Source organism: Lagenorhynchus albirostris, chromosome 10 (assembly GCF_949774975.1).
Source record: "Lagenorhynchus albirostris chromosome 10, mLagAlb1.1, whole genome shotgun sequence".
Lineage (NCBI taxonomy): Eukaryota > Metazoa > Chordata > Mammalia > Artiodactyla > Delphinidae > Lagenorhynchus > Lagenorhynchus albirostris.
Window position 1 is genome coordinate 84775354 of NC_083104.1, and position 261743 is coordinate 85037096.

Consider the following 261743-nt stretch of genomic DNA (forward strand, 5'->3'; position numbering starts at 1 on the left):
CTTTGTTCTCCTTTCTGTTTCTAATACCCCTAATTATTTCAGATTCTTCTCCCTGCTCTGAAGTTTTTGTATCTGAAAATTATGTATTTAGAAATACTTTCTGGAGGGAGTGGGAAATTCTCCAGGAATGGGTACAGAGAGAAGGTTGTGAAGCCCATCCTCTATTGAAATGAAAGCCCACATTGGATGATGACATTTCCCATCAGGGTGACTTCCTCCTCTAAACACTTCACAGGTGGTAATTTTTTTTCAAAACAGCAAACCATGCAGAAATGTTTAAAATTAATAAATAGCCAATCATTATAACAAATTCTCATACCACAAAATAATATCACCGTGTTGATTTTCACATGTTCAACACAACACAAGCACAGTCATTTATATATTTACTTAAATGTTTCCCACTGTGCCTGAAATATAGTAGGCATTCATTATCATTTTTCAAATAGATAGATGGATGGATGAATGAATGAATGAATGAGTAAATGAATGAACACAGGAATGGGCAAGTAAAGCTCCTCAAAGCAAGGACTAGACCGTGCATATCTGCATACCTGGTATAGCACAAGGTGGATACCAACTGTTCAGGGTATAAAAGCTTTGCCATGTTCCTGTGCTTTTGACCTTGGTGAGTTCTGTTGTTAAACTTAGCCCAGGTTATCACAAATCAGCCTTTTATTAAAATAGTTGGCTCACACTGGTTCATCCTTACTTTTGTTCTCTTCCTCAAATCCAAGTATTAGCTGTTTGCCTCAATCACTGACGTGCAAGGTCCTTTAGTTATTGTTCCAGACTCATCTCTCACTGCTTAGTCAAGACTACTCTCTATAACCTACACCCCCTTAACTCCACCTCACTGACTTGCCTAGCTCTGAGCACTCAGTTTCCCTAGCTTTAGTCTTTCTTTTCTAGTATGGATTTGAAGAGGATCAGAATACGCCACCCCAAAATATGCCACATTGGCATTAGGATTATTTTTAGCTGAAGGCAATTCAGAAATAGCAGACACAGGGCATAAATTTCTCTTTGTAAAAGTGTTCCCCTCTCCTGTACCAGGAAGAGGAAAATGACTCTTTATCAACTGAAGGCCACTTTTATCACCAGAGGTGAGATGAGTCTGCATAACATATCTTTTTTTTTTTCTTTTTCTTTTAGAACAGCACCTATTTATTAACTCACAGTTCTGTAGGTTAGGCTTAACTGAGTACTCTGCTCTGGGTATCACAAGACTGAAAACAAAATGTCAGCTGGGCGGGGCTCTGGGGAAGAAGTTACTTCCGAGTTCGTTCAGATTGTTGGCAAAACTCAGCTCCTTGCAGCTGTAAGATTAAAGTGCCTGTTACCTTGTTAGCTGTCAGCTAGGGGGTCACTGTTTACTCCTAGAGGCTGCTCTTTGGTCCTTGCATGGGACCCCCTCCATCTTCAAGCTAGCAAAAGTGCATCAACTCCTTACACTTCAGTGTCTCTGTATAACATACCTTATTAAACAACCCTTATCTGTCATACATTTCTTAGTCTCCTTCCCCCAAGTCACTACCCCTAAGAGTCCAAACCTCCCCGCCTTGCTTTGTCTAGTCACTTCTCCACAACTTATCACTCTTTGTTAAATTAGTATATAGCCCCCAAGTCTAACCACTTCTTTGGGATTTTCACTTCTTTTCTGTGAAGCCCCCAGGCATTATACAAATGTTAATAAAATTTGTATGCCTCTTCTCCTGTTAATCTGTTTTTGTCAGTTTAGCTGTTATTTATATATTTTTTCATTTTGCCCATTTTTGTGATTTATATAAGTCAACTCATATTATTTATATTTTTATGAGACTTTCTTAGTCAACATGATGTTTCTGGAATGGATCCGTATGGATGCATGCATCTATAGGTCATTCATTTTCCCCCTTAGCCAACATGTCATGCATATATGCCTTCTCTCTAAGGTGATTGTGAACTTTGGGAGCAAGGAACATATTTTCTATAATGCTGCTCTCAAGGCATTCTTAGTGGCATTTATGACTTGTTCTTTGAGATTCTTAGCTGTCTTTTAAAAATATCTAAATTGGAGGAGAAAAGACAGAGGAGAATGTCCAAAGGGTGATTGAGATTTTGTACTGAGCATGGTGGTTGCTCACTCTCCGCCCACATTGAGGCCTCAGCCCAAGAAATGGCCCTAAACTGCCCTGTGAGAGATTTAATTTGGATAATTACAGTTGGGTATGTATGGTGTGCCATGTGCTCTGTCAGTTCCTTTACATGAATTATTCTTTGTAATCCTCAAAATAAGCCAAATGAGGAGATGTATTAGCTCGCTAGGGCTTCCGTAACAAAGCACCCCAAGCTGGGTGGCTTAAATAACCGAAATGTATTGTTTCATAGTTTTGGAGGCTAGAAGGCTGAGATGAAGGTGTCAGGAGGGTTGGTTCCTTCTGAAGAAGGTGAGGCAGAATCTGTTCCATAGCTTCTGGTGGTTTGCTGGCAATCTTTGGCATTCCTTGATTTCTAGATCTCTACTTTCATCTTCACATGCTGTTCTCCCTGTGTGTGTGTCTGTGTCCAAATCTCCCCTTTTTATAAGGACAACTGGATTTTTAGGGGGTCCGTCCTATTCAAGTATGACTTCATCTTAACCGATTACATCTGCAATTATCCTATTTCCAAATAAGGTCACATTCTGAGGTACTGGGGGTTAGGACTTCAACGTATGGACTTTGGTTGTGGATGGCGGAGGGACACAATTCAGCCCTTAACAGGGAGATATTATTTTCTCCATTTGAAGATAAGGAGGTAGGCCTAGCGAGGTTATGTTCACTTGCTGAAGTGGAATGGCTAGGGACCTCAGGGTTACTACGGTAACCTGGTGGTTCTGGGGTGGGAGGAAATGGAGGCAGTGCAGGTCCCCAGGAGCCACGGGGATACTCTGGTGACCCAGATCATTGGCAGTCACTCCATAAAGCTGTTTAGATGAGAGGTAATGGGGTGAGCTTTAGAATTAGTGCAATCTGCCGCTCGCTAGCTATGTGCTCTTAGGAAAGTTATTTAAGCTCTCACCTTATTTAAGTCCCACCGCTTCAGCTGTAAAATGAGATAACACCCACCTTGTGCGGTTATGCAGATTAAAGGGCACAGGACAATGGGTGAGAAACGTAGTGATCATCAGAATTGATACCTAGCCTCTCATCCCAGCCACAACAAATGGAGCTCGGGTCTGCATGCAAATTTCCTACATTTGGGGCCATTTTTTTGTTTTGTTTTGTAGATAGTAAAAAAAAAACACATAACATAGATTTACCCTCTTAACAATTTTTAAGTCCACATTTTAAGTCCACAATGTGCACATTGTTGTACAATAGATCTCTAGAACTTTTTCATCTTGCATGACTGAAACTCTATACCTATCGAAAAGCTTCCCATTTTCCTCTCCCCCCAGCCCCCAGCAGCCACCATTCTCCTTGCTGTTCTATGAATTTGACTACTTTAGATACATTACATAAGGGGATTCATACAGTATTGGTCTTTTTGTGATTGGCTTATTGCATTTAGCATGATGTCCTTAAGATTCATCCATATTATAGCATATAACAGGATTTCCTTCTTTTTTTAAGGCTGAATGATATTCCATTGTATCTATATGCCACATTTTCTTTATCCATTCGCTCACTGATGGACATTTAGATTCCTTTTACATCTTGACTATTGTGAATAATGCTGCAATGAACATGGCAGTGCAAGCATCAATTCAAGATCTTGCTTTCAAATTTTGGGGATGTATGTCCAGGAGTAGGCTTGCTGGGTCATATGGTAATTCTATTTTTAACTTTTTGAGGAACCCCCATACTATATTCCATAATGGCTTCACCAACCTCCAGTTCAGGCCCATTTAAATTAATTTAATTTAGATAATTAAGCACAACCCTTGACCAGAAAAGTCATTTGAGTGGGAATTGGGGTGGGAGATGGTGGTGGAAGGGTCAGAAAGGAGGGGAGCAAAGGCAATCTAGAGAAAGGCTTCAACACCAGCTGTCTGCCTCTCAGGGTATTTCTCAAGGGGGTAAGGGCACTACTGGCCTTTAGGGCTGGACACTAAATGCCTCTCGAGCCACTGTCCCATGCATTACAGGAAGGTTACCAAGACATTAAATGTCAGTCATACCCCCAGTCGTTGTGCAACCAAAAACACCATCTCCAAACTCTCCCCTACGGATGGTCTGAACCCTGCTTGAGAGCAATTGGAGGTTCCAACAGGCCCCAGGCTACATATTGTCTCTGGAAACCCCACGGCACCCAGTGCAGGGGTAAGCCCACTGCTGGTGCTCAAATAACCCTTCATGATTGACTGACTCTAGAATTCCTCTGTACACATCCGTTCTCACAGCTGGACTTCTCCAGCTCTATTTTCCATACTCTCCCCTGGGAGAAGCTGGTGTAATTTCAAGGATACGGTTAGGGGAGAAGGGGATAGTTCTTAGCTTGGAACGTAGCACCAGGAGTCTCTTCAAAAGCACTTAGGAATCCGAGATACCACTCCACACCTATTAGAATGGCCAAAATCCAGAACACCAAATGCTGGCAAGGATGTGGAGCAACAGGACCTTTCATTCATTAGTGGTGGGGATCCAAAATGATGCAGCCACCGTGGAAGACAATTTGACAGTTTCATACAAAACTTAACCTACTCTCACCATACAATCAAGTAAGCGCGCTCCTTTTTATGCACTCAAAGGAGGTGAAAATTTATGTCCACACAAAAACCTGCACATGGTTGTTTATATCAACTTTATTCATAATTGCCCAAACTTGGAAGGAACCAAGATATCCTTCTGTAGGTGAATAGATAAACTGTGTTACATCCAGACAATGGAATGTTATTCAAAATTAAGAAGAAATGAGCTATCAAGCCCTGAAAAGACAAGGAGGAAACTTAAATGCATACTACTAAGTGAAATAAGCCAATCTGAAAAGTCTACCTTGTATATGATTCCAACTATGACATTCTGGAACAGGCAGAACTATGGAGACAGTAAAAAATCAGTGGTTGGGGCTTCCCTGGTGGTGCAGTGGTTAAGAATCTACCTGCCAGTGCAGGAGACACGGGTCTGAGCCCTGGTCCGGGAAGATCCCACATGCCGCAGAGCAGCTAAGCCCGTGCGCCACAACTACAAAGCCTGTGCTCTAGAGCCCGCGAGCCACAACTACTGAGCCCGTGTTCCGCAACAAGAGAAGCCACCGCAACGAGAAGCCCACGCATCACAACAAAGAGTAGCCCCCGCTCACTGTAACTAGAGAAAGCCCGCACGCAGCAACGAAGAACCGAAGCAGCCAAAAATTAAATAAATAATAAATAAATAAATTTATTTAAAAAAAAAGATCAGTGGCTGCCAGGGGTTGTGGTGGTGGGGGGATAAATAGGCAAAGCACAGAGGATTTTTAGGGCAGAGAAACTACTTTATATGAAACTATAATGGTGGATACATGTCATTATCTGTTTGTCCAAGTCCATAGAATATACAACACCAAGAATGCACCTTGGACTAATGTCAACCTTGGATTCTGGGTGATAATAATGTATCAGAGTAGGTTCATCAGTTGTAAGAAATGTACCACTCTGGGGGTCGAGGTGTTGATAATGGGGGAGGCTATATGTGGGGGGGGGCAGGGCGTTATGGGGAGCTTCTATTACTTCCTCTCAATTTTGCTGTGAACCTGAAACTGCTCTAAAAAACAAAGTCTATTAATATATGTACATATTTTTAAAACCCTACTCAATAAATAAGGTTGCCAGAAATAAACACCTTGGGCCAACAACTCCCTGCCATCATCTCTGTTTGCATTTTCCAAGCTTCTGACGCCTGAGACGTCTTATAACACAAAGTAGAGGGCTGGGAAACCCCAAGTGAGGTTGCAGTATCACTCAGAGATTTGTGTTTGAACCACCATACAGAATTTAGCACACTTTGGGTGTTTCAATATAGTGATGCCAACCACTGGTACTGACGTGACAGGTCAGTGGTTAGTCCTCCCTCTGGGAGGAACTGCCTTCTGAGTTACATTTTCTCCTTTCTGCTTTAGTGATAAGTCTGAAGTATCATACTGAGTCAGTATTATAAAATGGAAGTTGTTTGACCCAAACGATTTATCCATTTATTGACCATAGATTGAGTCAATAAGAGCCTAGATGTGCATTAAATCTGGTTTAAGTGTTGGAAATTTTCTAATCCTCAAATGCCAGGGGTTTGCAAAGAAAGAAAAATGCAACTATTACTGAGTGAAAGAAAAGCTCTGTCCCTCCAGATGCCTGCCTGGGTCTAGCATAGTGGCTTGCTTTCCTTTCAGATAAATTGTCATTGAAGCAAAACCAAGATAGGAGAAATGTGAACCCCCTCTCTTTCAACACTACCCATTGTGTTCAAATTCATAAGAAAGTTAAACGGCCGCCTTCCTCTTTAAGAAAATATGAAAGCTGTCGCTTTGAAATAGAATTCATTGCCCTCAGACTTTAAGCGCTATCTCTGTTCAGCTCCAACCGGATCTGCAGCCCCCTTCCAAAAAAAAAAAAAGAAAAAAATTCTTTCTTCTCAGTGGTGAAAATTACCCCACCTGGAATGCACTCTTCAAAAGGCTCACGAAGCCTGTTCATATGAATGAAGCTGCTTTCTCGAGGGCAGAGGCGGACGCTGCCCTCTCGGGGCGCTTAGCCAAGCTGGGAAAAGGAAGTCGCCTCGGAGGGCAGGGTAGCTGCTGAGGCCACTGCACACGCTGACTGCCGGCTCCAAGATGCAGTATCTAGACTCCAAGGAGCTCCTGATGGATGAAGAGGATGATGTTTTTTGTGAAGGTAAACACGTCATTCTGGCAGGAGCCTTTCTGATCTACTTTGCTTAGCTTTGACACTGTTGGAAACTGTGGCCCGGTTTGGGTAAGGGACTTGAGGACTTTGAAAGCATCCTGGATGGGCTGGCACCCCAGAAGTACACTGCAGAACCCGGGACAAGGGAACTGAATGGTTCCTCCAAATAATTTTTTTTTTAAAGTCATGACCAAAGGTTTAGTTTAGGGTAGAAAATAGTACTAAAATTTCCCCTTGTCCCTCTTCTGTGCTCTCTTGTCTAACACCTTAAGGAAATAAGTCTGTCTCCGTGCTCAGCACACAGCAGGACTGCAGGGCAGCAGTTGGACAGATGGGCCGGGGATGGTGCCCCACAGTGCCATATTGCTTTGCTCTGCACTACCCACCTGTCCTTCTTTTCTCTTTCTGCCTTTGGGTCTTGCCCTCTCCACTCTTCCGTGGACTTATTTGGCACCCCGACACCGTCTTAGTTGCCTTTCCCTTTTCCTCTTCTTCCAGGCTGGGAGGCAGCAGCCATGCTAGCTTCTGACATCAACTGCGCCGCTTAGGTTTCCCCAGGTAGACCAGTGTTGTGGGATTTGACTGTAAGGGTTGCAATTTGAAATGGCTAATCTTGTAATCTACAGATGCCTTGTAATCAAATGCTGCCTATGAGGTTGGGCTGTAGGCAAGAGCTTTTCAAGAATTTGGAACTGTCTATAAAGAAGTGGTATTCTGGACTCGGGACCTCATAAACTTGTTGGTTTCCGCAAGAACCGTATCTGATAGTTTTTAAAAAACTCTTATCAAGTAATTTTTTAAAGGAGCTCTAGTAAAATTTTTTGCAGTTACCCAAGTAGTACAAGTTCATTGAAGACAAATGAAAGAGTATAGCATAATAAGAATCCCTTGTAGTCTAGTCATCTAGGAGGTTACCATTACTGATGTCTGTCTTCACATTACTTTTGTTGTAGCCTCAGAAATATTTAAAACCATAATTTGGGTTTTTATCACAATTTCAACCAGCTTAAAGAATGTCTCCCCAGCTTCCTTGCTGTTTGGCATGTTCTCAAGCTGTTGCTCTACTTGGATGACAGGTAGAGCCACTGTGACTCGAAGTTTGATCTTAGGCTCCATTCCTCAGCTTTCACTTCTACTTAAAGATGTTTTCTCTGTGGGCTTACCCTGGTGGTGCAGTGGTTGAGAGTCCACCTGCCGATGCAGGGGACACGGGTTCATGCCCCGGTCCGCGAAAATCCCACATGCCGCGGAGCGGCTGGGCCCGTGAGCCATGGCCGCTGAGCCTGCGCGTCCGGAGCCTGTGCTCCGCAACGCGAGAGGCCACAACAGTGGGAGGCCCGCGTACCGCAAAAAAAAAAAAAAAAAAGATGTTTTCTCTGTGTATACATACTTAGTTACTCCCTTCAGGAATTAGAACATGTTTACAACTAGGAAGATAAGCCTAAATGGGACAATTTGGTAATTATCTACCCAACCTCCAAAACGCCAGGCCACATTTCTTTCCCCCAAAGGGATTTTTCTCTTTTACCAATGGCTACTGTGCTAAAGAGTGCCACCTATAGACGGATAGGTGAGCGGCCCTACTCTGAGGGAAAGAATTAAGACCTCAGCAAAGCAGGGCTTGATGAGTAAGATCTCTCTCTTGAGCATTCATGATTATCAATGTGTATCAATGTGATTATTTCAACCTCAACAGCACGGTAAGGAGTCAAGCTGGGAGTCAGACAAGATTCCGATTCAAATTCTCATTTTGCTTCATATTACCTATGTGATTTAAGCAACGTAACTGCTAAACTAAACCTCTGTTTCTTCAGTGGTGAGATGGGACAATAATACCTATTGGGTTGTACAGGGTATCTTCATAATAGATTCATAACATTTGCGTTGTACTTCACAGGTGATATGCTTTGTACTTTCCAGACTGACTATCTCATTTAACTTAATCTCTAAAGATTAGAGAGAGAATCCTTGCAAGTCCAACATCCAGCATATTTGTATTCAGTTTTCAGAGTCATGGATCGTGTTTGCCTATTTATGTGAAAGCTTGTCTGGGTAGTTCCTTCTTTTTAAGTAAGCTCCCTGCAGGGTAATAGTCAAGAGCTTCCTCTCCAGACTTGCACTGCCTGGGCTTTGCCACTTAATTCACTCTATGACTTTGAGCTGGTTACTTAATCTCTCTCTCAGTTGACTCACTTATAAATGGAGTGCTAACTTCCTAAGATGGTGTGTGGATTAAATATTGTTACAGGGAAGGTGCTTAGAATAGTGCCTCAGACATGGTAAGCACTCAATAAATACTAATTCTGACTATGTGTTCACAAAAATGGGTTCTTAGAATAGGTTAGAAAGCAATGTATAAAAGGAGTTCTGCAGAGTTTTTTCACATGTCTGGTTAACCTAGTATATTCAGAATAGGACTTATTACAGAAAATCAGTTCATAAACCACTTTTCAGATGTATGCCTGGGTGGAAACAGCACTGGACAAGTTGTCCGGAGCCTGGATTGTAGCCCTGCACCTGCTGTTATGTAGATGTAGGATCTTGGGCAAGTCACTTACTTAATCTTGCTGAGCCTCATTTTTTACCTAAAACAAGAGTGTTGATTACACAATCTCTCAGATCTCATTTGAAAAGCTCCAGCATTCTATTACTTCATCTTTTCTGCACAGTGGCATACATCTACCTAGAAGAGTTCAAGCTTGCTCTAGCTTTCCTCCATGCTTTAAGCTCACTTTAACATGCCTAAGAAAGCAGAAAGCTTTCGGTCCAGTGAGTTTCCTGTAACATAAAGGAAGGAAGATGCCTAGGAGCTTGTTACCAAGGCAACCATATTTCCTTGCAGTGGCCACATTTTTAAAGGACCCTTTCCCCCTAAAGAAAAACAAATTTAGAATTTAGGTCCATTTGGTTAAAAGTATATATAATCCATTTAGATTTATGGACCACATAAAGATCTGGGAAGAAAAAACTGAGTCATGCTCGCAATATATTTTTTTAACTGCCTTTCTGAGATCCTGTTTGCTTCAGCTGTTGTTTTCTGTGGTTAAAGAAAATGTTAAAGTTCACGAAATTAAGAAGCATTGGTGTGTAACTTTGCTCTTGGTCTAGAGGAGCGTTGCATATGATTAGTGAGAGGGAGAGAGGAAGAGGGAGAGAGAGAAAAGCAGTCACCCACCTACCCACCAGAAACCCTAATATTTTATTCCTCTTTCTCTCCCTCCCTCCCCCACCCCCACCTCAGGTTGGCTTTCCAAATATCACTATGTATTTATTTATTTTCATATCACCATGCCATTTAGAAAATGGTTACTATCAGTAGACTTTATTCCTTCTTGGGGGAATGACTGGTTTGATTACCAAGCTATTGAAAAACCAGTAATTGGAATTAGAGGGCTTCTTTCCCATTGTTGTTTCAAACTTATCAAATTAAAGGGCTTTCATCTGTTTTGTCACTGTGCCTTCTTGACAGCCAGTCTGGTGTATGTTAGTAGAAATAGCTGGATGGATAATAATAGTAATGATAACTCTAACAATTATGATGGTGATAATAATAATAGAAAAAAAGTGTCACGCACAGTGGAGGCCCTTGGCCAGCTTTCAAGAACAGAACAGGATTCGTGTGTGGGAGGAAACAGTTCCCCAGGTGGTGGTCAGCCAGTAGGTTAGCAGTCAGAATTACTCCTTGGAACAAGTTAAAGTTGCAGTCCTTCTTTCCTTAGAACCACAAGCCCTCACTGCCTTTGTTTTCAGCAGTGCTCGGTAATCTGTGGTCAAGTGCAATGATTAGAATAATAAAACTGCACGAGTTCACGGTCATGTGTGCAAAGTATTTCTCAGGCTTATATAGTCCCTGGACACTTACATGTCTTTTAAAATCTTGCTTCTAGAAAGACCACAGGAAACTGCAAAGCTTTGCCAGACCTTCGAATGTTCTGGTACAATGCAGCATAGCATAAGAATACTTCTCCTGTCCTGGATTACAGTATCTAGGAAAGTTGTTTCAAACTCCCCAAAGGAGAAGAACTCTCCCAGATAGAGAGAAACTCAAAGGGAAGTCCACTCGACCATTAGCTGCCTGTCGCTCTTAAAGAGACTGACAGATGCTTGAAAAAAAATGCCACACACTTTCGAACCAAACCTCTCTCCTTTCCCCAAGCCAAGTAAGTTAGCATTTTTTTTCCCTTTCAATGGGATCTTCAGCTCAGAGAGAGCAAAAAAATTGCAAAAGTTTTAACAAAAAGAGAATTGTAAGTATAGAATAGATGCCCACTTTGTCTTTCTGTGTAAACTGCTTATGAAGCCAAGGTAGATTTTTTTTAATGGGTAAACAATTCTGCAACCTGTTGTAATCTGGCATGTTTTGATATTTACTGAATTACATTTGCCCTTTCCAAAATTAAAAGAAAGAAGGAAGAAGAGATTAAATTAAGATTATGTACAAAACCAATAAATCCTGAAAGTTCAGACTGGTTAAGTCCATACCCTCTATGGAAAAATTGTTGAGAAAGAGAACATAAAAGTGTATGTGCCTTGGTTAGAGAGAGAGTTGGACCTTTTTGTTTGATTATGCCACATTTTATAGCACGTAGATATAATAATTGTTATTTAGCTATGTCAGCCCTTTGTCAAAAACATCCATGTCTGGGGTTCTCAAGTGGACCCAAGTAATGGGATTGGAGACGGGACAGGAAGAGGCTGCCTTAGTTTCCTGGGTTGAAAAAAGTTGGCCAATCTTTGCTTTCGCAGTTTGCCGAGATTGCTTGGGTCAATTTCCATTCCTGGAATCCTGGATAAACGTTTTGGTTGGAAGTTGTTTTCCCTACTTTATTTGTCACAGGGTCTGGAGCAGACACAGACCTCCCCACAATATTTCATGCCTGTGTGACCTATGCCTTGGATTACTGCAAAACATTCCCTTCCCATAGATGTCTAGGAAGCTTACTTTGGCTGGTGCCAAAGAGATGGTGTCATTTCAGGGGCACAAGCTAAAATAGCACATTGCACTAAAGCTATGCAGGCCGTCTTAGCCCCCAGTCCACCCCCCTGATTTATGGCCCCCAGTGACCTCAGGGTGACTTATTTAGATCAGGCCAAAGCCAAAAAGGGGCCCAGAATCACAAAGAAAGCATTTTAAATGCTTATTTAATATCTCTATAGGCAGCCAGTAAAGTCTTTTTAGGAATAGTATGAGATAGCCTTGAGTATATCTTCTACAGGACTTGAGTTGAAAACTACAAGTATATGCATACCCATTGTTTGTATGGGGGGAAAATAGTTAAAAAAAAAAAAAAGGAAATGTGTAGTTGTTATGACCAAAGCAGTGAAATAAGTTGGGAGTATTGCCCTTGCTCTTTGATGGGAGTTACTTCACTTACTGAAGTCAACCTATTTATTAAAGAAATGTGATGTATCCCGTTACCTATACCTCACATGTTTTACTGTGCTTAGCAAGTGTAGGCTTATTCCACTTCTCATTTATTTTTGGATGGCTAAATTTTGTCTGTTGATTGTTTACCAAACGGCTGTGATGTTTAATGAAAATGTTTGCAATTCAGTTGGTTTCAGGAGAGATTTTAAAGAAGGAAAAGGTATTAGTTGAGTCAAGTTGAAATGACTGTTTCAAGTACCAGAAGGACAGAGAGGAAGAAAAAAAAAAATAGTGACTGGTCCTGTCAAGTAAAAATGGACGGAAGAAAATGAAACCACAATGCAGGGGCTGGTGGGATATTGAACATTCATGTGCTTCCTTGACAGTAAGTTCCAGGCTGGATTGGGGGCTGGTTTCTGGGGCGCCTGAAATGTGGAGATGCCTGGCCGACTAGGAGGGTGATGATTCCATACCATGTGTGCACTGCAGAGTGAAGGGATTTGTCAAGAATCTGAAGTGTTCCATCCTTGTTGATAGACAAACCATGTCGTTTGAGCTGAAAGACCACTTCACTTTGTGCTGTGAAGACGGAGTGTATCTCATCACTCATCAAGAATTTCCCTTCAAGAAAAATGACAATTTACTTGATCACTTTTAGATATTTTTAAGAGAAAGGTTTTGACATATACGCTGGGATAACAATCAAAAGGCAGGTATAATGGCCAGCTTCACTCCAGAGGCAAGTTAATGATAATTTATATTATCGTCATGCTTTCACGTGTGGACTTTCCATAGCTTATGCTTTTTCATGCCTCAACTTGCTTAACAGAGGCTTCAGGCAGAAGACACTTGAAGATCAATGATGGATACAAGTAAAAAATTCTAGATGTTAAAATATAAAAGTGAGGAAAATGTGAACTTTTGGCAGGGTGAGGTGTCTATTTTCCCAACTGAGAGAGAGAGAGAAAACACTGTGTCAACCTTTGTAAAGATTGTCATTAATAGGTAACCTAGTAAACAGAGAAAAGATCTTGAGGGTATGTCATCTCTGCTGTATTAGGAGGTTTAACCCTAGGAAATAATTATTTCTAAATAAAATAAAGAGAACTAAAAACAAGTTGCTGCCCGTCTGGAAAGTGACGAGGTTATGGTGCCACCTTTTCACTGCAAATCTTTCCTTCTTAGTCTTTGGATCACTGGGAGTTAAGAGTTTAAATGTTTATACTGTACAACTCAAGCAGCAACAGGGGGACACCGGCTGGTCTCTTCTCCCTCTTGACGTCATTCTAAACTGCCCATTCAGTGTAAGAAGTGATGAGCCAAGAACCAGGAAGAAAATAACTTGACTTTCAGATCATAAATTGAGTCAGCTGGTTGAGCAGTTGAAGATTTTTTTTTTCTCTCTATGAATTGGCATTCAGGAAACTCTGAGAGGGAGTAAATACGAAAACATGTTCTATGGTGGGATTTTCCTTCCTATTTGTAACAGCACGACGAACTGATAGAATGGCATTTGAAGAAAAGTGTGTCAAAGAATCAAATATGCAGATAGGATTTGTAGAAGGCACTTTTAACCACTTTCAGATAAATTATATGACTGAAATATTACGAAAAACAATCTCTGAAAAACAATCTCTTCTCCTTCAACTTCTGGTTTATATGTTCAGGGTTACCAAGGATGTCTTTGAGGTGGGGCATGCCTCAGCCCACTATTAATCTCCATTAGCAGCTCTAAAGACTAAAAAATAAATTAGAATTTAGAGTCCAAATATAAAGCATGATAAAAAGCTTTTTCAGAAAACATTGCTATTTTGAATGATTTGAACTCTATAATCTGAGTAAAAAATCATATGCTTATGCTGCAAACAGTTTCCAGTGGAGGACAGACCCCTTTTCTGGCCATATTGCTGTACTAAGTACTTGGCATCCAAAAATTCTAGAGCCACCATGTTTGTAAATCTTTGATTTTTTTTTTTTTTTTTTACCATTCAGACTTCCAAACTGAGGGAAGATAGCATAGCTGAAAGAGCAAACTATTTGGACTCAAAAGACCTAATTCAACTTACTAGTAGCTTGACTTCAGGCAAGTTACCTAACCCTTCAGAATCTTCACTTTCCTTCTTCCACTTGGAGATGATGATAATTATGGTGATGGTGATGATGCTGGGGTGGTGATGATGGTGATGTGATAAAGATGGTGGCGGTGGTGGTGGTGACCTCCCCCACAAACTGCTTGAAGTTAAAGGAGATAATGTATGCGATAATGGAAAACCAGTAAGGACTTACTACGTAAATGTCAGTGATTTTTTAATTGTGATTTTTCTCAGCTGTCCCAGTCTCCCAAGTCTATACAATTCTCCTCTTCTACTCTTGGCCTGTGATTAACAAAGACACAAGCTGATGAGAGCACAGCTATTGAGACTGCTCACTTCAAATGCTTTCCTGGGAATATAGAGGTGCGTCTGGCTCATGAATTAACAAGCCTGGCTGCTATCCGACCTCCACCATTTGACAAAGGCAGGACTCAGAATAACCCCTTCACTTGGCACAAAATGAATTTGTGATTTCTTACCTTTTTTTTTTTTTTTTTTTGGCTTTAACCAATCTGGTCTCCCTCTGAAAATCCTTTGAGTATTAAAGAGTGATATAAGCTATGGCAGTTTTCTTGTGGAGAGAGTCCCCTTTGCCTTGGTCAGGAATGCTGGAGGTGAAGAATATCTTTAACAGTATCTTTAACAATACACAGACCCTTTCTCCTGGGTAAATATTTACTTGGGGTAAACACACCACAGTTACTGCCTCTGCATGCCGCTTTACAGAGTACTTTTTAAAAAGTAATTTGGGGCTTCCCTGGTGGCGCAGTGGTTGGGAGTTCGCCTGCCGATGCAGGGGACACGGGTTTGGTGCCCCGGTCCAGGAAGATCCCACATGCCGCGGAGCGGCTGGGCCCGTGAGCCACGGCCGCTGAGCCTGCGCGTCCGGAGCCTGTGCTCCGCAACGGGAGAGGCCACAACAGGGAGAGGCCCGCGTACCGCAAAAAAAAAAAAAAAGTAATTTGATAAAGGCTGGGCTCTCTATATTTGTTAAACCATTTCTAATTTAAAGATAACACTTATTGAAACTTGAATTATACATATGTTAATGGCATTTTAGGACAGTAATTAAGATTTTAAACAAAGCCTCTGCGACGTTTCCCCTAGTGGTGTTTTGCTTTGTTTTCACTTCCATTGCTTTTTAAAATATTTTCAGTGGTAAAACCTCCTGGAGAAATCATGGTAATCTGTTTATGTATATTTGTGTGTAAATATATTAATGTGCACACAGGAGGACAAACATCAGTTCAGTTGTTTAATAATAATACTTCATGGGACAGAGAGCAAGTTAATGGGATCTACCCACTGTGAACTAATCACCAAATCTTTACTGAGCACCACTCAATAAAAGTTAGGACTAGGGCACATAACTGGTCAGGCTGGAAATGGTCCCAGCTGTAGGAGGGGAGACTGGGGAGGGTCAACCCAGGTCCTCCTGACTCCTGGAAGGACAACTGCTGCTGGGTCAGAAGCATCCTCTTCTGTATGAGAAAAGACAACACATCTTGTCATTTACACCACGGACTAGAGTGAAGAGGACAGAAAAAACCCCTGTGTGTCTTCCTAACATTAATGATACACCCAAAAGACAGATGTTTGTGCCTTTATAAGCTACCAGGCAATATTGAAAACTGCACACAGTGAGTCAGTAGCTCATTACCCACCTCTTGGCAGGGGAAGGAGATGGCAAACCTGCAGGCCAGACCCAGCCCACTGCCTGTTTCTGTATGGCCTGCCATAAATGGTTTTTACAAAAAGACAGACATTTGCAAATCGATTTGATGATAGGGAACATTGACCTTGAACTTCAATTAAGCAAGATGTGATGCCAAAGAAAAAGAATTCCATTCTTCTCCTTAGTAGACTGGTGTTATAAAAAAAAAAGCTCAATTATTAATTATTATATTTTGAATTTTGTTCATAAAAAATGTGAAAGTTTGTTTTCTCTTGTTATATGTAAGTATACAATTTCCTCATTTTTTACCTCTTGGCCCCAAAGCCTAAAATATTTACTATCTGACTCTTTACAGAAGCAGCCTGCTGACCCCTGGTTTAGGTCATCACGTTCCATCATTTTGCCTCTTAAGGTCATTGTCTCTCCCACTAGCTCTTCCCCTTTTCATGTCCGGTGAGAGGGTCCTATCATTTTATTTTTATTATTTATTTTATTTTTTTGCGGTACGTGGGCCTCTCACTGTTGTGGCCTCTCCCGTTGGGGAGCACAGGCTGGCTCTGGACACGCAGGCTCAGCGGCCATGGCTCACGGGCCCAGCCGCTCCGCGGCATGTGGGATCTTCCCGGACCAGGGCATGAACCCGTGTCCCCTGCATCAGCAGGCGGACTCTCAACCACTGCGCCACCAGGGAAGCCCCCTATCATTTTAAAATCCCCATTTAAGAGAAGATTTATCCCCTCTTATTTTTATTTAAATATTATTTTTAAGAGAACACATGTCCCCATATTACATTGCTCTGTAACACCAACTGGTAGGATGATGAAAAATTAACAGTCCAAGACAAAACCAAAGACAGAATGCGCTGGGTGGGGGAGGGCAGAGAAGGCAGCATGATGTAAGCAGAGGCACACAGGAGGACTAAGGCCTGTTCTCCCCACCCACCGATAAGTGAGGTGAAAGAAGGCGACGCACAGGAGGTGTCCAGGGTCCTTCCCACTTACTCCTCTGCATGACTTCAAGGCACTCTCCTCCTCATTTGACTCTTTGGGTTCTTTGTCCCCGAGATCTGAAACCCTGGACCTCCTTGCAAGAGATGACTGATGCACGAACATGACTCGAGGCCGTCTCCTTGGCTTTTCCACACACACACCACTCCAAGTCTCCCAATTCATCAAAAAGTGATAGTGCCAACCTTGGGGGCATCTTTCAAAGAAACCACAAATTGGAAATATATCCCCTTTACGTTAGGAGATTACAAGGGATTAGCAGAGCTTTGATCATCCCCAAAACAGTGCTGGCTCTTGCCCACTGCCCTCTGTCTGTAGGGCAGACCTGTTGATGTCCACTCAGCCTGCATGTTAATTCAAGGACAAGAAAGCCGTTTCAAAACAGGCACGAAGGAAAGAGCGAAAAGCACCACCACACACACCCTCGCTCGTTCAGTGGGGGCCGCTCAGCTCCTGGTTGCTAAGCATTGGAAGGAGCTGGAATGTTTAGCACTATTAGGCATCTCTGAGCAGTTCTAACTTGCTGGAGGGGAAAAATATCTTACTATAAAAAGAGCTCAGGAGCCATTGTACACTGCCGGTGAGACTATAAAATGGTGCAGTCACTATGGAAAACAGGTGCAGTTCCTCAAAAAATTAAAAGTTAAAATTAGTTCTTTAACATATGATCTAGCAATCCCACTTCTGGGCATATACACAGAAGAACTGAAAGCAAGGTCTTGAAGAGATATTTGTACATATGTTCACAGCAGCATTATTCACAATAGTCGAAAGGTAGAAACAACACAAGTGTCCATCAGCAGATGAATGGGTCAACAAAATATGGTCTATACATGCAATGGAATATTATTCAGCCTTAAAAAGGAAGGAAATTCTGACACATGGTATAACATGGATGAACTCCGAGGACATTAAGCTAGGTGAAATAAGCCAGACACATCACTGTATGATTTCATGTATCTGAGGTGTGTAGAGAGTCAAATTCATAGAGACAGAAAATGTCAGGGTGACTTCCAGGCGGTAGGCAGAGGGGGAAATGGGGAGTTGTTGTTTAATGGGTCTAGCTTCAGTTTTCAGTGTTACAAGATGAAAAGTGTCCCGGAGATTGGTTGCATAACAGTGTGAATGTACTTAATGCTACTAAACTGTAGACTTAAAAATGATTAAGGTGGTAAATCTTACATGTATTATATCTACATACGTATATAACATATATATATTTCCACATTAAAAAAAAAGAGTTAGGAATGGGTACCCCCAAAAAACAAAACAAAACAGGAAAGAACCAGACAGTTCCTGAAAGTCTGCAAAAAGGTTGCTTTTTCTTGAGCCATGTAAGTTTAACAACAGGGAACTGAATACCCAGGTGAGATAGAAATGGTCCCAGGGAGCTGATTCTGCCCAGGGCTGGGCATATCTGACACAGTCTTAGAAAGACTGTTTTCTCCATAGCAGGATGTGTAAGAATGAGGTCTGGGAATTTTTTCTACCAATGTCTGCCTAGCTGGGAATCATTTTTAAAATCTCTGCATAAATATTTTGGGATTAGCACTTACCGAGGCTTCTCTAGAAAGGAGTAGCATAATTAGCAGATGCAGCCCCTCAGGAGCTTATGAACTATGTAGGGATAGAAGGTGTATTTTTTTCATTCATTAAAGACTATCTGTTGATAGTCTACCATGTGCTGGATTCAGTTCTACTCGGCTCTAGAGGCTCGAAGGACCTCAGGGCCGACTTGGATATCAGGAGGAGAATGTTCCAGGGAGAGTCGGGAGGCCAGTGTGGCTGCAACACGATGTGAGCACAGCCAAGGGCAGTAGAAGCTGCAACCCTAGAGGTTTCTGTTAGGAGGGAGGGTGTCCAGCTCCTATAAGCCTTACAGGCCATTGTACGCATTTGGGGTTTGCTCTATGGGAGATGGGGAGCCATTGGTGAATGTTGAGCAGAGTGACATAATCTGATTTGCCTTTCAAAAGGATAATTCTGGGGCTTCCCTGGTGGTGCAGTGGTTGAGAGTCCGCCTGCCGATGCAGGGTACACGGGTTCGTGCCCCGGTCCGGGAAGATCCCACATGCCGCGGAGCGGCTGGGCCCGTGAGCCATGGCCGCTGAGCCTGTGCGTCAGGAGCCTGTGCTCCACAACGGGAGAGGCCACAACAGGGAGAGGCCCGCGTACCATTCTGACTACTGTCTGGAAAATTAAAATGGGGACATAAAAGGCAAAAGCAGGGAAGCCAGTTAGAAGAGGATGGCAACAGTCCAGGAGAGAATTGGTGGGGAACTTAGCAGGCCTGATACCGATTGAATTCTGGAGGTAAGGAGGGAAATATTACCAAGGATGTCTCCAAACTCTGGCCCAAGCATCTGGAAGGATAATGCTGCTCTTTACTGAGATGAGGAAGGCTGCTGGAGAAGCAGGCTTGCATTGGGGTAGTATGGCCATGATGGGGAAGCAGGAGTCCACTTTGAGATAGTTTAGATATAAATAGGGGATGACTTCATGAAGTCCCACTCCAAGTACCCAGAATAGTGGGCACTAGGAAATACCTGTTGAAATGTTGATGATAAAGCAGCATATGCATAAATGAGAATTATTCATAGATTTATCTCTAGCTTATGGGGATTGGGCTGTATAACCTATATGGGCTGTTGCATAAAACCAGGAGCTGGAGAAGCAATACAAACTGTGCAAAACACTTAAAGGAAATTAAAGGAAAGATCGGGGGAAATGGTGGATCATCTGGGCAGACTTTTTTTTTTTAATAAATTTATTTATTTTATTTATATTTATTTTTGGCTGTGTTGGGTCTTCATTGCTGTGTGCGGGCTTTCTCTAGTTGCGGCGAGTGGGGGCTACTCTTTGTTGCGGTGCGCAGGCTTCTCGTTGCGGTGGAGCACGGCTTCAGCAGTTGTGGCTCACAGGCTCTAGAGCGCAGGCTTAGTAGTTGTGGCACACGGGCTTAGTTGCTCTGCGGCATGTGGGATCTTCCCGGACCAGGGCTCGAACCGTGTCCCCTGCATTGGCAGGCGGATTCTTAGCCACTGCGCCACCAGGGAAGCCCTGGGCAGCCTTCTTGAAGGTGAATATTTGAAGGAGAGAGCTTAAGATCCTTGGGAGCACTGTTCTGATATATAGAATAATTATGGAAATGCATCCATGAACTTTCCATCTTCACGTGGCCTCTCTGCTTTTGGTGCTACGCTCACCACGTTAAAATGCTTGCATCTCGGGCAGGAATAAAGAAGTAGACATAGAGAATGGACTTGATGTCATGGGGTGGGGGGGGGGCAAAGCTGAGACGAAGTGAGAGTAACATCAATATATATACACTACCGAATGTAAAATAGTTGGCTGGTGGGAAGCAGGAGCATAGCACAGGGAGATCGGCTTGGTGCTTTGAGATGACCTAGAGGGGTGGGATATGGAGGTTGGGAGGGAGGCTTAAGAGGGAGGGGATATGGGGATATATGTATACTTATAGCTGATTCACTTTATTGTGCAACAGAAACTAACACGGTATTGTGAAGCGATTATATTCCAATAACGTTCTATTAAAAAAAAAAGCTTGCATCTCTTGCCCTTTCGCTCCTAGGCTGTACATCCGTAGCATCTCAGCTAAAGAGACCTCTTTAGGGGTTTTTATTCTTATTCTCCTAATAGAAGGCAGGCAAGGGGTCAATCCCATTGCTAAACTCCCTGCCTTTTTTCCCTTCCCCAAGGAGATTTATCAGCCTTCCTCAGTAACGTATCCATTTAACAGTCAAGCGCTAGCAATCAGCACATTTGCTTGTATTTTAACTCAAATCCCGTGAACTATGTCTTCAGTCACCTTACTTTAATCCTAGGGGGAAATTGTTCTTCCTCCTGTAAGATAGTCTTTCGTATCCTCAAAAACCATTAAAAGAACATATTAACACAGCAGTAATTCTCCAGACCTTACAATAGCTAGTCAAATATTTGTATTCCACCAGGCACTTGAGTTGAATAGTATATCTATGCCAACAAGAGGGCAAGTGTATCCTGAGTGCCGAACAGGCCCAGATGTCTGTGAATTAGGATCTGAAATGCAGGGGCACACGCCCCACAGCTGTTGAACTTGAATTCCTCTTTGAATGCGGCACCCAGGGCTGAGAGGCACTTCTCAGAGAGGCCTGTGTGCGTTCGTTCTTCTAAAACCTGCCCTTGCCCAGTGCTTACATCCTCATTCTGACCCAGCTACCGTCTTGGGCGCAGAGAACAAATGAGAGCAGGTGTTCAGATTTATCTTCCTCAAGCAGCCCCTTGAGGCTCGTTGAGGACAGGTCATTGAAGGAAGAGGCTGACATATAGCCTTCCAGCCCACAACTCTTGTGCCTGCCAGCAGACAGCTGTTCCAGATGCTTCCTGCTGCTGCTCATGAAAACATAACTGCGATTCAATGAAAGATATTTAATAGGGGATTGCTTGGAGCAGCCCCTTACTTGGGAGATCGGATGAAACCAAAGCACTTGGATCTGGTGCCATCCCTGTGAAATTTTCACCTCCAAGCAGCCTTAGTGTGAATGACCTATTTCAAACGTGATGGCTGATTACACTTGGGTGGCGTGAATAATTTAATAGGTGTGAGAGCTCTGTCAATGCTGTGATATTACAGCAGCATTGCCCGCCTGGCTAATCATGGAGGGTAACAGCGCCCTGTCCTGTTGTCACGGCTCCTATCCGAAGCTGCCAGGGATGTGGATTGTGTGTGAGCAGAGAAGGAAAGAGGGGAAGTGGGGCCAGGTCTCGTCCCTGCTACCAAAGAAGGCTTTGTGGGTTGAGCAAGCCTGGCTGCAGGAGTCAGATTTCCACTTTCACCTCTGCAAAGTGAAACTGTGCGGGGCCCACGGGGATGGAGCTTTGTATCCAGTATCCCGATTGGGCATAAAATGTATGTTAGTAGGGGGAGGCACCGGACGCTGAAGCTAGCAGGGATAGCTAATGGTTTCCAGGCCTCACAGAGGCGGCCCTGGCCTTTGAAACGTGCAGCTGAACTCAAGGCCCAGGAGCAGGAATATGAGAGCAGCTGTAGAGAAGAGCGAACAGCCAGGAGGAACCTGTCATGACTTCAGAATCTTTCCCTTGTGTTCTAAGGTACCTTGATACTCCCTCCAGCTCTCTCTAACTTTGCTTGAGTGGTAGTGACAGCCGTTTAACCTCAGAGACCTGTTTCCGATGTGAGCTGGATTCCAGAATAATGTCCATGAAGATGGTGAAGATTAACAACCAGTGACAAAGTTTTAAGTAAAATGGCTTCTGGGCCCGCAATTCCTGCTAAAATCACCTCCTGAAGTTAATGATCTCAATTTCGTGAGTTAGGGAGGGACCAAACTTTGAAAAGATTTGTGCATCGTTGGGGGGCAGTAAGGAGGAAAGGAATTGAATGAGATTAACAACAGATCTTGCCTAAAATTGAAAGAGAAATGAAAATAATTAAAGGAGTTACTTAAGAAATATTTTAAAAATATGAATGACTGGATAAAAACAGATTTAATTTTTTTTTCAATAATCAGTACACTATTGTTAATGTGTATCAGTCAGGGCAATGTCAGGAAACCGATAGCTTCCATTAGAATAATTCCAAGAAGGTTTATTTACAAAGAGATGACTTACAGAGGTGTGGGTGGATTGTGGGGGAACCAGAGGGCAGAGAGAGACCAACACCACCTGGCTCCAAAGGATGGGAGAGGAAGAGGTTGCTAGAATCTTCAAGGAGAGAGAGCTGTGTAGAGAGGGCTGCCTTGAGGGGGTGGGGGGGAGAGCAGTTGTCTTTTAGGAAGGGGCACAGCCAGCCCAATGTGACCTCAGAGGGAGGAGCCAGGTAATTAATATCCTCACCTCACTCCTTTACCTTTTTCCGATCTCCTGTTGGGGCTCCCCATTGGCCGAACCCTACTGGACATCACAGGGCAGTCGTTGATGTGGTCCCTACCTGGGGACCCCCAGGGCGGGAAGCAGGAGAGAGAAAGGTGGAGAATGGACAGGAAGGGGTCACGTGGGACAACCTGCAAGCCAGGGACTGCAGGGGGCCCAGGGACACAATATAAATAAATCACCTTGGCGAACCTTACAGACAAAGCTCTTCTCTTATGTTTCCCCTAATAATGAGAGAAAAGGGAAGGGATTCATTATGAAGGAAAAGTCCATTTTAGAACCTTAAAAAGAGTCTACATGTCCAGTACCTAGCACTGTGTTTACACGTGCATGCTTCCAGTCACTTCTACATTCATTCTGGATTATTTTATACTTCTTTTAATATCTTTGTGCAATAATATTTGTTAGATTTATACTATTTACCTTCAGCCTTCAGCCGAGTTCAGAGCTATAGGAATTTATACAGTTAATATTCTACCAAAATGTTTGTCAGTCTAGACCAGTTTCTCAAAATATAGTCTGAGAAGCCATCAAGTTTCCCAAGACTCTTTCAGTGGGTCCCCAAGGTCCTCAACAATTTTTAAAAATATAAGAGGGTTTAGTCTAGATTATGTTATATATATAAATGTGGGTTTTTTAAAAATTGAAGTACAGTTGATAGACAATATTATATAAGTTACAGGTGTACAATATAGTGGTTCACAATTTTTTAAGGTTATATTCCATTTATAGTTATTAAAAATATGTGCTATATTCCCCATATTCTATCCTTGTAGTTTATTTTATACCTAATAGTTTGTACCTTTTAACCCCCTTTCCCTATAATGTCCCTCCCCTTACCCTCCCCACTGGTAACCACTAGTTTGTTCTCTATATTTGTGAGTCTGCTTCTTTTTGTTATATTCACTAGTTTGTTGTGTTTTTTTTGATTCCACATATAAGTGATATCATGCAGTATTTGTCTTTCTCTGTCTGATGTATTTCACTTAGCATAATGCCCTCCAAGTACATATACACATAAACCTATGTATATACATATATGTTATATAAAATGGCTAGTCTAGATTGTGTTATTGTGTAATGGGTCTTGAGACCAAAAAATTGGGAAGTGATTTTTATAGATTGTATTATTGCAGAAAATGACCTCTACATGTAATATAATAATAATGTGTGAGAAATCCAATCTCAGGTTGCTGGACAGAAGGGGATTGCTTGCTACATGTAAGACATGTTTTATTTCCTGTCAGCCTTGAACATTTTGCTGACTATCTTCCACCCATGCAACTTCTAGGTCACTTGGTGCAGAAGCTAGAAGTGGGGGTGAAGGCAGGGTCTAGGATTGAGATCATTTGCCTTAATGCATAGGCCTGATTTCAGCCCCCCCGGGACATCCGCTCCTGGGACATACTAAAATGCTAAGGGTGTTGGCCAGACTAGTTTCCCATTGTGCAAGCAGATGCGTGTGACGATGGTAAGAAAACAACAGCTTGAGATGTTTACTCCCTTGAGGACCTTATCATCAGTACCAGACATGGGCAAAGGAAAATGGGGTTTAGCTCTCACCAGTTCAGAAAGCAGCAAGCAAGACCCAGCTGTCATTTGTCAGGTGGAAACATACTTCTGTAGGTACAGCTCTGATGTCAATAAATACAGGCTTGTTATGCACTTTTTCCAAGAGAAAAGGTGATAGAAGGCAGCAGGGGCACTGTATGCGCTCATTCCTAACGTAGTCAATATTCACTGACAATTCTCTACGCTCATTAATATAGAGGTTACAATCATGTAAGTGGTATTAAGCATAGTTCCTGACATCAAGGAATTTATAAACTGATGAGGAGATGTGTACCAAATATTTATGACAGAAGGAAGGTGTGTGATAGGGTCTTATTCAGGGGACACACAAGGGACTTGCAGGAGGATGCAGGTAGGGTTTAGAGGGCCAAGAAGGCATTGGGAAGGAGGTAGTGTTTGAACGGGTCTTTCTAGGCTAGACAGGGTTTTCAGAGACAAACATCAGAGGTAAAAGAAAAAGTGATGGGCAATTCTCAGTGGAAAATTTCCAGGCAGTGGAAATAGCCCGAGCAAAAAGGTAGAAGTAGGAAGTATCATAGGCAGAAGGAATATATAGGAATATAAATGGATAGAGGTCCCTAGATATAACCAAATCTCCGGGACCTTCTGATCAGAGCATCTACTTCATTGCACAATGGCAGTGGGTCTTCAGACATGTTCTGAATTCTGCATTAAATATCTGATGCTCTAAATGAGGAAACTAAATTGGCTGCACTTTGGATGCCCTTATGCTTTCTTCTAATGAATTATGCATTTACTAGGATTGATTGGTGGTGCAAAGAATAATCAGCCTGGCATTGCCAGTTCTGTTCCCTAAACAAAAACTGGCTTTAAAAATGCCCATGAGAGAAAAACAGGATAAAATTCAGTTTTTAGAAGAGACCATTTTCAGTGCTGCTGAAGTTCAAACACCCTGTTTTATGGCACCAAAAATAATCACAGTTCCCGTAGCACCCATAGTACTTCCTCTTTCATAACACCCACCCGAGTTATTTACCGCTGTCCTCACCACCAGGCTCCCCGAGATGGGCTCCATGACCTTCCTATTTACCTCTGTGGCTCCTTCCCTTAGCAGAGTGCCTGGCACCTGAGTTGAAATAATAACTTGTTGAAATAATAGCTATCATTTGTACCTAGGGATTTTTAAATTAAAATTGATACATGGGTGGGACAGGGGAAGGGGAACTTGTGTTAAGCTGTTACTCCTTTGGAGGGAATCTTTCTCTCCATTGGTGTTAAAGAGTGATGAACTCTCACACTAGCAGAGTTTTCTGTAACATCCCCACCCCAATGCCTAACAAGCTCTGGCCTTCACTGTTTCCCTGGGTGAGGTTTAAGGGCTTCACCAGGGAATCTCTGAATGCTTTGATCAGGGAAGTTTCTGAGGTAGATGAATTAGAGAACCTTCACCAGAAATCAAATCAGCCAGAAACTTGATCTTGGACTTCCAGCTTCCAGAACTGTGAGAAAATACATCTCTGTTGTTTAAGCCCTCCAGTCTGTGGTATCTTGTTATGGCATCCCTAGCAGACTAATATAGTGGGGAAATGGAAAGTCTGCTTCTCTCCAGGGGAGGTGTTAGACCCTGCTCCCACCCCTCCAGATTTTTCCTCGGTAGCCTATTAGCTCTGATGCTAATCTGCAGTAGCTCTTATTTCTCCCAAGACTTTTCCTGCATATCTGTGCTTCTCTCCAGGCCTCTGTCTCTAGAATGAGGTAAATGGAGAAATGTTTGGAACCATCCGACTCTACACAAATAGCTGTAATACAAGGTGGCAGATGCCCAGCATCTCGGGAGATGTTAAGAGCTAAGATGTTATGAAAGTTCTGAAGTGAGAGGGCAGGGAATGGGGCAAGAGATCTGGGAAAAACAGATGCAAACTAGAGTACTGAAACTGGATCTTGATGAATAGATGTGGCTATTAGGAAACGGGTGAAGGCTACATGGATGGAGATAGGCTGGGGTGGGGGGTGGTGTTGACAAGGTAATAAAAAGATCGAGGTAAGAGTACAGGTGTGCTCCAGAATGGCAGAGTTATTCATCTTTCATTCAGTAAGTAGTTATTGAGCCCCTGTTCTCTGTGGGGATATGGTATATAAGACAGAAACTGTCTCTACCCTTACGATCTCACAGTCCAGTGAAAAAGAGACAAAGAACAACTAAAAAGGTAAAGAAAACCATTACAATTTACAGCTGGTGCTATAAAAGGTACAGGGTATTCAAAAAGAATAACTGAGGGGAAGGATATACTTAAAGATGTGGGTGGTCAGGGAAGAACTCTCTTAGAAGTGACTTGGCATGTTTAAGGAACTGAAAGAAGGCCCTGTGACCTGAGTCAGTAACCTGAGCTTAGTAAGAGGGAAGCCAGAGGCATGAGTGAGGCTGGAAGGACTAGAAGGGATTGGCTCACCAGGGTCTTGTAAGCACTGGTGTAGAATTTGGATATTATTCTATAATAAATGGGGAATGAAGGCAGGGTTTTAAGCAGGAGAGTGACCACAGCATAATTTTTATTTTTAAAGATTACTCTTTCTGTATTAGTTATCTATTGCTACATAACAAATTATCACAAATTCAGCTGTTTAAAACAACACATGCTTCTCATTTCACAGTTGCTGTGGGTCAGGAGTCCAGGCACAGCTTAGCTTCAGGCTGCAATCAATGTGTCATCCAGGGCTGGGGTCTCATCTGAAGGTTGGACTGAGGACAGATCCACTTTCAAGCTAACATGATGATGGCGAGATTCAGTTTCTGTGGGCTACTGAACAGAGGACCTCAGTTCCTTGTCACATGAGCTTCTCCAACATGGCAGCTTGCTTTATCGAAGCCAACAAGGGACAGATTCAGCTAGCAAGATAGAAATCAAAACCTTTTATAATCTAATCATGAAAGTGACATCTCAGCCCATTTGCCATATTCTATTGGTTAGAAGTCACTAGACTCACGCTCATGGGGAAGGGATTACACAAGGGTGTGAATACTAGGGGGTGGGAATCATTGAGGACCATCTTAAAGTTGGCCCGCCACAGTGGAGAATGGATTCTAGGGAAGGGCAAACTGGAGGCAAGGAGATAAGCGATACAGTCTAGAGATGAAGGATCTCAGAGAAGGGTGATGGCAGTAGAGCTGGAGAGAGTAACCAAGAATGAGAAGTGCCTTGGAGACAAAAGCAACAGGTTTTGTTGATGAATTGCATGTGGGAGGTAAAGGGAAAAGAGGCATCAGTAACGACTTCTAGATTTCTGGCCCTCTAGCAACTGGTTGGATATTGGTGCTATTTATTATTTTTTTAACTAAGATGGTTAAGTATAGGGGAGGACCAGGTTTGGTTTGGGGGGAGGAGAATCAAGAATTGGGCAGCAAGAAATTAACAGGAATTTTAGGTAGGTACTCAGATATCTGACCTCAGAGGAGAGTTCTGAGTTGGAATATAAATCTGGGAATCTTTAGCACATGAGCATCACTTAAAGCCATGAACTGAATGAGATGAGGCCCCACTGTGGGCCCTTGAATACCCCTCTAAGCTGTTTATGTGCAGATCATTCCTAGAACCCCATTTAGTCCTCTGTAAAGTGCCTCAGTCTACCTTTAGGACTGCCTCTCTTTCACTGGCCCTAATTCTAACTATCTTTTAAGAAGAGTATCCAGGTTCCATCCTCTCTCTCCCGGCTGGTTTTGCTTACTTAGCGGGGGTGGGGGCATGGGGGGATGAGTGTATCATTTGACTTAATCCTACTTGGCCTTGTGCTCTATCTCAGCATTGTCTTAAACAGTGTCATTCAGCTCCCATTCTTTTTTTTTTTTTTTTTTTTTTTTTTTATTTTTATTTTTATTTTTTTTTTTTTTATTTTTTTACATCTTTATTGGGGTATAATTGCTTTACAATGGTGTGTTAGTTTCTGTTTTATAACAAAGTGAATCAGTCATACATAAAATATGTTCCCATATGTCTTCCCTGTTGCGTCTCCCTCCCTCCCACCCTCCCCATCAGCTCCCATTCTTAATCTTATTATCGCCATTTAGGTCGTAAACTTTTTGAGGGGTGGGGGTGGGGGGAGCGTTCCTTCTTTTATCCCCCGTCCCTTTCTCAGTTCTCCACAAGTACTTATTGTATGAATGAATGTTTCAATAGCAGTCTTATTTATGGCCATTTTAATAGCTACCAAGAGGCCAAGGGGTGCTATGGGAGTTGTGCAGCTGTTTGGACCTTTGTGACTCTCAGATTTATTGATGCTGAAAAGGACTGGGGGAGTCATCAGATAGGTAAAGGGAAGTGAGAAAGGAGATAGAGTCAGGAAATACCCACAAAACCTGGGCTCAGCTGTCAAGTATCAACAGGGATACAACAGAGACGAACCCAGGTCCAGAATGAAGAGAAGAACAAGGATCTATGACAGACAGGATAGTGGGGCCACTACCACCCATGTTTTCAGGTGCCAAAACCCAGCTTTTGCACATGTATCTAAAGTTGATTCAATTGTGTCACCTTGGACAACTCACATTAACTCCCTTGAATCTTGGTTTTCCCATCCATGAAATGGGAGCAATAATACCTACTGCAGACTTATAGTCAGGGATAAATGATACAGTGCTTCTAAAGTATCTGCTCCAGAATCTAGGGTATACGAAGTAGCCAATGGGAAAAAACAAACAAAAAAACGGTACTGATGAACCTAGTGGCAGGGCAGGAATAAAGACGTAGATGTAGAAAATGGACTTGAGGACATGGGGTGGGGGGGAAGCTGGGACGAAGTGAGAGTGGCATTGACATATACACACTACCAAATGTAAAATGGATGGCTAGTGGGAAGCTACTGTGTAGCACAGGGAAATCAGCTCTATGCTTTGTGATGACCTAGGGGGTGGGGTAGGGAGGGTGGGAGGGAGGCTCAAGATGGAGGGGATATGCGGATATATGTATACATATAGCTGATTCACTTTGAGTACAGCAGAAAGTAACACAACAATGTAAAGCAATTATACTCCAATAAAGATTTTTTAAAAAAAGGAAAGAAGATAGCCAATGAACTGTAGTGTTCAGCATCATAAGGATTACGTCAAGTCAACCAAACTCACTAGGGACACATATATTGACCAGAATATACCAGTACTGAACACATACGAGGAATTAGTTGCCAGGAATGTTCGTATCATTTGCTCAACACATTTTCTCTTCTGAAGGAAAGTGTATGTGGGAAGACTGAGTGCTGTCAGGAACTATTTAGTAAGTTGGAAGAAGGACAGAGGGAGGTGGGTGTCTGGAAAAATCCAGCTGTCATGAAGTGTTCAGCCTGTCAAGGCACTCACTGCTCAGGCTGCCCTTCATGGTCGAAGGCAGAGACACAGTGACCAGAGCTTGCTTTGGGGTGCCCTTTCTAGGCATCAAGCGCACTCTGCTCCTACTGTTGTATCATTGGTTGGTTATGATGTCATTGATTAGGCTATGATTTGGGTGGCCTAGAGTCCAGGCCTGAGGATGCAGTCTCCTTATCACAACTGGATAAGGACACAGTGTCCTCAAATGTTCCCTTTTGGTTCATATCTATGCTCATCGACTCTTACTCCCTCACAAGGTGACTGAATTTCAAGCTGGGGAGGGCGGATGCACCTTGCAGTACCATTCTATTTAACATATTCTACGTACACAATTTATTCAGAATGGTGGCTTTACAGATAAGGAAACTGAGGTATAAGGGATTCCCTATTTAAGGATGGAGGCAGAGACCTTGTCTCTGGGTCTTTGTAGACTCCCTGTCTTGGACAATTTCCACTCCAAAGACTCTTTCTATGGAATGTCTCTGTCATATCCACACTTTCCTAAAGGAAACCTTTATATATAGTTCAAATCCACCAAAACAAAATTAAAAGAAAAAAAAACCAACAACTCTGTTTCTCCCCATTGTTATGAGATCTCTGTGCCCAAACAGGCCCTAGAGGAGAGCCCATACAAAGCAAACGTCGTGCCGTGGGCAACCAACTTCACCGCCACACACACACACATACACACACACACACACACACACATACACACACACACACACACACACACCACCACCACCACCACCACCACCACCACCACCACCACCACCACCAGAGTCGCCCCAGCGCATTGTTTGAATACACAGCCTCTCTTTTAAGTACCAAAAGGTTAGCCGAAAGGGCCTTTCATGGCCTCGGCTGTTCTCCCCTGCCCTCTCCCTCCGATGCACTCGGTCTCCTGCGCGAATTCCAAGGATAACTCCAAAGCGGTGACACCAGCTAGTGCCAAGGAGCTCGGCGTGGCGGCGATCCGCTGGACGCAGACAGCAAAGCTCACCCTTCGGAGTTGGGCTGAAGTAACTGTCAAGCATCTGGCTGCCCCGCCCCCTCCCCGCCCGGGTGACGCCGTCGGCCCCTCGGCCGAGCCCCGCCCCCGCGCGCTCCGCGCTCCGCGCTCCGCGCTCCCCGCCCCCCGCGCGGCCGCCGCGCTCGCTCCACGCGCTGCCGGCCCCGCAACTTCAGCCCGCGCCGCAGCTGCCGGTGGCTGACGCGGGAGGGCCGCCGGCGCCGGGGCCTGGACGCGGGGACCCGACTGCTTCCCGCGACCCTTTGTCCCTTCACCCGAGTGAGCGCGCTCAGGGTAGCTGCAAAGCCGGAGGTGCGGGCGGCCCGGGTCATTGCATTGGCACGGAGGCTGTTATTCTAAGCCGGAGACCTCAAGTGTCCTCCTGTCATGACAAGGAGCCTTCGTCTTTAGGTATGAGCACCTTTTTATTTGTTCTTTTTTGCTTGATTTTGCTGACAACCCGAGTGAGGTCTGTGTGGCGAGGGTGTCCTCGGCTTGCATGAGTGTTGCCTGTTAAGGAGCCGTTGGGACTGGGGCGTCCTCGGCTTCTTCCGTCTGGGAGGGTTCGGGTCTCTGATGCCCACAGGGTAGAGACGCGAAGTTGCCGAGCGGTGCAGGGCACAAGCACTTTTGCAGTCAGAACCGAGGGATGCCCAGGAGAGTGGAGGGACCGGCCCAGAAGATGGTAAGGGGCCCCCGGCAGTGCCCGGCGGCTGGAGCATCTCTGGGGCTAGGACACGCGTGGCCGGACGTTAGGTGCTCTGGGGCGGGCGGGGGCGGGGGCGGGGGCGCGGAGAGCGTCCCGGGATGCGGGTCCTGAGCTGCCGGCTGCCACCGAACGACTTCCGGCACTCTCAGCGCCCACGGGGAGTCCAGCTCAGGCTGAGATCGCAGTCTCTGGGGTCCCAACTTGCCCCCAGGCTGCCCGGATTCAGCTTGGCAATGAACCAGCCTCATCCCCGCGTGTCTGAATTACAAATTGGCAATGTGGGGTGACGGGGTGGGGGGATGAGAATTGGGAGGAGGGGCAAGAAGGAGAAATTTGTTGCATTGATGCCCACCAGTGTCTGGAAAAACGGGGGTGGAGAGTGGGAGTGGGGTAGGTGATGATGCACCTGAGGACCGGAGCACCCCTGCAAGTTTCTGTGGCTTGGGAGATGGTCTAGAGAAGAGAAGCATCTGCAACTCTGTTACCGTGAGACTGTAACCTCCTATCCCCCTCCCCCAGGGTAGTGGGGAACGGATAGAGAACCTCATGTTAGAAGGGAGTAGGTGCTGCTGGAAATTAGACAAGCGGAAGCCATGCAGATGTTAAGGTGGCAGAAGCGCTGTGACAGCCCCTCGTGCAAAGTGACAGCTCCCGCAGGAGCAAGAGAGCAAGTGGAAAAGCAAGATAACCGGGCGGATTTTGTTGGGGGGGGGCGGGGGTGGTGCAGAGGGGATGTTGGCAGCGTGGAAGGTTCTTATCCTGAAGATACCAACGTGTTGCTCGAGTGACGGAGAGGAAACGTTTAAGCTTTTGGTCCGGGGGAAACAATCATGATTGTCTTGGAAAACATGTTGGGTCCGTCTTTCCTCCCTGCTCTCCACTTCCTCCACGCTCACAGCCATGCAGTTGGTTGAAGTTCTAGGACTGGGACTAATCGTCGCCCCCATTCCCAAAGAGATTGTACTTGGCGCTCCGTATGGGACTGGGCATCTTCTGTGAGCATTTGCCCCTTTGTTATCTGACACGTGATCACTTCTTCGTTTTTGTTTTCTATCAGGGTTATCTGGCTCTGAGAATGTTCCTCTTCTCCTACCCACCCCCACCCCAGGATATTCCTATTCACCTATTTCCCCTCTTCCTCTTCCTCCTCCAGCCTTTTTGAACCAGCCTCTGAGTTTTCCCTCTAATCCCCTCCCCCCCCATTGTGTCTCCATCAGACTGTTTTAGCTGCTGTTCCAAGCAAGGGATGTCAGCTGTGAACTCTTCAAGAAGGAGCATCATCGGGCTACTCTCCAGTGGTTAATTAGGAAGCAGCCAGTGGCTAACCTTCTGTAGGAACAAATTGCAGGGGTGTGTCTACTCAGGGTAACAGCCACTAGAGGAAAGGGCCTCCCAGCTTTTCACCATCCCTGGTAGCCCAGCCCTCAGGCTCAGCCTCTTGTGCCCAGCTCCCCCTTCAGTAGAGATACTGCCTAATCCTGTCTCTTCCCCAGGAAGGTGATACACTTGCCCCAAAATCTGCTGCATCCAAGCATCTGAAAACCTGAATACTGGAGAATCTGTTGAGCAAAAACGTACTGCATATGTTGCTTTTCCGAAAGGCCCCCAACGGGTGCTGCTTCTCTCTTCCTCTGCCAATCCAGTGTGAGATTTCTGCTTTAAATATTTTATCTTATGTATAAATATAAAGGAATACCAAGCTAGAGCGAGGAAAAGCTAATAAAAGCCTGCACTAGGGACTTGCACAAAATTCTGAGTACCCGAACACAAGCGCCAGCAATGGCTCTCTTTCTTTTTGTTGACTGCAAAGTCAAATTATTTCCAGCAGAAAAGGGACCCATCCCTTTTCAAGGGTGACCTGGAGAAACCAAGGGACCTGGGAAGGAGATATTTGTATCTACAGGTGTTGGTAGCTAAACTCATATCAAATTCTACTCTTTAGTATTGAAGTCCATTGACTTGGGGCCCTGCCCGTGACGGCCAGGTGTCCTGCCCAAACGGCCAGGTGTCCTGCCCTAAGTCTGAGGTTGCTGAATGGATACATCCCTAGTGTAGTTAAACCCCACAGCCCAGCTGTGATACCAACCACATGCTCACTTCTGAATATAACCAAGTCACTTCTCTGCTATATTTTGGGTTAATTCACAGATTATTGGCTCACCCCATGGTGTCAAGAGACTAAAACACAGACAAAGGCAGTTCTGGAGGGTGGGCAGCACAGCCTGCACATTTCACATTAAATCGTGGAATCAGGCAAACAACAGTCCCTGGGGTTGAAGCGTTTGCAAACCTGTGTTTTATTTTTACTGTTCATTTCATTCAATGGCTTGGGGAAAAAAGATAAAATGCTGTCTTGTTTCTATTCTGCAAAGAAGTCAGAAGTCTAAAACCAGTTTCTTCCTTTTCTTGGGAGGAGGTGGCGGTAAAGTGAAAGTCCATTTTGTTTATGCAGTAGGTGCTCCTCTGGGCAATGGCAGATTTGACTTTCCACTTGGGCTTTCTCTGCCCTGGTGGCCATGGGCAGGGCCTCGTGCTTCTGAACAGCTCCTCTACCAAGGTTATTTTCATCTGCCAAGCTGAACTCCACGAGCTGGAGGAGATAGACAGCTTGTGTTTGTGGCCATTCAACCAGAAAAGAATACCAGCTGAAAACAGACAGTGAAGCAAGGGAAGCGGGGCTGGGGGTGGGGAGAGGAGGTACAGATAGGCCAGCAGCACATAATTGGTTCCCCAAAGGCAAACCTAGACACGGGATGGCTCCGTAAAGCAGTTGTCGCGTAAACACCCCACAGTGATTATTTGAAAGATCCCGTCAACAAAGGAGAACGATTATGACTATGTGCCTTTTCATCCGGAGGGAACCCTCCTTTGGCTTCATTCCTCTCCGCTTTCAAAATCATATCCTTCTAGACAGTTTCTCCGCACAACATTTTCCCCCTGGAAATGAAAACCTCCCCATTGTGCACGTGGAGGCCTTCCAGCCGATTCAACTAAACAAAAGCACTCCATGCACAGATCTTGAATGAATTAATATCGAAACACCCACACGTCCTCCTCCCTCTTCCTATCTGCCCTCTGAGGCCACCGAGTTCCTCTCTGGCTGAATGGCCAAGGTTTGTTGTTGTTGGGTTTTTCGTTTTGTTTTGGTTTTGATTTTTGGTCACTGTACACTAATCCCACCTTAGTTGGAAGTATTCCCAAATAATAATAGATGTTTTTCTCAGAATGTGGCCGGCTATGTAGAAAAGATCATTTTACACATGGCCCAATGCTGGGGTGCCCTCCCTGGACACCATCAAGAAAAGAAGCCACTCTGACTTATTGTCTCGTGTGCAAGGTTTACATGACACTGATGAGCACTGCGTGGAGGAGATGAATGTTTTCACATGTCTATCACACTAATTAAAAAAGAAAATTAGATTTCTTTTCAACAGTGAAAGCAAATGAGGTGCAATATTTCTATGTTGTATTTCATAAGATCAAAATGAGCTCTCTGCCAGACCAAGGAGGGCAGAGTCTTAGACAAAGGGAATGTTTTTCACACCATTTAGCATTCAAAAATATAATAAAATGATTAACAAGTATTTTTATTTCTGAGGTGCATTAGAAGTCCAAGTCCTCAGTGTTTTGTAATTTAAGGGAGTACTGGGATCTGGCCAAAGTTAGATTTTTTATTCAATATGAAAGTGTAAGATATTGATTATACCTTCTAGGAAGTGCACAGTCTGGTAGGGAAGGAGGAAGAGCCCAACTGTGTTGGACAGAGTGCTGGCCACACATGTCTTGGTTTGCCCTGTGTACATCTGTTGTTGCAGCATAATTATTAATAGCACCCCTTTCACTCAGAAGGATTCCGGTTTGGTCACCCTAGAAATGGACTGTGAGAGGTCAGAGGAAGGAGAGGAAGGCTGTGATTGAAGTAGCCAGTGAAGATTTCATCCGTGCCTATGGTAAGATTACAGATAAATGGAAGGGAAAAGGGAAGACTCACCAGATAAGACTAGGAAGACGGTGAGCTCCCTGAGGGCACAGAGGGTCTATTTTGTTCCTTCCTGGATCCTCAGGGCTTGCGTGCTGCCTAGCAAATCATAGGCATCAAATGTGAATTCGTTGCCTGTGACCTAGATTTAAGATCAAGACTGAAGGTAGGAAAGTTCAGGATAGTGAGGCGGTGTGCCTGGCAAAGGTCAGATGGGCACGATTACGAAATAAGGCTATTAAGTAATGGTGATGGTGCTAAAACGAGGCTGGCGATGCCCGTCCCACAAAACAACCTGTGTACAGAACAATGTCCTGTAACTCTTGTATAATAAAGTCACTTGTCTTTGGGGTTTAATGCTGTGGCTTTCACCTCTAGCACTGGAAGTGATCTATTCCTTCTCAAACAAATTGTTCAGGAAGGAACTGAAGGAACAATGACTCCATTCTCTTCAAGCTGGTCCCCTTCTGTCTTTGTTTTCTGGGAGGACTTTTGGAAGAGAGGCAAGAGCGGGGTGGGGGGGAGGGTACCTCACAAATACAAAAGTAATACAGATGAACACAAAGGGCACACGGTTTTTCCTTCCCATAATAGGGGGAATAAATCCAAAGTGACAGTTTCCTGGAGCTAGTGCAACTCCTGAGAGGTTATTCCCAGTACAGCATTTGCTTTCCCTACCTTTTGCTATATATGAAGGCCCGGAGTGACTTGGTCTTGGCCTTAACTGTAACAGTCTACCTTCTAATTAATGTGACCCTGCTGATATATGGAGGTTCAAGGTTAACTTCCCTAAATGAAGATTCCTGTATAACTACCAGGTAACCCGTGAACAGCAGTGCCATACTTTTCATTTATAAAGTTATTTAGCAGCATTTTAGCCACTTTGAAATGATCCATATCTTCCGAAATTGTAATATAACTTAGTGTTGTCTTGGTGATGGTTCAGAAATATGTGGAGCTTAGAAAAGAGAGAGATAGACACACACAGGGATATAGCACTGAGAACATGCATCGGGGTTCAGAATCCACTCAGCAGAAAGGACATAAAATGACTTATGGAATTGTCAGGTCAGGAAGGCCAGGGAAACACACCCTAGGTCGAGCTTTCTGTAACAACTTTGAAAGTCGTGTTGTAGTGGAGTCACTGCCTGATCAATAATCTAGATGCTACCTGCTGATTTAGGAAGCTACTGTCTCCAGAATGAGGCTGCCACTGCCACCATCAGGAAACAGCCAGCCAGGAAGGCACCACAGAAAAGCCAGACAGTCCATGAAGGTGGTTGCCAGTGGTGACAACAGAAAAGGCAGAAGTATAGCATAGCAGGCAAAATAATGTGTCGTCACCCCCTCCCAAAAGATATCCTAATCCCTGAAACCTGTGAATGAAGAGATTACCTTACATGGCAAAAGGAACTTCGCAAATATGATAAAGTCAAGCACCTTAGGATCATCCTGGATTCTCCAGGTGGGCGCAGGCTAATTTCATCAGTCCTTAGAAGCAGAGAACCTGTCCCAGCTATGGTCGTATGACTATGCAGGAAGGGAGGTGGAGCAAGAGGCAGCAAGAGAAGAAATGTGGATGACCTCTAGAAGCTAGAAGAAGCAAGGAAGTGGTTTCTCCCCTGGAATCTCCAGACGGGAACACATCTGTGAGACCCATTTCAGACTTCTGACCTCCTGAACTGTAAGCTAGTAGTTGTGTGTCACCTTATGCCACTACATTTGTAGTAATTTGTTAAAACAGCCATAGGAAACCAATACCCACAGCCTCCCCATCAGATCTTGTGGCAAGTACACCTGGTGGAGACCCCCTGCATCATGTGCGTAATCCGAGCTGCAGGGGATTCTCAAACATGTTTTCAGCTTCTGGGCTTCGGTACTAGAAGGCACCGAGATGGGGTTGGAATGACGCTGAATGCCAATCACTCCTATCCAGTGCAGCTGTCATGGGAGCACATGGGGAGCCCGGGGAGCCACAGGTGTATATGCACGGTGCCCTGAGGGACGGAGGCATGTAAATATGGCAGAACAGAATCGGATGCCTGAGATTTTTAGGAAGTTTAACAAGTGTTAGTAAGTCATTAAGGCACAAGGGGGAGGGGAAGAGAAGGCATCAGAATAGTTGCCTGTTTTACCGAACTACAAGTTACTATCTGATCTATTAGCTATCGCTGGCAGGGTGGTAGTAAGGAGAGATTGTATGTAAGTATCAGTATCAGGGATAATTACTGACATTCTACAACTGATCTCAACTTTATAGTCAGTCTATATGGCAGACTATATTTTCCAAAGGTGGCCTCAACAGTATCTTCCACCCTACAGGCTTTCCTACACAGTGACTTTGATACTCTTCCCATTGAGAAATGAGGCCTTTGTTTCTCCGCTCAAAAACCTGACTCTCTGGACTAATAGGGAATGTGACATCTAAGGCTAGATCACAAAAGATAACTCAGCTTCTTATTAGCTCTTGAAGCTTTCAGCCACCACGTAAGCTATCTGACTATCCTGAGGCTGCCATGCTGTGAGGAAGCCCAAACTAACCAGCCACATGGAGAGGCCTGGCCACAAGGAGAGAGAGAGATGCCTGGCCAGTACCCAGCTTCTCTGGTCCCTACTGCTCCATGTCCAGCCACCATCTGACTGCATGGTAGACCTTGAGCCAGACTGTCCAGCAGAGCCCTTCCCAACGCCTGACTCACTCTTGTTGTTTTAGGCCACTGAATTTGGGGATGATTTGTCACGCAGCAATAAATAACTGGATTGGTCCATGCTGTCGGATGCAGAAAAAAAGTCAATTAAAACCACAATCTTGTGTTATTCCTATCAGATTTCTTCACTGTGAGGTAAATAGTGTGACAGTTGTCAGTAGCAGAATAACCAAATCTAAAGCCCACGTTCTCTTGCTGTAGAATATTGGCCTAAGAAACTCATTCTTAAAATATGTATCAGAAGCAGTTTGTTGGTTGGTTTATTGGGGGAGGATTTAGGAAAAGGGGAATTGGTAGCATTGAGAAAGAATTTCAAACTGGCTAATTCAACGTGTGAATAAGCAAGACGCCTGGTAACTTCTTTTGAAAGTAGAATTGCCTCAGTGTGGCAGGTAGATGCGCTGCAAATCTTTACTTTGGGGAGTGTCGTCAAATTTGGGACCCACTTAGGAGATGGAGAAAAAGAGATGAAACACAGCCGGACTAACACACAATGAAGTGTGTTAGCCCTCCTCCCCAGCAGGCTGACTGCTCTTCTTTCTTTTTCTACCACTTCTTTTTTGCACATGCCTCCTTCCTTGATACCCAAAGTTTACTGCTCCTGAAGTTCAAGTTCAAGGTCCCCTCAGAAATGGTACATAATAATACATTGGTCTAAGTCATAGCACCTTATATTTCTGCGGGTTTTTGCAGTCTTCAACAACTTTCATCACATCCATTATCCCATCTCAACCAGAGAACCCCATGATGTATGCAGGACGAACGTTAATGTCCCTGGTTTCACCAATTAGGAAACAAAACAAAAGTCTTGTCCAAAATCACGGTGCCAGTATGTCTACGAGGCTGGGTTAGTGCTGAGCTGTTCTCACTCCCATTTGGCGTCTGCCACCCCAGAATATCCATTCAACTGGCCTTTGTAGCAAAATCAATGTTAAGCTGGAGAGAGGGAGGGGTGATTTGTTCTGCCTGCCCACCATCTTCAGTCACCAAAATATGGCCTATTTGAAGCCCAATTCATTGAGAGCCCGAAGCATGACTATTTTCTCTTACTACCTGACTAATGATGTCAGTTTGACACTGTATTTTGCAAGTGGAAACCTGCCCCGATAATGACATAAGAAAGGTCAGGAACTGCTCCCTTTGCAGGCTCCCATGACATCCCTAAAAAAGCTTTTGCCCTTTGAATTTTGTCAAATGGCCTTTGGCCGAAAATAGGATAGAAATGGCATGTGCTGTTTCTTTTTTAAGGGTTATTTATTATTATTTTTTTAGATCCTCAAAGTGTGTTTCTTCACATTAATATATTTTCCAGATGTAATTTTTTTTGGCTCTGAGTATTGCAAAATGGCTGATGGAAGAAAACAGCCAAAGCAAGAAGAGGCTAAGGGGCTACATTAACTCAAGGTGCTTTCAAATATGTGAATATACGGTTATCAAGCTAGAGGTACTGTAAAAAAATATTGAAAGAATGTGTAGTTTTCATTTAAGGAATGAGTCTCACTCCTTTACAGTCTAACTGGGGGGAAATAAGTGCAGGTAGACCTTGCATGTAGATTCTGCGTGCAAAAAAGATGTTCCTGGGCTTCCCTGGTGGTGCAGTGGTTGAGAGTCCACCTGCCGATGCAGGGGCCGCGGGTTCGTGCCCCGGTCCGGGAGGATCCCACATGCCGCGGAGCGGCTGGGCCCGTGAGCCATGGCCGCTGAGCTGCGCGTCCGGAGCTTGTGCTCCGCAACGGGAGAGGCCACAACAGTGAGAGGCCCGCGTACCGCAAAAAAAAAAAAAAAAAGATGTTCCTTGCATCTTCTCCCCTTAAGTAAATTATGTGATACTGAATGAAGGCACAGGGAAGTCTGAAGCCATTGCAATTTTTAAAAATAAACCCAATTTCTGAATTACATATGTGTCCACATGTATCTCATATCGCATGTTGACATAAAGCCCCTTTTCTGTAGTGAAACATCGAATCGAAATAAAATGTTTTATATAATAATATTAATAATAATAGCTGTCATTTAATAGCATTTCCAATGTGCCAGGCACATGTATTCATTCACTGAATTCTCTCAGTGGCCCCAAGGTAATTACTATTATCATCTGTACTTTATAGATGAGAGAACTGAGGTTCAGCAAAATTAGTAAAGACAGAGTACAGTTTTAAATCTGGGCCGCCTGGTATCAGTCTGGGCTGTAGCTGTGGATGTAAATATACAAAGACCCCAGATTCAGAGTTCCTATAACTGCCGGTTAGTAGCATGTTCCAGAAGCCTGAGTTCTCCCACAGAACTGAGCTGGATTATGGTTGCCAGGTCACTTGGCTTAGTCACTCAGTACTCAGATGGTCCATGCAGTTTTCAGGTTGAGAGTCTTAGTTGATATCAAGGCATTAATGAGACACTTCAGGACTTTACTGTAATCACTGAGAAGCTTTTTCACATCATCCAGCCAAAAGGTTCATTAGTCCCGCTAAGTAAGCAGTGTGCCTGTGCTGAGAGGTACCCTATCACAGGGAAACAGACACTTTTCCACTGAGTAGACAATGCGTCCTGATAAGTGATGTGTGTCAGTGGCAAGCCTTCCCCTTCCTCATGCAAACAACTGTCCTTCGCAATGCCTCCGATCTGAAAACCCCACAAAAGGCGGGGGGGGGAATGGAGAAAAAGCAAACTTGGGAGAAAAAAGGAGTCATTCCTTCCCTTTTAGAAGGATTATTGTCTAATCCATACCCACATGTAAAGTGTCCCTTGTTCAATTTTGTCTTAATTACTGAATGTAGGAAAACAAGATCATTGTTAATTCATGCAGTTTAATTTATGCATAGGAGAATTATACAGGATAATTACCTGCAGTTGAAGGAAATGAATAGTGTCAGAGCTGGTTAATCCATGCATGGTTCACCGTTCTGTCCCTCTCTCAGAAAAGACTTAAAGCGGTAACCAGTGTGCGTGATGTGCAAAATTGCATTGGTTTGTTAAATAGAAGTATTTTTTCTTTTTCTTTTTTTTTTGCGGTACGCAGGCCTCTCACCACTGCGGCCTCTCCCGTTGCAGAGCACAGGCTCCGGACGCGCAGGCTCAGTGGCCATGGCTCACGGGCCCAGCCGCTCCGCGGCACGTGGGATCCTCCCGGACCAGGGCACGAACCCGCGTCCCCTGCATCTGCAGGCGGACTCTCAACCACTGCGCCATCAGGGAAGCCCTTAACTCCTGTTTGATCTTTTGCAGAAGTGCCCATTTTTCAAATCAGTGCAAGAGAAATTATCTTCATGGGCCCTATGTTAGCCTGAGTAAAATTTCTTTTATGGGAATAATTCAATGGGAATGATGATTATTTCATTTATCAAGATTTATGGGGGATTTATAATAATGATTGGTAGTTTCCTCATTGTCTGGAACCTCTGGGATCCAGTGGCTTCCAAAAACTAAAACCGAAACAAACAGCTGCAACAAATTATGGGACGATGAGTGGACACAGATGGAAATATCCTTGTGATTTTTGTCAAGCAATAGGTAGCTGTTCAAGCCTCTTGGAATTCATCTATGGTAATTGGGAGAAGAACAAGACTTGGTTAAAGTTTATTAAAAAAAATTATTCTCCATAACTTTTCAAACATTTTAGACATTTACAATAATACACAATTAAAAAATAGAATAAGTATCAAAAGAAGGAGCTCAGAAAGTCAGTATTCTAACTTTAAAAAATTAATGTTTATGCTACAATTGAGCAGCAAGTTTTGCTCTGAGCTTCGTCGTAGCCAGACCAAAACGGATACATACTTGGTTATCACTGAAGTTACTGCTATCAGGAAGATGGACATGCAAAATACAGCAGTTCCTCGGAGGGCCAATTACCCCAGCAATGAATTATAAAAGAAATGTCTTATGTGGGAACTGACACAGAGGAGGTTAATTTGAGCTCGTTAAACCAGAGCATTGCAGTGAAGTTCAAAAGTCGACACTTTGCACGTCGACCTTCACTCTTATTTTCTTATGCCTCCATCAGGTTCTCCTAAAGATCCAAAAGGAGCAATCAAAGGAAACTTCATGAAGAGAAAAAGAAATATGTATAGTTGGCCTTCAATTGCTCTGTTTTGGACAAAAAAAAGAGAGATTCAACTTTTCTAAGGCAAAGTTCCATACCATAATCAGGTTTTTGTCTTCAGGCAAGGTTACCAGAAGGAGTTGAGGGTGACTCCTCCCTGCCTACATGTTCTCACACGGGAGCCCGGCTGAGACAATTGAGTTGCAACTTCATGATAATCTTATTACAGTGCCGGAATTCAGCACTTGAGATCTTAGGTTTCAGCGAGACCAACCTGATTAGCAAAATGAAGAGCATAAAAACATAAAACTTTCATTGCTTAGGTGAGGCCATTTGTCTTTATATCCTTGACCTTGATGTTGATGATGATGGTGGTGGTGGTCGCAGGCATCTGTTTTACTGAGTGTATACTCTGTGCCTGGCGTTAGGCTTTCCAGGCTCGATGTCCCTTAATCCTCACAATAACTTAACGATGTAAATATTATGAGCCCCATTTTAGAGAAGAGGAAACTGAGCAGAGGTCATTGTTCCAAAGAGGAAATTCACACCAATTGTGTGACTGCAGACTGATGGTCTAACCACACACCACACAACTTGAGGTGTCTGTGTGTGCACGTGTGTGTTTAAGCTTCCGGATCCTGCTGCTCCCTTGCTCTTACTTGCTGCTCCTCTCTGTTGTGTACAAAGACTCTGACTGTAGCAATCTCTAAGATTCTGTCTAACTTAAGACCCTCTATTAATTACAGCTGTGATGGCATGACATTACCTCTGAGCTGACTCTCAGGAAATACGTAACATATATACACACGTGTTAAGTTTAAGTGTATTCTCATTCACTAAGACAAATGCTCCCACTTAAACCATTTTCCTTGACTCTGGAAGTGCTAACAGAAACATAACTGATACATTTGATACTGCCCTTCCCTGCTGAGAATATTAATTGTGGCACACAGCGTGGTCTGAAATCCAGCTCTGGAAGGCGGCAGGAGGGTAGGGGGTGCAGTGGCTGGCTGTGTCCAGCCACCTGTCCATACTGTTGCCCCCTTTTTCTCTTTACCCTGAATACCCCAAGCCGAACAGTTGGAGGGCATCTGCTCTTGGGGCTGGAACACCCACACTGCTGACTCGGAAACAATAAACCCATCCTGCCAAATGGTATATTTTTGGTACAGAGAAAAATTTGTCCCTCCTAGGGATCAAAATACATTCTTACGTGAATGCATGTCATTTTTTTTAAGACATTGCCCAGTTCACGTTCCACATTCTGCTCATCCCACTGGATTGTACTCAGCATCCACATTTAATGTTCTCTGTACTTTCAATTCCAAAGTCTCGGGATGAGGTTTGAGAAACACACAGTGTGAATGACACCCTTCAGAAAAGAAAATGTTCAGAGCAGCTGGTTGTCCGGAGGGCGTCCACTGAAAAGCTCACAAATCACACCGTAGAAAATCAACTCTTAAAAATGCCTGCTTGGTGGTAAAATATCCTAGGATCTTGTACCATATTTAATGCCAACTGCATTTTTTTATTTAGGAAGAATCAACTATTTTTTTACCCCCTCTGCAGATATTATATAGTCTCTCCAATTGAACCCTAGCTCAGCTAATTCGACTTTCAAGACACCTGAGAATGCACAGTACTATAAATGAGATCCTAGGTAAATTATAAAGCCCAGGAAATCAACCTGCTTTGAAAGATTTCTCGCCTGGGAGATGCACAGGAAGTCTCCATCCAGACCTCATTAAACTGGAGACAACTTGATAATACATCCTCATCATTGTAACGATAAGAATAGCGAATGCTATTCACTGTTCTAAGCACTTTAATTCAGTAACCTATTTAATTTTCACAGCAAACTATGAGTTTGGTTCTTTTCCCAATTTTACAGATGAGGCAATTAAGGTCTGGAGAGGTTAAGCAGCCCATCAAGGCTATACAATATAAAGTGGTACTGCCGGGCCACAAACCCAGGCAGGGTGACTTCTTTGGTCTCAGCAGCCCTGAGACACAAGGCTCATTTGCTTTGTCAGCACACAATTGGAAAACAGAAGATTAGAGGACCATGAGTTCCAGTCCTGATAGGCAGTTACTTTTGAGTCTTTACAACAGTGGAAAAGTTTTTTCTTTTAAATCCTAGGCTTCTCAGAGCCATTCCTTTTTGCCACTAAATAAGAGAGACAATTTTGTCCTGTGTTTCTGGTAAAGACCACAATGGCTTTTTCAAATATTTCTTGTAGTGGAGTTGGAATCAAGTGACTAAAGAACATTAATCGTGACTCAATTTTTTACATATTGAAAGAATGGAAGGCAGATGTGATCAAGATTATGGTATACTGTGTGCGCAGAGAAAAATTAAACCCTGGGAAGATTGTTTTAAGTATCTCTGGCAAGGCTACACCCCAGATCAATTAAAACAAAATCTCTGGGGATGAGGCTCAGACAATCACTTTTTTTTTTTTTTTTTTTTGCGGTACACGGGCCTCTTACTGTTGTGGCCTCTCCCGTTGCGGGGGACAGGCTCCGGACGTGCAGGCTCAGCGGCCATGGCTCACGGGCCCAGCCGCTCTGCAGCATGTGGGATCTTCCCGGACCAGGGCACGAACCCGTGTCCCCTGCATCGGCAGGCGGACTCTCAACCACTGCGCCACCAGGGAAGCCCAACAATCACATTTTTAAAAAGCTCTCCAGGAACTTCTAATACGCAGCCAGGTTTGAGACTCTCTAAATTATATTAGGCTCTTTCTAGATGTTATTGATAGTTATATCAATAGGAAGGTGCAGAGGCTGAGATATAGGTTAAATATTTATTTTAATGTGGTAAATATCTTCAAATAAACCCAATAATTCAGTTCTGGGTTTAGTCAAAACTGAACTTTCTGGATTTAGCCACAAGAGTTTAAGGTACAAGGCATTACTCCTGAATAGCAAGGATTACCCATTTATTTTTGTTGAATCTAAAATGCTGTTATTATTGTTATACTATGTTATACTATGTTACAATGAGCATCTCATTGTGGGGAAAGGTTATGGAATAAGAAAATAAAAAGCAAGGAGAGTGACAGTGAGACAAAGATCAATTGTTCCTGAACCCTCCGAGCACCTGATCAGACCTGATTAATGACGTCTTCGGGGCCACAGGGCATTCTGAGTACTGGTGACCCTCCACTCCAATTGAAGGAAAGTCACATTAAGAAGCAGGCAAAGAAGGGAATTCCCTGGCGGTCCAGTGGTTAGGACTCTGCGCTCTCACTGCCAAGGGTGTGGGTTCAGTCGCTGGTCGGGAAACTAAGATCCTGCAAGCCACGCAGCGCGGCCAAATTTTAAAAAAAAGAAAAGAAAAAACAGGCAAAGAAAACTAGAGAAGGAATTCTGCTTTCTCAGCTAAAGGAAAATAGAGATGAGTAGAAGCAAGGCCACATGTGGGTGGCAGAAACTCCAATGCTAGTTCTGGTTCTGCCAACAGCCTTGTTGGAACAGTTGTCTACAGGTCAATTTCCTTACCTAGGAATCATGGTAATTGTCCCACCTAATTTACAGGGTTGCTGTCAGGATATAGATGTCAAAACATTTGGAAAGGAGCAATCTGCAAACATGAAATGTTATTATGAGTCTCCTCATTAGGTGATACTACAGACAGCTGTGTGGCCACCAAAAGTTGCACCATTCTGTTTATTTTTATTCCCCAAAGGGTCACCTGTTCCAAAGTCTTCTAAATTTAGCATGAGGTACTAAATTCTTCGGGTGCTCCATATGGTGGATAAGGCCTCTGTCAATTGGCTTGAACACCTAACTTCCCTACACAGATTATTTCATCTTTTCATGTTTGCATGACTAATGCTACTAAGCTCAGTGTTGCCAGTTTGTTCACAGTATGCGTTTGTTTCTCAAGTCCTGACGGCCTTAGACCCCTCTGTGCCCTTGTCCATGACGAAAGCCTCAGGATATTCCCACGAGCTTCTTCCTACAAGCCAGAGGACGGAGGCAAAATCTGAGGCCCCCTGACCACACAGTTCCTTTCCCTGTTAATCTGCTCCATGTCTAAGAGAGATGGTCCCAGTTTGGGGGTTTCTGTGTTTACACAGATGTTGGTCTGGGAGGAATGGAAAATTAGGTGGATCTGGAACTTCTTAAAGCCAGTTAATTTGACCACCAATGTGGTCAAATGATAGGCTTCTTATTTGCTTCCAAGTGGGATTGGGTCGACTCACCAAGGAAAAAGGCTAAACCAAATCTCCCTCTCCTTCTAGAGAAAACAGACAAATTTCCCTTCTCTATGACCTCATCTTTACCCGCACCGAGATTCGAGAAGGACAGGGATTATCATGTATTGCTTTCATCCTGCATCTCCCGTTCTTACCTTCTCTGAGTTCTAAAGTGCTCCATAAAGCGGGTGAAGGTTAAGAATTACTGTCTCCAACACTAGACTTGCTTGCTTCAGGCTAGATGCGTGACCTGACACCCATACACTATTTGGGATTGCCTTCTTATATCAGCACTGGGCCAATAGACATCCAATAAATTAAAATGTTCAAATATGCATGTAAATAAAGAAAATGGGATAACAAATTCCTAAAAACCCATCACCGAGTAGAATGATTGTCAAGAATTTTCCACACTTGCTTCATCCATCCCTTTTGTTATTGTTGTTATTAAAGCATCTTAAAGTAAATCTAGACCGTATGTCATTTCACTCCTACAAGCTTCCATGGGCATCTCAAAAGTGTGGACATTTTCCTGCATGATCCTAATTCCATTTTGCACCTAACAAAATGAGCGATATTTCCTTAGTATCGTCTAATATCTAATCCATATTAAAATGTCCCAAGTGTCTCAAAAATGACTTTTTTCGGGCTTCCCTGGTGGCGCAGTGGTTGAGAGTCTGCCTGCCGATGCAGGGGACACGGGTTCGTGCCCCGGTCCAGGAAGATTCCTCATGCCGCGGAGCGGCTGGGCCCGTGAGCCATGGCTGCTGAGCCTGCGCGTCCGGAGCCTGTGCTCCGCAACGGGAGAGGCCACAGCAGTGAGAGGCCCGCATACCACAAAAAAAAAAAAAAAAAAAAAGACTTTTTTCATTAGGTTTGTCATCATGATTAAAACAGGGTCCACACATTGCATCAAGATGGTATGTCTTTTGAGTCTCTTGTCCTTTCTCCTCCCTTTTTTCCCATGAATAAATGATTTGATGAGTAGGGAGTCTGAAGCCCTGAGATCTGTCCAGAGAAAGCCTGTTACCTGCTTTATTTCTCCCAGGCTGACCAAAGAATCACTCGCTCTCACTCTACTTTTTATAACTTCGCCCAGGCTGACCAGATGGGTGGGGTGGTGGAGACAGTGGCTAAGGACGCAAGAAAATGGATAAAAACCACCTTCTCACTAGTGAACCAGAGACAAAATTTAAAACACAGAGCCAAAAGAAAGCCAAGCATTTCAGAGTGAGACTTGAGTCCCAGAAGATAGAAAGTATCCCTTCAAACAATTCTACTGTGACCCAGAGGATGGAGTGAATGCACAGGGAATGGCCTAGAACAGGGTAGAAACTGGTGAGAGTCAGGTGATGGAGTGGTGTGGTAGGGGAGACAGGTTGTCTTGGGAAAAGTCTTCCAACCCCTCTTTTTCCTGCTTTATAAAAATGGATCTGACTCCCCTCTAGGTAGATTGGCTAAGGGCATGAATGGGCAAAGGGGCGCAGACAGCTAAGAGCAGAAGTTAATTTGCTAGCTGAGTGGGAGCTTGGTGTGATTTTAGGAGTTATGTGGGCATCTGAGAGGGGAAGCATCCTGACAGTGCCTTTGGGCTCAGAATCCAAGTAATATGGCATTTCACATGTGTACAAATAAGCCCGTAATGTATTCTTTTGTCTTTGCTGTTGGGAATTTGCCATATGTTGACGGGTCCAGTGTGGGATCCATAAACATTTGTTCTTTCTTTGCACTAAATTGTACTTTAAGCTTAGGATTAAATGGACTTTTTGCTTCATTCCTGTTTCTACAGCTTCAAATCCTCTGGACAGAGCAAGGGATAGTAAGAAATTATTTTACGCCCTTGGTGTATCATAAAAAGGAACATAATTCTGCTTTGTTGATAATCTAGGTATTTGCACATCGCTATACCTAACAGCTTTGCATTCTGGTTATAAATTATTTGATTTTGGCAAACAAAAATAACTCAGCAGATGTTGTTAATATGACCACCTTCTTGGTATGCAGCAGCAAGGACCAGTAATGAAACCACCATCCCTATTATAGCAGTTTAATTTGCTAAAATTACCATTCAGAGAACACGTGTACAGGCCCCTGGGAAACCACTCAGCTTTGAAACTGCTGGCATGTGATGGCACGTTCATACACAGCCTTATTCTATTCGAACCACAGAGTAACTTTCTGACACTGAGTTTTTCTGAAATGTTATCGTTTGCATCCTCCTTTTTTTATCACCTCTACTTCGTTTGGTAATAATTCACGTGACTTCAGACAGAACGCCATAGGTCTAAGGAGACCAAGGTAAAATTATCAGAGAAATTTACTTTAAGGCAGAGAGAATTAACAAGACAGATAAATGTCCCCCTATTAGTACATAATGATTGGAAAGTACCAGCCTTCAACTAGCTCATTTCCTTAATAAAAACATTTTTTTATTTGTATGTTGCTTAAAAAACAACAACAAAAAATTAGTGCTCACTTCGGCAACACATATACTAAAATTGGAGCAAGACTGAGAAGATTAGCGCGGCCCCTGTGCAAGGATCACATGCAAATTTGTGAAGCGTTCTGTATTTTTCTATTATACATAAAATAGATAAGCAATAAAGATTTACTGTATAACACAGGGAACTATATTCAATATCTTGTAATAACATAACGGAAAATAATCTGAAAAAATATATGTATAATTGAATCACGTTGCTGTACACCTGAAACGAACACAAGATTTTAATAAATCAACTATACTTCAGTTGAAAAACTTACAACATAAGATTTAACAAACATTTTTGTGCTTTTATCGGACTGTAGTGCAAACACAACAGGTCATTGCTTCACGTAGTAGATTCAATCCAATACCACTATCCCTTTATCGATTTTTAAAAATTAATTTTATTGGCGTATGGTTACAATGTTGTGTTAGCCTCCACTGCACAACTAAATGAATCAGCCATACACATACAGATATCTCCTCCCTTTTGGACTTCCCTCCTATTTAGGTTGCCACAGTGCATTAGGTAGAGTTCCCTGTGCTATACAGTGTGTTCCCATCAGTTGTCTATTTTATACATAGTACCAATAATGTATACGTGTCAATCCCAGTCTCCCAATATCGATTATTAATTTTCATAATAAGTCTGCGTTCTGAGAAGTCTTTCTATAAAGTTACAGTTACATAAGTGAATCATTCCATAGCTAACAATAAGCACCCAAAGGTGATCGGCACATGCCGTCATTTACAGGCTTCTAAAAACTGCGTGACGCAGGCTGTAATCAAGAGAATCAGAACAGAGACTGTGAATAATAATGCATGTCTTCCCACATAAATCCTTTCATCTTCCCTCCTCTGGATGAGCCCTCACTTCTTCTTTTTTTTTTAGTAGAAAAATCCAAGTTAAGGAGCTCCAGGGGCCAAAGCTGAGAAGGCATCCAGGTGTTCTAACCCTGCGTCCCTTGGTCCCTTTAAAACCCCTACGAGCTGCACTTTATACCCTCATATATTATATTCAAGTCTATAATAAGATGCCTGAATGCTAAGCGTTTGAAGTGCTGCTTTTAAAAGTGTTGTCATAACAACAGGAATAAAATGACAAGTGTAACTTGACTGAAAAGACTGCCTTAGTTTTAAGTCCATTGCTTTACCTAAGCAAGGGCTTAACTGTAACCTCCTAGTGCAGACAAAGGCTGTGGTCAAATGACATTACCATAATTGAGTCTGTATCTTTAGCTATATTTGCCATCACATAAAATTGTCAGTCCTCCATCAGTTCAATTTAATTGCTCGGATGGCCAGAAATAAATTAATTGACCATAAGAAGAATCTATTTGTTTGATTATGTAGGCCATATCTGAAAAGCTTTAAGATAATTTCTTCTCCTTTCTCTGAGATGAACTGTACCATGTAGCTTAATTATAAGGTTCAATTCCATTTTCTACCTGACTCTCATGCCCGCAGATGAATACCAGTGTTGGTCACCCATGCTGGGCAAGGTACGTGGTGCGTGATTATGCTTCCCAGCACACTGTTGGGTACATTCTTCCAGGACCTAAGGATTTTTTTTCTCTTTAAGATGTCCAAAGATGTAGCTCCATTCTAGTGAAAATGATTAAAACTATGAGCTTATAAAAATGGTAATTTCAGTAAAGTCAAATAACAATAGAAGATGTCAATGTCATTTCGTTGCTGTTTTGAAGTAAAGAAGCCACAATCACCATTAGCTAGAAATGAGTTGCCAGGCTCTAGGGGTAAACAGGCTGCATGCAAGAAAAGCCTGAAGGAGTCGATAACACCAGGCATGGGACCATTTTCTTCTATGTTGGAGTGTTGTTTTTGAATCTGATGATCAAATAATGAGGATTTGTGGTGGGTGTATGTTTTTCTCAGCAGGACCAGCCAAGCTGTCTATGAGGACCATGTTTCCAAGAAATTTTCCCTTTTGATGGACATGGTTTTGAATAGGTTTAAAAAAAAATTAGGTAATAAGTGCAAAATGCTTTTTCCTCCAAACCAGGAAACAGTTGGTCCTGTTTTGATGTCTAGTTTGCACCAAATGAGGGTCTCCGAGTGTTCTAGACTTTGCATTTTAAAATGAGTTGTAACATTAGTCAAAATCCATTTAACCCCTCTTGACATTTAAGCGAGTTTTATGTCCTGAGTCATTTCTCTTCTAATTATCGTGAGGCCAGCTGCTTCCTCCTGCATTTATTTGATCCACCAGAATGGAAGAAGAAATAGAGTTTTCATTTTCCTCAGGCTGAAATGGTGTCAGTTATCGAGAAGTTCCTACAACTGACTGTCCCAGTGAGTAGATGTGCAATTAACGTTTCTTCTTTACTCTTCAAATGGTTCAGCCACACCCTTAAAATAGCTTCACAGTTCTCTGCTGTCATTGCTTAGAGGGGGAATAAAAGAGGAAGAAAGAGGAGAGCAGTAATGTCAAATTACTTTATTTCTGTATATCTCTTCACCTGTAAAGTATGTATGCTTTTATAATTAGTGCATTCTATTTGATGGATGAAAGCCAGATATAGCTTCAAAGGGCACATTCTAGTTAGTAGAAAAGACCATTACTCCACACTAAGATTTTTACGTATGTTTTCTCATTTTCTCCTTGCAATAACATTGGTGACTTAGGTCTTATTGTACTCACTTTATTGACAAGAAAAATTGGAGCTCAGAGAGAACTTGGGTGAACCCTGGGGTTAGCCTGGCTCCAGAGACAATGCTTTTCTATTCTACCCTGTATTGAGCATGAAAGAAGTTGGTACAGACAGGTGGTACCTACACTCAAGAAGTTTGTAGCTTATTAAAGAGACGAAACATTCAGGGAGATAATTATAATACACTGAGCCCCTGAGTATGTTAATTCCCATTAATAATTGGAAGTTTTGTCAGAAATAGAGTTACAGATGTAGAAAACAAACTTATAGTTACCAAGAGGGAAAGGGGGGAGGGATGAATTGGGAGATTGGGATTGACATGTAAACACTACTATATATAAAATAGATAACTAATAAGAACCTACTGTATAGCGCGGAACTCTATTCAATACTCTGTAATGACCTGTACGGGAAAAGAATCTAAAAAAGAGTGGATATATGTATATGTATAACTGATTCACTTTGTCGTATAGCAGAAACTAACACAGCATTGTAAATCAACTATACTACAATAAAAATTTATTTTAAAAGATCAAAAAATAAAATAAAATAAAAACCAAGCTTTGAAAACAAGAAATAAATAAAATAGAAGTGCAACAACAAAAAATAGTTGGATGTTTTATGGTTCACAAGGCAAGATCCCTCTGGTTGAGCTGGTTGATCTGCTCAGAAAATGCTTCAAGAAATGGTTGGCTTTTGCATCAAATGATAGTCATGGATCAAACCCATTGAATAAAATAAGGATCCATGAATCCATGCTGACAGTCCTGAAAATAAATAAAAACAAATAAATAAAAGGATTCAAGAAAACTCTTACAGTAGAAAACAATGATTGAGTTCAAAGAGTACCATTTTGCCACCATCATCATAATAATTGATTTGGGCAAAAATTATCAATGGATGCTAAAACTTCTGGGTTAAAGAAACAAGATATTTGCATAGCCCCAAAGTACCTCCTTACTAACCACTTACCAGTTGCAAAGGCAAAAATAGAAACTTTCCAGGAGAGAAACTGTCCAGCAACACCTGAACCAAGTAATCAAAGTTAACATCACTAGTAATAGGACCAAGTGATTCCTTGTGCCTTCGAATGCAATACCTTCAGAAGGATGGCAATATCACTTATGTGATGTCACTCCCAAAGATACATAGCCTAAGCCTAATTATGAGACAACATCAGACAGACCCAAACTAAGGAACGTTCTATAGAACACCTGGTCTGTACTCTGTGAAAATGTCCAAGTCACAAAAGACAAAGAAAGGACAAGGAACCATCACAGATTAAAGGAGACTAAAGGCACATTTCAAGACAGGCAGCGCATGATCCTGGATTGGCTCCTAGCATGGGGGTGGGGGTGGAGGGACAGTATACCAAACATCATTGGGACCATTTGTAAAATTTGAATAATGTCTGTACATTAGATAATAGTATCGTATTGATGTTAAATTTCCTGATGTTGATAATTGTACTGCAATTATGTAAGTGACGACCACATCTTTAGGATACACACATCATATCTGCATCATATCTGCAGATTGCTCAACGGGGAGGAGCAAATATATATATGAATATGTATATGCAAGTTGCTCTCAAATGATTCAGGAAGTAGTAATGGGTATGTGTGTATGGGGGGAGACGACAGAGTAAAACGTGACAGATTTCAGCAAATGGTGAATCTGGATGAAAGATGTATGAGAGCTTTATGTTCTTTTCTTGTAACTTTTCTGTAAGCTTCCAATTATTTCAAAAAAACAAAAACAAAACCGTAATTGGTTTTTGAACTGGACTTCCAAAGTACCCATGGTTTTAGTTTTTATCAGTCAGTATTTAAAGTAGTTCTGCTTTTTAATTATCTAAAAATTGCTATGTTCACAAAGATGCTCGTTTCCGGCTTCCCTTGATTTCACCTGTTCAGATCACATCCATTCTTCTGGATGTAGCCAGCGTTTTATCTTCTCTATGAACCTTCCTGGCTGTACCTGTCTCATTTATCTCCCTCTCCATTGAGAGAACTCTATTATTTTAAATTTTATTAAGCACTTACCACACACCAGCTATTGAGTATACTAACTCATTTGCACCTCAAAAATCCTCTGAAGTGTTAGTCCTTTTATACAAATGAGGAAACTGGGATTCAGAGAGGTTAAGTAACCTGCATAAGTTCAAACAGCTGTAAACTGTAGCCCCCAAATGGAGCCCAGATTTGTCTGACTTGGGAGTCCACATTCTAATCATCTCAGCTCTACTGCTTTCCTTGGAGCACTGAGAAATAGACATCACTTAAAATTTCACTGTGTGTTATTTCCTACATATTTCTTACATCAGACATGATCTCCCAACTTCTTTATGTACAGTCATATTTTCTTCTTGCATTAAATTATTAAAACTGTTTATAGCAGAGATCAGTCTTTGGTTCTTTTTAGATCTTGGGCAACATATAGCATCCTGCCAGTGATGAGCCGATAATATGTAGTTAATAATTGTGTTGACTGAGGTGTCTTAGAAAATATGGAAAGAAAACCATTGATATCAGTTTCAGAGATTCTGAAAATGCGTTCCTTTTCTTCCACGTTAGTTGAACCTCAGTCTTCGTTATCACAATCTTTGTATTTCTCAAGCACCTTACTTTTTATAAGGCACTTCCTCATTTTCTGTATGTTTTTAAGCAGAAGTCTTACCGTCTATAGGGCTGGTGAGAAGTCAGGTTAGAAGATGTCCAAGTAGCCTCACGATTGTAAGATCGAATGATGCTTTGATCTCAGTTGAACCTTACAATGCTTGTCTATTAAAATGGGGAGGAATTACTACTCTCATTCTCTAGATACCAGATTTGAGCTTCAGCAAGTTTAGTATGTGCCCAAGAGGCCAGTAAGAACACCTGAGCTTGGTTCTTCCATCTCTCACTGAGGAGTGAGTCTGTGTTGCTCTGTAAGTTTTTTCATGCGTTCACATCACTTGTCTCAGTCAATCAATGTAATATCTCATTTATTGTTTGGTTAGCAAACAAAGCTGACAACTGAGAGGCAAATATTAGCCTTGCCTTGATTTATTTTAAGGCAGTACACTCCAAAAAAAAAAAAAGCCCGTGACTTAAATATATCCACTTTTTTTAAGATTAGTCAACTGTTCTGTAATAGGTACCTTGCATCCATATATAAGCAGACGCCTATTTTTAGGATTCATCTTAAATAATCATTTAGCATAGCAGGCTATCTACATCTGCCCCACGTGCCTCTTTCAGACAACTGAATTATACTTCTGCCCTTGACCAAGATGTGGAGGTGCATAAACAGGACAGCACGGTTAGGAGAGGAGAGCGGAGGCACACAAAGCAGGCAGGAAGAAATGACTCAGAAAGTGCAGTGGGGCCAGTGTGCTGCATCTTATGTGGTGCTGATGGGGAAAAGGATCAAATCACGAAAATATTCAACTCTCAGGTGGTGGCTTGTTGATCGAGCTTTTCCTTTTCAGGTCCCGATTCCTTGGCACTTCCTCTTGCAGAAGGAATGATGACATTTTCTGGAAATTGATAGTGATTTTCCGACAGCTCTATTGATGTAAAACTCATATATCACATAAAATTAATTCATCTTAAGTGTACAGTTTGAGTTTTAGTAAATGTATACAATTGTGTGACAGTCACCACAACACAGTTTTAGAACACTTCCAGCCCCACCCCCAAAAGTTCTCTCATGGTCCTTTGCCTGCTCCCATCCCTGGCACCAGGCCGACACTTGGGTTGACTGTAGAATTGTCTACTTTTGCCAGCATTGTCACTCCAGCAACCTGCCAACTGACCATTGACTTATCTCAGAGGGTTGGTCTCAGTCTAATGTGGAGATGGCGAAGCTTTGTAGCTATGCAACTGTTGATTTCTAAGTCAACATTTTCGCTCCACGACAAATGCTTTGGTGAGAACTGAGATGTCCTTACTCACTTCATTCAGAAATCACAGATGTCTGTTATATTTTCTGTCCATAGTGGGGGTCTTCCAGAATTACCTGTTTGTGTTCTATATTAGAGAATTTGGTTAAATGAAAAAAAGGAAAACACCATAAAAACCTTGCTCTTCCAGGATTAAGACAGTGATGTCAGCTGTTGTGTTGTTGTTTTTTAAATTTCATAATGTTTGATGTCCTGCAACTCCAGCATGTACAAATGCTAATCTGCTCCCCCGTCTCCCATAGAGAGGCCCGAGTGTCATCCTGGCAAGGTCCACTTTGCTTTTGACCATATCTTAAAATCAGAAATAAAAGGCATATATAATATAGACTGTATGGGTTCCCTTTTATTATCAAGGTAGCACATGGAATGTGGGGTAGACCTAAGTACCCCCTTAAAGGTGGTTGAAGAAAAAAGTTAATTTATAAACCCCTCGACGTACCTCTAAAAAAATAATATGATAGGGACTTCCCTGGTGGCGCAGTGGTTAAGAATCCGCCTGCCAATGCAGGGGACATGGGTTCAATCCCTGGTCCGGAAAGATCCCACATGCCACGGAGCAACTAAGCCCATGTGCCACAACTACTGAGCCTGTGTGCCGCAACTACTGAAGCACACACGCCTAGAGCCCGTGCTCTGCAACAAGGGAAGCCACTGCAGTGAGAAGCCCATGCACTGCAGCAAAGAGTAGCCCCTGCTCTCAACAGGTAGAGAAAGCCCACGCACAGCAACAAAGACCCAACGCAGCCAAAAATTAATTAATTTTTTAGAAAAAGAATATGATAGAAAAAGCAGGATACAAAATTTAACATGCATTGTGCTCAAAATTCTTATGTTTTATGCGGAAAGGGAAGAGTTGAAGAAAATTACATGCACCAAAATTCTGCTGGTGGTTATCGATGGGTGCTAGAAAACAATATGGTTCTTCCCTCCCCCTCCCTGCCCTGACTTCTTTCTACTTCTCTGTATTTTCCTAATACAGCAGAGTGCTTTTATGCTTGGAAAAACTAAAAATAACCTAATGATTCCTATTTGCTTTCATGAGTCTTAGTATATTTAACTCTAACGATCAATATTAACATTCCTTCTAGCTGACCGGTTGCTTTGTCCAGTTACCATATCAGTTAATCAATGCCTCTAACACTTCTACTGTGAACTCGTCAGTTTGGAGATTCATGCCCAAGAAGTGATGAAAAGAGGTTGGCCTGTCTTACCTAACCTTGGGGTTCCCCGAGAGGAATTGTTCACATTTGGGTAGAGAAGCTTGCTAACTCAGGCTAATCAAATTTACAAGAAAGTTTAAGTCAGAATACCAGTTAATAAAAATGTAATGGGAAATGGAACTGTCACCTAGACTGAACTTTCAAAGCATTTTTCTTCCATTTTTACTACTTCTACTGGTAGCACCATCAGGAGCTGCATTTTAGGGTCTGGTGCGTAGCCCTGCTGTGTGACGAATGCCCTTCATTGCCTGTCTTCCAAGCAACCCTCCAAGGTTGACTTCTATCATTCATTCGTTTATTCTTAAGAATCAGGTTATCTCTGTGTTCTCCAGGTCACTGGCTATTTCCCTGCTCCGAACTGCACTCATATTGTCCCTTTTATTTCTGATCTAAACAAGTATGAGACCTGGTGGGATGAAGGGGGACCTCTTGACCCTTGATGTTTCTTTATCTGCCTCAGCCGCCTCCCCAGACCCTGCCATCTCCAGCCACGCTCAGTGCTGTTACCAAACTGCCTGCTGATCTGATAAGCTACCTTCTAATTCAAACAAACTAGGAACTTCCGGTCAGCTGGTTGCTCATGGTACCCACCAAGGCCCGGTGTACTTGTATCACCGTGTCATATCAGAACACATGAAATCCTATACTCATTTTAATTTCAAAAGACTCCAGTATGTGTTCAGGTGGATCTTAGCACTGCATAGCCAGGGAGAAGGCAGCGGTTTTCACTGTATGAAGAGTCGAGAAGAGAAACAACTGTGACTTTCTGGCTTCTGTGCTAAGAGACTCGGCTCAGAATGGTAGGGTTTGTTCAACTCTTAGTCAAGGTGCTGGGGATTCTTTCCAGAAGGATTCCGTTCTTCCCAGGGATTGTGGGAAAGGCAGGGCATGGGTGGCCACCCGGTATAACAGCCTGGGCCTCCTGGGACAAAACAAAGTAAGGGGCAAAGCACAGCAGCTTTATCGTTTGCCTAAGATTTGAGACCTTTCTGGGATTTAATGCGCAAAAATGAATGTTAGTTCTGCTGGCGTTTTCGGAAAGACCAGGTGAGAAGTCAGTAACTTAGGGACTGGAAACATTTTTCAAAGCGCCAGGAGTTTCAAGTAGCAGCAGCCAAAGAAGGACTTGTGGTTTTTTATGTGGAATTTCGTGCTTATTAGATATGGGATTTGGTGAACCTTGACAATACGTATTGGGTATAGTGCGTCCTACCAGGAGTACAGTATCATCTCTAAAAATCCTTCAGATCAAAATAAAGAAGTTGGTACATAGCTCAGAGCTCATAATGGGAACTTCACTGGGGAATCTGAATTATTCTACTGTAATCAAAATTTATGAAACCTAATACATTATTTCTCAGAAATTATATTTCTCCTCTTCAGGACTTACACATATAAACTATATAAATATAGCCGTTACCCATTAAAGCTATCTTATATGTTCTTGTATCTGAGCTTTCTCTCCTCTCCAGTCCCAACTCTAGACAACTCCAAATGTCTGCAGTTTCAAAAGAGAATTTTGCATCATATCAATCATACATAAATCCATTTCCTTTATAAAAACTCAAACAATATAGAAAAAATTAAAATGTTTCTGACTACTACTCAATCCCACCTCTTCATAGACTGTGTATACTTTCAGAACTTTTCTATTCATGTACATAATTTTATATTTTGTTCTCAACATTCCTGGTATCATACTCTATTTTGTTCTGCAATTTGTCCTCAGCCGGGCGGGTCGGGGCGGGGTGGATCTTTCTATGGGGCATATTGTTTTTAACTGCTATGGTTATGCCATAGTGTATTAACCATTCCTGTAATGATTAACATTTACATCATTTCCGTTTTTCCGCTATTACATTAACTGTCGTGAACATCCCTGTATATAACTTTTTGTGAACTTGAGTATTTCTCCACAGGAGATAGCAAAGAGTAGATGTGACATATTAAAGGATAAGTATGTTTTACATTTTAAATAATAGATACTACCTAGTTGTCTTCCAAACTTTCGGTACCACTTTATACCCCTACCAGCAGTGATACTGCAGTTCTACTTCAGTCCTTTCTTTAGGTAAAGGTACAAAGAAGCATCTGCTACTAAAATGCAAATGACAAGGAACCAGTTTGAAGTCCTTAAAGCCTGAAAATGAGTAATATAGCTTTAAGGGTAGTTTTGCTGGAAGAAAGCAGGTCTGTGAGATTCTAGGAAGCCAGGGAGCAGCTTGAAGACTTAGGGCTCCAAGAGGTGGGAGTGGTGTTGTCAAGAAGATGATAACAGAGTTGCAGGATAACTAGCCAGTGGGGAATGGCTGAGGCCATCGGAAGAGTAGTAGCAAAGAACTGTCACCCCTGGGCTTCCCTGGCGGCGCAGTGGTTGAGAGTCCGCCTGCCGATGCAGGGGACATGGGTTCGTGCCCCGGTCCGGGAAGATCCCACATGCCGCGGAGCGGCTGGGTCCGTGAGCCATGGCCTCTGAGCCTGCGTGTCCGGAGCCTGTGCTCCGCAACGGGAGAGGCCACAACAGTGAGAGGCCCGCGTACCACAAAAAAAGAAAAAAAAAAAAGAAAAAAGAACTGTCATCCCTACTTCAGAGTTAGGGGTGTGGGCGGGGAGGTGCTTTGCATACTCTTATCCTTCAACCCACCTGCTCTCCCCTCTCCCAACCTACTCCTTTTCTCCAAGAGCCTGACCTTGTGCAGAGGCCCTCAGACTTATTTTATGACTCTCCTTAGGCAGTGAGCCAGCCTCTAGGGGAATTGATGGCAGGATAGAGATCTCAGCCTAAGCCAGAGCTATCAGTCAAATTCTTTTCCGATAGATAATGACCATTTCTAAGACCAGACAGGCAAAACCACTTACCTCCCTTCCTGTTCCCAGTGGCATCCATTCAACACGTAAATGTAATGAAAAGCGTCTGAGGATTTTATCCATCCCGAAGCAATTTACAAACTCAGAATCCAGGGCAAACATTTGTTTTGTTCTCAAGAAGCTTTCTTACCTATTACTGAAAAAGGGGAAGAAGGAAAATTATTTCACTATCCAGTTCTAATGTTTAATTCATTTAACGTTTAAACTTTGTAAAGAGAGGCTTATTTAAGACTTTTTAAAAGTTGGACATTTGAGAAATTGTAGCAGATGATTGTAACTGAAGTTTGAACATTTTCAACCAATTCAGCATCATCCTTTTTTTCTTTTGTAGGCTGAGCATCAGAACCATCTGGGGTCCTTTTCAAAATCCCAATACACAGGTCCATACTAGTTAAGTCAGAATGCCTGGGAGTATGTGAAACTACTGATCCAGTGGATAAGAGAAAAAAATCTTTTTGGTTTAAAAGCATAATCTCTAGGAAGTACAAGACAATAGCGCAGTTAAAATAGTTCAAATACTTTAAGTCTTTTCCCTGTGACCAAAGAACGCCATGATGCAACAGACCTGTTGAACAATAATTTACAAAATGAGATACAATACTAATTAAATTTGCCACATGGAGACTTTGAGGTGGGTTTTAGGTTATAAAATTATTGGGCACAGAAAGAACATGTTTTCCTGATATTGATTAAATTTTCTGGATCTTTTTCTTGATATTTATTACGTTTTCTTGATATTTACTACGTTTGCATGTGATACAAAGATAGCACAGGCGTGCTTTATGAACCTAAGAAGGTGTTTTTAACGAGAACTAGACAGACTGCTTAGTAAGCAACAAAGAACACTTAAGAGAACCTCATTAAGGATTTATGTGAATCATGGTTATTTTTGAAACTTGGGGGTGGGGGGAAGTAACCAGAAAGAGTCTTATTTGCACCACATTTTGTCCTGCCATTCGTGCACTAGATATTAATTTTATTGCACACGCATACTTCTACGTCATTACTTTTAAAATTCTAGAGAATGTTCCAAAACTTAAGCCTCCCTGTCTCCATCCCTAGCTGGACTGGGTGGGATGCCTGTCCTACCCAGATCAAAGAGCAACCTGTTGCTCATTGCAAAGCCTCTTGCCAAGTGAGTCAGCAAGAATGCATGCGTGCTTCCTCAGAGCTGCTTTCTCCCGGGGTGGGTGGGGAGGAGGGGATTTAGCAACCTGCAGCCTCATGGGGAAGGGGGCTGTTTGTTCTCTCTCTGGGGAAGTAACTCACTCAAACCCCCTCCCTTGGCTGAGTTGCTTCAAATAGCTTTGAGTAGGGCCCAGTGATGTTGGCTTTTCCATTCCGTCTAGATGGACACAAGAGTGTTTTGCTGCTGTTTTTTAGCTTTGCTTGCTTGCTTGCTTGTTTGCTGGGGTTTTTTTGTTTGTTTGTTTGTTTGTGGTATGCGGGCCTCTCACTGTTGTGGCCTCTCCCGTTGCGGAGCACAGGCTCCGGACGCGCGCAGGCTCAGCGGCCATGGCTCACGGGCCCAGCCGCTCCGCAGCATGTGGGATCTTCCCAGACCGGGGCACGAACCCGTGTCCCCTGCATCAGCAGGCGGACTCTCAACCACTGCGCCACCAGGGAAGCCCTGTTTGCTGGGTTTTTAAAGGGCAACTATTGATGCTATTAGTGGCTGCCCACTTTGGAAGTCTTTAGTCTGGACCGCGGCTGTGTCCCCTTTCTCCTGCTAGCCTGTCCCCCTCTCTGGACTGAGGTTACCTGCTAAGACAATGGTATGTGCTTTGACTCTTCCTGATCTAAAGGGAATAGAATTACCTAACTGTTCTAGGGCAGTCCTTTGGGGGAACTAACCTTGGGCTTCTGTCCAGCTGAAGTTGTATTTTGACAACGTGTCTTGGTCAGTGGTGATGAGTCTTTATAAAAGGTGAACTAGCGACTGAAATAGGGTGTGTGCCTTCTGCTGTATTTTCCCCTTTACCTTTCTTGCCTCTTCTCTTGTGTTCTTATCATAACCTAGATTATCACTACTTCTGTGAGCGTTCTCTGTGCTCTTCTTTTTTATCACTGCCACAAGAGCGGCACGATCTTATCTTTCAAAATATACTTAAGGGTAGAAAAAGGGAGAACAAGTTTAAGTAAGTTCATCTCTCAAGAAACCTAGTGTTTTTAGCCTTGTGACTTCTAAGTGTAGAATTCCACCCTAAGACTGGACTGTGTTTTGAATGTCACGCAGAACCTATCTGAAACTTGACTTGGCCTATTTGTTTCCTTTTGCTATTGCTATTGTTGTCCTAAACGGAGGGAAACATTCTAAAGTTTTTGTGTATTTTGAGGGTATGGTTGAACCTTGTTTAAAAAAAATAATCCCTGAAGGAACCCTAAAGTAACTGATAATGGTGTGTAATTTACATTTATTTACATCTTCATGTGTTTCTTCAGGTCCACCTGAGAGCTGAACCCTTCCGCTTAAAAAGAACATGTCGGAGGCAAGAAGTCTTACAAGCATCTAATGGCCTCATGACTCACCTTTCCTCATGTCACCTCCTATTACTTCCCGTGTCTTCTGTTTGAACCTGCCTGTAATTTGCCTTAATCTTTCTGTTGTCTTATAGGACTGCCAGCCAGACTCCCAGAAATCATGTTGGTAGGATCCCAGTCCTTCTCGCCTGGAGGGCCTAATGGGATTATCAGGAGCCAGTCCTTTGCGGGGTTCAGTGGCCTTCAGGAGAGGCGATCCAGGCAAGTTGTGTGTGCTTCTCTGCTGGGACGCAGCTTGCGAGGGATGTGAGCCTTGGTGCTCTGAAGAGGGTCCGTGTGCATGTGGCCTTGTCACAACACTCACCTGTGTTATTTTCATCTCTTTCATGAAAAAGATGTAATGTTCCCCAAATTTCTATCATTTAGAATTCCTCCTTCAAAGAAGATTTAGAACAAGCTAGCAATACATATGTATAGCTCTCCCCACCCCCACCCCATTTCTTTCAGCTCTGTTGATGCCTGTTGCCAGAGTGCCTCCAGATGTTTGAACCCATTTATCCTCTAACCAGTAACAGCAGATTTACCTTTATCCACACATCTGTTGATACTGAGCATTTTCTAAAAATCTTTTCCAGTCTTTTATGTCATCCCTAACGAGGTTAAATGTGCTTTCATAAGTTTACTTGTCTTTTGTATTTATTTTGGGAATAACCAGTGCATTCACATCCATTGCCTATTTTGGGGGTGGATATTTACATATTTTCTTACAGAACAATAAAGGCTTTTTATATATATCCATTGTAACACCATATATTGTAGTCTTTTTCCCCCTAATTTTTTTTTTGTTGTTTGTTTGTTTGTTTTTGCGGTACGCGGGCCTCTCACCGTTGTGGCCTCTCCCATTGCGGAGCACAGGCTCCGGACGCGCAGGCTCAGCGGCCATGGCTCACGGGCCCAACCGCTCCGTGGCATGTGGGATCTTCCTGGACCGGGGCACAAACCTGTGTCCCCCGCATCGGCAGGCGGACTCTCAACCACTGTGCCACCAGGGAAGCCCTTTCCCCCTCATTTGAATTGCTACCTTTTTTTTTTGCCTTTTGACCTCCTTCACCCATTTCTTCTATCCTGCCCACACTCCCTGCCTCTGACAGTCACCAATATCTATGAGTTTGGTTTTTTGTTGTTTTTCTTTTAGATTCCATGTATGAGAGATTGTACAGTATTTGTCTTTGTCTGACTTACTTCACTTAAGTGTGATGCCCTCGAGGTCTTTCCATGTTGTCACAAATGGCAAGATTTCATTCTTTTTTATGGCTGAGTAATATTCCTATATATATATAATGAATATTATTCAGCCATATATATATGTATCACAATTTCTTTATGCATTCATCCATTCATTGGACATTAGCTTGTTTCCATAAATCTTGGCCTTGGTAGATAGTGCTACAATGAACATGGGGGTGCAGAAAACTTTTTGAGTTCATGTTTTCATTGTCTTTGGTTAAATACTCAGAAGTGGAATTGCCAGCTCATATGGTAGTTCTATTTTTAATTTTTTGAAGAACTTCTGTACTGTCTTCCATAGGGGCTGCACCAATTTACATTCCAAGCAACAGTGCACAAAGGTTGCCTTTTCTCCACGTACCTGCCAACACATGTTATTTCTTGTCTTTTTGATAATAGCCATTCTAACAGGGGTGAGGTGATATCCCATTGTGGTTTTGATTTGCACTTCCGTGATGATTAATGCTGTTGAGCATCTTTTCACGTACCCCTCGGCCATTTGTATGTCTTCTTTGGATATGTGTCTGTTCAGATCTTCTGCCCATTTTTTAACTGAGTTGTTCGGTTTTTGCTATTGAGTTGTATGAGTTCTTTATATATTTTGGATATTAACTCCTTATCAGATATGATTTGCAAGTATTTCCTCCTATTTAGCAGGTTGCCTTTTTATTTTGTTGATGGTTTCCTTTGCTTTGCTTTTGCAGAAGCTTTTTATTTTTTAGTTTGCTGTAGTCTTACTTGTATAATTTTGCTCTTGTTGCTTTTGCTTTCAGTATCATATTCAAAAAAATCATAGCCAAGTCCCATGTCAAGGAGTATACTACCTATGTTTTCTTTTAGGAGTTTTATGGTTTCAAGTCTTACATACAAGTCTTTAATCCATTTTGAGTTAATTTTTTTATATGGTGTAAGAGAGGGTCTAGTTTTATTCTTTTGCATGTAACTGTCCAGTTTCTCCAGCACCATTTATTGAAGAGACTGTCTTCTCCCCATTGCATATTATTGGCTCCTTTGTCGTAAATTAACTGACCATATATGAGTGGGTTTATTTCTGGGCTCTCTATTTATTGATCTATGTGTCTGTTTTTATGCCAATACCATACTGTTTTAATTACTATAGCTTCATAATAGAGCTTGAAATCACCCCGCACCCCTTTTTGAAGCACATTCCATTATATCCAGATTTGGGAGATTATTTGTGGTATGAAGTTACGTAGTCGATAAAGACCGACTCTGCAGACTGACTCTGGGGAGCAGATGTCTTTCAGACACAAGCTTGGGAATGTTAGTCTTCAGTTTCCCTAGAATCTCCCCTCATCTAAAATAGGACTTAGAGGAACTCAAGAAAAAGAACACAGGTAGTGAAATAGGTAACATGGAATAAAGTTCATCCTCAGTTTTTCTGACATGATAAAGATCTTACATTCTTAGGGGTCTTATGTGCTTTGACCTGTATTGTCCCCTTTGGTGCACACGGTAATGGCAGAGGAAAGTAAGAATTAACCTGGAAGGTGCACAGCAGACACCTACCAGACTCAGAGGTCATGGCTTTCCACTCAATAGCTGGGTCAGTGAGTAGTCTGGCCTCTGAGCTTCCTAATCAGATCAGTAGTTTGGGTTTAAGTTACCAGGTGTCCATCTTACCACTGTAGGCTGCCTCCCTGCCACTAATAGGGATGTTGAGTTTCATGTTATACCTAAACAAAGTTTACTACATAAAAATAAAGCTTAAGGGAATTCCTTGGCCGTCCAGTGGTTAGGACTCAGCGCTTTCACTGCTGGGACCCCAGTTTGCTCCCTAATCGGGGAACTAAGATGCCACGAGCCTCTCGATGCAGCCAAAAAATAAATAAGTAAACTTTTAAAAAGTCTATTCATCCAGCTATGTGTGCTTTTCTTTACTTTAACACTACAGACATACCTTAGAGATACTGCAGGTTTGGGTCTAGGCCACTGCAATAAAACAAATATCATAATAAAGCAAGCCACACAAATTTTTTGGTTTCACAGTGCATATAAAGCTTATGTTTACACTATAGTCTATTAAGTGTACAATAGCATTATGTCTAAAAAAAATTGTACATACCTTAGTTAAATACTTTATTGCTAAAAAATGCTAACCATCATCTGACATACAAAGTTGCCACAAATCTTCAATTTGTGAAAAAACACAATATCTTTGAAGTGCAATAAAATGTGTTTATATACAGCATTAGCCCTTTGTCATGCTTATGGCCCTTTATTTAAAAACTATTCATGCACATCCGAGTCAAATTTAATAGACGCTTATGCCTGATGTCACATAGTGCACATATTTTTTTAGCTGAATTACATTCTCCTGCCTGTTCATTATTTCCACCTAGAAGTGTTTGTTCTTGGCTTCCCGTGAGGTCTCAGTGATGTGACATGCTTTCACTCAGAGTGTACATTACCTGAATCCAGGCTTTGACTCTGGGTAACTGCTGCCCTGCACAGCTTCCAGATTTCAGCAGTTAACTCTAACACCACAAAACTAAATGAAGGATGGCTCAGATCTATTAATATACAAGGGAACGTTACCTTCCCCAGAAGACACTGACACAAACACAAGGTGATTAAAAGGCATTTCTTTGGTCAGATCGTTTTGGGTGCCCAAGACTCAATGTCAGCTTTTCTTTTCTCTTTCCGTAGATGTAACTCCTTCGTTGAAAATCCCTCTGCTCTCAAGAAGCCTCAGGCCAAACTGAAGAAAATGCACAATTTAGGATACAAAAACAGCAGCCCTCCCAAGGAGCCTCAGCCTAAAAGGGTGGAAGAGGTCTACAGGGCTTTGAAAAATGGACTTGAGTAAGAACATCAAACCTAATAATGCACTGAAACCTTTTTCCTTTCTAAAATGCTCGGGAAGGTCACAAAAGCTAGTCTTATGAGATAAATTTTAGAATGTCTATTTCTGTAGTAGGTGTTTTATTATTGCACCATAATTGAGGAAGCCTTAAATGAGTCCCAAAGATCTGAACTTGATCGGGTTTCCATATCATAACCAAACATTGAAGGAGACCTGAAATAGTAATATGTTTATATTTAACTCTGTGTAATATTGTATTTTACTTAAACACTGGTAGACAGGCATATCTGTTTTAGAGATTGCTGAAGAAGCGTTCTAAAACCTTCTTGAGTATATTATAGCAATGATTTGTCCAGAATAAAACTTCCCTAGTATGTGGTGAGATGCATACTGTCAGTGTCCTATGGAACTAGATAGAATTCTGTGAGCCCAGGTCTAGGACTGACTCCATAGTTCTTGCCATTCCCTCCACATTGGTTTTTCTTTCCTGCTATGCCAGCCTCATAGGCATTCTCCTTTTTGACTATCTGGATAGTATCAGATTCAACTGCTAGATCTTTCAAAATGTGGAGAGTTTAGGAAAATGCAGAGCCTCTTCCCTGCCAGCTCTGTGCTCCGCAGAGCAAGGTTCAGGTTCTTAATGCCCCCCCTTTAGAAGGGAAAGGTCAGCATCAGCATCAGATTCCACTTGACAGTCACAGAGTTCACGATCACGTCTCTCTTTTCTTTGCAGTGAGTATCTGGAGGTTCACCAGACAGAGCTGGACAAGTTGACAGCTCAGTTAAAAGATATGAGAAGAAACTCTCGCCTGGTAGGTACCATCTAATCCTTAGGGTGTTCACACAGTGGGTTTTTTGGTTTTCTGTTTGTTTGTTTGTTTTGGCTAACTTCTCTTACTGGATAGACACGGGGACAAGGAAGAAAGTTCAAGAAAAGCAGATCCAAGGGACAAAGTGCCATGTGCTTCCTGATGTTTATTTTAATGCTCAATATGTTCCAGTATTTTCCAAGCATGTTTATGCAGACAAACTTTGTAATCAGGAAAAAATACTTTTAAAAAGCCAACTCCCTATACTCCTCTTCCCAAGTAATATAAAGAAATGAAAAGTTGGGGTTTTCCTACCATATTGTTAGTACAGCATTTGGAACCCAGAACTTTCCTTTATATCCAATTTTTAAAAATTGTAATAGGTCAGTGATACCTGAGAGGAAAAGGAGGCTCAAGAGGTCATTGGTAGAAGAAATCGGAGGCGTCCTTGAGCCAGTTCAACTACACACTGTATTGTTGGAGATGCTTGCAAGTTTCCTTTACTCTAATGAATTGTGAGGACTTGTCTGCTTGAAGAGGTGTTTCTAATGATTTTTAATGATTTTGTTAAGTTCTAAATGATATCATGCCTTAAAGTTTTAAGGCATCAGAAAGCCCAGGAAAAGTCTACGTATACGAGGTACACATATACATGAATAGCTGTTATCTTCTTTTTTTAAAAAGATGTTATCCTTTTCAAAGGCTTAGAGGTTAAAGCCTTCATAGGAGTTAAAAGTTTTAGATTCTAATAATATTAGAAGATAAATTGCTCCCATTTATGTGGAACTCAATGTGGAGTGGCCTTCAGAGCTTTTGAATGTCCCTGGCAGTCCTCAATGGCAACAAATGTTCCTTCTTGGAGAACAATCGTGTATGGATGGAGGAGCTTCCAGCAGGACCTCATGTTCCATAAAAACCCTCCTGATGGAGGATGTGGGCTTAGTGTACTGATTATACTGTGATATTGTGAGCACACAGGAATAAACTTGCTTTAAAAACAATTTGTGAAAAGCTTTCACCACTCTCAAGGGCTCTTCTTAAATACCAATTTTTATGTGTTTAAACAGGAAGGCAAGTCTTTTTTTTTCTTTTTTTTTTCTTTTTTTTGCGGTACGTGGGCCTCTCACTGCTGTGGGCTCTCCTGTTGCGGAGCACAGGCTCCGGACGCGCAGGCTCAGCGGCCATGGCTCACGGGCCCAGCTGCTCCGAGGCATGTGGGATCTTCCCGGACCGGGGCACGAACCCGTGTCTGCTGCATCGGCAGGCAGACTCTCAACCACTGCACCACCAGGGAAGCCCAAGTCTTTTTTTTAACACATATAATCACTGCTACTTTTTTTTTTTTTTTTTTTTTGAGGTACGCAGGCCTCTCACCGTTGGAGCACAGGCTCCGGACACGCAGGCCCAGCGGCCATGGCTCACGGACCCAGCCGCTCCGCGGCATGTGGGATCTTCCCGGGCCGGGGCACGAACCTGTGTCCCCTGCATCGGCAGGCGGACTCTCAACCACTGCGCCACCAGGGAAGCCCTCACTGCTACTTTTTATGTTAAAAACATTTAAAAAAACATTTAAGTGGACGTGAATTTATGTGTCCCTCACTATGTAAGCGAGGAGAGCCCAAAGCAAGTGAACGTCTTAAGGCTCCCAGAAGGCAGAGAGGACTGGGTAGAATTCTGGAGACACAGGGTATAAATAAATATTAGCTCTTAGAAGTATTCTTACTATTATTTAAAATAACCCAGATTTACTCTTTTAAAGCGAATATCAAAAAGTCCAACAGACATTATGGGGCTAACCATTATTTCACTGACAATGCAGAAATGCAGACAAAATCCTTTGATTCTTATCAGTAACGGTTTTGAGGAAGATGTGTTTTAATCCAGATACTCCTTTTTTTTAATTTTAGGGTGTGCTGTATGACCTAGACAAGGTAAGTTACTGTTCTGTGTTGGGGAGTTACGGGGAAATAAAATCCTTCATCCTTGAGGAGAAGTCAGTGATCCTTGCTTAGGTACAGTAAGATCCTAGAGAAATGATGATTTTTCTAATCCTAGAAAAGTTCATGCTTTTATCTAATGAGGATGATGAAAGGTCATAAGTACTATGATCTACAGACCCAATAATGTGTTTAAGGTCACTTTTGTTAAAAAAAAAGTCACCTGGTTGCAGGGTTTCTCAGTGTTCTGGTTAAGTTTAAGAATTTCCCAAGGGTTTGAAGGTCCTTACCTGTGTTCTCTCTAAATGGGAACTATCATATTTCATCAAATGGAAGACCTCTTTGATTGGAAAACACATCATTATCTTATTTGCCACTAAGAAAAAGAGTGATTACAGCTACACTGTGACACAGTTCTTTCTTTTCACTTAACATATGTATTTTATACTTAGTGACAAAACTCTCTTAGGCCTATTTTAAATGTAGATATATTTTTTAAGTTATATATGATGCTGTTTCTTTCCACACATTTCTGTACATACGAGACCTTTAATACTGAATCATATTCAATGCAATCCCTATCAAACTACCAATGGCATTCTTCACAGAACTAGAACAAAAATTTTCACAATTTGTATGGAAACACAAAAGACCCCGAATAGCCAAAGCAATCTTGAGAAAGAAAAATGGAGCTGGAGGAATCAGGCTCCTGGACTTCAGACTATACCACAAAGCTACAGTAATCAAGACAGTATGGTACTGGCACAAAAACAGAAAGATAGATCAATGGAACAGGATAGAAAGCCCAGAGATAAACCCACGCACATATGGTCACCTTATCCTTCTTTGATCAAGGAGGCAAGAATAAACAATGGAGAAAAGACAGCCCCTTCAATAAGTGGTGCTGGGAAAACTGGACAGCCACATGTAAAAGAATGAAATTAGAACAATCCCTGACACCATACACAAAAATAAACTCAAAATGGATTAAAGACCTAAATGTAAGGCCAGAGACCATAAAACTCTTAGAGGAAAAAATAGGCAGAACACTCTATGACATAAATCACAGCAAGATCCTTTTTGACCCACCTCCTAGAGAAATGGAAATAAAAACAAAAATAAACAAATGGGACCTAATGAAACTTAAAAGCTTTTGCACAGCAAAGGAAACCATAAACAAGGCAAAAAGACAACCCTCAGAATTGGGGGAAATATTTGCAAATGAAGCAACTGACAAAGGATTAATCTCCAAAATTTATAAGCAGATCATGCAGCTCAATAACAAAAAAACAAACAACCCAATCCAAAAATGGGCCAAAGACCTAGATAGACATTTCTCCAAAGAAGATATATAGATTGCCAACAAACACATGAAAGGATGCTCAACATCACTGATCATTAGAGATTTGCAAATCAAAACTACAATGAGGTGTCACCTCACACCAGTCAGAATGGCCATCATCAAAAAATCTACAAACAGTAAATGCTGGAGAGGGTGTGGAGAAAAGGGAACCTTCTTGCACTGTTGGTGAGAATGTAAACTGATACAGACAGTATGGAGAACAGTATGGAGGTTCCTTAAGAAAGTAAAAATAGAACTACCATATGACCCAGCAATCCCACTACTGTGCATATACCCTGAGAAAACCACAATTCAAAAAGAGTCGTGTACCACAATGTTCATTGCAGCTTTGTTTATAATAGCCAGGACATGGAAGCAACTGAAGTGTCCATCAAAAGATGAATGGATAAAGAAGATTTGGCACATATATACAATGGAATATTACTCAGCCATAAAAAGAAATGAAATTGAGTTATCTGTAGTGAGGTGGATGGACCTAGAGTCTGTCATACAGAGTGAAGTAAGTCAGAAAGAGAAAAACAAATACCATATACTAACACATATATATGGAATCTAAAAAAAAAAAAAAAGGTTCTGAAGAACCTCGGGGCAGGACAGGAATAAAGATGCAGATGTAGAGAATGGACTTGAGGACATGGGGAGTGGGAAGGGTAAGCTGGGACGACGTGAGAGAGTGGCATGGACATATATACACTACCAAATGTGAAATAGATAGCTAGTGGGAAGCAGCCGCATAGCACAGGGAGATCAGCTCGGTGCTTTGTGACCACCTAGAGGGGTGGGATAGGGAGGGTGGGAGGGAGACACCAAGAGGAAGGAGATATGGGGATATATGTATATGTATAGCTGATTCACTTTGTTATAAAGCAGAAACTAACACACCATTGTAAAGCAATTATACTCCAATAAAGATGTTAAAAAAATACTGAATCATAGTATAATCTGTTTGCAGATATTTTAAAGGGTAATTAAATTTAACGCATGTGATAATATTTATAACTCAAATGGAAGAGATGACACATAACCAACTATGATTATCTTGGGGCGTGCACAGACAGTTGCAGTTGTAAAATGCACCCCATTTCAGAGACATTAAAATGGGGGGGCAAGTTCATATTTGAGCTGATAAAATGTTATTATGAAGAAACTTAAGTATACTCCAATATAATACTGTCCTGCCAGAAATCCAGTGAATTCCATTTGGTTGGCCCCTCTTAATGTTAAACATAAGGATTCCAATAGCTAACTCAAGTTCATCTCTCAGAGTATTTCTTCAATATTTTTTTAAAAAATACTTTCTAAGTTGATACTAGAGAATCTTTAAAGTAGCAACAGAGATAGGAGGAAAGGGGAAATAGTTAACATCTTCTGGTACTTTTGAGTATGAGATAATAAAGATAGCCACACAAGTCTAATCAGTGGAACTGTAAATGGCTGTACTTTTTCAAATTTCTTCTTTTATTCCAGCAAATTAAAACAATTGAAAGATACGTGAGGCGCCTGGAGTTTCACATCAGTAAGGTAACTGACGTTCCTCTTGTCTTTGCCTGTTTTTCAGTTCTCAGTCACTGATCAATACACCTTTGGCCTGAGCATAGCCTCTAGTCCGTGGAGAATTTCTTATCCAATTGACTCCTAAGCTGATTAGCAATTAAATCCTCCAACAGGCAGTAAAGTTGTAGAAAAAACATAAGAATGGAGAGCCTGATTACCTAGCACATTGTTTACTCTGCTTCAGTTCAACAGATATTTATTAAGTGTTTCCTGTGCAGCCTGCACGGTGCCTGGTAGAGGATGCAGTCTGGGTGTAGTCTGGTTAGAGATAAGATTAAACCAAACTGACCTACAAAAATCTTCACACTTGCCTAACTCTACATTCAGGTCCCACATACAACTTGGTACCCCCATAACCTTCTTCATGAAGGCCTTTAAAGTACTTAACAACAGCTGTCATGTAGCTCCTTCAATCGTTCTCAAGCTCTTAGTTCCTTCCACTCTTCACATGGCTTGGTTTCCAGATTCCTTTTCATCCTCATTGCCCCCCTCTACGTACACCAGTTTGTCAGGGTCCCTGACATCCAGCCCTGAACCCTACAAATAGTTGACTGATGGTCCCACCAGCCTAACGTGGAGTGGGACTATCCCCCCCACCCTGTTCTGAACACTATCAGGCGGTATCAGTACAACCTAGAAACAATGTCCCTTTGAGGGCAGCTGGATCACACCATTGGCAATTCCTGTGCTTATCTGCACCCATCATCCTGTGTTCCAAGTGGAGAGACTGGAGGTTTTAGCAGTTCTCTCTACTAGTGGTCAGAAGCCCCAGGTTTTAGTCCCATCTCTGCCACGTACTCACTGCGCCATAACATCTGTGTGGACCTTGGCTTTCCACTCCATGCAGTGAGGCTGGACGTGCACATAGTCAATCTAGATGATCCTAAGAATCCTTTCCAGTTTAAAATTCTATGATGATCTAAACATGTATATGCTACTGCCGTTGTACATTCCCATTCCCACTTTGAAAGATATTCATTACCTTGGCAAGTCTGAAATTGCTCCTATTTCTGTTCAACTCAGTAAATAAAACAGGGACTTCCCTGGTTGGTCCAGTGGGTAAGACTCCTCACTCCCAGTGCAGGGGGTCCTGGTTTGATCCCTGGTCGGGAAACTAGATCCTGCGTGCAGGCTGCAACTAAGAGTTCGCCTGCCACACCTAAGAGTCTGCATACCACAACTAAGATCCGATGCAGCCTAAATAAATAAATAAATAAACAAACAATGACATCCATTAGAAGAGATTTATGTGGCAGGCAAGCTTTGAAATTACTCTGTTTATTTGGAAAAATACCAAGAAAACAAGTAGTATTAGGTAACAGAGTATTTATCCATCTTGTATCCATCATTGTAAGATATAACAATCCTAGTGGTTATTAAAGGTTGGTAGTCCTCTATCTGCAGCATCTTGTGGATGGATCCCTAACAAATCCTAACAAATGATATTTAATTGATTAATCAGTTTATTTTGATGAGAGCCACAGCTGACTTATAGGTAAGACAAATTCTTGCCTACAGATGGGCCAGTTTCTGCTTATGTGAGTACATAGTTCCTTTATTCTAAAGGTTAACTCCATTTGGCTAGGGTAGATTGATATTTAAATGAAAACAAGGGTATACTTTTCTTTAAATGCAAAGTAGTATACTAAATTATTAGGGCTATACCAGTGGTCCAGTTAGCAGTTTCCTTGTTGAGAGGATTACAGTCTTTGGACTACAGCGGGGGAAGGGCTGAAGGGACAGTCCCCCGGGAGGCCATATGGGTGAAACAGCCTGGCCTGCATCAGAAGAGATATCAGCTCTTGTGTTTCTAAGTGTCTAGGGGACCTGCCGCATCAGAACAATCTGCACTGTTTACTTAAAATTTCAGACTCCTCACCCATCCCTAACCTACTGAATCAGCATCTCAAAGTGGAGCCTGGGCATCCTCATTTTAACAAGCTCACCAAGTGAGTCTTAGCTTAGTCTTAATGTATGGAAACCACCCTCTATGCTAGTCACCCAACCAAAGGATCTTATCAGCAGATATGCCACAACCCCTTGGGTCTTATACCTCCCTCTTATTCAGAGACAAACCCACCAACGCCAAAGAGGAAAGACTGTTCCTTCCAGAGTTTTGACGATTCCTCTCAGTAAAGTGGAGTGAATTGTTGAAGAGCAACAAAGAATCCTTTTAACCAAGAGAATCATTTTCAGTCTCTTAACTAACATTCATATGCTAAGCTAAGTATCATTGACATCTGTATAGAGAAAGCAACTATGGAAAATTGTACTATTAACAGGTAATAGTAATGCTTTTTAGTGATCAGCCAGAAGTTTGCCTTCAGAACAAAAGGGGAATGTTAAACCCTGAAGTCCATCATATTCACCTCTACCTTCTGGTTCTACAACTGTAGCCTCCTTTTTGAGGGAACAAAGTTTGTACTGAAATGAAAAATTCAAGCAGTCCTAGGTAGATAACTGCCTCCCAGAAAACATAATGTCTGGTGATATCCTTCTTCTTAATCTACCTGATAATTCCTGTAGTTAACTGTGGTTGGTGTGTTGATAATTGAAGATAGGACGAGAGACTATAGAGATAAGTATCGTCAGATATAGCTGTATGTTTTCTCAGCCTAGGCACTATCGATACTTGGGGATAATTCTTTGTTGTAGGGGGATGTCCTCTGTGTTACAGGATGTTTAGCAGCATCCATGGCCTCTACCAACTAGATGCTAGTAACACCTCCCAGCTGTGACACTGAAAAATGTCTCCAGATGTTGCCAAATGTCCCCTGAATATCAAAATCACCTTGGATTGATTGAGAATCACTGCCCTAGAAGTATTAAGTGACTGTCAGGCTTATATAATGAATATGATCAATAGCCATTTGCAATGGGTATATTATTATTTAAAAGCCTAAATATAGAGGTATTGCAGAGAAATGTTCATTTCCATTCCTCCCGTTTACTTTTTTAAATGGTGGTATAAATTACATGCCCAAAATGTCACAGTTATTATGTTCAGTCTGTTAAGTTTTAACAGTCATGCTTCACCCTAATTTTAAGAATAACTTACCTTTGTTTTCTCTCTTTTGTTGGGCCACAACTTTACAAAAATCATTTTAGATAAATAGCCTTGAGTTCTTTTTTTTTTTTTAAATCTAAATCTGGATGCGTGAATATCACCTTGTGACACTCTCTTAAAATAAAGTGATAATAGCTCAGTATAATGCAACGTCTTCACATTGGTTTGAAACTGCATACACTCTTCCAGTGTTCGTTCCTTATATAAACGACTCCTGTCTTCATTATCTAAACCTTGTCTCGCGCAGTCCACCAACGTTAAGTTCATTTTCATTTTGTGTCATTTGAAAAGAGAGCTCAGAGTAAAATCCAGTTTGAAATAGAAAATGGATCATGTGGCTAAAACAAAAATGATGGATCTGTCTAAAAGGATGACATTTCTACAAGATTCTCCTTTTGAGGTCAGAAACATAAAGTACATTAAGCACTTAACAACGGCCAATGTCACTTCCTTCAAGTGTGACAAATATTTATGTCCCTTGTGTTTCTGTTTCGATTCCGGCAGGTAGATGAACTCTATGAAGCTTATTGTATCCAAAGACGCCTCCAAGATGGCGCTAGCAAGATGAAGCAAGCCTTCGCCGCGTCCCCTGCCAGCAGAGCGGCCCGGGAGAGCCTGTCGGAGATCCACCGGAGCTACAAAGAGTACACAGAGGTATGCGCCAACCTGCTCGGCTGCTGAACCCCACCTGGCCCAATCTGAATTGTCGATACCTGCTAAGAACCAGGGGAATGGCACCCGCAACCTCATTCTGCTCTTTAGAGAGAGACGTTTTACTATTTGCCTGTCTTGCGTTTCCTTGAGGCCCTCGGTGGAGCGGTTTAAAATGGCTCTCGGGTGGTTTTGTTGGTTGTATTTTGTGTGTGTGTGTGTGTGGTACGCAGGCCTCTCACTGTTGTGGCCTCTCCCGTTGCGGAGCACAGGCTCCGGACGCGCAGGCTCAGCGGCCATGGCTCACGGGCCCAGCCGCTCCGCGACATGTGGAATCCTCCCGGACCGGGGCACGAACCCGTGTCCCCTGCATCGGCAGGCGGACTCCCAATCACTGTGCCACCAGGGGAGCCCTGTTGGTTGTATTTTTGTTTAGAGCCTTCTGTGGACTCCAGAGCATGTGACTTTCTGTTGTGAGCGTCACCTGTCAGGCACTCACCTCCTATAGTGCCTGGCAATAGATTTGTTCATGGACGTGTAAATCCACAAGATTTTAGACACTGTGAAGCCATTCACTGACCAAATCTTATACTTCTTTATGTGTATAGTCTCCGCACAAATAGACTACGAATGCATGTTAAAAATTTCAGCAAATGAGTAAGTCACAAATGCCCTGGTATTGGTCATTGAAATGCACTTCCAAATTCTCTAGTGTACAATCTAGTCTAGCTTTATCCCTGCAAATTGAGCAGACCTTGTGGTTAAGATGGCTGCCCTGGATATTGGGTTCACCCACCTCCTGCCTACGATTATTTTATTGTAAGAAATTTCCCTTCTATCTTAAAGGAGGCGAGATAAAGAACCATGAACAGAAGCGTGCTTTCCTGCTTTCTGACTGTCTCTGGGGCCCAAACATATGACACAGGGAGGTCTTCACTCATCCGGGGGTCACCCGAAACCAGTGCCTTTGATGAAATGACTGAATTATTAAAACAGCACTTCTCACTCTCCCATGTGTCTTTGTTCAAAGATCCAATTTCATGAATGAAGTCATCGGCCTGATGAGGGTCTGCTGGACAATTCCCAGAGCTGAGCATCCGGTCTCAGCCCTGGGACGGGAGGGATGTCTTGGATGACTTGCCACAGCATTGCTTCCTGTGTAACCCTCCAGCCCTGCGTCTTGTCTGAACCAAATTTGTCTTTTTTCATGGTCTAAAACAGGGCTTCTTTCTCTCCATTTGGAAGAATGCTTTTTGAATGCATAAAATGAAACCCATAGGAATTCAAAGGAAACAAATTATATTGAAATACAGTTATTTCGGGCTTCCCTGGTGGCGCAGTGGTTGGGAGTCCGCCTGCCGATGCAAGGGACACGGGTTCGTGCCCCGGTCTGGGAGGATCCCACGTGCCGTGGAACGGCTGGGCCTGCATGTCCAGAGCCTGTGCTCCGCGACGGGAGGGGCCGCGGCAGTGAGAGGCCCGCGTACCGCAAAAAAAAAAGAAAGAAATACAGTTATTTCAATATTGTCAGTACAGTGATCAAGATATTTTTAAAATCAAATGTGTGATACAGTACAAGGCTGCTGCTTTATTAACTCATCAAACTACAAGATTTAGCAGTGGCTCCAATAACTATTGCAATTTGAAAGTAATGAAAAATAGAAATGATTTCTCAAGGTACCTGCAACAATTGATGCGACATGAACATAGACGTGACTTTTATCAGGTCTAAGTCACAGGTACCAGTCATACGGCTGCGGCGTGTTTTCTACGTTCATGATGTATGGACATATTAGATATCAGTTAGAGGTTAGTGGAAATAGCGATGTGACTTTCTTTTTTCCCCATCCAAGCTGATGGAGCACAGGTTAAGAATCTCTGGCTTCGAAGCAGCCCTAGTTCATGAGACCTCATTTCCACACATCTGTGAAATCAAGAGAGCAGTTGCCAATGAAGGAGGCCGTTCAGAGTACACACGTAGGAGGACTGAGTGGCAGCCGGTGCCTGTCCCAGAACTTTTGTCCGTTGTTTCAGAAATACCCTCTGGTGGTCAAGCGCCAAGACATGGCATCATATTTCCTCACAAATTCAAAGATGTAGAGTGTAATTTCAGCAAGAGGAGAAAGAAGTCCAAGACTTCTGTAGCTTCCTACCTCACCTGACATCAAGTGGATTCGTATCTTCACATAACCACAAAAACCAGCATTTTATCACAAAGAGGATTTAGGAATAGACGGTTCTGGGTGCCTTTGCAAGGGCAGCAGTGTGCGTCCATGGCTGCCTGGGTGAGACAGAAAGCAATTCTGACCGTGGATGTCCTCAGCTGTTAAACTAGCTGCCCCCCAAGTTTTCCAAAGACACTGGTCGCAGTCCTGACGTGCGTGATAACATCGTTGATATATTTCTAGAAACAGTCATGCATTCCTTCCCAGAGACACCCAGTGCTCTGAGGAAGAAAATTGGTTTACAAAACTGAGACTTTGTTTTCGAAACTTTCCAGCTGCACAGAACTCAACCTCAGGAGTTTTCCCCAGCTTTGCTAAGCTACTTGAGGTACCAACATTTAAGAGTCAGCACCTCTAGCTTGCAAATCAATTCGGAATTCCTTTGCAAACAAAATCCAAATGGAAGTAGCCCCTGTCTGTGCTCACTGAGCTGCCCAGGCCATGCGTCCGAGCCCCTAGCTGGGATGGAGGAAGAAGCTTGCAGATGCTGCCCTGGGGGGCAGGGGGCGGGGGTGTGTGTGTGTGTGTGTGTGTGTGTGTGTGTGTGTGTGTGTGTGCGCGCGTGTGTGCGTGCGTGCGTGCGTGCGCGCAGGGGGATGGGACGGGGACTTCTGCTTAGAACACCAGAGGTGGCACCGAAAGCTTAAACTGGCCATGCTGCAGAAGGGCCACAGCACTTTTCCTCTTGATTTCTGACTGCAATTGCTCTGTTTAGGTCTTCAGACACTGAGGAGGTAGGGTGCGAGTGGTTAGATATCTAACCACAGGCACAGATGGTGTGGCTCCTCTGCCTTTACTGTTCCTCAACATTAGAGTGAGGAGAGGACTCTTGTCAAACCCAAGAATCATTTTGAGGGCCTCAGGGCATGGCAGCAGGAACTCTGCCTCATTCACTTTGAGTACAGCTGAGCTCCTGAGCCCTTTTTGTTTGTTTTTTGCGGTACGCAGGCCTCTCACTGTTGTGGCCTCTCCCGTTGCGGAGCACAGGCTCCGGACGCGCAGGCTCAGCGGCCATGGCTCACGGGCCTAGCAGCTCCGCGGCATGTGGGATCTTCCCGGACCGGGGCACGAACCCGTGTCCCCTGCCTCGGCAGGCGGACTCTCAACCACTGCGCCACCAGGGAAGCCCTCCTGAGCTCTTTTTGCCCCAAATTCTTATTAAGAAAAATTTCAGCCCTTCAGAAAAGTCAAGCCTAGTATATTGAACATCATATACCTTTATTTAGACTTCCATTTGGTAATGTTTTGCCATATTTGCTTTTCTTCTCTTGCATATGTTCAATTTTTTTCCCTTTTTTACTCAGTCATTTGATAGTAAATGGTAGATAACATGCCATTTCACCCCATAAATATTTTAGCACAGATCCTTTAATGATAACCTATGTAACATGTGTATCCCTTGCATAACCACACACCATTATCACATCTAAGAAGATTACCAGTCCTCCTATAGAATTATCTAATATCCTGTGCATTTTCAGATTTCCCTTATTTGACCCAATGACGTCTTTTATAACTGTTTTAGTTTATTTACTTTCAAATCAGGATGGAATCAAAGTTAACACATTGCATTTGGTTGTTATGTCACTTTAATCTCTTTTATCTAAAATTTTTTTTCCCATAATTCTACTGCCTTTTTATAGAATCCAGGCCAGTTCTTTTAGAATCTCCCACATTCTGGATTTATCTGACTGTTTATGATATAACTTCACTTGGTCTTCTATGCTCTAAATTGCCGGTACACTAGAAGGCTTGCTTAGGCTTAGGTTAAATATTTTGTGACGATTTGCTACATACGTGTAACTCACTGCAAACAGGTAAATGCCTCTCATTTGAGCAGCGGTTGTCCACTGCTGTGAGAACATCCTGTGCTTTGAAAGAAATGTAGCCCTAACGCTGGTCTCCTGTGCTCTTCTTAGAACATGTGCACCATTGAAGCAGAGCTGGAGAAGCAGCTGGGGGAGTTCTCCATCAAGATGAAAGGTATTCTTCCTCCTTTTTATAGAGTGGGGTGCTATCTCCGCCTAGCTCCTTGAAGTGTGGCATCACACACCGTTTTTATTTTCCTTGCAAAGATATTGGGCCACTCTCTCTCAAGCCTCCCCACTTATGTTAATTTATTGATGCTCCAGAACCTTCTCGTCCTGAGACTTGCCTACGTATTTACTGTGCCTACATATTTACATATTTAAATATTTACTGTGACAGGATCACAAACATGGAAGAATATTATAAGGAACTCCCATAGACCCATCACCTCCATTTAATAATCAGCAAGATTTTGCCACCTTTGCTTCATCTGTTTGCTTGTCTTTGTTCTTCCTTTGATGAAATAAAACCCAGATGTGGGAGTCTCTCCCTGTAGACTGCAATGTGCCTCTCTTAAAGAATAGGGGCATCTTATGATAGGGACACCACAATGCCAAGTATTATCGCTTCTAATAAAATGCATATGCCTTTGTTATGAATCCATTCCATTAGCAAATGACCTGGTGGTCTCAAAAGTGCGTTATACAGTTGTTCAAATCAGGATTCAAACGAGGTCCATGCATTATCATTGGTCGTTAGATATCTCTTTTCAGTTTCCTTTCATCTAAAACAGACGCCTCCTTGTTTTTTTCCCTACCATTGACTTGTCACGTTGAAGCTGTTGTCACTGTTGTCACTTTCAACATGTCACTGTTGTACAGAATGTCCCACGTTCTAGACTTGTCTGTTGGCTTCTTGGTGGTGTCATCTAGTTTGTTCCTTTATGCTCTACTTTCCTATAAACGACCTACCAACTTCTTTATTTTTAAATGTTTTTTAGTGTTAAACCCACACAGCATTTTCCTCTTTTTCCCAGTGCCTTTCTGGTGTTGACTCCAGGAAGTCCTACTCTGAAAGCATTGTTGATTTGTACTGCAAGCATCTTCAGAACAAAAAGCTTTAGTTGTAGAAACGGAGCATCCTTCAGGTGTTGTCAGATTTACAGCTCAGTGGCCAACAGGGCTTCAGATGAGCAGCCATCACAGCGAGTCCGTCTTCCTTCTGAGTTTGGGCCACGCACCCACTCACTGCAGGGAGAAGGGCTAGTTTGTGTGCCTTTCCTTTTCTGAGGTTTCTTAGCAGCCGGATCCCTGGGTTGCTAATGGGGATTTAATCACCCTCTTGTCTGCTTTTTGCCATTAAGGGAGTAGAAAAGGGGCGCTTTTTTTTTAAGTGCTTGACAGGAGAGCTTAATTTTCCAATGAGTCACCTAACTCAGGAGGCAAAGTGTTCTGTCAAGTGTGATGTCCGTAGAGCTGCTCTGGTTGAGTGTACCTGCAATCAACATGACCTTGACCCTCAGCTGCCCACACGGCTGTGTTCTTCTCTCCAGCAGATCCCATAGTGAATCAGTCTGTTATTCAGTATGAAGTCTCAATACTTACTTTACTACGGAGGCGGGACATCTGTGCTTTTTCAGTTTTTTAGGTCCTTTCTCTTCACTGTGGGTCCTCACCGAGTCAGTGGTTCTAAAACCACTCAGGCCCTGCCCCCATCTCAGCAAGTCAGGACGGGGCCCTGGCACCAAGGAGCTCCACAGCTCTCTTCCCAGCATTCTCTCATTCTAAGGCAAGGGTTACAATGGGAAGCCGTCCTCTCCCCGTTTCCCTCCCCCAAGATGGGTGGGTGGCACCCTTTGGGTATATTTTTCATCCTCGGGATGATTCTGTCAGCAGCCTGCTTCTGGAAAACCACTGCCCTGAGCCAGTGTTTAGCAGAAAACACTCCTCTCTCCTTCCCCTAACTCTCGGGCACCCTCCACGCAGGCTAGCACAGTCTGGGGTCTTACAGCTGAGAGAAATTCCCATCATGCCGTCTTCTCTCTGTTAATCCAAGCAGTACCGTATTTCCTCTATTTCTGACGCTCACTATTATCAAAGTCACCAGTTTGGGGTGAGTTGGTGATTTCCCCATTTTGTCGATGGGGAGTGGGGTTAAGTGACTTGTCCCAGAAGTCACACGGTACGTTGGAGTCAAACTTGAAACTGAATTCCAGAGCTCGTGGCTGCCAGTGCATTCCCGTCCCCCAGCCCCATATGAGGAGGGACGTTCTAACAAAGGTGAACAGATACTATAAACTATTGCTCAAAACATGTTCTCTTCTATGGGATGGTAGTCTTCCACCCAGCACACAGGCACCCAGGAGTGGGTGGGAGGAAAGGGACAGCCACCCACCAGACCTGGACCTCAGGCCTGAGGGTCAGCGAGGATGCTCTGGGGGCCCTACCATCCACCGGCGGGCCCGGCTGCCCAGCTAAAGAACGGCTCTGGGTTATGATGGGCTGTCATGATGGACGGGCTCAACTTGCTGCCGCCTCTGCTATTCCAGCTCTACCCTCAGCGTGGTTCTGTCTTTCCTGCCCGACGGGCTTCCCTGGCTTCTGTCTGGGTTCAGGGTTTCTCCCAGGGGGGTCACTCAAACCTGCAAGTGATCCTCCTTTTTCATTATTGATTTATCTCACTTCCACTTTCCTAATCTAACATGAAAACTTGAACTATTTCTATGAAGCCTTTCAGGGGTAACACCCCCATGGAAATCTTCCTCTCTCTTGATAAAAGGGAGCCTCTCACGCTGCCAAGAAATCTTGCATCACTGCAGTTACCTACTTTCTTATCTGTTATTCATTCTGGTAAAAAAAAAGAAAAAAGAAGAATTACCACCCCCAACATGCATAGTGACACAAGCTGAGGATCTTTCATAATATCCTCAGACCTGGTAAGCCAGCTTCCTCCTGCCACACGCTTCCCCAACACACAGACGGCAATCATTCTGTGGGGTTTTGGAGGGGCGGGGTAAGTGATGATGGTAAAGACAGTTGAGCCTGCTGTTGGCCAGGCTCTGGGCTGCATCCTGGTGAATGGTCTCTGGCCTTGACTTCCACACAGTCTACTGGAGACAGTGGTTGCATGAGCCAGTCTAATCTAATTCCACGGAATAAATGATCTACTGGATCAATAATGTGGCCAATTGCTTCGATGCCTGGGGGGCGGGGGGGGTGGCAGGAGGGGGCGCAAAGGGTGCCACCCGCCTATCTTGTGGGAGGGAAATGGGGAAGAGGAAGGCTTCCCGCTGTAACCTTTGCATTAGAATGAGAGGACCCTGGGAAGAGAGTTGTGGGACTCCTTGATGCCAGAGTTTGAAGAGGGTCCAACGCCAGGCTAAAGAGGGAGCACTAGACCCATCCACCAATTTGCAGATGGAAAGACGTGGTCTGTTACAGAAAAACTAATTCTTCTCCCAAGTATTACCTACTTCATATTAAGTTCCAGGCAGTGTGTATATCCAAAAGTCTGTGTTGGCACCTGCAGCTTTTAGGGCAGGTCCGGCCTTGGGAGAGGGGACATCTACCAGGGAGCTAGTAAATCTGCATTATTTATGCCTGGTCAGTAAATCATTCAGTCCTGTAATGGGAGCGCCTATCTATTCAGCTGTCTGGCTGTTTTCCTTGGAGTAGAAAGTGTCACTTCCTTAGCTTCAGAATCGCTCCCCCCGCCCAGTGCTAAGATTGTCGTGAATATCCAACCAGCCTTTTCTCTGTGTATACGCTGCCTGCCAACATGTGTGATCTTTTTTATCTTTGGAAAGGAAGATCCTCACAGAACTAGAAAAAAAGGCGGCACATTCTTCTGGCAGAATGGTCCCTGAGCAAAAGAAGAACAGGGTGGGCGGTTGCAGACTGTAGCATCTGGGCCTTCCGAATGAGGTCATGGAAGAGCTGTTTTATCAGTAATAGATGTTTACAGTAAAACATCCACAAGGTGCAGGAAGATGCACCATGGAGATGAAAGTCCCCTCAGCCCCTCCACTTGCCCATGCTCATCCCTGGGTGCTAACCCCCATGATGGTTTTTGGAGTGGCCATAATGAAAGCTTTGTAGACAGTGCAGCAGTCATCCCCAAACTGCTGAGAAAACAAGCTTTCCCCAACTGAAAATCCCAACAGGCCTCAGACCAGAGTCTGAAAGAAACCTGGCCAGATTTAAAAGATACAAGGCGGTAACTCTAATTGACCCACTGTTAGTTTCATTTCTGCAATCAGTACCATGAGTGGCTTACATTAGCAGGTAGGACTTGAAGAATCATAGCACAGCCCCAGGCCTGTTTTTGCCTGTCTACTGCCACGTGCCACGTTATGGTTATAATCAGAGTATCAGAGTGATACCGCCTCAAGCATTTCCAAAAAATTTTGCTTTAATAACATGAGCTGAGAAGCTCAAAAACATCACTACCAAGTAGCTTTCTCCCATCTGGATAAGTTCTTCCAATATGAAATTTCTGGTGATTTTGAAAGAAAAAAATAAAAATAAAAACCCTGAAAGGATTTTCCCCTTTACTCTTCTTTATCCAGCACCGATATCAGATCAGTTTTTTAGGTTTTTTTGTTTTGTTTTCTAACCAGGCTTCCATTGTAATTGCATAGGTATGTAAATAGGCAGTAGATAAATCCTGAATATTCTGCAGTTTTTTTTTGGTTTGTTTTTTTTTTTTAAACATCTTAATTGGAGTATAATTGTTTAACAATGGTGTGTTAGTTTCTGCTGTATAACAAAGTGAGTCAGCTATACATATACATATATCCCCATATCTCCTCCCTCTTGTGTCTCCCACCCTCCCTATCCCACCCCTCTAGGTGGTCACAAAGCACCGAGCTGATCTCCCTGTGCTATGCGGCTGCTTCCCACTAGCTATTTTACATTTGGTAGTGTACATATGTCCATGCTACTCTCTCACGTCGTCCCAGCCTACCCTTCCCCCTCCCCGTGTCCTCAAGTCCATACTCTATGTCTTCTGCAGAGGTTTTTAAAGAGTGTTTAGGACTTTATTAGAATTGGTATATCCAGCCAATTGTGATTTATAAAGATCAGTCGATTGTGCTTTTTTTCAGAAGTATTAAAAACAAAAGACTAATCCTCCAGAAAATTATTAGTGAAAATTGGCTTCTTTAATTCTGCTCTTATTTCAGTAAATCTTTTAAGAGGCTTGTTATGTTCTACTTGTTAGTGGAAACTGGTCCTCAATGGACCGGCTCCGTGGATGGAGAGGTGTGACGAACTGGTGAGTTGCTGCCATCTACTGACAGAGAGTGGTAACAGCAGGTGCCTTTTTAGGCCTCCCTGGACCTTCTCTATCATCTTAATCCTGGCATAGCCCGTTGAGACTGGTGCAAAGCAGATTCATCCGTCCAACAGTCTCACAACTTAACGGGGCTCTTCCTAGAAAGAACAGTCTTCTCTGCCCCAGAGAGCACCTCTCCCATCACCCCAGCAAGGAATATCCTCTCTTGCTGTGATAGATGGAATTCCCAACAATAGCTGTACCCACAGTCGTTCCCCAGAAACTATTATATGAGTTTTCACAAAGGCCTGACACTTTGAGTCTTATAAGTGTGCGAGTGTGGGTTTATAAAGAGGGGAAATGAATTCTGTACCTCTGATCCCAGTTGCTTGCTTACAGGTCTGGCTGGTTTTGCTCGCCTCTGTCCCGGAGATCAATATGAAGTAAGTGTGGTGTCGGTCTGGGTGTTGGACTTGAGAGGCAGGAGTCAGCTGTCATTATTTTGCTTCTTCAATTTTTTTTTACATTTTTTTATTTTGAAGAAGAAATTTGAGCCAATAAGTAATTTTGGAGATTAGTGTAAGACCTCCCATATATGGGTCACCTAGACAACCAGTTTTTAACGTTATGTCACATTTGCTTTAGTATTATTAATATTATTATTGTTGTTGTTATTTTGCTGAACTATTTTAGATTAATGCACAGGTATCATGACCCTTCACCCCTAAATTATTTTCCTGAGGGAATTTCCTGGCGGTCCGGTGGTTAAGGCTTGGCACCTTCACTGCCTTGGCCCAGGTTCAATCCCCGGTTGGGGAAGTAAGATCCTGCAAGCAATGCGGCACAGCCAAAAAAAAAATTATTTTCCTGAATGTGGAAAGACTTTCTCTCATATAAACGTTGTACAATTGTCTACACCAACAAACTTAGCACTGGCCCTTTAGCTAATGTCATTTGATATACAATCTATGTTCATATTTTTCCAAGTGTCCCAATATTGTACTTGATAGCAGTTTATTTTTCCTGATGCAAGATCCAATCCAGGATTATGACTACTCAAAAGTATCATGATTGAAGAATAATAGAATCTAGATCTTTCTTTATAAAAATATACTCCATAAAAGTAAAAAAGCTTTTTATCTTTTCCCTCTTCAGAAGGGAACTTACATAATGATTTCATCTAACTATCTCCTCCAAAACCTTCTATAATCATTCATCTTGGCCGGGGGTGGTGAGGGGGAATGTGTCTTCCTCTAAGCAGTAAAGCTGTCTGACAGAGGAGAAACTGCACACCCTCCCCCCAGAGTGTGTCAAATTTCAAAATCCTTGTCCAGACCTGTCTCCCTTATCCACAAAAAGGATGCCCTGCTTCTTGCTTCTGGACACTAAGTAGATTTTAGCTGCTGGTTCCTTGTCTTTCTAAAGGAGCTGGGGAGTATGGAGAATTAATCCAGTGGTTGTTATACTGAAGTAGAACTAACGAGAGAAAGAACTGAGCCAAAGGGCATGATGCAGTGACCTTGTTCTAAAGAAAGCCCTTCATACCCTCTATCCTAGAGAAACAGAACTTACCCCCTTGGAAAGTCTCTCCCTGCTGGTGCTCTGCTCCACGCCCCCTGCCAGGGAATTTGGAAGAAGCGACAGTCAGTGGGTGTCGTGAGGATGCTGGAGAAGGGGAGGAACAGTAGCTACTGTATCTACTCGCCTTTTTCATCCTGGTGTTTGGTGGGAAGGCAGGTGAGGGCAGTGGAACCTGAGGGCCCTTTGGTGTCTTTCCCCAGATTTTCATGAAGTATGGCCGACAGAGGTGGAAACTGAAAGGCAGAATAGAAGTAAATGGCAAACAGACCTGGGATGGAGAAGAAATGGTGTTCCTGCCCCTGATAATTGGATTAATTTCCATCAAGGTACAATATTGTCATTGCAGTTTGTTGTCTTTGCTGGTGCCACGGCTGATGGTCCATCGTGGAGACCTGTGCCCGTTACTTCTGCCTGCTGCCCCTCCAGCCCGCAGACCTCTGTATGTACTACAGGTACATCAAAAGACTTGCCCTCGTGTCAGAGCGGGCAATGGAAATGTGAGATGGGCTTGGGAAACATCCACCTCTGATTTCAGATATGGTTCTGAAATGCCTGCCCTGGCCAAGAAAAACAAAGGAAAGAGTAACCTGGCTTCGTCCTCTGCGCTCCTGTAAGGCCTTTCTTACCTCTCCCTCTCTCACCAGGTCACAGAACTCAAAGGGCTAGCAACTCATCTCCTGGTCGGCAGTGTGACCTGCGAGACCAAAGAGCTGTTTGCAGCACGACCTCAGGTGGTGGCTGTGGACATCAATGACCTTGGCACCATCAAACTCAACCTGGAAATCACCTGGTAGTAAGTTGCCCTTTTCAATATCATCATGATAGAAACAAGTGCTGTAGGCTCGTGCTGTCCCAAGGGTGGCACGTGGACCGTCAAAATCACTGGGGAGCTTGGTACGAAAGCAGGGTCTCAGGCCCCACCCCAGACTCGCTGTGTCAGAATCTCTCAGGGCCCAGGAATCTCTTAAATAAGCTGGGTGATGTTCACACATGTTAAAGGAGAGCCCTCTGCCATGTCACTACTCTCCTCTTCAACTTCCTATTTTTAAATATTTTATTCTGTCTCCTCCCCTCCTTCTCAGCCTTTAGATGTGTATAAAGAAGTATATCTCTCACGTCCACTAATTTGAAAGAAAATAACTCTCCAGTATGAGATATTTTATCCACAGAAAGATCCTGATTCTCGCTATGGTGTTTTAATTGCTTAGCCCTCTTTATCTCAGATACCTGACACTGCTTTGGAAATTTTTGGATATCCTTAGTCTCTCCACACTCTATATACTGAAACAGAATATTTCCAAAGGGCCAGAGACACCTTTTGTCAAAGCAGGGAACTTAAAAGTGGTTTTCTGAAGTCACCCCGTGAGAAAGGTCATGATAAGCTATTAAGTACTGGTTGCTCACAACATTTGATCTTATGCCCCTGGTATGTTACAAGTAACTAGGACATGTTCAGTATTAATGTTTGGGGCCACCTTTACAATATCGAGGGTCAGGCATGGAAGCAGCAAAGACATGTTGCCTTGTTATTGGAGCAGTGTCCACAGCTTTTGCCCAGCCCATCTCTCCTCGTAACTTGTAATGATTGACGTCTCAAATGCAAGATCAGTGCTTCTGCTGGAGGAGCACATGGCATGCTGATAAATGGCATCATTGTGAACAGACTGTTATCCTCTCAGTCACACAACAGGCTCTGGGTCCACTGAAAGGAATAGGAGAGTTTTCTTTAGAACCGAACAATAATCTGTTGCTCTCTTGTATCATTAAAGCGTCTGCCCTTGCAAAGCTCCAGGAATTTTTACAGACTTCTTCAACATCTCGTGTTGGGACAAACATTAATATGTTTGTGTCTCTAATACGAACGAGGAAGCAAATTTATCTGGTCTGCAGGTGTGTACATAAATTGTGCTTAAAGCTGTGATGATAATCTGGGGTCCCTTGGGTGAGTCTAGACCCCGTTTTCTGCTCCACTTTTTTTTTTCTTGGTTTGTTTGCTGACAGACCAATTTGGCCAAAACCAGCCCAGTTCCCACTGGTTTGAGTTTACGTAAGTATAATGAGGTGCTTTCTTGGCCTGCGGACCGGTGATTATAGGTGACTTTAACAAACGTGTGTTCACGGGGACCTGTTGTTTTGCAGTCCGTTTGACGTGGAGGACATGACCCCATCCTCAGGCGCTGGGAACAAGGCAGCCGCCCTCCAGAGAAGAATGTCCATGTACAGCCAGGGCACCCCAGAAACGCCCACCTTCAAGGACCACTCCTTCTTTGTAAGTTCAGTGTGATTTCTAGAGGAGAAATGATGAGCCTGAGGCCGTGCTTGCACCCAGGGTTTGAAATGCTTAATATACGGTGTTAGGGAGTCTCTATAATTCCTAATACAGTCGTCCCTTAATATCCGAGAGGGATTGGTTCCGAGAACCCCCCTTTGATACCAGAATCCTAGGATGCTCAAGTCTTTCATGTTAAATGGCATAGTGTTTGCACATAACCTATGCACATCCTCCCGGATACTTTAGATCATCTCTAGATTACTTATAATACCTAATGCAATGTAAATGCTATGCAAATAGCTACCAGCAAATTGGCAAATTCAAGTTTTGCTTTTTTGGAACTGTCTGGATTTTTTTTTTTTTTTTGCGGTACGCGGGCCTCTCACCGCTGCGACCTCTCCCGTCGCGGAGCACAGGCTCTGGCCGTGCAGGCCCAGTGGCCATGGCTCACGGGCCCAGCCGCTCCGCGGCATATGGGATCTTCCCGGACCGGGGCACGAACCCGCGTCCCCTGCACCGGCAGTCGGACTCTCAACCACTGCGCCACTGCGCCACCAGGGAAGCCCCTGGAATTTTTTTTTCATAGATGCATAACCCTTGGATACGGAGGGCTGACTGTAATGTCATCTTCAAGTTCACCCTAAGCACCTGGTGACTAAGGAAAGCACATTCCGAGATGTCTGTGGCCACCCGCGCACAGGTGGTAAACCTCCTGTGGCTCTCCTCTCCCCTCCCCCAACTTAACCTGTTGCTTGGTAAACACATGTAGACTTTTCTGCACATTCTCTAAGATCAGACTTTTAAAGAAGTGGGTGTAAATAATGGCCTCCTTGTTTTAATCAGAAATGCTCGCTAAAAAGCTGACAAAAACATGGTAACCTGCTGCTTTCCACTAACTCCCCCATTTTGCTTTGACTTCTGAAGAGATGGTTGCATCCTTCACCAGACAAGCCAAGGCTGTCTGTCTTGAGTGTCTTGCAAGAGTCTTTCTTTGCCAAGCTGCACCGCAGCCGCTCTTTCAGTGACCTGCCCTCCCTCAGGCTGAGACCCAAGGCCGTTCTAGAGTTTTATGTGAGTGTGTGTGGCCCGCCTGGGTGTGACGTGCTTGCTGTAGGGGGCTTGTGGCATGTGGGCTTTGGCATGGCTCTTGTTTTATCTGCTGTCTCTCGCTCATTGGCTAACGGTTACAGGCCTCCTGTCCATGGGTGGGAGATTTGGGCATGCATGCACCTTTGTGAGAGAGGCCGTTTGTCCTTCCCTGCTCATGATCTCCACTTTTGTGCTGTGACTTTTCTGCGCTGTGGCAAAGATATCCATGGTAACAATATTGTCACCTAAAAAAAAATACAGCTGCGCTCAAGGTCAAAGAGGATTTTCGTTCACAAGTCAAGCTAATGTATCACTAATAGCAATCTTTACAGTTGTAGCCTTCAAAACCTGGCACTGGATTTAAACCAATTTTCCCAAAACTATTTTTATTGAAAGAGGTTCTTAGCCCTAATTTATTATATTGTTTGCTAGTTTTATACTATCGAAGTAAAAGAAACTCTTTAATTTGCAATCAGGAATGTAATAGGTAACCTACATTATGTGTGTTACCCATTATGTCACAAGAGAATACACATACACATATGTACACACATACCTGGAATGTTCTGCCGTTTACAGACATATAAAAGTAATCTTTGAATGTCCAGAGAGGAAAGGGTTAAAAGTCTTCTGGTTAATAATAATAATAATTGTTATACTCCAATAAAGATGTTAAAAAAAAAAAGAGTGCAGCTCTAGACTAACTGGCAAGCCTAAATTAGTAGAGAGACTGATTATAGAGGAGTTTGAAATAGATTTTTTTAAATCACTTTCAAGTACCCACTCTGCATGCTCAAATGAGGTAAAAGATTGTTGCATTAGTAAGATATATTTTAAAATATACTTCAAATAAAAATTAAAAATAGATTTATTTTTCTTTCTAAATGACTACTTGAAACGCGTTTTTTATTTTTCTTCCCAAAAAATAAATAAATAAATAAGCCATCCAAAAAATAATAATAATAATTGCATCTTAGTCATTGGATTAAAAAACACAGGTGAAATGGACCAGGCTAAACTCTAGTGGAGTTTCCACGGAAAATGGGAAAGATATGCACGTGCCAGAGAAGAGTAGAGCTGATGCAGTAACTGTCGATGTCATGTGTGTATTGATGCTCATACGCTGCAAGCTGGAGGGTGTAGAGATGGTTAGTAGAGGTTTTAATTGCATCATGTAAACGAGAGCAAGACTAGAAGAGAATGTGATGGCTTCCCATAGCCTTTTGGATAAACGCAAACTCCTCGGAGCAGCCGTTCCATTCCGGCCCAGTCTTCCAGGCCCACCTCTCCTCTCTCCAGCCTTCATTCTCTGCCGGACTGCCCCCCGCCGACCCCAACCCCCATCACTGTCCTCCAAATGCACCCTCCCTCTCAAGAGCTCCCACAGCCTGTTGTTCCTTCTAGGACGCACTTCCTCCTCCTTCTGCCCTTCTTCTCCGCATTTTCCAGGGCTGAGTTTCAGACACTCTCTCTCCTGAGCACCACCCCCGCCCCCTGCCGGGGCTCCTACCACCCTGCAGCATCCCTACATCACCCCTCAGTTACAGCACGCCTTCCCCGTGTGCCCGTTTATAGGCTCGCGCTCTTGGCAGGCTGTACGTCCCCTTCAGCAGGGCATCTCAGTCTAACTGGATACTTGCCACTTAAGTACATGCAAATTGGGTTTGGGAATGTGAGACTTGATAGAAGTGGCTGAAGAGGAATTTGGAATTTAAATAAGAATCGTGACAACCAGTCCCGCTCCTTACTTAGCCAGCGCCTCCCGCCTCCCTCAGAGCTGCTCGGAATGTGTGCTCTGAAGATGAGCTGAGGCTGGGCAGGAACGTTCAGAGGACCCAGGGCTTCTGTGAGATCCCCAGGGGACCCCACGGAGGAAGTGCAGGGAGCAGGACTCAGCCTTCCCCCAACCCTCCCCAGAAGCTTCCTTTTTTGTCTGTTCTGGAGGCATAAAACGTGTTTGGGGGGAAAAGGGGGTGCAGATACAGGAGGAAGGAAACTGAAGTAAAGGAGGCTGGAAATAGTGAGTCGCACGGGGACCCACCCCCTCCCCGTCCCCTCCCGAGTACGGTCCCTGGAACTCCCTCCCCACCCCCGACCCCCCACCCCCACCGCACCGGGACTCTGGAGCACAGTTCAATAATCACTAATCCAATAATCCAATAATCACTAATCGAAAAGGAAAACATTCTCACTTTTCGAGGCAAAGAAACTGAGCCTGCAGAGGTTACTTGAGTGCCCCAGTGACACATCCTTTTACTCATCCTGTGGTTAAAGTAAAAAACCTTCCAACCAGATGAGAATGGAGAGTTTGAGTTGAAACTGCATGTATTGGGAGCTGGTGGCCCAGATCCAGCAGTGGTGGGACCATGGACGCTGCTGGAGGAGGATGGGGAGCCTCTTTCTGTCTGCTCCTCATTTCACTTGCTGTAACATTTTTGTTTCCTGGGCTAATTCCCAGCACTATCGTGATCATTCATTGTTTTATTTATTTATTTATTATTTTTTTTTTTTTGCGGTACACGGGCCTCTCACTGTTGTGGCCTCTCCCGTTGCGGAGCACAGGCTCCGGACGCGCAGGCTCAGCGGCCGTGGCTCATGGGCCCAGCCGCTCTGCAGCATGTGGGATCTTCCCGGACCGGGGCACGAACCCACGTCCCTTGCATCGGCAGGCGGACTCTCAACCACTGCGCCACCAGGGAAGCCCTATTATTTTTTTTTGGCCGCACCACACGGCGTGTGGGATCTCAGTTCCCCCACCAGGGATCGTGGAGCCCACGCCCCCTGCAGTGGAAGTGCGGAGTCCTAACCACTGGACTGCCAGGGAGTTCCCTCATTGTTTTATGTATAATTAAAATAGGTACTTACCTTTACTTAAACAATCAATTCTGGAATCCAAGAGAGAGTATTCATTTTGAAGGAGTTGATCTCAAATAACTAAAAAACTTTTCCCACAGAGCAACGTTTAGCACTTCGCCAAGACCACTGTGTCAGGAAAGGTGACTTAGAAATTGCTTTAACGCCTGCATAAACAAATTACCTTGGTTACCTGGATATTTCTGACCTCTGTCTTCTGAGTTCTGCTTCACGGATCACAGAGCCTGGGGCTGCCTGACAGAGCACTTGGGATTTCTAGACACCCTGGGAGCTCTGGGGTTTGCAGCCCTGGAAGATAGTTGTTCAGTTTATCAGTCTTTTTCTCCTCTTTTTATAGAAGCACTGCGCACGTATTTCTGGTCTTGAATTGTTTGTGGCGTGGTTACTGAATTAATAAAACTTTTTCCAGGGCTTGGGATTTGTGGGTAGAGTTTTTCAAAAAATAATATTATGAGAACTGAAGCAGAACAAAGCATCACATCTTTTGAGTGAAATAGCAAGAATGTTGTAAAGTCTTTTAAGATCGATGCCAAAAAACAAATCAAAACAAAACAAAAAAAACGGTGGTGCTATTCTTAACTATGGCTGCCAAATATTGTGAGATCCTGGGATTTGGGAAACAAGCACCACCCCCCTGCCTCCAGCCTCTTCTTTTGAAAAGTGTCAAACCTGAGAATAGTGCAATGAACTTTCACCGAGATTCAACAATGGTAATAGAGTTTTTAAAGGCTTGTTTTCTTTTGCCACGCATGTGCGCGCACGCACACACACAAAACCAACAATACAGTGTTAATATCGTGAAAGGTCTGTTTTTAAAATTTTAATTGTCTTACATTTTGTCTGGAAATGAACCATGCCAAACGCATCCCTTGTATTTAAAATCGTAATGATTTGCCTTTTATCTGCAGTCGAATCTACCTGATGACGTCCTTGAAAATGGGAAGGCAGCTGGGGAGAAAATGCCACTGTCCCTCAGCTTCAGTGACCTGCCCAATGGGGACTGCGCCCTCTCCCACAGCCCAGGCCGCCCTCTCCCCAGCACGTGCTCGGCAAATCCAGAAATCACCATCACCCCCGCAGAGCTGAACCGCGACAGCCCCTCCTCCCAGAACGAGGGCCTGGATGACTCCAGCTCGGCCTCTTCCAAGAGCTCCTTGGGAGAAGGCTCAGAGCCCAGACCCCACAGGGAGGAAGAGACCGAGGGGCTCGGGAAACCCGAGGCCTGCAGAGCATCCGCGGGTGCCCGGACGGAGCGCCTATTCCTGGAGAAGGGTGTCGCAGAGGCCCTTCTGCAAGAGTCTGACGAGGCCTCTGAACTCAAGCCCGTGGAACTGGACACTTTTGAAGGAAACATCACGAAGCAGCTGGTCAAGAGGCTCACCTCGTCAGAGGTGCCGGCGGCCACCGAGAGGCTGCTCTTTGAGGGCTCTGTCAGTGGAGAGTCCGAAGGCTGTAGATCCTTCCTAGATGGAAGCTTAGAGGATGCCTTTAATGGGCTTTTCCTTGCATTAGAACCACATAAAGAGCAGTATAAAGAGTTTCAGGATCTGAACCAAGAAGTCATGCACTTGGATGACATTCTAAAAGTAAGTACATTTTTAGGGAAATTGGCTTAGGTCTGGAGACAGGTATCTTCAGCCAACATTCTATTTAAAATAGCCTATCTTTTTTTTTTTTCTTATCCTGCCCCATCACAGGATCAGTAGATAATCATCACGCAAATGGTACTGATTTTCAATACTAGTAGCGCATATTTATTTTCCTGACAACTGATCAACTTAAGGAAAATGATTAGGAGTTAAATTAACAGCTCTGGACAGCGTCTAAATTCCCTCAGTCCCTAAGTTCATCATTCAGATTCCAAATGTGAAATGGTGGCCTTTTGGGCATCATAATCTCATTGAGATGCTCCTGGAGAGGGTACCTCTCTGAGTATCAGGGCAGCAGGAAAGCCCTCCCATGGTTGAAGACAGAGTTAGGCAGTACAGATGTGAGAGCCACGGGCATCTCTCCCCTGCCCAGGGCACCACCTCCTGGAAGATTCCCTTCTCTGCAATTGGCCCAAATTGGTGAGTCGGAACCCCAGATAATCACCCACGAATAATCGAGAAGCCAGAGAACCCTGACTCCACCAGAGTTATCTTCCCCTCTCCTGTTCCTAATCAGACCGCTCAGGATAGACATGGGAAGATAGGAGTGAGGGGGTGATTTCCTCTTAGGCAGGAGGTCCTAGCAATGAGATCGTTAATGCTACCCCAGAATGTATCTGTCTCCACTTGGCATACAGATGACATTTTTAAAAACAAGGCACAAGAAGACAGAACTGGAATTTTTGTCCCGAATCCCACTGCCACGTCTTGTATTCTTTGCTTTGCCGCTCTGATTTATAGTGCCACAGAGAAGAGAACTTGGATCTTTTCTCTTGAAAGAGCAGTTCTTTGGGAACCTGTTCTATAAAATAAGCTTGAAAATACAGTGTCAGGGGCAAGTCAACCCACAGCAGGCTGTTGCATCCCTTGGCGTGACGGTTTTAAGATGTGGCCTTCCCCGTGGCACCTGGAACAACCTTCCCAAGGCTTTTCTCACAGTCTCGGTCACGCAGACCGAGGTCTGGAGGGGATGTCTGCCCGGGGCAGATAATAATCCATACTCTGACTCCCCACATCCTCTAATGCTCATGACAGATTGATTCAGCTGTAGGTATAGCCTCCGAGCAATAGGGATGGGCATTCTGAATCTGCTTTCTGTAAAACATAACTCAAAAGCATCTGCTCAGGGCTCACGCATGGAGGCTGTTGGTCCAGCACTGCAGTGAAAACATCGTTTATCCCCTCAACAAGCTCATGTCAGCACAGCTGACCAGCTTTCGCTTACTGGGAGAAAAGTTGTTAAATGTAAAGAGCTAAGACACAATTGATCCACCTGAAGTAAATGCCTCAGATGTCTAGATGCCCCCATTTCCAGGCGTCTAGGGTGCTGGTCAGTAGCTCAGTACACCAAGAAGCGCTCAGCAAGTCATCTGTTAGTCGTATAAAAACCTGGTGGCCATAGGTTTCTTTCCAGAGTATTATTTCAATCTGCAGTTGTTCCAAAACTATCCCGCTACTAAAATCCTTAACTGCCTCTTTCTTTATTTTGATCAGTATTTAAACACATCCATACTGTGCAAGATCAGGTTCTGCAATCTAGCTTAGGGAAGAAGACCCTAGAAGTGGGTCAAGTCGGGACTGGCTCCTCCTCTCTCTCTGAGATGGAAAATGGCATTAGAGTTGAGGTCTGGGGCAAGTGGCTTTGTCTCCAGCCAGGATTAAAGCATCCGCTGGACAAAGCTTTCTCTTTTTTCCCTCCTTCACATTCCTAGGATGCTAAACACCTTGAGGATCAGAAACTAAATGATGCTGCCTCTTGGACGGAGATCACTGAGGGCGAATGAAACAACTCTGATTTAAAAGACTGAAAGACGGTTTCCTATATGCTTTGTCTTGAGTGTCAGAGACTCAGATCCCTGCAAGGCCCTTCCGAACTTGTGTAATGAAGTCAGCAGGGAGTGCCACCTAACTGGATGGAGAACATTTCGTTCTTCTTACTTGCAGAATTTGTCCCATTCAGTAACCCCCAGCATCCTCTTGACTATTTGGAAGAACTTCTCTCCATCTCTGTGCCCACAGCAACTGGCATTACCCTGTTTGTAATGTTTCTGCTTAATATCCAGCAATGTAGAATTCTCCACACCATAGAATGGGTTTGCTCACATAATTCCAGGGCCCAGTCAGGGAAGAAATGGAACTTGTTCCTTCAAAGAGCTGTAGAGGAAGCACGGCCACTCCTTGTCATGCCCATGCCATTTATTTTCTCCTCAGTGCTCAAAGAAAAATTACATGCTGTGAATGTAAAATTAATTTTTTTTTTTTTTTTTTTGTGCGGTACGCAGGCCTCTCACTGTTGTGGCCTCTCCCGTTGTGGAGCACAGGCTCCGGACGCTCAGGCTCAGCGGCCATGGCTCACGGGCTCAGCCGTTCCGCGGCATGTGGGACCTTCCCGGACCGGGGCACGAACCCACGTCCCCTGCATTGGCAGGCGGACTCTCAACCACTGTGCCACCAGGGAAGCCCCGTAAAATTAATATTTAAGTGTACTTACCTAGCGAGTGTGGATTAAGTGACTTCGAGTAGTTTTCTATTTCTGGGATTTGTTTTGTGAATCCTTTAGAACAGGTGCCTTAGGTAGCTCACCCCTGTCTCAGGGCACTAAACATGTTGCCACTTGGAATTAGAGATGGGTTAGTAGTTGGCATTGACTGTGACTCCTTAGATCTGTCTGCCAGTTGCATTTTATTTGGGGTTGAGCACGAGGCGGAGAGACTATAGCAGTTCTATTTCCCAAAGCTTTCTGATTGTAATATTTTTTAAACTGTTTATTTAAAAAATTTCAAACAGAAGTAGAAAGAATCAGATGATGGACCCTGATGTGCCCATCCCCCAGCCTCCACAGTGCTCAATTCACAGCCAGTCTTGTGTCTGTTCTTCTGCCTGCTTCCTTCCCTCTGGATTGTTTTGGAACAAATCCCAGATATTGTGTCATTTTATCCACGGTTGTACTTTCTTTTAATAAGACGACTTTAAATGAATTTTTTACTGCCAACAAAAAAAAAAATAAAAGCTTGAAAAAAAAGAAAAGTGTCACATCTCCCACTGGGTGTCTTTGTTGTGTTTCTCCTTCCGAATATGTTGATATTCTCCTTGGTACCTTCTACCTTTGCAGTGCAAGCCAGCAGTAAGCCGAAGCAGGTCTTCCAGTTTAAGTCTTACAGTTGAAAGTGCTTTAGAAAGCTTTGATTTTCTGAACACCTCTGATTTTGACGAGGAGGAGGAGGATGGTGATGAGGTTTGTAACGTTGGAGGAGGTGCTGACTCAGTATTTTCAGACACTGAGACTGAGAAAAATAGGTAAGTCTGAAGTTAGCGTCTGCTTCTATTTCTACTGTCGTAGCTGGTACAGCAGTTCTTTGTAGCTACCAAACGGGACCTGATACACATCTCCAGGAAGATAAAACCCCCTATACATGAATTGGCTTACAGTTCCTTTTCATTGTTAAGTACAACTTTTAAATATCATTCACCTCTTTTGGTGTTGTTTAAGGAAAATTAAATTGATTTTCTTCCTTATAAATGAAGGGGAGATTTTTGTATGAGTGTGTGTGTATATTTACGTGTATACACATACATCTTGTAGGTTTCAGTGTCTACAACTTGTCCCCAATGTAATTAATTGCAAATTAAGTAGGTATACCATGTTTCTGGAGAACTCTTACTGGATCATCAGTTTGGACCTGGTTCTCCTTGCTTTGCATCGTATTTCTAATTTCTTCATTTTGTTAGACTTTGCTTTTCCCACCCCTTATCTCTCCGTTCCTTTTGGCCATTGGGTCTTTGCAGTAGATTAAGCTCATCAGTGCCCATATCAAAGCCAGGTTTAAGCCCCGTGGTCCATGTTTTCCTTAGAGCGTAAGAAGAGATGACTGATAACTGATAACTGCCACTGGATCTGCAGGCCTCCAGCTGGAATGTGGCCTTCTCTAGGATGGGGATGGGACAGAGCAGTGGGAAGGGAGGATAAAGGTGAAATGTTGTCACCTTCTTTCTCCATTGGGCTTTCTTGTACCAAACCATGTGTTTAGAGCTAGAGCCTGGGGTCCATTCTGTAAGCACAGTGAACATACTCAGCTCCATCAATTACTGCAAAAAAAAAAACCAAAACACAAACACTTTCCCAAAGGAAAGGGTGGGTTTCCATCCATCTTTTCTTTTGACGTGTTATATACACTGATTTTCAAGTTACAACAAGCTATGGCTGTGCAACCTTCGCAAACCTCTCTGTGGGTGGTGTTAATATTTTGGAGTTTTGTTGTTCCTGGAGGGTTTCTTCTGCCAAAGTGAAACGAGGAAAAGAAAAAGTGAGAAATAGAATTTATCCTTTGAGCAAACTGGGGGCATAGCAAAGAAAATTTATGAAATGAATGTCATGTTTAAATTATCCTTCTACATTCTACAGTGAGATTTTTCTAACTTGATTGAATTTGTGAAATGCTTCTTAAACCAAACACCTTCCTGTATACTTGTTAGCTTAAGCTATTAGATGATGGATCAAGGTCAGAGTAAACTTTTTTTCTTCTTGCTATAAGAAGCATTTTAACTTTTTTTTTTTTGCGGTCGGTACGCGGGCCTCTCACTGTTGTGTCCTCTCCCGTTGTGGAGCACAGGCTCCGGACGCGCAGGATCAGTGGCCATGGCTCACGGGCCCAGCCGCTCCACGGCATGTGGGATCTTCCCGGACCGGGGCACGAACCCGTGTCCCCTGCATCAGCAGGCGGACTCTCAACCACTGTGCCACCAGGGAAGCCCCAAGAAGCATTTTAAAAACATCATAGCCTTTGTAAATTTTACAGATCATTGCTATTAAATATGTCTAATTTGATCAGTCTTACCGTATGTCATCAGAGGTATTATGGAAAATTGTGGAAATTGTGTGTGTGTTTTAAATGTGCTGACTACCAGGACACAAGCTGAATGTTTTCCCCTTGGAGGCAAATGTGACTCAGAGTAAGGCACTCAACGCCTCTAAACTCTGGTGCATTATCTTTTTAAATTGTGGAGACTGGGGAGCATGAAACTAGAAGCCAAAAACCGCCTAGCTGTGTGAACGAGGACGCTCTGGTTAACACCTCTGCTGGTCATTCCTTCCATGCGTGAAATGAGACTCTTCCCTCCCCCTCGCCCTCCTGCACAGATTCATATTAAGAATAAAATTAAATAATAGGTGCAACAGATTTCTTTTTAAATGTAAGTGCCCATCATGATACAACTTTAGACAGTTCAACGGTGGGCTTTACACAAAGCCCGCGAGGCAGAACTAAGCGATACGAATGCTCCTTTTAGCTTTTGTCTGGAGTAGAACATCATGTTTCTTCCTAACAGCTTTCCTTTCTCCTTTTCTTCAAGTCACAATTGATTTAAGGCCAGGAAAAAGCCTTGACTGATTATTTCTTAATGGTATTGCTCTTGGGAAGCCACAGGTTCACAGGACAGTTTAATCCCAGAAAATCTGGCAAACCACTCCGTCAACAGAGCAGGAAAGCGCCGCGAAACGAGGGCACATTTCAAAAGCCTTCTTGGTGAGCCAACTGTACAGATGGTTCGTTGTGCTTGAGAAGCAAACGGAGAACTCTGGAAACAGTCTGTCTGCAGGATCTTTTTCATATTAGGCAAATCGGTGACCAGGCTTAGTTATAAAATAGTTTTTGAAAGGTATCTCTATTTTTCAAGATAGGCGAGCGCAAGACTCTTTTCAGTGGGTGCTGTGATTGAGTTGACCTGTGATTTCCATGCAGAAAGAACCAGCTAACATTTCGCTCACCTTCCTGCTTCAACAGTTACAGATCAGTACACCCGGAAGCCAGGGGGCACCTCAGCGAAGCCCTGACGGAGGACACGGGAGTCGGGACTAGTGTGGCAGGAAGCCCTCTCCCACTGACCACGGGAAATGAAAGCCTGGACCTCAGCATCATCAGGCACCTCCAGTACTGCACCCAACTCGTCCAGGTAGGACTGGTGACGGCACTGGGTTTTTAGAGCCCAGGTTTTTGATGCACCGAGAATGGATGTGTGCTTGCTTCTTTGAGTTTTCCCAGGAAAATGAGAACTCAGGAATAAGAGAGCCATCCTGCTTTGATTTGACCCAACTCAGAAACTCTGAAAGGCATGGCCGTGCTCCCTCAACCCTGAGTTTTCTATCTTAAAACCTAGATCTCCAGACTTTAACAGGTAGTAGGTGACATATAACATGCTCTTGCTTTCAAATCATTTGATAGTAGGTGAGAGTAGTGTGATTTTTTTTTTAGATAAGGAATTTGCATTCCGCCATCTACAAATGGACTTTGAAAGCCAGTATTATTGAACATATGTTAGTATGAACCCATCACACGAGCTAGTTTTCTACCACCTGGACAGCTAAAGGCAAAACGCTCCAGAACGTAACCACAGTTTCCCAGATCTTGAATAAGTGCTTATTAGCAGCAAGAAAGAACACTGTACAGGTATCATCCTCCTCACCAGTTCGCTCTCATTCTGCGACACGCTGGGGCTCACTTTTCTTCTCATTTCAGGCTGTTTATCACTTAAGATTTTGCCACAGCAGAGCAACTATTCTGCCATTCTTTTGTTGCAGGGAGGGTTTCTGCTGTCTCGAACAAAGCATTTTCCCCAAGCAGCTATCGGTACTTGAATGCTCCCTCCTCACCTGGTGGCTTGTCTTCTCCCAATCTTGTTCTTCTCCCACTTGCTTGGATGTGTGGGGAACAGGAAAAGAATGTGAAAGCAAATGTATAATGGTTTCCGGGGGGTGGGCCAGGCCAGAAGAGGAGGAATCGTGCTTTTAAGAGCACATGGCCAACTGGGAGACCAGAGGCAGGGTGAGGAGGAAGGACCCCAGGGAGGCCAGGAGTGGGTTAATGTTGCTTTTTTAGTAACACACTTGTGATGAGATGTAGAAGAATCTGCTTCTCCTCCACGAATGTAGACCCTCAAAGCAGCCTCAGACACCTCACGTGCTCTGGGAAACTGGTTGGCAGTTATGACTCTTGCACTAGGTTGGCCAACACCCCAGCAGATCTCTTCTGCTGAGCGTTGAATTTGCAAGCCAGGTGCTGACAACCAATCTGGCAGAAGGTGCAATTTTTTTTTTTCGACCAAAATGGACAAGGATTGTCGTTGACTTATAGCTATCCTCTATTCACCAAGCACTGGAATGAGATGGTTTTCACGGCTCTTTGTCCTTGGTGAGGCCGAGACTGTGCTGAGCAAACTCCCCGTTCACCTTTTAGACGTAAAGTCATTACTTTGTGACGCATGGGAGAATTCTCTTCCATGAAGGGATGGATGTTTTCTCTCAAAGAATAATTGGCATGCAGTAGTCAGTGCAGTGTTTCTCTCGATAATAAGGCCTTGGTTATAACACTTCAACTCTTCTGTGGAGAAAATCAACACTAGAAAAACAAGAGGGGAGTTCCTCTCTACATGGTACATGAGATACTGCCCAATCCATGAATCGTTTAGTAAAGCCAATTAGATCTTTAAAATTTAAAAAAAGGAAAAGAATTTGTAGAGACGTGGATGGACCTAGAGATGGTCATACAGAGTGAAGTAAGTCACAAAGAGAAAAATAAATACCATATATTAATGGCTACATGTGGAATCCAGAAAAATGGTACAGATGAACCGGTTTGCAAGGCAGAACTAGAGACACAGATGTAGAGAACAAACGTATGGACACCAAGTGGGGAAAGGAGGGGTGGGATGAATTAGGAGATTGGGAATGACATATATACACTAACATGTATAAAATAGATAACTAATGAGAACCTGCTGTATAGCACAGGGAACTCCACTGTACAGTAGAAACAAACACAACATTGTAAAACAACTATACCCCAATAAAAATAAAGAAAGAAAAACAAAAGAAAAATAAAAGAGGTAGACATAAAGATATAGAGTAAAAGAGTAAGGGTTAGAAGCTTGATTTCTAATTCACACCCGCTCCTGAATCAGTGAGTTTACTTATTCATTTGGTATGTAATTGCAAAGAGATAAAAATGGGCAGTGCATAAAAATCATAATAGCTATAATTATGTTTAAAATAAAGCAGTTATTTTCTACTGTATTTATTTACATGAAAGGCATTAGTACATATTTGCTGTACTTGACTTTTGAATTTGAAAAATTCTCTTTGCCTTAGAGTCCAAATGCTTTAGACCATACAGAATGGTGGTACAGGTCTGCGTCCTGCAGCCATGCCTACCAAGTGAAGGGGACAGGTTTCTGAGAGACACAGAAAGGACTAGAACCTTCAGGCAGCGACTGACTTCTGTCCTTTCCCCTCTCAAGCCCTTCCTTATTCTTGTGATCTGCACACAAGTGAAATCACTTGCTATTTAAGTGCCCTTGAGCACGTTACGTGACCTCTCTGTACCTCAGTTTCCTCATCAGTAAAATGGAAAATCAAAAGTTCCCACCTCATTGGATTGTTGTGCAAAATAACACAAACTAATACATGTATAAGGCTCATACCAGTGCCTGGTACATAGTAAGAACTTGTTAACTATAGTGAGATAGCTTTGATTGTAATTAGGATTATTCTACAGCACGCTCTTAATTTTCAGCTTGAAGACAAGGAAATAAATCAGGCTGTGAAAAATTACTACACTTGTAAAAAAAAAAATCTTTTTTCTGTTTCCATACCAGAGGGCAACCTAAATATGCCCTTCAAGTTTCAGAGAGGAGTTTTAGATTGACAGTACATACAAGAAAGGTAACTTTATAATAACCTTGCAACCCTACTACTGTGAAAATTCAGGAATTTACATAGGCATGAAAAAAGTTGAAAGCAACAAAAACGTGTCTGATTTCAGCAGATGTTGTAACCGGCCTGGAATGAGGAACATTTTCAAACTGGAAGAGAAATGTGTATGAGTTTAACATCCCCACATGGGCTTCCCTGGTGGCTCAGTGGTTGAGAGTCCGCCTGCCGATGCAGGGGACACGGGTTCGTGCCCCGGTCCGGGAAGATCCCACATGCCGCAGAGCGGCTGGGCCCGTGAGCCATGGCCGCTGAGCCTGCGCGTCCGGAGCCTGTGCTCCGCAACGGGAGAGGCCACAACAGTGAGAGGGAGAGGCCACAACAGTGAGAGGCCCGCGTACCACAAAAAAAAAAAAAATCCCCACTTCATTCAGAAGGACAAGGTTGAGTGGGGAAAGCTCTGTTGACAACAACGTAATTGACACAGTGGTTTTGTTTGTTTTATCAGCAAATTGTTTTCTCAAGCAAAACCCCATTTGTGGCCAGAAACCTCTTAGAGAAGCTTTCTAGGCAAATCCAAGTGATGGAGAAGCTCTCGGCCGTCAGTGATGAGAACATAGGAAGCATCAGTTCTGTCATCGAAGGTGAGCACCTGCAGTTACGCTGCCATTCTTATAAATGATGACCCCACGAGCCCCCTCCCCTGCCTGCATCTATTCATGGCTTTGTTAGGATGGCAGAGAAGCGCTCTTGGGCTGTAGAGGAAGGTCTCCACACGAGTGTGGTCGTAATTAACACCATGCTTCAGCCTTCGGAGTCGAAGCAGCAGACGCCTAGCTTTTTCTAGCGGGGCCTCCACCCCCAGAAGGCAGACGCTAGTGTATGCACAGAACCAGCATCCACCTCCCCGGTGGTTTCACAGACTTGTTGTCCTGGTGTGGTTCCATTTGGGACAGGTAATCAGGATTGTGCTTGCACCACAGAGCTGGCTGAGACAGCTCCCATAGTGGTTGACTGTCAAGGCAAGGTGCTCTCAAACCCTACTGGGAAAGGTAGAAGAACGAGAAGTCAAAGGCCTTCAGGAGCGTCCCTGGTTCAGAGAGCTTTAGGTAGAGAACTTGACCCAGGAAAGATGCCTTTGAATCTGTGTGGTCTGGCTACAGGGCTGTTTCCTAAAGGCAAGAATCTGTATCGTTTTTCACATCAGATCGTCTGTGGAAATAGTGGAAAACTAGGATCTCCTGGATTATCTCCGATTAAGCTTAAAACACCTTGTAGGTTCTCTCTATACATTTCTGCCTCCTGCTTCCGGTCCTCCCAGGAGCAGGTGACCTTGGCAGGTCTCTGAGAGATGTGAAAAGGGGCAGGACATTCAGACTCCTGTCTGTTCCTCCCCCAGGCCCCTCTGCATGATCACAGCCACATGAGTGAAATACTGACCGTGGCATATGGCTCTTCAATCATTTCAGTCAGAGAGCCACCTGGGCAGGGTGAAAAAACTCCTTCAGTCATCCTCTGCTCTGTTGCACCCCCTGCAGAAAAGTCTCCTGAGGTTTGAGTCTCTGATCCTGTATATTTTTTGCTGTTAAGTTATAGGAGATGAGATGATTGGACCTTCTCCCAAGGGTAGACCTGCTGTTTTCTATCACCTAAAGCAAACAGCTTTGCTTTTGCTGCATTTCCTTTGCTGCCCAGGCTGGATGAGATCCTCATCTCAACTTCTTTGCCCTCGGGACACCTGCCAACGACAGAGGAATCCTGTAGTTCTGATTAAAAAACAGTCTTTAAAAAAAAAAGGAAGGCCCTTGGTGATGCCTTCCCCATCCTGACCCAGGTCCATCTCTTCATCTATTTCATTCAAAACATGTATCATGGGATGGGGTGTTGCTCTTCTATTCCAGCCATACCGGAATTTCACAAAAAGCTGTCTTTGCTGTCATTCTGGACCAAGTGCTGCAGCCCAGCTGGGGTCTACCACAGCTCAGCGGACAGAGTGATTAAGCAGCTAGAAGCCAGCTTTGCCAGAACTGTCAACAGAGACTATCCCGGACTTGCAGACCCAGGTACAGGGCAGCAGGAGCAAGGGAAACATTTCTGTCGTTTGTTTTGAGAGTGAGCGCTAGAGAGGTTCCCTCAACGCTTTCCCCACAGCTAGCCCTGAGAAAGGGCTTACCCTCCAGAGAAAACATCATCTACTTAGTAAAATCGAAGAAAAGAAAGGCACTGAACATGTTTTCATTCTGAATATCAGCAGTGACTTTGAAAAGGACTATATGTCTGTGTTGCTATTGAAGTACGTATCCTTTTTTCATTAAAATGTCAGCAATACAGGAGTATCAAATGGTATAACCACTTGGGAAAAACTGTTCGGCAGTGTCTATAAAAACTAAATATATATACTCCTACCCTGTGATCCAGCAATTCCACTCCTAAATGTGTCAAGAGAAATACATGCTTATGCTCATTTTTTAATAGCAGCTTTATTCACAAGAGCCAGAAATTAGAAACAAGTCAAATGCCCATCAACAAGAACTTGGATACATTGTAATGTAGTCATGCAATAGGGTATTACATAGCAGTTTTCAAAAAGAATAAATTACTGCTACAAGCAACAATTTGGATGAATCTCACAGATATTTTTTGAGCAAATGGAGCCAGATACAAAAAGTCCATACTATATAGTTCCATTTATATGAAGTTCAAGAACAGATAAAGCTAATATATTGATAGAAGTTCGATTATTAGTTGCCCATGGTGGGGATAGGTGGGTGACTATAGACTGGAAAGGGGCACAAGAAAACCTAATGGAGTCCTAGCAGTGTTCTGTATCTTGATCCAGATGACAAGCTATACAGGTGTATAGACATGCAAAAATCATCCGGCTGTACACTGATTTCACTTTACAGACTTCACTGTGTCATGTACCACAATAGAAAGATGAATGAGTGAATGAATGAATGATTGATCATGTTTCTTAAAAGCTGCTCCGCATCTTCCCCTTCCAAATAGTGTTTCGCACACTGGTGTCCCAGATCCTGGACCGGGCCGAGCCCCTGCTTACCTCCAGCCTCTCCTCCGAAGTCATCACTGTCTTCCAGTATTACAGTTACTTTACGAGCCACGGTGTGAGTGACCTAGAGAGTTATCTGAACCAGCTGGCCAAGCAAGGTGGGACACGTTCTTTGGTCACACTGTGTGGGGCTCAGTTTAGAATGATCCCTGGTCTTTCTAGTCATAGTTTTTAGTGGTGGTAATTTTTTTTTCCCCAAGTCAACAGCTGGGCTAAGGTTCGCCTTTTAAATGACTTCTAGACCTTTCACATTAGTAAGCCCCTTGGCAACGAACCAGGGATTTGCTAAGCACATCCCAGTCATCCAGCAGGGGAGTGCCCGTAACAGGAAGCTGGTGAATGATTTCAGACTGCTGTCATTTCTTTCCCGCATTAATGTATTTGCCACTTGTGGGATCAAGCCCGCAGGCAGTGCTATTTTATGTTGCCCTTTTTGGTGGCGCTTTCATAATACTAAGCAGAAGTGAGGTTCAGAAGAAGACCAGTGGGGTGACAGATTGGGAAGGGAAAGGAGGAGAAGATGAAAAACCACATCTAAGGCTTCATATCCAGGGATTGAAGAGAACAGGCAACCAACGCAGGGGTGCGGCAGTGAAGCTCCTTATTGCCTTCTCATGTGGCCCTTTGAACATAAGAAATAAAATCAGTATCTGCAGTGAGTGAAAACCTCTTTGGGAGTGGAGCCAGGCCGTAAGGGGCTGGTTTCTGGTTCCCAAGTTTGTGCTCTATTTCTCCACCCACGCTTGACAATGGGGCAATGGAGGGGGTGGGGAGGGGAGGGAGTGAGGTGTGTTCTTGGGAGTAGACAGGTTGGCACAGCGCTAGTGGCAGAAACACTTCTTACTCTGACCCAAACCCAGGCTCAGCCCTTCTCTTTCTAGAACATTAAACCCTGCAGCACCATGTTCGGCACGGTGATTGGCATCACAGGGAGAAGAAGAAAATCTTCCTCCACCCAGGGCCACTCCAGCCTGAGCACGGGAGTCTGTGCTTAGGTCCCACTCCCCAGCCCCGAATAGCCATACTAGTCCAGAGTGCCAGAGAGGGCAAGCCTGGACAGGAGACGCCTCTGATGGAAACTGAATAATATAGAAATTTACTCAGAAAATTGATTTTTTTTTTTTTTTTTAGAAAATCGATTTAGATTGTGACAAATTTAGAATCAAGAAATGAAGAGCATAGGGCTTCCCTGGTGGCGCACTGGTTGAGAGTCCGCCTGCCAATGCAGGGGACACGGGTTCGTGCCCCGGTCCAGGAAGATCCCACATGCCGCAGAGCGGCTGGGCCCGTGAGCCATGGCCGCTGAGCCTGCGCTTCCGGAGCCTGTGCTCCGCGGTGGGAGGGGCCGCAGCGGTGAGAGGCCCCTGTACCACAAACAAACAAACAAACAAAAAAAGAAATGAAGAGCATAACAAAGTGAGACCCTGGGGTCCTAAAACCGCATCCCCTTCCTCCTGTTACACAGCCCTGGAGAATGACCATGGGAAGAACTCTAAGCCTTTACTTATCTTTTTTTCCCCTTTCTTTATACAAAGAAAAGCCGTTCATTATACAAAAAAAAAAAAAATTTTAGAAAACAGGAGAAGTACGAAGGAAGAGATTCAAGTCACCTATTCTCCTATTTTTAAAATATAACGTGTTTTTCAGTTGATTGTACGCTGGTTTTAAATTTCAAAATTGTGATTACTCATTATAGAATATTATATCCTGGTTTTTTAATTTGACATTATATCCCATGTTATTAATTCTTTGAAACATTTTTTAGTTTTATAATATCCCTGCATTTAGATGCATACTAATATATTTGATTATTGTTGAATGTTTAGGTTGTTTTCTGTTACTTATTTAGCTGTTATACATAATCTTATCCGGAGACTTTTTACTAGAGTGTTTATTTATAAAACAGTGAAGTTACCAGAACAACCACAACAGGAGAAATGGGAAATTAAAGCAAAGAAATCTTAATCATTCACAAATTTGTTCATGTGTAGAGGATGTGGCTCTATTAATGGAATGTGAATTTTGTTATATTTTCCCATCTGCACGGACCAGATACACTCTTATCCTAATGCTTTTGTGGCTAATGGATGCCCATGCTGGATATCTAGTTAAGGATTAGAGTACATAGAGCATGGTCAATTTGTCCAAATGGAACTCAGAATCCTATTTTTTATCATATTGTCCCCATATTCCAACCAACTGAATTTTTCCATCAGGGTCCAGTTTCCTGAGTGCAGACAGAGAGAAGGCTGAGTAAGGGGTCACTCAGGGTCAGGGTTTTGCCAGGCAAGTATGACTGAAATACAGGGGGCTGGGGACTTCCCTGGTGGTCCAGTGGTTAAGACTTCACCTTCCAGTGCAGGGGGTACGGGTTCGATCCCTGGTTGGGGAGCTGAGATCCCACATGCCTCACAGCCAAAAAACCAAAGCATAAAACAGAAGCAATATTGTAACAAATTCAATGAAGACTTTAAAAATAAAAAGACAGTAAAAAAAGAACACTGTAGAAACTGTTTACTTGTATTTTCTTCACTGTTATTTTTACATGTGACTGTTTAATTCATCTCTAAGTTATTATAGTAGCCATTATGAGGTAGAAATCCACTTTTACTTTTTTCTCATATGATTCATTTGCCTTGATATAGCTATTTGAATAATCTGTCCTTTTCTCACTAATTGGAAACATTGCCTTTCTAATATGCTAATTTTCATATATCCTTGGGTCTGTTATTATGTACATCCTTGAGTCTTATTTATATTTTTAATGAACATGTTCCTTTACTGTCAGAAGGTGACCTCTGTTTTCTTCTCACTCTCCAGTTTCCATGGTTCAGACTCTGCAGTCACTGAGAGATGAAAAACTGCTACAGGTCATGAGTGACCTTGCACCCAGCAGCCTCCTGGCCCAGCAGGAAATACTCAGGACTCTGGCTCTGCTCTTAACCGGGGATGACAGTGGAGTTAGTGAAGCGGTGATGCTTTACTTGGCAGCAGCCTCCAGAAACGAGCATTTCAGGGAAAAGGTAGGGCATGAAATGATGGACATCGAGGCAGAAGCTTGTTTAACTTTATGCCATTTACTATTAATAGTTTGTCATCTTTTCCTTTATAAAAATAATTTTTCACTTATTAACAATATGTAACATGATTTAAACTACAAAAATACTGAAAATACTGAAAATAGTTAAGTACCTGTAGGTCCAGCCCCCAGAGAAAACTGTTAATAACTTAGTGTACATTCCTTCAGATTTTTTCTATTTTATCCATGCTAACATGGATAATTATTTTTTTCTTAAGCGAGATCACACTATTCTGTTGTGCAACTGATTTTTTAAATGTAATATATCGTGGTTATTTTCTTTCCATGGCAGAACGTATCGATCTACTTCATTCTATTTGATGGATAAATGGCATCTCAGTATATGAATAATCCATTATTTTCTTATTCTGTATTGATGAGCATTTGTGTAGTTTCCAACTCTGAAAAATATTATGATGAACATACGTATGTATGTTCATGCACATGCATTTCTCATGAGTAGTTTGGGGTTAAGTCATCAAATTACTGGCTCAAACAGCTAGAATATTTTTAATTTGAAAAGCCATCACTCCTGATGCTAGGGAAGAGACAGTTTACCTCTCTCGGCTTTAATTCAACAGTCATCCAGGTATAATAAACATCTGCAATTCAAGCACATTGGGGCCCAGTACAGGCAAGGGCCTCGGTCCTCTGGGAGACCTTTACAACTTGAACAGTCATTCTAAAAATCAATTCATGTCAACCTTCAGATCAGCTCAAGAAAATCAAACTTGGTCCTTCTTGTCCTTGGGGAGGTCGATGTTGAACTCTGAGAAGAGTTTGCTTAACTTTTCTAAGGCATTACATAAGCTAGCCTGTGGTGACATGTACTCACAGGAAGATATTCCATTCTAATGCCATTTTGGCCCAAGAGCATGAACTTCATATTGTTCTTTCCTACAAAGTTCTGATCTTTTGGTAGAATTTGCTCAAAACTCTCTTCTATGGGCCGAATGCCATCACCCCCACTGAAAGAGCAAGACACGAGAGGCCATGTATTATGTGATTCCAGTCATAGAATAGAAGGCATGATGAATTGAGTAAAGAGACAGCTCTTTTAATAAACATGAATTTTAATGGATTTTTTTGTTGTTGTTCTGAAGGAAGTGCAAAATGTCTTGTTTTATCTGTAGCTTATCTCAGGGAGTAAAAATGATATATACACCTAAAACTACAAACAAATCGAAGTGTCTTCACAGCATCCTTTCTTCTTTTTCAGGCCCTGCTCTATTACTGTGAAGCCCTAACAAAGACTGACCTCTGGCTCCAGAAGGGAGCTTGCCTGGCCCTGAAAAGCCTGAAGGTAAGGTTCAGCCTCAGAGCCCCTGGCAGGTCAGCTTTGAGCTGACTTTGGCTTTGAGACTAAGCCAGGTGCATAGAACAGCTTTCTTGCTGTATTTGGAAGTACCTGCTTTAGCAGCATTTCTTCTCTCCTTTACACTGTATATTAGTTCGCGAGTCCTTTTTGTCTTTTTCTTTAACTGAAGTAGAGTTGATTTACAATGTTGTGTCAATCTCTGCTGTACAGCAAAGTGACTCAGTTTTATACACATATACATTCTTTTTAAAATATTCTTTTCCATTATGGTTTATCCCAGGAGATTGGATATAGTTCCCTGGGCTATACAGTAGGACCTTGTTGTTTATCCATTCTAAATGTAATAGTTTGCATCTACCAACCCCAAATTTAGTATCTAAATGTAACTTAGTTTTGTTAAAGTCGATACGTTTCAGAAAACAATTCCATTTCTCAATAGCCCACAGGAATCAGTTTGCCTGTTAGAAAAGTATCTTCCATCCCAAAAAAGAGATGACATGCTGATTTCATCAGTTTTTCTTGTGTACAAAAAAATAGCAGGAACAAATAAAATTGGCAAAGAAGTATTAAAATCCAGTGTGCCAATAAACTCCCAAATCCTTCCTGGAGAACTCTTTTTTACTAAGCAGCTCATCAATCTTAATTGTGTCAGAGGGAGGTGTAAATGGAAAAAGGGCTGAGAATTGCCAACATTAAAGAGCTTGGCTTTCAGTAGTCAAGATTTAATGTTTGACCGACCTTAATCACAAAATATAAGATTAATCATCCTTGAGAAAAGAATGAAAAGGCCACACCTTAAAATTTGCTGAACTCTTGGGTTGGTGCAAGGACCTGCAGGCCTGATGGAACATGAAGGAAGGGATTAACACCTCAAAAGAAAAAGTTAATGACCTGTGAAGAAAAACAGCTCTGGGAAAATTTGCCTTCCTTGTTACTTGGTCAAAAAATTACCTTGAGGTGGCCAAAAAAAGCACACAGTGGTTGCTGTGTATTTGGGTGCTCTCCTGATATACAGTGACAGGTCGGTGATGATAGCTCTGATACAGGGTTAACATAAATTAAGACATGAGGATAAGTGATCTGCACCAGTTTTTGTGGATTTACATGCTGTGAAGCTTACCATAAAAGCTACAGTTTTAGGACTTCCCTGGTGGCCCAGTGGTTAAGAATCGGCCTGCCAATCCGGGGGACACGGGTTCGAGCCCTGGTCCGGGAGGATCCCACATGCCGCAGAGCAACTAAGCCTGTGCGCCACAACTACTGAGCCCACGTGCCACAACTACTGAGCCCACGTGCCACAACTACTGAGCCCACGCACCTAGAGCCCATGCACCTCAACAAGAGAAACCACCACAATGAGAAGCCCACGCACCTCAACGAAGAGCAGCCCCCGCTCACCGCAACCAGAGAAAGCCCGTGCACAGTAACAAAGACCCAACGCAGCCATAAATAAATAAATAAATAAATAATTTTTAAAAGCTACAGTTTTAAAGTCTAGCTTATCCAGAGTCTGGGAGCACCAATTCCTCTCCTTTACCTTTTTCTCCTAGAGGATAGGATCCTTTGTGCTGACTAAAAGACCTCTTTCTAAACCATCTGCAGCCCCCCAGCTCCTGAAAGGGGCTCCATGCAGCATGATGTGAAAAACAGTGCAGACTCAACCAACCAACTCTTGTTAACTTGTCAGGGAAAACATTTTTTTTTAATTAATGATGGCAAACAGCTGACATTTTTCTTTCCTATTATCAAAATGAAAACAAGCTTGAGAGGTCAAGGTCCTCAAATCCAGTGGCCCTCCAATTTTAGGTTCCCCATCTGTCTTACTGGGCTAGAGTAACCCATAGTCTACCCATGCAGCTGCCATTTCATAAGCCTACGTTTCTTCCAGAAAAGAAAACTGTAATCTGTTACCCAATATCGACTCCTCAAAATGACAGGAAGAGCATTTTATTTCATAGCAGGCTCTCTTTCGGCTACCTGCCTTCAATACTGGTGTTTGTAGAGACACCTGCTGGGCCCTCTTCTCCCTTTATGAGTCGTCCCTGGGGAAACATCAACTCCTACGTTTTCCATCATCATCTCTATGCTAATAATTCCTCGTATTTCTAGTCCAGGTCTTCCCTTCCCATCTCTGATCAGCTTGCTCTTAGGTATCTCCCCTAGGAAGTCACCTCAAACTCCACCCATCTCATCCCCACCTCTAGCCTCTGGTGTCTTAGTGGATTGTACAACCGTCTCTCAGTAGCTCAGGCCAGAAACCTAGGAGCCATCAGTGACCCCGCCCTTGCCCCCACTCTTTATCCTCACTCTATTTACCTGGATTCGAGCTACCTTCCCACTCGTCTCTGCCTCCCTGCAGTCCATCCTCTCCACTGCAGTTAGAAAGCTCAGAATAAAAGACAACTCCTTCTTAAAACTCTTACATGGCTTTCCATGATCTTAGAATGATGTCCAAAATCTTTAATGTGGCTTATAAGCCTCCCATCGATTTGGACCCTGTAACAAGCTATTCCCCTTACCTAGAATGTATTTCCTTCTCCACACCCCCAAACACTACACATACACACAGACACACACATACACACACACATACACACACACACACACACACACACACACACCCCTACCATGTGCCCAAACTTGACTAACTCCTCTAAGATATCACTTCCTCCAGGAAGACTTCCCTGATCAGACCAGGCTGCATTTCCCAGCCGTGTTCTGCCCTACCACCCTGACTCAGCCTATCATTCATCATAATAATTAGTTTACTTCTTTCACGGTCTGTCTTTCCACCAGACTGTAAAGTCCTGAGGGCCAGGAAGGACCATGTCATATTCCTGGCTTGAATCTCCCAGACCCTGTGAACTGCCTGGTTCACAGAGTGCTCAGTAAATGTTTGTGGAATAAACAAATAGAAGAATTCCCATCCTTGATCTTTATTCCCCTCCTCTATTTTAGTATATAGACTAAAATTAGGAATTCTTACATTAGAGCTGTTTTGGAGGGAATGAGATACAGTAGAAAGAACTAAGAGAATTGGATTCTATTTTGGAAAGGCAGGCTGGTCACTTCACTTCTCTACATCTGGAGTCCCCTGTGAAATAGGAACTTAGCTGATCATCAGAGCTCCCACAAGTACAAATCCTGGGCTCCGACCCAGAAAGTTCTAATACAGTGTGTCTGGAGTGGCACCCAGGAATCTGTACTTTTACAAGAGCGCCCTAAGTCATCTTGATACTCCACTAGGTTTGGGAAGCCCTGGGTTTTTAAAGTCAGCTACCAGCTACGAAATGCTAAGTCTCATGTAATCCCACACATAAATGTCAGAACACTATTTTAACTATTTTCTCCTTGTAGGCTACTGAAAGCATTAAAATGCTGGTGACATTGTGTCAGTCTGATACTGAAGAAATCAGAAATGTGGCCTCAGAAACTCTCTTATCTCTTGGTGAGTTGGGGTTTTTTTTGGTTTTTTTACATGATTGTTTATTTCTGACACCCTCAAAGGGAATGGTAAGGAAAAGTTTCATGTACCTTGTTTTAGCAATTTTTCCCCTATAGGCTATCGGCGCACACACACACACACACACACACACACACACACACACACACACACACACTATGACTGATCAATTTCCATCTCACCCCAGTTCCTCGTTCTAACTACCTGGATGTTGAGGGAGAAGGTTGCTCTCTGGAGCCTTTCTAGCTGATTTCATAGTCTGGGCACTATTTGGAATCAAGAACACAGAAATCAAACTATCAAGCAGAGGTCAGAGTCAGGAAGCCAGTTTGGATTGCCAGGTTGGGGTTGGCACTACCTGGAGGACAGCGATGTGTTCCCCAGGATGCCATAATCCCCCACGTAACACAGCCTCCCCCAGACTCTCAGGTTAACCTCTGATTGCCCTGCGGGCCTATTGCCCCTAAGCCCCGACACCAAAGAAAAGAGATGAAGTTTTTTTTTTTTTCTGGAATATCCAAATAACCCTTCTCCTTCACTTCACTCAAAGTATAAATACTAAAGTCCTCGAATAGAATCCGCTCAGTAATACTAGTTGGGAAAAAGCCGCTGCCCTAGTGTGACTCTAGTAGCAGCTTAAGAATGTAAGGAAGACTCTCATGGCACTTATGGTCACCATGGCAATCACACTCATTGTCTGGTGCTCTTTCTTAGGGTTTAATAAGGCTTCATTCTGCTATTGATATATCATGCAATGCATAGAAATCTTAGCCAACATATGTGTGTTTAAAGGATAAAACAGTTATTCCTCACGGCTTGCTTTAGGCATAGAAATTATTTAATTCCCTAAAAATGTGCCCAGGGTATTATTAGTTTGAACTTCTTTTATCCTTTAGTGTTCTGAAATAACAATGAAGGAAGGAATAGCCAGCAACGCTGCTCTTCCCACTGTAACCCGAGGAGGCTCATCCCTGTAGATGACCCAGATCCAGTTCAGCTGCACAGACAGCCGTATCGCCAGGGTTGGTCATCACACCTGCTTCACCTTAACTCGTTACAGATGTGGCTCCCCAAAGCCCCCATAGCCCACACACCACCGGTTCATGATTCTCAACCCTAGATGCCCACTGGAATCACCAGGGAACCTTTAAAATACACCCGTACCTGGGCTCCACTTCTGATGACTCTGCTCTTGTCCGTCTGAGCTGGGCCTTAGCACTGGGATTATTAAAAGCCTCCCAGGTTGAGAACCTCTGAACTCAATGTTATGAATCTCCTTTGATCCTAAGACACAAATACTGGTGTATTTTTATCCCACACAGACGACTGAATTCATGTAGTGCAAATAGTGTTTTTGATGGGAATTGGTAACAGATACTCGAGGGCTGAGGGTTGTCACAGGGCGTTCGAGGGGCTCCGAGCAGCTGCTGTTTACCAACCAGTACGGAATTATTTCAATGTTTGAACCCAGAGCTGTCCAGTAGATCCCTCCATGATGACGGGGCTGCTCTATATGCACCGTCCCAGACGGCAGGAAGTATTCACATGTGGCAGCTGAGCGGTTCAACATGGCTCTTGTGACTGAGGAGTTAGTTTAATTTTGAGTGGTTACCGTTTAAATGTAAGCAGCCACCTGAGGCTGGTGGCCTCTCCATTGCACAGAGCAGTTTTCACCGCGCCTCTGGCCGTTCCAGCGCGTCCCGGCTGGACCTCAGTCTTGTCCGGAACCACACTGCCTGACACCCCAAAGCTCGAGCTCTTTCTCCTCCAACACCCTGCCTACTGTACAGGGCTGTTAAACGGACTAGCAGAGGAGCCAACACAGATCCAGGCCCCTGAAAACTGAATCTTAGTAACAGCGAGATGCCCTGAAACCCCGGCCCGGGTTGTGTCACTGTAAAGAATATTGGGTAACACGTGCCAGGCACTGTTTTGAGGGATCTACATGGATTAGCTCATTTAATCCTCCTGAGACTCTATGAGGGACCGTTAATCCCAATTTACAGAGGGGCACAGTGAGGCATGCTAGGGTTGCATAACTCACCCACGACACCCAGACCCGGTCAAGCGCTGCAATGGAACCCTGACCCTCTAGGGTACCTGGATGCTGTAGGTTACTGGAGGAAGAACTGAAGACCTCTAAATTGGAATCTCCCTGTGAGCAAACTAGGAACTAGCCTGGTATTATTGGGTTTTTAAGTAGCATTCATTAGCCTAGGCATCCACAGGGGTGTGTGTGAGCGGGCAGGGAGTATGGTATAAATGTGCTTAATTTAAGGCCCTCTGTCTCTCCTCCCACTATCATCAGCCAGAAAGGCATTGCTGTTCATGTTTTATATTCAGGGTTTTGCATAAATATTTTGTTTCAAATAAAGGGTTCTACTCCAAAGTAAGAAAAAGTTGGAAACTATTGAATCAGGGAAAAAATAACGTCTGCCTCAGAAAAGTCAAGGCATGCAGAAACAATCAACAAAAGAATCTAAAGATTGATGGCTTTTGCTTATAGACGAGTTCACTACGAAGTTCTTTTAAATACACGCAAATCTCTACTTTTGTATCTAATGTATTACTGAAAAAGTTAAATGTACTGAAAAAGAAAACAATCAAAAACAGACTTTTGGTTTATTGAAAGGCCTTTATATCCAATAAATTATACAAATATAGAGGCAATATATTATAAAATCCATGATTACACTCCTTTTCTAAAACCCACTAATATCAATATATTTCCAGCATTTCAAGGAATCTTTTCTTCTGTTTTTCTTCACAGTGAACTTCTGATTGAGCACAATTAATTATTTGCATCTTTGTCTCATTTGTATTAAATGTGTGAAAGCCTGTTTCTTATCACTAGTTATCTGTACTTCATTTTCCCATTTTCTAACCATTTTTTCTTAAATAGGAAAAATGGAGTAAAATATTCAAATAATTTGCAAATACATGTTGGCTGTTCAAGATGGTACTGCTGATAGAACCGGCCTAGTTGTTGGCTGGTAGACAGCATCAACATGTGTACAGGGCAAAGAATAAATTTTTAGCAGAAGTTTGAAAGCCTAAACTTGATTTTATGACAGATCATTTGGATGTACCAATATCTAATGTATAAAAGTGAAAGTTACGTAAAAGTTCAATGCACTGAAATCAAGGACTAGCCATACTGAAATCACTAATGCACTTAAAATATAATCCATATAATTTCTCAGGAATAAATCTATTATGTGAAGTTATTGACATCAAATGCCCATAGGATGTCTGCTGTGTTTCACATTCTTTTAGTCTCTGGCATTAGCTCAGAAGTTCTTGGTTGTTCTAAACATTACCTAGAAAACAACATAATTAAGAATAGCCAAAATGACTTCTTCTCACCTAAAGTCAACCTTAGCAAAATATAGCGACCCCTACCTAAACAACTGGTATTATTATTCTGAGTGATGAATAAAAAAGTTAAGTTCAAACTGGTATTCATTTTTGATGCTCTATATGCAGGAGAAGATGGGCGGCTGGCATATGAACAGTTGGACAAATTTCCTCGAGACTGTGTTAAAGTTGGAGGTCGTCACGCAAGTGAAGTTGCCACGGCCTTTTAATTACAAGTTAACTCTGCCTAACAGCTGTCTTAATAAATGGCCCTGTTAATCAAGGTGGTGCTGTGACTTAGCTCGAAGTTGTTGAGGTTGTCTGGGAATTTAACATGTTATGGGAGGAATTCAAAGTCCTCTTTCGCAGTACTTACCTGCTTTTCCTTCAGCCAACAGAATAGGGCTCTGTGTCTTTCAGTAGATTACGTGGTTGATTGCGTCTGACAATACTTAGTAAAAGAGTCTGTCTTATCTAGTATGTATGGGATTTTAAATCAGCCGTCTTTATACATTTTTGGAAGTTCTTCTATAAGCTTGAAATAGTCACATGAAACTTTGGTAAATATCATATGCCTTGCAGTGTTTCCTCTGTTGTGTTCTCAGGGTTGAGTGGCCCCCTTAGTTACCTAATTTTACCTTAAGTGCAAAGCAAAAAAAAAAAGATTTCTTCAAGTAAAAGTTTGCCTGCAGAACCTGCTAAAAGATCATATTGTAAGAGTTTATTTCTTTTTAATTTCATTTTTTCAAGCCTCCACTATTTCTCTTGTTTCTTTCGTCTATTGTGAAAATTCCAAAGGCGTGTTTCCATTATGGTAAAAAAGATGGGTAGATCACTGAAAACTACTTTATTAAGATTATACCCATACTCATTTTAAAGAAGATACTCAAAACTTAAGCTTTTTTTTTTTAAAAAACAAGAGCCATTTTATAATGATACTTTTACAATAGAGGTATTTTGCTGCTAAGACAAATCAAACCCAGAAGTTTTCAGACAGCTGTGATTAATTCAGAAAGTTATGATGCTCCTTGAAGTAGAAGAACATAGAAGTTGGAGGAATCCTAATGGGGTGGAAGCAGAGGGTCATTAACAGTGGTCTTTTCTTCTATACAAATTACCATAAGGTTAGGAAGAGGAATGACCTGAATGATGGTTACTGCCCCCAGAGGAATCACTCATCACTGGATAGGATCCTTTGGCCAAATAGTTAAACCAACAGCTCCCGTATTGCTTCCACATCAGGATAGCAAGTCCTTCAAATAAAGTACAAGTCCGTTCAGTAGCTCTTATTAAATAACTCTTCTTCCTCTTAAGAGTATACAAGGTGGGATATGCCAAGATATCTAAATAATATGTGTGAGTGTAATTTGAACTGTGGAATATCAACTGTTCTCTGAATGTGCTTATATAAAATATCATTTAGATGTCATTTTAAATATTTACATTTTAGCAAGACCTTTAAAAACAACTCATTTCATTTTAAAGTGAAAATTGTTTGTCAGGCTTCCTGGCAAATAAGTTCTTTCAACTGTGAAGTTATAATGTATATATATATTTGTAAATTTATAAATATTATATATATGCATATATCTTTCATTTTAAAGGTACACTGTACAGTCTATAGTTAGTATGTATAGTCTACAGTCTGTTAAATGGTTGAAATGATTTTTATAGAAAGTCAAATCACAAATGTTACAGAGTTGTTTGCTTTGTTGTTTGGGTTTTTTTTATTTTTTGAATATTGCATGAGTACTTCCATATCTTTTGTATTCACTTCTGCATTTTATTTTTGGTTGAACGGGGTGCTTTTAGTTTTGTGGCATTTGTATTCGTCACTCTTTCAATCACGTAAATTAAAATAAAAATTATTTTTGAATTACTAGTCTCATGTTCAGAGTCTGGTGTATTTCTTTCACATGCCCCTCTTGAGTTGGTATTTACACAACACACTACACCTCATTCTCAACTTCAGTTTATTCTTATCTTGAAATTCCTTTATCCATACATGAGGATGATATTTACTTCTCAGATTTGTTGTAATGCTAACTGGAGAAAAAAGAGCTGCATTTCATCACATCCCTTCGTCTGGAACGTATTCCTGTGCCACCTCATTTTGTCTAAGTTGCTATTGGTATTTTTATGTCTGTGGTAGGTTAGTTAACGTTTCTCGGCCTTAGAGAAGTGGCCTTCTGTAGGAGGCTCCCATGCGTCCCAGCAGTGCCCTCCTCTCTTGTCACCCAAGCTGTATGCTCTGGGGCTTCCCCCTAAGAGGGCTGCGTGGGTCCTTCTTTTGTGGCAGGCTGACTATGTGGACCGTCTGGTAGGCTTGGTTGGCCCCTAGTCTGGTGGGTTGCCAGGCCCTGCCTTGTACAGATGCTGCTGGCTGCTGTGTAGTGGGGCCTGGTCACGAGGTAGCCGGGGGTGGAATCCTTGGGGGCCCTGAGGCCAGTGCTGGCTCACTGGTGGGTGGAGTCAGGGTCCTGAAGAGTCTGGGGCTGTTGCCCACCCACGGGCAGGTGAAGCCAGGTGCTAGTGTTAGTGATGGACTGCTGGCAGGCAGAGCCAGGTCCTGGAGTCCGGCTGCAGGGCCCAGGGATCCCAGAACTGCTTTCAGATCGTTGGGGAGTTGGGGATGGCGGTTCCTGATACAGTTGGGTGTGGGGTCCAGGGTGTCCAGGAGGCTGCGTTGGCCTGCTAGTGGGTAGGATCAGGGCCCTGCTGGTCCCAGGGTAGGGTCTGGCCTGTGGGATGGTGGCTTCCTCGCTTCTGGTGTCTGTCCCCTGGTGGGTGAAGCTGCCCTGGAGACTTAAGGCCGGTTTCCTGGAGGGAGGGTCCCGTGGCCGGCCGCTGGTGGGTGGAGCTGGGTCTTGGCCCTCAGGTGGGCAGGGCCGTGTCTAGAGGTGTGTCCAGAGGCAGCTGTGGGCTCTTTCGTCTTCAGGCAGCCTGTCTGCTGATGGGCGGGGCTGTATCCCCGCCCCCCCCACCCCCTCCGCCAGGTCTTAATGATCCAAGATGTCGGCCGGCGGGAGTGTTCGTGCAAATGACTGTTTTTTGCCGTCTGCGTCTGTGTCCCCAGGGTGAGCTGCAGCTGCCCCACCCCGCCTCTCCAGGAGACTCTCCAAGACCAGCAGGTAGGTGTGGCCCAGGCTCCTACCAATTAACTGCTTTTGCCCTGGTCCCAGTGCGCGTGAGATTTTGTGGGCGCCCTTTAAGAGTGAAGCCTCTATTTCCCCTGTCCTGTGGGGCTCCTGCAATAAAGCCCCGCTGGCTCTGGGGCCTCGTCTTCCCAGTGCTGGAACCCCGGGCTGGGGAGCCTGAAATGAGGCTCAAAGCTCGCACTCCTGTGGGAGAACGTCTACAATGTATTTATTCTCCAGCTTGTGGGTCAGCCGTCTGTAGGGGGAGGGGGTGTGGAATTTGATTATATCACAGTCCTCCCCTCCTACCCATTTAGTTGTGGTTCCTTCTTTAGGTCTTTAGTTGCAGATCTTTTCTGGTAGGTTCCAGTCTTTTGCACTGATGGTTGTTCTGCAGACAGTTGTGATTTTGGTGTGGTTGTGAGAGGAGGTGAGCTCAGGGTCTTTCTGCTCCCATGTTTTGGCCTCTCTCAGTGCATGTGTTTTATCACCCAAAGGTCTTAACTTTGTCTTCCCAACGCCAGCCTGCATAAACAGTTTCTTTAGGAGAGGTACCTTGTTGTAGAAATCTCGATAGACCTGTGCACGCCTTGCTAATGCCAAGGTACTGCTTCCATCACGGGTGGCTTTCCTTGCAGTAGTTACTGCAGGTGGCCATACATAGAGCCTGCGCCATTTCCAAACTAAGCTTTCCTGTTCTACTTTGTGATGATGCCTTGCAATGCCACCGTGACTGCAACTCTGCAAACCCCATGTCCCAGAGCTGCGTTTCAGAGTTGTGGTATATATGAGCAGAGACTGTAAGCCCCCTGAGGCTAAATGAGTCTTTATTTGTATATGTTCCCAACCCAAACCCCCACCAGCATCATCACAGAGAAGCCCCTGACATTCAGCTCTGAGAGTATTTACCAAGCGATTCATTAAATACCAGTGATTGCTTAGTTACTGAGTCAGCAGTAAAAACAATTTCCCCTATATGGTTTGTTGCTGTACTGCTTAGCTGAATTACCTTACTTACTTTATAAAATTGTAAACCAAAGTCAGCAGAAAATACCAGCACTTCTCACTATATCAGGAAAACAAATCAGTCAAATAGAAAAATAAATATTTTTATCCCTGAAATTTTCCTGGGGACATTATCTCTTATAAAACAAATATGATGGATTTTGAGAAAGTTCTAAGTACACTTTTTGCAGGGAACAACAGTTGTTTGCTAAAAACTAGTTCTCTAACTTCTCATTTATTCAACAAGTATTTGTTGCATACTTAACTATAAATGAGGTATGCGTATGCCAGGGACTGTTCTTGGCAATGGAGCTATAGCAGTGAAGAAAAAAAAAAAAAGAGAGGACATAAAAATCCCTACCTTTGCGGGGCTCCTATCCTGGAAAGAGGAGACAATAAGACAGAGAAAAGGAAGGAATTCCCTGGTGGTCCAGTGGTTAGGACTCCGCACTTCCACTGCCGGGGACCTGGGAACTAAGATCCCACAAGCTGTGCAGCACGGCCAAAAAAAAAGACAGAGAAAAGTCATGTAATTGCCCAGTGTTGGTGTGGGAGATGTGATAGGGCAAAGATCACAAGTTTCAAAGAGAGTGTTCAGGGAAGGCCGAATAGAAAACTACATTTGAGGGCTCCCCTGGTGGCACAGTGGTTGAGAGTCCGCCTGCCGATGCAGGGGACACGGGTTCGTGCCCCGGTCCGGGAAGATCCCACATGCCGCGGTGTGGCTGGGCCCGTGAGCCATGGCCGCTGAGCCTGCGCGTCTGGAGCCTGTGCTCCGCAACGGGAGAGGCCACAACAGTGAGAGGCCCGCGTACCGGAAGAAAAACAAAAGAAAACTACATTTGAGGATGGCCTGAGGAACTGATGGGATGAGTCAGTCATGTGGATATGTGGATATCCCTGGGAAGAACATTCCAGGCAGAAGCAACAATAACCACAAAGACCTTAGAAAGGGACCATGCTTGATGTTTTAGATTTTCTAGTAGCCACTAGAAAAGAAGTAACAAGAACAGAGAAAGCTAATTCTAATAATATGTTCTATTTAACCTAATATATCCAAAATCTTTCAACTTGTAATCAATATAAAAATTATTAATAAGATATTTTACATTCTTTTTCTCATACGAAGTCTGTGAAATACAGTATATACTTTACACTTACAGCACATCTCAATTCAGACTAGTCACATTTCAGGTGCTCCACAGCCACGTGTAGCTATTGGGTACCATATTGGATAATGCAGGTCTATGTTTCCCCAGTTGTCCCAGTAATATCCTTTATAGCATACACACACATACACATGCTCACACACATGCATGCACACACATAGATCCAGGATCCAGCCATGCGTTACATGTTTAATTTAGTTGTCATGCCTCTTCAGGTTCTTTTCTTTATTACATTTTTTTTATTGATTTACAATGTTGTGTTAGTTTCTGAATCGCAGCAAAGTGATTCATATATATATACATATATATATTCTTTTAAAAATTCCTTTCCATTATGGTTTATTACAAGATATTGAGTATAGTTCCCTGTGCTATATAGTAGAACCGTGTTGTTTATCTATCTGATTTATAATAGTTTTTATCTGCTAATCCCAAACTCCTAATTTATCCCTCCCCCCACTTTCCCTTTTGATAACCATAAGTTTGTTTTCCATGTCTGTGAGCCTGCTTCTGTTTTGTAAATAAGTTCATTTGTATCATATTTTAGGGAAGGGTAAGCTGTGACAAAGCGAGAGAGTGGCATGGACATATATACACTACCAAACGTAAAATAGATACCTAGTGGGAAGCAGCCGCATAGCAAAGGGAGATAAACTCGGTGCTTTGTGACCACCTAGAGGGGTGGGATAGGGAGGGTGGGAGGAAGGGAGACCCAAGAGGGAAGAGATATGGGGACATATGTATATGTATAACTGATTCACTTTGTTATAAAGCAGAAACTAACACACCATTGTAAAGCAATTATACTCCAATAAAGATGTAAAAAAAATAGATTCCACATATAAGTGCTATCATATGATATTTTTCTTCCTCTGTCTGGCTTACTTTACTTAGTATGATAATCTCTTTGTCCATCCATGTTGCAGCAAATAGCATTATTTCATTCTTTTTTATGTCCGAGTAATATTCCATTGTATATATGCACCACATCATCTTTATCCATTCATCTGTAGATGGACATTTAGGTTGCCTTCATGTCTTGGCTATTATAAATAGTGCTGCTATAAATATTAGGGTGCATGTATATTTTCAAATTAGAGTTTTCTCCAGATACATGCCCAGGAGTGGGGTTGCTGGGTCATATGGTAACTCTCCTCTTCAGGTTCTTTTACTCTAGAACAGTAATGGGCCCCTCTTTGTTTTAAACTTCCACATCTTACTATATTTGAAGTGTACAAGCAAGTAGGTTTTGTAGAATGTCCCAAATTTGGACAGGGTGTCCAAATACCTACTTTGAAAGTAGAGACAAAAGGATTTGTTGATAAATTGGAAATGAGATGTGAAACAGACAAAAGCCAACGATGAATCCAAAAATGTCAATCTGAACAACTGGAAGGAAGGAATGCCATCTTCCAAGATAGGGAAACTGAGAAGCAGGAGATTTAAAGAAGACCAGGGGGCTTCCCTGGTGGTGCAGTGGTTGGGAATCCGCCTGCCAGTGCAGGGGACGTGGGTTCAGGCCTGGTCCAGGAGGATCCTGCATGCCACGGAGCAGCTGGGTCTGTATGCCACAGCTGCTGAACCTGCACTGTAGAGCCCGCGGGCCACAACTGCTGAGCCTACATGCCATAGCTGCTGAGGCCCGTATGCCTAGAGCCTGTGCTCCGCAACAAAGACCAGACACTGCAGTGAGAAACCCGTGCGCCGCAATGAAGAGTAGCCCCCGCTCACCTCAACTAGGGAAAGCCCGCGCACAGCAACGAAGACCCAACGCAGCCAAAAATAAATAAATTAATTAATTAAATTAAAAATTTAAATTAAACTATAAAATAATAAAGAAGACCAGGAATTTTGCTTCAGGCATGTTAAGTTGGGGAAGCCTCTTAGACATCCAAATGGAGATACCAAGTTGGTGATTGAAGGTAATTGTGTTTGGAGTTCAGGTGAGAAATCCAGTTAAAAATATAAAATTGGGAGTCTTCAGCATGTGAATGGTATTTAAAGCCATGAGACTGGTTTGTTTCCTCCAGGAAGTATAGATAGAAAACAAGAGATACAGGAACAGAGCCTTGGGACACTCCAGTATTTAGAGGTCATAAAGAAGAGGGGGAAGCAGCAAAGGAAAAGAAGAGTGACCAGTAGGGAATTAAAAGACTATGACATCTTAGAAGCCAAGTGAAAAAAGTGTTTCAAGGAGAAACGAGTGACAAATGCTGAAGACTGAGAATTGGATTCAGCAGAATGAAGGTCTTCAGTGACCCTGACGAGCAATTTCAGTAGAGTCATGGTGGGGTTAAAATCCAACTTGGAGTACATCCAAGAGAGGATAAAAGAATATTTCAGGGACTTCCCTGGTGGCCCAGTGGTTGAGAATCCACCTTCCAATGTAGGGGATGCGGGTTCGATCCCTGGTCGGGGAACTAGGATCCCACATGCCATGGGGCTACTAAGCCCGTGCGCTGCACCTACTAAGCCTGCACTCTCTGGAGCCTGCACGCCACAATTAGAGAGCCCTCACGCCGCAACTAGAGAGGAGCCCACGTGTCACAACGAAGAGCCCACACTAGCAATGAAAGATCCTGCATGCCACAACTAAGACCCGATGCAGCCAAAAATAAATATTAAAAAAAAAAAGAATGTTTCAAATAGCAAGTATGGCAACTCTTTGAAGAGTTTTTGTATAAAGGGGAGCAGAATACTGCACATTTTGTGAATGTGCAATAACCGAGAGGAGGGGCTGTATGAAGTCAAAAGAGTTGTTTTATTTTTTTAATGAGAAAAAGTACAGCATGTTTGTTGATGCAAAGAACCCAGTTGAGATTGAAAAATTAATAAGGCAAGAGAAGAATAGTGAGCAGTCTCCCTGAATGGAGTGAGAAGGATTGGCTGAAACCTGCATAAATGGAGGGGGCATCGGTATAACAGGAGGAAAGCCAGAGGATATGGGCGCAGACGCAGATCGGTGGGTAGATGTGATGGGGAGAGCTGTGGAAGGTCTTTTTTGATTGCTTCTATTTTCTCAGCAAAATAAGATCAATATAGGAAATCTGTGATGTAGAGAAAAACTCTATGTAGCACATAAGCAAAATGGGCATAATACTATGAAAGATCAATGGAAAGTTCAGTACAGGTTGGAACAGTCAATGGGCAAGTTCCCAGTAGGCGTCACCTAAGCAAAGGCGCAAAGACGGGAACGAGCTGAGTGTGTGTTGGGGGAAGCCAGTTTAGTTTAAGCTGAGATTCTGTGCACCAGAGAAGTGAAAGTAAGCTTGGTTTAGTTCAAACTGTAGAAGGCCTTCAATGCTAGGCTGAAGAAAGAATCTAGGCATCCATGGCTTCCCCCGGATTTGTGTATTCCATTCTATGGTGTTGCTAAGCAATGCATTCCAGAGTTCTTGACTGTTCACTTCTGTTACTGCCAGTGGTGTGACTTAAGCACCCTTGGCCTTTTTACACAATGGCAAAGACCCGGGCTTACTATGCACAATTTTGGATTCAGGTTTATCGATATTTTGTGGGGCTGTATCACCGCCTCAAGAAATGCTGGAGTGTCGTTAAGGGCTTTTTCACTAAAAAGGAGGAAGAACACATCCCTCCAGCTGAGAGTATTTTTCACAAAGAAAAAATTGCGGTGCTTGGCCGTATGTTGAAGGATAAATCTCTAGCCCTTGAACAGAGAGCTCAAGCTGCCTATAGAATTGGACTGTTGGCCTTTACAGGTACTGATTTAACCAGCTGTGCTGACAGAGGTGTTCCACAGTCTTTTCGCCTGTTGTAACACTGTCAGCGAGTGATTCTCTTAGCACTCGTCTTAACATTCCAATAACATTTCCTTTGCCTAAATTATTAGTTTTTTGTCTTTGCACCGCCAAAGATATTACTACTTTCTCCTCAAGGATCTCATGTTTTCAAAAGAATGTGTCCATCAAATAAATTACTAATAAGGTACTTTCCTGTTTTTAATTTAAAAAGTATATATATATATATATATATATATATATAGCACACACACTGAAATTGCCTATCAAACTTTTCAGTATCATGAAAAAATTGAATCTATACTGAATTGATATAATTTCAACCCTTTTACAGGATAAAACTACTCAGTATTTTATTTTTTATCTTGTAAAAATGCATTACACAGACAGTAGTTCAGAAAAATCATGAAGAACTTAAGGCTTTTAAAATACCTACTAGGAAAGCCAATAGGTGCATTAGTGAAAAGCAACTATTAATGTATACTTGGCTAGAGAATTAAGTGGTAAACCATTTAAAGACACACTGCTCTGATTGTCAAGTCCAAACTTGCTTCACTTTTTTTTCTAATACATTTCATGTAAAAAAATTTTACAGACAATCCTCAACAACATCGCCTTATTAGAAGCTCTTGTTGGTAGCTGTTAGTGTCCTTGGTAGATCGATTATTTTTTAAATGGGAAAATGAATTACTTCAATGTAGTTTAATAGACTACTTTCACAGAACGGTGTCCATGAGAGAAAACATTTACTGTTTTCAAGGACCAGGGGGTCCTAGGTACCAGAATGATTGAGAGCCACTAGCAGAGGACCAGAGAGAAGACGGAAACTCAGAACACCCAGGTGAGGGCGGTGTAAATGGCATCCTCCACTTGAGGCGGGCTCAGTTCCCTGTAGAGCTGTGGTCACCATTTGGGGTAAGAGTTAGCTAATTATAAAGGGCTCAGAATCCTTTAACTTGATGTTACTTAGCCTTGGTTGTACTGGTGGGAAACGATGGAAAGGGCTTATGCCCAGGCTTTGGCTAAAGCTTTACACTGCACAGAATATCCTCGGGACCACGGGACTGTGGTAGTGCAGATAAGAGGACTCCAAACCAGGTCAAAATCCCAGTGGCTAGAGTCCAGCCAACTGTACCAGCGTCTCCTCACCACCTACCTTGTCCTCGTCAGTGCCGCCTAACTAGGACCTGCTTGGGGTTTGAGATTTGAACTAGGATGATCTGGGGTTCAGGTATATGATGGAAGTAGAGTCAAGCACCAGGTTGGTCCCAGATCTGCAAAAGATTTGGGCTGAGAAACGTGTAAGGAGAACAGGACAGTGATGGACAACTCATGAAAAACCTCTCTCTTACCATTTAGACCCTGGCTTTGCCGCTCGGCCTTTTGGGTTTTCCTTTGTTTGCTCTAATGCTCTGGTGCTTTTTCAAGTACCGAAGACAGAGACTCGGGAATGAGACCATGAGGGAGATTTGCTAGGTGAACACAGCCGGGCTTTAGTCATCTTGCAGTACTGACTCATAGGCGCCTGATTGAAGGAAACAGGGAGGAGCTTTGGGCAGGCAGTGCTCTTCATATAACTCCACGCTGATCAACACACACTTTCTCATGTTCACAGCAGCACACGGGGTGGGGGAGAAAGAGGAGAACTCAAAATATCCGAAGTATCACATCCATAGCGACGAGAATATAAACACAGGAGCACTCAAATGTCACTAGCTACTAGATACACCAAATACTTCTGGAAATGCAAATGCTTGTTTTACAGGAGGACCAACTGCTGGAAATTTTGCAGCTGAGTACATGAAAGAAGTAGCTCACTTGTTGCAAAATTACAAGATGGAACCAAAAATAAAGATCCAGCTGCTCCAGAGTGTTGCATCTTGGTGTTACTTAAACCCTGTCAGCCAGAGAAGAGCCAAACATTTGCAGTTTATTCCTATTCTCGTTGATCTTTTTGATAACAGACTTGAGCCTACCATGAAAAGTGACATAAACAGCAACCTCCTGCTTAAATTTTGGAGTTGCTATGTTCTCTCTGTCATGACATGCAATAACCTGTCTTGTATGCAGGAGCTTAGAGACTACAGTTCTCTAAAATATCACTTGCAAATGTTGGCCAGTGAGAATTGGTCTGGATGGCCCGAGAATTTTGCAGAGGAGCTGTATTTCCTCATTGGTTTTCACAGGAATTAATTTCTCTAAATCCAGTTACCTGATGCAGCTGTCTGCACCACTGTATCACCCTGGAAAACTGAAATAAATAACAATAGCCGATCACATTATTCTTCAGCGTTTTCTTTTAGATAGTTGAAAAATTCTATATACATTTTCATAGTTACTGCAATAACCAAACTTATGAAAAGCGCCACTGTTTAAAATAACCTCATAAAAATTAAGTTCATAAAATGAGAATTCACTGGAAGATGCATTCCCTATATAACTGTTAGGAGCAATGGTGTGTTTGGGGGGCTATTAGATGACATTAAGCTAAGGCACCCAGAAATGCCAAATCCAAACCCAACTCACAGCCACACCCTACAGTGGACACTGTCGTCCCACCCATATGTATCCTTTCAGCCCTATTTCAGTGACGGCCTTCCGGTTGCCACATCTTTGGCCGAGGTTGCGTTCTGGCTACCAGACCATGATCTTTCTGCACATCAGGCTGACCAGTTTGGGGGAGTTTACACTGAATAGGAGCAGTGCTTGCCTCCACTGGCACAACTCTGGATAGAGATGAGTACCATGTGTTCAGACACCTAAAGACAGCCTAAAGCTAGGCTCTTGGATTTTTACTCTCCCTATTTTGCCTGTTAAGAGAATATGTAAAAGAAAGCTTGCACCTGACTTTTGTACTGCCCAGCCTCATCAAAAGCTTTGTTACAAAAAATGCTTACGGAGAAGCGCTTACAGGATGTGTACCTGTTTGTGTCTCTAACTACATTAACATTTGCCTCTAGTTTAAGTCGGAGCCATCATAGATTGAACTGCGTACTTTTCCTATTTCACAGACTTGCCTTGACTAAGCTTACTTTAGCGTCACGCTTCTACCTTTCACTGAGGGGCCTGTAAAAAAAAGTAGTGTAGGTCCGTGATCCTTGCTTGTATCTATTACAGGAATGTTGTGAGGGATGTTAATCACATCACGTGGATTCGTGAGGCTCTCGGGAGCCAATTTTCTCAAAACTTAAACCCGGAAAAGCTGTGTTCTACTGAGCAACTGTTATCTTTTCATCCTTTGTGGATTTTGTGAATTGTGTTAACGCAGAGTTTCTGAAACTAGAATTCAGTTTATAGTGGGAGAATAAGGGTCGGAAATCATAAGTCCCCTTTAGAAACTGGGTCACGGCCACAAATTCCTTTATTCAAGTGCTTTTTAAATTGAATTTGAATTTTTCCTCAGAGGAATTCATGAACGTAGTTTGAAGAGTCAAATATTGCCAGGCCTCTGATGAGAAACAGAGGTTCAGATTTGGGCCTTGAGGCATTTTTATGCTAAGCTATGATTTTAAAATCGCTCTCCAAAATTTTAACAAATGGTTGCTATTTTCCTTTGCTGTCCCTTGTAAGCTCATCTCTCTCCAACATTTGGATTTTCTTAGAAGCAAATCCACGATAAGAATTTGAGCACAAGGGCTTTATTTGCTAATCTTCATGTGGACATACGCTTTCATTTCTCTTAGGTAAATACCTAGAATGGCCGGATCATACAGAATGTGTATGCTTAACTTTTAAGAAATTACCGAACAGTTCGATAGCATCTGTGGCATTTAACATTGCCACCAGCACTGCCGGAGAGTCCCAGTTGCTTCATGTCCTTAACACTCGGTATGGTCAAGTTTTGCTTTTCAAACTTCAGCCATTCTGATGGGCACATAACAGTATCTCACTGTAGGTTTAATTTGCACTTCCCTAAGGACTGTGTTGCCATCTTTTCACGTACTTATTTGCTATCTGTACATATACTTTGCAAGTGTCCAAATATTTCCTCTATTTAAAAAATAAGGTTGTCTACTTAATGAGTAGTAAGTTCTTCATAGATAGAAATCCTTTGTTGGGTATATTTTGCAGTATTTTCTCCCAGTCTGTGGCTTGTCTTTCCATTCTCTTAAAAGTCTTTCAAAAAGAAGTTTTTGATTTTTATTTATGCAGTCTGATCTATGGTATAATTCGTGATTTTTGTGTGCTTTTTGAGAAACCTTTACCAAATCCAAGATCACTAAAATCTTCTCCAATATTTTCTTCTAGAAGATTAATAATTTTGGCTCTGACATTAAATTTTAAAACCCTCTTCAATTCCTTCCTCTTTTGCTCCCTGCCACCAAATGCTGGCAATGCATTTTTGACATTTTCCAGAAATACTTTTTATTTGCCAAGTCATCCTATTCTACTTAGCTCTCCTCTTTCTTTGGGCTAATGGCCCAAATCTAAAACATAAACAGCTGTACTATTACAGTAACCACTGACCTCACATGGCTCTTTAAATATAAATTAAAAATTTAAAAATTAAAATGTTAGTTCCTCATTCATACTAGCCACATTTTGTGCTCAAAAGCCATATATGGCTACCTGGTTATTATACTGGACAACTCAGTTCCAGCATCCCAGAAAACTTTATTGGACAGCGTTGCTATAGATTAATAATATTTATTTAAGCATTTAGATCAGGCACTCTAGTAAAGGTTTTAATTCTCACAAAAACAGAGGTGGACTTAATATCAGAGATAAGAAAATTAAAGTTCTATAAGAATAACTTGCCTAAAGTAATCCTTGAAAGCTTGACATTGCTCTTTATTGCCAATTTATACAAAGCTTCTTGTATGCTTTCCACAGATCTTAATCCCAATGCTGTATACTTTGCAAACAATTTCCCTTTATTTTGTCCTTTTCTTCCTTCAGAACAGTACATATGAGAAATCCTTAATTTCACCCTACTCTTACTTCATATTCCTTCAATAGACATACTTTGTCTATACCAGTATGTGAAATGTGCAGATAGAAAGTTTCAGAACCCTTAGCTATTCATGCATCTCTTCATCTGCTCCCCACTTTGCTTCTCTCGAGGACTACCAACACCACCCCAACATTTAAGCTTCCAAGAAGAGTATGATCATACCAGCCTTTACTTGGCTACTCAGATTCACTTGGGGAGCCTTTGACTCCAGATGCTCACACTCCTACTGGGTTAGATTACCTGGGCATGGGGTCTAGAAATCAACATTCCCTCCAGTGAGCTTGAGGTGCAACCAGGTTTACGAGGTAAAACCTCAGCTATCTCAGTCTAAAAAGGGAGAATTCATTTTCCCCTTGTTTCCTCCAAGCTAGTTAGCAGATTAGAAAAGGAAACAAAACAAAAGCACAGAAATAGACAAATTTTCTACCCAGACTCCTTATACTTCATTCTTCAAGATATACACAAAGCTCAACAGAATGAAGTTTATTTATCATATACACAAGTCATGTCTGACAACTGAGAAAATGCTATTTACACAAAACACCGTAGATTAAAAATACATAGTATTTGTATTTTAATACAATAATAGGGCCCCAGGATACAAACAAGGAAGTCTGAGTCCAAGTTTTCATTATAAAGTTATTTGCTCTGCTACAAAGAACTACAGTGGAGGTGAACGTTGGCAGTATATTTCTCATGAGTCAGTATTACTGAATTTCACACACACGGTTTTGCATCTGTAGAGGAAGAGACAACTTCTTCAGCACATGTACCAATTTCTGAGTCTTCTACTTCAGAATCCTCACCAGTTTCCTCTTCAGAATCAAATTCCTGACTATCCGGTGATTCAGAGTTATCCAGAGGTTCTTGATTCAGTCTCTTGTAAAGAATAAACCAATAATTTATTGTGAAAACTTCACAATCCAAGCCCATTATCAGTATGCTGATATAACTGACCCTCAATGTTATAATGAGGGTTCATTTCATAATGTCTCTATATTAAATTCACTTACATGCAGTCAAGTGTTTGTTAGATCAAAGTGCTAACCATATTAGATATTTCTGCAAAGTCACAGTGTTTAAAAATTTGCTTTTTTTTTTTTTTTTAAGTACTCACATGCTTTCAGAATACAATTTAAATCAGTACTTCTCCAACTATCTACAGTAAAGGACCAGGTTTCCTAATTTCCCATCTGCTTTGGACCAATACTTCCATGGCAGTTAAGAGAGCTACTACAGTACTTCCAAATGAAAACTTCAAATGTGAGTTCTGCCATGGCACTAAAATGTACGGCAGAAATTCAGTAAAAGAGAAGTTTTGATATGAAAAAGGTCCTCCCCAACAGCAAGATAATTTTTTGCAGACATGAATAAGTTTAAGACCTATTTTTTAAGACTGGTAAAGTAACAGTCATCAGGCTAATTCTTATAAACACATTAGCTACTTCCAAATTAAAAAAAAAAGTCAGATAAGACAACCGAAGTTATTTCGTACACCAATTACCAGTTTTATAAATGACAGTAATATCTCATTGGCATTATAGTTAAATTAAAAACTGTCTGGAGATAGATATATATATATATATAGATAGATAGATAGATATAGATATATATATATATCTGATTCACTTTGCTGTACACCTGAAACTAACGCAACACTCCAATAAAAATTTTTAAAAAACCACCTGTCTGAAAATTTGACAACTGTGAAATATAATTTTCCATATATTTTTCAGATGTAAGTATTCCTTTCTATATTGTTACAAGAAAATAGGTGTTCTTTTGCTTCATAATAATAGCATCTAACAATTATTGAGCTCTCACTATGTACAGGCAATTCTCTCAATTTTCTACCTATTCTCTACTTGTTATTCTCATAGCAAGCCTATAAAGGTAGGCACTATTACTCCCATTTTATAAATGAGGAAAATGGAGCCCTGACAGGATAAATAACCTGCTTGACTCAAACTTAATGGTGCTAGGTAGGGGGCTAGGACTCAAACCCAGGAAATCTCTTTCTAGAGCCCAAACACTTTCTGATCACACTACTGCTTCAACTTTATAGAAAAATAGATGCCTCTGAATCAGGTGAATGTTAAAATACCTACCTCTATTATCTCTGCCATATACTGTACATGTTCTGCTACTTCTGCCAATTCCTTATTCTCCTTCTTCAGGCGGGCAATTTCATTGTCCTTTTGTTCAATTTCTTTATGAAGCTATGTGACATAAATCAAAAAGTTCAGTTTTTCATAGATTTGCTACGCTATAAACCAAATTATATGCCTCCAAGTATATAGCTGACACACATTTAGCACAAAGTTCCTAACAAAGGTGCTGTCTTTGGCTCTCAACACAATAGGCTTCTTTTTGTATAATAGTTCTGGTAACAGAGTTGCCTAATTAAATTTTTATTAAGACAACATTAAAGCTAGTTTATATTGCTCTAATAAAATATCCTGGGCAGCAGAAAGAAAATAATCCTGGAATGTTTAAAAATTCCACAAATTATATTCAGTACATACTTTCTCATTTTCCTTAAGTGCTTCATAGAGAGCCTTCCTCCGTTTTTCCGCCACTTCTTTCCAATATTGAGAGGATGGATTTTCTAAAATAAATTGTTTTACATGTAACTTTGAAAATCATTACTGTTACATACTGCTGTAAAAGCCCAATAACTAAAAAAAAAAAAAAAAAACCAATAACTTTTTTGTCTGTTTTTTAAAAGTTTACAATATCATTCAGTACTTAGTAATACCCATTTTTTTAAAGATTAAAGTTAGAAAGCCAAATCAGTTTTTTTCTCTTATTTTTCCCAACATTTTGAAGATTTCAATCCCTTCAAAGGAACTGAAACACAAGTACAATACACATATAACTTTAACCTAGATTGTTAAAGGTGTTTGCAACATTTGCTTTGTGTGTTCATATTTTTTAATTTAACATTCACATTTGTGAAAAGTCCAGATCAGTTATTTTTACACTGTCCTTAAATTTGGATTTGTCCATTTCCATGATTAAATTCAAGCTACACAAGTTGGCAGGAACACTGTGTAAGAATGTTGTATCCTTCTCAGTGTATCACCAAAGAAGCACATACTAATTGGTCACAATACTGGAGATGTTAAATTTGATCACTTGATTAAGATGATTTCTCCCTTGTAAAGATACTTTTTTCCTTTAGTAACAAATAAATGATCTATGGAGTAAAGTTTTTGAGTCTGTGGTATTAATATCCAGTTCCCTAACAACCTTTCACCCAATTTTCCTCCACTGATGTTTCTTGTTCCTTCTACATTTAGTAGTTGGCATTATTCTGTAAAGGAACTTTCCCTACCCCAATTCAAAAGAAAATTACCAGTATGGATTCATGTATTCTTTTTTAATTCAATGTATTATAATCCATTCTTGTCATTATTCATTTTGATGCTCAAATTTTCCCAAATTTAGCCAGGGGGGAATCCCTTCAAGCAGACTCCTTGTCCTTATAACCGGCACCCATCAGGTTCTGAGTACTTCTGTATTTTCTAACACAAGAGATTCCAAGCTCACTCTGTAGTTTCCCTGCCCCAGTGCTGGAAGCAGCCATTTCTCCAGGGAGCTTTAGTGGAGAATAGTATTTACAAACCAAGAACTGAATGTGATTGTGCTTCTTATTATTCGGGTGTCATTTGTTTCTGGGCTCTTTCATTGGCAGTTAGGAAAGGTTCTTTTTAAAAAATCATCAGTTTATACCAACACTCCCAATTCCAGTTCCACAACAGAGTTCTTCCTTTCCTTCCCCTTTATATACTGTATCTCCCTTAACCATACCATGGACCCAACAATATCAACATATTACTCATTTGCTCAATCCTAAAATATACACAAATTTTTACCCAAACTGCTACTACACCAATACCACTGCCAGCAAAAATTAAATTCAAGATTTCTTTATAGTTCTTTCAATCCTCACAGTATAGCCCTCTGAGGGTCTACAGTCAGAGTTCTGTGTTCAAGTTGCATGGATTAATGTTTTTCATCTATGTGGTATGTTAGCAATATAATGTATAGTTGAGTTGTTTATTTCCATAATTAACTTTAGTGGGTTTTTTTCCCACCAATCTTCATTAATTTTAGCCAAATCAGATATGAGTGTCACAAATCCTGTTGTTTATTCTACATTATTATTAGAGCTTCTTTATTTGTATGCAGTCAACCTTTCTATTGGGTTGGCCAAAAAGTTCATTCGGGTTTTAACATCTTACAGAAAAACCTGAACGAACTTTTTGGCCAACCCAATAAATGAAATCCAATAAATGAAATCCCACTGTCTACTTATTTTTCCCCTTACTGTCCTCAGGGGACTCAAAATGAGCCCAAATGTCACTATAACCTTGAGTAAGACAATTAACTTCTCTAGGCTCAATCTTTTTCCTCAGTAATAATGACCCATGATTAGGATAGAAGTAATCACCTTCCATAATACTTATAAAACATCATTAACTTCCTCTTCTGATTTCCACTGCCATTAAAAACTAGTATTTATTATAGCCACATGCTTCTCATTCATCTTCACTCCCCTTATTATTCCTATTGTTCCCTTATTTCATTCTCCTGGTATCTTTTCTTCAAATTCATTATCTCTATACATTTTTCTTCTGAAAAGACTATTTCCAAGTCTTATAAGTCCAATATCAGAGCTGCCATATTAATCACTTTCCTTTTCTTTAATATTTCATACATATATGGATTTACCAAACAGTAGGACCTGTCCAAATGTACACTGTTTTATATATTTACACCATAAAAAAATCTTAAATCATCAAAAACATAAAAGTAAAATATCTAATAAATTAAGAAGCTGTGGGAAGAGTTCCTAACAATACAACAAATAATATTTACCCTTATTATAATTAAAAAATTTAAGATAAAAGCCATATATACACACACACACACACACACACACACACACACACACACACACACACACACACACACACACACACACACACACACACACACACACACACACATATTTTTTTTTTCCATACCTGTAATCATAAGATCAAATGCTTCTTGGGTGACGCCTCCAAGATTTTTATTTTCACTGTGTTCTGGGTCAGTAACAACTCCAGAGCTGGAAGTCTTAGATATTAACTGGTCGTTCCAATGTTTCCGTTTGGACAAGCTTTTAACCAACTATAATGAAAATATATACATCAGTCATTTTGTTTAATGAACAAGAAAGCTAAGCAGTTTAGTCTCTTATGAATTAAAACTAAAGCACTCAGATATGGGGATATATGTATAGCTGATTCACTTTGTTATAAAGCAGAAACTAACACACTGTTGTAAAGCAATTATACTCCAATAAAGATTTTGAAAAAACCGAAAGCACTCGTACCTCTATCTTTCTGATATCTTTGGCCCTTTTAAGAAATTACACAATTCAAAACTCTACCAAAATGTATAGTTATATTTTAGGAATTTTATTTACATCAACTATTTTGAATTAGACTTGAGCCTAAGGCTTAGCTGAATTTATTTTTATTATTTAAATGATTCAGTACCATGGAAAGGCACTATTTTCAAAAGTCTAGAAACCCTCATCCATGATTTCATCATTTACATACAGGGGTAAATGATTGAATCTAACATTTTATTCTTAAAAAAAATCAAACATTATGCCTATAGGTTAACTCATAACTTACTACATTATCCCCAGTTCTACTACAGGTATTCATACCACTTTTGAACTTCCTAAATTGAAAAATTAAAACAAAAACCACTTTTGTGGGGAATATACAATTGTTATCCTTAAATTATTTCCAAATTTCAATGATTTAGGTATTTCTAACGAAGGAACTCTTTGAAATGTTTTTAATGTAAAGGTAGCATCATCTGTACCCCGTTCTAGCTCAATAATACACACCTCATTTTCTCTTCCGACTAGAGATCCAGCTGTAGAAGGCTGAATCATCTTCAGAGTTCTTCTTGGAACAGGACTACTCTGAAAGTCAAGATAAGGAATTATCTGGTTACTAAGTTCCTATATGGAGTGTTAACATCTCAATCCTACCGTAATTTACAAAAGAAAAAAAAAATGCTAAGGACACTAATGTTTGATCTGCTGTATACTTTTATAATGCTACCTATGATTTGGTCAACTAGCAAGCTTATTTCCCTGAAATTATAATAAAGTTTGAAGAAATTCTAAGAATAAATCACATTACCCAAATTTGACACAAACAAGTAGCTCTTCTTCCATTTCAATGTACATTCTTGCTATAGTCATGTAGTCATTTGTTTAGTTAAAACAAAAATATAACATTAAGTTCTAGTACTCCAAACCATGTATGATGAAATTCCAGTAAAACAGGAATATTTGTATTGCCTCTTAAAAAGATCTTCTACACAGAAACTAGAAATTTACCAAACATCATAACATTTAATGCTACCCACAAAAGAGGTAAATTGGAGGAAAAGGTTAATTATTTACACTGCAAAATACTTTCCCCTAATCAAAAGGATTCATCTCAGGCTTCCTTTAAATTGTGAATAGTCCCTAACACATTTATATGAATCCACCAAAAGAATATCACTTTAAAGAATATTACACATGTAAGAAGACCCGCTTCCCCCCTTCAACCTTTACCTGACTGCAGAAACAGTTTTGCTTCAAGCCCATTCATCAGCAGAGAAAATGTCAGTGCTTGAGGCATAGAAACACTCTAAAATGCACAAGCTATTGTTTTTGAAAAAAAAATGGGTTCCTTGTAATATGTAAATACCTTCCTGTATATTTCCTGATCTAAAAGGTCTCTCTATTTTTGCAAAAAATCATTAGTTATACTGCCACCACGGGACAGCAAACAATGGTGAATACTCAAACAAGGTCAGCAAGAACATGACACCGAAGCAGCGTGAGAAAGTTACTGATTCCACACTATGCTTCACAGGACTAGAGTTCACCTTTCTCACGGTAAAGTTTCTACTGCTGATTATTATCTCACCATTTAACTGAAGAACAAATGCTGGCTACCGTGAGAACAAATATTACACCAACATTTCAGATATAATTTAGATTACAGATTAGTCAACATTGTCCAGACAAACAGAAGAAAATACAACTTTGGAACCTTAATAATAGGAGGTGTTAATTTATTTAAATGCTTGCTACTCATAAAGGCCAAAGAAGCCAGCTAAATGACCACTTCCAAGATTTAACTTTCACAACTGTAAGCTTTATAGCATCCAGCCGTCCAAATGCAATATTGCTATTATCATTTTATTCATATAGATCATGCGTTAGAATAATAAGCTCTTTACAGCCAGAAAGGTTCTTATATATTGAGTCGTAATCTTTTTAGAAAACGATTTGAGATTCTATGAACCCCCTCAAAAAAAAACAAAAGAGCATACTCACAGAATTTTGTGTATAATTGGCAAGGAATCCATGAACTCCTAAAATGTACTCTTACAGACCTAGTTTCAGTCCAACTCCCTCATTTTACAGATGAGTAAACTGAGGCTGAGATGCTAAATAACTCACCCAACATCACAGTTTTGGAGGCAGAACCAGAACCAAACAGAACCCAGATCCTTTTATATCCCAGATAGTTGTACTATAGATAGTAAATATTAGACTTCTCTTTCACTGTTAGGATCTGCTGAATTTACATAAATTATTTGTCTGGGATTTGATTCAGTGGAGGAAAGGGGGAGTGAATCGAGATGGAGATGAAACAAGACTGGCCATATACTGATAATTGTTGAAAATGGGGGAAGTAAAATGAGATTATACTATTGACTCTATTTTTGAATATTTAAAAATTTTCATAATAAAAAGTTTTAAAACACACACATACAAAGCACAGTGGGAAGATGCCATCACCCTCTATGAAAGCTGATGGAATAAAATTCACAAATTATCGATGCAAATTATTCATGAAAAATAATGTAAGGAAGATACTAAGGCAAGGTAAACAACGCAACCTATCAAAAAGCACCTGCTATCACTTACAAAAAGGCTTTTATTTATACTATTGAATTTAAATCTGGAAACTGGTACACTTTCTTAACAATGTAGTCTCATTCCCAGGAATCCTGAGAATACATATAGTCTAAGTTGTGTGGCAGGACCCCCTAGCTAAGTTGAAAATTCATTTAGAACCTGAAGAGCGAAGCCAGTCAAAATTACAAACTCAAAATTAAGCTCTGTCTTTATTGTTATAAGAATAAACATTTGGAACATGATTTCCAGTGACAGTATACTACAGGGATTCAAAAAGTGTGGCAAAAATGAGCAAGTTGGGTGGTAATGAGCATATACCTTGGAAATATACACAATATAATGCAAACTGTCTCTGTGGTCAAAGACACTAATCTGAAGATACACAAAAAGGATTTTAATAAAATCATTTCATGAAATGTAGTAAAAGTAGAAACAAAGCATTTCTTGTATATAGAAAATCCTAAGGAATCTAGTAAAAACTATTAGAATAAACAAGTTTAGCAAGGTTGCAAGATACAAGATCAAGGTACAAAAATCAATAGTACTTCTATACCATAGCAATGAGCACCCCAAAAATTTAATTAAGGAAATGATTCCAGCTACAATAGCATTAAAAAGAATAAAATACTTAGGAAAAAATTTAACAAAAAAGTGAAAAACTCAAAAAACTTTGTTGAAACTTTTTTCTTTCAACAAAACATTGCTGAAAGAATGTAAAGAAGACCTAAATAAATGGAAAGACATCCCATGTATGTGGATCAGAAAACTTAATATTCAACCATAATTAATTTTTAAACAGTTACTTGCCCTCAGACTAAAAACTGATTAATTCAACGTTCATAGAAATTATATTCAGGTTAAATTTGACTAAATTATGTCAAAAAACATCTAGCTACATGCTTTCTATAACAAATTAAAGTGACTGCATCACATACCTTTACATTCTCTTGGATTCCTTCTTGTTTCTGCTTCATACTGTGATTCATTGTACACCTGGTGAAGAACAGAAGCTCAGTAATTCAAAAACAGAATATGGTCTGCATCAGAAAGTGAAACCTAGTTTTTTTTTGTTGTTGAAAGTACAATCATAAAAATAAAAATTAAAAAATTATAGCAATAAAAAATGATGGAACCATCTTTTCTCACTGTACCCAAACTCAGCCCTGTCAATGACAAGTGACTAAAGCTAATGACACTTAATATCTTTATACACACACATACAATTAATTCTGGCTGGAAAAATATTGTTACAAAAGGGAAAATTTGTATTCTGAACAAACTTACAAAACGTGACAGTGTCCTGGATTAAATACAGGGCTGTCAAAGATCTGAAAAACGGACTTCCCTGGTAGCAGTGGTTAAGAATCCGCCTGCCAATGCAGGGGACACAAGTTTGAGCCCTGGTCTGGGAAGATCCCACATGCCACGGAGCAACTAAGCCCATGTGCCACAACTACTGAGCCTGCGCTCTACAGCCCGCGAGCCACAACTACTGAGCCCACGTGCCGTAACTACTGAAGCCCACACGCCTAGGGCCCATACTCCGCAACAAGAGAAGCTACTATAATGAGAAGCACACACACCACAGTGAAGAGTAGCCTCCGCTCCCCTCAACGAGAAAGCCCCCCCGCACAGCAACGAAGACCCAACACAGCCAAAAATAAACAATTTTTAAAAAAAGATCTGAAAAACAGTCACCAGGAAAAGCAAAACACAGATACTTGGGTGTGCCCAAGTCAAGAGCAGCATCCTAACTCTACTATTTCAAAGGCAGATTTAAGCTATAATAAACTTGGCTCTGGTAACCAGCAATAACTTAATCGTGATTTAATATCCAATCAAATAAGATTATGCATTTACATTTGTAGGGAACGTGTAACCACCATCATGAACTGAGACACTGGTGGAAGCAAAGAAAAGGGAGCAAGAGACAAAGGGCTATGTAACGCTGTTAACCACACCACTGGGCCGGACTCACTCCAAACCCAACTTTGAACTCCCCAGCCATGTCTCTGCCTCAAACAGATCTCCTTGATTTCTGTGGCATGCCTTTCTTTACCCAGTGCAGTGGCTTTTAAACTTTGTCTATGACCCATCCCATGTGAATACACTTTACACTGTGCCCTAGCACACACAAACGCAAACGAAAATGTTTAGGAAAGAAAATCTAATTGTGTGACGCACCCTATTTTCTATTCTAGTTAATATTAAGCAAATGCTGGTCGAGCTGAGCCAAGGCAATGATTTTCAAACTGCGGGTTGCAGCCTGGGATTCCAAAATCACTCAGTGGTTGTTTAGAAAAATGTAACTAAACAGACGAGAAAACGTCAGAGTGCAAGGCATATGAGAAATAAATACTGCTTAGTGAAGGTTCTAATTTAGTTGGAGGGTTGCATCCTAAATTGCGATGTAAAAAATGTTCTTTAGTACATGTCCAGATTTAAAAAGTTGAAAGCCACGGATCAAGTCTAATCCTTCACTTGTTCATCACACTCCCTCCAGAAACCTCGCGTCCTTGCTTTTTATTCTCTAGTTCTTTTAAACAACTAGATTGAAAACTCTGTCATAGGACTGGGTCCAAGGAAATCCTGATAAACTGGTGAAACCAAGTGTCACCAAGTTCAATTTTTTTTTAAGGGGGACGCAGAATTCAGGGACCTTGTCCCATGAGCCCAGTTTGCAGACCCCCTTGGATCACCGCCAGTTAATTACTGGTCAAGAGGGTGGATGTTCCGCCTCATCCCGACAGCCAGGCACGCCCAGGCTGAGGCCCTCACACCAAGCAGCTGCACACAAACGGCCCCGTGACCCCGCCAGCTCGTCCTACGGACAGAGACCCAGAAACCAAAACCTGGGCAGAAGATCCGGTGCCGCGCGCCAGGGCCCTCCAACCGCTGAGCGCGCCACAGGGACTGCGCCCGCCAGCCAATAGAGAGCGCGGACGGGACAGCGCGCCAAAACAGATCCAACCAATAGGGCAGCCCCGAGCCTCACCTCCCTCCCCGTCCCGGCTCCTGTGACCGTTCAACAGCCCCTTCACTTAGACCCCGGCAGCGGCCCGGCAGCTGTCACACGAGTACCCGACTTCCGGCCGGTGGGAGCCCAAAGCGCCTAGTCTAGCAGCCCCCGCGGACCCACTCCGGTCACCTCTCTCACACTTACTGGATGGAAGCGGGCAATCCTCGTAGCGAACTCACGTAGTTGTGGCTCCGGCGCCTCGCGTGAGGTCCACAGGCAATACGCGTTCGTCCCCGCAGCCCCAGGAATGCTAGCGCGCGCTGCTGTAAACCACTGGAACTCCGCCCTTCGGCCCTAGACGGCCACGTGATCGCCTGACACGAGACGGAGGGCGGGGCCATCCGAATCCGGCGAATCGCCTCTCGGCTCCGCCCGCTTCGGCTCTGCCCCTTCCTGCGCCTGCGTGGTGGGCGTAGCGTGTGTTTGGGCTGGAATATCTTGGGGCTTCTCCTTCCTAATTCTTTAGTGTCCTCGGATCCTGCCCTCTGACCAGTGCTCGGAACTTCCCTTCAGAGTAGAATCCTCTTTTTTTTTTTGACTTTTACAAGCGGGGAAAAGACCTGCGCCCACTGGTTGTAAACACTGGGAGAACAAAATATTGTATATGTAGTACGGCTTATTTTTCTGTAAAACCCTCGTTCCGCGGACTCCTCATTGTATTAAGAGCTTTTATATTTTGGTTTTTTGTATTTTGACTACATTGTGGTGCGGTAGTAGTGCCGGAAGGCCTAATCCTGCAATGAATCCTGCTATTCACTGAGCACCTAGTACGTACTAAGTACTGTTCTGGGCGCCGGGAAAACAACTGCCGTTGCAATCTGAAGGAGCAGGAATGCCTTAATAATAATTACGTCTAGCTTTTTTTTTTTTTTAAGTCGTTTTACAAATTTCTCAACTTTCTTTGTGGGCGTAGTACATTTCGGTTTACTGGAGTCTTGTTAAATCTTTTGTTTACACCTACCATAGCTATTATAATACAAGTCTGTTTTCCCATTTCTTAACTTTTCATAGGATTATCATTCTCAGAAGGCAGGAAATATTTATCTACTAACCACGCACAGCACCGCCTTTAGGAAATGCTTTCTCAGCTGTATACGCTGCAGACACTGCGTGCCCACCTCCTGCCACCCGTCCCACCCGTATTTCTTTTTGACAGAGCTCAAAATCTAGCTTTCTTTGGGGTGAAATGTAACATTTAATATAAATTCTAGATAAAGGAAACAACCCACTGATTTGAAAACTGTCAGTAGACGACTGAGTTTCCGAGTAAGAGTTTTGATGACCTTGTAATTTGACTGTGTAATTTGACTTTGAAACACCAGCCAGTCAAAACTAAATCTGACTTCTAATTTCTTCATTCAGCCACATGATAAAAAGGCATCACTGATGAAAAGAGCCCAAATAGTAAGTATATAGTTTAAAATATATAAAAAGTTATATTCAGGCAGTCTGTACTAAGTATTGTATAAAGCAAAGTACCTAATGTTATTTCTTAACAGAACTAAGAAGCTGGGAAAGAAAAATGTCTTCTGTATGAAAATGGTAACCAAAACAGAGGGGTAGAATTTAGAGGTTATCATAGTTGAAAATCTAGAGGCAATAAAAGAATTGATTTTTTAAACGTCTTATGAAGCACACCTCCCCAGATGTTATCTGTAGTTGTTAATAGTATTGGTTAATGTTGGAATGGTGTGGAGAGGCATTAACTTTATACATTTTAGTGTTATTTGACTTTCTTTAAGTTCAGCATACCAAAGGAGATGATGCCTCCCTTAGGAAAAATTGTGAAGCCCCCAGAGTCTGCAACAACCATGTCACCAGCTTAGGTAAGATCCCTTACGCTTTGCCTGCTAAATGATCAACTAGTTGATGTGACAAATTAATTCAGATATCTACCTCTGCTATTCATTTGGGTGGCTACCAGCCACATGATGGCTGTTGAGCACTTGAAATATGTCTAGTTTTCATTGAAATGTACTATAATGTAAAATACACACCAAATTTCAAAGATTTAGTGTGAAAAGAAGGTAGAATGTAAAATGTTTCCATAATTTTTTGTATTGATTACATGTTGAAATAATACTTTGGATATATTGGGTTGAATACAAATATTGTTAAAATTAATTTCACTTTTAATTTTTTTAATATGGATACCAGAAAAAATTGTAATTACAGATGTGATTCACATTTGTGTCTCATATCTTATTTCCATGGCACCTGGCTGCTCTAAACTATCGTTATCCCATTGAATCCTCTCAGTAGCCATGTAGGGCAAATGTTTTCTACTCCCTTTTTTATAAGAATGAGAGGCTAAGTCACAAGTCCAAGATCTCACACAACTAGGCAGTGGTAGACTGAGACTTCAGATCTTCTGACTCAAAGTCCACATGTGGAAAGAGGGAGGTTCTAAAAATATTCCTCTCTCAAGAGACAAAGTTTCCTCAAACCCTCGAAGTACTGGGGAATGTCTCCAAAACATATGCTTGTTGTTTGTTTGTTTTTTGGCCGTGTTGCTTGTGACTTGTGGGATCTTAGTTCCCCCACCAGGGATCTAATTCGGGTCCTGGGCAGTGAAAGTGCGGAGTCCTAATCACTGGACCTCCAGGGAATTCACCGTATCCTTTCCTATTGCTTTTGAAGAACAAATTTATAAGGAAACAATTTTGCAGATATCTGGAAAAAGTGATAAGTAGTTAATTATTTAATCAAAATTTTTCTCTAGGCATCCAAATATAGTGTCTTATCTTTAGTAAGAAACGATGGGTATTGATAGGATTAAGTTTATGCAGTGATATTAACTCATATATAATCCTTTAATTTATTGCAGTCTTCCACTATACAAGTTTTGAAAAATTATGGGTATTTTTATGTAATCTTTCTATTAGCCACTTGTAGCTTAGCACAGACTCCGTTGCTGGGCATTGTAGGGCTGTGTCTTCTTATCTTGCCCAAGAGCATTTATCAGTTTGTGAAAGAGAAAGGAAGAAAGAAACACAATACTGTATGATAATAGAAAAATAAAGCTAAATCATTTAGCATGGTATAAAGAATAATGATAAAATGTTAATGAAAAGCAATAGAACCTTTTAAAATTTTGTTATTACTTATTAAGGCTAAACTAAATTCCCAAGGTTTTCAGCCAGAGTGCAGAAATTGCCTGACTTTTACATGATGATCTCTATCCTTCTGAAAACGGCCAAGGGGAACAAATAATAATTTGTTACATTCTGATTCAGAAAGCTCATGTAAGATCATTTGTAGAGCATCCAGTTTACCCAATTCCCCAGCTCTGAATTGTATTCAAATAGTTTAACTTAGGTTTTAGGTTACCTGTGACATGTGCAAGGTTAAAAAAAAAGAGAGTAGGAAAAAATGTTAAAATTCAATGTAGCAGAATTAAGGTTTTTATTGTTAAGATAACATTTTAATAATAGGTAATATGAGATACATAGTAATTTTAAAGATGACTAATCAGCTATAAAAGATAGTTAACAGGTGATTACAAAGCACCAAGGAAATGAAAAATAAAACACACAATGAGTGCAGTCCATGATGAACATAAACCTTTTACTTAAGCCATTATAATTTCTCTTCTCGTTGTATATTTCATTCTCACTTTAAAAGGGTGGTGTCAGAACAGTGAGTATTGATCCTGAGATGTCCATTATTTACAGAAGACATATTTCGGTCTACTAGTTGTCATTTGTATAAAGTAACTGCTGAATTTTTTTTTTTTTTTTTTGCGGTACGCGGGCCTCTCACTGTTGTGGCCTCTCCCGTCGCGGAGCACAGGCTCCGGACGCGCAGGCTCAACGGCCATGGCTCACGGGCCCAGCCGCTCCGCGGCATGTGGGATCTTCCCGGACCGGGGCACGAACCCGTGTCCCCTGCATCGGCAGGCGGACTCTCAACCACTGCGCCACCAGGGAAGCCCCAACTGTTGAATTTTTATGATGGCCTGTCAGTGTTCTTTTCTCAAAACAAGTGCATTCCAGGCAGAAATTTTCTTCTTAATCTCTCTTTCATTTGATGTTTATTTATATTTTATTCCTTAAACCCAGACCATTTCTGAAAGGATTTGAACATGGAGAAATATTTCACAAAATCCATAGCAGTAATTTTACAAAAGTTAGTTGGTAAATTTGTATGATGAAAATGAATTGTTGGCTACGTAAGGAAGGGTGGGTGTATTAGGGTTCTCCAGAGAAACAGAACCAATAGGGTATATTTTATATATATAATATATAAATAAGGAATTGGCTCACATGATTATGGAAGCTGGCAAGTCTAAAATCTGCAGATCCAATGTCTATTTTGAGTCCAAAGACCTGTAGCTGCTGTAGAACCAGGGACCAGTTCAAAGGCTCCCAGGCAGGAAAGTGTGCTCTTGAACGGGGAAGGGGAGGTAGTGAGGTTTTCATTTGATTGAGTCAGGCCCACCCACATTATGGAGACCAATTTGCTTTACTCAGTTTACTGATTTAAATGTTTATCTCATTCAAAAACACCCTCACAACTTATATACACTACCAAATGTAAAATAGCTAGCTAGTGGGAAGCAGCCACATAGCGCAGGGAGATCAGCTCGGTGCTTTGTGACCACCTGGAGGGGTGGGATAGGGAGGGTGGGAGGGAGACTCAGAGGGAGGAGATATGGGGATATATGTATATGTATAGCTGATTCACTTTGCTATAAAGCAGAAACTAACACACCACTGTAAAGCAATTATACTCCAATAAAGATGTTAAAAAAAAAACCACTCTCACAGAAACACTCAGAATAATGCTTGTTCAAATATCTGGGTACCCTGTGGTGCAGTCAAGTTGACCCATAAAATCAGCCATCACAATGGGAAAGAAAGCCTTGCCTGGACCTTGACTGAGAATTTATTTGGATCCCCTTAGAATGGGAAGGCCTGGGAGTACACTACGGTCCATACTCGGCTGATGGGTTAATAGGAATGTCTTATATGAAGGAGAGAGCAAATTATGTCTTGTGTCTTATTCGTATAAAGGAACCAAAAATTGTTGAGCTTTATGTGTAGGTGAGTGAGTGCAGCTCTGTTTTCTAACAGCAGACCTTGGTTCCTTCTGAGAGCCATGAGGGAAGGATCTCTCTCCTTGGCTTATCGATGGCTATCTTCTCCCCGTGCCTTTTCCCATCATCTTCCTGCTATATGTGTCTATATCCAAATCTCCCCTTTTTGTAAGGACATCAGTCATATTGGATTAGGGTCGGCTATAGACTGAATATTTGTGCCCCTCCAAGATTCATATGTTGGAACCTAATTCCCAATGTGATAGTGTTTGGAGGTGGGGCCTTTGGACAGTAATTAGATCTTGAAGGTGGAGCCCTCATAAATGGGATTAGTGCCCTTATAAAAGAGACCCCAGAGAGCTCCCTCACCCCTTCTACCATATAAGGAAGCAGTGAGAACATGGCCATTTATGAACTGAAAAATAGGTCCTCACCAGACGGAATCTCCTGGCACCTTGATCTTGGACTTCCCAGAACCAAGAGAAATAAATGTTTATTGTATAGGCCACGCAGTCTCTGGTAATTTTTTTTTGGCCACGCCGTGCGGCATGTGGGATCTTAGCTCTCCAGCCAGGGGTCGAACCCATGCCACCTGCATTGGAAGCACGGAGTCCTAACCACTGGACCACCAGGGAAGTCCCTCTGGTATTTTTATTATACCAGCCCACACTGATTAAGATAGGATCATCCTGATTTTCTCATTTTAACTTGATTACCTTTGTAAAGACCTTGTCTCCAAATAAAGTCACATTGTGAGGTACGGGGCAGTAGGACCTAAGCCTAGGAATTTGGGGGTACACAATTCAACCCATAACAGAAAGCTTTTCAGCTTTCCCACTCTACCTTTCTCAGCTGCTTGCTCCTCACTTCAGAGTGGGAGTAGCCAGCATATACTCTAGACCAAATGCAAAGCAACTACCTAAGCATTCTGCAATTTGTGTAATTTTTCCTTTTTATGGTCATTTCATTTCAACTTTATTGTATTTGAAGCAATGCTAAGCAGCTCCTGCATTTTAAAAGGGCTCTCGAGGAGAAAACCCCTTTTCTTTCAAAAATCTGTTTATCTTGTTCTCAATGAAAAGAAGTATTTCTAAGTAAGTTTTGATATGTGAGGCCCAAATTTAACTTTTGACATTATACATCACCAATCTCAGGAAGGTCTGTCCTGTTATATTATGTTTTTGAACATATAAAATGTGTTCCAGTAACACATTTGTCAGAAATAATACAGGAGACATAGAATTTTATTCACAGACATTAGGAAATATGAATGAAAATAATAGCATATATTTAAAAAAACAATAAAAATCTTGAGGTAGGGAAAAGGCTTAAGACTGGCTGAAAGAAAAGTGGTCAGACTTGTGTTCAGAAAGGGCAGGAGACCTTCTGGGTAGATGGATTCCCAGTACAGGAAGAAGCCTGGTCAAGTAAGCTACATTATACTTCCCTTCTCAGTAGCTCTTGGGACTAGGTTTCTGTTGGCCAGTAAGAGAACAATTGTTTTCTACTTTGAGGGGAAATTGTACCAGTTAGTAGAGGTTTCAGTTTAGTAAAATATCTCAGATTGCACACAACAGACATTAATTGGTTAACTTCAGGAAAGAAAGGGAAAGTTCATGGAATGGGAAGGGACGAAACCATGGGGACAACTCTGATCAACAGCAGGAGTGCTTAGATTGTGTCTCCAGGATCTTCCCATAGTGCAGTGCAGCTCCAATGACAGTCTGTGCCCCTATGGTCCACCCTTGAAATTCCTGGGAACGAGAATCTGACTGACTCTGCTTGGGTCAGGTGGTCCAGTAAGCTCTGGCTTAGACATGTATATGGTGGGAGGTGGTGTGATGCTTTGTCCCATAGACATGCCACTTCACCCCACTCCAGGTATAAGGGCTGTTCCTGGAAAACGGTGGATGGCTGCTACCCCAGGAGGTCTCCTTCAGGCATTAAAAAATATAACAAGATCATTAAAGATCACCACACTTTGAGGGTGGGGGTAAAATGCTAAGAAAAAGCGTATGATGGACACTTTGCATTTGAGCCAGGAAAAGACTCTTTAGTTATTGAACTCTAAACCTGTCGGTTACGTCTACTCTGCAAAATAGACAAAAACAGGGATGTTTCTCAGAAAAATGAAACGTGGTGACCAGCACAGAAAGTGAGTCTGAGTATTGAAAGTGGAAAATGCAAGGGTGTAGTTCAAGTGATCAAAAGTAGCTGAGGCCAAGGAGACTTTGAGGATCAAGGATATGCTCTATATCTTAGTGTGATGGTGGTTACAAGACTGTATATAGTTACCCAAACTCATTAAACTGTATACTTAACATAAGTGAATTTTATTGTGTGTAAATCATACAATAACGCTAGAAAATAAAACAGGCCAGTTCCTGAGAGAGGCTGCCTGGGTGCTGAAGGAGAATATAGACAGAACCCCTCACCTGTAGGAGGCTAGAGCCAACTTATCTGCCACCAAGTGCCTGTGCTTCAGCGGATACCAAAGCAGAAACAGAACTTGGGCTCAGCAAAAGCTTCAAGTGGCCTGAGAAAATTCAACAAAATTAGCATCGGAGAGCCTGAAACCAAGGACAGGCATCCTTACAGCCAAATAATTTTTAATCCTATCTTAACATTTGTATCTTTTACGAAGCATTTCACATGTGCCATTTCACTTTCATCAGCACAAAAACCTGCAAAGTTAACAAAATTATTTTTTCTATATGCCACAGACAAACTGAACAGTAGGGCTGGTGTCAGAATGTGTGCCAGGTATCGATTTATTTCCTCTCGGCCCCAGATTCACTGTCAAGTTCCAGAGGGAAGATTTTCCCACAAGTTCCGCCAGCACAGCACCACAGCAACTTCTGCCACTGTCCTTTCCATCCTCTCCAATGAGATCTGGATCTCAGAAAGGAGGAAATTCCTTAGATGCTCTATCTCAGCACCCAAGGAAGCAAAGGGAACTCTCAAGAGTGTAATATAAGGAGCAGCCCCTGTTCCTGCATCTAAAACACAGCATCCAAGGCAGACCCCGTGCCCCCAGCCGAGATCTAGACCTTGTTGGAGAGGGCATGCCAGTGGCAGGGAGGCCCCTGTGGTGCTGCACCCAGGGAACTGGCTGGAAATCTTCCTTCTGGAACTTGCCTGAGATACACCCTCTAGGGTGCCAGAGGAAGCTATTCCCTGGGAGGTGTCTCCCCTGAGACCAGAGGGGTATTCTACTACAATATTGCCCAAGATGTGGGGGCCGGTGGCACCTGGGAAGCTGCTGGCTGCTGGGTGCTGATGGCCTCTGCAGAATCCTGTCACACGCACTATTGGGTATTAACAGGAAGCTTGGAAATGTAGCTTACTCAGCAAAGTCTCCTTCTACACATGAATCTGCAGGACGGCAGTTGTTCTAACCGGCTGCCACTCCAGTGACTTTGGGATGTGTTGATCCCTGAACACCTGTACGCGCACATAGAAAGACCCTTAATCCCCTTTAGAACTTAAAATCCTTACTTCTGACAAGTAGGATGAACACCTTGTTTTAAATCAGATTGTCTTTTCTGTCTCCCTAGGATAGCGTTTCTTATTTTATCCCCAAGAGACTAGGTACAGCTTGTTCAAGGCTGTCAGGAAATTTGAAGTCATTCTTCTTAGTCTCAGGTCATCTCGTTTAGGCACTGGGCTGTAGGCAGGAAAATTACATGGGACTCTTGAGGCTTGGGTAAGTGCCTAGAAGGGCCGTCATCCTGGGTGAAGCTGCCATCTGAGAAAACTGCTGAGACTATGAGCTCTAAATACTCTGCTCTTAAATCCTCTAATATGAGAATGTCAAGAGTTCAGAATTTATTTTGCAGATCAGCAAAGTTACATTTAGAAACAAAGATTCACTGGCTTTTTCCTGGAAATTTCTTTAAAGATAAATGCACCACCCATGAGGTATTCTTACCCCCAAATTGAATGTGAATTGGAAATCTACTGCCAGTTTAAGGAAATACTGGGGCCAGAAATGTGGTAAAGCACCATGGGGATGCCATCAGCGAAATCCGAAGTATAGGAAATACTACAGGACAAATGACCTGGTTTCTTAAACAACTAAATGGCAAGATGAGAAGGAGAAAAAAAAAAAAGCAGAAGGAAGGATTTGTAGAATACAAAGAGATGTAATAACAGGTGCAATATATGGATCTTGTGTGGAATAACCAAATGTAAAAAAAAAGAAATAATAAGGGAAATCTGAACGCTGACTGGATATTTTATGATGTTAAGATATTAGGTGTAATAATGGTATTATGGTTTTTACTGTAATGGCTGTATCTGTAAATAGTGTTTACCTATTGGATATTTTCTTTGAAATAATCATTGTGGGAAGGAAGCGTAAAGGTATAAGTTAGGCTTTCTAACGTGGGCACCATTGACACTTTGAGCCAGATAACTCTCTGTTGTGGAGGGCTGCTCTGTGCGTTGTATGCTGTATAGCAGCATCCCTGGCCTCTACCCACTAGCTGCCGGGAGCACTGCCCAGTTGTGATGATCAAAAATGTCCACAGCCGTTGACAGATATCCCCTGTGGGGCAAAATCACCCCCAGTCGAGTCTTTGGTGTAAATAAGACAAGATTGGCCTAGTGTTGATAACTGTTGAAGTCAGTGTATATGAATACACGAGGATTTGTTATTCTGTTTCCTCTACTCATATATGTTTGAAACTTTCAATAATACATCTTTTAAAAGTATTAACTTAAAATGGGTGAAGAGAGAGAAATAGTGCAAAGTGCTTGACCATAAAAACCTGGGCAACCACAAATATTTGCACCAATTAATTTTTGGAGACAAATGACAAGCTGAGAGAAAATAGATGCAATGTATTTCACAGGTAAAGGGCTGATTTCTCTAATTTACAGAGTTCTAAAACATTGAAAGAGAAAAAAGACAGCAACTCGATAGAAAAATGGGCAAAAGACAGGAACAGTCAATGCCCAGAAGAAGATATACAAATGGTCCTTGAATATATGAAACAATACTCAACTCTACTCATAAGAAGCTATATGCAAAGTAAAACACTGAGAAACCGTTTCTCACCTATCAGGTTAGCAAATATTCGAAGACTTGACAACATCCTTGTGGTAGGCAGAATTCTAAAATGCCCCCCACCATGATGTTTTACCTCTGGAGTTATAACCTTGAATAGGTTATGTTATATAGCAAAGAAAATTGAATTTTATGAATGTATTTAAGGTCCCAAATCAGTTGTTTTTAAATTAATCAAAAGGGGAATGATCCTGGAGCCCTGACTTAATCAGTGGGTTGCCCTTCAGCAGAAGGTTCAGACCTTTCTTGAAGGTGGAGACATTCTCCTACTGTCCTTTAAGAAGCAAGCCACCATGAGTTTTATAGCCTCAAAGAAATGAATTCTACCAACAACCTGAATGAGCTTGGAGCCAGATTCTTCCCCAGTAGAGCCCTCAGATGAGAACACAGCCTGGCCAACACCTCCTTTAATGCTGTGTAAGACCCTGAGCACAGGGTCCAGTTAAGCTGTGCTCAGATTCTTGACACGAAAACTATAAGATAGTAAATATGTTTCATTTTAAGCCACTAAGGTTGTAGCCATTAAAAAAAAAAAAGATTGTAGCTGTTTGCTACACAGCAGAAAACTGATAGAACATTCTGTAGGTGAGGCTTAGTGAAAACAGGCACTCTCATACATGGCTAATGGCAGTGCAAAATGATAAAAGCCCCATGGAATTTGGTAATATGCAGCAATGCATTTCTACAGTGTCTATATATGCATTGACTTTTTATATATATATAAATTTATTTATTTATTTTTGTCTATGTTGGGTCTTCGTTGCTGCGCACAGGCTTTCTCTAGTTGAGGTGAGCGGGGGCTACTCTTCGTTGCAGTGCGTGGGCTTCTCATTGCAGTGGCTTCTCGTTGCAGAGCACGGGCTCTAGGCACATGGGCTTCAGTAGTTGTGGCACGTGGGCTCAGTAGTTGTGGCTTGTGGGCTCTAGAGCAGAGGCTCAATAGTTGTGGCACACGGGCTTAGTTGCTCTGCGGCATGTGGGATCTTCCCGGACCAGGGCTTGAACCTGTGTCCCCTGCATTGGCAGGAGGATTCTCAACCACTGCGCCTCCAAGGAAGCCCCGCATTGACTTTTGACTTAGCAGTTGCACTTCTGGGAATTTACTCTGAAGATATACCGCTATACATTTATAACAACATGTGCTCAGGGCTTTTCACTACAGCATTATTTATTTATAATACTTAAGTGCTGGAAACAACCTATAATTGCACACCCATGGGAAACAGTTTGAATAATTATGGTTTCTCTACACAGTGTAGTACTATGAAACCATAATAAAAGAATTAGGAAGCTCTTTGAGATGGAGAATTCCTAGAATATATCATAAAATGAAAAGAGTAGAGTAAGAGAATATATATAGCATTCTACCTTTAGTAAAGAAAGAAATAAGAATATAGGTGTGTGTGTATTTGCTTATTATTTATTAAAAAAGAAACACAGAAAAGCTAAATAAGAAACTGATGAAAATAGAAAGTCATTACTTAGGAGAGGGGAACAGGATGGGAGTGAGTCTTTTGAGTCTATATAAAATTTTTGAACTCTGTAAATGTTTTACAAATGCAAAAAAATTAAATCAAAAACTCTATTATTGATGTGGATGTGGCAGTATATAGTGGGAAATGTACCAGTATCTGCAATCTATTTTGAAATGTTTCAAAAATATAAGATACACGGATGGATACAGAGCTGTTTAGATGAATGCGATAAAGTAAATATACTAAAATGTTAATGGTAAATTTAGGCAGTGGGTATACAAGTGTTCACTTTAAATTTTTTTCTGCTGCTCTCTATGTTTGAAAATTTTATAGTAAAATGTTGGAAAAAATTAAATGAAAATGAACGCACAAAAGCAAACCCTAAACTAATTCTAATTGTGCATCAAATTGATAATGTAACCACATAGAGAAAAGAATTAATTCAAGTACGTTTTGAACATAGTACTCCCTACACTCTTAGTGGGATGTATTCAAAGGACAAGAAATGTCAAAGAAATCTTGAACTTTGCTTATTAGGAATCTATGTTGACTCCATGATAAGCAGTCAGTCAGATCTCCCAAGTTAAAGTAAGTACCGGGACAACAGGATTCTTCCTGAAATAGCTTGCTTAGATTCAGTTTCAGAATATTAATAACCTTATTCACAATAATTTACCAAACAGTATTCATGGCACATAGTTTCAGGAAGAATTTTTTACTACCCACTAGGTGGCAGTGCTCTCTAATCAAATTAAAAGCAGAACTTGAATTGGAAAGACTCATTCATCTAACAATCTATATGCTACATTGATTTTCTCACCTATCGAGCAAACTAGATTTTCATTAATAACTATGCAAAGTAACGTTCTTCAGAATTTTAACAACAAAAAAACAGATCCTATTTCCCCATACATGGGCTATATTAAATCAAATTCAGAATCGCTGGATTGGTGGAGACTTCCAGAAGTCTGCTATTCCCCTTACCTCCCTTCAAACAGAATAACCTTCTGACTCATTATCTTTTCTCTGCCTGGGAAATAGGACATTTCTCAAAGTTCTGTTCCAATATTTGGCATAAAGTCAAGTGGTTCATTTATTTCTTCATTCATTCTTCATAAGGCAAACAATTTCTGAGCAATTACCATATGCCAGGTAATTTGCTAGGTGTTGGGGGTAGGATGGTGCCCGCAGACACGGTCTGTTGCCCTCAATGATATTACTATCAATTGCCCTGGCAGTTGGCCTTTCTGGAAAAGTGGAAAAGTTGGTGTGGCTCCTAGTAACATGGCTTACTCTGCTCTTTTCAGCTCAAGCAGAGGAAAGATCTTGCAACTATAAGAAATGGAGGCCAGTGGGGAAGAACAGATTAGTAAATAATTACAAGGCAACATGAGAAATACAAGGGAGTAAGTAGAGGGTGCTGTGAAGCCCACAGGAGGGGGAAAGAGCCCAGCCAGGCTTAGGAGTCGTCAGGAAAAGCTTCCCAGGTGAAGGGGCATCCTAAATTGACTTGTGAAGGATAAGTAGACACTAGATAGGGAGGGGGCAGGTGGAATGGGAGAGGGGAAGGGCCATCCAGGTTGCAAAAGTTGGAGGGGGAGGAATAGAATCTTATTCGAATCTGTATCCCCAGTGCCCAACACAATGCCTAGCACACAGTAGACTTTTGTTAAACATAACTGTCACTCTGATGCTGTCATACCGTGTGACCTTGGACAGATCTGCCACTTCTTCCAGCCCAGGTGTCCTCACTCTGAAGGTGAATAAGATCCCTTGAGGAGATTGTGGAGAGGGAGATAAGAGGGCTCAAGACCTAAGCCTGAGGACCTCAGATACTTAAGAGACAGGCGGAGAAAAAAGAGTTAGCAAGGAAGGCTGGGAATCAGCAACGTCAGAGGCGGGAGAACCCAGGCGAGCGTGGTATCTCGGAGGCGAGCATTTAAGAACTTAGCATTGATCAACTGTCAGAAGTCAAGTAATTTAAGAAACAGTCAAAAGTGACCGTTAATTTATCGATAAGAAGTTGCCATTAGACTTGGTAAGAAAAGATTCAGTGGCCTGGTGGGTGGAGCGGCCACACTGCAGTGGGTTGAGGCTAGAGTAGCAGGTGAACCCGTGGAGCCAGCAAGTACAGAAAACTCAAGGAGTCTGGCAGTGAAGGGAAGACCCAGATAGGAAAACGACTGAACATTTAAACCATGTTTAAATGCTGCTGCAAAGGAGACGGGGAAAGGTCACGGGTAGTGGGGGAGAGGCAGATGAGGCTGTGGGGCAAGGGTGGCATCTGGGAAGGTGGGAGAGCACAGGAAGTAAAGCCTTGTGGACTGGAAGAGGGTCACCCAGAGGTGTACTGAGCTTATTAGACACCCAGAGTGGACCTTCTTTTTATTTTATGAGCCTTTGCCTTTTTAGAGCAGTTTTAGATTCACAACAAAATTGAGCGGAAGGTACAGAGATTTCCCATATAATCCTCCCTGCCCCAGACACATGTATAGCTTCCCCCATGATCAACATCCCCACCAGAGTGGTACATTTGTTACAATTCATGCGCCTTCGCTGACACATCTTTATCAGCCGAAGTCCATAGTCCCTTAGGGTTCACTCTTGCTGGAGTACATTCTATGGGTTTGGACAAATGTACAATGGCATGTAGACATCTTTATAATATCACACAGAGTATTTTCACTGCCCTAAAAGTCTTCTTTGCTCCACCGATTTATCCCCTTCTCCCCTACAATGCCTGGCAACCCCTGATCCTTTTACACTCTCCAGAGTTTTGCCTTTTTCAGATGTCATATAGTTGGAATCATATAATATGTAGCTGTTTCAGATTGGCTTCTTTCACTTAGTAATAAGCCTTTAAGGCTCTTCCGTGTTTTCTCCTGGCTAGATAACTCATTTTGTTTCAGTGCTGAATAATATTCCTCTGCCTGGATGTACCACAGTTTATTTAGAGTGGATCATTTTTTTTAAATTGAAGTATAGTTGATTTACAATGTGTTAGTTTCAGGTGTACAGAAAAGTGATTCAGGTATTCTTTTTCCGATCCTTTTCCATTAGAGTTTATTACAAGATATTGGATATGGTTCCCTGTGCTATACAGTAGATCCTTGTTATCTATTTTATATACAGTAGTGTATATCTGTTAATCCCAAACTAATTTATCCTTCCCTCGCCCCTTTCCCCTTTGGTAGCCCTAAATTTGTTTTCTATATCTGTGAGTCTATTTCTGTTTTGTAAATAAGTTCATTTGTGTAATTTTTAAAAATCCTACATATGTGATATCATATGATATTTGTCTTCCTCTGTCTGACTTATTTCACTTAGTATGATAATCTCTAGTTCCATCCATGTTGCTGCAAATGACATTCTTTCTTTCTTTTTTATGGCTGAGTAATATTTCATTGTGTATATGATCCACATCTTTATCCATTCATCTGTTGATGGATATTTAGGTTGCTTCCATGTCTTGGCAATTGCAAAGAGTACTGCCATGAACATTGGGATTTGTGTATCTTTTCGAATTAGAGTTTTCATATTTTCTGGGTATATGCCCAGGAGTGGGATTGCTGGATCATATGGTAACTCTGTTTTTAGTTTTTTAAGGAACCTCCATACTGTTCTCCATAGTGGCTGCACATTCCCACTAACAGTGCAGGAGGGTTCCCTTTTCTCCACACCCTCTCCAGTGTTTATTATTTGTAGACTTTTTGGTGATGGCCATTCTGATCCGTGTGAGGTGACAGCTCATTGTAGTTTTGACTTACATTTTAGAGTGGGTCATTTTTAACACATTATTTTCAGGAATCATGAAATGAAACAAATAATTAAATGGCCAGAAAGTAAATGCAGAAAGTAAAAATTTTCTCTTATTGAACTTTGTACATATGTGAGTAAAAAAATTTTAATTAAAAAATTACAGTACAAAGAGGGAAAAGTAATGCATTAATACTTTTGTATTACATGCAAAAGTACAATTTAGGAAGAATACTGAATTGTACCACTGATGTGGATATGTTCTTTAGTCATTCTCCAGTTTTAAACAATTAATTTTAAAAGAAGAAATGTCAGTTTTAAAGAGTTTACTCAAGTTCAGTAAAATATTTCAAGTATGAACTAAAATTTGTACTTACCAAACAAAAATACCACACTTTTCAGTTTGCACTGTTCATTGTCTTATGTTTTAAACACATAAAAATCCCAAATGGTCAAATATACAATGACAGAATTGAAGTAACTCAAGTTCTGTTTCTCCACCTCTACAATCAACGTGCCATCATTTATTCTGAATCTAGTGTTTAGAAGCAAGACTGTAATATCCCACGGACTAGAGACAGGACCTGTACCTAAAGGGAACTCCAATGATTCCACTAGAAACAGGACTCTCCAAAGCAACTGTCTGTGGCTGAGGCTGGGTGTATTGGATGCCCGCTCTGTGGCTGGGAGTTCTCTGAACTACTTTCCGGCTAGAATATAATGTTTATTAAAGAAGGAGTAATAAAAATGTGTTCATTTCAAGCTTATACATATATTATGCAAACTCAACAATAAGTGCGTTAATTGTTTAGAACTGACTAGCAAAAGAGTTTTTCCAGCAAGGAGTATTTTATCTGACATTGTTTAGCATTGCCAATGTTTGGGGATGGTTAAAAGCAGACTAACCAAGCGGTTTTGTTTTTAAATAGCTACAGACAACACATCCTTCATGGCCTGCACCTGGGCAACGGCACCTCCCCCTCCCCCTTGGTAGGCCACTGAGACATTCTGCCCTTGTGGTAGAAGGAAAGCCAAAGGAGGCTTAGCAAGGTGGTGGGAGCAATGCCGTCGGTGAGATAAGGGGAAGCTGACGCGGGTGGTGATTGTAGCAGAAAGTGCACTATTAAGGCTCGCACAGATTGGAAGAGGCACCGAAGGAGGTGGGATTATGTTGCACGAAGGGGCAGGATCCAGAAATAGCATAGGAGACCACCTCAGCAGCTGACCAGTCACTCTGGGTCCCAGGACTTCTAAAACCGGGGTGGACAGCAGGCCTCAGATAATTGGATGGATAATCTGAGTTCACGTAAGCATTTGTCCTCACTAAGAGAGCGTTTGATTGGGTGGGTGTGCGAGTAGTCATTGTAATGGGCATCCCTGTTAGGAAGAGTTCCACTGTACCCTCTCGGAGGAGGGGGGCGGGGGAGGAAGAGGAGGCTCTGCCTTTCCCCCGGCTACTTTTGACTCCTGGCCGGGCAGCAGCATTGGCGTCTCGGCAAATGGCGCAAACCACAAATGTTTCACGAGGAAAATGCTTTGCCTGGGGCTACTTTCCTCAGAAAGGTCTGAGGGCTTTGCCCTTAGAGTACAGAGCTCAGGAGAGTGCTCTTCAGCACAGGAGAAATAGTTTGAAACAGCTGCTGTGAAGAGTGAGACAGAACTGAAATGAAATACAGGATGAAGGACCCAGAGGAGGTTGAGGACCACAAGTTCCTTTTGCTAAAGCTTGGAGTCATTTTTTCTGTTACGACCTCAGTGGGGAGGGAAGGCAGATTGTTACTGTTCTGTAAACCAAGGGCTGGGAAACTTTTTTTCTGTGAAGGGCCAGATAGTAAATATTTTAGGCTTTCCCTATTGCATAGTGTTTGTTTTTACAACCCTTAAAAAACATAAAAACAATTCATAGCTCTCAGGAAGGACAAAAATAGGCCATGGGCCCAAATTGGCCTGAGGACCATAGTTTGGTGAACTTTGCTCTAAATAGTTGACACATTCTTGAACTGAAAAGAAATCACAAGCAATCTGTTAGAGATAATGAAGTTACTTCTACTGTTCTAAGGCTATTTTCTTGCAAGAGATTTGGTAAATCATTTTGAAAGGGGTGTGTGAAAGACTCATTTTCTTTCTACCTGTGTGAAATAGAAGTTATATTTTTATTGCAAGACGAGAAATTTAAGCAAAAACATCTCTGCCCTTTGGCCTCCTCTCTCCCCTCAGTGTGCATTGTGTATCTGCATCATGCATCAACCAAATCTCCCCCATTGCTCAACTGTAAAGGGCAACATTCTCCCAGTATCAACAAGATACTCCTTAAAAGACAGCATTTTTTCTTGGTCTTGTAAGAGGTCACATGACCCACACGATGCCGCTTAGATCTGGATTATGTAAACTGTCAATAATATGTCATTTGATGTACAGCCCTCTGTCTCAAAAAACTTATATAACTGTGCCTCGACTTCTAACAGGTAGAACAGTTCTCAGAGCTTTCTGAGATGCTCTCCCCAGGTGATAATCCTCAAATCTGGCTAGAATAAAATTTCCCATTTCTTTTTTGGATCGACTGATTAATTTTTCATCGACATGAGTGAAAAAGAAAAGGGACAAGTGGGCAAGCAAGGTACGATTAAATAGGCTTTGAAAAGAGCTAAGGCAGGTGCCCTCAAGTGAAAGGAGAATTAGGGGAAGTTATATGATGCCTTATTTGTGTCATTGATTTGCTCAATACATCTTTATTTCTTTGGGGAATTTATAGGTTAGATATGAAACAGATTTTTGGAAAATGCACTGAAAAACAATTCAGTGAAAAGAAGAAAATATACCCCATGATTTAGGACTCCAAAAGTGTTAAGAAAAGTAGAAACATAAGCTCCAGTCTAAATTGTGAATAATCTCAGTGAGAATGAAGAGAGAAGAGAGCCATCTGAAGAACCATTGTGAGTACAAAGAGTTTTCCTAGGAGTTCAGCATTTTTAAAGATTTATACAAAAGATGAAAGACAGAGTACATTCCTCAAAATGAATGCAACGTTAGCAAAAGCCTACATGAACAGTGTTTGAAAAGCTAAAACCTAGAACAAACTGAAAGTTATATACTCCCCCTTAAGAAGCTGAAGGTTTTGGTTAGAAGTTGTGGTGGGATTGAGTGCAGGTAGTGATTAGCCTGGGTCAGGACCAGCTGCGTATTTGGGGGACCCAGTACAAAATGAAAGTGCAAGTCCCCTTGTTAAAAAATTATGAGTAGTTTTAAGATGGCGACAGCAGAGCAGTAAACCGAGCAAAGGGCCCTTCTGAGTGACTGCTCAGGTACACATTTAGGAAGCAGGCCCTGGGCTGAGGACGTAAGACTGATCAAACCCTGCCTCGGCCAAGCCATCTCAGCTTCAAGGTTCTCAAGGGAGCCATGCAAGACACAACATATAGGATACTACACCAGGTACCCCTTCATTCTTAGTGGGTTCCTATAACTGTCTCTGCAGGGCTGTCCGGTAAACTCAGCTGCAGGACGCAATTGAGGCTCAGGACAGAAATCTTTCTTCCAGGCAGGAACTGAGAATGCCTGAGGGTTCATGTAAATAGAAGCGAGAAAAAGAGCAAGTGACTGAAGGCACCAACTAAGCTAGAGAGAAAAGCCAACTCTAATGACCTCTCCCTCTGGCAGAAGCATCCTGTTCACTATTTATGACTCCAGATCAGTAGCAGCCTCCTCTAGGAGGTGAACAAAGTTGGAGGTGAGAAAAGGACCTTCTCCAGTCCCCTCACCCCATCCTGAGGGAAAGGGCTTTTAAAAGTACATTTGAATTGACAAAGAAACAGAAAAAGCAGTATTCTTTGCTGCTTTTATGGAGTAAGCATAAATGCTAAGAGATAACAATAAGCAAGGAAAATAACCAGTTGTTTTTTTTTCTTCTTTTCTGTAAAGCTAGGTTTAGTAATCTGCAGAGTTTTAACAAAGAAAAAAATGGAAACAATAGAAGAGTGTGTAAGAGCATCAGACAATAATACAGATGTTTTAAATGAATTTAAGTGTCTGGAACTAGACAAAATGCATTCCTGGGATACTGTAGGAATTGGTACATGTGTGCCGAGTCACTGTAATTACTCTTTGAGGAATCGTAGGACGCGTACGGAGAAACAAAAAAAAAAACTGGGGGAAAAATCTCAAATTTTCACAAAAAGAGGAAAAAATTTAATTCTCAAACCAGGGACTGGTAATGTCAAACCCAAGTTCATGTGCCCAATGCACAGTGAGGCCAAACAAACCAAAATGTCGGAGTTTGGAGCAGAGAAAGGTTGGAGTTTGGAGTAGAGAATGGTTTATTGCAGGGCCAAGGAAGGAGAACGGGTGGCTGTGCTCAGAAGACCCAAACTCTTTGATGGTTTTCAGGGAAGTTTTTAAAGGCAACATTTGGGGTGCTGGCTGCAGGGTGTATGACTTTCTTCTGATTGGTTGATGGTAAGGTGACAGGGTGGTGCTCCAGGAATCTCAGTCATCAGCCTTCTGGTTCCAACCAGTCTGGGATCTCAGTAAGTAGTTACCATCCTCTCCCTAGGTGGGGGCCTTAGTTCCTGTAGAACAACTCAAAGATGTGGGTCAGATTGTTACGTATGTCCCTTGAGAAGGAACTAGGACTCTGTTTTATCACTGCATTATTGTTTCTTCACTGCTTTTCCTTTGTTCCTGCATTCCCTTACTTAGTAACTGCTTGAATCTGCCCTTTGGAACTCAGAGAAGGTGTAGCTGAAGGCTTTTTTTCCTACAAACAAGAAACGGGGAACATGAAAAGGCTTTGGTACCCAGGAGGGCCCTCCAACACATCCCCCCCCACCCCCGCTCAATTTCACTAAATTTGAAATTTAAATTTTTGGTAAAATCATGAATAAACACCACTATACAAATAGTTTGCAAAGACTTATGTAAGAATGAAATGATGATAGAAGTCCTATTATGTGTCTGTAAACAAATCTTTTCAATCCAGTCTATTTTTAAAAGGGGGCATGGTGGGGTAGAGTTGTGGTGGCAGATTGATTGAATAAAACAGAAATTACAGCAAAATGATGAGCAGAATCTATCATATTGTCCTTGGGAACAAGATGAAGAAATGTTGACAGACGAATCAGCAGTTTGAACCTTCCAAACAGTGTTGATGAGTTAATATATCAGAGTCAACTTGTCTGGGTGGCATCTTTACAAGGGTTTACCCATCACTGTCTTATTTGGCACCTTTCTCAGTGTTAAAAAATAAAATTCAACCAAAACATTTGAAGATCTAATAGCCTTTATTAAGCGATTCAGGAATCCAGCAGCATCCCATTTAGCAAGTAGAATCGCACTTGGAGGAGTGGTACAAAATAGAAGGCTTTTATAGAAAGGATGGTGGAACAAGAAAGTCATTAGCAAAAGAAAAGAATGGGTTCTTTGGGACAAGGACTTCTTCTTAGGGTTGGGTGGGGAGTGGGCTGTGATACGCAAGGGTCTTTATCATGCAGACTACCTTTCTTTCCTCTGGGGCGGAGTGGGGGAATGGAGAGGCCCCAGACAAATTACCTCTTTGGTATCATGGGCTTTAACACAAGTGATTTCATTTTGCGCCTGTGGTATTCTCTTTAATGTCAGTAATTTACATGTTGGCACAGAAAGTGTGCTTACAAGGTTTAACGATTACCCCTAACTAGAAGGGATAGTTAACACAATGGCTTAGCTAAAGATTCCCAACTATCTTCACAGCTGGAATCTCAATCCCAAATCAACAGGTTGACATTTTATCTAGAACAAATGTAAAGAGATGTTTTTAGGTTAAAAAAAAAATTGTGCAAATATAGGAAGGAGGAGACAAGGCTTGGTAACAACTCATAAAACAACACAAAACAAATAAAAATGTAGAAGGTTTGATTGTTTATGGGTTAAAGTGAACCATCTCTACACTCTAGCTGTTGAAAAAGCGCATATTGCTTTCGGCCAAATTATCAGACACACAATAATCATTTATTGAGAGGGAGTTAGGAGCACTGGCTCTGGAACTAGATTGTCAGTGTTCAAGTACTAGCTCTGCTACGTTGGGTGACCTTGGACAAATTATTTAATCTCTTTGTGTCCTTGATCCTCCATTTAAAAAATGAGGGTAAGAATAAAGCACACTTAATAGGGTTCTTTTGAATACTGAAAGATAATACATGTAAAACAGGGTAGCGCTCTATACATGTTAGCTGTTATTGTTCAGTTCTGGGCACTTTACAGACTCTGTTTGCATGTATTTGTGTGTGGCTTTTATTTAATTGCATGTATTTATTGAAAAATAAATATTAAATATTCAAATAGGACTAGGACTTCCCTGGTGGTGCAGTGGTTGGGAATCTGCCTGCCAGTGCGGGGGACATGGGTTTGAGCCCTGGTCCAGGAGGATCCCACATGCTGCAGAGCAACTAAGCCCGTGTGCCACAACTACTGGGCCTGCGCTCTAGAGCCCGCGAGCTACAAGTACTGAGCCTGTGTGCCACAGCTACTGAAGCCTGTGCGCCTGGAGACCGTGCTCTGCAACAAGAGAAGCCACTGCAACAAGAAGCCCGCGCACCTCAACGAAGAGTAGCCCCCTCTCGCCATAACTAGAGAAAAGCCTGTGCGCAGCAACGAAGACCCAATGCGGCCAAAAATAAATAAATTTTAAAATATATATATTAAAACAGAACTGAAAGATATACACTGGGGGCTTCCCTGGTGGCGCAGTGGTTGAGAGTCCGCCTGCCAATGTAGGGGACACGGGTTCGAGCCCTGGTCCAGGAGGATCCCACATGCCATGGAGCAACTAAGCCTGCGAGCCACAACTACTGAGCCCACGTGCCACAACTACTGAAGCCTGCGTGCCTAGAGCCTGTGCTCTACAACAAGACAAGCCACTGCAAAGAGAAGCCCGTGCACCACAATGAAGAGTAGCCCCTGCTCGCTGCAGCTAGAGAAAGCCTGTGCACAGCAACGAAGACCCAATGCAGCCAAAAAATAAATAAAATAAATAAATTTATAGAAAAAATAGATATACACTGAAAAATTCTTCCTTGATTACCAGACCTTCTCCCCAGAGATAAACCATTGCTCAGAGTTTCTTGTGTACCTTTCATTATTATGTACAAATGGATACATAAGACTACTACGTTCTGTAGCTTGCTTTTTCCCTCATATACACTGTGTATCTTGGAGACTCTCATATCAGCACACATTGATTTACTCCATTCTTTTTTAACCTTCATAGTATTCCATTGTGTAGAGGTGCCATGATTTGTTTACCCTGTCCCCAAATCAGGGTCATTTATGTTTATATGCAGTCTTCTGCTTTTACAAACAATGCTGCTGTGGCTTCTCTTATAGCTCAGACGCTGGAGTCAGATTGACTGGGTTTAAATCCCAGTGCTGTCACTTATTTACTCTGTGCCCATGTCTTAGCATCACCAGCCTTAATTTCCTCAAGTGTAAAATGGTGGTAATAATAGTGCCAAACTCATGGGGTTCTTGTAAGGGTTAAACGTAAAGCGCCTTAGTGCATAGTAAGCTCTCAACAAATACAAAATGCTGCTATTTTTTATTTTCCAATTTTATTTACATTTGAGTTTCTCTGTAGGGTGAATTCTTAGAAGTTGAATGGCTAGATCCAAGGGTGTTTATTTAAAATTGGTAGATAATGTCAACTTGTTTCTGTGTTGGATAGTCTCTTTCTCCTCTAAATATACACTGCCTTTCACCACTCTGCTTGGTACCCCAGGAGGCTTACCTCCATGAAGACTCTTATCAGCAGTGCCTTTGCCCACCAACTTCCAATCAGGTTCCCTGTGAGAAACACTAGCACCAGATGGAAGGGCAGGAGAAAGGAGCTCCGGGCTTGTTAGGCAGTGGCTGCATTCCTTTTCCAGAAGCCTGTTTGGCAACTCCTCCGCGGTGGCTACCGCTCCCTCCACGCTTCAGTAGAAGCTCCCTCCTCTTGCCGGTTCAGGCCTGGTGGCAACCACTTCCTGCAGCTGCCTGTCCTTGGGTGCTTCGCCAACCCTGATACGTTCCCTCAACCCTTACATCTCTATAAATAATCTTTTCGTTAATCTTCCTTCAGTTACCCTCTTAACATGCCATCTGACTGGTACACTAGCCAATTTACACTCTCTCTAATAAACTGAGAATACTTGTTTTCCCACACTTTTGGCAATCCTGTCATGCCAAACGTTTTTTGAGCTTTTACTTAGCATTTACCCTTATTTCTTTATTTTTTTCTGGGCACCGATGTTGTTATTTATCTTTTATCACAGATAGTTTTTCCTGTTGAACTTCAGTTTCTTAAAGGCCATTGCATAAGTATGATCTCAGTCCCTTCAGGCTGCTATAACAAAATACCATAGACTGGGTAGCTTATAAACAATAGAAATTTATTTCCTACAGTTGTGGAGGCTGGGAAGCCCAAGATCAAGCCCAGTCAGCTGGCAGATTCTGTATCTGGTGAGAACCAGCTTCCCGGTTCATGTGTGTCTTCACATGGTAGAATGGGCGAGGGAGCCCTCTAGGGTCTCTCTCTCTCTCTTTTTAAAAAAAGTGAGGTATAGTTGATGTACAATATTAGGTAAGTTTCAGGTGTACAACATAGTGATTCACAATTTTTAAAGGTTATACTCCATTTATAGTTATTATAAATTTTTGGCTATACTCCCTCTGTTGTATTATATATCCTTGTAGCTTATTTATTTTATACATAGTAGTTTGTACCTCTTAATCCCTTACCTCTATCTTGCCCCTCCCCCCCTTTCATCTCCTCACTGGTAACCACTCATTTGTTCTCTGTATCTGTGAGTCTGTTTCTATTTTGTTGTATTCACTAGTTAGTTTATTTTTTAAATTCCACATATAAGTGGTATCGTACAGTATTTGTCTTACTCTGACTTATTTCACTTAGTATAATGCCCTCCAAATTCATCCATATTGCTGCAAATGACAACATTTCATTCTTTTTTATGGCTAAGTAGTATTCCATTATGTATATATACCACTTCTTCTTTATCCATTCATCTGTTCATGGACACTTAGTTTGCTTCCATATCTTGGCAATTGTAAATGATGCTGCTGTTAACGTTGGAGTGCAGGTATCTTTTTGACTTAGTATTTTTGTTTTTTTTGGATAAATACCCAAGAGTGGAATTACTGAGTGATATGGTAGTTCTATTTTTATCTCTTTGAGGAACTTCCATACTGTTTTCCATACTTGCTGTACCAATGTACATTCTTACCAACAGTGTACAAGGGTTCCCTTTTCTCCACATCCTCGCCAACATTTGTTATTTTTGGTCTTTTTGATGGTAGTCATTATGACAGGTGTGAGTTGATATCAAATTGTGGTTTTGATTTGCATTTCTCTGATGATTAGTGAGATTGAGCTTCTTTTCATGTGCCTGTTGGTCATCTGTATTTCTTCTTTAGAGAAATGTCTGTTCAGGTCTTCTGCCCATTTTTTAATTGGTTTTTGTTTTGTTTTTTTTTAACTTTAGTTATATGAGATGTTTATATATTTTGGATATTAACCTCTAGGGTCTCTTTTTTTTAAAATTTCTTTTATAAGGGCACTAATCCCATTAATGAGGGCTCCACCTTCATGACTTAATCACCTCCCAAAGGCCCCCACCTCCAAATATCATCCTGTTGGGGGTTAGGTTTCAACATATGAATTTGGGGGGGGCTACAAACATTCAGTGTATAGGAAGATAAATATTTCCTCAATATTGTATTAGTTAAGTTTTCAGAAGTCCAATTAAGAATATCACAAAAGTCAACCAAAATTATTTTAAGAGTTATTGGAGACTCTAATACTTTAAAATATTATATGCTGTAAGGAATCGTTATAAATTCTGTTGGGTGTGATGATGACACTGTTGGTAGGTTAAAAATAAAAAGTCCTTATCTTGGGCTTCCCCGGTGGCGCAGTGGTTGAGAGTCCGCCTGCCGATGCAGGGGACGCGGGTTCGTGCCCCGGTCCAGGAAGATCCCACATGCCGCAGAGCGGCTGGGCCCGTGAGCCATGGCCGCTGAGCCTGCGTGTCCGGAGCCTGTGCTCCGCAACGGGGGAGGCCACAGCAGTGAGAGGCCTAGCGTACTGCAAAAAAAAAAGGCCTTATCTTTAGAGATATCCTCAAAACACTTATACGTGAGATGATATGATATCTATCTAGATTTTTTTAAATTTTTATTTATTTATTTTTATTGGAGTATAATTGCTCCAGAATATTGTGTTAGTTTCTGCTGTATAGTGAAGTGGATCAGCTATACGTATACCTATATCCCCTCCCTCTTGGACCTCCCTCCCACCTCCCCGCCCCCCTCCCCCCACAGATATCTAGATTTACTTTAAACTACTCCAGATAAATAAAAAATAGAGTGTGAGGAATACATGGACCAAGACTGGGAAAATGTTGATAACTGTTGAAAGTAGGTGGTGTTTCATTATATCCACTTTTTTCCATTCTATACCCATTTATTATCCCCACTCCTATTTGTATGAAAATGTTCAAAATAAGAAGTAAACAAATGGGAATTCCCTGGTGGTCCAGTGGTTAGGACTCTGCACTTTCACTGCTGGGGGCTGGGGTTCGATCCCTGGTCCTCGAACTAAAATGCAAGCTGTGTGGTGAGGCAAAAAAAAAAGTAAACAAACAAGAAAAGCCCATAGCAATAACAAACAAAAGGTAACTAAGAAATTCAAATAGGGGAAAGAATGGCCAGCACAGTCCCCAGGAGAGGCTCTCTAGCCTGCCTCAGCCCCTGGCTCTCAGCATCCGCCGGACCAGCCCTGCTCAGCCCAGGCGAGATAAAGGCGATCCTCATTTTCAGCACCCATGGTGCTGGGCTGCACCCTGCAGGCCTACAAGCCCTGTACTTGCCCATCCTTGAGAAGGAGCCGAGAGTCAGCGACAGAGACATCTGTGGTTAATGGGTAGAGGGATCTCACACGGTGCTGGAATGACATCCCAACTGTGTGTGGCGGACGATGGGCAGGACATGGCAGTAGTCTTCGTTCCCGGGGGAAGAGAGAGGTTACCAGTTACAGGGGGAATTGACTTAGGGTTGGCTTACCAGTTACCGGGGAAATAGCAGAGGGACATACCTCTCATTGCCCCTTTGATAAACTATCAAGGTGTAGATGTTCTGATCTAAGATAAGAACAGTGACTAGCTGGCGCCAGTGCAAGTATGTAGGAAGGTCAATCATGTGAGTAGGGTGTAGGTGAAGCAGGCGCCGGTGGAGCAGGTAATGTACAGAGAGCAAGAGAACAGCCAGCTTGAGTGGCCTAATCATACACATGGGAACTTTCCAAGTTCTACCAGCCCTATGGTAAAGATACGCAACAGCAAATCATCAGGAGACTTTCCATTTGGTACCTAAGAGAGATGAAAATGTAATTTCCTAGAAGGAGGATTATTAATTGTAGGATCTAATGACAAACTGACATGTAGACATTATATAACATTGTATTTTGTCTTCCATGTGGATTCTTCAGAGAGTGAACTTGGCATTTTAGATCTAATTCAAGTATTTTGGAACATTAGATAAGTGTTTTTGAAAGTGTCTGTGAACTGGTTTTAATTTTCCATGTAGACAGGAATAGAAATGGTGATGGGAGTAATGATACTAGAGACCAATATGAATGAGATTATTACATAAATTGATGCACAAAATAAGCTGAAGATCTCTGAGACTCGCATAGCAGGAGCTCCAAGCTGTACTGTATGTATCAGATGTAAAAAAAAAAAAGAATCTTCCTGTGATCCAAGAAATGTCAATGGTGGTGATATAAGTATAAATGTGCCAAACTTGCCTTCTTTCAGATAAAAAATTTAAAAGGTTACTCCCAGGTAAAATCCAGAGGGAAAAGTCATCTAAGTTTACTATTCACTTGTTCACCCAAAATAGGGGAGAGTCTTAGCTTTTGCTCTTGGATTGAAGCCAAGGTACTATATACAAGTTGTACAAAATTAGTATGTGGAGTTCAATGTTGCTTTCCTTGCTCGGTGATTTTAAAGAAATTGAGTAGTTCCTGTATGATTTTTTTTTTCCTTTTCTAAACTGCATTTCTATGCCCACCAAAGGCATGTTCTAGTATTGGCTACTGTAGTATTCAATATTTCAAAAAGTGTTTGAAACATTTCTTTAACTATCAAAACCCAAAACGTTGGCGTTTGAATGGGTATCAAGTGCAGCATTCCTTAATTCTTTCTGCTATTTGTCACAATTGTTACTTAAAGAACCAAATATGTATTGCATGAAGACATTGTACCCTTTTTCCCTTAGTTAAAATAAATGCCAAGGTACCTGGAAAAATAATTCAAGTGAACAATTCAGTAAGTCCATATCTCAGTATGATCTGCATTCCATTAGGTATGACTATGAACATTTAATCAAAACTTTGCAGTTGTAATTTTATGTTCACATTGTATTTGAATACCTCCCAATATTTTTGAAAGAAATTTTTCAAACACACGTATATTGCCTGTCCACAGATTTCTCACGCTGTTTTTATTTTGAAAAATTTCAACTATACATGAAAATGGAAAGACTAGTACTGTGAAAGCCTGTATACCCTCTACCCAGATTTAACAGCCATGTTTTTGATCTCTCTGCATATAGCTTTTTTTAACTGAACAATTTGCAATTCTTTGTGACACTTTTTGCTCCTTCTATTTCTTCCCTTTCCTCCTGAGCTTTTCATTGTCCCTGCTCAGAACCCTTCACCAATTCCGCTTGCCGCTTGCCCCTTGAACCAGGCATTCTAAATGACTCCAGCTCCATCCTTTGTCTTCAATTAAGCACTAAAACATTTTGTCGCTTATTAAAGGAATATCAGGCATCAGTAAGAAGATGGAGAAAATCTGCTTTGTGCGGGAGAACTCAAGAGAATGTTCTGGCCTTTGGGTGTTGACTGAAAAACCATACCCCGAAGCTATTCAGAGGAAGGAATGTAGGTAAAAAGCAAAAATGATTTTGCATGTTAGAGGCTTAGGGAAAAGATTTGATGGCAAATAAGGCAGAATATCATCTTTCTCAATTATAAAGTTGTGGGATGTCATCTATCCATGGTAAAGACCCATCTTCCCCATCTCCACACATAAAGTGGACAATTGCAAACCCCACTAACACAGTATACATGGTAACCCCAAATACACACAGTGCACCTTGATCTCAGGTCTTAGTGCTTCACAGGGTTAATCGATCTGTTTCGCTTGAAAGGACTGCATCTAATCCTTTAAGTATTAGGGAATGGATTGCTAATCCATAAACAAAAGAGAAAAGCAAGTCCCTGTGCTACCTGAATGATAGGTAAATCTTCCATTCAGGAGTTCATTGCTATTAAGGAGACAACACCTCTGCTGAGAATTAAGCCTAAACTGAGGTAAAGTGGACCTTGAGATTAGGAGAGAAAAAGAACCAGTACACAGTGCTGATGTGTCAGGTAAAGAACAAGGAAGGAGGCAAGCTGAGTCCTTTAGTAAGGGGGGTGTGCGTGTGTGTGTGTGTGTGTGTGTGTGTGTGTGTGTGTGTTTAAATAGAATAAGAAAACTGGATGTTTAAATCAACAAAATGCAGAAGATAAATTAGTGTGTAAGATGGGCATTAATAAGCATATATTTTACTATTGGAGAAAAAAGTTTTTAAAAAAGGAACTAATTTAAAGCAAGATAGTTTCCTTTTTAGTTTTCTTTTATTTACCAAATATGGTAAAACTGTAGCAGCTACAGATTTAACGGAAGTAAAACAGATGATGTTATTAGGAAGTCACAAATGCAGGTTTTAGACTTTGTTGGCTTTTAAAAATAAAACAGGGACTTCCCTGGTGGTGCAGTGGTTGAGAGTCCACCTGCCAATGCAGGGGACACAGGTTCGAGCCCTGTCTGGGAGGATCCCGCATGCTGCGGAGCAACTGGGCCCGTGCACCACAACTACTGAGCCTACGCTCTAGAGCCCGCGAGCCACAACTGCTGGACCCATGTGCCACGGCTACTGGGGCCTACACACCTGGAGCCCGTGCTCCGCAACAAGAGAAGACATGACAATGAGAAGCCCGCGCACTGCAACGAGGGGTAGACCCCGCTCGCCGCAACTAGGGAAAGCCCGAGCGCAGCAGCGAGGACCCAACACAGCCAAAAATAAAATTAATTAGTTAATTAAAAATAAAATAAAACAGTTGCCCTTTTTATTTTCCATTCCATATTACATATTAAATACCCTCAAATATCTAAAGGACCCCAATCAGAGTTTTTTAATAAAATAATCTTGACGTGACTTCTTTCTTATGAATTTACTAAAATACTTGAGAGGAGAAAGAATAGTTAAAAAGACATATCCTATGATTGTAATCTACTTTTAATCTAACTAGAGACTAAATTAATTACTATTTTTATGCCTGCTTTATTATAAAATGGTAGCCCAGTTGTAAACAACTTACTCTGATTTTATGTCAAAAGACTAGCACAAGTGAAAACAGAAAGTCTAGAGTTTAGTTAATAGTAGTGTATTATACCAATGTTGGTTTCTTATTTTGGCAGCTGCAATACAGTAACATAAAATGTTAACATTGGTGGAAACTGGCTGAGAGTAATATGGGAACTCCCTGTAAATAAAAGAGTAAAAAGAGTCTTTGTGACTCTTCTGTAAATATAAAATTATTCTAAAAGAAAAAGGTTATGATTTTCTAAAAAGCCTAGCACATGATATTTATAACAATGGGTGTAAGGATATAAGGATAATGGCTTGCTCAGTATTATCCAGATGATTACTGTAATCATGAAAATTATACATAAAAAGCTTGTTAATTAATATTTTGGACTTTTCTAAGTAAAATCTATGTTTAAAAATTCAGCTCAGACTATCAGTTCTAAACAAGTAACCTATAAAGCACAATCAGACTACGAACAGTTCTCTAATTTGGGGGATATTAGAATACCCAGAAATAGTCTTTCTTGAGACCAAAATAAGTTGGATGAGACCATCTGAACAAAAGAAAGTTATTGTCTGCCAGTTTCTCCTGCATTTCTGGTTAATTTGGAAGGAAAAATAAAGAACTGCAAGGAATCAGATGTCCATATATATCTTCTTTTTCCATTTTTTTCTGATATTCAGATATTTCTGAAATTAGGACAGTTGGTAAGATCTAAAAACCCAGGAGACAGAGCTCTTTTAATAAGTAATTTTGTAGAGCTCATTAAAGATATCACATGCCTTCTTATTAAATTAACTAACTAACCCAAAGAACCTGTGTCCAGTCCCGCCACAGTTCTTGGCATTTAGTCTTAGAGACCAGGCAGCTGGCAGACAGTAGCCCATGGGTCACATCTGGCCTGTTGTTCTTATTTTTAAAGCCCATGAATTAAGACTGGTTTTTACACTTTTATTTTTTTTTTGCGGTACGCGGGCCTCTCACCAATATGGCCTCTCCCGCCGCAGAGCACAGGCTCCGGACGCGCAGGCTCAGCGGCCATGGCTCACGGGCCCAGCCACTCCGCGGCATGTGGGATCTTCTCGGACCGGGGCACGAACCCGTGTCCCCTGCATCGGCAGGTGGACTCTCAACCACTGCGCCACCAGGGAAGCCCTGGTTTTTACACTTTTAAATAATTGAAGAAAAAAAGACCAAAAGGAGAATATTTAATGACCCATGAAATGAAATTCAACTTTTAGCATCTGTAAATAAAGTTTTATTAGAACACACCAATATCTCTACGGCTGCTTTTCTGTTACAAAGGCAGAGCTGAATAGTTGTGACAGAGATGATAAAATCTAGCATATATACTGGCCCTTTAGAAAAAAAGTTTGTCAATTCTGTTATAGACAACTTCCCCCATACACACACACCTCCCTCTTGGTTTTCAGAGCAGTGTTCTCATTTGACTTTCCAGCTAACTGCCACTCTGGAATGTAAGCAGCCATACGACAGGCTTGGTCTGGTGAGGACAGGACAAGGAGTGTGGTTAGCTAGGAGGGGCCTGGCAGACACTAATACAAAGGTAAGATGTCAAGTACTGGAAGAGCTAATATATGGCTGAAGAGGCTGGGCAGGTCCTGGTGATCTGATAGAAAGGTCCCATTTTAGGAAGTCAGCCGAGGAATGGGGAGACAGGAATAGGAGACATGATATGAGTGGTCTAGGAAGAGCCTAGAAGGTCAGAGTTTGCAAGAGCTGCATGAACAAGCAGGGTGAAACCAAACCCACATTCTAATCTTGAGACAAAGGTCACTGCCCCATTTTACCCTGCTATCTGGGGTTGGATGGCATTAGGTCCAAAACTACTAATGACATTCAGAAGAAAATCAGGGACGTGAGGGGAACCCTACCTTCTCATAGATTCAACTCCTGTGATGGATGCTGAAGAAAAACCGCTTATCTCTCGACCACTGGACTTTCCTTGATACTGGTCTTCCTCCACTTACAATGGTATTACGTCCTGATGAACCCATCGTAAGCTGAACATATCGTAAGTCAAAAATGCATTTAATACACCCAACTTACGGAACCTCATAGCTTAGCCTGGCCCACCTTAAACGTGCTCAGACACTTACATTAGCCTACAGTTGGGCAAAATCATCTAACACAAAGCCTAGTTCATAATAAAGTGTTGGATATCTCATGTTATTTATTGAATACTATACTGAAAGTGAAAAACAGAATTGTTTACCCTCGTGCCTGAGTGGCTGACTGGGAGCGGTGGCTCGCCGGCCGCCGCCCAGCATCACAAGAAAGTATCATACTGTTTAGCACTTGCCCAGGAAAAGATCAAAATTCAAAATTTGAAAGACGGCTTCCACTGAATGCATATCACTTTCACACCATTGTGAAGTTGAAAAATAAGTCAAACCATCATAAGTCAAACCATCGTAAGTTGGAGATGATCTGTATACAGTTCCACAAAGTATTGATTACAAGATATCTTTACTTTTATATCTTTACCTTGGGGCAGAAGCTTGTCCTTCTTTCATGACTAGGCCATATATCTAGTTCCATTATTAAAGTGAAAAGCTATCTTACCCATCTCCCAAGCAAGCTAATCTCCCTCATATGTCACTAGAAGTCCCCAGTGCCTACATTCATCCCAGTTCCCATCAGACTATACAGGAAGTATACACTGTAATGAACAATAGTTGGGCGATGAAAAGTGACAAAAAGAGGGAAGTCATTAAGTTGTGCTGATTCAATCATTTAATAGCCAGGAATAAAAATAGATAATTTTTTTGATTTGATAAATCAAGTGTAGTGGAATAAGTATGTTTTAAAATGTAAAGATAAATACTAAAAAGAGCAGAAAGAAGGAAGAAGTGGTAATAATTTCATCAGTGCTGATAGTATGGGGTCAATTGGTCCTGTCTAAGGAGTAGAGGATTAAATGTATTACATAAATTTACATTTATAAAGAACCATTACGTTAGGAGTTTGGGATTAACATATATACACTACTATATATAAAGTAGTTAACCAACAAAGACCTACTGTATAGAACAGGGAACTATACTCAATATTTTCTTATAACCTATAAAGAAAAAGAATCTGAAATATATATATATATATGTATGTATGTATATATATATATATATATATGTCTGAATCACTTTGCTGTGCACCTGAAACTAATACAACATTGTAAATCAGCTATACTTCAATAAAAAAATAATTTTTTAAAAACAAAGGTAACTGCTGGGGTAAAAATGCAAATATGTATTTCCTTATAACCCACACCCATACCCACAGAAGAAAATACAGTCTGAGTATTGAAAGATTTAAACAGTAACAAAACAAAACACCACAAACAAACAAAAAACAACCAATCCAGAAAACGTTCTACAAAATGTGATGCAGAGTTAAGACCAAACGTATATGTATATGAGCTAATTAACTCTGACAGGCACTGTTGCCTACCCAACAGCCATTGCCCTGCCTTTTGCCTGTTTTTTTGTACTCTACTTTTGTTTGGAGCATGTACCCAGCCCTATGGGATGAGTCACTATTGGCTAAGCTGGGCATGGGTATTCTGTGTCCTTTTGTCAGCATCCCTTACATCTAAGAGTAGCCAGGAGTTGACTGAAGGAAAATGTACAACCTAAAAGTTTCAAGTTATGTTTTAACCGGGGACCTTACTGAAGACTGTATAGCCCAGGAGACAGCCTCTCAGATAGCTCTGAGGAACTGTTCCAAAGAGGGAAGGGAGGAGCCAGGGTATACAGGACTTTTTGTTGGGAAACAAAAACACCCCCTTGCCCAGAAAAAAAAAAACCCATGTCGTCAAACATCAAAAGATTACTGCTAATCACAAAAAAAATCTCAAGTTAATGATTTTAGTGCCTGTCTGTGTATGGGAAGATGCAAGAGTCTGGACTCATTGAAATTATTCCTTAGATGTGTATCTTAACTATCTAGGGCCAGTATCCTGTTTTTCTCCATCCTGAATTCTCCTCAGGGTGCACCACTGGGTGACTGCAGTGGCTGATGGCTTGATTACAGGCAACATTCGTTGTTTACTGGAATGGCAGGCAATTTCTTTTTTTTTTTTTTTTTATACACTGGTATATGACCCATTTTTATGGCCAATGAGACTTGAGGGGACATCTACTGCAGGGCACCGGAAAATACAGTTTTTTCCCCTGATAAGAGTAACCCCAGGAGGATAGAACCTTTTACCCTGACTACCCTTTGTGTTCTGCCTTTGAATGTGCCTGTGATGTTAGGAGCTGTGGGAGCCATCTTGTGTTCATGAATCAACAAGAATAAGGGCTGGCAGAGCAGAGGGCAGGAGCCTGAGATCTGATGACTTTGCTGAATGAAGGCCAGCTACCCAGTTGCAGAGTGAGTCATATCTTTCCTTGCAACTTTCATTTCTGTCTTCAGGCCTATAGTACAAGGAGGTCATGATTAATCTTGCTTAGCAAAATATTCCCCTCCAAAGCTTTTAACCATTTGCCTTTGCAGACGTTTAGGTATTTCATTTGCAGCAGAGAAGAGTTGACTTTGTACTAAAAATCTTCCTAGCAGAGACTCTTCCCAGCTTCAGATTACATAAGTGACCTTTAGCTTGTGGCATAGAATTCCAGATCACTGGAAATGGCAATGCAATAATGGAAAATGATTCAGAAGGAGCTTCTTGAGGTCACACACTTGGGTTACATAAACTGCTTCAAACAGCCTTTAATTCTTTATTCTTATACATGCTTAAGCTCCTATTAGTTATTGGGTATTACTACTGCTTGGTATCTTTTACTGATTTCGACAATGACCTCTTTTTAGCTAAATCCATTATTCTTCTCCGGTTCTTCATTTTCTTGATGTCTCTATTGCATTTTTAGAAAACAATTACTCCTACCCTCAAATGCTCTCTTCCTTGACTTCCGTCCTATTTGCTAGCAGTTTCTTCTCTTCTCATTGCCTTTGATTCCTCACGCCACCCCTTCACGGGATATTCCCTTTCCCCAGTCCTTTGCTCCCTACTTCTTTATTCTTTCACTCAAGGCCACATCATCTTCCCTACAGCCATTACCTCTGTGCTAACAAAGGCCTGTGCTACTTTCTCACTTAAATTGTAGCCCCCCCACTGCTTCTGGCTATTTCCTCTTGGATATTGCACTGGTACTGCAATTTGAACGTATCTCCCTTCTCAGACTGGCTCCTTTTTCCATTTTCCTGCCTGTGGTCATGGCACGGTCATTTTCTTAGTCGCTGCTGTTGTTTGGTAGAAACGGAAGAAATTTAAGTTGGCTCAAACAGCAGAAATTTATTTTCTTACAGCTCTGGAGGCTAGGAGTCCACAATTAAGGCGTCGACAAGTTTAGGCCTCTCTCCTTGGCTTGTGGATGGCTGCCTTCTTGCTGTGTCTTCATATGGTCTTTTCTGTATCCACACACATCCCTCGTGTCTCTCCCTCTCTTTTTTTGGTCTCTCCCTCTTTTTGTAAGGACACCAGTCATATTGGATTAGCGCTCACCCTAATGACCTCGTTTAACCTTAATTACGTCTTTAGAGGATTTATCTCCTGATGCAGTCACACTCTGAGGTGTGCTGGGAATTCGGTGGGGAGGGGCATAATTTCATCCATTATAGTCACCCAGGCCATAAAACTTTGTTCTCCTCTTTACTTATCTCCATTATCTTCTATCCAGACATTTAGTCTTCTAGACTTTTCCTATTGTGTCTAAATCTGTTTCTTTACCACCATTCCCAGTGCCATTCCCAGACCTTAATCGATTCTAAATTTCCTTGCCTAGTCTTTATAAGGCCCTCTATAATGACTCACCTAATCTTTTCTTTTGGTATTTTTGTCAAAGCCATTCATGTTTGTAAGAAATACAAATGCTAATCATCAAAAGGAACAGTCCTCTGCCCTAATCCCAGGCCCATCGCCCAGATGTAGCCTCCATGTCGAGCCAAACGCTGTGCCAGGAGTACATTTTTTCCTTAAGATCCACTGTTCTTAGAGACTACAAGCAAGATAGTTTGTGACACATATGAGTTCCAAAAACTAGAATAGATTTTTACTGAATAGTGGTATAACTGATGGTATATGTTTCTTAAAGGTCCAAATGTAATTTTAAAAATGGAAAAGGAAAAAAGAGACCCACTGTTAACAATCCCTGGGCCATCCAAAATAAACTGCTCTTAACAACCATACAAATACATCCTCTTTTCTGTCACTCCACCAGTTGCTCAAAAATCTTGCCACATTTAGTTCATTTCATATTTGGACATTTTCTAATTATCTTTAGAGCTTCTAATTATTTTTTTCCTTATTGAAAGGTATGTTAGTTTCCTAGGGCTGCCATAACAAATTACCACAAACTAGATGGCTTAAAACAATATACATTTATTCTCTCATAGTTCTGGAAGCCTGAAGTCAAGGTGTTGGGAAGGGGATGCTCTCTCGGGGCTCTAGGGAAGAAGCCTTTCTTGCTTCTTTCTAGCTTCTGTGGACCAGCAATCTTTGACATTCCTTGACTTGTAGTTTCATTATTCAGTTTCTGTCTCCGTCTTCACATGGCCTTCTTCCTTGTGATTCTGTGTATGTCTCCTCTTCTTGTAAGGACACCAGTCATTGGATTTAGGGACCACCCTAAATCCAGGATGTTTTCATCTTGAGATCCTTAACTAATTACATCTGCAAAATCCCTATGTCCAAATAAGGTCACTTTTTTTTTTTTAAGGGTGTTGTTTTTCACTTTGTTTCACGAAAAGAAATATTTACCAGGTTACCAAGAAAATGCATAAGGCAACAATAAGTACCAGAAAAAAAAAGGCAGAATGTGCATTTGAGTTCAGCTAAATCATAGTATCTAGCATGTTGACTGGTACAACTTCCAGATTTGCAATGTATTCTTGATTGAGGATCCAGATTCCAGTCTTCTTTTTCTCCATTAACTCTCATTTTTTAGGGTTAGATCTGTATTCCCTTAAAGGTTTTCTTCTCTTTCCACAAAGGGACAAAAATTCAGGTCAAAAACTGTAGTCACATCCCAGGCTTGAGAAAATAATCGGTAGTTAAATAATGAAAGCGGTTATTCCTCCCCTACACATTCCCAAAAGAGAACATGAAGGCTGGATAATTATAATTGGCTTTTTGACCATCAACCCCCAACAGGATTTTTCCATCCTACCATTGAAGTGTTGGGTTCTCAACACTGTCCAAGAATCTGGAGTGAATGTTCTTGTCTTCTGCTGAACTTAAAGCTTCTGTTTGGAGTAACATAAACCAAGACTAGTTTCCCTTTCATGCAACAGCCCTTCATGTGTTTGAAGATGGCTACTCTGCTGCCGCTGAGCCATCCTCCCATCAACTAAGAAATACCCCAGTTCTTTCAATCATTCTTCAAATAACTTGACTTCTAGTACTCTACCCAGCTTATCTGTGCCTTCTAGACAGTGCAATTCTTCAGTATGCCTGAGTGTGTACCTAAAACTAAACACAATACCCCAAAGGTGACATCCTATCCTGCCCAGAGAGATGTGGTTACTTCCCATCAGCCATGCAGTGTTTCCTTTAATGCAAACTAAGTTTGGGGACTATTTTAAAGTATCTGCATCCACTGTTGTACCAAGCTTGTGATGAACTAAAGTCTTTATCTTTTATTTTAAGACTTAATACCATTCTGAGTCTTTAATTGCACTTATGCAACTGATTTTTAAAAAAACCTAAATATGAGATTTTACATTTATTCCTATTAAATATATCTTGAAGCTTCCAGCCCACGGAGGCCATATTGATACTCTCATGAGCTCTGAGGGCCAGAAGGTCACATTTTGAGGTTCCATGTGGACATGAAGTTTCAGGGGACACTATTCAACCCACGATAAGGGAAAAATATGACTTGCTCAGTATATCATTAATGTTTTTCCCACCCTAACTACTTTGAAGAAAGAGGGAATTATGGTCCAAAATGAACCCAGGAGCTCAAACAATGTCATCACTGCCTTGTTTCTCTCCAACACTATGGCTTTGTTTTCCTCTATGTTGGCTTCATTCCCAAGCAAGCTTACCTCATGTGCCAGCAAAGATAGGTTCTAGCATCTCTCTAGGCTCATCCTCTTCATAGATTATGATCCAAGAAAAAATACAAATGACTTTGCCGATAGTTCCAGCAAAATACCTAAGGAAGTCTCAGATAGACCTTGTTTGGCTCATCTCTGAACCAATCACTGTGGTCAGGGGAATGAACAAATCTTGCTCAGCCTAACCTGGGTCACATGCCCACCCTAGTATGAGAGGTGAAATGACCGTACCTAAACCACAGGGAATAAGAATGGGGAAGGATGCTGCCTTAAGAGAGCCTTGGTAGATGAAAATCACATTATTCCTTGCAAAGCTGAAAATAGCTTTATCAATAGCTTGATTGATAGTTTAACTGTACATAAAATTCTAGGTTTATGATAATTTTCTTCCAAAATGTCTAAAGGAATATTTCATTGTTTTCTTTTTCCCCAGAATTTATTATGAAAAAGTTCAAAAGTACAGAAAAATTGAAAGCATTTTATGTGAACACCCATATGTCTATCACCTAGATTCTATGATTGTTACATTTACATTATCAAGTATCTATCCATTATCATCCTTCTATTCATCTATTGATCCATCTTATTTCTTAGGCATTTCAAGATCAGTTTCCGACATTACTACACTTTACTCCCAAACACTTTGGCATGCATATCATTACCTAGAGTTCAATATTTGTTTATAACTTTTTAATTTGAGTTAAAATTTGTATACAACAAAAGGCAAAAATGTTACGGGTACCATTCAATGAGTTTTGACACTGCAACCCAAATCCATATCAAAATACAGAACGTGGTGTTCCTTCATGTCCCTTTCCAGTAAACCCCTGTACCTGCCCCTCGCAGAGACAACCGTTATTCTGGGTTTTTTTTCAATCATAGGTTAATTATGCCTGTTTTAGGACTTCATGTAGATGGATTCATACAGTGTTCATTCTTTGTAAGAATTATTTTATTCTACATAATGTTTTTATTTATTTATTTTTACATAATGTTTTTGATGTTCATCTACATCATAGTCTGTATCTATTCCACTGTATGAATGAATATACCACAGTTTATCCATTCCCCTATCGATAGACACATGGGGGCTGTTTCCAATTTTCAGCTATTATAAATAAAGCTGTTATACACATTCTTGTACACATGTTTTTGTGGGCATAGTTTTCAACTTTCTTGGACAGACACTTAGGAGTGGAATTGTTGAGTCATAGAATAGCTGTAGGTTTCATTTTATAAGGACCTGCCAGATCTTTATGCAAAGGAGTCGTACCGTTTTATAGTCTTCCAACAATATATGAGAGTTCTAGTTGCTCCACAATCCTTGCCAACATTTGTTGTTGTCAGTCTTTTCAATTTCAGCCATATTGACGAATATGTTGTGATGTTTCATTTTGATTTTAGTATTCATTTTCTAATGTCTAATGATTTTGAGCACTTTTTCATGTGCAATTCATGTATTTTCTTTTAGATAGTGTCTAAGCAAATCTTTGAACTTGCATATTTACTAAGCCCGTGTGCCACAACTACTGAGCCTGTGTGCCACAACTACTCCCATATGAATATCCAGTAGTTTTAGCCATGTTTAAAAAAAGATTCTGTTGTTTTTCTGACGTCTGATAATTGCATATAGCCTGTTGCCAGTCTGATTTTTTTTTTCCTTTGAAGTTGACCTATTTTCTCTCATCTCTGAGTGCTTTCTGGATCTTCTCTTTTCCTTAGTACATCTAATTATCTTGCTTATCTTTCAGTATACCCTTTGAATCTGAAGATTCCTGGCTATCTTAGCTTTGGCATATTTTCTTCAATGATTTCTGTAACATCTTCTATTGTTGCACTTTCTTTGAGCTTTCTTTCTGGAATTCCTATTGGTTAGATCTTGGACCTGGATTGGACCTCTAGGTCTTTTATATTTTTGCTTTATTTTTGGTCTTTTTCTGTTTTCTAATGTCATATTACCACCTTTCTAGAAAAAATTTCAGTTTGGCAAGCATATTTTTAATTTCCAAGTGGCTGTCCTTGACTTTCTTGTTTTCCAAGTGTCTCTTATTATAGCACCCTGTTTTTGTTTTTTGTTTTTTTGTGGTACGCGGGCCTCTCACTGTTGTGGCCTCTCCCGTTGCGGAGCACAGGCTCCGGATGCGCAGGCTCAGCGGCAATGGCTCATGGTCCCAGCCGCTCCACGGCATGTAGGATCTTCCTGGACCGGGGCACGAACCCGTGTCCCCTGCATCAGCAGCCGGACTCTCAACCACTGCGCCACCAGGGAAGCCCCCAGCACCCTGTTTTTTACATTAGGTGTTCACTGTCTTATAGAATACCTCTGAGAATATTAATTAGAGGTTTGAAAAACTCTTTTTCTGTTACCCAAGTTGGTTCTTGTGAGGTCAAGCTTTTATTTTTGCTTCTTCTGTTTTTTGGGTTTTTTTTTTCTTTTCTGTTTTATGTAGCTGATTTCCCTTGTGTGTCCAGTGATGTGAGGGTGCTTTTTTTAACATTTGAAAAAGAGGAAATAGGCTGATTTTTTTCTTCAACTGTTACATACCAGGCTGTTTTCTGCTAGTTAATTTCCTGGAAAAACAGAAGAGATTTGACAGAAAATTCTGTGTTCATGAGCAGAGCTTGCTAAACAGGGAGGCTTCTAGTTACAAGGAAAGGCTAGGGAGCCAGAGAGAGGAGGGTTTACCTGGACGGCTACCACTCACCTTAGCATTAGTTCATCAGTATTTAATTAAAGTTATTGTCTGCTTATTGTCCTGTTTCCGTTACTCTTAGCTTTTATGGCTTTATTCATTTAAAAAATTCTTTACTGCTCTTTAAAATTGTGTATTGTAAGGGAGGGGAGACAAAAGTTTTTGCTTAGACTGCTGTTTTGAACCTAATCTTCTATCTTTTAAAAATTATTTCCTGCTCTTTCTAAATGGGCATCTTCCACTATATTTAGGTTGTTACGTTTACTGTCTCATGGATATACCAGACTAGTAGCTACCTTCTTGCCTTCAGTTATTGTGTTTCTTTTCCAGATATTTCCTTCTTCTCTTCGCCCTCTTCTTCCACCTAAACCTAATGAATTTTTTTCCCAACTTTTGAAGCTAACTTGAGCACACTTCCTCCATGAATCCCATCTGTTTAATCCAGCTTTCATTGACATCCCTTTCATCTTACTACTATCCAACTCAGTACCTGTCATTCACAATTCAGCTCTTTTTTAAAAAAATATTTATTTGGCCGCGCCAGGTCTTAGTTGCAGCACACAGGATCTTCACTGTGGCATGTGGGATCTAGTTCCCTGGCCAGGGATCGAACCCAGGCCCCCTGCATTGGGAGCATGGAGTCTTAACCACTGGATCACCAGGGAAGTCCCCACAATTCAGCTCTTAATTATACAGGCTAGTATTGCTCATACTTGTTTCAGATATTTATTATTATGTTGGTAACTATTAAAAACTCTTTGGGAACAGGTTTTTTTTTCTGTCCTTCAAAACACGTAGCATAGTATGCATGTGTAGTAAGATATTCAGTAAGTATTTGTAATAACTTCCCTACTATTTGCAAGAAAGGAGGCAGATGACAGCTTTTTTTTTTTTTCCTTTCTTTCTGGAAACAGTAGGAGACCTGTCTTTGAATTGGAAGCTGAAGTGGGGACACTCCATTCCGGGCAGAAGAAATGCTTATTCTTCTCCACTAAGGAAAAAAACAAGTTACATAGCATAAATGTTTTCTGAAAGCAATGGAGATAGAATGATCCACCAGAGTTGAATCAACAGAGGCAAGAGTGGTTTGGAAAAAAACCAAAGTAACAAAATGTGATTTAAAAATACATTTTACAGGGCTTCCCTGATGGCGCAGTGGTTGAGAGTCCGCCTGCTGATGCAGGGGACACGGGTTCGTGCCCTGGTCCGGGAGGATCCCGCATACCGCGGAGCTGCTGGGCCCGTGAGCCATGGCCGCTGAGCCTGCGCGTCCGGAGCCTGTGCTCCGCAATGGGAGAGGCCACAACAGTGAGAGGCCCGCGTACCAAAAAAAAAAAAAAAAAAAAAAAAACCACAACATTTTACAGTCTAGAATTCCACAACATTTCTAACAGTGGGTTCTCACAACATTGCTAATGTTGTGTCATTTTCAGTTAAAAAGGAAAGAGGTCTAGTGGTGGAACAAGAGCAAGAGGATTAGTTATAAGTGCTGTTCACCAAATATATCAGCTCCACCAACCTTCTGGGCACATGGTAGGTTTGTACTGCCTTGATCCCATGAAGTTAGGGGTAGCCATGCAACTTGTTTGGGCCAAAGAAATGAGAGTGGGAGTGATGTCACTTCCAGGTGGAAGCTTTAAAAGCCAGTGAGGGATTTGCCATATTCCTGTTTTCTGCTTCAGTGGTCATGGAAGCATGTGATGCTCCGTAATTCTGAATTCTTAGAAGTCCATAATGAACAGTCTCTCTGAAGACCTGTGATGGAAACATAGTGTGACAGATAAACCTTTGTTGTTCAAAGCCATCGAGTATAAATTATTGCTGTCCAGGGTCAAGCAAACTACAGCCTGCGGGCCAGCTGTTCTGGTAAAATTTTATTGGGACACAGCGATGCACATTTGTTTATGTATTGTCTATGGCTGCTCTCATGTTACAACTGAGTTGAATAGTTGCAACAGAGACTGTGTGGCCTTCAAGTCAAAAATATTTACTACTACTCTTTAAGAAAAAGTTTGCTGACCTCTAACCTAGTCTGTCTTGCCTATGATAGAACTAGAGGTCTTTGATAAGTGCCCTTATGCGGCCATTATCTGTTTTGTGCACAACACAAATGATGTTTATAATAGCCAGCCTCCAAGATAGCCCGGATGATCCCCATCTCTTGGTGTTCACACCCTTGTGCATTTCCTTCTCACACTAAATAAGGGCTGACTTGTATGACCAATGTGGAAGTGATGCAGTGTAGCTTCCAAGCCTATGTCATGAAAGACACTGTCACCTCCATCTCCCCCTCTCTGAGATCACTCTGGAGGAGGCCAGCTACCACCATGTTCTGAGGACACTCAAGAAGCCCTATGGAGAGAAGCCCATGTGGTAAGAAACTGCGGCCTCCTGCCAAGTCATGTGAGTCAAGCCTTCAGATGACTGCAGCCTTGGCCAACATCTTGACTGCAACCTCATGAGTGACTCTGAGCCCAGATCACCCAGTTAAGCTACTCCTGAATCCTGATCCATGGAAATTATGAGATAGTAAATGTGTTGTTTTAAACCACTAAGTTTTGGCATAATTGGTTATGAAGAAATAATTAATGCAAGGTTCAAATGAAAAAGTGTATTGGTACTCTATATGCTTATATATATATTTGTACATAGAACTTTATATACACACATTATTTTATTTTATTACTAGACAAAGAATTTATGTACTTTAATAATTAGAGTATACTTGTGTGAATATAGATAGGTGGAGTTATCCTGTGAAGGAAATTATTATACATATATGTTATCTTCCCCACTTGCTTTTCAACACCTTAATCTTTGTGGAATAAAGGGTGAAATGTGTTCTGGGAAAGAAGGGAAAAAAATTCCCCAAATATTTAAATTTTCCTTGATATGTTAACTGCTCAATTTGCTTTAAGTTCTTTGGAAAAGAATTGGGTAGAATGAATGGAGCAGACTTTTTTTTTTAATTGGAGTAAAATTGCTTTACAATGTTGTGTTAGTTTCTGCTGTACAATGAAGTGAATCAGCTATATGTATACCTATACCCCCTCCCTCTTGGACCTCCCTCCCACCCCACCCCTTCATCCCACCCATCTAAGTCATCACACAGCACCAGGCTGAGCTCCCTGTGCTATACAGCAGGTTCCCACTAGCTATCTATTTTACACATGGTAGTGTATTTATGTCAAACCTAATCTCCCAATTCGTCCCACCTCCCCTTCCCTCCGTGTCCACATGTCTGTTCTCTACATCTACGTCTCTATTCCTGCCCTACAAATAGGTTCGTCTGTACCATTTTTCTAGATTCCACATATATGCATTAATATACGATATTTGTTCTTCTCTTTCTGGCTTACTTTACTCTGTATGGCAGACCCTAGGTCCATCCACATCTCTACAAATGACCCAATTTCGTTCCTTTTTATGACTGAGTAATATCCCATTGTATATATGTACCACATCTTCTTTATCCATTCATCTATCGTTGGACATTTAGGTTGTTCCCATGTCCTGGCTATTGTAAATAGTGCTGCAATGAATATTGGGGTACATGTGTCCTTTTGAATTATGGTTTTCTCAGGTCAGGGTATATGCCCTGTAGTGGGACTGGAGCAAACTCTTTATAATACTTTATTTCTAATGGTGATCATGTATTTCTAACAAAAGTGTTAGAAGCCAGATTTTTCCAGTTGACTGCTATAACCTTCCTATATACATTAAATGGAATAGTTAGTAATAGCATTTGGAATTTGGGGAGTGACAGGGAATCAAGAAAGATCTTTGAAGTGAAGTTAATAGTGAAGAAGCAAAAGTCAGTGGGAGCCAGGGTTCAAGGAAAACGAAATTAAAATGTTTCTGATGGCATTTACTTTTTCTTTTACAAATTGAGACTAACAGACAAAGATAATGGGTAAAAAATTCCTTCTCAAATAGTATCAGCAGATTCTTCTGGACAGCAGTCTGTACATCTTTAACCCAAAGTATAAACAGGAGGGTGTGAAGTAATATTTTTGGATAATACCTGTAGACATAAAGCATGACAAGTAGAAAAGAAAAAAGGAAAGTTAGGAGAGAGAAAGAAAGGAAGTGGGGAAAGAAGAAGAGGTTAAACAATAAAGAAAAAACATAGTGTGGTGTAAGTGCTCCCCAGCTTATTCGTCTGGTTCTTAACTGTGTTCCAAACTTAGGATAATGCTGGTTACCTGGCCAAATCTTACTTTCCAAGCCTGTAACTTGCTTTAGGCCTTCAGGAAATATTCAACTATCAGGCTGCAAATAAGTACTGACCTCCACAGTTCGGGCCTACATGAAAGTAGGGTAAGCCTAGAGGAGAAATTAACTATCTCCTTATGTTCCCCCCACACCCCAGAAAAGGCCCAGAAAACAAATATAATTTTTCCTTTTATATCATTTTTGTTGAGTAGCCACGTGACTGCTGTGGATGGGAGGGCTGTGTGTGCCTGTGTGTGCTGTGAATAAACCCTCTTGGACTGTGGAGTTTTATTGCCCCATATTATCAGGTACCTTAGATGGTACACCTGGAAGGTTGAAATCTGGAGACCAGGCTCTGGTGCTGCTGCTTTTAGGATCAAACTGGAGAGTTTCAGAGCTAGTTCTCTAGGCCTGGATTGACTTAAGCATAAACTTGTTCTGTATAGATGTTTATCATGCTTATTAAACTGTAAGTCATACATATGACCAAAATCAAGGCCCATGTCTGATAAACTTAACAGCATTAATGAAGGGAGACAAAATATTTGAGAATTCCTGAAACAGCTAGTGCGCTTACTGGCCGTAATTGTAGTTATAGAGAAAACTGAGCCAGAAGTGTTTTCTTCCTCCAGGGAACATTGCTGCTATTCCTTGGCTCGTGTCACTGAGACCTGACACAGACGCACAGCACACAGTGTCTTAGGAGTTGTTCAGCTTGTGACCAGGTGTCTCCAATTCTATTTCATAGGAGCTGAAACTGAAAACTTCATTTTTTACCTCAACATCTGCTCCATCCTGCTTTTTCACGATTATTATAGCAGTGTAAAAAGTTTTCAGTGGTTTCATAGCTAAGGCACCAAAAGCACAAGTAACAAAAGAAAAAACAGATAAAATTGACTTGAACAAAATTTAAAACTTTGTGTTGCAAAGACCACCACCAAGAAAGGGAAAACCCACAACCCATAGAATGGGAGCGAATATTTGCAAATCATATATCTGATAAGGGACTTGTATCTAGAATAAAGAACTCCTGCATCTCAATAATAAAAAGACAAGTAAATCAACTCCAAAAAATGGGCAAAGTCTCTGAATAGAAATTTCTCCAAAGAAGATAGAACAGCCAAAAGCACATGAAAAGATGTTCAACACCATTAATCATTATGGAAAGACAAATCAAAACCAATGTCAGATACCCACTTCACACCCACTAGGATGACTATAATCAAAAAGGCAGACAACAACAAGGATGTGGAGAAATTAGAGTCCTTATACACTGCTGACTAAAATGTAAAATGATGCCAACACTTTGTAAAAACAGTCTGGCAGTTTCTCAAATGGTTAAAGATAGAGTTAACATTTGCCCCGTAATTCCATCCAAGAGAACTGAAAACAGAAGTCTACACAAAAACATTTACAGAAATGCTCATAGCAGCATTATTCTTTTTATGTATGTATGTATGTATGTATGTATGTATGTATGTATGTGTGTACGTTTTGGCTGTGTTGGGTCTTCATTGCTGCACGCGGGCTTTCTCTAGTTGCGGCGAGCGGGGGCTACTCTTTATTTGCTGTGTGCGGGCTTCTCATTGCGGTGGCTTCTCTTGTTACGGAGCACGGGCTCTAGGCACACGGGCTGCAGTAGTTGTGGCATGCGGGCTCAGGCTCGTGGGCTCTAGAGTGAAGGCTCAGTAGTTGTGGCACACAGGCTTAGTTGCATGTGGGATCTTCCCGGACCAGGGTTTGAACCCGTGTCCTCTGCACTGGCAGGCGGATTCTTAACCACTGTGCCACCAGGGAAGTCCCAGCAGCATTATTCTTACTAGCCAAAAAGCAGAAACAACCTAAAAGTCTATCAGCTGATGAATGGATCAACAAAATATGGAATAGCCATTCAATGGAATGTTATTCGGCAATAAAAAAGAGTTAAGTACTGAAACATGCTACAACACAGATGAACCTTGAAAACATTAGGCTAAGTAAAGGACCATGCATTGTATGATTCCATTTATATGAAATGTCCAAAAAAGGAAAATCTATAGAGACAAAACATAGATTAGTGGTTGGGCTGGGAAGAGGCAGAAGTGGAGTGACTGCTACTGGGCATGGGGTTTCTTGTTTGGGTGTTGAAAATGTTCTCAAATTCTGGTGATGGTTGCACAACTCTGTGAATATACTAAAATCCATTGAATTGTACACTTTAAATAGGTAAATTCTGTGGTGTGTGAATTTTATTTCTAATAAAGGTACTTAAAAAAACAACTCTTCCAAGGAGATGATCTTGGATACAAATTAGGGCCAGATCAAGAAGACATGAACCATTACTATTTTTTTGTATCTTTTTTTAAAAACCAATGTCCTAAACTACCTGAAATCCTCAATTTTACCCTTTGAGTTTTCTGCACAGTTATCATTATGTGATTGTGAAAATCAATCAGGGAAGCACTAGGAAAATGCTAGATTTATCTTTCAAGGTTAACAATAATTTGGAAACCTCAGGAATCTCATCTTTTAGTTGTGAACAATTTATTTTGAAGGGTGGGTTGCAATTATTCTTTTAATTCATGGGTGAAAAATATGTCATTACAGGTCATCTATTTTGATTTTACCAAGTGAAGAGCAGTACTTTGGGGACCCAATAGAGTTCTAAAATTTCATCACAGAGAGTAGCTCATAAAGGATTATGTAGGCTTTGCTTTTGTTGAGTGTTGGCCTTTGCTGATTACTTATTTATATAACTGAGTTTTTATAGGCACACTGGAGCTCTGAAAAGTGGGACTCATTGCTTTTTCGTGCCAAAGACCTGTGATTTGGATGTGTGGGTCCGTCCCACAGTACCCTCTTCATATTTTGAGGAAGACAGAGAACCACCTAAGGGACAGGTCCTAGGTCTAAGGTCCTGATTGACGGATCGCCATAGAAACTGTGTTCTCCAAACGTATGGACACCAAGGGGGGAAAGCCGTGGGGGTGTGTGTGTGATGAATTGGTCGATTGAGATTGACATGTATACGCTGATGTGTAGAAAACTGATGACTAATAAGAACCTGCTGTATAAAAAAATAAAATAAAGTTCAAAAACTCAAAAAAAAAGAAAGAAATTGTGTTCTCAAAGTAGGGTTAAAATGATCCAAGGGGCAGGTTCGGCAGTTTTTCTGCTAAGCCACAGCAGCAACGCTCCAACGGCGGCGCCTTCACCTTCTTCGGAGCTTGAGGGCCGTCCTCCCTCCCTGCGCACATGGCGAGGTGGGGACAGAGAGCCATGTGCGACCAACGTGAGCCACTTTCTGCTGTACGCTGTTTAAATTCCAGGTATTGGAAATGACTTTTCAGCTGCAAGATACCGCGGGGCAGACCAGAAGGACTACCAATCAGTGGTTTAGAAATAAAACCACAACGAACTGAAATGGGAGTCTTTGCCTCCTCTTCCGACACACATTTCCCTTTTCCTCCCTTACTCCGCCTCCTTCACCTTCGCTTACTCCCTGCCCACCGGCTCCGCCCCGTCCCGCGACCCGGCGGAGTCTAAGAGGCGGACCAGCCGAGGGAAGAGTGAATCCATCCTGGTGCTTCGTCTGGGAGGGCATAAGGGCGTGGCTTTTTGACGACAGAGTGGGAGGGGCGAGGGGGCCAACTCTGGAGCCCGGGACCTCCCGACAGAGGGGGCGGAGGGAGAATGGGTCGGCCCTTTCCACGCCCTATGGAAACTCCATACTGGACAAGAGGGGAGTGTCTATTCTCAAACTTCCCTTTGAGGCGGAATGTTAACTAAGAAGCTTAAGCTCAAAGAATCACCCTTTTAAAAGCTTACTCACACCCTCTGCTCCAGCTCTTCTTTCCTCCCTTCTTTGACAACCATGTAAACCTTCCCCCCTTCCAGTTTTTTCTCCCTCTTCGCTTCTGCGCGGATGGTGACGGCCCGCGGGGTGCGCAGCCGCAGAGAGTTCGGGGCGGTGCCGGTGAGGGGCGGGTGACGCAGCGGCCGTCGCTGCCATTTTAAGTTGTTTGTTCTCGCTTCTCTTCTCAAACGCGACTCTGCCCCGGACCTGGGAGGCGTCGAGGTCGCCGCCGCCGCTGCCGCTTCCGCAGCCACCGGTGGGGGGGATCCGAGCTGTGCCACCGCGGAAGCCCACCCTCCGCTTCAGCATCTCTGCCCTCCTGGTCTCCTCGACCTTCTTTCCGAGAGCCGGAACTCGACCCGTGCGGAGAAGAAAGACTCCAGAGCAGATGCTTGAACTGAAATAACTTTATTTTGGGGGGTTTACTTCGCTGACAGACCCCCCCCCTTAGCGCAGGGCTCCCCTCCCCTTCCTCCCTTCCCCCTCTGCCGCCAGTACAAATCCGACCCCCCTCTTCCTCCTCGTTTCTCCTTCTCTCTTTCTCTCGCCGTCGCCGCCGTACCCGCGTCCTTCCAGTCCGCCGCCGCCCGGGGCGCCGAGCCAGACTATGGGTCCCAGGTGGGGGCTGAGCGGCGGCAGCAGCGCGGGCGGCCCGGTCACAGTGCGCACTGCAGCGGGGATGGAGGGGCTCAGTTGGCTGGTGGTTTTCTCTTGACATGGCTCCTGCCAGTGCTGCGAGCAGCGCCCCCGCCGCCGCCTCCTCTTCCGCCGCCGCCACCGCTCCGCCCGCGGGCTGCGGCTAGAGGGCCCGAACCCCACCCGAGAGTCGGTCAGTGAGTCCCGGTCTCCGCGGGGACAGGGAGGGGACTTCCCCGTCACCCACCCCCGACCCAGCTGCCTCGAGTCCACCCTCTACCCCTTTGGGAAACCAACTAACGACCCCGCCCTAAGCAATTCAAACTCGGGAAACATGGTCTGTTCAACGTGAGAGCGGAATCCGGGAACTTAATTTTTTTTTCTTGGGGGGGGTGGGGTGGGCATACTTTAAAAAATAATATTAACGCAACTATTTTCTTTTCTTCCCACTGATCCTTCCCATTTACCCTCTCCCGCCTCCTCTACCCGGGCGGGGATTGTTTCCACGATGAAATGAGTGAAAACCCGAGTGATCCAGTGTCTCCCGTGGTGCGAGTGAGTCGCTGCCGCTGAAGGCAAAGGGTGGGGGTGGGACCTGGGGGGTGGAAGGCCGGTGGTCCCCAGGCACTGCCTGGGATTTGGGAGAAGAGCCCGCCACCTTTGCCTCAGCAATGCTCACACGAAGATAAGTCGCACTCCCCACGGTCGTGCACGGGGGCACATTCATAGGGAAGGCTCCCTTGGGGAATGTAGGACTCATCGCAGGACTTGGGGTGTTGGGATCCCGGGCGTTAATCAGGTCTAACCACAGAGCCGGAGTCATTACTGTATTCTGTACGCCCTTTCCCTGTGCCATCATGATTCTCCTTGGCAGCAGCATTAGCAGCCGCCTGAGGGTGAAAATGTGGGTGATGGGGAAGTTGGTAATGACTCCGCTGTTTTTTCTTATGGCTCCTTTGGGCAACAGCTGCCCGCCCCCGGTATACACTGTAGTTGATTGCAGGGAAGCCCTGTACCTCTCCCCTTCCTTCTCAACCGATTTTGCACTTTTCTCTTTGCTCACCACCAAGTGTAATCAATAACACGCACTGACAATATATAGCAATAGTGAAATCTGAAATAACTAAGAATTAATTAGGTACTACAGCCATGGATCTGGCTGGGTAAAATCCAATTGGATATTTCAGTTTCATTCACCTACCCTGTTTTGGGGGGTTATTTTGGTGGCTTTTTTTTCCCCCTTTCCTTTTTTTTTTTTTTTTTTTGACATTCAGAAAGCAAGGATCACAGTCCCCCTCCCCATTCCTTTTCATTATCCCTTCTCTGAAAAGAGGGAAAAAAATCCGGATGGATTTTAAGGATTGGACTGATGTCAGCTGTGTTTTATTGCACACCTAAATCCTATTAATAGGTTTTTCAGTTCCCCCACTTTTATTTTGGCAGTTAAGCCAAATGTGTTTTCCAAAAAGTTAGTTCAAGTATTTTCTCCTCTTTCTTTCCTTCCTTCCCTTCCTTTTTCCCATCTGACCCCAAACGTTATTGTCCAAACATGACTGGACAGCAGCTTTTGTTTCTTGACCCTGTAATATGACAGTCTGCTAATATTGCCAGAAGGTGCAGGTTTTGGGTTACAGTCTTGATTTTAGCTATTCAATCATATTAGCAGGAAAAAAATGACTTGTTTCTGTTGTACTTGAGTCTTAAGAAAAAGTGCCCATAGTTTAGTGACAATTTCCAAAGGCTTTAGTACCACCTGTATTTCAAAATGGGGGACCCAAACTCCCGGAAGAAACAAGCTCTGAACAGACTACGTGCTCAGCTTAGAAAGAAAAAAGAATCTCTAGCTGACCAGTTTGACTTCAAGATGTATATTGCCTTTGTATTCAAGGAGAAGGTAATTTAAAGTTCTTAATGTGAATTAGCACAAGTGATTTTTGTAAGTGTATATTAGGTTAAAGACTCTACATTTGTGTGCTTTAACTTTGACCCTTGTGGGTAATTATCTCAATCAAAGGAGTTGCGGTATAACTATGAATGGAAGGCTTGAGTGCTCTTGGTTTGGTATTAATTCTAAAGCTTCTTAGGATCCACTTTTAGTTAACATGGGGTGGGTAGCATTTGTAAAACTCATTTATGTTTTACAGTGAATTTCATTTATGTGGAGTTACATAAAGAACTTGATAACTGAATTTAAAGATTGTTTAAAGTATACAGAATGTTTGAAAGTAGTAAATTAGAATCAAAATGTTTATATGCAGAAAGCGATCTGGTTCATCAACTCGTTACCTTTTCTCATGGTACATTTAACGAAATAGAATGCACTTTAATTCTTAGAGCAATTGATTACTGTAAAGGTTTAATTTGTGTTTAGAAGTGCAGTTGATTAAAATTCAGAATGACCAAAAGAAGTTTAAATTTTTTTTGTCTTAATCAGAATTAATTCACAGTTAAATAGCAAATAATAAGTTGTGAGGAGAACATGATAAAAGCAGTATTTTTTTTGCAACTTAAAATAATGGACACTTTCTTAGATAATCGATCTCTCTTTGACATGAGGTCAGGTTATGAATATTAAGGAAATACTACTTTGATTTTGTGCTTAAATTATGAGCTAATTTCACATCAGAAACATCATCTTAGCTTGGTATCCCTTTAATTTTCCCACGTTTTTACCCCACTATTAAAGATACTATTCAATATTTAAGAATGCTCTTAGCTGCTAGAGTATAGCATTTTAAAGTGGTTTCAAAAGTGGTTTGTTTTGAAATGATATCACGGATTTACTTCTTTTTTTTCCTTTTTTTGTTAATTGCAGCATCGATAAGATGAGATTTTAGTTGAAGCCATTATAATGTAGGTTCACTAGAAATAAATACAAGATATAAGTAGTGAGACTAGATATTTGAATGTAATCTGTGAGATGCCCCAGATTATACCATCTAGCTCTTCTAACACCTATGAAAACCTGCTTTTATTCTTTGAGTGGACAGTATCCAGGCAGTTGTCTGAGCAGTTGATAAATTTTATAACCTAAGTTGATGATGAGCCCTTGATCTTAACTACGTTTGAAGATTTGGTAGACTTTTTTTTTCTTGAATGTTGACGCTTGTAGTTACATAATATCCAGAAGGAGTAATGGAAATTGACCCTTTTAAGGAGTGAAGCAGTTAATTTGTCTGAAGAGCTTTGATTTTAAACTGCTGAGATTTTAATTTGGCTGTATATAGGACCAGTTAAGTGAATTTACATCAAGAGTAAATCACTGTTTTGTTTTTTTAACCTTAGGGGTATCTGGTGTTTGTTTCTCACAGCATTTAAGAAATATTATCTAAAATAAGTACTTGCTATGATTACCATAATGCTATAAAACCATGCAGTTAAAACATTCTGATAATAGCCTGTTTGTGTGTGGTAGAGGAGTAAGGGGGTTGGGAGAACAGAAGGATCCACCTATTTGGAAATCTGTGTTTTCAGTACAAAAATTACATCAGTTAAGAATTTTGCTGGGTTAGAATAAAGGTACATCACATTGTAATATGAACTCTGGGTGTTAAGACAGTGTGCTACCTGTGGGTTAATACACCTTTTTTTTTTTCTTTTAGAAGAAAAAATCAGCACTCTTTGAAGTGTCTGAGGTTATACCAGTCATGACAAATAATTATGAAGAAAATATCCTGAAAGGTGTGCGAGATTCCAGCTATTCCTTGGAAAGTTCCATAGAGCTTTTACAGAAGGATGTGGTACAGCTCCATGCTCCTCGATACCAGTCTATGAGAAGGGTAAATTCTATTTTTGTCTTGGTTTTGGTAGGTTTTTGTGAGTTAAACTTGGGTTTTTCTTCCTCCTAAGAATGGGTAGTTAATTATAGTCATAAATCTCTTTAAAAGTGGAATTTAAATAAAGCATGGATAACTTTCTTATGTGTTATTATGTTGGTAATTGTGTACATTGTTGCTGTGGTTCGTGGTTTATATTACTGTTCATTGGGATTTCCTTTTTCAGGGGAGAACATCATGCCCCTTATAAGTAAGGAATTTTGCTAAACCTCTGCAACTCATTGAAAGAAAGTTAGTCTGGGCAAACTTGAACAAGAGGTCCCCAGGATTAGTGGGCTTGTTGGGGAGGCTGGAGATAACCATATACTGGTCTGGAAGAGGTTAGTTGGCCTCAATAATCAGCATACAACAAAAATAGCATTTCACCTGTGATTAGAAGGTAGTGATTCATATCAGAAGTTCTGATTTTGAAGAGTGGAAATAATGGTACAAGGACTTTAAAAGAAAAAAGAAAAGACAAAAAATTAGAGCTGCGGTTGGAGTTTTCACTATGCACTGAGTTAAGATCTTGATGTGAAAAACATTGGACTGAGTGATTATATGTGGACTCTATAAGATAAAAATTAGAATTAGGTCATGAGCTGTTCAAATTGTATACAGACCTCATAAAAGACATAAAGTGATACATGGTTGACCCTTGAACAACACAGATTTGCACCAACTGCCAGGATCCACTTATAAGCAGATTTTTTCAATAAATACATATACAATACTACTCAATCCACAGTTGGTTGAATTCACAGATGCAGGACTGTAGGTGTATGGGGGGCTGGCTATAAAGTTGTGTGCTGAAATTTCGACTCTGCTCAGTGCCCTTCATGCCCAAGCTGTTCAAGGGTCGGCTGTATAGTGGACCTTTTGCACTTGTAAAATGTTTCTGTAGTCAAACCCTGTAAGTTGTGACACTGCTTGTTTCGGCTTTGTTTCCTTGAAAGTAAATTTTTATTTTTTATTTTTTTTTGGCATTTTATAGGATGTAATTGGCTGTACTCAGGAGATGGATTTCATTCTTTGGCCTCGGAATGATATTGAAAAAATTGTCTGTCTCCTGTTCTCTCGGTGGAAAGAATCTGATGAGCCTTTTAGGCCTGTTCAGGTATTTTATTCTAAAATAAGTGTGGTGAACATGTAAACAAGTTGAAAACTCAGAATAGGGTCCAATTAAAGAAATTCTTTGGGAATATGCTCTCTAATAAGTTTTACTTCATGAGTCCCTCCTCGCCTTTTGACTGTTGTAATGCAAGAATAGGAAGCGTTTGGATTATAGAATCTCTTGAGAATGAGGTGGTTCTAACCATCCAGTGTGTCCTTGAAATTATGGTCAGAGAAAATCTTTTAAGGTAGACATTTGTTTGTTTATAGAGGAGCCCATAGAGGAACTTCAGAAAATCTCTTCCCCTGCACCACACACACTCCTAAAATACTTTATACTTAACCCTGGTTGTCAAAGGAATCTAAGAAATGAATTAAACCCTTTTCTAGGAGTTGATTTGCATAAAAACTTTATAGGAGAAAAGTAAATGTAGTAGTAGTTCTTAATTAACTTTCCTTGACATCTTGCTATGTTTTGACTTGTCATTTGATGTGCTTGACAATTCTAGTGCTTTGTTTCAGGGCATTTACCTGGGTGTTGATGATTTTAATTTTATTTATAGTGTGTGTGTGTGTATATATATATATATATATATATATATATGAATGGAAGGAAGTACAACAAGATCCACCAAAGTGTTAATTATGATTAGTTTTAGGTCAGATATAGCTAACTTTTCCTTTTTAAATATATGTATGTGTTTCAGTAAATTTCTATATGAGCATACTTATTTAACAATCAGAAAAACAAAGAATTTGTTTAATTCGCTACCCTGTACTGTAGAAAGCTCCGCGAATGATAAAACGTTAACTTACGGACTGAATATAAGCAGTAGGATATAGGTAATAGCTTTATAATTTTAGAATTCTACTGCAGTAAATAAGGTAACAATGTAAAAACAAATACACTTCTCTGAAGTAATTTAATATACATAAATATCCTGAAAAGCTTTAAATAAAAATAACATAGTTTTTTCTCTCACGATAGATGAGAAAAGGAAAAGTAAACTTTAACTCACAGTTTTTTTTTTTTTTGACTCGAAGCAGTTTAAAATCTGAATACTTCAGTCGTGAGATTTAATAGGAACCAGAGTAAAGATTGTTTTAAAATATCCAGTTCTACTGTATTCATAGTGCTGTGAAGTACAGAGAAGTACTAGTAAAGTAGATCTCTTCTTTCCTCTTCATCCCTTACGCTGTTGCTTTAGGTTAGCTCCTCATCACACTATTAAAACATTCATTACTTTTCTTCCGGGAATTATTTCTTACATGGTACCTATGAGAGTTTTCTTTTCAGTGTGGACCGCTTCTTCCCAAATCTTTGGATATTCAAATAGGATGGAACTGAAGTGCCATAGAAATACGGACAAGGCCTTTTCCAGTCTCACTCAAATCTCTTTTCAGTGTGATACTCTACTGGCCTCTTCCATCCACCCTGATATTTGCCATATTGAAACACTTGAGGCTTGCTTTCTTGAGCAGTGTCTTGATTTTGACACTTGTGTTTGTGTAGGTTCTGTTTCCTATAACGGCATTTTCCAAATTACTTACCATTACTATTTTCTCCAAGGAAAATTACTGTCATCTTTCAAGGCCCAATGCAAAATCACTTCCTAATATTGCACTCTTGTCTACTCTGTTAATTCTTTCTTCCCATAGCACTTTAACAGTAAGAACCCATTTTAGGTTTTTTACAAATAACCACATCTTATTCGGGTAAAGATTTGAAGCAGGTTAGGTTTTATATTTCTGTGTGCTTTTCCTCTTCAGCAGTATGTGAGTCCCTTAAGGTTGAGATAGTCTTATTCATATTTTTCAGTATCTGATAACATGCTTTTTATATTCTGAGTTCAATAAATATTTGAATTGTGCAGAGGTACAATTCAGTATTACATTTTACATACAGTAGTACATAGGGGATACCATAACATCTTTGTGTTACGGTTTATGAGAAAAACTACTGGGTAGTAAAATCCTAGATAGCAGGAACTGCTGTTTTTTCCATGTTAGTATTTTCTGCTGTCTTTGACATAATAGGAGAATAAAGATTGTTTGAACTGAATGGACTACTAATCATTTTTACAGTTCACTATCTAAATATCAGATTAAAGTTTCCAGGTTTCTTGAATTCCCCGTTAGCCTGGTGTTTTCACCTAGCATTTGGCCTCTTCACAGACATTTTGTGGGAGGATTGTGTTAATCTTCCTCATGTTAAAAGATTAAAAGAATATTATGACTGACTTGATAACTGTTCTTCATAACAAAAAGTTTTTTTTAATCATCTGAAAAAATACATATAAAAACGTCTTTTAAAAATTTGAGGGGCGGCTTCCCTGGTGGCACAGTGGTTGAGAGTCCGCCTGCCGATGCAGGGGACACGGGTTTGTGCCCTAGTCCGGGAAGATCCCACGTGCCGCGGAGCGGCTGGGCCCGTGAGCCACGGCCGCTGAGCCTGCGCGTCCGGAGCCTATGCTCCACAACAGGAGAGACCACAGCAGTGAGAGGCCCGTGTACTGCAAAAAAAAAAAAGAAAAAAATTTGAGGGGTTCCTGTATCCTCAGGTGCTCATCCCTGTGAGGACTGGAAGCATATTTCAGGTGTGGGCTTTACATTTTGTTTACTCCTCTTAACTGATGGGTTAGAGCCCTGTTTTAAGTCTTAAAAAGTTAAGGGATTTGCACAGGTCGTATAAGTAGTGAGATGTGCAGCTGGGATTGGAATTTGGAATATAAATAGATTTATTTCCAAGAACCATCTACAGTATTCCTTATATGTTATAATAGCAAGAAGGGATGTGTCATTGGGCTTAAAATACTAAGGTAGGGGTCTTGAGCTGAGTGGGTTTGAAAATCTGATTTTATGATATTTGGCTTAAAATCATTGAGTATTAGGATTTAGTCAGTTTGGTGTAGTTTTTCTTAAAGGTCAAACTATGAAGTGCTATCCAGTAGAACTTTCTGTGATGAAGGAAATCTTCTGTATCTCAAGAGACTAGTTAGAATGGAGGGCACAAGCCACATGTGACTATTGATCATATTGATATGTGGCTAGTACTACTAAAGAACTGAATTTTAAATTCCATTTAATTAATATAAATTTAAGTAGCCTCTATTGGTTACCGTACTGAACAGCACAACTCTATGCATACGAGTGCAGTTGATGTTTCAGGTGGTATATAACATGTTTGTGGTTACACATAAACATTTATATTTCTTAATTAGGCCAAATTTGAGTTTCATCACGGTGACTATGAAAAACAGTTTCTGCACGTACTGAGCCGAAAGGACAAGACTGGAATTGTTGTCAACAATCCTAACCAGTCAGTGTTTCTCTTCATTGACAGACAGCACTTGCAGGTAAGCAGTTTTTTACTTTTCTTTTTTTTTTAAACCACATAAGGGCTCATTTTAAAAGCTTATTGGTTAGCAAACTGTTTTCTATGTTACTTAATTCTGTTTTGCTCCTCCAACATGGCATTAATTTTGAAGTTACTTAAAAACCAAGAAACAGACGTCCTGACCTTAACCGAGAACAGTGGTTCCCAAAACTTTGCTGCATATTAGAACTACCTGGGGAGCTTTTAGAAGTCATGATTCCAGTGTGCAATAATCAAAATCTTTACTTTGAATAAAATCCTCAAGTGATAACACATTATGTTTTGAGAAGCACTGGCCTAGACCTTTTAAATAAATATCTGAAAGGATGAGGCACATCTGTTTTTAAAAGGTCCACATGTGTTTTAAATAAGTACTTCCAATTTAAATAGCAATCCAGGTATTCCAAATTGATTTTTATTCTGTAAAGTGTTGTTTATTCTTACCAATCTAAGCCTAAATATCATCACTTAGAATTTATAGTAGATAATCGATACTTTGTTATTAACTTTTAAAAATGGCATCATTTCAATTTATTTAGCATTGATTCAACAAATGAGCGCTAAGTGCCAGGCACTGTACGGCAATGAACAAGTTAGAAATTCCTTTTGGGTTGACATTCCATTGTGGGAGACCTAGAAGTAGATAAGTAAAATATATAGTTAGTGATAAGTGCTAAGAGAAAAAAGGGAATTACATAAACTGTTGGGTGTGAATTCTTAGATGGTGTCACCAGAGAAGGCCTCATTGAGAAGGTGATTTAAATTAAGACTTATTTTAAAAGTACACTATTAATTACATTGTAGAACATTTTTGTTTTTATTTAAGAGCGAGTCTATGCAAGGTACTAGAAAAATACAAATGGGAATCATACTGCTACCTTCAAGGAGCTGATAGGCTACTTGGGAAGATTGTATATTTTCCATTTTGCAAAAAGTTAAGTAATTATGGTGTAGGTACAAATAAAAAAACTGGGAATTAAGAAGATTAGGGGCTTCCCTGGTGGCGCAGTGGTTGGGAGTCTGCCTGCCAATGCAGGGGACATGGGTTCGTGCCCCGGTCCAGGAGGATCCCACATGCCGCAGAGCGGTTGGGCCAGTGGGCCATGGCCGCTGAGCCTGCGCGGAAGCATCTGATAAAACTGATAGAAAAACCATACAATTTAGGTGGGGTGTTTTTGGTTTTGGCCTTATTGTTTGTTCTCTTTACCTCAGCTTTCCTTTGGTGAATACTTTTTTTTTTTTTTTTTTTTGCGGTACATGGGCCTCTCACTGTTGTGGCCTCTCCCGTTGCGGAGCACAGGCTCCGGACACGCAGGCCCAGCAGCCATGGCTCACGGGCCCAGCCGCTCTGCGGCATGTGGGATCTTCCTGGACCGGGGCACGAACCCATGTCCCCCGCATCAGCAGGCAGACTCCCAACCAGTGCGCCACCAGGGAAGCCCTTGGTGAATACTTTTTAGTTGACACTCTTTTCCTTTTTAATTGCCTGTAGTGTACTTTCATTTGAGTTACTTGTTGAGAAAATACTGTATAGCAGGGTACTGACTTATATTGTGGAATCCACAACAGAGATTTTTAGTCATAGATTTAATAATAACATACACTAGTGTAGCAACTTCATTTTCACGTGAATATATATGAGGTCAATAATACTATATAGAAATGACTAGTGAATTGAAGGAGTTTCTTGGCTAAATAAGTTAACAAATCATCTCTTTTTATGTATCGAGGTCAGGTGTTAATATTTTATGAAGCAAACAGCTTGAATCCTTTTAATGAAAAGAAAATTATAAGCTCATAAGCTAAATTTGGGTTGAAGGTAGGATGTGACCAGTAGTCTCAGTTTGTCTGGAATGTCCTGGTTTTAATACTGGAAAGTCCCAGGTCCTAGAAACCCCTCAGTCAGTCCTGGGCACACTGGGATCACTGGTATCTGCTAGTTGTAGATGAATTTGTTCTTCAGTGCTCTTAGTCCCCTTCTTCCACTCAGGTTCTGTTCTCGATCTTCATAAGCTGGAGATGTGTTGCTGTATTGGCATTATATGGAAGAATCAACCTCCACTAGTTCATGAGGGAATTGATATAATAGTGGTGGCCACCACCTATAGTATACAGTTGATGCTTCAACAATTCAGGGGTTAAGGGTGCCAACCCCTATACAGTTTGCATATGACTTTTGACTCCTCATAAACTTAACTAGTCTACCGTTGACTGGATGCCTTACTAATAATGTAAATGGTTGATTAACACGTATTTTGTATGTTATGTGTGTTACATATTGTATTCTTAACAATAAAGCTGAAGAGAAGATGTTAAGAAAATCATAATAGAAAATACACTTACAGTACTATACTGTATTTATTGATACCTAAGTTTATGAATTTTATTTACAAGATGAATTGTCAGTAACTACAGTATTGTTTTATATGATACAAAACACTAGGTGTTATATTAGTAACATCTACTAATTATATTAGTAACATTAGACATCAAAAAGATAATGTGAAAAAGAAATTCATATTTATTTACAGGTATAATGATCCATATATTGATATTGAAGAAGTGCAGTATGGTTGCTTTATGACAGCGTACTGTAATCGATACGATTGCTTCTTGGTAGCCTAGCTGTCCACTAACGAATGCTAATGAATGAATCATTATGAAAGTTTTATGGCATACAGTATTATAGGCATATTCATAATACAGTATTAGAAACATTGTAACATTTTTTTAAAAGCCACTTACAGGCTATGTTATTTCTCCAGTTGTGAGAGAGGCATACTGTATGGTAATGTAATCCTTTGAAAGCAAAGCAGTAAAACAGGTAGAAAGCTAACACATTAATTATATATTAAATGTCACTCACCTTAGGCCTATGTAAGAATAGACTAGGGTCTGCAGTTGACCCTTGAATGACACAGGTTAGAGCTGCGCTGATCCACTTAATACATGAAGTTTTTTCAATAAATACATACTACAGTACTGCACGATCTGCAGTTGGTTGAATTCGTGGTTGGTTGAATCTGCTGATCTGGAACCGAGTATATGGAGGGAAGACTAAACTCTATGCAGATTTTCAACTGCAGGTAGGGTCGGTGCCCCACCGCCTGTGGTGTTCAAGGGTCATCTGTACATATATTTTATGCATTCATGACACACTTAACTGTTTTTGAAATTTCTAGACTGCGTGGTTTGTCTATTTTTTCAAATTATCACAAATCTCCAAAATTTTCCCAGTATATTTATTGGAAAAAATTTATGTATAAGTGGACCTGAGCAGCCCAAACCCATGTTGTTCAAGGGTCAACTGTATTATGCACCAGACTCTATACTAAGAGCTTTACGTGTATGAGCTTATTTAATCCTCACAGCAGTCTTCTGAGGTGTAGATCTTACTAGTACCATTTTATAGCTAAGGAAATCCAGAAATTAAGAAATTTGATAAAAATCATCTAGCAGAGATCTTCTGCCCTTTATATCCTAATATAATATATATGATAAGGGCTACAGCAAAAAAGAACTTTGAATGCGCAATGGCATAGAGGCATATGCCTAGAGTCTGAATAGTCATAGGTTGTTTTAAAAGTTAAAATGAAAAAATATATATGTATAGGTTCATTTACATATGTAGGTAGCTAGTCTGCTTCAGACATTGGCAAAGGCAGTCTTTCACCTTTTTTTTTAAGAGGTGCTATAGTGAAAAGATGCAAAACTTTGAAGGCAGTTCTGGGTTCAGATTTCGTCTTCCACTTACTAGCAGTGGTTATTTGTGAAAGCACCTAGAATTTGTTTATCACATGTTAGATGTTAAAATAGTAACTGCTTTTTAAAAAATACTTAGAGTTTGATTTAACTGTTAATACTTTGGCCTTCTAGTCCTTTCCCCCAGGATACACTTAAATCTTTTTTACCTATTTCTAATCTCTCTACCATCTACTCTCACCACATCTGCTGTCTTTCTGTATACAAATGTGATTGCAAACCGCTGTTCAAATCTGTCTCCATGAAATGCTTTTAACCCTGATTTCTTTCAGCAAGTAGTCTGTGTTTGACTTTCCTAACTTACAATTTTTTATTCTGCATAAACTCTGTAAACATTTAGTTTATAATCATGTTTACTCTGTTTTCTCTATATTTTGTATGGCAAGGTTCTGTCCTATTTAGGCTAAGGTCCCTATGGATGGGAACCATAATTTCTTCCCTTACTCTGTATGCTTTGTTACTGTGTCCATTAAGTGCTTAATAAATTGTGGGAGATGGACTTCATGTGATAATCGGTCATTTATGTTAAAGTCTTTATTTATTAAGAATATTAAAAAAAATTTTCCCCTTCCAGACTCCAAAAAACAAAGCTACAATCTTCAAGTTATGCAGCATCTGCCTCTACCTGCCCCAGGAGCAGCTTACCCACTGGGCAGTTGGCACCATAGAGGATCACCTCCATCCTTATATGCCAGAATAGAGTGCTGACCAGCAAAATGGAGAAGATCAGAGAGTGCAGCAGCAGTTTTTTTTCTTTTTTTCTTACCACTTTATTCTTTCAGAGTTTAAAGAAAATGGACTCATGCACAGAACACTATGCATTTTGAAACTTGTTCATCCTGGATTTTTTTTTATCATTTGTATCTCAGAACTTAAATTAGATGTCTTCTGCACAGACTGTGTGAAAGAAGATGCTTTGCATATTTGCTGCACTGCATCAGCATCTTACTAAAAATGTGAAATGAAAGGACTATTGTACACTGAAATGCTTAAATGTATCTGAAAGCACAAGGTGATACTCATTTTTGATAGTCTTTCCATTTGTGCTGGTTTTTGCCTCTTTGACATCTGTCATCAGTATTTGGAGGGTGAGAAGTGAATGTAACAGGTATAAATAACATTTTAAAAACTTAAAGCTTTGTTATAATCACATTGTTCCAGAGCACTGTCAGATTCATTCTAATGACCAGAAGTGGTTGTTGAAAAAAAAAAAAAGAAAGAAAAAAAGAAAATACAACCATGGGAAAGAAATCTTAAATGAAAAAAGCATCTCATTGTAGGCATTCTTGCCTCATATATTACTGGGCCATGTTTGTTTCCTGGTACTCATAAATATATGTATTTTATTTCCAGATCTCTCCCCAAGTTGCTGTTATGAAAGAGCATTCTGCTCAGTGTGGATTCAGTTATACACATTAAAGCAGATCTGGAGTCTGAAGTAGCTAAGCAGCTATAAAACTGAGAGATACATTCATAGCTGCAGAAACCATAATAGGTAGAGGACTTTCCTTTTGGTTTTTGTTTTGTTTTTTGTTTTTAAAAAGATTTTTATTATAAAGGAAAAAATTCCAGTGAATTGTGCAGAAATACTGGTTTTTACACCACCCTAAAGGAAAACTTAGGGTTTTTTGAAGTAGAAAAGTTACTAAAGTTGGATCTTAAATTGTGAAAACATACAAAAACACCATTGAGTGTCAAAGTTCTAAAAGGAGAACTCATTTTGTGCAATGAACATAAGGAAAGACTACTGTATAGATTTTTTTGGTTTTTGGTTTTATTTTTCTTTTAAATGAAGAAAAGCTTTGCTTAAGGGTTGCATACTTTTATCGGAGTAAATCTGAATGATCCTACTCCTTTGGAGTAAAACTTAGTGCTTACCAGTTTCCAATTGTATTTAGCTTCTGGTTGGAATTTGAATAAATGAAAACCTAAATAAAATAGGTGAAATTTCCCTGACTATTCAGGTGAATACACAAAACTCGAAGTGGTAACTTTTCTTCTAAGTCGCTTGGGTACCCGTTATTGATGACCTTAGGAGGGTTTATAAACGTGGCTAAACAGTAAACTCAAGAGAAGTTGGGTTTGTAATTTCAACAGGTATGGGAATCAAGGACATTTTGTTAGCTTTTAACAATTATCATCCTGGCTTTATGCCTGGTTTCATGGAAAAGAAAAAAAATATTCTTAATTTTAGAATAATTTTTCACATGTTTTCTGATCAATTTAAAATTAGAATCTATTTGAAATTAACACTTTATCGTGGCTGGGTACTGTTCTAAGCTCTTATCTTAACCTAACAACCTTGAGGGGATCTAGATGCAGAGGTTTAGGAACTTGTCCACACTCATTGTGAGTAGGGGAGGATTTAAAACCTGGCTGTCTGGCTCTGTAGAGTTAAAGTTTTTATTTTAGAATAATTTTAATTGGGAAAGTTATAAGTAATACAGAAAGCTCCTGTATAAACTTCACCCACAAAATAACTTGACATTTTGACGTTTTGTCTTTTTCCATATATTTATATATATTTTCTGAATCGTTTGGGAGTTTGATCCCTTCCCCCTCGGTACTCCATATATCCCAAGTACAAGGATATTCTTATTACCACAGTAAAATTATCAAACTCAAATGTAACAATGATATACTTTAATTTACCATCCATATTTCACTTTTGTTGATTGTCCTCCTATCTTTGATTATGTGTTTTTTTTTGTTTTGTTTTGTTTTTTTATTTTACTTTTATTTTTTTTGCGGTACGCAGGCTTCTCACTGTTGTGGCCTCTCCCGTTGCGGAGCACAGGCTCCGGACGCGCAGGCTCAGCGGCCATGGCTCACGGGCCCAGCCGCTCCGCGGCATGTGGGATCTTCCCGGACCAGGGCACGAACCTGTGTCCCCTGCATCGGCAGGCGGACTCTCAACCACCGCGCCACCAGGGAAGCCCGATTATGTGGTTTTTTTTAATTTCCCTGTAGTTAGTACAGGATCATTGCATTCAGTTGTCATGTTTCTAGTCTCCTTTAATCTTGAACAGTTCCTCAGCTTGTTTAATGACCTTGACAGTTTGAAGAGTACAGGCCAATTTTTTAAAACACAGAGTGTCCTTATTTTACATTTGAGTGATGTTCCTTCATGGTTAGATTTGGATTATGTATCCTGGCCAAAGCCCAATGTAAGTACCTTATGCCCCCTAGAAACACACTGTCCGTGTACACTGTTGATTTTCATTTTAATTGGTCAACGTGATGTCCTATTTCCCCATTTTATAGTTGTTATTTTATATCTACCCCTCCACATTTAGCAGCATTCTGTTAAAAGGAAGAGCTCTCCTGTCTCTGCTGTTTATTCAATATTATTACCTAAACAGTATGGACTCCCTTTTCAATGCTGTATAATTTTCATGCCTCTCATCATTTTCTTGAGCACTTCCTTACTTTTAAAGCACAAGATATGTTCATCTTGTAATTTCCCTATCTCAGCCCCCAGCTCTGAAATCAGGTATTTCTCCAAGGAGCCCAAGTTACTTTTAGTGGGAAATACTAGATCTGGGTTTCTTGTGTGCTCACTGCTACTATCAAGTCTGCTTCTGTCCTTTCAGCAGACAGATCAGCATGTATTCTAATACAACCAAAGGACAATAAACCTTTAACTGTTGACTGTTTGCAGTTTCCAAAGTTGCTTTGGAACTTTATGATCTTCAGTCATGAAATGTTAACTAAGACCCCCTGATGGCAGAAACCAACTATTATGAATGCCATAGTCAGGAAAACGTCGAGAAATGGACTAAACAATTTGTGAACTTGGTCTTTCCAGTACTGCAGATTGGGAGATTCAAGATCTGCATGGTTTTATCCTAGGTACGAGAAAAGGGGCTAATAGTATGCTGGCCCCACCACTATAAAATATGCCAGTCCTGTAATAAATTCTCAGAAAAGCAGTGCACCCACTGGACTATTTATCACTAATGTGCTTAGCCTTAAACTTTGTTGAGGACTACTCAGTCTACTTTATTTTCCAATGTGGCCTATGGTTCATCTATTTTGAAGTTCCATAATCTTGAAAGTGGGTTAAAAAATGTAACATTTTAGAGCTGAGAAGGACCTACAATTTGTTAAGGATTAATTGTTAATTTGTATTTCTCCTTTATCTTGAATTTTAGTTTCAAGGTAATCTTATCTCAAAATGGTCCTGCTAGCTTTGCTTTACCTGTTTTCAAAACACTTTTGAGCTACGAATGTTTCCATCCAAGTATCATGTATGATTATAAACTAAAACTAAAGAGGCTTAGAATACAGACAACTCTGTCCTATATTCCACTTGATCTCGATGGCATTTTCCCCAAAGAAAATATTTCTTAGCCACTTCTGGTTATGCTAATTTATTTTGAAAATTATATTTGTTCAAGTCAGATTTACTCTGGACATTCATTGTTGAGTTTCTTTAGGTCAGCCCTGCTGTTCTCAGTTTCCCAGGTGTTTTGTGTGTCTGCCTTGTGCTATTAATTTTCCCGTGGCCTTGTTCATCAGATCCACAGAAACAAATGCAAGTGTTTTTCCTTGCTTCAGAACATGTGCTGTAATCACTATATCTTCTCCCATTTTAGCAGGTGACATGTACCTTGAAAAGAAACATTTAAATTTAGTTAACAGCAAATAGGTTTTAAAAGAGAAAGTTGTGTGCATCTCATAACAGCCTTATGTTACTTATTTACTCCTAAATAGTTTAAGAATAATATCCTTTCTAATTTGAATGGCTGGTCCTGACCAAGTTATATCTTACTGATTCCTTATGCACACAGATTTCTTTTCCCAAAAATATAGGAAGGGGTTTTCAACTGCCCCTGCCTCCCCGCACCGCCCTATTTTTTTTTTTTTTTAGTTTCCCACTTAATATTTATTTGTGGCTAGAGGTTTCCTTGAGCTTTCACTTAATTGGCTTAACTTCCTAGGTGAAGTAACACTTGGTGTTAATATCTTGTCATATCAATATGCAGAATTTATTCAACTCTAAAATGACTTAATAAGAACTATAAGGAATTAATATGAGGCCCTTTTGAATCTCAGGCAGCTCTTGATGGTGGCCAATACTTTGGCAACACATACTTTGAAAGGCCAAAATTATGTTTAGCTTATTAAAAATCCTTTAGGATTGTAGCAGCAGTATCTTAGAAGATCAGGAAATGCAGTGCTAGGTTGGAAGATCTCTCTGCTCGTAGAGAGATCTTAAGGCAAAGGGTCGTAGAGGGTCTTGAGGCAAAGCAGAGTCATCAAGTGGTCTTACCCTTATCATGTGGAATAAGGTAAGGACTGCTGAATAGGCTCACCAGTGCCCAAGCAGATCCTTCTTTTTGTACGTCTTAATTTCAAAACACCATTTGCATCTTGTCCTGTGATTTGCTTACTGCACTCTCAATTTATTTCCATAGTAGAGAGAGACTGAAAGTTAAGTTAGCCTAAGAAAAGATTTAGATTGTTTAAAAACCTGATACATTATTTCCATTGCCCTTGTGATATATCACATTGGCTTTCCCACCCTAACCCCTGCTTCCCCTTCCAACAAAAATCTTTCTTCTCTTGCTTAGGTGGAAAAATCAATTGTCTTGAAACTAAATCCCCGGGCCCTGCACTCTTTAGTGAACGGGACACTGGCAACAGTACTAGTTAATGTGGGAATTTAATTTTTTGCATCTGGAAGTGTTTGACCCCTGCAGGCATTTTCACAACAGTGAGTGACAAACCTGACATCTGGGGTTCTGCTTCCTTATCATGAGAGCATGTCTGTGCAGTTGCAGAAAAACATGAAGTATTGCAAAACTGGACATTTGTGTTACAAGGCAATGGCGATGTATACGTGAAGGTTTCCTCAACTTTTATTTTTATTCTAGCTTTTCTCATAGGTACTCAGTACAACCTTCATGAGACATTTGTACAAGTGGCACTTTGAAGGATTGTATGAAAAACAGTTACAAACCGTGAGTTTGTGATGATTTTTTCCCCCACCAGTATGCATGTTAGAAGCTGAATGTTTGCCTTTTTGAGTGTTTAGATCATTCCCCATTTATTACTGGTTATATTACTGATTACTTATTATTACTGATATATATTGTACTTGGAAATTAATTCCTCTAGTTCTAGATTCTAAAACCATGGAATATTTTAAGGCAAATCTATAGCTGCATTTAAGGATGACCAGCTAAGGGCACCTCATGCTTTATTTATGTTACGAATGTGTTTAGTCTCGGTTGTTTGAAATGAGTTACCACGTTGGAAAAAGTTATTTGGGGTACAGTTTGGATACATACGTTATGTTCATGTCGACACTGACTCCGGGTGCTCCCCTTTCTGTGCACAGCAGAGCATATGTTGATACGACATCCACTAAAGTGGCTGTCATGCCACCATGGAGGGTGCCCATTTTATTGGTATGCTGCTCTTCTACTTTCACTTCACAAATCACTTTCCCAGGGACAGCAGAAACAACAGTCACCTAAGTGTAAAAAAAAAAAATTTTGAATATTTGGTGGTATTAGAAAAGCCCAAACAGCCTAACAAGAACTATCATTGGATTAAACCAAGTCACCCCCAAAAAGTTGATTCAGAAATTGAAACTCAAGTTACCAATCTCTCTGATAGAAATTAACTCTGATGTAAACTGTTTTGAAATAAAAAGGAATACTTAGGGAAAAACAGGAGTAGTTTTTCTTAATCTCCACTCCTCTGCGGAAATCAAACATTCCGTCTGAGCTTTTCAGCCTGTGTACAACAACCTGGCATCTCTTAATGTCTCCTTAGAAATTTTGCACCAACAAAGCCAGCTGGTCCTTGTGATCTGTTAACCCATTATAGTTTTAATTTGGATGTTCTCTAGTTTTTGCACAAAGTAGTTTTTTAGAATGACTTCATAATGAATGGTTTAAAACCATTTATTGGAAGAAATTGAGTAATTCAGTGCATTACTAGAATTAATAAGCTTATACCATAAACTTATTTTAATATGAAAAAAGTTTGATAGAATCCAGCAAAGGTAAATTGCTGCTTTTAAGGTCCTGCCCCATTTATGGTATCATAATGAAAAAATTATATGAAAGATAAAATGTGGAACAATGAATTTAAAATGTTATATCAAACATCTTTAGAAAGGAAACTTAAAGAAAAATAATAGAAATATGTTTCTTATATCCTATCTAAATTACTAGGAAAAAACATCATAGATAATATTTAGAAGCTGGAACTAAACTGTGAATGGAATGTGCTGCATCCAGCAACGTAATTCTCAACGTCACTAGAAGTGTTCAGGCAGAATATGGATGAATATTTGATGTGTCTGTTTTTAGATACAGGAAAGGATGTCTCAAGCATTAAATGGTTTAATTCTAGATAACTACCATTTATTGAGCACTTTCATGTCAGGCACTGTGCCAAAGTCTTTCCATATACTATATAACAAGGAAGGGATTATTTCCAGTTTGTGTAACTTAAATTCAGAGTGGTTTACTCTCAAGGTCACCCAGGATGTGACAGAACTGAGATTCAGATCCAGGTCTGTCCACCTCCAAGTCTCCCTAGTTGCTAACTATAGAATCTCTAGGTATTCAGCGGCCTTTATGCTCCCACCAGGAAGACATTTCAGCATTTCACAAACTATGACTTTAGTTGTTTGTTGTTGTTTATCCCCTAGAAGGCCCTGATGTAAAACAGAAACAGAACTATAAAATATGAACCATCCTAAATAATATGTTTTGCTTAATGGGTAAATCAATGGAAAAGTAAACGTTAGAACGGGATCAAGTCTATTTATACAATAAATGACCTAGCCACAAGATGTCCTCATAAGCTAATAATACACACCAAGCAAGCCCAAGGTGTAAACTCACCTTATTGGGGGCATTTACCTGAGTCTGTCAAGCACTGCAGTCTAAAGATGAACGAGATCAAATCCCTGCTTTTAAGGGGTTCCCAGTCTAAAGGAATAGACACACATGCACACTGCAGTAGAGCAAATTACTGCAGATAGGATAAATACAGGTTGCTGGAAGTAAGGATCTTACTTATCAAAGTATGTTTTCAGGGAAGAGTCATTAGGAAAGGCATCCTGGGGAATTATTTGTGGATTGAAGGATGGGCAGGGGCTAGGCAGGTGAAGACAGGAAAAAGCCAGGCAGTTCAAGAAATAGAATCGAATAGGAAAGCATCATAGTCACCAAAGGTAGTTTAGTGTAATTTTAAGGTATGGTGTGTTTAGTAGAGGTCAGTTCTTAAAGTTCCATTTTGTTATCTAACTGGCTGGGATGACAAAAGGTAAAATAAATGTCAATTGGATTTTCTACTGCAGACGACTGATTTTGGTTTTTTTTTTTTTGGTCTGCATCAGATCTTAATTGCAGCATGCGGGATCTTCGTTGCAGCGTGCGGGCTCAGTAGTTGCAGCACATGGGCTTAGTTGCCCCACAGCATGTGCGATCTTAGTTCCTTGACCAGGGATCAAACCCATGTCCCCTGCGTTGGAAGGCGGATTCTTAACCACTGGACCACCAGGGAAGTCCGCCAAAATACTGATTTTAATATTTATCTTTTTCCACAACTTGAAAGGACAAAGGACATACTAAGATACAAAACTGGTTGAAAAGGTACGTTGGAATAGAGATACTTTTGTACTGGTCAGCCAGATATGGCAGAGAAATGCTTTTATGTGTTGCCAATTCTTTTTGGTTTTTTTGGCTGGGCTGCATGGCTTGTGGGATCCTAGATCCCTGACCAGGGACCGAACCCGGGGCCCTCAGCAGTGAAAGTGTGGAGTCCTAACCACTGGACAGCCAGGGAATTCCCTGCATTGCCAATTCTTGTCTCCCTCAGTAAAAATAAGTAAACCAATGGAAGAAGGGATGTCCAACATTGGGATGTCCATCCCAATGAAGGGATGTGCTACCCAACCTCCCAGAACTAAGAAACAGTCTTGCGGTGGAAGAAACCAATGGAGAGCTACCTGTCTGATGAAGAATGGGGCTGGGGGGGCTTCCCTGGTGGTGCAGTGGTTGAAAATCCACCTGCCGATGCAGGGGACACGGGTTCGTGCCCCGGTCCGGGACGATCCCACATGCCGCGGAGCGGCTGGGCCCGTGAGCCATGGCTGCTGAGCCTGCGCGTCCGGGGCCTGTGCTCCGAAACAGGAGAGGCCACAACAGTGAGAGGCCCGCATACCACAAAAAAAAAGAATGGGGTTGGGGGGAGGACACTATTTAAAAAAAAAAAAAAAAAGATCTCAGTCAAGATATATATAGGCTGTAGAGAGCACACGTGTTTATTTGGTTACTAACTATGGCTAACTTTGTGTTACAGACCATGCTCAGAAATGTACATGCATTGTCTTATAGGCATTGAGACCCTGTCTCGATCCTCACAAATCTTTGAAGTAGATAGTGTTATCGCCGTTGGACCCAGGTGTCTCTGGCTTAACCACTAATGCAAAACTGCCTCCCCTCACATCTCACCTGGACTGCTGCAGACAACTAGGACCTCATGCATCGGGAGGAAGATGGGCGTGTAGCCTTTTGTGATGCCATGGGATCAGAAATATAGCTGCCATGGCCCCAATAATCCTGCAGGTTGGATGACTGCAATAGATTGGCAAGAACTTTTATGGCTCAGCCCAGTCTGACACAACAGACTCCTCAGTTTAGCATAAAAATGGTCTTAAATGGACATGCGCTCATATAAACATCTGCCCCTTTTCTGTATGGCCTGCAGTGTACTGTCTCTTCCCTGCACCTCAGGCATTCACATGAGTTTATATGACTCATGCTACCACAGCATCCCCCACTGCCACCCCTGACCTGCAGGCTCAAATTCCATCACAGAGAGATATGCTTCAGGTGACAAACACAGTTTCTCCCTTCCTCACTTAGCTTTTCAGTAAAGACATTGAGAAGGGATCCCTAATAGTCAACAGCAATGAAGGAGACAGTCCCTAATAGGAAGCTCTGCCCAGAACCCAGAATTATTCTTAGGCCTTGAGGTTTCCAATCTTTCTGGTCTTTAAGAGTCACCGCCTGATTGGGACTGCTGCTGATTGCTGAGCAGCACACACAGGGCCTCTGCTAATGGATAAAGAAACCTATGTCTCTGGCTCTGTAAGGGTGTCTGTAACGGGCCTCAAGGAGTGTGGCACATGGCATGAGAAAACCTGCACGTATGTACAAACGTGAGTCAACCAAGGAGATGGAATGCGAAAGACCATATGTATGCACAAAAGCACAGAGAACAGGTAATACTGGTGGATGAGAATTTTGTGTATTTGTAAAGGAGGCTGTTTTCAAAGCAATTTGCCCTGATGATGGACACAGCTGATTTCACATGTGACACAGTACAGATACCAGAGGAAGTGTGTCTGAGGATGATGTAAAAATGCACCTGCATATAAGCAGGAAAAGAGGTAAAGAGTAAGGTAGAAGGTGGCAGTGTGATGGGGTGGCAAGGGCAAGAAAAATAGTTGGAAGTTATGTTAAGGGGCCATAAAAAGGCATAAGCTATTCAAGAATTGTGGTTCAGCCATGCTGCTGTATCAGCCCAACATTTCAGTTTTATAATAAATGTATGTTTTAGTAGCTTAATTACACAGGTGACCAGACCAATAGTTAAGAGTACTAGCTCTGGAGCCAGACTTAGGCAAGATCCTTTTTTTTTTTTTTAAATTATTTTTGGCTGCATTGGGTCTTTGTTGCTGTGCGGGCTTTCTCTAGTTGCAGGGAGCGTGAGCTACTCTTCCGTTGAGGTGCGCGGGCTTCTCATAGCAGTGGCTTCTCTTGTTGCAGAGCACGGGCTGTAGACGTGTGGGCTCAGTAGTTGTGGCTCGCAGGCTCTAGAGCGCAGGCTCAGCAGTTGTGGCGCACAGGCTTAGTCGCTCCGTGGCATGTGGGATCTCCCTGGACCACGTCCCCGGCATTAGCAGACCGATTCTTAACCACTGCACCACCAGGGAAGCCCCTTAGGCAAGATCCTTAACTGACGTTTCCTTAGCTGTAAAGTGGAGATGATAGCACTACCCTCCTAGAGTTTTATAAAGATTAAGATAAAATTCAAATTAAGTTAGAATGGGGCCTGGCATATCATAGGTGATTAAAACATTTTAATTCTCATCCTTATCAAAGTTGTGACTCAGACACAACCATCAAACTGAAAGTTGGTTTGGATAGTTTCACATTTGCTTAAATTTTTAAAATGTGCTTAAAATTTTTATTTTAAGCAATTTTAAGGTGCAGGGATTTGCTTAAAACTGCCCAGTTGGAATTGTTTCTGTTGCCAAGATCAAGGATGACTTAATTACTAAATTCAGTGGATGCTTTTCAGCCTGTCCCTTACTTGACCTCTCAGCATTCTGCAACATCTAAACTGTTTTCTGGCCTTTCCTGAACTCCCACATTCACACCTCCGGATTCTTTTCCTCCTCCACTAGCCACTCCACATCCCCTTTGCTGGCTCTTATTCTGCAATGCCCGCCAGGAGTCAGAGGGTCAACTAATCATTCAGACTCAACAAGCCCACCAAAGGCTACAGTTGGCGCCAGTTTCACTCAGGATACAGGACGGTTTCTCTAAGGTTAGGTACTATAACACAATGTTAACACACAGGCAGGGAGCGGACAACTTGGGTTTAGATCCCCCTTACTAGTTGTGAGGCCTTAGAAAAGTTAAGCTTCTATTTTCTCATGTGTAAAATGGGGATAATAATAGTACCTGCCTCATCGGGTTGGCAAATGGCAGATTTTATCAAATTATTCTAGAATGCCTATAAAGGTGGATGCTATGAAGGCCTCTGTCACATCAATCACATTGGCAAGATGTCTCTCAAATACAGCTTCTCTGCTGCCTTGAACCTGGAAAAGAGGGGCTAATAGAGGAGGAACTTCCTCACCACCTACAGACTGAGGATTGGGGCTATCCACTGCTCCAGATCTCCTCTCAAGAGGGAAAGCACAAACTTGGGTAGAATTTTTGCAGCTGATCTAGTTTGGAATGTAGTACCTGAATATAGAGTCATTCCCAGGAAGGAATTATGCCCTGCAGGAATGTAAATATGGTGAGCCAGTTATGATAAAGCCACAAGTCAAACAGCAACAAAGAAGTTGAAATAATCTCTGTTCACTGAGGAACAGTATTCCAGAAATATCTATTGGCATATCATGTCGATAAATTTTAAATAATATTACTGTTCTTTTGTGGTAGATCCCAAAGCCTCAAGGTTTTTCTAGTAAGTATAAGGTCAATTCTTACCTTCCTAATCATTTCTGTAGTCTTCAAAGGCTGCTTATCTTTCTCAACCCTGTATGTCCTCAAGGTTCAGTCCTAAATCCTTAATGCTTCTCTCTAGTCTGTGTTCTTCCTCTTGAGACATCTCATTCACCTACACATCTTCACCTCTCATTTCCACAAGGATGACTCTACACAATTTTACCTTGCTTCGGAACTGCCCTCCCTTATTTCTTTGTGTGTTGGATTCCACATGGTATTTCCAGATCTCACCTGAGATTCCAGATCTCACCTGAGATATGTCCTTCCACATGTGTTATTGTGGGGGAAAGAGTTCCACTGGCAAGTAACTTAAACATAATAAGGTTAAACATGTTTATCACAGAACTAGTCAAAAGTTTTAAGATATAAAAGGGATATAATGGCTCCACTCAGAGGAGATACATAGTGTAGCCAAATTCAGAGAGACAGACTGTAGATGAGGGTTGCCAGGGCTGGGGAAAAAAGGGAATGAGAAGTTATTGTTTAATGGGTAGAGTTCCAGTTTTGCAAGATGGAACTCTGCTATGGACTTGCTCCCAAAGAGCTCTCAGTGAGGAGAGGGAAGACAGAAAAATCAACAGATATTTTCAATAATGAATAGTAAGTCCTATGATAAAAGTTATCATAGGAAAGTTCTGGAGATGGATGGTGGTGATGTTACAACCATGTGAATGCAATAATTACTATTGAATTGAATAATATGGTTAAGATGGTGAACTTTATGTTATGTGCATTTTACTACAATTTTAAAAAGGGGGTATACAACATCAATGTTTTCTGAAATTATTTATTCATAGAACTCTTTTTTCTCAGGGCACATCTGATGGGACTGTTCCTTGGAACCCACTTTTCTCCTCTGAGACGATAAACTCCTAGAGTGCGAGGAATTGTGATTGGCATTTCTTTATAACCTAGAGTACTTAGTTTGTTGACTGATTTAAAAGTGATCTTATAGCAAGAACAGGACACTTTCTTTTTTGGGCTTAAAACAAAGTCATTTATTAGATTCTGATTCTGTCACTTGGCAATTTAGGCTGGGCTCAGCCAGCCAGTTCTTCTGTCGGGCTTGCCTGGACTCACTCTTGTTTCTATAGGCAGCTGGCAGATTGCTAGGAGCTGGTTGACTTAGATGGCATAATTCACATGTATGGTGCTTGGTGCTGGCAGTTGGCTGGAGTGATGGGAGTGACAGACCACATGTAGGACATTTATTTTGCATGTTAGTTTTTCTGAATCAGTGTTTTATAAAAGATAGGTTTTGTGGGTATTTATAAACACTGATAAAACAGGTTTTAAAAAGTGAACAGGCTTAAATAAAGAAGTTCTAATGTATGATCTCATGCACTGACTTGACATCTGTACCATGACTAATTTTGCAATTTGCCTTTTTCAACAGATCATTTTTAGAGGAACAGAAAGTCACCATCATTTATCAGATTCTATATGCCAGGTCAAAACATCTGTCCAAAAAACAAAATCCCCACTGGAATATTATCAGCCAAATTTTCAAGTGTTATTCTACTTGATTCATTGATTTTGTGGGAGTGGGTGATGGAGCAGACTTGACACAATAGTACTGTACATCTCACTTGCTTCTTACACCCAGAAACATTATTCCTTCTCACCTTTGCAAAAGCAATGAGGTATAGAGGACAAGTGTGTCTGAGAGACCATATACATCTTTACTCCAATTTAGTTTTAACAATATTCTTGCATTTTAAAATCCTGCACTTAAAAGTGAGCATTTCTTGCCTTGAAAAATCTCTGGTGTCATATTTAAATCACCAAAGGGACAATTCTTTGACATAAAATAATTTTGTCAGTCAAGGTCCAGTGAGGCGCAAAAACCACACTAGCTATATTAAGAGACTTAAAGAATTGTTGGGACTTCCCTGGTGGCGCAGTGGTTAAGAATCTGCCTGCCAAAGCAGGGGACACGGGTTCGAGCCCTGGTCCGGGAAGATCCCACATGCCGCGGAGCAACTAAGTCCGTGCGCCACAACTACTGAGTCTGTGCTCTAGAGCCCGCGAGGCACAACTACTGAGCCTGCGTGCCACAACTACTGAAGCCCGCGCGCCTAGAGCCCGTGCTCTGCAACAAGAGAAGCTACTGCCATGAGAAACCCGTGCACCACAAAACAAAGAGTAGCCCCTGCTCGCCGCAACTAGAGACCCAGTGCAGCCATAAAATAAACTAATTAATTAAAAAAGAAGAATTATTGGGCTTCCCTGGTGGCGCAGTGGTTGGGAGTCCGCCTGCCGATGCAGGGGACACGGGCTCGTGCCCCTGTACGGGAAGATCCCAACATGCCGCGGAGCGGCTGGGCCCGTGAGCCATCGCCGCTGAGCCTGCGCGTCCAGAGCCTGTGCCCCGCAACGGGAGAGGCCACAACGGTGAGAGGCCCGCCTACCGCAAAATAAAAAACAAAAACAAAAAGGAATTATTAACCAGAGATTTAGAGAAAGACCACATTCAGTTCCATGCCAACACATGTAGAAATCGCAAGATTTGAAACTTCAGTGCAAAGACATGGTTTATATATTCTTATAGAGAACAACAAAGTTGCAATTTATCTAGTTTTGACCTAGGACAAAATGAATGATAAGAGGATGGTTTAAGTCAAGTGTTCAAAACCTCAGCACTGTTGACGTTTGGAGTGGGTGATTCTCTGTCGTGGGGACGGGGGAGGGAACCTGTGCAGTGTGGGATGTTCAGCAGCACCCCTGCCAATAGCCACTAGATGCCAGCCCACCCCTCCCACCACACTCCAGCTGTGATGATCAAAAATGTCTCCAGACACTGTCAAATGTCCCATGGGGAGCAAAACCACCCTCAAATGAGAACCACTGGTCTAGATCACGTTACCTTAAAATTTATGGTAAAAGAAACCATGTTCACGACTGGATTTATACATCACTAAGCATAAACCTGTACTTTAGCCTGAGCAACTCTTCCCACACGAAAAGTAGACAACTACAAAATCCATTTTTGATAAAATTAACAAATACAGAGCACCTACTATGATACTGACCTGTGCAGTTAACATGGTAGCCACTAGTCACCTGTCAGTATTGAGCACTTGAAACATGGCTAGTATGAATTGAGATGTGCTGTAAGTGTAAAATTCACACGGGATTTCAAAGATTAAGTACAAAAAGTACTCTTTTCTACTGATTACATGTTAAATGTTTTGGATATAATGAGTTACTTAAAATATTTTACTAAAATTAGTTTCACTTCTTTTAAAAATGTTTATAATATTGTAATAACAATTATATAATATTACAATTATAAAATTATTATTATAAAATACCTCATTCAAAATGGAGTTGGGAAGCCCTGAAGGGGGAACTTTCCCCCCCCTTAACCACTCCTCCCAGCTTACTTTATAAACCCCAGCAGGAAAAAGGAAGATTTTCTCCTCGTCCAGCAACAACCCAGCTGCTGAGAAACCTCCGCAACTCAACCAATGAGACGACCACAGCCCCAGCTCTCCTCTCCTCCAGCGAACTTGTTCAAAACAGCTCCTCTCAACATTCTCTTCTCCTCGCTATAAAAGAACAGTTGAGGACTTGCCTATAGTTGGCCACAGTTTGCATGTCCCAAAGTGCAATTCCTCTGCTATTTTTGCTGGCTAAGCCATTTTGCTGGCTAAACCACTTACGTTTTCGTTTTAAAGACTGACAGATCAATGTAGGCACACCTAGCACATAACTGTGCTCCATTAAAGTAGTAATTATTATTACTAAGGTGAATTTAGGGACGCAGTCCAACAGAATCTAGCCAGAGACAATTTATTCAGCGCTCACCACGAACCAGGCATGGTGCATTCTTTCCCTTCATTAGAAACCGCGTCTTCGCCTCTAATACCTTTTCCAAACTTCTGTCAAAACCGAGAGCCTTTCCTGAGAACTTTATCGCCTCCAGCAGACTCTTTGCCTTACAGCTCATCGTGGACCGTTCGCCGGCTCCCAGGCCCCACTCAAGAATGATTCTTGGAAGAGCAGGGAAGCCCGGAAATTCGCAAAAGAACAAGGACAGAAAGGGCGAAGGGTTTGCAGCCTTCTGGGCCCGCGACGCGTTCCAAGTCCGCACTCGCGTGCACCGGCGGCCACGGTGCGACCGCGGCTCGCGCACTGACGTTCCGCGCCTCGTTGTGACCTCGCGCGCACGCGCTGTTTAGCCCTCGCCAGCCCGTGCGCGCTTTCCTGCTGCGCAGGCGCGCTGTCGTCCGCCGAAAGCGGGGCGCGTTTCCGCACGAGGAGGTTGGTGCGCGAGCGCCGGGGCGCTGGGCGCCTGCGCAGAGGCCCAGGCGTCTCCCCGCTCGGCCCGGGTTAGAGGGAGGTGAGCTGGCGGGGATACCATGGAGCAGAAGAGCGGTCCGGACGGTGCACCGGAGGGTGAGCGGGAGGAGGGAGAGCCCGAGGTGAAGAAGCGGAGACTTCTGTGTGTGGAGTTTGCCTCGGTCGCGAGTTGCGACGCCGCCGTGGCTCAGTGCTACCTGGCCGAGAACGACTGGGAGATGGAAGTACGCTTTCGCTGCTTCTCTCTTTCCCGCTCTTTACTTTGGTCCGTGCAGCGCACACGTCCCATCCCTGTGTCTTTGTTTTGCAGAGAGCGCTGGACTCGTACTTCGAGCCGGCAGTGGAGGAGAACGCTTTAAAAAGCCATCTTGAGACCGCGTCTGAGCCCGAGCCATGGTGAGTGATGAAGGGGCGGGGACGACTCTGGGCGGGGGCAGTTTGTACTGGGTTGCGTTGGGCGTCCTGGGACCTGCAGTCGAGTTGGACGGCCGGGTGTGAGTAGAGGCAAGTCTCGCCTCTGAATAGCCGGAGGCTGAGGGTTTGTGTTGGTGCGTAGGATGGAGACGCGTCCCAGCAGCGGAGCTGACGCTTCTCTCCCGAAGTCCAGGCTGTCACTTCGAAGGTACTTTGGAGTCGGGGGGTGGGGAGTGGGGGAATATCTGAAATGTAATTTTTTGACTCCAAGTTTAGGAAATATGTAAGCAAGAGTTTCAAAACAAATGAATGAGGCAAAATCCTCTACTGAGGAATGGTAACTTGGAAGTCTTCTTGCTTCTTGTACTGTTGTTGTTTATTTACTCTTTACCGCCCGGCCAGGATAATAGTTTTTATAAACTGCACATCCGCCCCTATTATTCCAGTGCTCCCTCCCCAATTCATGCACTTCTGCTCTTAAAGTCCAGGTGCCTTACAGGTCCCTCCACGGTTTGACCATATTTCTGGGTTCGTTTCCTTTCACACTCTCTTTCCTACCCTACAAAACTTTCAGGCATACCAAACTTTCCCTTTCTCCAGTGGGCCATTTTTTCTTGCCTTTCAAACTTTGTAAAGATATTTATCATCTCTGCCTAGAACCCTTTTCTTCCTCCTTCCTTGCTAAGTAACATTTATCTTAAAAGTCCAGCTTAGACATTGTAAGGTCGGATCTTAACAAACGGCACCGCGAAACAGAGGAAAGCTTCAAGTGAGCTTTATTAGGGAGCGCTCCCGGGCGAGGGGCGAGGTTCACTGGTCCGAGAGAAAGGGGCCAGAGAAGTCGCGCCCAGTCCTAGGCGTGGGAAATTTTTACTGGGGTGTAAGAGAGGGGTAGTTTGCTATGCAGGATGATTCCTTATTTGGTGAAGCTACGGCTGGGCTAGGTATTGACCAGCTTACTTTCAGGGGTTTGAGTCTCCCACCCCTCCCCCACCCCCCGTCCTTGGGGCGGGAAGTCGGGGGAGAGTCTCTGTTGATTCTCAGAATACGTGAGAACGCTCTGCCTCAATGCTGCTTCTTCCTGGAACCAGCTGATGCTTCCTCTTCCCCGGGCCAGCTGGCCTTACAGACATGACTTGTCTTCAAGAAGCTTTCCCTGATTTCCCAAGTCTGGGTAAGGTTCTCCTCTTAAGTAATTCTATATAGCATCATGCATGACAAGTTAATTCATATTATAATCACTATTTAGTATTTTATATCTCCCACTAGACTACACATTTGGTGAAGACAGTATCTGTTCATACATTGTTGATTTCCCAAAGTCTCATACAATATTTGGCATGTAATAAGCTCTCAATAAGTATGAACTGAATATATAAAGTTCTCCCAGCTGTATGGGCAGCCTCTACAGTTAACTGTTCATCGTAGATACTCTTTCCTCCCTGTGATCTTTTCAGCTGCACTGTCTTTTAAATGTGATAAGATCATTTCATTAGGCTCCTTTCTCCGTCTGCCTGGCCTGTTGTTGGGGAATTGGCTACCCATTCATAGTGACATATCTCTGGCTCCCATGTTGTATCAGCTAGAGCCAGTTAGATTAGTAGATGTTCACCTGGCCCGTGCTGGCCAGTCAGATCCTCTCTCCTGGGATTAGGACCAAGAGTGTTTAGTGAATCTTCCTGTCAAGCTGGGACTGTACATGTTAACTCAGTACCTGTGGGGGACCCATACCCCTACTCTTTTGTGCATGGGGAAGCTGAGAATGCTAGTCTGCAGAGAGAGAGTGAAACCAAGGGACGCTGAGTAGGATTGAGAGAGAGCCTTGATCGAACTTCCATAGGCATAGCTGTGTTCCTTTACTTGGCTCTGGGACACGATTGTTTCCTTGTGAATCCTTTTGTGTTACTCAGACTAGCTTGTGTTGGTGTCTGTTAGTTGTATCCTAAATTGTAGTCAGTAAAGAAATTGGAACAAAGGAGGTGGAGTCCCTGAAATCGTCCCTCAAAAAAAAAGTGGGTGGAGCTGAGTAATGGTGGGGTAGAGGACCATTAGGAGTCCCCTAGCCCAGAATCATGAATTGGCAGAAAACAAGCAAAGTGATGGATGAGGCTGTGGTCTGTTGTCTCTTGGAACTCAGATCAAATGCCAGTGAGAGTGAGGCTTTATCTGTAGCATAGAATAAGAATCCACACTGATATAAATACATTTGTCCAGGAGTGAAGGGAACACTTTCCATCACAGTAGAATTCCAACTACCAAATGTTGAAGGCATGTGAGAGTTAGAAAAAAAATTGCCATTTGAGAACTATCTTGGTAGTAATTATCTCAGACAGGAATCATCAATGGACACTAAAACTAAGGGACTTGCCTGGTGGCACAGTGGTTAAGAATCTGCGTGCCAATGCAGGGGACACGGGTTTGATCCCTGGTCCGGGAAGATCCCACATCCCACTGAGCACCTAATCCCCTGCACCACAACTACTGAGTCTGCTTGCTGCAACTACTGAGCCCATGTGCTGCAACTACTGAAGCCCGCACGCCTAGAGCCCGTGCTCCACAACAGGAGAAGCCATTGCAATGAGAAGCCCACGCGCCACAACAAAGAGTAACCCCTGCTCGCCGCAACTAGAGAAAGCCCGCACGCAGCAATGAAGACCCAACGCAGCCAAAAAAATAAATAAATTTAAAAAAACACAAAAACTAATAGGTAAAAGTTGATGAGAAACAAGACATTTACATAGTCTCAAAGTACCTACCCGCAAAATACTTATTACATGGGAGGAAATCATAACTGTACAGTGGAGAAACCAAGGGATCAAAGTTAACGTGACCAGTACAGGAGACAAATCCAGTACTGTTGGATCAGGCCTCCTGACCTGATGCACTGAGGAGGACACCCTATCACTTCTGTGTGATTCCTGCCAAAAAATGTACATCCTCAGAAAACATCAGACAAACCCAACCTGAAGGACATTCTACAAAATAAATGGCCTGTATTCTTCAAAAACATCAAGATCAGGAGAGACAAAGATGGAAGAACTATTCTGCATCAAAGGAGCTTGAAAGAAATTCATGCCATCTCAATGCAACATGTGATCCTGGATTAGGACATTACTGGCACAATTGGCAAAGTTTGAATAGATCTTTAAATTATATAACAACATTGTATCAATGATAATTTTCTGATTTTTGATAATTGTACTAGGGTATGTATGTATGTCCTTATTTTTAGGAAATGCATTCAAAAGTATTTATGCAAATGTTTCAGAATAAAAAGAGTAAAGCAAGTAAATGTTAATTAAGTAAAACGTTAACATTTATCTGGATGAGTGGTGAGTAGAATTCTTTTTACTGTTTTCTAAGAGTCTAAAATTATTTCAAAAAGAGTTTAAAAGTTAACTAGACTTATCATGGTGATCATTTTGCAGTGTATACAAATATTTAATCATTATATTGTGTACCGGAAACTAGTATAACATTATCTGTTAGTTATACCTCAATAAAAAAAATTTTTCAGGAGCGTCCTGGCAGTCCAGTGATTAGGACTTGGTGCTTTCACTGCTGTGGCCCGAGTTCACTTCCTGGTTGGGGAACTAAGATCCCAAAAGCTGCGTGGCATGGGCAAAAAAAATTTAATTAAAAAATAAAATTTTTTTAAAGAAGTTAAAAATTGGCATTACATGTATTAAAATTATAAATACAAAACCCTAGTTCTTAAATTTATGTATATTTTATAAATGCTTAGCAGTCGCCTTTTAATAATGTTTGTCCCTCCACTCAAATGTCTGGGCCTTGGTGGGAAAGGGGCGGTCAGGCAGACCTGTGGGCTGGAGCCCATACACATGGTCTCTCCCGCATGATAGTCTCAGAGTAGTCAGATTTCTCATGTAGCAGCTCAGCGTTCTTGTTGGGCAGAGTGTTCCAAAAGGCTTGAGTGAAAGCTACAAGGCTTCTTATGGCCAAGCCTCAGAAATCCCAGAATAATCCTTCTCACTATATTCTATTGGTCAAGCAAGTCACTAAGGTCCAGATTCAAGGGGAAGGGTATTAGTTGGACTTCACCTCTCAGTGAGGGGAATAACAAAGAATTGCAGCCATTATTTATTTATCTGGCACAATGAGATCTTATTTCAAATGTGATTTAAAGTGAATCCAGATAAATATGGAAATCTCACGTTACTCAGTCTGATTTGGGGTCATAATTTATCAAATCATTTTAGTGACCTATGTCACTGAGGGATATTGAGTTGGTTCTAAGTGAGCAGACATTTGGATAACACAGTATAAGAATCTATTTTTCCTCACTCATCAGACTCTTGCTCTTCTATAGGCAGATACTTTTAGGACTCTTAAAGTTTATTTACCTGTAGAATGAGGGCTACAGAGAGTCACAAAATAATTTTTAAATTAATCAGTTTATAGATTATTTGCAAAGTTGTGTTTCATTCTTATCTTGCCAGTGTTGACCTAACCAAGGAAGAAACAAGTGATTCCACTAGTTCTAAAACCAGCACATCTGAAAATGTTCAGCAAGAAGATGGCAGCATGTTCTCTTTCATTACCTGGAATATTGATGGATTGGACCTAAACAATCTGCCAGAGAGGGCTCGAGGGGTGTGTTCCTATTTAACTTTGTAAGTATTATTACATCTGTGTCATGGTAATGTGATAACGTGTCTTACCTGCCTACAAGGAGGGTAACAGTTCAAGGTTATGAGCTTTGGAATTGGTCCTGACTTCAGAGTCCAGCTGTCAGAGGAAACATCTGAAGGAATTGGGAGTGACTGCCTCTGGGAGCAGGATTGTGGCTTGGGGTACAGAGGGAATGCTAATTTTTGTTCATAGCCTTCTAGTACTATTTTATTTACTAAACTGTGTGTATAATTATTGCTATGAAAAGAAAATTACCAAAAGGATCCGTATCTGCCACACACTAGCTCTGTGACCTTGTGGAACCATTTGTAAGCCACTTCAGTTCTCCAGAGCTCAGTTTTCTTCATCATGGATAATAACTGTTTCAAGAGGATTGAAGAAAATAACACTTAAAGCATCTGTTAAGAGTGAGGACCAGGGCTTCCCTGGTGGCGCAGTGGTTGAGAGTCCGCCTGCCGATGCAGGGGACACGGGTTCGTGCCCCGGACCGGGAAGATCCCACATGCCGCGAGCGGCTGGGCCCGTGAGCCGTGGCCGCTGAGCCTGCACGTCCGGATCCTGTGCTCCGCAACGGGAGAGGCCACAACAGTGAGAGGCCCGCGTACCACAAAAAAAAGAAGAGTGAGGACCATTGTAGGCTCTTAATATTATTGGTTTCTAGTGTCAATGATTCCTGTTCTTCTAAGTTTGAAGGGTTGTCATGTATATGTTTTTTTTTTATTTTATCTTTACAGTATTATTTGTTAAATAGCACAGGTCTTTCTCATTTTATAGTTATCAAAGGTCAGCATAAATATTGAATGTTAGGTGTCCTAGAGGACTATAATTTTGTGTTTCTTTTATGCTGTGGCATTTTTCTAATCTAGGTAGCTGCAAATGAAATGGTATACCTCATATTTTTCATAAATTGATGTGTTTAATTAGGTACAGCCCAGATGTGGTATTTCTACAGGAAGTTATTCCCCCATATGCTGCCTACCTAAAGAAGAAAGCAAGTAGTTATGAGATTATTACAGGTAACAGTTTTCCTGTTATTTAACTTTTTCTTTGAAAAACAAGGTGAGAGATAGACCAAAGTTAGACAGTTGGAACATAGACAGGAAATAGCACAAATAAAGTAAGTTTGAGAAAAAGAAGTCAGACACAGGATACTAAAAAAATCATAGGAGAATATTACATATGTGGAAAAATGGTTGAAATGGATGATTTTTCAGGAAAATATAAATTGCCAAAATTTGAGGCTCTAAGTAGCTTTTTGGTGAAATCAAATTGTTAGAAAATGTTTAAATGTGGTGATTGCACTGTGGTTATGCTTTTTCAAAAAGTCTTTATTAATTTTTTATTTATTTTGTTCTTTTTCTACCTTTTTGCCCTGAATATTTTAGTTTTTGATTTTTCATCTATTTTGTTTTTACTAAGTGCATTTTAATATACCACTTTGGCTTTATTTCGTGACTTTTGGCTAAATCTCACGTTTTCTTTGACTTTCACTTTTACCTAGTGTATGATTTTAATTTTGATTTACTTTTTAATCCAAAATTGCTGAAGAGAGGGTTCTCTCTATCTGCCTTTCTCTCTCTCTCTCTTTGCGGGACAACTTTTCTGCATTCTCTTGGGGATTCCTTTTGCCTGTCTTCTGTTTTGGTTATCTTGTTTTCTGAATCCCATGCTTTCTTCCTTGTTTTACTTCCTCATTTTATTGGAGCACATTCTCTGGTCACTTTCTAAGAAGTAGCACATGGGGAGTGAAGTTTTTGAATCCCAGCCTATTTGGAAATGCCAATGTTTTATTCTCATAGTTCCTTGATAGTTTGGCTGGACAAAGATTTCTAGGTAGAAAGTCATTTTCCCACAGAATTTTGAAGGCATGATTTCAGTGTTTTCTAGTTTCCATTATTGATGATTAGAAGTCTGATGCCATTCTAATTCTTGATCTTTCTTCCCCCCCTTCCCGCTCTGGAAGCTTTGAGGCTCTTCTTTTTTTTTTTTGCGGTATGTGGGCCTCTCACTGTTGCGGCCTCTCCCGTCGCGGAGCACAGGCTCCGGACGCGCATGGCTTACAGGCCCAGCCGCTCCACGGCACATGGGATCTTCCCAGACCGGGGCACGAACCCGCGCCCCCTGCCTCGGCATGTGGACTCCCAACCACTGCGCCACCGGGGAAGCCTGAGGCTCTTGTTTTTAACTCCAGTGTTTTGGGGGTCTTTTTTTCATTTATTATGCCAAACATTTGGTAGGACCTTTCAATCTGGAGGTTTGTGACCTTCAGTTCTGGAAAATTCTTTTTTCTGTCTCTCTCTTCTTTCCTCCCTCCCTCTCCCTCCTCCTTTCTCTCCCTCTCCTCCTTCTTTCCACCTGCTAGACTCTCCACCTGCCATCTTTCTAGTCTGCTGCCCTCCTCCCTGCCCCTCCCTTTCCCATTCTTCTCCTTTCTCTTCCTGTCCCTCTTTTCCTGGTTCCCCTCCGTTCTGATAAACCAGTTACCACTGCTCCACCTACTTAGTTCTCTGAAAAACTTGGAAGCTTTCATTCATTGCCCCTCCATTTCTGTTTCTTCTTGCAAGTTTATACCTTTCTAAAGTTTTTATTCACTTACTGTGATTTTTCTGGTGCTTCCCGAGTGAAAAGTAACTGCATGTCAAGTTGCCTCAGTTTAAGTCTCATCTACTCTGCCTTTCAGAAATTTTTCAAATTTTTATGTTTGGTATTGGCACTGTTAACTGTTTTGGGCACTTATGTAAATGCATTTTTATTTTTGTATTTCTTCCATACTTCCAGTTACACTTTTATATTTCTTCCATGCTTACAGTTACAGAGGGACTTGGTTGACCATCTTCAACTATTTTGAAATAATAGTTTACTTTTAAGATTTATATCCATTTAAATATCTATACCTGCTTGTTATAAAATTTTCAGTAGGGGAGCTTGGGATAAACTGCAGATACCCCTGATCTCTCAGCCTAAATTCTTTTCCGCACACATCTGAAGGTCGTGAAGAAGGATATTTCACAGCTATAATGTTGAAGAAATCGAGATTGAAATTTAAAAGCCAAGAGATTATTCCTTTTCCAAATACAAAAATGATGCGAAACCTTTTGTGTGTGCATGTAAGTAATTTTTTTAAATTGACTGGTTTTTTAAAAAAAAGAATGAACTGTTTTTTTCACAGTTCCATGATGGGGTCCTTTTTAAGAAACCATTGTCTTTAGAAAAATATTTACTCCTCACTTATAGGTTCTTTTAAATAGTCTTAAAGAACTTTATAAATTAAATTTTTACATACATTTCAAATATAGACAAATTGTAAAAATAAAATCCTTGATTCATTAGATGTTTTCTTAATGTATAAGAGTTTGCTAACATTCCACAGTTGCTTCCTAAAGTAGTTTTTTTTTAATTTTTTAATATTTTTTATTAAATGCACTGTACTTGGTACTGTGTTGTACTCTGTGACTCTTACAAAAATGAGTCAAATAGATCTTGGTCTCACAGAGCTCATAGATTAGCAGGGGAGAGATTGTATGTATAGTACCTAAAATAAACGAAAGGCATAAATGCCATGGGAGAGGTATAATGATATGCCATGGAAGTTTAGAGAAAAGAAAGATGATTTTCAGCTGCACTGTTTAGTGAACGTTTCATGATGGAAGTTGGGTTTGAATTGGGCCCTGAAAAATATGTAAAATGTAGACATTAAGAACAGTGCAGGGCTTCCCTGGTGGCGCAGTGGTTGAGAGTCTGCCTGCTGATGCAAGGGACACGGGTTCGTGCCCCAGTCCGGGAAGATCCCACATGCCTCAGAGCAGCTAGGCCTGTGAGCCATGGCCGCTGAGCCTGCGCGTCCGGAGCCTGTGCTCCGCAACGGGAGAGGCCACAACAGTGAGAGGCCCGCGTACCGCAAAAAGAAAAAAAAAAAAAAAGAACAGTGCAGGTGGCAGAACCACCATGAGCAAACATTTGCAAATTGTACATAGCAGGGTATGTATATATGAAAGAGGGCATGTGTAGCTATAAACGAGCCTTCTATTCAGTTGGATGTAGAGGGCACAAAGGGGGTAGTGTGACGACAGGTTGGTAAAGTAGGTTGGATCCAGATTATAGGAGATCATGAATGCCCAATGTGAAGGAATTTGAACTGGACTCTGCAGGGAATTAGTTTAAATAATGAGAGACCTTACATTGTTGGTATCTTAATTGCAAATGGTAAGTGATTCTCATTCATTCATTTAACTGACATTATTTTGAGTTACCTATGTGCCAGGCTCTCGGTAACATAGTAATAAATAAAAGAGCCATCTTTGCTTTCAAATGACTCAGGGCTTTGTAGGAGAGAGATAACTGAGCTGCAGTTCGATCTAGGGGACTTTATAAACAGTCTACACAGCGTGCTGTAGGAGGATAGGGGAGGGAGCCACTGATGCCTGGGATGCTGGGGAAGGGCTCCCAGTGGAGTTGACATTCAAGGGAGGTTTTGAAGTATTAGTGGGTACTTGCTCAGTATTCTTTGACCTTTAAGGATAAGCACAGTGCTGATTATATAGTTTCAGTCTAGTAAATATTGATATATACCAATCAGTTGAATAATTACTGATTCTGTTAACAAAGTTCAGTGTTAATTGTTAGTGGATCATTTTAACAACTCTAATTATTTATCTTGTTGCAGGTGAGTGTGTCAGGAAATGAACTTTGCCTTATGACTTCTCATTTGGAGAGCACCAAAGGGCATGCTAAGGAACGAATGAATCAGTTGAAAATGGTTTTAAAGAAAATGCAAGAGGCTCCAGAGTCAGCTACAGTTATATTTGCAGGAGATACAAATTTAAGGGATCACGAAGTGAGTGATGAAGTCATTTCAGTGTTTATGGGCAGATTTTTGCTGTGGAAGCTCATTTAGGTTTCTTTTGACTAAAGCTATTAAAACTAGGACTTTGATCTGTTCATAATGTATACGTGACCTTGCAGGTGCAATTCAGCAAATGATTATTTAGCCTGTGCTACTTGCCTGGCACAGGGGAAGCAGAGGCAGAAGGGGCTGTTACATTATTGGGTGAAAACATATATATGGTATATGAAACAGACAACACAAAACAATATATATTGATTAACAAGAGGGGTTTAGAGAAAATAATGATTAGAAGAATTTAGAAAAGTTCATTTATTTGCAGTTTCTTAGTTGTAAGGTAAGAAGAACAGAAAGATTTGACCAACATAGTTGTCCCTAACTCTCTTCCTTCTGGATTTTCTGTTTTCAACCTTTTTTACCTTCATGACATTGGATTTGGCAGTGATTTCTTGGATATGACACCAAAAGCACAGACGACAAAAGAAAAAATAGATAAGGTAGACTTCATCAAAATTCAAAACTTTAGTGCATCAAAGGGTATTATCAATGGAGTGAAAAGGCAACCCGTGGAATGGTAGAAAATATTCGCAAATCATATATCTGATGAGATATTCAGAATAGTCAGAATATACAAAGACCTCCTACAATTAAAAAAAAAAACACACTGGGCAGGGGACTTCCCTGGTGGTCCAGTGGTTAAGAATCTGCCTTCCAATGCAGGGGACACAGGTTCCATCCCTGGTCGGGGAACTAAGATCCCACATGCAGCAGGGCAACTAAGCCCACACACCGCAACTACTGAGCCCACGTGCTGTGGAGCCCAGACACCACAGCTAGAGAGCCCGTACGCCACAACTAGAGTGCCCACATGCCACAGCTTTGGAGCCCACATGCTCTGGAGCCCACGCACCACAACTAGAGAGAAGCCAGCACGCCGCAATGAAAGATCCCATGACCTAAGATCCTAGGACCCGACGCAGCCAAAAATAAATAAATACAATTTAAAGCTTTTTTTTTTTTTTTTTTTTTTTGCGGTACGCGGGCCTCTCACTATTGTGGCCTCTCCCGGTGCGGAGCACAGGCTCCGGACGCGCAGGCTCAGTGGCCATGGCTCACAGGCCCAGCCGCTCTGCGGCATGTGGGATCTTCCCGGACCAGGGCACGAACTCGTGTCCCCTGCATCGGCAGGCAGACTCTCAACCACTGCACCACCAGGGAAGCCCTAAATACAATTTAAAAAAGAAAAAAATGGGCAAAAGATTTAGACATTTCTCAAAAGAAGATATACAAATGGCCAGTAAGTTCCTGAAAAGATGTTTAACATCATTGGTCATGAGAGAAATGCACATCAAAACCATGATGAGATACCACTTCACATCTATTAGTATGACTATTATAAAAAACCAGAACAACAGAAAATAACAAGTGTTGGCAAGGATATGGAGAAATTGGAACCCTTGTGCACCGCTTCTGGGAATGTAAAATGGTGCAGCTGCTGTGGAACATGGTGTAAGGATTCCTCCAAAAATTAAACAGACTTTCCATATGATCCAGCAAGTCCACTTCTGGGTGGATACAAGCAAGCAAAAGCAGAGCCTCAAAGAGATAGTTGTACACTTGTGTTGGTAGCATTATTCACAGTAGCTAAAATATGGAAGCAACCTAAGTGTAAGTGTCCTTTGACAGATGAATAAACAAAATGCATATATTGATACATGAAATAGAATATTATTCAGCCTTAAAAAGGAAGGCAATATTGACACATGCTATAACGTGAATGAACCCTGAAGACATTATGCTAAGTGAAATAAGCCAGTAACAAAAGGACGAATGTTCATGATTCCTCTTATGTGAGTTTCCTAAAGTAGTCAAATTCATACAGACCGGAAGGAGAATGGTGGTTGCCAGGGGCTGGGGGGAGGGTGGAATGGGGAGTTCGTGTTTAATGGGTAGAGTTTCAGTTTGGGACATTGAAAAGGTTCTGGAGCTGGATGGTGGTGATGCTTGCACAATCACGTGAATGTACTTAATGCCACTGAACTGTAATGTTAAAGTCGTAAATTTTATGTATACTTTACCACGTTAAAAAAAATTTTTAATCCTAGAGTGTGAATGGGAGGAAAAGTTAATGTTGTTAGTAAATTTCAAATAAAACTGAAGGCATTTGACATTATTGGATCATATAAATGGTATACTCAATTTATAGATTAGAGTAACAGTTTTGCCTTCTTTACACTTAATGTTCATTTTTTTTAAAACTACTAATAACAATAACTGAGACCACGGATTTTTCAGTCTTCTGAGTTTTATCTGACTCCCAAAGTTAGGAAGCTACTTGTGGCAGAAGAGAGAAGGGGCAAATTTCAGACCTCTCTGTCTCTCTTGATATTTTTATATTACCTACTTATTATCCTGCGGTAAAATAATTTTATAATATATCTGGTTGTATCTAGTTTTGCATTTGTGCATTAATAAATAATCTGTGGCATTCTGATTTGAAAAGTTGCACTTAGATGGGGTAACGGTAAAGACCTTTTTAATATAAGGGAAAAAAAGACTGAAAAGAGTTTTCTTTCTTTTTCTTTTTAGGTTTCCAAATGTGGTGGTTTACCCAGCAACACTTTGGATGTCTGGGAGTTTTTGGGCAAACCTAAGCATTGCCAGTATACATGGGATACACAGATGAACTCTAATCTTGGAATAGCTGCTACTTGTAAGCTTCGTTTTGATCGAATATTTTTTAGAGCAGCAGCAGAAGGCGGCCACATTATTCCCCGAAGTTTGGACCTCCTTGGGTTGGAAAAACTGGACTGTGGTAGATTTCCTAGTGATCACTGGGGTCTTCTGTGCACCTTAGATTTAATATTGTGAACTGCTTTTCAAATACGAGTTTTAAATGTTCTGAGCAATTTTGTTCTGTGTTTTTGCAAATATAATTGCTACCTGTCTGGAAAGGTAGTTTAATATGGAGGAATTAATATACTGGATCATTGTAACAAAAGAAAAAACGACTGTGATTTTATTTTGTGGATTGTGTCCTCAGATTTCAGAACTAAATCTTAGTGTTTATTTAAATGAAAGCATACCTATGTTCAGAACATGAGGCCTCTTAAGGAAAGGTCACAAAGGCTATCTTGTAATAGTGCTCACAGCTGCTGGCTAGATCTGCATTTAAATAGATTGCAGCTGTCCTACATCAGACTTTTTGTCAGCTAACAGTGCCTAATTGGTAAGCTAGAAATGAACTCATGATTTAAGATCCCTTAACTTTTAAAAATTCATGTTTGTAGTTAACGTCACCAACAGAGGCAAAGTTAGGCTTGATAATGATTAAAGTCAGTTTTATAGAGGCATTGGACTTTTTTTCTAAGAGAAAAATAAATGTGTAAAAAGAATTAGCCTTTTAGTTTTGCTACTTGTAAAACTGAATTTTTTTCAAGACGTGAATGAGGAGCACTTCTACATGTGCTTTAAGGAAACATTTTTTTTCCCCCATAAGAGAATGTACTTTAAATAAAGAATTCTTCTTGTTTATAGTTTGTTTTAGTATGTTTTTGTGCTCATGTTGAGATTGAAGTTTTTACCTGCTTCCTGTTTCTGGCTCCACTGCTACTGTTTCACCTTTGTGTGGAAGAAAACGGCTTTCCACGTTGCTTCTCACTCTGCCAAGTATTGCCAAGAATATATTGACTTCCTCAGTATATAAAAATGAAAACTGGCGGTAATAATTAGAATGAGAAGTGGCAGAAACTTATTTTCATCAGGGGTGTCAAAATTAACAACTAAAACACCTGAAAAAAGACAAGCTGGAGCTTCCCTAGTGGCGCAGTGGTTGAGAGTCCACCTGCCAATGCAGGGGACGCGGGTTCGTACCCCGGTCCGGGAAGATCCCACATGCCGCGGAGCGGCTAGGCCAGTGAGCCATGGCCGCTGAGCCTGCGTGTCCGGAGCCTGTGCTCCGCAACGGGAGAGGCTACAACAGTGAGAGGCCCGCATACCAAAGAAAAAAAAAAAAGACAAGCTGAATTTATATATAACATATTGCTTTGTCATAATGGAAAAGTTTTATATGTTAATCATAATTTTAATCATTTAAAATGAGTATTAATGCTAATATTTTAGCATGTATTACGGAAGCAATAGTTCATTTTTGTGGGAAAAGGATATTTTTGGCATAAATTGCTTATTCACTTGGAAGCATAATTAAGTTAGAACCCTACCACACTTCAAATTACAAAAAAGAAAAAATCTAGATGAGTGAAAGGCTAAATATAAAAAAATAAAATATGTAGTAGTGCGTATTAGATTAAATAATTATCAAATTGTTTTAAAACTGGAAGGAGTATCATTTTATGACTCAGCATCCAAGTGAAATACCTTCCCATTTACTCCTTACAGTGGCAAAATGTAAGAAACAAGTTATAAGTGACTAGGAACAAAACTACTTTTGGTCTGCTTTCGATGGGCAATAGTTCGCAAATAATGCAAGAATTAAGAAACTACTAATATGCAGTATCTTGAACTTTTTACTTTGAATCTCAAGTTTTCTCAGTATAGTAGCTTTGTGTACCTTACCCCCTTCTTGGTGAAATCCCAACTCAGAATGTTATATATCAATATGCTAAGCATTGTCTTTGCCACTGATACAGAATGTACCTGAATCTTGCTAGGCCTGTTTCTCCCACCTTCAAAAAAAGATAGTTCCTTGTCTTTTATTGTGCAGTTTAGTAAGAACACATGTCCCAACCAACAACATATAAAAAGCAGACGAAGTCAGAAAAGCTGTACTAAAAATACATCATTTTATCCTTAGCATTTACTATAATGTCTGGCATGTAGCAGGAGCTCAATAAATGCTGAAATGAAATGAGACAGTGCCCTCACATTTGTGTCCTAGGGAGGCAGACTAACATTTTCATAAGTCAGTACCAAAATAGATATTATATGTATCAAAATAGGTATTCATTGTAATGGCTCTGAGTTTAGAAGTCTAGGCTAAGCTTATATATATGTAAATATGTATATATGTAAAGACTTTAAGCCCATGTATTAATGACTTAATTTTTATTTAAAGACTCCTGGGAACGGGCTTGTTGTCTGAGTACATCAGATTTATTGATGTGAGAAAGGTCACTCTGGGGGTACAGTGGAATGCCACTGGTGAGAAGAGAAAGGATGGAAGTGTCTTGTAAGGTTTGGGTTCCCTTTGAAGGAGGGTCTTGGAATCAGATTGGTACTGTTGCTTACTCTTTCAGAGGCAGGTTAGGAGAAGCAGGGACTAACTATGGACTGGGTGCTGTCATGAGGCAAGGAGAATTCAGCAGTGGGGTATCACAAGTTACGGATGAAAATAGCAAAGCAAAGGGGGCGTCTGTGGTAGGAAAGCAGTAGTCATTCAAAGAGGGGGTTGTTATGTCATTTTACAGCTGCTGCACGACTTTGGGGGAAATATTTCCTGTTAATTTTGCTTCTGGCTTAATCTGTGCCTGTCCTCCCAGCCCGATAATTGGCAGGGTTGCCATTTTCTTTTTAGTCCAAACTGATTTTGACTCTTTCAGTCCCAAGCAGTTTTTATTCTTTTTTTTTTTTTTTTTTTTTTGCTGTACGCGGGCCTCTCACTGTTGTGGCCTCTCGCGTTGCGGAGCACAGGCTCCGGACGCGCAGACTCAGCGGCCATGGCTCACGGACTTAGTTGCTCCGCGGCATGTGGGATCTTCCCGGACGGGGGCACGAACCCGTATCCCCTGCATCGGCAGGTGGACTCTCAACCACTGCGCCACCAGGGAAGCCCAGTTTTTATTCGTTAAACGTGCATTTTCTTTTAATCCCCACTATCATCCTAAAGGAATGCTATTACCATCTCTATAACTGACAAAACAGGTTTAGCAAGTAACTCATCCAAGGCCCAGCCATAGCCAGGGAGTAGCTTAGTAGGGGCTTTTTCATCAGGTGTAAGCACTGTACTGTAGTCATGGGGATGTGCAAGGAATGCCCTGGCTTCCTTTTGTGCCCTATGTTACCATATCTAGATGCATGAATCTTTCTTACAAGAAAACAGTATAACTACAAGGAAGAGTCTTCCACATGAGTTTTCTATTGTTCAGATGATCACCTTCCCATAGATGCAAATGTAATCTAAATACTTTGGGCACCTGGTTAACCTATAAAGCGTGGGGTTGATCTGGGCCCGTCCTAACACCTGTTTCCATCGTCATTCAGAAAGCAACACGTGCTCAAAACATAGTAGGGCCTAAAGAGGCTACCGCTGGAGGAGTGGGACTTGTGCGTGTGGGGTGAATTTGCTTCGGGGGAGACATTTGCAAAGGGTTTTTGACCCAAGTAGTGTGCTCGCGCCTCCCTAGAGCCACCCTGGCCCGCGGCATTTGGAAGAGGCACTCATCCCCCAGGCCGTTTAGGACCACGGTGTCCGTCAAAGTGTTGGTGAAGGAAAGGGGGTGGGGCATGCAGGCCGCCCTGCTGCCTGAAAGCCTTCTGCTTGGTCGCCTGCGGGGTGGGAGTCCGTCACCTGGGTACCCATCTTTAGAGCCCGAGCTGGGAGTCGGGAGTAGGCAAGAAGGACTGCTGCCCGCCCATTCCCTGGGGGCGCGTGTGCGCGTGCGCGTGCGTCGCCGTGGTAACGGCGCAGCGGAAAGGCGCTGAATCACGGGCGCGCGCTTTCCCAGCTCTAGCAGAAGCTGATGCGGGGGGCGGGCGGGGGTGCCCTCCTGGTTGCATCCTGACTAGACCGGTGCTGACCCCGGCGGGCCTGGCTGGCCTGGCGCAGAGGAGCGGTGGCCAGGATCTCTGTCACTACTGGAGGTAAGAGCGCAGCAGTAGCCTCATCCTGTCTCCGGTTTGGGCAAGAGTCTGTCCTCGGGGGCTATATCCTGGGGAAGAGAAAGCGAGGGTTTGGCTTGGATGGGGCGGTACCTCCTCCCTGACAACAGATGCGCGTGCCAGTGTGTAAAAGTGTGTGTCTGTGTCTGTGTGTGTGTCTGTGTGTGTGTAGGACCGGGAGACGAAGAAGAAGAGGAGCAGGTGGGACGGCAGGTGATGCTCCTAGCCCGCTGCACCGACTAGGGCTAGCTTTAGTGCGGCCAGCAGCGCCTCGATGCAGTATCCCACTTCCCAACCCGTCTGGCGATTGATGGGAAGGGAGGGCAGCAAGTAGGCAGGTTATGCCAAAGAAAAATAAAATCAAGAGGCCCTGAGTTAGGAGGTGACTTTCTTAAGGTTCTTCTGAACATCTAGGAAAGGGCTTTTCATGATTGCTGCGCCGATTGATTGTTTCTCAGTAGGGTGGAGTCGAGGAAATTTGCATCTGTTCCCAATCTCATGAATTGAATTTCTTAGACCTGTAGAATCGGTTTTCTTTAAACTTCGTTTGGTAATATGTATGTGATCTTTGCTATTATTTGCTAAATTTATTTTGTCTCTGTATCTTACCGTAATCTGAAGCTTGAAACCTTTGAGTGGCTTTTTTTCTCTTTCCCTTTGAACTTCCTCCACAGAATGGATATGAATCACGATATTATTAATCAAGAGCATAAACCTAAGATTATGAAAGTCATCATTCTTTCGATCATTCATTCTCTTGAGTATATGGAGAGAGAAAAGAATATGATATACCCACTCATATCCATTTTTATTGTTAGATTTCTCATCTAAACATTTTTGTTTGTGGGTTAAATGTTAGTGGTTTTTCCAGTGCTTAAATAGAAAAATTGAATGATATTTTTGATGATAATAATAGAAAAAGTAAATTTTAGACACCCCCCCCAAAAAGAACAAGAATTTTTGTTAGTGTTTATTTCTTTATTCCTGAAATGCATGTTCAATGCCCATATGTTTCAAATTGTTCATTATAAGAAGACCACAATCATTGAGACTCCCGAGATTAGGCCAAATGTAAAATTTTATTTTGTGCTTATCATTTTACATAATTTTTCATACAGATGAGGAAATCTGGAAGTATCAGTTCAGCTATAGACTTAGGCATCATACAGAAAGCTGAATTCCTCTGTAATTTGAAAAAGAAAAATATAATTATATATCAAGACTTCTTATAGCCACAGGTGATAGAAAGATTCATCATACCTTTGCCATATAAAATGCCAAGTCAGGGAATACATTTCCTTTCAGAATAACAAAAATAATTCAGCCAAACTCTTTATGTATTAAAAATAGTCAAAAGAGAGCTTCAGTAATTTATTAAGGTACAAGAATGGATTTGCTGTTAAATTTTCTTGACTTATTTTTTTTTCTAGCCAGACAGATAAGCAGCATTCTCTTTAAATATATCTGTAGGACCAGGCATGACTGTTTCTGGGGCCGTGATGTATTAATAGATTGCCAGGTCAGATGGCCTGGGTTTGGTCATGGCTCTGCCACTTAATGGCTGTGTCACATTTGGCAAATTCCTTAATTCCTCTTAGCCTCAGTTTTTTCATCTGTAAAATAGGGATGATAATAGGACCAACTTAATGAAATTCCTATAAGAACTAAATGAAACAATATGTATAAGAGCTCTTTGCTCATTGTCTGGTATGCAACTAACTTCAATAAAAGTTAGTTGTTATTGTTATTCTTTTTTTAAAATAAATTTATTTATTTATTGGCTGCATTTGGTCTTCATTGCTGCAGGGGCTACTCTTCGTTCCCGTGGGCAGGCTTCTCATTGCAGTGGATTCTCTTATTGAGGAGCACGGGCTCTAGGCGCGTGCACTTCAGTAGTTGTGGCACGCAGGCTCAGTAGTTGTGTCTCGTGGGCTCTAGAGCGCAGGCTCAGTAGTTGTGGTGCACGGGCTTAGTTGCTCCACAGCATGTGGGATCTTCCCGGACCAGGGGTGGAACCTGTGTCCTCTGAATTGGCAGGCGGATTCTTAACACCTGCACCACCAGAGAAGTCCCATTGTTATTCTTGACATAAGTTTTCTTCTCAGGAAATATTTTCTATGTCTTCAAAATAATTTCTCACTAGAAATACAATTATTTTGATGTGACCAAAACTTGTTCTGGTTTGTAATGTCAAATCATCATAAAATGCATAAATTTTTCCTTGCAGCATCTTTGCACCAACAATAATAAATATAATAATTACAATCTTAGAGGCACGTCAATTCCAGGTAATTATATTTGATACCCTAAGGAAAGAGCTTTGCTTTAGTAGGCCTGGAATAATTGCTGGGTTATTGTTTTATTTGTTTTTTAAAATCTGTATTTTTAGATACTATTTATGTGAATTCCATAGTGAGAAACTTTCTTATTTATTTCTATTAAGCAGTAAATATGGTTGGACCAAAATAACATCTATTTTTGCATCATTTGACAGAGTCTTTTAACCAGAGGTGTTTGAATTTCAAAGTAAGTCTTCTTAAATGACGCACAGGTAGATAAAGATATGGTATTGGAGTTTTAACTCGAATCCCTTCCAAATAACCTTGGTAGAATATGTTACCTGTTGGAAAGTGTTACTATGTCCAACCTGCTGTGCATTCTTTTCCTTAAGTTCAAATAAGCAAGGGATTCTAGTAAACATCTGTTTAAGCAATGTAGCTAGAGTAACAGGATAACTCCGACCTCAAAATGAATTTTCAAAGTTGGTTTTATTGCATGCTATAATGTAAAGCACCAGAATTATTAAGTATCGAGGGCAAATTAACTCCAGTGTTGCCACCTACAAATTTTACTACTTTTTTTAAAAAATAAATTTATTTATTTATTTTTGGCTGCGTTGGGTCTTCATTGCTGTGTGCAGGCTTTCTCTAGTTGCGGCGAGCGGGGGCTACTCTTTTTTTTTTTTTTTTTTTTTTTTTTTTGCTGTATGCGGGCCTCTCACAGTTGTGGCCTCTCCCGTTGCGGAGCACAGGCTCCGGATGCGCAGGCTCAGCGGCCATGGCTCACAGGCCCAGCCGCTCCGCGGCATGTGGGATCTTCCCAGACCGGGGCACGAACCTGTGTCCCCTGCATCGGCAGGCAGACTCTCAACCACTGCGCCACCAGGGAAGCCCCGGGGGCTACTCTTTGTTGTGGTGCGTGGGCTTCTCATTGCGGTGGCTTCTCTTGTTGTAGAGCACGGGCTCTAGGCACACGGGCTTCAGTAGTTGTGGCTCGCGGGCTCTAGAGCACAGGCTCAGTAGTTGTGGCGCACCGGCTTAGTTGCTCCATGGCATGTGGGATCTTCCTGGACCAGGGCTCAAACCTGTGTGCCCTGCATTGGCAGGCAGGTTCTTAACCACTGTGCCACCAGGGAAGTCCCGCCACCTGCAAATTTTAAATGTTACAGTGTGTAGAATGTTTTTTCATGTGGTGGTGGCGAAGTAGGGCTTGCGCCTCTCTCAGATAACAATCCTGTTATTCTAACATTGTGATTATCAGCATACCTTACCTTTTTTTTTTTTTCTATCCTCATTAAAATGAAGTGTAGGATGTCTTCTGGTCAATATAACATAGTTGCCTGTCTTCAAAATTTTTTCAAAAGAATCTCTTAAGATGACTTATCTTCAATAAAATTATTGGCTTTACCATCTCTCTCAGTATATGTGTACTTATCAGGAGGTTGAAATATTTTATTAATTTAGTACCTTCAGCCTCCTTGTCTTAAAGCTTCAAGACATTCAAATTCTAGGTGCCAAATGCTCAACACTTTATTGCTGTGTGGGAAAAGCTTCTTTCCAGACACACACGTGTTTAGGAGGATGCTACTAGCAGCTAACTAGTCTTCCCTCGTTTATATCAGCCTTTCCTAACTACTCCTATGCAGCAACTGCTCCTCCCCAAATCAGGAGAAACTTTTTCTGACCTCATTTTACTAGAACTCTTCCACCCAGTTGACCATTCTCACTTTCTTGAAACAAGAACCTCTCTTGGTTCACAAGTTCCATCCTTCAGTCCCCTCCTAGGGTTACTCTCTAAAGCAGATATATGAACATGTCACACCTCTGCTTCAAAGTCTTCAATGTCATGTCCATCAGTGGATGAATGGATAAACAAAATGTGGTCCTTACATACAATGGAATATTATTCAGTCTGGAAAAGGAAGGACATTGTAACACATGCTACAACATGAATGAATCTTGAAGATGTTATGCTAAGTGACATAAGCCAAATAGAAAAGGACAGTATTGTATGACTCCACTTATATGAAGCATCTAGAATAGTCAAACTCATAAAGATAGAAAGTAGCATAGTGATTACCAGGAACTGCCAGAGCAGGTAATGTTATGGTTCAGTGGGTACAGAGTTTCAGTTTGGAATGATGAAAAGTTCTGGAGATAAACAGTGGTGGTGATGGTTGTGCAAGAATGAATGTACTGAATGCCACTGAATTATACACTTAAACATGGTTAAAGTGGCAGATTTTATGTTATATATATTTTATCACAATAACAAAAAAAATTTTTTTAATCTTCAGTGTCTCCCCACTGCCTACTAAATGAAATGCCGACCTCTTAGTGTGACCTGGACAGTATTTACTATTTCTTCTTGGTTTACATTTTCATCCTCTTATCTCATCATTTCCCGCACATATTCTACATTCCAGCCATATGGAACCACTCAAAATATGCCATCCCTTGCACGATCCCACGCTTTCTCTCTGTAGTCAGTCCCTACAGCCTAGAATGCCTTTCTTTCTTCGAGAAGCAAGCACTCATCCCTCAGGATAGACCTTACATGTAACGTTTCTGAAGTCTTCCCTCGAGTCCTCAGTTCCTCTTGCTTTGATGATAGTCTAGCTTGTGGCTGTGCCTCCACAATGTCCCTTATCCCATTACTGTATCCTATGAGCTTCTATAGAGCAGGGACGTTTTATTTTAAAAATGCATATTTTCTTTAAAAAAAAAACCCTGAAGTTAATGTTTCCATTCTTCTCCAGAACTACATAAGATCTTAGTATACTTTAATCTGCCCCTCGTCTTTCACTTCACTATTGTTTAGCATTTTTTTTTGGATAACATTTTTATTATTATTTCCAACACTGTTAGTCAATTTCTACCTTACTGATGCTTCTTCTGTCCATCTGTGCAGTTTTCCTTTCATAGCTCTTTTAGTGAGGACTCTGTGTTTATGTAAAAAAAAAACAAAAACCCTTATTTTATTGTCACTCTTGAATGACAGTTTAGTGAGTATAAAGTTCTAGGTTGGCAGTTTTTGTCCTTCAGGACTTTTGAAGATGCTATTTCTATTCTCTTCCGGCATCTACGTTTTGCTGATAAATCATGTTGTCAGTCTAATTCTTGCCCCTGTTAAGATAATCTGTCTCTTGTCTCTGGTTCTTTATAAAATGTAATCTTTGTCTGGAATTCTGCAGTTTCATTTCAGTGAGAATAGGAATAGAATTATTTTAACCTGCTCAGTACTTCTTGTACTTCCTGGATATAAAGATTTTTGTCTTTCATTGATTCTGGAAACTTCTTGGCCATTATCTCTTTACATTTTGTCTCTTCCCAGTTCTTTTTATTCTTTCCTTTTAGAGTCGTCAGAAGATGTATATTGGACCAGTTTTTACTTCAGGACTCTTACTCTTGCCTTTGTATTTTCAATATTTTATTTCTTTGAATTGCATTTTGGGTTACTGCCTCATACAATATAGCTTTCATTTCAGTTCATTGAATTTTTTTTTCAAGTTCATTGAATTTTAAAATCCAGTGGCTTTATTTCTAACTACACAACTTCTGATTTGGATCTTTGAAACTATGCCCGTAAAAAAAATCTTACTAGGGCTTCCCTGGTGGCGCAGTGGTTAGGGATCGCCTGCCAATGCAGGGGACATGGGTTCGAGCCCTGGTCCGGGAAGATACCACATGCCGCAGAGCAGCTAAGCCCGTGAGCCACAACTGCTGAGCCTGCGCTCCAGAGCTTGCAAGCCACAACTACTGAAGCCTGCACGCCTAGAGCCCGTGCTCTGCGCCAAGAGCAGCCACTGCAATGAGAAGCAGGCACACCGCAACAAAGAGTAGCCCCTGCTCGCCGCAACTAGAGAAAAGCCCACGTGCAGCAAGGAAGACCCAACACAGCCATAAATAAATAAACAAACAAATAAATAAATATCTTACTGTACTGTTACTTTATTATGATTTTTGTCTCCTCTCTTCACCTAATGTGTTTCACCACTTCAAACATACTTATTTTGTAGTGTCTCTTAGTTGTACTTTTACTTCTTTTTCTTGCTCCAATTTGTTACGTCTGCCACCTCTCCTTTGTACTGGTTTGCTCCCTAGCTTGTATTACTTTTGTTTTTAGGGTGGTTCATCTTCAGTGGGGATTGTTTTTCTGGTGGAGTTCTATGTGCTCTGTGTTGAGGACTGTCCTTCTAGACAGATTTTGCATTGCTTCTGCATAGGAGCTTAGCTATGTGTTAATTAAAAAAAGTGTTTTTTTTGTTGTTATATATACATATGCTTCATTTAGCCTGGAAATGGAAGTTATAAATTAGTTCTGTAAGGGTTGTTAAAAGAAAGTCCCCGTAAAGAGGCACATCTTGGCAATCCTTCCTCGTTTTGCTTTCAGTCTCATCAGGACATGCCTCTGGTTTCTTCTAGCCCCTATTCTAGGATGCATTAGTCCTTCTAGGCTGCAGTGGTCTTTGTGAGGTTCCTCATAATATTTTATAATGCCAGTAGATGTTCAGCTACTTTCCTGCTGCATTAGTCTTTGATAATATCTAATTCCTTAACTGACCCAAATTATTTTTGTCCTTGCGTTTGAAACTAATATTGTATTTTCCCTCCTTCTCTTTCTTTTTTATAACTATTCCCATTTGGTTTTTGTTTGTCTTTTGAACATTCAAGTAGATTTTCCTTCTAGTTAGGAATATATAGTTATCATAAGGCATTTCTTAAAAAGTAATTCCCATCCCTTTGTTTTGTTACTCCTAGTTTGTTACAGAGTAAGTCCTAATAAAAAGTCAATTTGTTACCGAGTCCAAGCTCACTCAGCTCGTTCAGGGCAAGACAGGCCAATAAATGGGAGACAAGGTGCTAAAGCAAGGAATACGACTTTATTCGGAAAGCCGGCAGACCGAGAAATGGCCGACTAAAGTCTCAAAATAGCCATCTTACCGGGATTTGGATGCCAGTTACTTTTATAGCACAGAGATGGGGAGGAGATGAGGTAAAGAAAAAGGCCATAAGTTTTGCAAATATCTCCTGGAATGGCCAGGTTCCTGGAGGGGATGTGTTAATTTCCTCTTTCTTGTAGCCATCCACAGGTGAACAGGGTCCAGATATTTCCCTGAACAAAGGCACTTTGGTTTAACATTCAAGCGGAGGGTCAGGGTTCCCCAGGCAGGCCATTATGTACAGACAGTATCCTTTTAGTGAACAAAAGCAGCGGAAAGCAAGTTAAAGTAAAAGAAACAGATCCAACATGTAGTCAGATTTGGTTCTTCCCTGTTACAATTTTAGTTTATATATTTTAGGTGATTTTTGCTTTATAATGAGTGTGAGAATCTACCATTGTCTTTTCTTCTCATTCCCCAAATATCCTTGCATATTTTTGCCTGTTTATTTTTTGCAGATGGATTTTGTTAAGTACAAAAGTTTTTGTAGATGGATTTTGTTAAGTACAAAAGTTTTAATTCATTTTGTTTCTTTGTTAACCTAATATATTGTTATCTTTAATACCTATTGTCTTTCCAGGTTATACAAGGTTTCCCTCCCCAATTATTCGTATCTCCCATTATCTCTCCCAGTACAGTTTTATTATTGTATTTAAAGATATTCTCTGTCACATTGTAAGTCTTTTTGCATATTTGTAATGCTTCTGGCCATCCCTAGGAATGGGGTCTCTCTCATTAGTGCTCTTTCTATCTGTATATTCGTCTGTTTTATACAGAGATACTGTTGCTTCAAAGAACTTTGCTGATCTTCACCAGCCTGCTCGTATTAATCCTAGTGCTGATGTTTCTTTCATTCATTTGATGAGTTTAATGATAAGGAAACATCTTGTGTTACTGTTTCCACCATCTCCTTAATCATCTGATTCTTTTATTTTCTTTTATTTATTTTTTGGCTGCACCACGCAACATGTAGGATCTTAGTTCCCTGACCAGGGATCGAACCTGTGCCCCCCTGCGTTGGAAGCGTGGAGTCTTAACCACTGGACCGCAAGGGAAGTCCGACATAATCTGATTCTTAGAACATTATTAAAGGAGGGATTTGACACTTTTTTTTTTTTTTTTTTGGCTTGTATTTTCTCCTATTTGTTCCCTGGTCTGCCCTTTGGAGCTTCACAGAATCTGTTCGCTCCCCATTCCACATGAATGCCCTTCCTGTGTTTAAAAACCAATGCTGGATCATGTTTCCCTTAATGCTGCTTGACCTCCTAGTGGGAAGTCATCTTATACTGTAATTGTAAGGCATTATCTCTGATGCCAGTAAATTCCTGGGTAATCCTCTGTGTTGATTAGCACAGGCTTTCTAGAACTTATTTTACTTTATCAGCTTTCAATGGAGAAATTCAGAGCATAGATTTCACTACTGAAAAATTGCCAAGTTTTTACCTTCTTGGCGAGGCGCCTAACTACATGTATTGTCTGAGTTTCCTCTGCCTTACCTCCTTGTTTTTGTTGGTGAGGATTCGGGGGCTTGGGAGCCCCTTGTAGATGCAGGAGCGGTGGGTCCACACCTCTTCTACAGGTACTTTCTCAGCTGCTTTCTTTTCAAGACTGCTCTCCAGGCTCAGGCAGGTCAGGGGTGAAGGAGTGTGACTCATGAAGAGTGTATCAGTTGTCTTGGCAAGGGAAAGTGCTGCAAGTGAGAAAGACCAGGAGAAAGCAATCCTGACTCAGTTTTATCCTTTATATTCCTTACCCACTGAAACTTAGAGGCTTGTTTTGGAGAAACCGGAAACTAACTTCTGATTAGTGAGCCGCAGAATTTCAACTGATTCAACCAGAATATTCTGTGTACCTGTTGGGGATGACACATATCTATCTTACCTCTCTCAGATTCTTAATGGGAGCTTCAGATAATATGAAGTATGTAAAATTGCCTTGTGAATAAAAGGACTATTATAAATGGCTATTATGTTGATGATGAATATTATAAACCATTTTTAAAATGTTCTTGTTACTAATAGGATAGATTATTAACTGACAGTATTCTACCTTCGTTCATTTTGTCCTTTTCTTTCATAGGGAATAAGTGAATAATTATTTCCTTAATGCCAGAAAGTTAAATTCTAAAGGTAAACTCTTTTTTTTTTAATTGAAGTATAGTTGATTTACAATATTGTGTTAGTTTAAGGTGTACAGCAAAGTGGTTCAGATCTTTTATTTTTCAGTCCTTTTCCGTTATAGTTTAATACAAGATATTGAATAGAGTTCCCTGTGCTATACAGTAAATCTTTGTTGTTTAAAGGAGAACTCTTTGACCAGCTAATCATAGGCCTGCTGATAAATGGAACTGAAAGACTGAACAGTCTCAGAATTGATGAACAGTTTGCCTGATTCATAATTTTGGTAATCACCAGCTGTCTTCAGAATTTGATGCAAAGCAGATTCACTGTCATTGACACACAGGATGTCTGGCATCTGAACTTGGACATCACAGAGCACAAACTGGGTTTTCCCCCAAAGTCTCTGGCAGACGGTGTCTGCACTCTCTCTGGCCTTTCCCTGTGCATGTTTTCTAAAGGTGATGATTTAGTTATTAGAGCGCAGGACAAAGCATTTATTTAGAGCACAGGACAAAGCATATGATTTATTTAGTTGACCCCATTAGTAAGAATTAAATTTAAGGAGAAGGAAAAGTGCTGAGCCGATTGAAAGCTAAGCTACTCCCATAATTAGGGAGACTGTTTAAAGCCCCGTGATGTACACTTACGGTTTCACCTTCTGAAAATTTTCCTCTTGGTTTAGGAACAGTATCTCCAGGAATATAAAACTCTGGTGTTATTTTTAATACAAAGACCGAGAGGCAGTGTGTTCATTTGCAGCAGTTTAGAAAAGATGGTAAAATGTATACCCTAGGAATCAGTACATTAAAAAAAAATAAATATAAATGTCTCTTACGTTTTCTTCCTCCTCACATACGACCTTTCACTGAACGCTATCCACCCGACCTTTGAGTTGTTCTCTTACCTGTTTCATCCGGTTACTTCCAGGAAATCACCACTTCCTTTCTAACGTTGCTTTGACTCTCGTTGAGTGCAGGATGCTCAGATGGTAACCCATGGCCTGCAGTCACCCCTGCGGTTAAAGGCTGCCTCAGCAGACAGTTTTTGTCACAGTAGTGGCTGATAAAGCAAGGAATGAAGAATAATAAAAGACAAGAGAACATCTCTGGCAGCCCCCAGGGGCTAAGCTGAAATAGCAAAATACAGCTCGTCTTGTTTGAGTTCACTGGCTCTGAAAAGCAGGTGTTTACCAACCAAGTTTTGTTAGCCCATAAACCACAAACAGGACAAATTATAAACACAGTCTGTTCTGAGTAGCCTGCAGGAAAATGCTGTCCAGAAGATCCATTGGGATCTTTGAAATTAGGCCCCCTTTGAGCTGTTTTCATTTACCTCGACAGGCAAGCTGCAACTTGCTTTTTTTCTGAGTCTGTAGAAGCATTTCACTGAAGCATTATTGATAAAAAAGCCAAATATCACAGACAACCTAATGGCCTAGCAATTAGGAAATGGTGAGGTCAGTTATAATAACCACCTCAATGGGATGTTGCAAGATAACAAGAAAGAGTAACGAAGAAGAAAGTATCCATAGCGATGAAGGATACTTTTGCGATAGAACGTTAAATGAAAACGAGACCGTGTTTCTCTAAGAGGGTAGCTTTGCTGAAGTATACTGGCTGGCTTACTGGCTAACAAAACCTGGTTGGTGAACTCCTGCCTTTCAGAGCCAGTGAACATGCTTTATAGCATGTTGCCACTAGCTATCTAGTATGATTTGATTGTCATGTTTTTAGTGTACATTTTTGATATTCTAGTTAAAGAACGAGTTATTCATTCACTCAGCCTCCATCCGGCCAGCATGCCAGAGCTTGGGGCACAGACAACAACCAATAAAAGGCAGTTCTTCTGGGGTTTTGCACTGTATCATTTTAAAAACCATACTTTTCCCCTTGATCAGAAATGCTATCGCAGAAATAATGCAGCGCCTGAGGAACAGCAGAGTTAGCGCCTGAGGAACAGCAGAGTTAGCGCCTGAGGAACAGCAGAGTTAGCGCCTGAGGAACAGCAGAGTTAGCGCCTGAGGAACAGCAGAGTTAGCGCCTGAGGAACAGCAGAGTTAGCGCCTGAGGAACAGCAGAGTTAGCGCCTGAGGAACAGCAGAGTTAGCGCCTGAGGAACAGCAGAGGTAGCGCCTGAGGAACAGCAGAGGTAGCGCCTGAGGAACAGCAGAGGTAGCGCCTGAGGAACAGCAGAGGTAGCGCCTGAGGAACAGCAGAGGTAGCGCCTGAGGAACAGCAGAGGTAGCGCCTGAGGAACAGCAGAGTTGCGTCACGAGGTTCATCTTTCAGAGCTCATTCTGGCTTTTGATTTCAAAAACCAGCAGCAGCCACAATAAACCGTCACCATTCAGCGTCTATAACTTCTGGCTACAACGTACCTTGTTCTGGACTGGAGGTTTCAAATATTCTGAAGTCCTTTGTCACTAATTCTACCTTGGTTCTGACTTGGCTGGTTGCCTTTGGGCAGAGATGAAAGAAAATCCCCAGTGTCTGAAGACCTGAGTTATTCTTTCTTCTCACTGTAAAATGGTTGGCTTTTTTTTTTTTTTTTCATCCTTAAACTTAGAGAATGCTCTCTGTTTTAGGTACCACGGAGTCAATAATGGGACAAGGTGGGAAAATTTCAGAAAGCCCTTCTGTTGAAAAATATAAAGGATGGTGTTACGGGTTGCATGTGTCTTCCCCAAAAGATATGGTGAAGTCCTAGCTCCTGGTACCAGTGCATGGGACATTATTTGGAAACAGGGTCTTTGCAGGTGTAATTGAGTTAAGCTGAGGCCTTTAATCCAATATGACCAGTGTGCCCTCATAAGAAGAGGGAAATTTGGACACACAGGCAGCCAGGGAGAATGTCATGTGACAACAGAGGCAGAGGTTGGAGTGATGCGGCTGCAAGCCAAGGAATGCCGATGACCGAGGCAAAGAAGGATTCTGCCCGGAGTTTCCGGGGGAGCGTAGCCCTGCTGACACCTTGACTTCAGACGTCTATCCTCTAGAACTGTGAGAGAATAAATCTCTAATGTTTTAAGCCACCCAGTTTGCTGTGCTTTGTTATAGCAGCCCTAGGAAACTAACACAGATGGTAAAAGCAAGGATTATGTTCCATATTGTTTTAAATTTATTTTTATTTTTTAAGCTATTTCTATTTATTTATTTGGCTGCATCGGGTCTTAGTTGCAGCATACAGGCTCTTTGTTGTGGCGCGCGGGCTTCTCTCTCGTCCTGCGGCTCGGGCTCCAGGATGCGTGGGCTCTTTAGTTTGCAGCACACAGTCTCAGTAGTTGTGGCGTGAGGGCTTAGTCGCCCAGCGGCATGTGGGATCTTAGTTCCCCGACCGGGGATCAAACCCACGTCCTCTGCATTGGAAGGCGGATTCTTCACCCCTGGACCACCAGGGAAGTCCCCGGATTATATTCAGTAAGAAAGCACTTTGATGAGCACCCGAGGGAGCGTAGAGATGGATAAGGCATTGTGGACCTGTTCAGGCTTTTAAGACCCAAAGGACGATGATGCTTCAGAACTTTTGTATGAGTCAAACACAGCATATTAAAATTAAAACAATTTAAAGAAGAGAACTTACAGGCTGGAAAATAGGAACACATAAGGTTACTTAGAAAACTTTTTGCATTGAAAGCAAAAGAAGTTAAAAGTGGGAAAATTCAGAAAATATGTGATGATTAAGTATGTTTGTACACTTTAAGTGCTAAAAACAACCTGGGCCTGGCACATAGGAAGCACTCAACATATATTACCTGCTAGTATCATCAGCTGTTATTTCACCTGTTCATTCAGTTTTTATTCTAGCAATCCTATCTGAACTTCCAAGAACCTTTTCTGCTCTGATTTTTTTCCTCCTCTTTTGTAGCAACTATTTTTATTTTATGGAGGATGGACCCTCTCAAGTCTTTCTGAGGATATTACTTACCATGTTTAACGTTTTTCTTTGTCCTTTTAACTGACCTCCTATTTGTTTGTCATGGTCCTTCTCTTCAATGCATTGTTTCTCTGTGTCTCAAATGTAGGGCAATGTCTGATTGCCTGGTCTTGTTGATTTCTGAAGACTCTACTGATGCGGGTGTGGCTGCTTTCCTCCGGAGCTGTCCATTCACTGTCTGAGTGGGAGGTTAACTGTGGTGTCTGAGTATGTGGGTAGGCAGGGTCCGAGCAGGTTTCCCTCTGGTGTGGGTGGGTAGGGACTCCCCAGGTAGCCACAGGGAGGAGAGCTGTGCTCTAGAGGTGCAATGCTTTGGAATGGAGTATGTTTCTTTCCGGGACAGTCTTCAGATTCTCTTGGCTCTCCTTTTTTTTCAGAGGCCCGCTGCTGCCACTGAAGCCCTATGAGGACAAATCTCTATCTCTTGAGAGAGAAGTTTTCCGGAATAAGCTTGAGATCTGTCTTTTAGTGCATCACCCAAAGTGCTGTACGCTGGCCCATCCTGTTTCTACATTCCTGGGCTCAGGGCTTAGAGCTTCTCCAGTGACCCCCGAAGGTCCTGTGCGTTCTCGGTTTCTAGGGAGTGGGTTTCCTCTCTCTCCATCAGTTCCATGCCATCTGCTTTCTATCTTCCAGGGAGTTTTTTGGAATTTCTGGTCTATTATTTTTAGTAGTTCTCATTCTTATTTTTCTGCCGTTGTGTTGTATTTTCTTCCATCTGTTCATATGCCCCGCCTACCTTTCTCCTTTATTTATTTTATTTATTTATTTATTTTTAATATTTATTTATTCGGTTGCACCAGGTCTTAGTTGAGGCACACGGGCTCTTTAATTGTGGCATGCAAACTCTTAGTTGCAGCATGCACGTGGGATCTAGTTCCCTGACCAGGCATCGAACCCAGCCCCCCTGAATTGGGAGCACGGAGTCTTATCCACTGCACCACCAGGGAAGTCCCTCCCCTTCATTTTTCAATGGGAACATAGGAAAGAGGGGAAACAGATGTATTGATATGTCCAGTCTGCCATCTTGAACTAGAAAGTTTCCTTTTTATTCTCAGCTTGCCAAAGTCCTATTAATGAAGCTCATTTCCCCCCAGGAAGATTAATGTGAATATATTTGCTGTGCAGCCTGGGTCTCTGGACAGTCCTTGGAATAACGGTGACCCTTGTCTCCAGGATCTGCCTGTTTAGAGAACTCAACCGCTTCGAACAGCAAGGGCGGAACCATCCCTCTTTAAGGAACACCTAGGGACTTGGTCTATTACTATAGCATCCTGCTTGTCTCAAGCTTTGAGGATAAATTAGGTGTGTTAAGTAGCTATGATTAGAGAACCATAAGACAAGCACCTACCCCAAAATATCTCCTATACTGCCATCTGTCAAAAGTACCGAAAATAGCCTTTGGTCATCAGGAATCTCTGTGTGACAATGATAGCATTCTCATAAAGCATACGAGCTTAAGGCTTAAACAAGTAATAACAGCCAACATCTGTTCCTGGAAGCTTGGGTTTATAGAAACCTGAAGGGAGGGGATTGATGGACGGGAAGGGGAGAACCCGACCAAGACTCCCTAAAAGGGGAGAGAGGCATAATTATGTGCTTCTTCGTTGTCCCGTGTGCCCACGTTGGCTGCTATCATGTTGCTTCTGTTTCTTGCTTTGAAATGAAATACTAAAGAGAATTGGCAGCAGGAAGGTAAGGCCTTTGCCTGCACAGGCACAAGGGATAGCAGTTCTTCAGGGATAGGCTGAGGATAGACAAACACAATTATAGATTGTCAGCATTCCCTTTCAGGGCAAAAACCGAAGAGGCCCTCATGTTTGGAATCGTCCTAGCTAAGATTAAAGCCAAGCTCTGAAAGGCTGCAGCCCTGCTTACAAAAATTGACTTAGAAAAAATTTCTGAAGTAAAATTTCATATTTTGTCGTGTCTCAATGTCAAGTTCAAGAAGCCTGACTCTCCTACTCACCTCCAGTGTTGATAAAATATATTGAAAATAAATTTCTAATTTTTTCCCCCAGTGGTAAATTATTAACCAAGGATATACAGAACAGGATTTTACATCAGTTAATCTGGTAGTGTTCAAATTAGCAGCAATCAGAATCCACTTAATTACAGCTTTTGTCAGTTGAGCCTTTTAATCAGCCCGGAGCTATATTTGGTTTGCCCTGGCTGAAGCAGCCAGGGAGTTGCTACCTTGTGATTTGCACCCCTGCTGACAGCAAAATGTGGCACTGTCAAGATCAGAAGACCTCCCTGTGGGTCCATCTGACTAGATGAGAGCTGTTGTTTATGGAACCATTTGAAGATGGGCCAGTCCTTTCACATACACACATCTCCCTTCTCCTACCCAAGTCCACCACTCAGGCAGTTCTTCCCCCTCTTCTCTTTCCTTTATACTTCCTCCCTTGGTGTTTAAGCGGTTCTGTGGCTTTCAATACCAACTCTACGGCTTCCCATTTATACCTCCAGCACCTCTCTCCTCTGAACTACAGACTTGTTTATCTGGTGCCCTGTTCAACACTCCACTTGGATGTCTTGGGTTGGTGCCCATTTCAGGTCATGGCAACCCCATTCTTCCGGTTACTCAGTCATCCTGATCACTTGTCTTTGTCTCATATCCTACATCCCATCCAAGAGCAAATCCTCAGGCTCTCCCTGCAAAATAAATCAGGAATCTGACTCCTCAAGACCTTCACTGTTACCAGCTCGGGGCAAGACGCCATGCCCCCACCCAGATAACTTCACGGGCTTCTAACTTAGCTCTCTGCCTTCTACACGCTTGTCAACACAGAAGCCAGCAGCTGAGGGAGCTAATCCTGCAACACTTCCCATCTCAGAGGCAAAGCCAAAGATCCCTCATATTGACCTACAAACCAGCGTGGCCTCCATTGCCTCCGTAACATTGCCTTCTGGTGCCTCCCCATTTTCTAGCCATGCTGACCTTCTTGCTCTTCCTGGAATACAGGGCACATTCCCTCCTCCAAGCCTTTGCATTTCGTGTCCCCTCTGCCTGGAACTCTTCTTTCAGACAGCCACGTGTTTCATTCTCTCATCTCTTTTAAGACTTGGCTCAGATAGGACCTTCTAAGCTCATGAATTCTTCAGCAGTGTCTCATCTGCTCTTTAACACATCTGTTGAGCTTTTGATGAGCAAAAAATGTTATCTTGTTATTTTACACCTGTGCTTGGTTATTTTTCAAATCTGCCAGGGTCTTTGTGTGTGTGCAAATCTTATACCTTACTTTTTCTTTTCTTTCTTTAAATATTTTAAGCATCTTATTTTATATTTGTATGCCATGATTTCATTATTTGAAAAGCTCGGGGACCTGATTTTCTTGTCTTTCTTTTCTTTTGTTTTTAAATTTTATTTATTTATTTATGGCTGTGTTGGGTCTTCGTTTCTGTGCATGGGCTTTCTCTAGTTGCAGCGAGTGGGGGCCACTCTTCATCACGGTGGGCGGGCCTCTCACTGTCGCGGCCTCTCTTGTTGCGGAGCACAGGCTCCGGACACGCAGGCTCAGCGGCCATGGCTCACGGGCCTAGTTGCTCCGCGGCATGTGGGATCCTTCCAAACCGGGGCAAGAACCCGTGTCCCCTGCATTGGCAGGCAGAGTCTCAACCACTGTGCCACCAGGGAAGCCCTTGTCTTTCTTTTCTGTTACCTTTCTTCATGGTGCCTGTGTATTTTGTAATTTGGAATTCTAAGTTCATGTTTGCCTGGGTTCTCTTCAGGGGTTGAGGAGAGTTCTTCCAGAAAGGATTTATCATTGCCTCTGCCAGGTATGTGTGGGGATTACCAACCCAGGACCACTTAAAGGTAATTTCTCCCCTTGGGATTAATTGGACTAAACTTGTAATGAAAAATGGTGCAAACCTGTGGTTGTCAATTCTCAAAGGAGAATTATTTCTTTCCATAGAGCACAGTGGCCAGAATTTTTTTTTTTTCCTAGTTCATCCTTTCACCCACAAGGATGCATCTCTTAAAGGTTCCTGGTTTTATGAGGCACCTTAGTTCCAACACCTCATCTCGAATGCACCCAAGGCTCTAACTTCTGTGTTGTAGCCATGAAACTCGCGTCTCTAGGTCTAGAGACCAGCAGATATCTCATGCAGCCGCTGCCTCAGCATCAGCTTTCCAGCTTTCTGTTTGTTCTCAGCCTTGGGGGATTTCGCTTATATTCTTGTGAATGCAGTTATATATTTAAAAGGTGTTTGTTATATTTTCCCCAGTAATTTCAATATTTTGCTGTGTTGCCATTTTGCTAGACACAGAAATCCAGACTTTCCCCATGCACGTGTAATACTGTTTTCTTTTTAAAATCTGTATCTTGCATGTAGTACTGGACCATAGACTTCATAGTAATAATACATGGATGTTATACATCCATGGGTTATACAATAATATTTAATTATACCCTAATATTGGATGTTATTGCTTTTATAAATTAGAAGAAAACCCAATTAGCTTTTTTTTTTTCTTTTAATGGAGAGAGACACATAAGGCAGTACAGAATAGTGGAAAGAACATGTTCTCTGGTGTCAGACATACCTGGATTGGGTTCCAGTTCTTGGACATTTTAGATTTTCTGAGCCTCAGTTTCATAATCTATAAAATGGGATAATAATATGCAATTGGAGGGGTTATAGAGGATTAAAATGAGTGCATGTAAAGTACCAGGGACATTATGAAATAAATGGAATTTTTACAAATGTTAATGTACTTCTCATACAATGTTATATTTGTGGTGATAATGTAGCCTTGATGTGTCCCGAGGGGACGGAGCAATGACTGAAGCTTGGAGGTTATGTTTGGGAAGCTGAGGAAGGCTTCTTAGAACTGGCTTTTGAGCTGGCTATAGGCAGGGTAGGGGAGGCTGGTCGATGCTGGAAAGAAGACTGGGAAGAGGGGGACATGAAGAGTCGTGTGATGAGTTTGCTCTCCTTTCTCAAGGTGTCTGTTCCGGCATATTTCAGGGATTTGTAATACTGTCTCCAGTCGTCATCTGAACCGTCTGTGTAAGATGTACGCAGTCACCGTAGTCCCAGGAGGCCTGCCTGGGGCCACGGGATGCTTCCTACTTGGTTGACCTGAGTTTATTGGTCACAGCTACTACAGTGACTTTTTCTTTCTTTTTTTTTGTGGTACGCGGGGCTCTTACTACTGTGGCCTCTCCCGTTGCGGAGCACAGGCTCCGGACACGCAGGCTCAGCGGCCACGGCTCACGGGCCCAGCCGCTCCACGGCACGTGGGATCCTCCCGGACCGGGGCACGAACCCTTGTCCCCTTCATCGGCAGGCGGACTCTCAACCACTGCGCCACCAGGGAATCCCTCCTTCTTTTTTTTAAATAAATTTATTTATTTATTTTTGGCTGCACTGGGTCTTCCTTGCTGCGCGCGGGCTTTCTCTAGCTGCGGTGAGCGGGGCTACTCTTCGTTGTGGTGCGCAGCTTTCTCATTGCGGTGACTTCTCTTGTTGCGGAGCACGGGCTCTAGGCGCGCCGGCTCCGTAATTGTGGCTTACGGGCTCTAGAACACAGGCTCAGTAGCTGTGGTGCACAGGCTTAGTCGCTCCATGGCATGTGGGGTGTTCCCGAACTTAACCATATGACCCCACTATGCTGCAGGGGGTGTTGGGAAATGTAGTCTTTTAGCTAAGTACCCTGGTGCCCCAAATAATTATCTGAATCTTATTACTAAGAAATAAGGGGAGGACATTCACTGAATAGACACCAGCAGTCTTTGAGACTCGCTTTTCCTGCATCCTTGACCCTCATCCCTTTCTTGTCCAGGACAAGATGTGCGCCATCTTTATTTGTTGAATACATTTCTGTGCTTTGCTCTTCTCTGAGCTCAGCCCATTTCTAGGACTCATTCGCTCTCTAACACCATCCCTGAGCCTTATGTCATCTCTGAGTCAGTGATGTCATCACCATTATCCAAAGAGAAAGAAAAGTTGGGGTGAGTCTTCCAGGATGGTCACGGATGACAGGAAGCTCAGAGATGGGGTGATGTTCAAGAACAAGATTAGGCCAGAAATATAAAGAATCAGAAATAACCGTTTTACATACGGCTTGGTAATTTTTTTTTTTTTATTTTTTAAATGCTATGTTAGAACAACCATGGCAAAATACCTAAGCCTTCTTTAAAAATGAAAATATAATTGTATTTTATTAATACAAAGGTAAGATGTATTCATTGTATAAAAAAAAGAAAATACAGATAAGAGAGGAAGGAAAAAAGGAAGAGAAAAGAATATCAGAAGGGAGAAAAAAATTACTTTCACCTTGGAAGGGGCATTTCTTTCAGAACTTCACATGTATAAAGTTGATCCATGCAGAGTTTATGTAAGGATCTATGCATCTGTACTATTTATAACGTTTTGAACTTGTTAAACCTTATTTTAAAAGCCCTATTTTACTGCTCAGATTCAGCTCTATCTTTGACTGAAATTTTTAGGAAGCTAGTGAGGCTTTCTATGTGAATTCTTTAATATTTTTCTTTCCCTTTAATGAGAACATGAAACAACGGGAAGGTAGGCAGAGGCAAGCAGCAGGAGAGGGCATGATTCTATCAAGAGAATCAGGCAATTCAGAGATTCAATAATAAGGCAAGAGGGGAGGTCTTCTTGAGTAACCCGGAGCAGAATGTTCTTACTTCCGAGAACCATAGAGGAGGACTGGGGCAGCTACAGGGCAAGTCTGAGGTCCAGAGTCTCAAGACTGACTCTAAAACTCAGTTTCCTTTTGTGTAAAATGGGAATAAGAACTCCTACCTCAGAGAGAGTTATTATCAGGATCAGAAGGGAAAATATATGTCAAAACATGGTTTAACTCATGAGGTACTCTATATCAGCGATCCCCAACCTTTTCAGCACCAGGGACTGGTTTTGTGGAAGACCGTTTTTCCATGGATGGGCGGGGGATGGTGGATGGTTCAGGAGGTAATGCGAGTGATGGGGAGTGACGGGAACCGGCAGATGAAGCTTCCCTCGCTCACCGCCGCTCACCACCTGCTGTGCAGCCCTGTTCCTAACAGGCTGCAGACCGCCACCAGTCCACGGCCTGGGGTTTGAGGACCCCTGCTCTATATGTATAAAAAAACCCAAAACCTAGGGACTTCCCTGGCGGTCCTGTGGTTGGGACTTTGCCTTCCAATGCCGGGGGTGTGGGTTCGACCCCTGGTCGGGGAGCTGGGATCCCACATGCCTCGCGGCCAAAGAGACAAAACATAAAGCAGAGGCAATGTTGTGAAAACTTCGATAAACACTCGGATCATGGTCCACATCAAAAAAAAATCTTAAAACAAAAAAAGCCCCGGGCTTCCCTGGTGGCGCAGTGGTTGAGGGTCCGCCTGCCGATGCAGGGGACACAGGTTCGTGCCCCGATCCGGGAAGATCCCACATGCCGCGGAGCAGCTGGGCCCGTGAGCCATGGCCGCTGAGCCTGCGCATCCGGAGCCTGTGCTCCGCAACGGGAGAGGCCACAACAGTGAGAGGTCCGCGTACCGCAAAAAAAAAAAAAAAAAAAAAAAAGCCCCTGTAAACTTAGAGCTAAAAAGATTTTTGATAACATGAAGGCCATACGCCTTTTAATGTTGAGGAAATGCAGATCCATTGTTTGCTTATATTAATGTACTGAATAAAGGAACCTCACAGATGATGTTGAGAATAGGAAATGCTTTTGTTGCTGAGCACTGTAAGTTTGCACTAAGATAATTGCTTTCCAGAGCTTTCCAGGTACAATATGTTTGTGAAGGTACATTGCACAAGGGCATCTGCCGTAGGGTCAAGGGTTTGGAAATCCGGCCCTTTTACCAGGCTGTGCGCCTTTGGAGCAGTGTCTGCCCACAGATGCACCTTTTATTAATTCGGCTTAAGGTACCCTATGGTATGGCAGGGGCCCAGTCTTTATCCGTGGGGTTCCTGACCAACTGCCCCCGCCTGACAGCACCTTTGCTACTGTGGGCAGCGTCTTGGCAGCTGGCATCACGGGAGGGCCAGTTGCTCTTCTCCTGCCTTTTAGGTAGGGCGTGGTCAATCACTGCAGACAGGAGATGGCCAATCTTTTCTTCTATCCACTTCCCATCCCAAACCACACTTTCCTTGCTGCAGGGCAAGGAAGTTCTTAGTGGCAAACTGTTTGCACCAGCAGGCGGTCTCTCTCTGGGTTGTTAGGCATGAAGCTTATGGGACGCTTACTGAACGTTCACATTCTCCCCTTTACCTTATTGGAAGCTCGTGTTCTGATGGCCTCTGTTATCCTGACACAGAGAAACGTTATACCGGCCTCCTGAACTTACCTTCGGTCACCTGCACTCTGGTTCCTTTCCAGTCTCTTGACCTAACTCGGCTCAATAACACAGAACCCCTGGAGGCCTCTTTTGAACTCCGCCGGGCACCGGCCAGTGATGCTTGCAGGCTGGGCAGCAACCTTGTTCCAGGTGGGCAACGACAGAGCCGTCAGTGCGGTTCAGTGGGAGGCCTTCTTGTGATTTGAGTTGTTTCTTGAGGAAGAGTCAAAGCAAGGTCCAGCAGTTTCCAAGCCCTCCTTCTATAGGATGCTGGGTTTGACTGTTTTAATAGGCTCCTTGTTCTTTCTGGTTGCCTCTGACAAAGCTAATTCACATATCAGGACCTTCAAAGTGGAAGCTGCCCCGGTGGCCCGGTCCACATCCCAAATCTAAACCACAGTCAGCCTGATCTCAGGTGGCCTTGGCCAGCAGCGGCCTGAAGCAGGACCTCAGTTCCCCGACCAGAGACTGAAGCCAGGCTGTGGCAGTGAGAGCACTGAATCCTAACCAGACCATGAGACCACGAGGGCTAGCGACAAGGCTCTGGCTTGTCTACTTTGTAGAAATGAATTTCAACTAAGAGATGGAAAGCAGTGAAACAAGTAAAGTGTTTATTAGGAGGGGAAAAAAAAAAGTACATGTGAATAGACACATGGGCGGGCTCAGAGAGACAGCTGTGCCTTCGCGGTAGTTTAAGTCACTTATATGGGGCATTTCTTCTGGGTTTCCTCTGGCCAGTCACCTTGCTTTGCCTGGCTCTGAGTTCATATTTGGTATAACTCAGGGTCCTCCCCTGTGTGTGTCTGCATCTCTTAGCCAAGATGGATTCCAGCTCAGAGGGCTGTGGAAAGGTTGACATCCCCTGTTATGGGGTGGCGACCCCTCCCTTTTGGCCCCCCGAGGAGCCTTTCTGCACAGGTGTAGTCAGGAAGGTCTTCTTGACCTCCAGAATGAGGTATATGTGGTCTCTTTATCTCTTATCTGGGCAGGACTCAGCTCCTCTCTGCTCCAGCTATTATCTTTGTCTTGGAGTATCTGTCCACAGGTGACAAACTCCAGCTGCTCAGCCTGGGGCCCATCTATCTCCTGCCTCAAGCTGCATTTATGGGAAACGCCTGTCAAGGAACCCTCAGATACACCAATCGCAATCCTCCAGCTCAGCTTAGCTAGCTCACCTTACCCTAGAAAGTAGGACCTGCTTGCCTCGTAAGGAAATCCCCGACCTCCTAGCCAGTCATGCCCTGTTTCCACGTTGCCACTTCTAATGTTCTGCAAAACTTACTCTTGCCCACAATCCCTCAGGGAGAGTGGTCCACTGCTTATGACATCCTGTTCTCTCCCAATCCGTGGATTATTTTCCCTTGAATAAAGGACAGCCAACTCATTACTAAATTGTTTCTTTTGTCATCTGATACCCCTCACCTCCCCTAGATTACCACATCATTTCCCCCCAAATTTTGTGTATTCTAATAACATATATAGAGAAAAATACACAATATATTGGTAAAGAGGGAAAAAAATCACCCAAACTTCAATGTATGAACCTAAGTACTGTTCAGTGTGTGAACCCAAGACTGAGTTCCTTCCGGTCTTTCTCCAGTGATAATAGTTTTTCTGGTTGTAACCATAGCAAAATGTAAATTTGTGTCTCTGGTGGATCTTTGTCATTGTGTTTGAAAACAGGGTATCCAAAAAAAAAAAAAACTCTGGCTAACTTCTGCAATATAAGGAATTTATTTAAACAACATTAGTTTCTGGGGAACTGGGAAAACAAGGCTGGAAACTACACAGCCAGGAATGTGACAGACCTAGTCCAAGGAAGATGCTACGCTGTTGTCACTGGGCACAAACATCTCACCTGCAGGGCCAGCAGTGCTAATGCTGGGGTCTCAACACAAGCCTGGAATCACTTCTGCTGCTCCTCTGGAAATTAAATGTTACTGTATGACACTTCCACCACCACCCCACTGGGTGGAATCTTGCATTCCCTGTAACCTCAAGTCACCAGTTTCTGAGGGTGTCTGGTTGTTCCAGGACAGCACTTTGGGTTCAGAGGACGTCATGAAAGCAAGGATGTGGCATTTTCAACTACTATAATGGGAGGAGGACCCTGTCTGTTATGGAATTCTCCATGTCATTCTTAAATGACTAACTGGGAGGCCTCTGCTGGGGTGTCCCACTCTTTGTCATCCCTAGTTCACATGTAAATTTCTAAATGTACTGAGATGCTTCTGGAAAGGGGGCGGGAAGAGGGAAGGTGATGAGTCTTGTTCTCTCCTAAAAGAACAAGTGTAAGCTGTGTGGGTGGGGAGGGAACAAGGAAAGGGCGGGGAGAGAGTGGTGTGCACTGGGATTAAACTCTACCGTAACATACCAACTAGTAACTCACAGCAAGGCTCTGGCATGCTCTAGGAAGCCCTTATCTAGGTGTGCTTACTCCTGGAAGCCTTGTTACATATTTGAAATAACAAATACTTAGAGTCCAGACCTCCTTGTACTGGTTCTTCTTCAGCCTTGAGCAAATCAGTGAACTTTTTTGAGCGTCAATTTCATCATCTTCGTACTATCGAAAGCGTAGATTATTATATTGCCTGGGTTGCTGTGAAGATCACATTGAAGAAAGTGCCAGGTGAAAATAAAATGCTAATATTACTCTAGTTCATTGAATCTAAGACGCTAATGATTGGAAGAGCCATCATTATTTTAAACACCTTGAAGGAAGAAAGAAACCCTGTCAGTTATACCATAGCACATCACTTTCTTATCCTGTGAACTATTTCTACACATTGAAAGAGATTTTTGGGGGTTGCTTTGGCAGATTTTTATCCTGAGTCTTTCTTGTGCATATATAAAAAGGAAATGTAAGTGAATATACATTAAGGTATTTTTAAATTTCCTGACAATATTTGTCCATTTCTGCTGAATCACTTATCAAAGCATTTAGTGAGGTCTGTGTTTTTTCTGCACAATTTTGCCTCTCTGTCGTCATGAGCATTGGGGATGCAGCATTTCTGAAAAGAGTGCTTCACGTTGCCTTATTTCAAGCCTCTGACACCAGTTCTGCAGAGTCCACATGTGTGTACAAGCAATGGCATTATCTTCTGCCCAGTGTTTGGCCAACTTAAGACATCCCAATTTCAGAGATGGTAAAGCA

General features: G+C 41.8%; 6 protein-coding genes, 2 long non-coding RNA genes, 1 other non-coding gene and 1 pseudogene across 16 annotated transcripts; 7 read left to right on the top strand and 3 right to left on the bottom strand.

Moving 5' to 3' along the window:
* Positions 1-30937: 30937 nt before the first annotated feature.
* On the top strand, positions 30938-119185 carry RIPOR2 (RHO family interacting cell polarization regulator 2). Of its 2 annotated transcripts, XM_060163564.1 has the most exons (23): positions 30938-31182; positions 62218-62344; positions 66041-66196; positions 66931-67009; positions 68914-68937; positions 71774-71827; positions 75432-75581; positions 79723-79786; positions 85286-85329; positions 86668-86793; positions 87112-87260; positions 88607-88736; positions 89664-89810; positions 93611-94288; positions 97464-97648; positions 100132-100300; positions 103561-103696; positions 104954-105115; positions 106062-106220; positions 108943-109145; positions 110421-110504; positions 113877-113967; positions 117469-119185. In XM_060163564.1, exons 2-23 carry the CDS (start codon positions 62244-62246, stop codon positions 117567-117569), a joined length of 3192 nt encoding a protein of 1063 aa, XP_060019547.1. In that variant the 5' UTR covers positions 30938-31182; positions 62218-62243; the 3' UTR covers positions 117570-119185. The 2 variants fall into 2 exon arrangements, with proteins under 2 accessions (XP_060019547.1, XP_060019546.1); XM_060163563.1 differs by lacking the exons at positions 30938-31182; positions 62218-62344; positions 89664-89810; positions 113877-113967; positions 117469-119185 and adding an exon at positions 111654-111806 and having other exon boundaries at positions 66045-66196.
* On the top strand, positions 48880-48986 carry LOC132528356 (U6 spliceosomal RNA). Its single transcript, XR_009543225.1, has one exon. It is a non-coding gene; the product is annotated as a U6 spliceosomal RNA (small nuclear RNA).
* A 6922-nt stretch (positions 119186-126107) lies between the features above and the next one.
* Positions 126108-128685, top strand: ARMH2 (armadillo like helical domain containing 2). Its single transcript, XM_060163565.1, has 2 exons — positions 126108-126369; positions 128174-128685. The coding sequence occupies exons 1-2, from the start codon at positions 126108-126110 to the stop codon at positions 128599-128601; spliced, it is 690 nt and encodes a 229-aa protein (XP_060019548.1). The 3' UTR covers positions 128602-128685.
* Positions 128686-131830: 3145 nt separating this feature from the next.
* Positions 131831-142676, bottom strand: GMNN (geminin DNA replication inhibitor). The gene is made up of 7 exons (XM_060163567.1): positions 142522-142676; positions 140294-140351; positions 137277-137354; positions 136396-136543; positions 133888-133970; positions 133471-133581; positions 131831-132241 (listed from the first exon to the last, which is right to left on the bottom strand). Exons 2-7 carry the CDS (start codon positions 140342-140344, stop codon positions 132080-132082), a joined length of 633 nt encoding a protein of 210 aa, XP_060019550.1. The 5' UTR covers positions 140345-140351; positions 142522-142676; the 3' UTR covers positions 131831-132079.
* A 1443-nt stretch (positions 142677-144119) lies between these two features.
* Positions 144120-184144, top strand: LOC132527652 (uncharacterized). The gene is made up of 3 exons (XR_009543037.1): positions 144120-144203; positions 176441-176558; positions 183853-184144. It is a non-coding gene; the product is annotated as an uncharacterized LOC132527652 (long non-coding RNA).
* Positions 169033-169561, top strand: LOC132527417 (AP-3 complex subunit sigma-1-like; annotated as a pseudogene).
* Positions 184145-191148: 7004 nt separating the features above from the next.
* Positions 191149-205668, top strand: C10H6orf62 (chromosome 10 C6orf62 homolog). 2 transcript variants are annotated; one of them, XM_060163576.1, is made up of 5 exons: positions 191149-192179; positions 195227-195403; positions 196434-196556; positions 199774-199908; positions 204265-205668. In XM_060163576.1, the coding sequence occupies exons 1-5, from the start codon at positions 192138-192140 to the stop codon at positions 204388-204390; spliced, it is 603 nt and encodes a 200-aa protein (XP_060019559.1). In that variant the 5' UTR covers positions 191149-192137; the 3' UTR covers positions 204391-205668. The 2 variants fall into 2 exon arrangements, with proteins under 2 accessions (XP_060019559.1, XP_060019558.1); XM_060163575.1 differs by lacking the exon at positions 191149-192179 and adding an exon at positions 192211-193518.
* LOC132527658 (uncharacterized) lies at positions 200322-203530 on the bottom strand. The gene is made up of 2 exons (XR_009543039.1): positions 202795-203530; positions 200322-200561 (listed from the first exon to the last, which is right to left on the bottom strand). It is a non-coding gene; the product is annotated as an uncharacterized LOC132527658 (long non-coding RNA).
* Positions 205669-208047: 2379 nt separating the features above from the next.
* On the bottom strand, positions 208048-220618 carry ACOT13 (acyl-CoA thioesterase 13). The gene is made up of 3 exons (XM_060163577.1): positions 219840-220618; positions 209987-210171; positions 208048-208302 (listed from the first exon to the last, which is right to left on the bottom strand). The coding sequence occupies exons 1-3, from the start codon at positions 219918-219920 to the stop codon at positions 208146-208148; spliced, it is 423 nt and encodes a 140-aa protein (XP_060019560.1). The 5' UTR covers positions 219921-220618; the 3' UTR covers positions 208048-208145.
* On the top strand, positions 220192-233719 carry TDP2 (tyrosyl-DNA phosphodiesterase 2). Of its 6 annotated transcripts, none has more exons than XM_060163573.1 (8): positions 220192-220313; positions 220584-220669; positions 220830-220895; positions 225148-225321; positions 226265-226356; positions 228329-228447; positions 230004-230174; positions 232773-233719. In XM_060163573.1, the coding sequence occupies exons 3-8, from the start codon at positions 220831-220833 to the stop codon at positions 233052-233054; spliced, it is 903 nt and encodes a 300-aa protein (XP_060019556.1). In that variant the 5' UTR covers positions 220192-220313; positions 220584-220669; position 220830; the 3' UTR covers positions 233055-233719. The 6 variants fall into 6 exon arrangements, with proteins under 6 accessions (XP_060019556.1, XP_060019554.1, XP_060019552.1 ...); XM_060163569.1 differs by having other exon boundaries at positions 220219-220497; XM_060163572.1 differs by having other exon boundaries at positions 220241-220369.
* The last annotated feature ends 28024 nt before the right edge of the window (positions 233720-261743 follow it).

What these genes read in the sequence shown, in the direction of transcription:
- RIPOR2 (XM_060163564.1), top strand. Translation starts at nt 62,244, where the DNA reads ATGTTGGTAGGATCCCAGTCCTTCTCGCCTGGAGGGCCTAATGGGATT. An exon ending in AACCTGGAAATCACCTGGTA is followed by an intron (nt 87,261 to 88,606) that starts GTAAGTTGCCCT and finishes GTTGTTTTGCAG; the next exon opens with TCCGTTTGACGTGGAGGACA. An exon ending in ACGAGCATTTCAGGGAAAAG is followed by an intron (nt 109,146 to 110,420) that starts GTAGGGCATGAA and finishes CTTCTTTTTCAG; the next exon opens with GCCCTGCTCTATTACTGTGA.
- ARMH2 (XM_060163565.1), top strand. Translation starts at nt 126,108, where the DNA reads ATGGCAAAGACCCGGGCTTACTATGCACAATTTTGGATTCAGGTTTAT. An exon ending in TGGACTGTTGGCCTTTACAG is followed by an intron (nt 126,370 to 128,173) that starts GTACTGATTTAA and finishes CTTGTTTTACAG; the next exon opens with GAGGACCAACTGCTGGAAAT.
- GMNN (XM_060163567.1), bottom strand. Translation starts at nt 140,344, where the DNA reads ATGAATCACAGTATGAAGCAGAAACAAGAAGGAATCCAAGAGAATGTA. An exon ending in TAGTCGGAAGAGAAAATGAG is followed by an intron (nt 136,544 to 137,276) that starts GTGTGTATTATT and finishes TTTTCATTATAG; the next exon opens with TTGGTTAAAAGCTTGTCCAA. An exon ending in CACTTAAGGAAAATGAGAAA is followed by an intron (nt 133,582 to 133,887) that starts GTATGTACTGAA and finishes TATGTCACATAG; the next exon opens with CTTCATAAAGAAATTGAACA.
- C10H6orf62 (XM_060163575.1), top strand. Translation starts at nt 193,390, where the DNA reads ATGGGGGACCCAAACTCCCGGAAGAAACAAGCTCTGAACAGACTACGT. An exon ending in AGCCTTTTAGGCCTGTTCAG is followed by an intron (nt 196,557 to 199,773) that starts GTATTTTATTCT and finishes TTTCTTAATTAG; the next exon opens with GCCAAATTTGAGTTTCATCA. An exon ending in TTGACAGACAGCACTTGCAG is followed by an intron (nt 199,909 to 204,264) that starts GTAAGCAGTTTT and finishes TTCCCCTTCCAG; the next exon opens with ACTCCAAAAAACAAAGCTAC.
- ACOT13 (XM_060163577.1), bottom strand. Translation starts at nt 219,920, where the DNA reads ATGAGCTGTAAGGCAAAGAGTCTGCTGGAGGCGATAAAGTTCTCAGGA. An exon ending in TTGACAGAAGTTTGGAAAAG is followed by an intron (nt 210,172 to 219,839) that starts GTATTAGAGGCG and finishes TTTTACACTTAG; the next exon opens with GTGACTGTTGTTTCTGCTGT. An exon ending in AGTGTCGACATGAACATAAC is followed by an intron (nt 208,303 to 209,986) that starts GTATGTATCCAA and finishes TTTCTTTTCAAG; the next exon opens with GTACATGTCACCTGCTAAAA.
- TDP2 (XM_060163569.1), top strand. Translation starts at nt 220,333, where the DNA reads ATGGAGCAGAAGAGCGGTCCGGACGGTGCACCGGAGGGTGAGCGGGAG. An exon ending in AGAACGACTGGGAGATGGAA is followed by an intron (nt 220,498 to 220,583) that starts GTACGCTTTCGC and finishes TTTGTTTTGCAG; the next exon opens with AGAGCGCTGGACTCGTACTT. An exon ending in GCGTCTGAGCCCGAGCCATG is followed by an intron (nt 220,670 to 220,829) that starts GTGAGTGATGAA and finishes GTTGGTGCGTAG; the next exon opens with GATGGAGACGCGTCCCAGCA.